This window comes from Tenrec ecaudatus, chromosome 12 (genome assembly GCF_050624435.1).
Source record: "Tenrec ecaudatus isolate mTenEca1 chromosome 12, mTenEca1.hap1, whole genome shotgun sequence".
Taxonomy (NCBI): Eukaryota; Metazoa; Chordata; class Mammalia; order Afrosoricida; family Tenrecidae; genus Tenrec; species Tenrec ecaudatus.
This window is the reverse complement of record NC_134541.1, coordinates 33,936,807-34,186,395: the sequence shown is the minus strand read 5'-3', so window position 1 is coordinate 34,186,395 and position 249,589 is coordinate 33,936,807. Positions and strand designations below refer to the sequence as shown.

The window sequence follows — 249,589 nt, the reverse complement described above, 5'->3', positions numbered from 1 at the left end:
GGAAGGTGACAAAGGCATTGGGAAGATCGCGGGCAGGCAGGCGGGGGAGCGGCTGAGTGGGCACTGGGGAGGCAGACAGGAAGCCTGGTGCGCTCTGGGGACCGGCAGGGCGGAGGCGCGGCCGCCTGCTAACGAGGCGGGCGGCTGGGCGGCGGCGCGCGCTGGGAGCGGACCGCGGAGAGCGCCGTGAGCCAGGCCCCCCGGGGCGCAGGGGTCGTGGCTGCCCGGGAGCGTGACGCACGGAATCACTTATGGGCATCAGCCAGCGCAGGGCGACGCGGCGCCGCCCCTCCCGCGGGGCAGGTCCTGGAGTGGGAAAGGGGGACGAGGGAGGGGCGGGGAGCCGCCCACATCCCGGGCTCCCCCAGCTTCCTGCTTCCCTGCCTGACATGAGTGGTCGCCAGAGGGAGACCTGGAAGAGCTCACCTAGCTCCAGTTTGGGGTTCTGCCCACCACCCAGGTTCCCCCTCTTTACCTCGCAATCCCAGATAGCCCAAATCAACCGTACGTAACCAATAAAACTGGTGTTGTTGTTTTTTAAAATAAGAACCGTATGTGACGATGCGATCCTAGATGTGAAACTGGATCATACATTTAAAACTAGATCTAAACATTTACAAATATTTGTGTTGCTGCTCTGTATAAACATTGTTTAGTTCTCACAGGAAAAGCAACAGCTGTAAAAGAAAAAGAAAAAAAGAAAGAAGATAAAATTGGAATTCATCAAAATCAAGATATTCCACTCTTCAAGACACTTAATACTTTATTGGGGACTGTTACATCTCATCCAATCCATACATTCATCCAGTGTGTCAAGCACATTTGCACACATGCCGCCATCATCATTTTCAAAGCATTCCCTTCCCACTTGAGCCCCTGATATCAGCTCTCCATTTCTCCCCGCCCTCCTTCTGCCCTCTTTCACAAACCCTTGATAAGTTATAGATTATTTTTTCCATATCTTACATCATCCTCCGTAGCCCCTCACCCACGTTTCTGTTATTTGTCCCCCTTGGAGGGTATTCTAGATTGATCTTTGTGATCGATTCCCTCAAAAGACACTTTTAATGAAATGAAAAGATGAGGCAGAGCTGGGAGAAAAGATTTACAAATCACAGCTTATGAGGGACTCTGAAAAGCTCAATTAAAAGAAAACAACTCAAGTTTTACAATGGACAAAAGATTTTCACAGACCCCTTGTTTAGGATCTGGAGTATTTCACATCATTTGTCCTTAAGGGAATGGAAATTATTAAAGACCTCTCTGCTTGTTTCTATTAGAACGGCTTTGTAAAAGGCTGACACTGCCACACGCGGAAGAGAATACAGGGCAAATGGGATGCCCATGTATGATGGAGATGCTTCAAAACCTTTCAGCCACTGGGAAACTGACCGGTGGTTCCTCATCAACTTGGGAACGAAGGCCTGCCTGACCCAAGCCCTGGTGTTTTCGCCACCTCAGATGCAGGCCAAGGCTGGACGCTAAGTAAGGATGAGCAAAGAAGGGTGGGTGTGTTGGTGCAGACAAGGAATCTTTACTAGACCATGTGCTGCAAGAACGAGCACAATTTTTTGGAAGAAGTCTAGTTTGAATGCTCCTTAGACGGCAAGCCTTCATCTCATGGACATTGGACATGTCATCAGGAGGAAGGAGTCCCTGGAGGAGGATGCTGGGCCAAGGTGGAATCGGTGAAAAAGAGGCAGCTTCTCAATGGGATGAGCTGCAACCATGGAGCAAGTACAGCGGGGAGGTTACGCAGGAGCAGACTGGATTTCTCTGTGTGGTCCAGACGGTCATGGTGAGGGAGGATGCGTGGGCACCAGCAACCCCACAGAAACAGAAATTTGTATGTATTTTCAAGATGACATGAAATTAGTACACATTTGACCCAGCAATCACATTCATAGATATTTTATCAAATAAAATATATACCTAATGTTCATATGAAAAGCTGCATGAGAATTCTTCTAGTAGATCTACTAATAATCACAAAAATGATAAACAACCCTGTCCCCATTTACGTCCAAAGAGACTAAGGCATAGAAAACTTTGGGGCCCCAACAGTTCTCCAGATTCCCAGTCCAATGTCTGGCAGGGGGTGGGAGACTGACAGGAAGAGAGAAAGAGAGGAAGGCTCACAGAAGGGAAAGCAGGGTGGTGGACAGGCATGACCATCCTAGACTGAGGATGGGACGGGACCATGATCACCTGACTGTGCAGAAGACACTGAGGGCAATGGGGTTCTTAAGTGTGTCCTGGGAAGGGTGGGGCCGGTACCACATGCTGATGCTGTGACTGAGCCTGAGTGCTGACACCAGCCCTGGCCATGGGGTCCAATGTAATCAAGCCTTTGGCTTCTTTCCAACTCCCTTCACTCAGGGCTGGTCTTGTTCCAGCCTACAGTGACCTGAGGGACCACCCAAGAGCACTGCCACGGGCTGGGGAGGAGCAAAGGGCAGCCCCACAGAGCCAGACCTCAGCTTGTCCTGGAGGACAGCCAGGACTGACTGAGACTCAGCTGTTCTAGTCTCAAGGCTCTGCCTGAGGACAGGGCCAGTGTGGGGGTCAGGGCTGCAGCTTCAGCTCCTCAAAGTCTCTGCAACTTCTGAGGACCCTGGAGGAGCGACAGCTTCTTGTGGCCCCAGGAAATGCCAAGGGGAGGATGCAGAGAAGAGAGGGGCAGAGAGGGAGAAGGTTGGGGGGTAACAGAGGGGAGGGGAGCATGAAGGGCACGGGAGGGACATAGAGGGACAAGGGGAGAAGCCAGAAACTGGGAGGGGTAGGAGAAAGAGAGGGCAGTGGGGGCAATGGGGATTATGGGTAGTGGGATGAGGGGACAAAGAAGGATACAAAGGCAGAGAGAGGACACAGAGGCCCAGAGGGGACCAAGAGCCAAGTGCTAGTGGTTATCTTTGCTGTGATGCTGTGTGTGTGAGAGAGGACAGAACGTTCCCTTTGGGCACGTGTGTGTGTGTGTGTGAGCTAGGTCCGTGTTCTGGGGGTCTGTATCCTGCCTGTGCTCAGGGGTCACTGGGAATGTCCCTGCTGAGGATGTTGTCAGTGTTGTCTCTGTCCGGGCTGAGTGGGTGTGGTTGTGTGTGGATAGATCTGCATCTAAGTGTCCACAGTGGGCTCTGCCTCCCACCCTGGCTGAGGGGCCCCATGTGGGTACTTTCCTTTCTCCCAGACAGACATCGGTGCTTCCTGGGGGATCCCAATCTCTCTGCCCCCTCCTCACACTCCCCAGCACAGCCTTGTGGAAAACAGACAATGGGCTGGGAATCTGGAGACCTGGTGGTGGCCCAGAAACTTCCTGTGTCTGAGTCTCCTGGATGTACACGGGGCAGGAATTCCTGGTCCCCCTGGCTCATTGGTCAAGGACAACTGTCACCATCTGCTTCTCCAGGCCATTCCAGGTTCTTGTCCTCCTTCCTTCCCTCCTTCCCTCTTCGCCTTGTCCTTCCTCCTCTCTGTCCTTCCTCCTAAGAGTCCAAGGTATCCCTCCTTCTGTCCTGCTGTGATCTCTAAGCCCTGCCTCTCCCTCTCTGCCCATGGAGCCAGGTGCCAGGGGAGTGCTGGGAGAGGGAGGAAGTCCGGACCCAGTGTGGACCCAACAGCTGCCTCCCCCTGCTTCCCTCTGGGGCGCCCAGCTCCGGTGGCTTTTGGTCTCTTGCCCTCTCTCTGTCCCACTCCACCGCCAATGGCACTGCCATCTCTGCTCCTCACTTGCTGTCTTATGACAGGAAGCCGGGCCCCTCCCTGCCTTTGCTTCCACTCCTCTGCCAGAGTCCCCCAACCCACCCCTTCACCTCTGACCCTCCCCTCCCCGCCCCCACCAGGGTTGCAGGGTCTCCCAAGGGTGAGAGCCCTTTACTGGATCTTGATCTCCTCAGGACACGCCTTTTCCTTAGGCTGTAGTAGTTAGCCCCCCACTAGTGTGCCACACACCCTCATACCTCCTACCTCCCCAACCACACCCCACATCCCCAACAGACTCTAGCAGACACGGGGCATGTACAGCGGTTTATTAGTGGGGCATGGTAGCAGGCAGGCAGGGTGGCGTTCAGCATTCAGTAGACCCCTGGTTTGGGCTCCTCAGGTTCGCGTCCCGCCGCCAGCTGCACCAGCCTCAGCAGCGAGTCCATCTGAGTCGCGTTGCTCAGGTCGCTGGCGCAGGCATGACAGCGACTGGCCGCCTACTCCAGGCACTCGGGCTCCGCCACACAGCCCTCTGCGGGGAGCACTGCCTGAGACCGCGCCACCGCAGGGCCGCGTGCCGGAGGGTGGGGGGCACGCGGCCCAAGCCTGGCTCCCCCGCCCGCCCATCTGCCCTGCTGGGACTCAGACCCAGAACTACCGCCCACCCTCTGCACAGGGGCCCCTGGGGCCCAGGCTCGGCCTGCGAGGGCTCACCTGGGCTGCAGCAGAGGCCAGAGGCAGCGCAGCGACCCCCATTCCCGCAGGGCTTCTGGCCGGACTGGCAGGGCGACAGCAGGTAGTTCTCCTCCTGGCAGCGCAGCGCCTCTGTCGTTCCCATGAAGCAGCCCAGCTCATCCCCACAGCAGATGCTTGGCCCGAAGCAGCGGCCCTTGCCGCCTGGGCCGCAGGGGAGGCACTGTGGGGACAGTGGGTGAGCAGGGCAGAGGGTCTCCCACTACCCCTCTGTACTGGGGGGAGGGTGTGGGCAGTTATGGGGCCAAGCTTCTGGGTGCCAAGAGTGGCATTGGAACCTCAAAATCGTACAGGGAATGTCGCCCACTGCTCCGCAAGCAGGTGCCTGAGGGGCAGCTCCGTGACAGCCCTCCCTGAGCTCACTCTCAATGGGGATACTCCAGGGGGACATTTCCTCTGCAGCCCTGAAACCTCAGTGGTCAGACCCCTCTCTCACCTGCCCACCACCCTCCCTCTTACCAGACGCTCCTCCCCCTGCCCTGTCTCTGCAGGTAGGTCCCTACCCTGTCTGCATAGCTCACCCTCCTGAACACACCCTGCCTTCTCCCAGCTCTGATCTCTTCTCTTGATTGGCCCTTACCTGTCCCTGCTCACCCTCCTGTGGGGTAACAGAGAGGGTGGCAGACCTGAGCCCTAGGCAGGGTCTGGTCTTTCAAGAGAGCCAAGCAGAGGAGAGGGTGACCTGTTGGGGCTGCCCATCTGCCCATGTCAGGGTGCTGAATAGGCTGCAATTGGGCCGCCTGTGGCCCAGGCAAAAGTGAACTTCAGGAGCAGGGGCTGGAGGTGCAGCATGAAAGAAGTGGGCTGGTGTCTGGCAGAACTTCCTGCCAGTATGCCCAGTGGCCCCTGCACTCAGGATGGTCCAGAGTGTCACTCCTTTGGGGCAATGGGGGCCTGTAGCTAGCAGAGGCTGGTGCTCCTGGGCAGCCTGAATTGGGGTCAGGACGGAGCCTGGAGGACTCCAGCAAACTCCCTGAGGGCCCCCCATGGCACAGAGGAGCCAGGCTATTCAGGTTTCCCTGACCAGGCCCAAGCCCTCTTACCTTGAAAGTGTCTCTCAGGTTCCTACATCCCCTCTCTGCATGGCACAAAACCTGCAACCGCTTAGCTCCTCCCAGCCTGCCACCTTGCTGGTTCCCTGATCCACCCTATTGGTTTCTCTGTCTGGCCATGCCAAGCCTCCCTGCTCCTGCCCAGCACTTCCCCTGAGCCTGCTGCTCCTAGGATGCCCGCTTACCACCTGCCCTGGGCACCACACACTGGGGCAGCCTCGGGAAGGGCCGGGGACACCGTACCTGTCTCAGCTCCATGTCCACGATGGCTCTCTTGCCGCCCCTTGGGCAGTTCGTGAAATAGCAGGCAGAGGTGAGGGCCAGCAGGCCGAGGAAGCAGGCGGACAGCACGCAGTTGGACATCCTGGTGTGGTGCTGCTCAGGGCTCTGCGGCGCTGCCTTGGCTAGCTGCCTATTTATATCCACAGGTGGCCCCTCAGAGGCAGCCAGCCCCCCCTCACGGCTCCCCAGGAGCCCAGACCAACCTCCAAATCCCAAGCCATCAGCGGTGATTCAGGCGTCTGGGGACGCACGTGGGCCTGTCTGTGCCAGGCTGAGGGGAGGCGGTGTGCGGGCCTCCAGGCTGTCACTCTCAGTGGAGTCACCGGAACTGAGGTATGCCTGTGGCTTTTCAGACTCGGGAGAGGGTCAGTCAGGACACCCCTAAAATGCCCTGCAAGGTTTCTGAATGCCCAGCTAAGGCTGAAGCATTTACACAGACCCCTTGTTTAGGATCTGGAGTATTTCACATCATTTGTCCTTAAGGGAATAGAAATTATTAAAGACCTCTCTGCTTGTTTCTATTAGAACGGCTTTGTAAAAGCCTGACACTGCCACATGCAGAAGAGAATACAGGGCAAATGGGATGCTCATGGATGATGGAGATGCTTCAAAACCTTTCAGCCACTGGGAAACTGACCGGTTTCTCATCAACTTGAAAACGAAGGCCTGCCTGACCTGGTGTTTTCGCCGCCTCAGATGCAGTCCAAGGCTGGACGCTAAGTAAGGATGAGCAAAGAAGGGTGGGTGCGTTGGTGCAGACAAGAAATCTTTACTAGACCATGTGTTGCAAGAACGAGCAAAATCGTTTGGAAGAAGTCTAGTTAGAATGCTCCTTAGACGGCAAGCCTTCATCTCATGGACATTGGACATGTCATCAGGATGAAAGAGTCCCTGGAGGAGGATATGGGCCAAGGTGGACTCGGTGAAAAAGAGGCAGCTTCTCAATGGGATGAGCTGCAACCATGGAGCAAGCACAGTGGGGAGGAGGCTGCGCAGGAGCAGGCTGGATTTCTCTGTGTGGTCCAGATGGTCACGGTGAGGGGGGGTGGACCAGTGGGCACCAGCAACACAAAGGGAAACAAATCTGCATTTGCTACTTGTCCCAGCAATCACATTAAAAGGTATTTTATCTGAGTAAGATGATTACCCTGTGTTTATATGAAATGCTGCACTAGAGTACTTCTCGTGACTCTACTTATAATTATAAAATTATGAACAACTCTTTTGTATAATTAAGAGCTTTGGATGCATGGAAGCCAAGATAGATAACCCTTCAGAAACAGTAATGGGAGTAATGATTCCCTGAGGGTACAGGAAGAGAGGTGAGGAAAGGGGAGGAATGGGGCGTTGACAGCAATGATGACTGTACAACCCCAGTAGAGGAGAACAAATAGCAGAATGCAGGTGAAAGGATCCATTGGATGGTGCAAAATACAGCAAATAATAATACATAATGTAATAAGGGTACCTGGGGGGGGTAAGGGGAGGAGGAAAGGGATAAAGGGGAGCTGATATCAAAGAGTTCAAGAAGAAAGAAAATGTTTTGAAACTCATAGTGGTAGCAATTGTGAAATTATGCTTGATCTAACTGAATTATGGATTGTTGTACTATCTGTAAGAGCTCCTGTGTTAGTCTGGGTGCTTTATAGAAACAAATCCATGGAAACTCATGTATAAAAGAGAGTTTTATATAAAGGTTAAGTGCACATCAAGAAAATATTCCAACCCAGTGCTGCCCAAGCCCACAAGTCCAACATTAACCCATGTGTCTGACACCAATCCATAAATTCTTCCTCCATCTCACCAAATACACATAATTACGCCAACTGCAGGAGGAAAGCTGAATCAGTATAAATGTGTAAGCATCTCAGCGCTAGGAGGGGTCTCCACATGGCTGCTCCAGCACCCAGGGCTTCTCCTCGGGGATGTCTTTCAGGAAGTGAGCCTTGCCAGCTGAAGCAGAGACCTGGCTAAGGCAGCTGCACCCTGGTCCGACCATCACAAAGCAAGATACCCGAGAACTAGAAAGGCATGGCTCATAGAACCATTTAGCTCTCCGCCCTTCAATTAACCCCACATGTGTTTATTGGCCAGGTTGGCACAATAAACTTTAACTATATCAGTTCCCAGTAAAATAATTAATTAAAAATTATTAACTTGTAGAGTTACATAATTTCATGTCTATTTTATAAAGAAGTGTAGGGGTGGAAGTCTAGCCTGTCAATCAGGTCACAGCCTGATGATGCTTCCTTGTGGGCGTGGTCTTTTCATGAGGATTTTGGGAACTCTCTGTCCTTCCTGAAGAGGGCACACAGTCTCTCTGCTTCACTTCCTGTGAGTGAGCCGCATGGCTGAGACCGGCCAGAGCCTTGTGATGCTTTCTCTGCCATTGGTCCCACAGGACTCTTCACCCACTGACCGGTGATCTTCCTGCATTCTCCATCCGTGCGTGGCCTGCATGTATCTGGAGAGGGACTTATGGACGAACATCAGACTTAGGGACTTGATCTGGCCCAGGCTGGGATGTTTTCTCCATATACAATCACTTCTTGAGATAAACTTCTTTCTTACCCACAGGAGAGTGTCCCTGAGTTTGTTTCTCTAGTCAACCTGGCCGAACACACCCCCCAAATGGCCCTCAACTGGGAAATGGATAAACCTGTGCAGGCACATTCCTGCATCCAGCGCTCCTCTCAGGGACAGGGAGTGAACTGCTGCTGCGAGCAGGGGCACACGTGCCTCTCAGAGGCACTGCTCCAAGCGAAAACAGCCACAGCTCCGTGCCCTGGGATGCTATCCCCGTGGCACTCTTCCCAAAGCAAGCACCAGGAATAGGAGTCAGCTCTGTGGAGGTTATGGAGAGGTGACCTCGAAAGAATACAGGAAGGGAGAACATGGTGAGGAAAGTCAACGTCAAGTAGAAAACACCACAAAAAGAAATGAACAGTCCAAACCGATAAAACAAAAATAACTTTAAAAATATTAAGGCAATAAAGATGTCTTTGTCAAGACTGGAAAGATGAAAGGAGACAACCCCATAATTGAATTTTCTGAAGCAAATGAAGAGGAAGGGAAAGCACTCTGTGGGCATCCTGTCACCTGCTTGCGGAGCCCTGGAGAGGCTGAATAGATTCCAGAACTTTCTTTGACTGAAGGTGGAGGTGGGGACTCAGGAAGGGAGTAAGAGAGAAAGGTTCACAGAGGGGAGAGCAGGGTGGTGGACAGGCATGACCATCATGGACTGAGGATGGGAGGGGACCATGGTAACCTGACTGTGCAGAAGGCACCGAGGGCGATGGGATTCTTAAGTATGTCCTGGGAAGGGAGGGGCCGGTACCACATACTGATGCTGTGACTGAGCCTGAGTCCTGACACCAGCACTGGGCATGGGGACCAATGCAAGCAAGCCGTCTCTCTCTTTCCAGTGCCCTTCTCTCAGGGCTGGTCTTGTTCCAGTCTACAGTGACCCGAGGGGCCACCCAAGAGCACTGCCACGGGCTGGGGAGGAGCAAAGGGCAGCCCCACAGAGCCGGACCTCAGCTTGTCCCAGAGGACAGCTGGCCCCGCCACTCAGGGAGGTTCAGAGCATCTCTCCTGTGGGGAGCTGGAGGGCCTGTGGCCAGCAGAGGCTGGGGGGCCTGTGACCAGCAGAGGCTGGGCCTCATTGGCAGCCTGAATTGGGGGAGTAGAACTGCTGAATTGGGGGGCAGGACTGAGCCAGGAGGACTCCAGCGAGCTTCCCTGAGGGGTCCCCATGGCACAGAGGAGCCTGGCCACTCAGGTTGCCCTGACTGGAACCCAAGCCCTCTTGCCTGAAAAGTGTCTCTCAGGTTCCTGCATCCCCTCCCTGGATGGCACAGGACCTGGAGCCCCTTAGCTCCTCCCAGCCCCCCAGCAGGCCGGTCCCCTGACCCACCCTATTGGTTTCTCTGCCCGGTCATGTCAAGCCTTCCCGCTCCTGCCCAGCACTTTCCATGAAGCCTGCCTGCTCCCAGGATGCTCTGGTGGCACCTGCCCTGGGCACCACACACTGGGGCAGCTTCAGAAGGGCCTCGTGGACTGCACCTGCGTCAGGTCCTTGGCTTTGTCACAGTTCCCTTGAAAGCAGGCGGAGATGAGGGCCAGCAGGCCGAGGAAGCAGGTGGGCAGTGCGACTGTGGACATGCTGATTCGGTGCTGCTCTGCTGTGCTGCCTTGGCTTCCTGCCTATTTATGTGCACAGGTGTCCCTCAGGGGCCACCTGGCCTGGACGGCCACCGGCCCCGCCTCCCTGCCTCCCCAGCATCGCTAGATTACCAGCTCCCAAGGCATCGGTGGTGATTCAGGCGTCTGAGGACTGAAGTGGCCCGTCTGTGCCAGGCCCAGGGCGAGGGGTGGGGAGGGGGTGCAGGCCTCCCAGGCTGTCACAGTCAGTGGTGTCACAGGAGCTGCTGAGTTATGGCTGTGGCTTTTCAGTCTTGGGGAGAGGAGCAATCTAGATACCCCTAAAAGAGTGTGCACGTTTTCTGGATACCCAGAAACGGCAGCAATCAATAAATACGATCCCTGCCCCCCACCCCCATCCCAGCTCCCACGGGCAGCACCACTCAGGGCGGCCGAGACAGAGCCCCAGGCAGGGGAGTTGCTCCTCCAGTCTACCAGAGCCAGGGACAGGCAGACCCGGGCTTATTTCCCACTCGGGCCCTCAGTGTGGGTAGGGCAGGCAGGAAGCAGCTCCGACCTCTTGGTCTAGGCCCTCACCCAGCCCTGGGGCTGCTGTGCCTCTCTCAGGGGCGCCCAGGGTAGGCAGTGACGCCCCCAGGACAGACACACACCCCATAGCAGAGTCCAAGGACTTGGGCCCCGACACTGGGAACCTTGAGACAGCTCCCTGGGACATTCCCTCCATCTCTCCCAGTCAGGGACAGGGAGGGGAAGGGAAACCCAGGCCCAGAGTGGTTCAGAGTAGAGGGGAGTTTTCTACCGCCCTGCATCCCAGTTTGTGGACCTCAGGGCCCGGGACCTCTTGGGCTTGGCCTGGAGCCAGGGTTGGGGGATGCAGCCTCAACACCCAGGGCCACCCCAGCTGGCAGTTCTGAAGGAGCTTCTGCTCCCTCCCCTGGGGCCACCATGTGTCTCTCTGAGCCTTGGACCCAGGAGAACCACCGCAAGCCTCTTGGAGTGGACACCCACCCGCCCCTGGGGGTTGCTGTCTGTCTCTGAAGGAGCCACGCTGTGCAGGGAAGCTCCGGAGATGAAGAAGGCTGCTCCTCCCCGACTGTGCACTGAGGGGCCCAGTGCCAGGAGGGCGCCCTTAGACCCCCCTACCCTGACCCTCAGGACCTGACACCAGGCCTCTCAGGACTGTGCCCTCAGGGCCTGTGAGCGCCATTTGAGAGGCAGTGCTGAGCAGTGGTTCTTGAGGGCCACCAGAGTCAAGTGACCTGGGTCTGAGTCTGACTTCTGGGGCTACCAAGAAGGGGGGGAGCTAAGATCTGAGTATTTTTTAGTTTTTAATGTGCAGATTTTATACATTTTTGTATGATTTCTACCAAAATATTGCACGTGGGCGTGTTATTGTGAGCGGGACTATTTCTTTTCTTGGGACTTCCCGGACAGACGATCACAAGCTGAGCGGTTTAGGACGTCCTCTCTCACTGCTCAGGACGCCTGTCCCCGGAAGTCCTCCCTTGTCCCTCCAGGTACTGCAGCAAAAAGACTTGGAGCTCCGTGGGTTAGTGCGATCTGTTGTCATTTACATAAACCGCAGGCTATGGTTCTCTTTAGTCTTGGGTTCTGTTTTTGGGCTACACTGGTCTCCTGGTAACCTGGGCCATTCTCCTTGCTCTGTAGCACTGGGGGCGGAAGACAGCCTCAACAAAATAACCATAAACCGTCTCAACTGCGATCTGCTCCTGTCTCACGTGGCGTGGTTGTAGTCCCGACGTTCTGGCTGACCCTTGGCATGTGTAAGAGGACGGGGGCCTTTTTCTGGGGAGAAGGATTCGACGTTAATCTGGTTCCCCAAAGGGTCTCGGGCCCCGGAATGAGTGAGAAGTACAGGTTCAGGGGTTCTCTTGGTGTGTGTCCTCTGAGGTTCATGGTCATGTCTGAGGCCCCGGGCCTCTTTCAGGTTCCCCTCTCCCAGACATGTTGTTTCCTCCAGGCAGGGGTGGGATCAGATCCCCCCTGGCTCAGAGCATCTCTCTAGCAGGACAACGGGGTGGGGTTATGGAATCCCTCAAGTCAGCCTCCTTAGGTGCCTTCCTTGGGGCCTCAGTGTCTACCTCCCTGGAAACATGACTTGTCCTTCACCTGACGGGCCTCATCTACGTGCCACGGCCCCTCCTTCCACCCCAGCTCCCGGACAGTCCCTCCCTAACCTTCCAGGGAGGCCTACAGGTGCAGGAGTCACTCTCGCTCCAGCCTTCCCAATCAGACCAGCTTTGACCTCCAGCTCCTCTGAGGGCCTCGCTCGCCCTCAACGTTTTGGATCTTTGCAGGCACCGGTCCTTTTGTGGGAGAAGGAGGAGGCCGTCTGCCCCCCACACCGTGAAGAGACGCTATGCAGGGTCGCTATGACCAGAAGGCAGTGGGTTTCGTTTAAGATCCTTCAAGGTCCAGCCTGCTGGGCCCCCTCACCCCCACCCTTGCCCAGTGCTCCTGTGCTGGGCGCAGGGACCGGTTCCCTCTCCGGAGTCGGCCCTGTAGTCCCCACCCGGGACCAGTCCGGAGCAGCAAACTCCACGTGTCTCTCCCAGGTGGCTCCAAATTTCCGCTTGCCCCTGCCCGCTGGGCACCATCCTGTGCCCCCCAGAGCCGTCCACTCCCATTTCGGACACCAGAGGGCGCGGCAGGCCGCGCGTTCCCAACCACTAGCCCACCCAGAGGCGGTGCCACCCACCCAGAGGCGCCTAAGAGGCAAGGCCTGGAGACCCCGTGGGGCAGTCCACTCTGCACCCGAGGCGGCGGGAACCCGGGCCGACGGGGGGAGGGGGGGGCAGTTATTCGACAACGCCAGACCAGCCAGAGGGCAGAAAACCAGCTTTATTCAATCTCCATGGTGTGGAGGCGCGGCGGCGGGGAGGAAGGGGTCCGCTCCGTGGGGCGGGCTCAGTGCGTGGGGAAGGCCGCCACGGCGTCGCAGGTGGGGTCCGTGCGGCAGCCGTCTGGAAGGAGAGATGCGGGGTCAGGGGCCCGGCTCGCGCCCCACTGCCCCAGGTCCAGCCTGGCCAGCCCGGTGCCCAGCTCACCCGGGCTGCAGCAGAGGCCGGCGGCGGCGCAGCGACCCCCGTTCCCGCAGGGCTTCTGGCCAGACTGGCAGGGCGACAGCAGGTAGTTCTCCTCCTGGCAGCGCAGCGCCTCGGCCGTGCCCACGAAGCAGCCCAGCTCGTCCCCGCAGCAGATGCTGGGCCCGAAGCAGCGGCCCTTGCCGCCTGGCCCGCAGGGGAGGCACTGCGGGGACGGGCGGGGACCGGCGGGTGGGCCAGGGTGGGACAGGGTGGCGGGTCAGCCCGGAGCTGGGGAGGCTCTCCGCTGAAGGCTACAGCCTCCCAGCTTTAAACCCGGGCCCAAGCAGGCTGCTGTGGGTCAGCACGCGGGACAGGGCAGGGAAGGGGTGGGGGTGGGAGGTGGTTAAGATGCCCCCTTTCCTGGGAGGTCTTCCCACCTGGCGGGCGCACGGGGAGGAGGGGTTAGGGAGCTCACCTTGCGTACGTCGAGGTCCGGAGTGGCCCGCTTGCCGCCCAGCGGGCAGTTCTGAATGTAGCAGGCGGAGGTCAGAGCCAGGAGGCCGAGCAGGCAGCAGGCGAGGCTGGGTCCGGCCATGGTGCGTGCCAGAGTCCGGAGATGGGCAGCTGGCGGCCTGCCTCTCCACCAGGTCCTTTTATGCCCGGGCCCCCCGCCTGGCCAGTACCCACTAAGAGGGTGGCCGCATGACTGGTCACAACGGGTTGCTGCAGGTCAGGCCTCGCTCACCCCCACACACGCCCTCTCATTTGCTGGGGCCGAGGGGAGGTCAAAGTCGCTGCTTTGGCTAATTGACCCAGAGCAGAAGGCCGCTCCTGGGCACTGGGTGGGAGGAGGCTGGAGAGACTAGGGCCCTGGGGTGGGACAAGGAGTATGTGAGCAGGGGTAGGCGTGGGGGCAAGCAGCCAAGGACTATGGTCAGACTCCCAATACCTGGGTGGCTTCTGATGGCCTGAGCTCTAGGTGTGGCAGCAGGTGCCCTGGTGGCATAGCAATTACTCATTGTAATCACACCTGGCACTGCCAATGGGCAAGGCCAACAGTTCAAACCACCAGCGACTCCGTGGGAGAAAGATGAGGCTTTCCACTCTCGTAAAGAGTAGACGTCTTGGAAACCCGATGGACTCCCTCCCAGTGATGGTTTACTACAGAAATGCAAAGAGCCTTGCTCAGGGGCATCCGTGGCCATGGGACTGACGCCTCACCTCCTACCACATCTCCGCTGCTAGTTGCCCGGGAGCCCATTGCTCTCCTGAAGGCCAGAAGCAGATGGCCAGGTCTGGGTGGGTACAGGTGCCAACCTTTCAGCACCTAGTTCAGCGCTTCACCACGTAACTATCTGAGCCACTGAGGCCTCCTCTCGGCCTGGAGTGGTTTCAGTGTCTCAGCAGGGCCAGCCCCACGGGCAGAAGAGACTGGAGACTGGGAGGACCCCAGCTTCGCCAGCCCTCCAGGGACCCTTCTGGAAGAGACTGCAGGACCTCTGGGACCAGTGTGCATCCCACCACCCAGTGCTGAGCAGGTCAGGTGCTCCCAAGCCCCTGGTGGGCGGCTGGCCATCACTGAGGAGATGCTGGTCAGGTTGGCCTAGAGGACAAGCCAGACAGCAGGCCTTGTTTTGCATCGAAATGAGCTTGTTGGCATTGCCAGTCTCGGAGGTCAAGGACTTATTGCCAACAGAAAGGTCTCCGGCATGCTCCGTGGGCCCAGTGACCTCACACGGATAACGGGCACACATACATTATCTCAGTATAATGTCCCCTGCCAATTGGAGTCATGCTTTCTGCATTTCAACAAGTATTCATCTTAGGATGCGCTGAGCTGGGTAACTTCTCCCGGTGCTGTCTCGAGTTTGGATTTGTTCCCATGGATGTCTGGGTACAGGTGAGTGGGGACCATCATACAAATACTGGGCTACCCCTCTGAGATTATCCCTCTGGATTTTGACCGATACAGGCTCTCAGGAAATACCAGGGACCAAAACAAAACAAACAACACCCCCCCCCCCGAGAAAATGGTGCGAGGGTCACATCTGACCCCCCTCAGCCACACACAAGGCAAGGTGACTCCAACCACATGATTTTTCTAAGGCAGAGGTCAGCTACGCCTCCACCCTCCGACCGTCTCCATCGCATTCTGACACCCACAGTCCCTCCCACAGCTCGCGACTCCTTTGCTGGGTTTGGGCAAACCCAATCGGAGCTCAAAGACAATATTCCCAATTATAGGGTGGATTGGGGAAGGTAGTAGGTTACAAAATGTTAAGGATACAGTTCTTTTGTCCACAGCAGCTCTCCTCAGCCAGGCTAGCGGGAATGTCTCTCTGGTCCTTGGCCTTGCAGTCTGGTCCTTGGCCTTGCCTCATCCCATGGGGCCAGGGAGCTCACCTGTCACCGTGCTCCAGGCTCGTGCTGCTGCGTCTCTGCGCGGTCTCATGGTCTTGGTGCTGCTGCCTCCGCTGCCTCCGCTGCAGGGATCTCGCACAGGCTCTGCCGGGGGTCTTCTGTCTTGATGCTGGTGGGGTTTCTCTTCCTGCTTCAAGACTACCCAGTGGAACGGAAAGTCGGCCCATCCCTTCTTGGAGTCCTTCCCGCCCTACTTGCAGGGATGATGGATAGAAGAATGTACTGTGCTCGTCTGGGTAGACCAGAGAAACCAATCCAGGGAGACGCATATGTGGATAAGAAAGAGCTTTCTATAAAAGAGCAATTGTATGTAGATTGAGAACTTCCCAGCCCAGTCCAGATCAAGTTCATAAGTCCAATATTCACCCATATGTCCAACACTAGTCCATACATTCCTCTTGAGACTCATGCAGCCATGCAGTGATGCCAAGCGCAGGAAAATCACAGGCCAGTGGGTGGGAAGTCTTGTAGATCCAGTGGCGGTGGAAGCATCTCAGTGGTGACAGAGGTCTCCGTATGGCTCCAGGGTTCTGGCTCCATCAGTGTGTCTCCATATGGCTTGTCAACGGGAATGTGTGGCAGAGTCTATCTGGTCACCAGTGAGCGATTTATCTCTTTCTGCTTCCAAACGAGGTCATCAAGCTGCAGCCTGATTGACAGGCTAGACTCCACCCCTTCAAAAATTGACAAGAGCTTGTGTAACTGCCACACCTATCAAGAAATTTCACCTCCCTGCACCTGCCCTCACAGACGTCTGTTCCAGTGGAAAGGAGGCTGCCAATGACCATTTTCCTGGTTTGAAGGTAGTAGGTGCTATGGAGAAGACCGTGTGTGTGTGTGTGTGTGTGTGTGTGTGTTGGCTGTTTGTCTGAGGCTGATGAGTATAAGGGGATAAGCCTGTGGATATCAAAACCCCAAACCAAACTCACTGTCATGAAGTTGACTTCGACTCAAGGACAGAGAAGAGCTGTCCCGGCAGGCTGTACCTTTTTATGGGAGCAGACAGCCTCATCTCCCAACCCCCCATCCCACCCCCCACCCTGGCCCACCGATATCTGTGGCGAATGGAGGGGCTGGATGAGAACGTAATACAGTTAAATCCTCTGTGCTCATAATTACGGGCCCAGAAAGCTGACTCTGGTCTAGGAAGACCCTCACGGTTATGAGATATATGAGGGGGTACCACATGGAATTTTTTTCAAAGCTATATATTTAATTTTGTGTGTGTAGAAAAAATCCATTATCTTTTAATTCCACTTCACAAATTTTTGAAGCCCTTTTCTATACGGAGGGAGTATTAAGGGGGTTCAAGATCGGGAGAGTTCTGACACTTCTTTTCTGTACTAAGTTTTTTTTTAATTAATCACTTTATTGGGGCACTTACAAATCTTATGACAATCCATCATTCAATAGTATTAAGCACACTTGTACATATGTTGCCATCAACATTTCCAAAAATAATTTCTTTCTACTTGAGCCCTTGGAATCAGCTACTCTTTTTCCCACCTCCCTCCCCCTTTAAATTTTCTTACAAAACAACCTACCACCTTCCAAATGCTCTCCATTACATGTAATGCATCTGTCAAGTCTTTGATTCCATTCTTGGACAGTTTTCAAACTCATCTGGATGGTTGACAGTACCTCCCTCATTCTTTTCTTCGCCTCTTCTAAGCCGCCAATTTGCTGTCCTCTCATGTCCCTCTTCACTCATGGAAACAAGACGAAGTCGCAGGGAATGAGGTCAGGCAAGTCAGGTGCGTGGGGTAAGAGGAGCATGCTGAGTTTTGCCCCAAACTGGTGTGTGAGCAGGTGCGTTGTCATGGTGGCAAAACCAGTCCCCGTCTGCCGCAGACCAGGTGTTTTTTGTTGCACACTGTTATGCAATCTTTTCAGAACCTCTAAATAGAAAGCTTGATTAACAGTCTGACCTGGTGGAATGAACTCCAAATGCACCACCAGTGGACATTTCCATCGTTTGGGAAGTTGATGGATGTCCAAAATGAGGTTTGTCATCTATCGACAGTTCACCTTTTTGAAACTAGAAAACCACTCACACACTTGAGATTTTCCCATAGCGCTGTCCTTGGAAGCTGTGCCCAATATCACAGCAGTTTCTGCAGCATCTTTCCAGAGCAGGAAGCACAATTTCACAGCCGCACGCTGTTCTCTTAAATTGGTCAATCCAAAAGCAAAAACAAACGAGGCTTGAGTGAAACTGCTTTCATGAAAAATTCACTGTAACCAGAGAGCCGGTAGGCCACGCCACTGGGTGCACTAACTCTGAGTGAGTTGCTCAGTGCTCACCTAGCAGGAAAATAACATTTCCGGGGTGTTTTTTGGTCCCTCTTCATAAATAAATCGTAACACACATTCTCATGAGGGAACACAGTGCCTCCAGTAGCCCTCCATTGAGGAGTGGTTGTAAAGGAGCCGCCGTTAAAGACGTCTCAGCCTCTGGCTGCTCCCTATGCCTGAAGGTCATCTGAAGATAATAGCAATCAGGTTCTACACCTTGACCCAGGGCAAAATGTAGCAAACTCTGTTCTGACGTTGCCTTCTGATAGAGTTAACAGATTGCTTCCCTGGGGAGGCCTCAGGGGCGTTAAAGTCAAGGAGCACTAGGTCAAGGTGATGATTCACCTCATTGCTTGTTTGTTATGTTACCACTTATGATATTACCTATCGACTATGTAATGTTTGCTCTTTGACTGTGCATGCCTTTTGAAAGATCTGTAAGCTCCATTGAATATCCCCATTGGAAAATACATTCACTCTCACAGTCCTGACTTAGATGAGGCACCCCGGTGCCCTGCTATCTGTCTTTTAATATTTTCCACAACCACAAAGTTGCTCCTGAGGGCTGGTTCGAGTGTTGGGGACCCTCAAAACCTGGCAGAAATCAAAGGGTGTATTACTCTCTATGGCTGAGTAGCAAATTGCCACAAAATCAGTCACGTAAAGCAAAATCCATGATTGTCTCCATTTCCTGGGGCAGGAGGAGTCAGGCACAGCATGACGTAGTCCTCCGCTCAGGGTCCCACTGGCCTGCCAGCCAGGTGTCAGTGACGCGCAGTCTTTCTGGAGCCTAAGAAATTGTTGGCAGGAGTCATGTCTTTGCAACTGTAGAATTCACAATGGTTTTATTTCTTTAATCAATCATTTTATTGGCGGCTCTTACAAATCTTTTAACAATCCATCTTTCAGTTGTATTAAGCACACTTGTACACATGCTGCCATCAACATTTCCAAAACATTTTGCTTCTACTTGAGCCCTTGGTATCAGCAACTCTTTTTTCCCCTCCCTGCCCCCTCCCACCCTCATGAACCCTTGATCAATTATATATTATTATTGTTATTTCATGTTATTCATTTCACAGTCTGTTGTCTCCCTTCAATCACATTTCTGCTATTCGTCCCCCTCAGGGTTGGGGGTGGGGGCTACATATCCAACCTTGTGATGGGTTCCCCCTTTCTCCCCCTTCCTCCCCCAACTCCACCCCCACACAATGGTTTTATTTAAGACCAGCAATGAAGACAGAAAAAAGGATTTCTGTGACTTTACGTCTCTGAGCTCAGGGAAAACCCAAGCTCATGTTAAAAGGGTCATCTGATTAAACCAGGCCCACCCAGGAAACATCTCCCTTGTGACGATTTCAAGAGCTTTAATTATTGTCGTTGTTGTTCAGCGTCACCTAGTTGGTTCTGAGTCATAGCAACCTTACCGGAAGGCTGCCAGGTCCGGCACCATCCTCACCATGGGAGGCTTGAGTCCACTGCATGGCCACGAGTCCTTCCAACTGGTTGAGGGTCTCCTTTCCCACCGACCCTCTACGCTAGCCAAGGGACGGCTAGATTGTATGTCAACTTGCACCGGTGTGAAAGTAGGGACAGAATCCTGCCTGTCAGGTCACCGCCTGGTGATGCCTTCTTGGGGGATATGGCCATTTAGGAGATGGACTTTCTTCTCTGCTCCACCTTGTTGCCTTCTGGCTTGCTTGGATTCTGCATGTGGCTCAGGGGCGGCCAACGTGGCCTGCTGTCCCTGGGAGCCGCAGCCTCCCTGCCATGTTTCTGCGGACTTTGAATCCACTCGACTGTGAGCCCACCAGTCTGTCAGCCACCTCCAGCTTCCCACTTCCCCTTCTTCCTGCTTCTTTGGCTGGCAGTTGCCCAAGGCTGAAGGGGGCTCTGGCTAGCATCAGACCCATGGACTTGAGTTGGACTGGGCTGGGTCACTCTCTACATAAAATCCTTTCTTAAATATAAAGCTCTTCCGTATACATTAATGAGAGTCCTGGTTCTGATTCTCTACAAAACAGCCTTACACACCCAGTGTGCTATCCTTCTTCACGGACTGGTCCTTCCTGACAAGTTCATGAGACAAGAGCTCACCACCCTCGCTTCTAAGGAGCAGTCTGGTCATACTCCCAAGACAGATTTGTTCATTCTTCTGGAATTTCCTGGCACATTCGGCAGTCTGCCAACAGCATAATTCAAAGGTATTAATTCTCCTCCCATCTTCCAGCGTTCGCATGCATATGAGGCGATTGAGAGCACCGTGACTTGGCTCAGCACACCTTAATCACCGAAGAGACAGCTTCACTCTTCATATTTTCAAAAGTTATTTTTTTGTCCTGATTTCTTGCTGGCTGCTTCCATGGCAACGACTGTGGATCCGAGTAAATGCAATGCTTGACAACTTCACCTTTTCTCCATTTACCAGGATGATGCTCTTTGGTCCAGTTGTGGGGGTTGCAGGGTGAGCCACGCTGACGGTGGCAGTCTGATCTTCATCAGTGAGTGCTTCAGGTCCGGTCCACTTTCAGGCAGCAAGGTTGCGCCATCTGTACCCATCACAGGTGTGAACGAGCCTTCCTTCCAGGCTGCTGGCACGCTCTTCTGCAGAGCCCAGCCTGTCAGACTATTTTCTCAGCACACAGATTGTGTAAGCCCGTGGAAAGGATCTACAAGGGGTGTTGCTTATTTGTTTGTTTCTTATTTCAAACCATGTAGCATCCCCTGTTCTGTACGAATTCTCTGGTACAAGTTCCACGCGAGCACGTTGAAATATTCAGGAATTCCCATTCTTTGAAATGCTGGCAGTAAAATACCCTTGAGCAGTCAATCAAACACAGGTAAACACACCTGTCAGGTGTTCACTGCTTCCAGCCAGGCCTCATCTACCCTCAACAGTGGTGTCCCTTGTTCCAGGGCCTCTTCTACATGCAGTTCAATGTCTAGCTTGAAGTCCCTGTCCAGGTGTGGCTGCAACTATATTGACCCAACACAGTGTGGAGATTTTCGATCAATATCACTAATATCATACGCAAGCAAATTGTTTGCAAAGGTAATTCAAAACAGGCCTTAATTACATTTGTAAAATTCCTTCACCTGTAAGTTAATAGCCTTACATCTACCAGGAAGACCAATTAATATGATTTCCGACCAACAGACTGATAGACCTTGAACTGTCTTCTTTTGTTTCTGACATAGACCAGGTGATTAACTTGATGGCCGGCAGGTAATTTTGCATCTCATGACAACAAAACACAATGTAGGATGTGTTACTTGCATCTTAGAGTCGAAACAAGACAAAACAAAAGCAATAAGTAATGGGGGACGATGGCTCTAATTCCTAGCCACCCTAGGGGACAGGGTGGACGTGCCCCGGGAGTTTCTGAGACGGTGACTCTTTGCAGGAGAAACGGTACACAGCCTCATCTTCCTCCCTCCAGAGTGGCCAGCGGGCTCCAGCGTCTGGCGTTGCAGTTAGCAGCCCAGTGAGAACCACTCCACCCCCAGGGCTCTCGGATGGTGTTTCAGAGATGCGCCATGCCTTGGGTAAGGAAAGGCATTGTGGGTAGCTTGGGAAACGACCTTGTTCTGGAGCATGACCTCCCTCCATGTCTGCACCTTTACAACGAGCGTGTACGTGAACGACGAGGAGTGAGGGAGAGAGAGCCTGGCCTCCGCAGGTACACAGAGACCAGAGGCGATGTTCCAGGGGGAGAGAGTGCTCGAAAGGCAACCAGCTATGCCCCTTGCTTCCATGCTGCCTTCTTCTCTGTTCTAAGTACCAGAGCCAAATTGCCCAACCCCATCCTTTGCATTTTTGAGGGTGTATGGGTCGCTGTAGGCCGATGGCCGTGGGCATGGTCTGAGTTTGCTCACTACCTTAAGGGGCCTGGGCGGCAAAGCTAGCAGCTACCCCACGAGCTACTTTGAGGGGGAACAAGGTGGCATGCCTGCTTCCCTAAGGATGACAGCCTTGGACACCCTAGGGGCCTCGGAAACTTGTGTGTGAGGACAGTTTTACTCTGTCCCGTAGTTACACGGTCAGCAGTTTGAAACCAGCGGCTGCTCTGCAGGAGAAAGATGCAGCTGTCTGCACCCATAGAGTCACAGTCTCAGAAAACCCACACACCCATCCTATAGGGTCACCGTGACGCGGAACTGATTCGATGACTGTGAGTTTGGCCGCTTTGAGCTCGAGCCCGCCCTCCACCAACAGGGTTTACTGGTTATTGAGCATTGGACTGCTGACCACAAGATGCGAGGTTCACACCTAGCAGCGCAGAGCGGAGAAAGATGAGGCTGTCTGCTCCAGTCAAGTTGGACAGTCTCAGAAACCTGAGTCTGCGGTCGCTCTTGCGACGAGATCCACTTGATGGCCGTGTGCTTGGTTGGATGAGTAGCTTGATGAACACTGTCCTCTGCTGGACACTAGGAGCGCTGCAGGGCACATCGGCCTCCTATGGAATTCGTTACCAATCACACTGTTAGGGGCCTTCTTCTTGAGTGGTGGTACGATTTTGAGATTGTTTGTTTCAAATCAAATATCCATAATAGGATATAAAACATACTGAGTCTTATTCTGTCGCAGGCACTTAGCTTAGATTTACTCTGAGCTTAGTTTAGCTTTATATTTCATCACCAAAGTAGTCTCAGAGGCCCTGTACTGAGGTAGAGAGAGAAAGAAAAAAGTTCCCAAGCGCACACACTTAGTAAGAGAGGGAGCTGGGATTTAAACACAGACTAACTACACCCGGACTGTAACTTATAAGCCACGTCACCCGCATGGCGCTGTGAGCATTTTTTGTTCGCGTGGATCTCTGGGTAGAGGTGGGTAGGAACAAACATGCACATGTTGCCCTATCTCTCTTTGAGAATTCTTTCAAGGTGTTTGTTTGTTTTTTTTCCATTAGGATCCCACACAAGGGTCTCTGCACCCATAAAGAATCACAGTCTTTTTGTATTTCCCCAAATACAAATAAGCCCCTAATTGTCAGGCCATATTGCTGCCCCGTATTTCAGTTTGTATGTACATGGTACATATATCCAAAAAGAACCCGCCTGTCCCACTATAACCCACTGCTGTCAATGTACTCCAACTCACAGCGACCCTCTGCGACCGTGTAGGACTGTTCCCTTGGGCTCCTGAGATTGTAAATCTTTACTGGAGCAGACTCCTATTTCTCCCACGGAGTAGCTGGTGGGTTTGAACTGTGGACCTGTGGTTAGAAGTCCAGTGCTCATCCCATTGTGCCACCGGGACTTCAACAAACTGAGGAAGATTGCTTCTACATCTCTCAACTCCACCCAACCCAATCCCAGCCCACTGCCATCGAGCTAACACTGATTCATAACAACCTCCTATCATACTTCCCAGAATGAAAAACTCTCCCAAGGAGAGAGATGTCTGGGGGTTCGAAATCGCCGGCGCTCCGCAGGAGAAAAAGGAGGCTGTCTGCCTGTGTCTCTAGTCAGTCTCTGAAACCCGTGCACGCCGTCCTGTGTCCTGTAGGGTCACTCTGCGTCAGAAGCGACTCGACCACAGTGAATACTTTTCTTGTGACGACTGTGATTCTTCCGTGCAGGTTTTTTTTTTCTTTTTTGGGGGTGGGGCGGTCCATGCAGGTTTTCAATCTGTAAATGGAACTGTGAAATGGACCCACTGAGCCCTGGAGGCACCCTGGTTAAGGCAGCAAAGAGCCGGAAAGAGGCATGCCTGCAGGCAGCCCAAAGCGCTTCTGAGTTTTCAGACCTTGACTTTAACTGGTTACTTCCCTGATGAGCCCATGTTCACTGTGAGCCTCAAGCCCAGCAGAAAAGAGGGTGCCAAGGGAGGAGCGGTGGGTGTCAGAACATGTCCAACACAGTGAAGGACGGGTACGTCCCACCTCAACCTCATAGGAAGCAGCCTCGCTATTGCTCTTGGGGTCTCCGTCCCCCTTCTGGAGGGAGTCAGACACCACCCCACACCGTCCGAACTCTGGTTCTGGTAACCCTGTTACGGTCACATTGTAGCAGAACCTAATCCTATGTGGAACCCAAGTAAGAATCAGAACCCTCGGCCTCTCAGATGAGGCTTCTGGGGGATGCCCCATGGCTCTGTACCTGCACTGGGTATCCGGGATGAGCCTGCCCTTGCCCTCTGACCCATTGGAAGCAGGTACTGATGGAATTGGGCTTGAACCAACTGAACCTGTACGCTATTTGTGCCTGTGACTGAGCAGAAATACAACTATTGAAGCTTGGCTTACATGACACACTAGCCTCTGCTAACAGTGAATGACTGAGGTTTCCGCCCATGCAGGGCACTGAAGCACAGCAGTGAAGGGAGAGCCAACCAAAGGTAGGGCTTCGAGAAGAGATCAAAGTGTCCCCTTGATTTGACGAGGCAGATGGCCTGCATTAAGGACAAGTGACAGACAGGCTTGGAAAGCCCTCAGGGAGCTGGACTGACACCATGGCTGAGATGGGCTCCCGCATAGGAGCGCTTGAGAGTGGCACACAGCCGGGCAGCGTGTTGTTCTCTTGTGTATACGGTCGCTACGGGTCAGAACCGACTTGATGGCACCCTGTGACCGGGTTGGGGGAAGAGTAGATCGTCCAGAGCTGGTCTCCTGGCACAGGCCCAGCCAGTGGACTGGATACTCCATTACTTGTCTCTCAATGGTACAACCCAAGGAGCGGACCCATGCTGGCAAACCGCAGCTCACAACCCCAAAGGGAGGCTGCGCAACTGAGGTCAGGGTCACACTGTGCTCAGGCCAGCCGCAGTGGCAGGGGAAAGGCGCTCTGCCAGCCAGATGGGGGCTATTCTTTTGGGGGGGGATGTGCAGAGGCCTGATGTGAGCTGGGGATAAGGTCACCTGGAGCCGGAGGTCTACATTCTCAATCAGAAATTCCCCTTACTGGGGTTCCCAGGCCCTCCTTTCAATGGGAAGCAGCTGGGATTGTCTCTTCCCCTGGTAGTCGGCTCAGGTGTTGCTAGGGGGCCTGCGTTGGAATAGGGACCATGTACGGATCTGTAATGTTCACCCTTAGGAATTTTAGTCGCTAATATTTCTGGCTTCTATTTTGTTCGAGTGCTTGACAAGCTACAGTGACCTCGCGTAGCTGTGGCTTCCCCCACCACTGCCCATTTGGGGAGCGTTGGGGGAGGGGGAGAGGGAGGATGTGAATTCCCACGGCCACCCAGAGGAATGGGTGTGTGTTCTGTGTTCTGGGACTCACCAGACACTGGGCAGCAAAGCCTGAGCACAAGCAAGCAGGGGCTGACTCCCGGCCAATGGACAGTTTGTGACCCAGGCACCAGGGGAGCCCCGCTCCTGGCTGCAGCCCTAGAGCCCTAGGTGAGGGGTCCCCAAAGCCTTTCTGTAAAGAGCCACATGTCTAGACCATTAAGTCTCAGTTGCAACCCCATCTCTGCCGCTGGAGTGTGAAAGGAGTCAGAGAAGGAACATGGCTGTGTGTCCAGAGTAAAACTTTATTTACAAAAGGAGGTGGCGGGCTCGATTTAGCCCACGGGCTATAGTTTACCGACTTGGCTGTCCCTGGGACTGTGGCCAGCCTGCTCCCCAGTGAGGCGAGGTTTGTGGGAAGGCTGTTCACGGGCACTGCCTCCTTTATTCCCCTCAGGCCCAACCCTCTCAGCCTCCGACTCACAGCCCCCTGGGGGGACACTGCCATCACTCAGCCCCTAGGAGCCCTTCTGCTGGGGCCTGACCACAAATCCCTCTCTGGTGATAGCCCAGTTGTAGCTCTTTGGCGAGTCCAAAGCTGCTTCCACTCGCGCCTCCAGGTTCTCTCGGGTGATGAAGTTTTTTGCCTCCTCCTGTTGGGAGAGATGAACAGAGGCTCCGGAGTCTGCAGGCCTCCAACTTCAGCCCCGCTGAGACAGACAGACACACAGACAGTCCTGTTCTTTCTAGGGAAGGAAGGGCCCTCTGGAGTGCCCCGCTGACCTCCCAGTGAACACCCACGTCACCTCAGCAGTACCCCAAGCACCAGGGTCGGTTGATGCGGGGATTTCACCTACAGGGTAAAATCAGTCCCTAGCATCTCATGGTTTCTCTCAGACCCATTCTTCTCCGCCTCCTACTGTCATTCCTTCTTGTGTGCGACTATTCCAGACTGGTGTCGCTAATGAGAGGACGAGGAGGCTTTCTGCTCCATAAAGAGTCACAGCCCCACCCTGGCCTACCTACAGGGGCTCGAAGAGCCGGAATCGGCTGGATGGCAGTATGTTTGGTCCCGTTTCCCTAATGTGAAGCCTTTCCACTTTCCAAACCCAGTCTATTAGAACAGGCCCCGGCCCGCTTCAATCACTCTCACCTGTTAAGACAAACCACCCACTCCTCGAGGAACCGGGACGGGCGGGCGGTTTCTCCCTGTCCCCCCAACACTGGCTTGCCCTCGCCCCCTTCTTCCTTAAGCCCTGCCCCAGGTCCTCCCCGGCCCCCTCGCGGGCCCGCACCTGCAGCTGCAGCACTTCCCGCTCCTTGGCCTGCACCCACGCCTGCGTCTCCCGCGCCTGGCAGGCCTGCCGCTCGGCCCGCTGCCGCTCCTGCTCGCGCGCCTCCTGCTGCAGCCGGGCGACCCTGGGGGGCGAGGCCGGGCTGAGCGCGCCTGGGGCTCCCCCCGCCCCCCTGGCGGGCTGGCAGCCGAGCCGCCTCCCCCGCTGCTCACCGCAGCTCGTGCAGCCGCTGGTTTTCGGCCTGGTTCCAGGCCATCAGCTCCTGGTGCTCGGAGGCCTTCTCCTGGGCTCTGCGCTCGGCCAGGACGCCGACGCGGGCTTCGCGCACCTTCTTCCGCACCTCGGCCACGAACTCCTGCCTGCGGGAGGCGCGCCGACCGGCCATCGACCCCTGCTCGGCCCCCGCCCCGCCCAGCCCCAGCCCGCGGCCCTCCCGCGCCCGCACCCACCTGAGGGCGCCCACCGTCTGGCGGTACTCCCGGTAGCGCTCGGCCAGCATCCAGTGCTCCACGGGGTCCACTGTGCGCGGGGTGGCCACGCGTCCCACCTTGGACTTGGCCGGCGGGTCGTGGCGGGTCTTGCGGCCGCGTGCGGGGACCCCGAGCAGGGCGGGCGGGCGGCACGCGGGCCGCGCGCCCAGGCCGCTCAGCGCGCGCAGCATGACCGACCGGGCTCACGGCGCCCTGCGCGCCGCCATGGCCCGGAAGTGGCCGCGGGGCACCACGGGACCAGCGACGCCGGGCCTCCGCCTTCGCGCCCCGCCCCCCCCCGCCCTCCACCCGCCTCGGGCCGCGCAGGTGGCGCCCCGCCCCGCCCCGCCCGAGGGCCCTCCCCGCCGGCGCCCAGCCGCGCGTCCCCCGCCGGAACCAAGGAGAGAACTCGAGGCCACAGCTGCGGAACCCCACTTTTATTGAAGGGCGGGACGCGGCGCTCGGACTCCAGTCTGCGGAGGGAGGGAAGGAGGGAGAAGGGCTGTCACCCTCATCTTTGCAGTCCGGACCCGGCTTGGGGGGCGGGGAGGCGGCTACCGTCACCCCGGCCCCGGGGGAGACCCTGAGCACCCAGCGTGCAGAGCTTCAGCTCTGAGTCTGCGGCCCTGCCCACCACAGACAGTGCTATTGCTGGGTCAAGTCCCTGAAGCTCCTGCCTTAGCGGAACGCAGCGTTTCCCCCAGTGGTGACTCTAGCCCTCTGTCCCGCACCCTAGGCCGCGGGGAGCTTGCAGCCCTTCATTCCGAGTGCACGTCTAGAGGCCTGCGGTCAGGCCTCCCCACTGCCTTAGGGCTGCAGGTTCTCTGCCTCTTCATGGCGCTTCAGTGGTCTTCCTTCCTTCCACTGGCGTCTGACCTAGTATCTTACCCAAAATAACGCTTCATGTTCGCCTTGGTATGCACGTGGAGCACAGTGGTATCTTGTTCCCTGGTCATGGAGTCCCCAGTTCCCAATGGTGCCCAGGGGCAGTCTCACCACACTCACCAGCAAGGTCTGGAACAGGTGCTGCTTCCCACGGAGGGACTGCTGGACCACAGTCCTGCCCTCCCAGGGCACTCTGGTCTCCGGGGGAGCCTCAACTTCACTGGGGAGGCTGCGAGCGGCCTGGCCTGGCCGTTGCAGTGCCAGGATGCTTCCTCAGAAGGCAGCCTGAGCTCCTGCCTGTCCCCACCCCACCCCACCCCACCCCAAGCTCTGAGTAGGCAAAGGGCTTCTGCCAGCACTTTGTTTTCTTCCTCCCCTAAGACTGGCCCATCACGAACCTGGGAGCTCAGGCGCCTGCGGTAGGGGGGCTCGCTTCCCTCCAGGGTACCAGCCATGGGACCAGTGTTGAGCCTTCGAGGGTCCAAGGTGAGCGGTCAGCAACAGCAGCAGCAACAGGAGGTCGAGCCTGCTGGCCATGGCAGGGCTGCTCCCGTGGATAGTGGGTGACACTCAGGCATCTGAGCCCCACACAACCACCCTCCCTCTGCCTCTAAGACCCCCTCAGGTCGCTAGCAGCTTTAATTTCCTTTAGCGCTCTCCCTGGCCAGGTCAGGAGGATGCTCCGGAGGCCCAGCCTTCTCCCAGAGGGCTCTGCAGCATGGGGTGGGGGCAGAAAGGCTACCCCGAGGAGTTGCCATGGGGTCCAGCCCTCCATACTCCCCATCCGTCCAGGAGCTTGAGAACCACAGGAAGGCTAAGCAAGGGAAGACGCTTCAGGCTAAAGGCTGGTTGCCTGGGGAGCTCTCCATGGGCAGGCAGCAGTGAGGGAGCAGGTAAGAGCCGATGGTGGCCTGTACTGGGGGACCCTCTGTCCTGGTGGGTCTCTGTGGTCTGCCACATGGCCCCCTCGGAAGCTAGGGGTGCAGCATGCAATAAGGGGGTGCAAGTGCTTCCCCTCTCACACCGCCCATGCCCGGGCAGCAGGCAGTGGAGCTGGAGGGACAGGAGGGAGGGGGTCTTCTCTGGAAGACATGGCTGGAGGGGCTGGGAAGGGGAAGGGGCGGCACAGTGCCACACAGGCACCCAGCCCTGAGCTTCAGCCAGGAGGCCCTGGCTGGGGAGGGCAGCCCCAAACTCACCGAGGGAGCGAGAGCTGTGGACCAGGCGGCTCCTCCAGTGGCAGCCGGACCCCATCCACAGACCCTGGGATTTATTGATGAGGCTCCACCCATGCCCCCACCCGCCCAGACTCCAGTGACGTTCTTTCGTCTTGAAAGAACGGAAGGGAAGGGGGAGAGCTGGCCAGCCAGCCCTCCACCCCCAGCATGTCCTCCAAGCAGACCTGCCCTGGGGTCACCAGGCACTTGCAGGCCTTCCCGCCCTTCCAGAAAGAAGCCTGATGCCCCCAGAACTGCTCCAGCAGGCCTGCCTTGGGCCTCACAAGCCCCTTCCCAGGGTGTACCCTCAAGCTCCTGCCTTAGAGGCCCTAAGAGACCACTGGACTGGAGATTCTGACTCTCCCCGGGCTCAGAACACCCCCAGTGGAACAGCGGGGGCCACAGGCCAGAGAGCTCACCAGCGTGCTGAGAGGTCTGGGGGAAAGGTGCTCATGCCCCTACCTGCCAGGTTTGCCCGCCTGTAAAATGGGGTGGGTGTTAAGTTCTCAGAGTGGAGCTGCTCCCTCCAGGATACAGGTGTGGGTAGGGTAATGTCTGCCCAGGCGTGATAACCGCACCCCACTCCCCACCCACTGTGTATGTGTGTGTGTATTTTGGCGGTGTGAGGGGTGGGCAGTCTCTTTGGGGCTATCAGCGAAAGGTAGGTGTCATTCTGCCCTTCCAGGCTCCAGCCCCTCTATCCTTCGCTCACCCAGGATCCCACTGGGGCGCTCCCTGAGGTGGCTGGAAAGGCCCTGGGCCCCCTCCCTCCACCCCCCACCTGCGTCACTGGCTCAGTCCGTCACCCCTGAGTCAGAGGCCTGTTTGCAGGGTTAATAGCCAATCTCCCCACTTGGGCTGAACCGTCAATGTGCGGCTCAGGGTCAGGCTTGGGTCGTGGTGGCTAAAATGACTGAGTCACACTCCAGGGCGGGGTGCGGGAGAGCAGGCCCGTGGGACCGGGCCGGACAGGCACGACTGGAATGAGCGAACCTGGTGTGTGCGCAGTTAGATTCGGGGGAATGCGCTGTTTCTGGGAAAGGGGGCTGCTTTGCCTGGTGTAGTGGGACTGACTCGGGCTCAGCACACGAGCTCTGTCCAGTGTGGGTTTAGACTGCTGCGTGCAAAGGCCCCGGCGTTTGCTTTGAGAGAACGGGGCACCAGTCTGCTGTAGAAAGGACTTTAGTTTGCTCCTGCCGAGGCCTCCCACCCCCTTCTCTCTCTTCCCTCTGTTCACCACAGAGGCCTCCTACTGCTTGGCCGGGGACAGAACCCCCTGACCAGGTGGCCCAGGAAGCAGGGAGTGAATGGTGCAGCATGTGAGAGAAAACGGAGGAGGAGGAGGGGTGGTGGTGGTTGGGTGTGTGTGGTGGTGGAGTCTGGGATGGAGGCTTGGGTGCCAAGAGCACAGAGCGACTGAGGAAGCCCAAAGTCCCAAAGGAGCAGCTACAGCAAAGGGGACAGAGAGCAGGGATGCCTGGGGCTGAGCTGAGTACACGTGGTGATGGAGGATGAGGGTGAGCAAGACTTGACTTTTCTAGAAGCCTATGGCAAGAAGCCCTGGTGGCACAGTGGTTACAAGTTGGGCTGTGATCTGAAAGGCCAGCAGTTTGAAGCCACCAGGCCCCTGGGGGGGAGGGGTGGTGGAAAGATGAGTCTTTTTATCCCCTTAAAGAGTTACAACCCTGAGGGTGGGGGGAGGGGAAAAAAGCGGAGCTGATATTAAAGGACTCAAATAGACAATGTTTTGAAAATGATGATGGCAACATATGTACGAGTTCACTTGATATAATTGATTTATGGATTATAATATCTGTAAGATACTATTTTATGATTTTAACAATACACAAGTTATACCTCCGCAGAGGCACTTCTACCTTGTCCTGTAAGGTCACTAGGAGTGGACATGGATTTGATGGTAGTTCGTTATTATAAAAGGGTAGAACTTAAGCTTTTACAAGTTTTTTTCCCCTCTTGTTTGGGGGAGGGGTATTATGAAGGAGAGCAGGAGGGAACCAAGGGAGGCAGCAGCACAGACTCACAAACAAACCGGCTTGTTTGCTGAATGCCTTCTTGACCCAACACCCACCTCCATCCACCTGCCTGGATCTGGTGGCCCAGGGGGCCTGTGCCAGGTCTCCTCCCCTGCCATGGTGCCTCGCTTCAGAGGTTCCCGGCTGCCGTTGGTTAGTTCACTCGCCCTTCCCTTGAAACTGAGCCTACACTTTGCCATCTTCTCAAGTCCCTTCGTTCCCAGGAAGAGACCAGTTATCTCGACTGTGACTCCGGTGCACCCCTCACGAGCTTCCAGAGGTGTCTGTTGTAGGGCCCTGGCCCCCCAAGGCCTGCGGGGCCCCTCTGCACACACCCTCCCCCACAAACCTCCTGACTGGTGCCGAACCTGGCACCCCTCTTGGGACCTGCCAGTCTTGGCTGTTTTGCAGGGTGGCTGAGGCCCCTTCAGTCCGGAACCCCGTGCCTGGTCTTCCTTCGCAGCTGAGGTCCGGCACGCCTCAGGTCCCTGCCAAGGCCTGCCTCCTTCAGGGGGCTAAGCAGCCTGGGTCTGAGGGTACCGCTCTCATTCTGAGCATCGCAGGGCAGGGCAGAAGAATGGGAAGTTGCCTCACAGCAGGGTGGCCCATTCACACCCCTGCACCTGCACAGCCGTGAGCTGTTCCATGAGTGAACATCCCGAGCCTCCCAGCTGTGTCCTCAACGACATACTACCGTTCCCAGCACGTGCTGCTTGGCTGTGACCTGGTTTAGGCCAATGGCATATTGGTGGGAGTGGGCAGTGCATCTTTGCCCACAGTGCAGAGATGTCCTGAACAAGGAGGTAGCTGCCCTCCCTGCTCTTGCCCCCTCTGGCCAGAGCTTGGACATGGCCATGGCAGACTTTCTGAGACGTCAGTGAGCGCCCACCATATGAAGCCTGTCTTTGGGGTCTTGGAAATACATCAGCCTGTCTAACTTGTCAGGCTCGACTTCAAGATGGGCTCTAAACCTCACTGCCACCCTGGCCTTTGGCTCAGAGGTACTTCCATACAAATCTGTTCTAGAAATGGGGGCAGATAGGCCTTCTCTCTCTCTCTCTCACACACACACACACACACACACTCACACTCACGGACGGACTCAAATGGGCCTCACCCCCTGCCCCCCTGCACTCTATGAACCTGGGCCGGGGAGGTAGTCTGGAGGGGGCCTCTGCACCAGATGCGCAGTGAGCTGCTTGCAAGAGAGGAGCCAGGGTTCTGCTTCGCTGAGGCCAGCAGCGCCTCGGTTGGCTGCGCCATCCGCACAAAGAGAGAGACAGTTCCGCAGGGAGTCCAAGCTTTTATTGGCCGATCATCCCTAGTATGTGCCAGAGATACCGCTCTGGTCCCCTCTTCCCCCAAAGGAATGTGTGTGGGGCTACTATTTACAGCGGGAGGGAGGGCCAGAGGCCTGCACAGGGGCGCTGGGGGACCACTTTCCTCAAGAGCTCCACGAACTTTGTGCTTTTCTCCGTTGGTGCTGACTACCCGGAACAGGGTTTGTGTTTCTCTTCTTTAGGGCAAAAGAGGCACAAACCAAACAGCAGTGGAGCTCAATTCCCAGGCAGGGCATCTCACGGTATCAATCCACACATCACACTATTTAATTCCCCAATAAAACATTGGAAAAAGGACCATCAGCGCTAACACATTTACATATAAAATCTCCACCTAGTAGGTAATAGAAGCCTATGTACCAATTTCTAAAACAGTTATAAGATATATACACAATTTTGGGTATATTAACAAAACAGAATATTACAAAATATTAAAGAAGGCAATTCTCCTGTCCACGGGCTTTGGCGCCTTACTTGAAGTTGGCATAATCTGAGAATGCGTCGATATATTCCTGCACCACCTTGTAGCAGAACTCATACTGCTCCTGCAAGTGATGGGCGAGGAGAGCCATTACAGAAGAGCAGGCCCACAGACCCACTGCTCTCAGTGAGAAAAAGGCCTGACAGCACCCCCTGGGGCTGGGTGGAGCCAGGCCCGAGACAGTAGGCAGGAGTAACAGGTGGTCACGTCACACCACAGATCTCTGCTCTCATCTCCTCCCAAGCCCCTTGACATTCACGTTTCTCTGCCCTCAAGCACTTCCAGTGCCATCAGGTTTGGGACACCTCCTTGGGCGTCTGCCTGCCACCCTCAGTAAGGTTCCAGATGTTAAGTCAGCTCCTGTAGTAACCCGAGCAGCTCGGAAGGTGGCAGGAAGGACGGTCCAGTGTGCGCGGAACCTGCTAGGTCCCCACCCTAGGGCCCGTGGACTGGCAACAAGAACCCTGTGCAGCACCAGGCACCCTCTGTCCACCTCCCGGGGCCCCCACATCTCTTGCTGGTAATGGGCTGTGCTCCCACTGCCCGCCCACTCTGTCTGGAGCACTCTGGGAGGGAGGGAGGGAGGGAGGGAGGGGTCCTTTGGTTTCAGTGTCTGGCTACTGGCTGGGTCCCTCCAAAGGGTCTCTTCCCTGCGCTGGCTCTGACTGATCACCACCTGTGCACATCCCAGGGTGGGGCGCAAATACACGGGCACATACCAGTGTCTGGACCATGTGTGGCCTCTGCAGCCGCAGGCTCTTGACGGTCTGGAAGACATCCAGAATCCCCTCCGCTTTCACCCGCTCCAGGACGGTGCTCAGGGCACAGAAGGTCCCCGTCCTTCCTGCGCCCGCACTGTAACAGAGCAGACACACGTTCTACACCTGTGCCCAGGCCCGTGATCCAGACAGGAGGCTACAGCAGCTTCTCTGCGCCCTGTGGACCAAAAAGGCCCAATTCACCTGCTAAGGGACGTCTGTGAGGACACACACACACACACACACACACACACACACACCCCTGGCCAGTGTGCGCACACACACACACGCATGCGTGCCAGGTCACGCTGACCTGCTGCTCATTTGGGTGACAGTGCCAGTTCTTCCTTTCCAAGCAAACCCCGGCACTCGCACGGGTGGGTGTCTGCTCGTTTTTGTCCTAAATCCCAGAAACCCAGGCATGGACCTTGACACTACCCATACTCTACAGTGCCATCAGCAGATACCGAATATGCAGAATGGGAGGAGAGTGAGGAGAGGGCTGAGGTGGCCAGTACAATTATGGGACAGGTGAGGTGGACTGGGGCAATGGTGGAGGGCGGGCGGAACATGTAGACTCTGGTGTAGCTGAAAGTATCCTGTGAAAAACACATAGTGCGATGGATGGTCACTATAACAAGCACTGGCAAGTACCGCTGGGCTCAGCCTGTTGGGGTCACAGTACCCCACAGTGCAGCTGCGGTAAACCATGTGGGGAGCCCAATGGGCACGATACCAGAGGAGCTGCTGACTCAGCCGGACACAGACGGCTCACTATGCCCCAGAGAAACAGGGTGGGGGAGTTAGAGGGGCATGTGGGACAAGCGTTTCTGTTTTGACAGTCAGAAAGAGAAAGTGGACCATGATGCTGTATGACCGTGATGCCATGTCCCTGAGGAGACAAGAGGGGATCTCCATGGAGGGTGGAGTGATGAACGGGCTCGCGGTGGCCCTCCAGGTTCCCACCTCCTGGCATTCGCGAGCCCTCCCACTGACTGTGACCGACTTCTAACCAGGGAGCAGGGCAAGGGTGGTGGTGTGCGCACTATGGCCTGGATGGGACAGTAATGCTTGTCTTGAGAGGCTGAATTGAAGCAGCAACCACGGTGGGCAAGTCCACGTGACAAGAACTCAACCCACAGAGGCCCTCGGTCCAGCAGCCTGTGAAGAGTGAGCGCTGCCAACAACCATGTGGGGTTTACAGAGAGAGAGAGAGCAAGCATGAGAAACTGGGTGTAAGGCAGTAGTTCTCCGACTGGCCAGGGAATGTTTCCACGTATAACTAGTTAAGATGGAGCATCTTTTTCATGTCTGCTGTCTATTTGCATTAGTTGGTGCCCTTTGGCATCATTTCTGTTCTTGGAAACATGTTTTCACAGACTTCTTTCTGGGTAGTTTGTACACTGGCATACGTCAAAATCACAGAAAGGTCCACAAGGCCAAACAGCGAAGTGGTTCCTTCCTGTCCCGCTTCTTGGCCTCTCTCTTCCCCTCCTGGGCACAACCAATGTCTCCACGCCCTGTCCTGGGTGTCCTTCCAGGGACAGCATCACGACAGGGACAGCAGCCGCATTGAGCCCGGCAGCTCCGGAGCACGAGGCCGTCACAATGCCATCGCTTACGGAGTGCACGTTCAGATCCTTCTGAAGCGTTTACTGTAAGGAGGAATGGTTCAGTCGAGCAACGACTTCATTCTGGGCATGTGCATGCACAGACTAAACGCTCTTCTGCTCTCTCTTCAAATCCAACGTCTAGAAAATTTAAAATAGTCTTTTTCCTTTTGAAGAATTTAACTTCTTGTAAAATGCAGTCTCAAACAACAAGGCTCACACAAAATCGGCCCTCGTCTTCCTCCTCACCCTGAAACACGTGCTTACTGTCTTCCGTCGTTCTGTTGGTGAGATCAACCACCAGCTCAGACCTGGAGAATCTGACTTCTCTTGTTCAACTTCCATGCCTTTAGTCCTGTCCATTGTCCACAATACCCCCCCGCTCTCTTCCTGTGCTTCCTTGGGAGGCCAGGCTCTTACCCCGAGTCATCTCCTGGCTCCCTCATGCACCAGGTGCCAAGTTCAAGTTCCAATGCTCTCCCTCAGTCCTCCGACGGCTCACTACGAGCCGACATCCACCCTTGTCCTACTTTCCTCACCCGCCCTCCCTGTCTCTCCTTATACTGGGCCCTGTGACATATGTGCATGGCCTGGTGTGTGCATGCTGTCTGTATGTGTCTGCTCCCGAGGGTACCTGCAGTGCACCGTGATGGGGTGGTTCCCTGACTGCTGTTGCTGCTTCTGCACGGCCGCGATGATGCTGATCATGCCCTTGCCATCGCTGGGGATGCCCACTTCAGGCCAGCCGTGGAAGTGGAACTGCCGGATCTGCCGGTTCTTGTTCTCCTGCAGAAAAGGGGGTTCAGGGAGGCAGCGGCACCCCTGGGCCTGCCTGCGGGAGGTGCCCTACTCACCACCCATCTTACCCTGGTATTAGTGACCAGGAGGTCTCGGACAGTGTAGCTCTCACACTCCTCCTCCTTCTTCAGCTCCACTGTGATGTCTCCATAGGACACCAGGCCATCAGATGGCCAGTACTGCGCACACTTCTCCTGGAGGGCAGAGGGGACGATGTGGGCTAGAGGCGGGTGGTCCCTGGAGCAGCCTTCCTGCTGGCCTCTTACAGCTACCTGTTGGGTGTATTTCTGCCCCCAGGTTGTGAAAACGAGGGGGATCAGCGTATTACTCAATACCATGCTCATGAACGCTGCAGCCACACCAGGATATCTGTATTTAACAACTTAGTCCTACAGCCAGCTCTTCTTTGCCATGGCAACAGTGAGGAACCCCACCCCTGTCGCACCCCCACCGCACAGCTGTGGTCAAGAGTCCCTGACAGCTGAGCAGGGCAGCAAGAGTGGCTCTTTTGGCTCCAATTGCTTTGGTTTTGGTTGCCCACTTGGGTGCTGCCAGAGTTTATAGCTGCTTACACTTCAGGCAGACATCCAGCAAGAACCTACGACCTGACCACTCAGCCCTGTTTACGGGACCCTTCTATCCCTCTTAGCTGTGCGCCACTTGCCTCTGCAGTGGTGCCTTCAAATGGCCAGTACCTCACACTTCTGTCCTTGCTAGAGGCAGGAAATGGATCATGGTCTGCCTTTGCCTCTTCAGTGTGAGCTCCCGGGGGCAGGGGCTGCTTCATTTCATCTTGGCATTGCCAGCAGCGCACAGTGCTCGGCATAAGACGGGCTGCAGTAAGCAGCTGGTCAATGAACGTGCTACCGGTTTGTGCAACGGGCCAGGCTACAGATAACGTAACAGTGGAAGTCTCTACTTCTCCAGTAGAGCATTGTTGGATGAGATCAAAATGAAGACCTCACTTTTACACAGAGGCGAAAATGCAAAAAATGTAAGCAACTCTTGAGCTTCATAAATGTAATCGTTCAGTAACCCCTTTGTAAGTGACAATGAGCTCGTTTTGAGATAACGGGCGGATCAAGGAAAGGGCACAGACCAGTGTGCCCCGTCTGGGCCTTGGGGATGTCTTGGCCACCTGCACGAGGATGCATGTCGCCCGTGCACAGGGCTGTGTTTCCATTTCGTGCTACAAAGTCAGCATCCTGAGGACATCTTGGGGCCTCTGGCAGGAAGTCCCCCCCCCCTGTTTGAAAATATTGGACACGGGGGGGGAGGGGGGGGCGGGGGAGACGACGGTGAGTGTTTGCTCCCGAGGTTCCCTCCCAGCACTGCTACGCCTCCCGGGCGCAAGAGCCCCAGAGGGAGGGAGTGAGCAATCCCCTCAGAGCAGTGCTTCTCCGCCTTCCTCGTGCCGCGACCCTCTCATGCAGCTCCTCGTGTGGGGGGACCCCCCAACCATAACATTATTCTCGCGGCTACTTTTATCACTGTCATTGTGCTACTGTTATGAATCAGGCGAACCTGTGAAAGGGTCATTCGACCCCCAAGGGGGTTGTGACCCACAAGTTGAGAACCGCTGCCTTAGAGGAAGGGTTGGGGTCTTCAGGCATGCACACGCTGAGGGGAAATGAAATCCTACTGTCCCACCTAAATAACTTGTAGATAGTCTGACGTCATCAAAGAAGAGGGGCAGCCTGGAAGAAGGGCTCCTGGCTGTGCACAGGGAGCGGGGAGCGCTGACTGTTCTGAAGCTGCTCTAGGGAGAGGGAAGAACTTGCAAGTGGAGGTCACTGGGGCTCCTGACTGACGTGGTCCCAGTGGAGCCAAGCCTGGAAAGAACCAGGGAGCAGAACACGAGACAAGAAAAAGCCAGGTCTTTCCAAGAGTTTTCCTAGAAATTGGAGAGTGTAAGGAAGGGGATGTGGAGGAGGAAACACTTTTGTCTCTTAAAGATGGGACATGCAAACTGCCCAGGCTGGTGAGACTAAGAGAAAAATGAGGGACCTGCTGAAGGAGGGAGGAGATATTAATTGCAGCAGTAACCTCCTTGAGAAGGCCCGGTGACCAGTTGGACCGAGATACAGGGACTTACTGAGAAAAGATGTGAGTGGGTCAGCTGCCTAGGGGCGGGATGACAGGAAAGGTCTTATCCAGTTTCCTGGAGGAGGGCAGGTAACGAGCAAAGCGGTGAGTGTGTTGGAGATAGGCAAGAGGGGTTGTGTAAGGAAAGAGGAGTACTTTCCAAGTGGGACAGCAAACTGTCCAGGTAACTGCTGGCCTGCCTGCTGGCAAGAACTACCCACTTTAGCTCTGTGGTCACGAATGCCATGCAAGACCTATCGGCACACTTGCAAGTAAGTCCCCACCCACCGACTGCCCCAGAAATGTATCAGAATCAGGCAGGTGTTTGGATTTAACAGGGTAGAGAGCTGACCATGGAAGGAAGGTGCCATTGAAGTAGAGTAGCGTGTGAGGGAGTCCTGGCCATCAGCCAAGGTCCCACTTGGCCTGGCTCTGCAGCCCCATCTCCCTGGCTCGCCAGAGAGAGGTTGTATTCGGGAAAAACAAAGTTAAGAGGGTGTGAACTCTTGGGGCCAACAGGAAGCTCAGGTCACAGTGCTTCCCCAGTGCTGGGAGACGTGACTGACTATTCAGACACCAGGGGCTGGGTGATACTGCCGGCAAATGGCTCTTTGGCCAGTTGGAGTCAGAGAAAAAGTCCAGACCTACCTGCTGGTCCCTCCATCCGCCACCTCACCACGCTGCCTGTTTCCCACCAGCTGGGGCCTGTTGGGACTCACCTGGCCTCTCTCCTCCAGTTCGGTGAGCATCACGATGGAGCAGGATTTCCACTCCCAGATCATCCGCCAGAAGTCCTCAATGGTGTGGAGCAGAGGGCCCTGGCTGGCGATGTAGGAGTCCTTCTGCCGGTAGCCCTACACAGATGAGGCCAGCGGCAGGGACAAGGTGGTTTATTCCGGGAGGGCTTAGTGGAGCAGACAGGCCTGTCTGGGAGTCAGGGAGACAGGCCACTGGGAAGGGATGGGGGCTGCTTAGGGGCAGCATTCCCTCTAGCCACGGCCACAGCACTGTTGACAACTAGGCCCCTTTCACCAGGAGCACAGCTCAGCGGCCGACGGGGGTGGGGGAGCAGTGGGTGCAACTAGGATGCTGTGGGCATGGTTGGGGAAGCAGAAGCCAGCTCTGCCAGCAGGAATCACCCTGGCGCATGCCCTCTCTATGCAGCCTGGTGGCTGGGCTATCACCTCAGGGCCAAGCCCTGAGCAGGTAGGTGAAGGTGGGGCAGCTGAATCTCCCCGAGGGGGTGATGGGGGAACTCAGGGGACACACCCACCACTTACATCAATGAAAGATGCGTTCACGTAGTCCGTGTTCTCCTCACCCCTCTTTACTGGGATGATCACTCGGTTGAATTCATCTGCAGGAGGACAGCAGATTGTGGGCCCGACCCTACGGGGCTCCTCTCCCATACCTGTGCCTCCCCACCTGGACCCTCAGCACATCATGTTCCAGTCAAGAAGACTAAACCCACGGTCTTTAAGCTCTTTACTTCCAGAACTCAAGAAAGAACTGGGAGCGACCAGCGGCAATGTCATACTTCTAGTCTGGAAAAGGGGGAGGCGTGGCAGGGGGTGGGGCTTTGGGTCTCACATGGAATGATCTGCAGAACCCGGTTCTTCTTCATGTTGGCCGGGAGGTTTCCCGTCCGCATCTTGTCGTTCTGGATTTTGATCGAGGTTAACTTCTGGATCGGGAAGGAGAAGAGAAGCAGGGCTGCTCCGGGACCAGCACTGGACAAGATCGTGCCTGCGCTGGGAGCCCATCTCCAGGCCACACAGCCCCACATTGCTCCTCTCACCAGAGCCCTGCTCTCTGTCCCCTCAGGCTCTTTTCAGAACGTTCTTCTCCTGCCTCTGAGCTCAGCGAACAAGCCAAGAGAGTGTTTGGAAACTCTGCTTTCCTGCCTTCTTCGGACCTTTCTCATCTCTCCTGGCCTGAGCTTTATGCTCCTGAGCCAGGCGTCCCAGCACAGGAGGAGAGAGAGTCTGCCCTGCCTCCCTCCTGCCGACTCTTTAAGAAAGCTTCTTCAAACGCCCACTCTCCCGAGTGGAGGTGCTACTCCGAGTACAGCTCACAAAGCAGCAATACCTTCACTGAGTTAGAAATGCAGTCTCCACGCCCACTGAGCCAGAGCCTCCATTTCGACAGGATCCCAAGGTCATCTGGGTGCACACTAGTTTGAGAAGGACTGCACTAGAGAAAGCTCTCTCCCCTCAACCCAGAAGACCTTTGTTCAGGGAGCACTCCTGTGGAGGACAATGTGGCCCACTCCTTAGATACACGAATAAGAGTGGGGGAAGAGCAACCTGTTGGCCAATCCTGCCCTACTGCTTGTCAATGACGCTTTATTGGGACGCTCTTGTACGGGTGCCTGTAGGCTACAACGACAGCTTTGAGACCTTTGGACCAACAAAATCTAACCATCTGGCCCTTTGTACAGAAGGCTTGTCGGATGCCTGGCATGACGGGCAAGAAACACCATACATGTGACCAGGCAGCAAGGTCTCAGGACCAACAAACCAAACCCCTCTCCTCTCCAGTCAACAGCCACTGTGCCATCCGGGCTCCCTGGTTTTTAACTCGCTGCTGGACACTACAATCACCCAGCCAAAGGCTTCAATAAATGCCATTGCCTTTGTTGTTTGGAGGGTGAGTCAGAGACTCTTGCTTAGCCAGCCTGCCCCTGAAGGGGCACCACCAGTGGAGGTAAAGGCCCCAGGAGCCCAGCGTCCCTGGATCACAGGGATCCCTCCATCTGAAAACAGTGCTGTGGCTCTGGACCTGACCCCAAACCGCTGCCACCCAGTTGGTTGTGGCTAAGCACCCCTAGGACCTAGCCCCCTCGCGTTTCCAGCTGTCACCGTGATCAGAGCAGACTGGTGGGCTCTCGTCTATGGACACACCTCCTGGTTGGCAGCAGTGCCTGCTACACCGTGCCACCAGGGCTCTTGGTCCGGCTCCTCCTCACCTTAAACTCCTCCTCTAAGCCGTTGTTGCTGGTCCCGGGGATTTTGTTGTAAATTTTCTGCAGGTGGGTTTCCAGGGAGGTCACTTCCAGTTCTGTGTCTCCGTAGAGATAATGTTCCAGCAGGGCTTGGTATATGAAGACGTACTGCATCTGGAATGGGGATAAGGCCCCCGTCACGCCCACTCTGAGCCCCACTTCCCTTCGATTCTAGCAGAGAAACAAGGACTTGGTCCTGTCTCATTCAGTGCAGCACAGGGGCAGTGCGTGACCTCCTCAGGGAGTGGTTAGCTTGGGAGAGGGGTCCCTGCTGGCAGGTGGGGTGGTCGTGGGGTGGCGGGGGAAGCCTGGAGAACAGGACAAAGCCCACTCCCGCTCACACAGCAGGGGCAGATCCACTACTCAGCAGGGTGGTCAGAAGCAGGAAGGCCACGGCCCTCTGGCTCTGCCTCCTGCTCCCTGCAGCTCCTGGACAGGGCCATGCAGGCTCCCGCTGCTGCCTGGCCTGCCTCTTTCTACAGGAACTGTGCTTTGCCTGTACGGTCTAGTGACAAGGAGGCCTGGTTTCCCAACCCCCCAGGCATGAAGCCACACCACCTCAATGTCTGCTTGTTTCATGAGCTACATAATGTATAGGGGCCCATCAGCACATCCATGAGGACCACGCACAGTAAGTAACGCGTGGGGCGGCAGATGTCTTGGGCCTGGGATCCCCCACCCTCACCTCACCCGCACACCACTCACATCCGTCTGCACCATCTGGCACCGCTGCGCTCGGATCCGGCTCACAAAGCCATACACGTCCACCTTTCGCTCTGTGTGCATCATGTCCAGCATGGCATCAATGACGACAAAGGTACCCGTACGCCCGACACCCGCGCTGCAGCCAGAGAGCAGGGGTTAGCGGGGTGGCCAGCTGGCTGGTCGGGTCCACAGGGTGGCGACAGCTCAATGGGGGCTCGTTCTTCAGGACTCCCAATACTGGTTCTGAATGGGGCAAAGCTGGGCCTCAAGCCCACTGTGTCCTGAGCTCTGCACCTTTGGGTTTCGAGAACCAGGACCTGCGATGCTCAGACCCAGGCTTGGAGAGCCACACACCCTCACCCACTTAAGCACCTCTCCACCCAGCACGAGAACTTGACCAGTCTCCAGCTACTTCCCTGGGGCCCCAACAGCTCAACTCTGTGGAAGCCTTCCACAGCCAGGCGCCCTGTGCTATCCCCCTGCTCTGGCTGTGGGGCAGAATGTGGTCTCAGTAGGGAGCAGAAGGGCAGGCCTCACTGACCTGCAGTGGACCACGATGGCCCCTGCATACTGAGGGTTACAGGTCTTCACCTTCTTGAGAAACTTGAGCATGCCGATTGGGGTGAAAGGCACCCCAAAGTCTGGCCAGCTGGTAAAGTGGAATTGAGTGATGAGGCGCTGTGGCTTTCTGTTGGTCACGTCACCCACCTGCAAGGGGGGAAGGAGAGCCTGTGTTGGGCCTGATGCCCTGGGGTGGGCAGCATGGGGGGCGTGGAGGGGGGAGGTGAGGACCAGTGACAAGGAAGAAGGGAGAGTGATGATACCCCACCTTGTACCTAAAGCACTTATATGGGTAAGACCATTCCCAGGAGTCTTTGGGTTGCGGGGGCTGGGCTACTGCTATGCGTCTCAGCCTACAGGATGGCAGAGTGAGACTCAAGCAAAGTGTGCAATGGCCTGGCGGAGGCCCCAGAACTAGTAAGTGGTAGGCTCAGAACACGGGTCTTCTGACTCAGAGCACCACACTGCCCTGCAGGGTCACTCTGGAGGGCCAGGGGCAGCGTCCACCAAGTCTGATGTTTGGAGTAAGAACGGAGGTAAGTCAAGTGCTCCGAGAGAACACCACCCGGTGCTCCTTTTCCACGTGACCTGGTTCCCATCTCAGATGACCCGATTCTATCTCAACAGGGACTTTGTTCCCAGTCAGGAAAATGCTACAAACAAGTGCCCATGGAGCCCGAATGTCTGGTTTCAAAATCCAAACACATCATACGGCCAGCAGTTCCCCAGCGTCCTCACTGAGAAGGTGGGACCCAGCCTGCTCCCTGAAGGAGAACCAAGAGAGGAGGTGGGAGACAGTACCTGCTGGATGCAGAACTTCCGGACTGTGTAGTCTACCAGGACGGTCACATCCTCTACCGACACGCGGATATTCCCATAGGTCCAGCAGCCTTGGTCTGGCCAGTACTGGGCACACTTACACTGGAAAGAAATAGGCATCCCCTGACCTCCGACCTCCTGCCCCAGCAGAGGCCAAGGGACTGAAAGACCACAAAAGCCCAGACTGGGGTCCTCAGAAAGCCCCCCGTCTCGTCTCTCACCTCACTCAGCTGCACATTGGTTTAGGCTGCTTAGCCTTTTCTCGGCTTTCACCCCCCGTTTACCACCCTCTCTCCTTGGACACACAGCCCCACACTTCCTCCTTCCCATTCCCACCCCTCAGTGCTGGCCTTTTACCTACAATGTCTGGTCTATCAGGTCATGCTCTTGCGGCAAGCCTGACTGCAATCCTGGATCCAAGAGGAGCCACAGGGTGGGACTGTGAGCAGGGGGCTCACTGTAAACCAGCTGCAGCAGGCCCAAGGCCCAAGGCCTTCCCCACTGCCTAGGCTCTGGCCTAGACAGCTCTCAACAGTCAAGAGGTCTGCTGGAAACGAAAACCCAGATCTGGTTCTCTCTCTCTCTCAGGCACTGTGGGGCTGCTGACCAGCACACTTTAACCCCCTGCCACCCACCCGTGTGGGGATCAAGGTGCCTCAAGGGTCCGTTTTGAATGGGAAATCCTCTCTTAGGACTGTGGCCCAGTGATGGAGACAGCCAGGCCATGCTTGAACTTGGCAGCCACAGATAGAAAAGGCCCAGTCAGAAGGCTGCCCAGACTTGGGCCACGGCCTCAGATGTTCCAGCACCCTGCAGGACCTCGTTCACCCCGCTCTCTCTTCAATTTAGGATATAGCACAGGCCTCAGTGGACAGGACTGGACAAGAGGAAAAGAAAGGACCACAGAAGTCAGGGGAAAAAAACCTCTTGTCTCCTTGACTGATGGTCCAAGTGTTTTCCTCCATGCTGCTCTGGAATACAGTCAGCTGTTTGGCTAGGAGGCCAGGATGCCCTTGGCACACTTCCGAGGTGGTCCCAGGCTCCCATGCCCCAGGAAAGGCCGGTAGGCACATTAGCCTGGGTTTTGTGTGGCTGGATCACGGACCCGGCAGTACCGAAGGCTAGACAGACCCCACTCCATCTCAGAGCACCAGTGCTGCGGTCCTCTGTGGGTCGAATCTTTCCACGCACCTCTTTCCGCTCCTTCAGATTGGTCACCATGACGATGGTGGCTGTGTTTTGTTCCCAGATCATCCTCCAGAAGTCATTAACTGTTTCTTCTTTTGGTCCTAACGTAGCCAGTAGAAAACACGAGAGAAAGCTGAGAACACGACCCCAGGGAAGAAAGATGCTGGGAAGCTGGGAACATTCACTGCTGGCTTTCTGAAGTCAGTGCCCAGGACTCCAGCCAACCCATCTAGCCGTGCTCCCATTGCCCATTAACTTTGCAATGTGTCTCCACCACGTTTGTGCCAACCACTTCTCTTGTGGGGGGCGAGGGACTGCCAAAATATACACACAGCGTGAACACGGTCTCCCAAGGGAATTCTAGTGCTAGCTGAGGGCTAGAAGCCTTGTTTGCTCATTGAATTTCTACACGATGGGCAGACAGTGAGCCCAGGGTTCGATGGCTCATTTAACCCTTCCCACCACACCTGAAGGCAACTGTCAGCAGCTCTAGAGGTTGGGGGCTTACTTAGGTTGAAATACAAAGCCCGGTTTGACAAGTAGAACCAGACGTGGTAATAAGCATGATTACAGAGAAGCTGGAGGTCAAGGGACTTGTACCACAAGGAGAGCAGACAAGGTTTGCTTCTGAGCTCAGTACACAATGTGTTTGTTTAGCTGAGCTGGAGCGGAAGCACAGTAGGAAATGAGGGGACGCTCCAGAGAAGAAAGGGCATGTAAACATGCCCTGGAAACCAGGAAGGTGTTGGGCACTCGGAGTGAGGAGCACGGGCATGACGATGGACACTGGGAGACAGATGAGCAAAGGCAAGCTGGAATCTGATGAGAAGGGCTGGGCCTGAAAGGGGAGCGGACCTTCCGTGGCAAGAAGGCTTTCGCAGCAATGGCTAAGGACGGACCAGGGCTGGAAGAGCTGAGCGCTGCGAGGGTATGAATGGAACTGGAGCAAGAACAGAGAGGGTATTGCCTAAATAGAACTCTCAAGGCTTGGCATTTATTTTAGCTAAGAAAGTAGAAACAAGCTCAAGATGACTAACACTTTCCACCTAATGCTAGGGTGAATGGCACCAGTGCTAGCCGAAACAGGAAGAGAAGGTGTTCAGAATTAGACACGGTGAGCGTAAGGGGCAGCGGGGCATCCGGGTAGTGGTGCCTAGAAATAAGACATACTCTAAGAGGAGGGCTGAAGAAGATGCCAAGGCTAAGACTTCTGCTTCTGGGCATGATGGCGTGACAGGAATTGGACTCACCATTACTGCCTGAAACAACAAAAAAACTGGACCCAACAACTGAAATCACAGTTTTCAAGACACGAGATGGTAGGCAGTACAGGAGAGTGGCCCCTGAGAGGGAAACAAGGAGGGTGAGTGCTATCCTGATCCCAGGTGACGGTCTGAGGAGCACTTTTCGGCCATGGTACAAGGACAGAGCACACAGGTGTAGCCTGACCATCTCCCTTGGTTGAGGAGACAGCTGTGTGTCCAGGGAGACCTAGGTGGCTAAGCTGGCAAGGTAGGGTAACTGCATAAAGAGAGTGCTGTAGAAATTGGCAGGGAGTTCCCTTTGAAACTCTAATACCGACTACAACTTGTCTACAACGAAGCTGCCTGAGACCCGAGAGGGAAGGAGGGAGGAAAAGATGGGGGGTGTAGAAGAGGAGGGAGATAGACAGACAGGCAGACACACCACTACCACCACCACCTCCACCATCACCAGAGGAACAATCTGTAGACTTCACAGAAGGCTGGGGATAGTTTGTTTGCTCAGCAGTCACAGTAGAAAAACCCTGTAACCCACGAGGCACCACGCCGAATACTCAGTGGAGTAAAATGAACTCTAGATTAAAGAGCGCTCACATCGCACCTAACCAACCTCACAAAGCAGCCCTCAAAAGGATCCAATGGCTCCAAATTCCTGCATCCTGGCACAGAAAAGAAAGTGAGCAGAGTTCTATGGAGCTGTGGGGCTCTTCCAAAAGGTCTACCAGACACGTAATTGGAGTTCCACAGAGAGAAGAGATTGAGCAGGAAAAAAAACCCAAAACTGAAGAGTCTGTAGCGGAAATCCCCTCAAATTTGGCAAATGATGTATATGGACACTACCAAAAACCATAGAGATAACCTTAAAGCAGACAGAGAAAACCAATACAGAACATGGAAGAACAAGGATTCTAATGATTGCAGAATGAGAGAGAGAGAGAGAGGAGATTGTTGAGTTCTCATCAGGGGAGAGCACCCGTAAAGGGAAAGGAGTGGCCCTGTGGAATTCAATATTCAGTGAAGATATTCTTTAGGAACGAACACAAAGTAACAGCATTTGAAATAAAAATGAAGAGAACCTGAATGATGAGAAATGTGGGAAGAAGTAGTTCTCAGAAGGAAGGGCAGCAACAGAGGGGAGTTCAGAACCTCACAGCGATGACAGCCTCCCCACAGTCAGCACACAGCCACACCCCTCCTTTCTTGCAGGTTCTACTATAGCTGTAGTGCAGGCGCAGACCCCAGTATAAGGGCAGGAGAAGGGAGAGATGGACCTATATTATCGTAAGGGTCTTGTGAAGTGATGCAGCCTTAAGACAAACATGAACAGAAGATCAAGGAAGTCTGAGTATTTTAGGAAGACTGTAACAAAAAGAGAGTCAAAGTTAACATTAAATAGGAAATTTGAAGCTATAGAGAGTCAAGAAAATTAAAAAAGGAAATAAAATTATACGAACTATTTGGAGCCCTGGTAACCCATTTGACGGTGGTCAGTGTTTGCAGCCCCCCAGGAGCTCTGCGGGCAACACCCTCATGGTCTGTTCCCCAGGTCCCATCCCAGGAAACCTTTTGGGCCAGTGCTACTCTTATATCACAGAGTGGATATGAGTTGAACTTGACTGGATGGCATATAACAATATATCAGATATGCCCATCCATTGCTGACCTGGAAACAAGAATGGGCATTAGGAGTAGGTGGTAGCTAATCCAGGTCTTAGAAGGTGGACCTGAACTGACAAACTGAGTTGGCTATGACCTGTCCCCTACCAGCTAAGCTCTACAAAGGCAGGGGCCATATCTTGCTTTATCCCCTATGCATCTCTATCATCTGGGCCAGTCAGTGCCTGGCCTAGGTGGTCAATACATAAAAACAGTGAAGGATATGTTTGCAAGGATCCCAAGGGTGGAGGCACTAGGGACGAGCCCCAGGGAGAATTGTGCGGAGCATGGATGAGACCAGTACGAAGCCTCTCTTCGGAGGCTTCCCAGAGCGTCTCTCTACAAACAGCAGGGGACTGGAAGACTAGGAACTGAGGTAGGAGAAGAACCAGACAGGCCCAATGAGATGATGCCTTTCTGGAGACTGACATCAAATCTGAACTCTGAGCAGCCTGGTTAGAACTTAGGGCTGCCAATTAGCTTCAAGGGCAGAAGGTCTTATCCCAAAAGGTCTTCTTTTATAGAATCCCTGGATACTAAGTCATCATTTTCTCTTGTAAACATGGAAGGCATATCATATTTCTTTCAGGAAGTAATACATACAGAGACGTTACTGCATTCTGATTGGTCTACTGAACATTTGGAAGAAAAAAACCCAAACCCCAAAGGGCCTATGGCTGTACCCACAAATACAAAGCAGTCATTTCTTTACCTTGTGCAGCAATGAACTTGTTCTTTTCTTGGTAGCCCTGGGAAAGGAGGAGAGGAATAGAAAACGTGACCACCACAGACAAGTAGGAATGAAATTCTGCAGTTTGACTCCCCACCAGTTAACAAAACTTCCTTTGTGAAAGCTACAGGCCATTAACGAGTTTCCATCCTAGAAATTCCCATGAGAGGAGCTTTGGAGAGCGGGAAGCAATAGTACAAAACCCAAATGGACTAGGTGGTCGTCTCAAAATGAATTCTCCCCGAACACTGTGTGACAGCATTAAATACCACCTTCTAGGTCCGGTCATCCCACTAAGGCTTTATCATCAACCGACAATGCAGGTTTTAATACTGATGGCTAACAACCTTCCAAGGCAAAGCCCCTGTGGGAGGTCCAAGGACGAAGGTAGGCCCGCACAAGGAAGGAAGCGGGCTCCTGAGGATGCTTTGCCCAGGGCACTGTGTGACAGCAGGGGTCCTTCTCCAGTACGGCTAGAGGGCCAAGAAGCTCTGAGGAAACGAACTGGCAGTAACTCCCGTTCTCACTCTTGATGGCTTCAGTGGTATCTTTTCCCGACCTCAATGTTGAAATGTGGAGTTCACTAAACGAGTGAGAAGTCACTGGACTGAAGGGCTGCGGGTCATCTTGCGCCCCTCACAGGCAGCAGTGCGGTAGACAAGGCAGGCAGCTTCAGGGTGGGACACCATGCCACACTAAGGTGACAGTAAGAAGTCCAGGCAGTGAGCCAGTGGCCAGGATCTGAGAGTCACTTCCTACTCCAGCTTAAAGAAGGGAAGGGAGCGTTGCGTCTTCATGCAGAAGGAGAGTGCTTTGTCCTCCCTGCCCCCAGAGATGGACACAGTCAGCGAGTGACAGGGAATCTGCTCAAATTCTTAATGGGAAGAGGAATCTAGGTTTCAATAATTGTGATAATTAAGGATGGAAAATGAGAAAGTCCTAATTTCAGGTGAATTTTGCGTCCAGTTAAAAGCAGAGCAGTTGAGTGGGGTAAGCACACGGCTGCTTCAAACCCCCTGGGTCATCCTTGGTTACGCTCACGAGGATGATTAAACGTGGCTCTGCGGTTTCGGAAACATTTTTGGACACTGAGAGCTGAGCGCTAGTTGGCTGTAGGACCAGCTATATTCCGACCAGTCATAAGGGACAGGGTCATCTTGTGGCCATGAGACACCACCAAGAGGGTGACTTTAAGTAGAATGATGGAAGAACCCCTTTTTTGTTTTAAAACACCCCTCTAAGTTTTGGTGATTTTGTTGTTGGTGTTCAGATTGTACACAGTAACTGCCACCGTGTCTAAGGTGCGATTCAGAGGCACTGGTGCTATGTCTAAGCTGCACAACCGCTCTCGGCTCCTTTTCAGAGTTCCCCCTCCCTTCCTCCCTCCCTCGTCAACGCGGACTCAGTGCCTCTCGGCTTCCTAGCTAACCTCTCACCACCGCCATGCAACTCCAACGCAGGCAGATAGCTCCTAAAAGAACACAAGGCGCCGGGCAGGCCATTTTGACTAGTTAACCTAAACGGTTTATTAACTGGTTTTTAGATGACTTTAGGGGAAATTTCTGGTTTAAGATTTAAGGATGATCCCAAGGCAATAGAACTTTAGGGGTTCATCTGGTCTCCATGGCCCCAGAAGGCTCAGAGTTCATGAGAATTTAAAATGCTGTCCTGCATTTCCACCCTGTTGGGTCAGCAGGGCTCTCCTGCGGAATCGTTGATCCAAATGCTCAGTACTGGTAGTGGGCACCATCCAGTTCTTTTGGTCTTCGGCAGAGGTGGCTGTTGTGGAGGCAATCACTCACATTCCCTATCTTCACCCTACTCCCGATTCTCTGTCATCAGCTGCGTTCTTAATGAGGTCAGTGAGCCATGGAGTTAGCCAACCCGAGAACGGGCCGAACCTACCTTCGCATTCCAGGAGATGAACAGATGCTCTCATTTAGATAACTTTTTCTGGAGAACTCTTTTCCTTGCAGCTGGAAGCACGCTACCTGGCACTGCTGTCCTCGTTCACACAGCATTAACGTCAGCCGATTCCTTCCTACGTTCCTTCATCCTAAACCTTCAGGTAAGTCCTAGAAACCCTGGGCTCCCTCTATGCTGTGTCCACCACCTCGGTCATTTCTCAAAGCAGGCTCCTCTAACTACAAACATGCGGTCATCACTGCTGGGAAAGCCAGCCCTCTCCCTCCAGGAAGAGACTGACTACTCGTTCAGACAGCCTTTCTATGTTTCAAACCCTACCTGCACATCTTCCATCTTTCTCCTCTCTCAGCCCGGCTGTGCTTTCTTTTGAGCACCACGCATTTCCTGGTGTCTTAGTTCACCCTGCATCACTTCCTTCCTCTAGTGACCTGTAGCCCTTGGCTGACTACTGGAAACAGCAAGTGACTTTTCTCAGACCCCTCTGTTTCTGATTAAGGAGCCCTGTGGCACTGTTTGGCAAGCACTGAATTACGACCTACAAGGCCAGTGGTTCAAACCCAGCAGCCACCCCTCAGGGGAAAGACGAGGCTGTCTGCTCCAATAAAGAGGAACAGCCTTGGAAACCCTACAGAGAGGCGTTGTTAAGTCGGAATCCTTGGTGGTAGTGGTCTGGGTTTTTGGTTAGTCAGGTTAGCACATGTTCGGTACACACGGCCAATCCCAGGCTCAGCTGGATGCTGGAAAGTTCAACAGCGGAGGCACCCGTCTGTTGATAATGTCCCTCGGTGCAGCCAGACAGGCCTTTGTTTTCCTCTTCCAGGACAACTTGTTTATTTAATTTCAGAAGCTAGTCTAAACCTTCACTACTTTCGTTCTTAGTTATAGGAATAAATTCAATAAAGAATTTGCTAATTCTTACAAAAAATATAAACCTAATTATGATGGGAAACCTTGGGAAGATGGCACGATAAACCCAAGAATTGATTTGAAAGGATTTGATTATCGCTTTTAAAAAAGGGTTTCTGGGGGGAAATCGGGAAGGACAAATCACTCTCTTAATCTGCACCTGTGAAGAAGCCAGTAGCTGGTAACCAATGGTCACTCAAGGAAACAATGAGAAAACCTGGAGTCCCTTACATTGATGAATGAAGCATTGATATAATCAGAGTCCGGAACCCCTTCAACAGGTGTCAGGTGTACTCTAGAGTGGTCATCTAGGAAAAACACAACACCAACAATTAATATTTTGGTGAAGTCCAATACACTCCCTCCCTGTTCCTGATACACCCAGGCCACTCAACACATCTGTGCCTAGACACAAACACAGGACAACGCTATTCATAACCCCGAGAGCTTGGAAACCCCTCCAGTACCATTAGGTGGTTAAGGGCGTCAAAATAAATCCACAACACGGAATACTAAGCAGTTTAAAACAGAAAAGATGGAGAAGGTGGGAAGAAGAGGGGAGGAAGGGGGAAACCAATTGTGATTGGTACATAACCAATCACCATACGTAACTGTACTACCACCTCACCCCCTACCCCCCACCACTCCACAGGGCGATGAACAACAGAAACCATGGTGAAGGGAGACAGCGGTCGGTGTAGATATAAAAATAATAATAATTTATCATTTATAAGGGGCCACGAGGGTGGGCGGGAGGAGCTGACATCAAGGGCTCAATAGAAAACGATGATGGCAGCATATGTAAAATGTGCTTGATGCGACTGACCTATGGATTGTTACAAGAGCCGAAAGAGTCCTCAATAAAATGTTAGATAAAATAAAACCAGAAAAGAGTGCTTCTGTTTTTTAAAATGAATTTCAAATATATATGAAGTGACAACAGTCAGAGTGCATGTGTAAAGTATACCAATTATGTTTTTTTAAATCATTTTATTGGGGTTTCATACGACTCTTATCACAATCCATGCATCCATTGTGTCAAGCACATCTGTACATTTGTTGCCATCATCATTCTCACAACATTGGCTTTCTACTTGAGCCCTTGGTATCAGCTCCTCATTCCCCTGCCAACCACCCTCCTCATGAATGCTTGATAATTTATAAATTATTTTGTCATGTCTTGCACAATCCGACGTCTCCCTTCCCCCCCTTTTCTGTTGTCCATCCCCAGGGAGGGGCTTATATGTAGATCCTTATAATCGGTTCCCCTTTCCACCCCACCTTCCCGCCACCCTCCTGGTATCAACACTCTCAGCACTGGTCCTGAAGGGTTCATCTGTCCTGGATTCCCAATTATGTTTTTAAAATAAAAATGCACACACACATCTACTCATTCATATAAAGGTAAGAAGACACACCTTTACATTCAGCTAGTGCAGTGGGATCTCATCTGTTTTGTTCTCATACTCCATCAATAAAAAATGGAGCAGGTACCTCTCATGCATGCACGTCTCACTGATAAATTACTCACAAGGACCAATGTATTGTACTTCCAAAAATACCCCATTTTTGGAAAGGCTTAATTAAAAACACAAATACAAGTTCACACGTTTTCCTCTCACATCCCACTGACCTATGCACCCCTCACTCATTGCCCCCAACACACACGTGCGAGTCGATTTGACTCTCAGGTAACTAAATGAGCAGCGGCTGATTCTGGGGAGGAAGAGGAGATGCTGAAGAAAACCCTGTGTTGGAACTTCCGTGCACTGAGCATTTCTAAAAGCACACAGCACCAACAATAACTCCTCCTTGACAGGTCCGAATGGAACTGCTCTCGCGTGCTTCTAGAAACATCAGAAGTCCTGTCAGCCAGCCCAACTGACTCTGGGCTCACCTGGGCTCTCTTCCCAATCGGAGCAGTACACGCAATCCATCCTCGTTAGCAACCCTCCCCTGACCAGTGGCAGTAAGCTTTCGATCCTCCGACAGCTGTCTACCTGCGTCCCTTCAGGTGACTTCCCAGGAAGCCCTACACACACTCACAAGGCAAGATGTTTACATAGCGGTTCTTTTCCTTGTTTTCCTCCTTGGAGGCCGCCTCACAGGAGGCCTGGACAGGACAAGCAGGAAGAGCCTGGGAGGAGAGAAGGCAACATTCAGTAACAGGGAGAGACACAAAACTCTGACCAGTCAGCAAGTTCTACCTCTCCTACGGGGAGCGGGGACAACATGGGCCAGGTGACGACACAATACAGTGTGACACAGAAGCGCACCTGACCCCTAACCAGCCTGACAAGCTCCCCAGCTGAACACCCAAACTCCCAGAGTGACGATGTCCGCTGGCTACGCCAAGCACAGCGTGCTCTTCACATGATCCCTGTGTGGTTGGGGTCCAGTTACAATGCCGGCCCACTGCGCACCGCCCTGGCAAGTAGGGGTGGGGCCACGGCTGAAGGAGTGGGCCGTGCATCCCCAGGCTAACCACCCTGTGAAGATGAGGCCCGTCTCAGGAGATGTACACGGAGGGGTCCGATGGCCAGCTGAGTGAAGTGCCCTCTTCAGGGCCGACAAGGGGGAGGTACTCCAGCATGTGGCAGAGAAGCAAGTGGTGATGGGAGGCCTCACAGAGATGCAGCAGTTAGGAAGCGCAGGAAGTGGGTGGAGTGAGGTTGAATCTGGAGCAAATGCAATTAGGTAGGGCCCAGACGGGGGTGGGGCGGGGGGGGGGATAAAAGCGCTGAAGGGTTTGATGTCAGAAAGACGGCAAATCCCCTCAACTCTCCAGGACCAAGTTTGCTCATCTGTAAAACGAGGAATAATAATATCCTGTCTGGTACGCAAATGAACATTCTAGAATTTTTTATGAGTCTCGAAAGCTCAATTCTACGGTTTTTCATCATTTCCTCTTAGATGTTGTTTTTTTAAAACATGCAAAAAGAAAACTAGCTTGAAACTCCAAATGAGACTAGCTTTCTGATGCACTACTTAGGAATGTTTTATGGCCCTTAAAAATATTCCTATCCTTTGACCTAGCATTTCTACTTCTGAGACTCTATCCCAGAGAGCTAGAGATGGCTGTGCTCTAAGTGTTCACTGTCGCTCAAAGCTAAAGCCCGTGAGGGCACAGTCGGGTGGGGCTGCCTGAAGCACACAGCTCACTTAGGCCTTCCACAAATACACCTGGCGTACCTCCCAGGCACCTGTCTGGGCACTAGATAGAGCGCCTACAGTGGTGAGGCAAGCACAGCTTCCCCTTCGTGGACAATGGAAGCTTATGGGTTAAATTCACACAGTAAGCAAGCACATAGATACATAGCGACACACCATGGAGATGCACTGCTAGTACAGAATGCTATGAGAAAAAAATGACCTGAACAAGACCAAATGCAGATTAAGGGCAAGTCTATGAGGGCGGCTCAGTGTGGAGAACAGACTCCCAGGCACAGGGACCCTTGGACTTGTGTGGGGAACGGGAAGGAGCGGGGCAGTGAGAAGAGGGCACGTGGGCAGAAGCGGGAGAGAGGCGGCCGGCAAGGTCAGCTCACACACTGCCATGTAGGTCGGCCATGTGGAACATGGAAAATGGCAGTGGAGATAGGAGGAAATAAATGCGTGGATCGCAGAGAGAAAATGCGAGGGATGAAGAATGATTCTCAGGTTCTTGCTTTGATATAAAAAAATTTACAGGAAATATCATTCCAAAGGGAACTGATTTTGTCCCAGTGGGAGTAAGAGGTTAAAGAAGGGGGCAAACATCTGCTGGCAACCAGCATGGCAGTGAGCGGCAGGAGAAATCACCGAGGGAAAGGTCCTCAGGTAGAGGACTCACGGCCCATCTGCCCTGGCGGTTCTGCAGCTCCGACTCCCTGCTGTCAAGCGTACCGGGAGAAGAGCGCCTCCTGGGCTGGACGCTGGCACATGGAAGACAGACCACCTGCCTCATTCACCCGGTTTGCCATCTCTTCCACACAGGCTAGGTTTCCACAGGATCCCTCCCTTGTGCAGGGCAGGCTGTGCTGAGAGCGCTTTCCAGGCTCTTGGGCCCAGGCCAGCAAGGCCCCTTCTCCTGTGCACCTGCGGTCTGGAGCAGAGCAGTAGCGGCAACTGTACTCTCGAGCAGTCTCCAGCACAGCAGGACCGAGCACCGCCTTAAGGCTACCAGCATTCAGAGCGCCTGGGCGTCCTGCTAGGCAGAGGCTTCTAGAGCACGGGTCCTCAACCTTCCTAATGCCTCGACCCTCTCATGCAGGTCCTCAGGTGGTGGTGACCCCAACCATAACATTATTTTTGTTGCTACTTCATCACTGTCATTTTGCTACTGTGATGAATCAGGCGATCCCTGTGAAAGGGTTGCTCGACCCCCCCCCCCAGAGGGGTCACGACCCACAGGTTGAGAACTGCTGTTCTAGAGACAAAGTTACAAAAAAGCAGGCGGCATGAACAAGGGAAAAGGAGAAGTTTTTCGCTGTGCTAACAGAGAAGGCTCCGACTGAGGCGCCTCAGTCAGCCAGGATGAAAATCGGGGGTAGCCTTAGTCCTATCTTTGGTTTCCATTCTGAAAAAGGCAGCCCAGAGCTGGCAGAGTAGGGCACCACGATGCCACAGCCTTTAGGAACGCTAGGTGGCACCAAAGACCACGCCATTCCCCGTTGGAGGCAAGGCTAAGGATTGTTTTTCAAAACATGTTTCTTTTCTAATTTGTTTTTATTTCTGAAAGACATTTTAAAAATTCACCTCTATGTCCACTACCCAATGAACTTAGTTCTCCTTGGGTTCTTTATCACTTGGAAGATTGTGTTTCTTACTACCTTGCTTGCTTGATTTGTATCCTGTACATTTTCTGTCCTCCAGCAATCTATTGCTATGGCTCAGCCTGTTACACAATGTTCTCGAGTCCTGCAGGTGGTTGTGCTGTCAGCTTCGTTCACTGCACTTGGTAGTATTTTTTTCTCTATGCTACTGCCGGGGGCTGTCAGGTCAGTTCTGACCCACAGCGACCTGTGAAGCAGGCTGCTACGCCTTCCTGCCACCGTGCCGCTGGGTCGGCTCAGAATGCCAACTCTGTAGTTAGCAGCGGAGGGCTTCACCAGCGTGCACCAGGAGCAATGAGCAGTCCTGCTGGGTACGCCCCTTTGTGTGGCAAAGTTTTAGGCAAGATTATCTTTCTACTTACCAGATGAGGCCAAATCATTTTTAAACTAGTTGTACTAATTTATACTCCCACCAGCAAAGCCAACTGTTCTAGCTGTTATATCCCCTCACAGACATTTGTTCTTGTCAGACCTGACGTGTGATTACCCCAACCAACCCAAACTCACTGCCACGGGACCGTCTGACTCACTGAAGAACCAAGGTCTTCATTTACCTTTCCACCATCTTTCTACAGCTTAGTAGTTAACCACACTTACCCTCTACCAATATTTTATGTCTTGAAAACACCCTTTCCTACTGTGAGATCAAGAATATATTTTGCTGCACGAGTGTCTCTCCCTCCTTTAGAATGCAGTCTTGAGACCACCAAGTAGTCCTGGCTTCAGGGTCTGCTATGCGCTGGCTCGCTTCTTTCGTGCCCTTGCGTTACCCAACTGCTCCAGCGCTATTTACTGTAAAGCGCATCCTTTCCCCACCAAAGTGGCAAGGCTGTTTCTGTCATTCAGAATGGCTCGCTTGATTCCACTGGTCAATCTTGTCTACCCCAGAGCCAATGCAGAGCTGTCTCAGTTACTGAACTTTATGGTCACTCTCTATCTGGTAAGGCAGGTCTCCTCACCTTGTTCTTCTTCATCAGGAATGTCTTGGCTATTCTGGCATCTTTCCTCCTCCATATATATTTTAGAATCAGCTTGTCAAGTTCCACAAAAAACCTGTTGGGATTTTTATTGGAATTGCATTGAATCTATGTAGCAATCTGGGAGAACTGACATCTTTACAATATTGAGCCTTCTAGTCCAAGGATCTTATTTCTGCATTAGTTGAGCTTACGTTTTCAAAAATTTTTAAATAATGATCTCCAGAGATTTTGTATATAATTTAAATGTATCCCCGGGTGCTTATCTTTTTGATGCTATTGTACATGGCATCTTCATAAAAAAATCATTGAGCTTTCTGTTTGTGGCCTGTGTGGGTTCGGAAATGCATTAAACTGCTTGTGGACCCGAATCTGTTAACTCAGGTAATTTAGCTGAGGGGACTTTGGTTCTCTGAGGACAATGTCTCCCTTCCCCTGTGAATAATGCAAATGCTGACTCTTCCTTTTCCATCCTCACACCTGTCATTTCATTTCCTGTCTGCCTCTGATCGCCCCATCTCATTCACGTTCACGGCTGAGTTCTTTCCAATACTCTCACCTGATCGTCACCCAGTGATGGGGAACGTCCTGCCCTCCCAGGACTGATCTCATCTGGGAACTGTTCTATGTACAAGGTTCCAACACTCAGATTTCTTTTCTGTTTGAATTGTCCCTGTACTTAGTAGTATAACCTGGGTCTCAGCTGAAGCCTTCTACCTTGAATGAACTCCAATCTTTTATCTGAATCCTAAAACCCTTCCCACAGTCCATTAATTCCCCGAGGTCCTTGACTCAGATTTTAGAGAGCTCAGACTCAGATGCTGCACTCAGCTCTATTACCATTTCCCCCCCAATTAATCCATACATCAATTGTGTCAAACGCATCTGTACATATGCTGCCACCATCATTTTCAAAACCATTTCTTTCTGCTTGAGCCCCTTGGTATTAGCTCCTTTTTCCCTCCCTCCAACCCCTAGTACCGTTTTTTAAAACACACACTCACTCTCTCACTCACCTAGAAACTAAAACAAACCAAAATTTATGTCCTTACTATAAGAGAGGGTGGTCCTGAGGAAGGGGTGGGGGCACACATCCCATCTCACAATGCTCACATTTTCACCAACTCCCAACTTTTCTCTGCTTTCCTTTTTCTCCTTCTACCTTTCAGGGCCTAGGATTTTATTATTTTACATACACGCACTCTCCTTTGATATATGTGTGTGTGTCCCAGTTCATACATGTATTCTCAACAGAATGGATTTAAACAAGTCTCTGCAACCAGTGGAGGGCTGCAGCCCAGTTCTCTCAATAACAACCTGTCTTAATCTGGTTAGGGAGCCTTCAGGACCAAAAAAAGTCCGATCAAAGCAGTGGCTTCTGAAGGCTCTGCTGGGCCAGTTCAAGTCAAGCTGAGAGGTCAGCTCAGAAGGTTACAGTGACTACCTTTTGAGATTCCAAAGAAGCAGTCCTCTTAGATTTTCTCAAAGGACACAGAGGCTAACGGCGAGGGCAGTTGGTGTGCATAAGGCCAGGAAAGAGGTGCCAGCCTGGCACCGTGCTGCTCCTCCTTCACAGGGCTGTCCTGTGCGATTTCTGTTGAGAAGCCTCATCTCGCCCTAGGGCCCTCAGGCTGCCCCTGCAGATGTCTTTTGATGAGAACTCCATGATTATTGAGAAGGGACATGATCTGAATGCCTTGCGGATGCCCACTGTCCGTCTGATGCCGTGTGCACAGAAAGGCAGGCTTCTTCGGGGAAGCCTCAGCCTCACGTGCGGATGGCTTTTGATAGAGGTGTTTATGACTCTTACCCGCATACATATATTTATCTTGAGCATGCCTTACGATGTTGAGTGCTTCCTCAAATAAATCCAATTTCTGTGAAATAACCCCTAGGACATAAATGCCGATGAAAAGGCCCAGCGTGTAACTCTTGAGATGAAAGCCGGCGAGGGGACCGTTCGACCACGGTGGGGGCACAGCAATGACGCACTCGCTCCGCTCAGCTTGTCCAGTGTCTGAGCGCAGCTGTCATGTCCCAGGCCTGCTGTTCCTTCAGCTGTCCCCCCCGGGTCCAATTGCTCTCCGAACAGCCTCCCGATGGGTGCTACTCCTTCCCATGGAGAGCTGGCCATAAGCTTCCTGGCACAGTGCAACCCGGAGGCATCACTCCTGGACTTCAAGACTCGGCGTCTCTGAAAGCACACACGCTCAGCCCCGTTTGCTCCAGTTGTCTTATTTGGAGAGTTCTTGTAAACATCACAGTGGGGACATGCCTCGTGTAAAGAGCAGTCAAAGACTGAGTAGTAAGTAATTCCCGATCTCTCCTGCCCTGTCTGCCAGTCCCCTTTAGGCAACCGCTGTCAGAAGTTCAGAGCATTCGTCCACACTTGGCTTAAAACACAAAATAACAACATCAGCACATGTACACATGCATACAAGGAGGCTCAAAGAGTTTGTGGAAACATTCCGTTATCTTGTAATACCAGTGTTCATTTTTCCACGAACTTTCGGAAGCAACACACATGTTTATATAAAAATGGGATTATAGTCTGCATATTTCTGTGTTGCATTTTCTAACAACACTTCCTTGAAGATCTAAATTTTCATGTCAATGGATTCATTTTAATGACAGCACAGAATTTCAAAATGGATGCAAGAGATCAATAAGCCCTTTGCTCTTTGTTCAATATTTACTTTTTATTCTCCTGTCAACAATGCTGTAGTGAATATCCTCACACAAACACCTCTTGTGCACCCGAAGGTCGTGCGCTAGTGAAAGACCTGGAAGCCAGGTCAGAGAGCCAGAGCCTTTTCAGTTCTTGAAGCTGTTAGGGGCTGCCGAGCTCACCTAGACTCACTGCCACCCTCGGGGCCAGGACAGAGTGGACCTGCCCCTGGGTTCTCTACACGGCACTCTGTGGAAGAGCGAGCCCTGGGGCACAGCAGCTAGGGCCCAGCTGTTAATCCAAGGGCGGGTGGTTCAAATGTACCAGGGTGCTTGCTCTCCAGGAGAGATGGGGCAGACGCTGTTCAGCCTTGGAACCCGCAATGGACTTGGTTGACCTGGGTTTCATCTCTCCAGAACCAGATGCCCAGTCTTACTCCTGCACAGCTGCTGGGTGGGTTCAGGACACCAACCTTCTAGTTAGCAGCCGAGTTATTGATTAGCCATTGTGCCCGTGAGCTTCTCTGAAATCCAGACCCGGCCCGAGTGCCCTCCCAGCGCGCTAACAATGCAAACTCCGACCTGCCTGTGCGTACGAGTGCTCGTGTCACCCTCACTCTGCCTGCCCACCCACAAATAGGACCAGTCTTGCAAAATGTTCAAATCTGATTAAAAGCAAACAAACTCGCTGTCATCAAATCCACTGACTCATATCGACCCTACAGAACAGAAGCACCTCCGTGGGGCCCTGAGACGTGGAGCTTCACAGGAGGAAAAGCGCTGGTAGTCTCCAACTGCCGCCTTTGTGGCTAGCTGCCAAATGCAGACTGCAGCGTGCCGCCGGGCTCCTTGCTCAGGTCTGGCAGGTCTCAATGGTTTCAGCGTGCATCCCCCTAACGATAGCTGCGCTTCTTCTCTGATGTTTATCACCCATTTGAACCACCAACTTTCCTACTGGAGTGTTTACTTTTGCCACAGGTTTATAAAAGTTTTATATTCATGATGAATGAGTCTTGTATTATAGTAAATACTCGCTATCAGTTATCCACTTCTAAATGGTGTTGTATGTCATGAAGAGGTTTAACATTTAAGTATATTTATTGTCTCTTAATTTTTTCCATTCTTGCTTAAAAATGTTGAGATTTACTCAGAAAAGCTTTCTTTCCTCATCTCGATTATAAAAATGTTATCCTAAGATGCCAAACAGCAAACCCACTGCCATCCAATCAATTCTGACTCCCAATGACCCTCCTGAGCCTGTAAATATTTACAGGTGCAGACAGCCTCTTCTTTCACCCGTGGAGTGGCTAGCGGGTTTGAACTGATAACCTTTTGGTTAGTACTCCAATGCCTAGTACCCCAATGTACAGTATTACCAGGGCTCCTTTATCCTATGATAGCCCACCCTCTGTGATCAGTGGACTCTGACTCACTGAGTGGCCCAACAGAGGTTCTTGAGGCTGCCCATCTTTCTGGGAGCAGATAGTCTTTCTCCAGAGGAGCAGCTGGTGGGTTTGAACGACTGACCCTTACCTTATGCTTACCTCCAGCACCACCCAGCTCCTGCATCCTGTGACAGGAAACACAATGGGTGTGTTTGTGCCCTGTGTTAGTTCTCCTCTCCCCTGGCAGAGTCACATGTGCCCCCACTGGCCAATCAGAATCTCTCTCCTGGGCTTTGGAAACTCAGGGTGAAGAGAGTCCCCCTCAGGGAAGCGCCCTTGGAGTACCCCGGCATCAACAGTTGGAAACGCCTGCCTGAGTCCAATTTGTCTTTTTGTTTTTCCTAATTTTTCTTTTAGGTCTGCCAGTTTCCCGAATGCCTCCCAATGCAGAGTTTTGTTTTTTGCTTGATTTGGCTGAGTTGACATCTCTTGTTTTTAATCAAAGAACCCACACTGACTTATCAGTTAGTAGGAGAAAGTGAGATGAGGGGAGATGTGGACGACGTGAACCTGATCTTTGACTGCAACCAGTTACCAGACTGGGAAAGACTAAAGCCTCCGGTTCACAACACGCCCGAGTCCCCCAGTCACTGCCTGTGACCGCCTGGCAGGTGTCCTCGCTAGCTGGTAGTCAAGTGAGTGGGAGGAGGTCCCAATTAAAAGAAGACTAGACATGTTGATAGCAAGAAGTAAAAAGATTACTTTTGACACCAGATAATAAGACCAGAAACGGGCCAGCGCCAGCATCAACTGCTCACCAGCAATCAGAGAATGAAACTCAGGGTTTTTCTAGGATGGATCGCATATTTTGCTGAGCCAAATGTTAAGATTTCAGAAGTCTCTTGTTTACGCCATTTTAGTTCCAAATGGATTCCGATCTTTGCTGGTGGTTCGAGTGGAGAGAGAGCGTTAAGTGTGACAGCTGAAATGATGCTCAAAGAAAGAGACGGCAGAGAAAGCCACCTTCCAAATCTCTTGTGCGGGCTAGTGCACCTGGCCTTCACACATCTCGGCTCTCAGTGCTCATGGGCATCAGGATGTACCCTAACCCAGCCTGGTGGGCTAAGAACACAAGCAAGGCAGACATGCAAATACCTGAAACAACATGTAGGAATTCATTGAGTAGATTCGTCAACAATCATAGGAACAGTGCTGATATAGATTTGGGGATGTTAGAGTAAAGAGAGGCATACTTTTTGAATATGGCCGAATTTCTAGCTACAGTGACCTGAACTGCAGCAATGTAAACTAGCGCAGGAAACTGTCAAGGGAAACAGCCGAGTGCTTCATTCACCTGGACCCCAATGCAAAGAGCCCCTGGCACGGAGCAGCAGCGACGAGACCAGACAGACCCTTCCTACCGAGACCTTCGGCACACCCCTAATGGGGTCTACAGCACATGCCTGGCTGGAGGCCGGCCCCTGGTGAGGAAAGCACTGGAATCTTTGGAGGCATCTGTCCAGTGGAGGGAGAGAATGGTATCCAAAAGGGATTCCTGATCTTTGTGTGAAAGAAGGAGTCTTGAGGCTCAGACAGCTCTCAAACACAAATATCCTCGTCATCAAGCTGATGCCAACTCTCGGCGACCCTAGAGGACAGGGCAGAACTTCCCCTGTGGGTTTCCGAGATTGAAATTCTTTATGGGAACAGAAATCTCATCTTTCTTCCAGGGAATGGCTGTAGGTTTCGAACTGCTGACCTTGCAGTTAGCAGCCCAACACGTAACCACTACACCACCAGTGCTCCTCAGACATCACAACCATACATCTCTGGTTGTGGTTAATTCACTGTGAAGCTCCCAGTAATAGCTGTGGGAGGCTGCCAACCTAGCTGAGTTGAAGAGGCCTGACTAGAACCAGCACTAGTCACTAGCCAGTAGGGAGAATGTCTCTCTCATCCAGCCTGAAAGCTCACCGAAGTCTCCACAACCTCAGAACCCATCGGGAGGTGGCTGGGAGGGGAGAAGGGGGCAGCGGTAAAGCCCCTGTACAGAAAACCCCTACTCCCCCTGTCCCTCCCTCATCTTCCTCCAGCACCTTCACCATCTGCCACGATAACGGTGCACTGCTGCTGTTAGGTGTTGTCACTCACAGCAGCGCCATGCAAACGCTGCCTGGTGCTACGCCATCCTCACAATCGTGCACCACATAAAGGGAAACACGCTTTCTGTGGTCTACTGGGTTCTGGTCGTGGACAAATTCCGAGGGACTCAGAGTTCTTCTATAATCTGACAGGTGACAGGGAACCTTTGAGGTCTACGTGATGGAAGAATTTTTGGTGACCCCTTTTCCTAGCGCATGGTTGCCAGAGGTACGCACAGCTTGCTGCAGGAACTAAAAATGGAGTTATGCAGTTGATCAAATGGTGTCGAGTCAAGGGGACAATGCCCTGAAGTCAACTGATCTAAGACTTGTTTTGCCTGAAACTTACGCTGAGCTTTCCTGTAAATCAGGCCCCTTCCAGGTAGCGCCTCACTAGCACATTGTACAAGCCCGGCAGAGACATGTTTCTCTGCTCTGTGTTTTGTCAACACCAAGCCAGGGACTGCTGCTGCTCGACAGAGCGCCTTTCTGCTTCTGGTTTGGCGCTACCCAACCTGTGAATCTTCTGCCCCAAACAAACCTCTTCTAATAGGTTTGTTTTCTTATTAACTCAGTGCCTTCTGATGACAGCATGTGGCAGAATATCCACACTGGCCTCCTCACCCCCTGGAGAAAGACCCCAAAGGCAGAAAGAACAAAGGCGCCCTCTCTTGGCCAAGCCCTGAAACACTGCAGGGCGATGAGGGGACAATCCACTTACATCTCTCGGCCCAATGATGGCAACGCTTACGAACCCCCAGTCTCAGGATGTTGAGGTTCCCTGAGTAGTTTCCTACTACTGAGCCCCAGCCCCAGTCTGTGCATGCCACCACCCACTCTGGCACAAAAGGCCTTCAGGGGTGTCAGTGCGCTATGGCAAACTAGACCAGATGCAGCTCAGCCCCTGGTCCCTAATGAGATGTGTGCATGGTTTGTGTCCTTTCTCACGGCGGGGACCGCCCCCGTGAGGCAGTCCTGACCTCTCTGTGCTGGGTTCGCAGGCGTTCTGCCTCGTGAACTGCCCACGATGCTGATGACGGAGAGCAGGAAGCTACGTACCCTACATGCACGTGCTACCTTCAATACAGTGCAGCCCTTCCTCTCACCGCTGCACACTGGCCCGGCGCGCTCCTGCCCGCAGTGGCCGTGGTAGCAGCAACAGCGGTAACAGGCTCACCAGCACAGAGCTCTCACCCAGGCTACGTGGACTTGTCACCGCCAGCGTAAAAGGGACCAACACCAAGACTTTAATGAAGCAACCAGGGGATCAGCCAGCTACCCATCGGCAGGTGGATCACACTGAATTCCTTTAGCTGAGGAGACAGAGCAATGGGCTCTTAGCACCTCTCTCCGGATTTGTCTATCCCACCTTGCCTTTAGGCACAAGGCCACAACTGGAGGATTTGCTAAACTGCCTTATCATGGGATCTTAAAGAACATTCCTTCTAAACAAAGAACTCATTTTGCAGAAAACGTATGGGAGTGGGATTTACACCCACCAGCACAAAGCAGCTGCTATTACACAGATATTATAGAAGCAGCCGATCAAAGACCCGGCTAGGGTGCTGGGGAGGCAACGCTGTCTCATGGGGCTCGGCCAATGTTCTTACTCAACGAGCATTAACTGTCACAGCTAGGAGAAAGGGGCCCGCACTTTTTTCACGAACGCGGGGCCGGTAAATAGTTTCCTAGCTAATCCCCACGTGGGAGAGTTAGTTCCGTGATTGCCTCGAACTGCAAAGTGGACCACACTGCTCTCAATCCCCCACCCCCACCCCCACGGTAACCACTGCTCCTTTCTTTTTGCTATCAGTTCTCCAACTCGGTGGGTCTCTCTGTCCAGCTCCCAAAAGGAAAACACACACTGGTCTCCGCCAGTCATAGGAACCTATTTCTCCCCGTCTATGAAACAGCTAAGAAGTAGGAAGTGACAGACATGCCTCTAGAAGCGTCTTCCCTGAAACACACGGGAAGGAAGGAGCCATCCTTCCTACTGGATTCTGTAACCGCGCCACGTCACGCCTGGTACCAGGGCAGCCACTGTGGCATCATCAGGGGAGTCCGTCTAAGAGACACCGCCAACAAACACATCCCTTCCGGCTGAGTGGGACGTTAGAAAGGACACTGCAAACTGGTGAATTCACTGCCTCTGAAAGTGCCCCTGCAGTACAGTACTCAAAGTCACAACCCGCCCCGCACTGCCGCCCAAGGCCACTCTTGCAGCCCCATCTGGACAACTGTGGTTGCCTCGCATGGACTCTCCTGCGTGTCCTGGCAGCCCTGTGGGTTATCCTCCACGCGGTAGTTAGTCGGTGTCTCGACATCAGTCTGCTTGGTCTGTGGCTGTCTTTTCTCATGACAATGCATAAGGTCTATGGTCTGGTCTAGTCTTTTTTTTTAAAACTTTTTCTTCAGCTCCATACTTTCACTCATTCTCTAGACTCTCACCACCAGGCCAATTCCCAGCAACCCTTAGGCAGGGCAGAACTGCCCCTGTAGGTTTCCAAGACTGTAGCTCTTTATGGGAGTAGACAGCCTTGCCTTTGATGAGCTTGTAATTAACAGCCCATAGCATAACCACTGCAGGGCAACTTTCATTTTTTAACATGCTCCTTCCTCTTCCACTCTTACCACTGATAGTTTGGTCTTTCAGTTCCTGGAGCCTTGAATGTGCCCCTTGCTAACAGATCAGGTCTGAATTCAAACCCCATTTCTGAAAGGAAGCTGCTGACCTGAAATCAGGTGGCTCACAAACATGCCCCGCTTCCTTCATCATTGTCACTGGGTGCCTTAAAGGGAGTTTCCTTACCTTGCCACCAGTCTATGCCAACTGCCTACTTACGGTGCTCTGCAACCTCTGCTCTAGAGTCTAGAGGACATCTCTTAAGAGAGACTCCTACCCTGTGCGGCAATGCTTCATGTGCTGCTGTATTGTTGTTCTTGTTTGTACAGCTTCCTTACAAGACATTCAGCTCCCTGAGAGCAGGGATCAGAGCTGGCTTTGTTCTCCAGCACGTCCCTGACTTATTCCACCAATGAACTGAGATACAAGGATGCAAGGGTAGATAGATGGACAGGTGAGTGGAAGGTAGGTATGTGAACAAGAAGACACGTACAGCTTTTTCCTTTCCCGCTCATGACTGCAGAGGGAGGGGGATCAGATAAACTTGGGAAATTATTTCTCACCTTTTAGCCCTTTAGAAACCTGTTTCTACCCCCATGACTCAAGAGGCCAGATCGCAGGTTTGCCTCCCCCCTCCTGACACTGCAGACTCAACAAAGAACTCACGTTGAATTCCTCTCTGAAGAGCTTATTGTCGTCGGCCATCCTCCGGTTAATCTCCTCCTCCAGTTTGTCCACGGGCAGAGGTGGGTACTTCCTGTTGGTACTTGGGGACCTGGCCAGAAGTGGCACACTCTGGGGCTCTGGAGTGCACAAGAGGAAAGGATGGTCAAATGCCCTGAGGATGCAACTCTTCTGGGGGCTCGCAGCTCTCCTCAAGGGTCTCTCCCCCACCTTACAGTCTTATTCTGGTAACAAGATGGGAGCCCTCTAACTTCTCTGTTTTATTTCTGTGCGGCTTCCCCACACCATTAGGGCTGCCTTACCCACATCCTCGGTGCGGCCGTTCGATAAGCGGAAAGAATTGGAATGGCTCCCAGCTTGCTTGTATTTCTTAAACCTAATGAGAAAAAGTTTGTAGTGAAACAGTAAGCAGAGAGGCAGGAGAGGCCAATCACTGGCGTCATAGTCTTGTTTTTATAGATTCCTAAGTTTCTTCTACCAAACAAACAGCCTCTTTTGGAGACAGATCATATACGTGCCGAGGGAGCTCCCTCCCAGGCTGACTGAGTACCTTCAGCATGGCCTGCCCCCTCTGGAAGCACTAGAAGCCAACCTCTGCCCCACCAACATGCCCGGCTCTCTGGTGAGTGCCAGTTCCAGGACCCACAGGAGGTCAGAGCCACACAAGAGAAAGAAAGGAGTCGAACAGAGTGGGGAAAGAGGGAAGGAGCCACGGAAACACAGAACTTTAATTTCCCCCAGGCAGCCACGGAGCCCCGGGAAAGCATGGAGCTTCAGGTCGAGTGAGTGGAAGGGTGGCCCCAAGTCTCCTGCAGAAGGATGGGACGCACAGGCCACACTGTGGATGGTGCATGAGGCTCTGCTCTCTTTATCCCTCCAGAGGAACGGAGGGATCTCAGAGCACAGCAGAGCACAGGTAAAGAGCTACACCCTGGTAGTGCCAGTCAATGCTCCGTCCTCTCCTCTCCCTTGGCTTCCCTTCTTTGCTCCTGCGTCCTCAGTGCCACTGTCTACAGGACCCTGAAAGGGCCCAGAAAGAGGAGCTCTCTAATTCACAAAACTCAGCTCAGCATATCAGGGTCAGGGGTCCCACACGGGTTGAGGACAAAGCCTCAACTAGAAATAAAGCAGACCTTTGCTGGGCACGTCACTGAGGCCCTTGCTGGAGTTATTTCAACAGGGTAACATCTTCAGATCTTGAAACCCCTTGAATCTGTAACGCACCACACCCTTTTGAGCTTTGGATTGAACGAGAGAGCTGGGCTTGGACAGAGAGAAGCCACGGGGAGGGGCTGGTTCTTCGGGAAGACTAGGTAGAACGCAAAAAGCATTTCTAAATAGACTCTGAAAAGACTCTTAGCACGATCACCGAGTCATTGCCTCTCTGCTCTACTTCTTGGCCGCCTGCGTCTTGCTGTCTCCTGGGCTGTGGGAGCTCACCCTGGGTGTTGGAGGATCCAGAACGTCACTGTGCTCACCTTAACATGTACAGAACTATGATAATAAACACGATCACTAGCAGAGAGGACAGGGCCACCATGACTGCGATAATGGGCGTCTCATCTGAAAGTAAAAAAGAAGAACATGTCATTATTGCTCCTTCTCAAAGAGGCTCAAGTCAGCCACTCGGGAAAAGCCCCTGAGGAGGACAGCAGGACGCAGGCAGGGAGAGGGACAGATAGGGGTAGAGCCCAAGGTGGCACGCCTGGCATATCACATAGCTGCTTACGCTCAAACTCTCAGTCTCCCTGCACTAGTCCGTGAAGGCAGGGACTTTGTTTCCTTTGTTGCTAGATCCTTTGACCTAACATAGTGCTTAGTACTCGGAGATCCCTGTGGGAAATGACGGCATGAAGATGTCTAGCCCTGATGGGAAGCTGGGTGTATGAGGCCAGTACTGTATCCTCACAGCCTCAAGGAGCACCCACTAGAGGAAGATGGAGGAAGAAGGGGAACGGGCAGCTGCCCTCTCATAAACCCAAAGGGTTTCCTGGCAGGCAATCATGTTCCTGATTTAAATAATAAGGTGGCATGATGTATCCAAAAATGCTGGTGCTCCTTTCTACTGCCTCACCCCGCAGGTGCCTTTCGCCAGAACCACAGCGCTGGGCGACGTGGTAAACCGGTGCTCCCTTCCACACCAATGGCGAGCCGCCTTTCCCAGGGCAGCTGACCAGGTGCTGGCCGATGTCCTATCACCCACAGCCTCACTCAGCAAACGAACGGGAGCCGGCCTGCCGCCGTCTTCCCTCCACAAACACACAGCCTGCCTGACTCTTAACGATCTTCCATCCTTCCTGCTGAGGAGGAGGACGTGTGTGCCGTTCTTGTGTTAATCGTGTCACGCACTGCTGTCCTCTGAAAGACTTGGTTTCTTGAAGTCACTCATTCCCAGTCACCCACAGTGCCACATCTCTCTTCACAGCTGCCTTCTCACAACAGGTGCCTAAAAGTGCTTCCTCTACTTCTTTACCATCGGCACTCCTCCATCTAGAGAGTTCCGATGCTCACCCTCAGGACTTCATGTAAATGGGTTCACCCAGAACATCACAAACACTCCACTGGTCTCTCCTGACAACGGGTCGAAAGTGCGTGAGCCAACAGCTCATCATCTTTAAGGAGCATTCTGGCTCTTTCTTCTAAGACAGATTCGTTTGCTCTTTTGGTAGTCTAAGAGTATTTTCAATATTCTTGGATAGACCATCATTTAAATGCATTGATTCTTCTTTGGTCTCCTTATTCAATGCCCAACTTTCATATGTAAATGAGGCAATTGGAAATACCTGGGCTTGGGTCAGGCACACCTTAGTCCTTAAAGTGACCTCCCTGCTTTTCCCCAGTTAAAGATGTTTGTGCAGATCTACCCAATGTAATGAGACAGATGGTAGCTCTTGGTACCTGTTCAAGAGTGGGTTCAGTTGAGTGGTGAGTGAGAAAACCTGAACAAAGTGAGAGAAGAAGTAAAAAAGATGAGAGAGCAAGACATAATTTCCTTTTTTTGAGATATTTTACCATAAAAGAACCCCCAGAAGAGGTGCAGCCGGTGGAGGAAGATGTGGGACAAGAGCTTCTTGTCTTGTTTTTGGTTTTGTTTTCATGAGATGGAAGATGGCAGGTGACTTTCTTTCTCGATCTCTGCTGCTCCTTCTTCCACTACCAGAGTTCTCCATGTGAGCCCTCTTTAGGGAGCTCTCCCCCTGCTATTCTTCTCTGAACTCCGGTTCAATGGCTCCACTGTGAAGAGCAGACCACACCGATTTTCTGCGTGTCTGAAAACTAGCACTCTCCAGTGAGGAACAGCACTGCCAACACTTGGTTGCTTAAGCACGGAGCATGGGAAGCTCCTTGATTTCTCCTTCACGCTCACCTTCCAGATCTAACCCAGAAGCCAGTCATGTATTTTAGGAACAGCACTAACATCTCAACTTTGTCCTTTCTGCCCCTTATTCTCATGCCATTGTTCTAATCTCTATCCATTCTCACCAGGATCACAACAAGTCTCAGTCCCTTGACAATCCACTCTTCAAACAGTCAGTGATCCTAAGCAAGCAAATCAGATCAAGTACCCTCCTCTCTTACCAAAACTTCTCAATGATTTCCCAGCAATTACAACAGTATCATCAAGGCCTCAGCTAGCCTCCTGATGTAGCACCTACTGAACTCAAAGGGGAGGAGGCCCTGGTGGCGTAGTGGGGGACAAGTTGAAGTGCAAATCACGAGACAGCTGTTTGAAACCACAGAGCCTCCACAGGAGAAAGGTGAGCTTTCTACTCCCATCAACAGTTAGGGCAGCGGCTCTCAACCTGTGAGTCGCCTGATTCATCACAGGAGCAAAATGACAGTGATCAAGGAGCAACGGAAATCACTTTATGGTCGGGGGGTCACTACAACTCGAGGAACTGTATGAAAGGGGCGTGGAATTAAGGAAGTTGAGAACCACTGAACTGACCAGATGGCAGGGAGTCCGTGTGAGTGTGTGTGCGCAGGCTGTTGACATGGTCAGCTAAGTGCTGGGCTGCACCCAACTCGCCCACAGGTTGAGGGACGGCTGTGTCTTAAGCAGGCTCACCTGGAAAAAGAGCACTTGGAACAGAGCACTTGGTCACAGACAGAGGCGACCAAAGTAGCCTGCGTTTTCAAGATTTCTATGGTGAAAACCTTCAAATGTCCTGAGCACACTAACAAAGCCCTAGGTAAGCACATTACAGCTTCAACATTACAGAAACAGACCACTTGTTTTCATCGTTCAGAGCTGAAGTCATGTGGGGACGGATAACCCTTTGCTGCGGGGCACTGTTTCATACACTGTAGGGAGTTTACTAACATCCCTGCCCACTATCCAGCAGATGCCAGGAGTACCTGCCTTCCTCTCCCTGGCTGTGACAGTAAATGATGTTCCAGAGCCCTTCCTTTGTGAGGAGAAGCCTCGCTTGCAGCTGAGAATTACTATCGCTCCCCCATCCAGCAGAGGGCTATCTGAAAGCAAACCCGAGGTATCATTTCAGTCACCGATGCTTTCATATCTATCACCGAGAGATGGGATCCCTGGGTAAGCACTAGAAAGGTCAGCAGTTCAAACCCTCCTAGACGCATCTTGGAAGTAAGGGCTGGTGAGCCACCTCTGAATGATCAGTCATATATGGAAGGTGTTCATTTCTACTTTGCATGAATGGGGTTGGAATCCCAGTCAGAACCGATTTGATGGCAACTACAGCCATAAATAAGATGATTCTTAATATAACTACATAATAGCATTATGCCATCAAAAATACCCAAACAAAACAAACCCCCAAACTCTAAATCCTTAATATGCTGTAATAGCCAGTTATTAGCTATTTCTCATGAATATTTTTTTCCAGTTTAGAATTAGCTTCCAGACAGGGACCCACACAGTATTCAGCCTGGCTATGTACACTAGGTCTCAAGAGGGCTTCTTTGATGGGCCCCGAGACAGAGAAAAGGCACAGAAGGTGCCTGAGGTAATTCGAGGCAGCCGCAAGAGATGAAGAAAGGGAAAGAACCAAGACAGCTTTGCTTAAAGGAGAACTGTTGCCCCACTTCCTAAACCCTCACTGAACCGTGAGCTAGAATATGTCCCTAGTATCCTCCTGAAGGGGCACCTACTCGGAGTAAATTCCTACCCACTTAAGGCTTGAGGCAAAGAGCATCCAAAGCTCTCCAGATAACTAAGGAACATGATGATCGCCCCGGGTAACAGGTAATAGAATAGTAAACCTTTAAAAATGGCAAACATTTTTAAAAAGCATCTTCAGGGACACCCGGGCTGGTAGGGAGGGGCGGAGGGGAGGAAAGGAGGAGTGTGAGCTTAGGACAGGCGGGGTTCTGTGTGTGTGTGTGGGGGGGCTAATTTGGAGGAGGAGAGGGGTGATGGGTGCATGACACGAAGGACAGAATCAATCTCAACAATGTATACAGGTGCAAATGGTTTTGTGGGAAATGGCTTCAATACATCGAGTTTACCACAATGGAAGGAGACACCCACAAAACAGAAACCATCTAAAAAAAAGAGAGAACAAAAACAAGATGAGGGAGGGGTGTCTCAACAAAACAGTGGAAAAGGAGGGCAGAGATAAGTGAGAACTAAGTTAGCAATAATAAGGCGAGGTGGAACAAACTGGATCGATCTAGAGCTCGTGTGTATTCAGCAGGAATTCACGAAAAAGAAAACAGTACGGAGGGAGGGACAGGAACGATACAGGAAGCTCCCTGAGCCATTGGACCTAGTGATGTCATCAGGTCTGCAGAAACAGTGAGAAAAAACAAACCAACAAAAACCACCCAACCAGACACATCCTGCAGTCCAGGGATTCAAATCTCTACGGCCCCACGGATACAGGTTGTTCCTGACTTAAGCATTTAAGAGTTATTTAGCACAACATCGATAGCTGTCTTCTTAAAAATCTTGTACATCTGGCTAGCGATATGCATTACACACAATGTTCAAATATATCTCTACTTTTATATGCAATGTATCCAGCCCACAGAGATCAAGATCAGATTTATAAAGGCACTGGTAATAAAAGGCGATTGAAAATAAAAAGAGGTATTCAATTTACATCAGACCTGGTTTACAACAGAGTCCTCAGAATGAAAGGCCACAATAACCTGGGGACTAGCTATAGCAAGGTCTCTTAGAATGATTTATGAAATACTAACCCAACTAACTAAATACTCGCCATCTCTTAGTTAACAGGACACTTAAAGGGGGAAAACATTCTTAAAGTGCTTGGTAGGAAGGACAAGATTAGGTGCTTCTACTCATTAGTTTTTTCCAAACTCGTGGGGAATGATTATTTTGATGGATGCTCTCTCACGCTTTCGCTCCGATTCCGAAGGTCAACTTACTGTTGTCCTGGACAAAACGTGCACGGCCTCCCCCTCTCCTCTCTGGTGAGCAGGTACCCAAGGCTTACTTAGACTATTAATACCGTGTCTTTAGCCACAGGGCTAAACATCTGTAAAAGTCATACAAAGCCCAAAGGAGCCAACATTTCATCGACAAAAATAAAATGCTTGAAGGTAACCGTGGCGGAGAAATTAAGGATTAACTGTGGCATAGACAGAAAGGGCCGATATTACCAAGGAGTAAATGAGTGACGTGGTACAGCAAAGAGAGTGTGACTTTCTTCCTTCTTATAACACTCAGGACCTGCTAGAGCCCTTCCTCCACCTTACAGCAAAACACAGCCCAACAGACAAACGTATGCTGAACACTGGTCTCTGATACCCTTCTTGATGAGGTTAGAAGGGAAATGACGTCGAGTTAACACACACACAGTCACAGAAGCACACGTACCACAGACTGGAAGGAGAGGACACACAGATAAACATTGTCCACTGTGTTGGAGGGACAACACACAACAAGGTGAGGGGCTCACCTCTTCTGTCCTTTGAGTCAGAATTACCTGTGTATTAAGTGAAAAAATAAAAAACATTCACTCAGATTGAAAATACAATGCTATTCAACACACGGTAAGACAAAACCCGCTCCAGGAATTGAGTTCCTCCATGAATTATGGATGGTGGAACTACAGTGAAGCAACCTCCAACAACTAGGAAACGATAGTCTCCAGATTCACGGAACTTCTGTCCGTGCACGGCTTGATCTTTTCCGCAAACACGCAAACAAGGCGGCATCAATATTCGCTAACCAGGAAGTTCCACAATGCAAGGAGAAATAGAAATGCAACATAACAGGATTAGAGGATTTGATTACTTGCAAGGGCTTGATTAATTCTATTAAAAGCAAGAGGGCAAAATGAAATAAGGATTTAAGAGATCTACATGGTAATGCTGCTGCTGTGTTCTCTCAAGTCAATGCTGACTCACGGAAATCCTACAGGACAGAGTAGAACTGCCCCCAAGGGTTTGCTAAGCTAAACACTGTACTGTGGGAGAGAACCAGGTTCTTTCTCCTGTGGAGCTGCTGGTAGGTGTGAACCTCCAACCCTTTGGTCGGCAGCCCAGTGTTTAACCATAGCAACGCCAGACTCCTAGTTAACTATATGTTAACAAATAATATAAATCTTAATTCGGATATAACCAACTCTACACACTAATGAAAACACCTCTTTTTCAAATCTTTAAAAATCTTCACAATAGAATCAGTACAGACAATACTCCTATATATTATTTCATCATGATATAATAAACTAGAAATTTCTGGAATAAGTAAACATTTGAAATGAAAATAAAAATAAATTTCAAAATAGCTAATCAATAACAGTAATTAAAGTACTTCTGTGGCAGCACCCACCAACTCTTCCCCCAATATCGGTCTCTTCCTCCTCCTGTGTTTGGTACAAAACCCCAGTATTTTTTCAGCCGAGCACAAAGCTTCCAGTTAGAGACTACATGTCTTAGACTCCTTTGTACTTGGTACAGCCATGTGATGGGTTCTGGCCAATGGGAAAGGCACAAACGTGATGGGGGTGACATCTGAGTCACATCCTTTGGAAAGGAAATTGCTTGTTCCTATTCCCTGTGAGCCATCTCTGACCAAGCAGATGAGGGCAACATTGTCAGGATGACAGGGCCCTGAGACGGACGAAAACCCCGCAGGTTTCTGAGGAGGCAAAGCCCATGCCGACGTCTAGAGTGTGACAAGGACAGGAAGCAGACTTGGGTCTGTTGAAACCATGGAATCTTAGCATGTCTTTGTCTCAATAGCTTACAAGGCACCCTAATTAATAACAGCACTACCTACTAGAACACCTATGGAATATGGCTGAAGCAGAGCTTATACAAATTCACTCCCTCAACAGCACTAGCATTAGTCAAGTGTGACTCGCAGTGACTCCTGAGGACAAGATAGAACTGCGTATAGGAAGTCGAATGCTTCACTCATCTTTCTCCTGCAGAGTGGCTGGTGGTTTCAAACTGCTGACCCTGTGTTTTATTTGTATTTTTAAAAATCACAACATGATTTAAGTGAATATAAAGAAACAAATGAAATATTTAAGAAGCTATAAAGGCACAAAATAAAGATAAGAAAAACAAAATGTGATAAAAAATAATGAATGTAAAACTGAAAAAAAATAGACTATACAAAAGGAGGTTCCTTGAAAGGAAAAAGCTGCAAGCCATGAAATAAAAGATCAGTCAACTTAAAACAAGGGGAAAGGAGGCACAGTATATGTATAAAATAAGAAATACAAAAAAAGAAATAGGTAGGAAATTAAATAATCTAAGAGATGATTTTTCATCAAATTCTAAATTTGAAAACATGAATGAAACGCACCGTTTTCTAGGAAAACTTGCAAGCTATTTTCATGAAGAAGAAAAAAAAAGCACTGAGAACCGAGCATCCCAAATAGCACACATGCAGGAAAAACCCAGACTAATGTCACTGCAGAACTTACAAATTACTACTGAAGAGAACTCCTCAATAAAGTAATTACTAGCAATGACAAGTGTGAGGACACAGAGCTGCTGCTGCAGGAATGCTGTGCTGGTCCTGACTCTCGGGGACCCTTCCTCGGGGCGACAGAGCGGAGCTGCTCGGCCTCACAGTCCTCTTAGGTCTGCGCCATTGGCGACAAAGTGCAGACAGTTCAACATGAGAGAATCTATTGATATCATCCAACGTGACAATAGATCAAGACAAAAACATGCATCTTGCTCATTGCAAAGCAGGCCTTTGGAAACATGTTAACACTTATTCTTGATATAAATTCTCATTAAAATGGGAGTAAATCGGTATCTAATGAACATGATAGAAGCCTCTCGACTAGGACTTGGCCCCCCCATGTTTCACGGGGGCGACAGGGCTACCTGCTTTTCCCAGTGTCGCTTAGCTTTGTTTTGTAGACCTGCACCTGTGCAATGAACTAGAAGAAGAAAAGGCTTAAATAGCTGGACTAGATATTTGCAGCTGAGATGATCTGCAGACCTACAATAAATGTTGAAAAAAATCACTTTAAGATGCCTAGTACAAAATAGGCCTATGAAACTCAGCAGTTTTCACATCTCCACTGCAGCCAGCCAGAAGATATAGTGAAGTCAAACATTCCATATATATATATATATATGTATATATATATATATATATATACATATATATATATATGTATGTTCTGGAAATTTAGTATCTGATGACCGAACTCTTGAATGGTATGATGTTGTCTGAGTTATGTCCCAATAAAGTGATTTGGGGGGAAAATTAGTATCTGAAAGAAAGTGACAAGAAAAGTATAGTATCAGGGATAAAATAAGACTTTAGCAAATGAAATACATCACATTCTTAAGTAGACTCAGTATCTTAAAGATGTCAATTCTCCCTGTTCATCTACAAATTTAACATAATAACTGTTTCTAGCTAGAAAACTTGATTCTAATGTTCAAATGAAAAAGCAGAGCAAGAATTGCAAGCAATATTCTAGAAAGAAATTATTCACCTCACCAGATATCAAAATATTTTTAAAATTCACAATTCTAGATAGTTAAGATTTTGCACATGGAAAGACACAAAAAGATCAACAGAAAATATAATAAATGCCCCCAAATGGAATTGTAGTACATATGGGAACCTAATACATTCAGAATGTAATTTAGGCTAAAGGTAGTACTTCAAAACAGTTAAGGAAAACAGATCATTAGAGTATTGAGACAAGTAAACAGGCACAAAAACAGATTCACAGCTCATGCTTTGCATCAAAATTAAGTCCAGACAGATAAAGAATTGAATGCACACATGCAGTACATGCACCTATGCTAAAGAAAACATAAAGTCCAGGAAAAACATGAGAAAAATTATTTTATAATCTTGGAGGAGGAAAAGCCTTTCAAAGTATGACCAATACTTGGAAAGCATTAAATTAAAACAAACTGATATTTTTAATTAAAAAAATTTTAATGGCAAATAGTAGTCTCTGCCATGTAGAAAAATAGCTACATGACCAACTGAGGGAAAAAAGATTTGTAACTTCTAACGTTGGCGAAGGACTTGTTTTCAAGACCATGTAAAGAGCTTTTCTACACGAGTCAGAAAAATTTGACATACCATTATGAAAAATGGGTGAGGATGTCAACCATGGATTCTCAGGAAAAGAAATATAAACAATCCCTAGAAATATGGAAAGATGCTCCACCTCACTCAAAGAAATGCAAATTAAAGCTACACAGAGATGCTATTTCCTACCTGACAAAGATTGCGGATTTTGAGGATTCAATGCATTCAAAGGAGTAGAGGAAAACAGGCATTTAGGAACCTTGTAAATAGGAATATATTTCCCAGTAGAGGAAAATGTGGCACTATCTATCAATTCATAAATGTCATTTAAAAGTAATTTATCCTACCAATATTCTCATCCGTGTCTGAAATGCCAAACTATGCTGTTTTTAAGAGTACTCTGAAAACAAAACTCAATCACCACAGATGGGGAGATTGGATAAATATATTAAGGTATATTAATATAAGGAATCTTAGACATTAAAATGAGTAACACAACTCTTTACTAAGATACAGAATATAATAGGATAACTGAATAACGCAATTTGTGTTACAAATGGAAAAGAAAGGCATATGTACGCAATTGCTCATTTTAAAATGGAAACAAACAGAGACTTAAAGCAAAGGTCAACCGGAGAGAAACAGAAAGATTACAGAATAAATCCAGGATATATCCAACGGGCAAATAACAGGAGTTGTGGAAGCAGAGAACAGAGAATATGGAAGAGGGAGCATATTTTTCAGCAAAATAGACGAAAAATCTTCCAGAACTGAGTGATCGAGTCTCAAAAGGTCGTGTCGAGTATTCAAAATAATCAAGGGACAAGCTCCATGTGAAGACACACCTCCGAAATTTCAGGACATCAATGATTAAGAAAGACGGGGTCCTGGTGGCGCTGTCAGGTAAGCACTGAACTATTAACCTCAAGACTGGCAGTTCAAATCAACCAGCTACTCGGCCGGAGACAGAGGAAGCGATCTGCTCCCGTACAGGTTTACAAAGCCCCGGGAGCCTTCTACGGGGTTGCTATGTGCCAAAATGGACTAGGCAGCAGGGTACGGTATGGTATGGTAATGATAAAGAAAAGGACTTTAAAAACATATAAAGAATTGGGAATCAGGCTAGCAGTAGAATCCTTAAGGCCTAGGAGTTTGGGAAACAGGGCAATATAGAAATCCTGGGGGCAGTGAAAAGCTTTCCTCAAATTCTATACGCAGGTCTAAAGGTGTTTTTAGGTATGCATGGTTTCCCGATGCCTATTTCCTAGAGATCACGTCTCTAAAAGCTACTAGAAGATTCATTGTACTAAATGATGGAATAAAGGTAGAAGGCAATACGGGAGCCATGAAAGAGCAAGACATTTCCAGATGATGGAGAAGGCTGCTACCTGTGTAAGCGAACACGCTGAAGAGCAAGAACAAGCTCTCCAGGTGAAAACGAAATAGCACATGATCTCCCAAGCTTTGTAGAAAACTATACTCAGAGGCTACGGAGAGTGTGGGCAGCACTGGCTAGCAGTAGGTAAAGAGAAAACAAAACAAGCAAATATGGTAATTATTAAATTCATTTTAAAAGGTTGTACAGCAAAAGGAAAACAATTTCATTACACGTGTAGCTCACCAACGAATGTTATTAGTCATAATAATGTACAACATCAAATACTGGTTTAACTCAACATTGGTACTTTATTGAGGGAGGATTCGTGAGATGGTGGTGAGGAATGGGAAGCGGAGGGGAAAATGTGAAATTCAAGCTCCAGAAAGGGTTTCCTTGTGTTATGCTGGTCTTGAATAAAAGTCACCAGTGAAATGCAGTCTGTTTCTTCTGACGTGAAAGTGCTAACTGTACAACTGACTTCTTAGTGAGGGCATCATTTGAACCCACAGTGGTACTGTGCGTGTTTGGGCTGCTAACCACAAGGTCAGCAGTTCAAACGCACGGCTCCTTGGGAGTAAGTTAACACCATGTGCTCAATAAAGATTTACACATTCATCATAGGGCAGCTATGAGTCTGAATCCATGTGATGGTGGTGGGTTAGGTCTATGGTGGGCTTGAGGAAGATCATGGGAAGCTAAAACCCACAGGAAGGGTAGAAAGACCACTGATGTGATAAATAGGTCAAACTTGCTACCTGCCAGACCTGAGATCTAAAGCATATCAGTTAACTAACAGTCTTAAACTTTATCTATTCACAGGAGATAATCCTCCAAGGTCCCATCACAGAACGTTTAATGGAAAGATGGGATAGAACAGAGTTAAGAATATAGGCTGTGAGTCAGTCAGACCTGGGTTATAGGCAATTTACTACTTCAGCCTGCACAAGTTATTTCGCCTTTCCTCCCTTAGTAATGGCCTGACTCCACAACAAGAAATATATTTTGCTCTTTACTCAGTATACACATTCATGTATGCTTGTGTATAACGAAAACAGAATTTCTCCAAAATAATAAACATAACATGTAAAATAAAAATTTTAAAAGCAACAACCAAAATTAGGACCATAGATTTCAAAAAGAAATACTAGTACTGGACAATGAAACGGATTTTTTTTTAACTGATTTATGAATGGTCATGATCTACACCTTGAAATCATTCGAAGTTACTATTTCATTAATTTAAAAATCCTTCATCTGAAAATATGAGAGGGAGCCTACCTCAGAGGATTGCTCTATAAAATTCTGTGTCACACCACAGAAGTGGTGCGCTATCTCATGTGACTCTTCTAGCCAATCTCTCTAACTTCCACCAAACCACCTTTTCCTGCGTGAGTCTGGATAAGAAGGTAGGGAAGCTCTGCTGGGATCCACCTGCATGTAATTATTAACAAGCGTCATTTTGAATGCCATTTGCTGGGTATAAAATAAATGAGCCCTCTAAGAAGCAGAAGGGATGTGGGGTACAGATCTCACTACCAGCAAGGGCCAAGACTTCCTGGCCCACAGAGCAAGTAAAGCTGAGTGCTTTGGGGCAGGAGGCTAGCGTTTGGAGTAGGGTGCCTTTGGGAAATTATTGGGGGAGCTGAGTGCCTCTGGGCTGAGGTTTACTGCAGAGTGGTAGACCCTCTGGGCTTCTATTAGCAGCCCTGAAAGAATTTTGAAACATGTCTTGACTGAATGACTGTATCCTGAGCATTTCTTACCTGCATGGTAACCTGTTAACTTCCTTAACAAACCCTTTAATCGTGATTACTGTCTGTGAGTTCTGTGTAGCCACTGCAATGAATTATAGAATCTAAATGAAAAAGTAGAAAATGCTCTTGGAGACAGAACACAAATAATCAGCATCTCATAATACTATGATAGAACTACAAGCAACGTAAAAGCAAAAGCCAACAGCAGACATTACTCTGTCTGCAGCCTCTACCCTACCAAGAGTAATGGGGCGCCATGCACATGACCCGTACCTCATCTATTATACTGACAGCCATCAGAGCAACAACAACAACTGTAACAGTTAACACAAACTAGGTGCATGACGTGTGGACACCATTCTGAGTATTTCACCCACTATAATCCTAACAGCTACCTGCTGAGGTAGCTTCTATTGTTACCCTTCCTACTTTACAGATGAAGAAACTGGGGACCGTGGAATCAAGGATTTCAGTAAATTTACCTGTGGTCACACAGCAGTGAAAGGCAGGGTGGGGTTCAGACTCAGCTAGTGCAGCCTGAAGAAGATGTTCTCAAGTGCAAACGCTGTTCAGCCATGACGGTAGAGCGTATGCACCTGGGTTGTCGGGTCTAGCTAAAGCTCCGTTGTCTGTAGTACAGGGTCATTATGAGTTGGCATCCACTCGATGGTAGTGAATTAGCTAAGCAGTAATCAAATTAGCATGCAACTGCTCAAATGATTTTTGTGGGCTTCCCCCTTCCCCGCCTCCCCTTGATTCTACAGAGAGGAGCTCACCATCTAACAGGGAAGAAATGTGAGGGGCTTTAAAAGACTTGTGGGAAAATGGAACTAATGTAATGGGATTTTCCCATTAACCCCTTCATCTAAGTCAAGGGGGTGGAAACAGAGGAGAGAACAGTGCCTTTTGCTAGACAAAGGACCACAGTTACATAGTTGTCAGGAAAGGATTATTTTGTTTACTACCTGTAAGGGCCCTTTCATCCTCTTTCAGACCAGTGTAATATGAAGCTCAAAGAGCTAGAAGACACTTGTTCTATGTGACCTAGTCTCAGGCCCAGGTCTCGGATTCTGTCCGTGGGGCCAGTGCCACTTCGTCCCAATGACTCGAACTCAAGGAGGGATGCGAGCTGGCCTGATGCTCTGAATAAACTGGCAGTGCACAACTTTACTATTTCCCCAAGCACCTCTCACCCGTGTCTGTTGTGAACATCTACGTCTATTCTCCTACCTGTATCTCCCTTCTTTTTCAAGGCTAGCCTGTAACCCGGGCTCTCTGGCCTTTCATCTGCAGAGACGCTTGTACCATCACCAGATTCTCTCTTCTTCTGAAACGTGAACCTTCTCCTCTGTGGTTTGAAACACACTTAAGCCTCCTTAATCTAACCAAGAGCCCATCCAAAGCAAGATGCTACTCATAAGAATCTCTGTGTCTCTTAACATGGTGTTAACCAGATATTCCTGAGAAATCCCTAATATAGACTTCCATTCCAACACTTCACTTGGGTTATTTTACTTATTTTAAGACCTTTTTATTGGGGGTGGGGAGGGGGCTAGAAGCACAGCAGAGATAAGAGTTGCTAAAAGCAAAGTGCAATAACTAGGCAGCACCGCAGTACCTGAAGGAGGGAAGGTTTCCGGAGTGGTTGCTGCCGTGCTGGCGTTCCCCTCCGAGGGCTCTGTGCTGGCATCTGGGAGCTGGCGATCTGGAAGCCAGGTGCCATTGGGTGAAATCGTGGGAACTCTCGAATAGGTGCCTGCTGTCCGTGTGGTCCCATTGTCAGGGGCTGAAGAATTGACGGTAGTTACATAGGTGGGTCCCAGAGTTTGATTTGGACTGGATGTTGGTGCCACGGAAAGGGAAGTTACTGATGAACTTGTATTTGAAGTTTTGGTCTCTTCTTTAGCTGGCTCTGTCGTTGATGCTTTAGTTGATCTTGTAACTTCTACTGAAGGTGAAACTATAAACACCAAAGAACAGGAAATAAAACATGTAAGGCCCAAAAGTACAGTTATGAGGCACAAAGTAGTAAGTCTTACTAACCTCTCAGACACCTGGAGGCCAAGCAGAGCTTCCCTCCACATACATGTTGTTATCTAATGCAAGTCCCTGGATTCGTTCTTATTTGTTTGTTTGTCCTTGGATTCTTTACTCAGATCCATGGACTCAATATATAGGAGGCTTAAATATAACAGCAATTGACTTCTCTCTTCAGGCATGAATACACAATCTCTTATTTTAAAAGGTATGCAAACAACCCTGGCAGAAATTAGAATGCCGACACATTGTGGAAAATGTAGCCAATGGCACTTAACAATTTGTGTAAAAAGTGATAGATGGGAACATTTACTGTGTAAAATTTCACTGAAAACCATCACGTATTATTTAAAAGATAAAAAAGGGTATGCAGTATGTAAAACAATTCTGAGCACTTGGTGTGACTGAGATTTTCAAAGACACCTGTTACTAACATTTTGGAATAAAACTTTAATATTATTTTCTTTTTGAGGTAATTAGTTTATTGTGTCAACCTGGCCGATAAACACATGTGGGGTTAACTGAAGGGTGGAGAAATAAATGGCTCAGTGAGCCTCGCCTTTCTAGTTCTCGGGTCTCCTGCTTTGTGATGGTCAGACCAGGGTGCAGATGCCTTAGCCAGTTCCCTGCTTCAGCTGGCAATGCTCACTTCCTGCAAGACATCCCCAAGAAGCCACATGGATCTACCCCGGTACAGCCCTGGATGCTGGAGCGGCCTTGTGGAGACCCCTGCCAGCACTGAGATGCTTACACATTCACTGACTCGGCTTTCCTCCTGCAGTCGGCGTCATAGTGTGTGTTTTGTGAGAGGGAGGAGGGCTTTGTGGTATGGTGTAAGACATATGGGTTAATGTTGGACTTGGTTGGGATGGTTTTTGTTTTTTTTAATATGCACTTAACCTTTATATAAAATTCTCTCTTATACACGAGTTTCTGTGGATTTGTTTCTCTAAAGTACCCAGATTAACACTTTTATACCAGTCAAGTCTTCAAATGTAAATCCTTAAACATGGAAGTAAAATTCTGTTCTGAACACAAGTCTCATCACATGACAATTTACCTGTGGTGGCATTATTGGCACTGACACATATCAGACCACTGGCAAGCAGAACAAGAATGAACCAGAAATCCATGTTGACCTGGAAAACAGAAAGCAACATTACAGGATGCCCTCCATCACTGCAACCATATTCAAATCTATTCATCAAAGGAGTCGTTTGGACAGAATCTTCCCAGCACAGAAAGTCCACAGAGGACTGATGATCTTCTGGGAGTATGATATGCTCATTTCTTCAGAAGTTCAAGTATTTAATTAAGCTGTCATGTAAACTGAGACCCTGGGTGGTACAAACAGTTCATGTTAACCCAAAGGCTGGAGATTTGAATTGCCATGAGTCATCACAATCAACTCCATAATAATGGTGTCTTCTTTTAATAAGAATGTTTTTTGTTTTTACACCAGTGATTTGCAATCCTAGCTAGACATTAAAATCACTCATGAGATTTTAAAAAACCACTGATCCAAGCTGCATCCTGAATGTGCATCTTGATCCAGGCTGCCAGGCTGAATCTTTGGCAGGTAAGAGATAGGTAGTGGTCCACCTTTGTTCCCCCCAAAATCATTTTATTGGGGGCTCTTACAGCTCTTATAACATTCAATTTTATCAAGCACATTCATACATATATTGCCACCCTCACTTTCTAAACATTTACTTTGTATTTGAGCCCTTGGTATCAGTTGTCCCATGGTCGTCATCCCCCCCCCCAACTTTGCAAAGCTCCCTTGATGATGCCTATGCTGTAGCCTTCAGATTGAGAAATAAAGGGAGGTCGGTTGATGGCATCAATCTACTATCCCGGGATGCAGAAATCATAACAGTCTTAGTCTTTATTCCACTTCAAACCATATCAGCTGTGACACTCCAGCCAATCAGATTCTGTACTTTTCAGTGAGCTAAGTATTAGGAAGACAAGCGGGGAGCATTATGGGGCTCACAGATGACGCAATACTGTAGTCGCTCTCGCAGAGAAGCAAGGATGCCTCCTCTGTGGGGAGGAGACATACGTGCCCTAGGAGAGGTCATCTAAAATGCCGACCACCTCCTCACTCTGCTCAGGTTACAATGATGACTGAATCAGTGATATATTATGGGATTTTTATAAGTCTGAGAAAGATCTGAATGGTGATCATTTCTGACAGATCCCAGCTTAATTCTCACTTAACCTTAAACTTAAAATTGGGAGAGAATACAACTCCTTCTATAAGACTGGAGGGTGAGTACACATATCTATGACTAATCTTGATAAATAGAGAATGATATTGGGGGGAAAATGTCTTTGGGAGAAGGAGTTGGGCCATCACCTCATTCTATATACAAAAATAAACTCCAAATGAATAAAGAATTACATGTTTTAAAACGCGGAAAAATGTATAAATGAGTATTCATATGGAGTCCAGGATGAAGGGTTTTCTATGCAAGGGCAAAAAAGGGGTGGGGTGGGGATCACAAAAATAAAAATTAGAAATTTTATTATATTATTTATTTATTTAGTGTTTTAAAGTAATATGAAGTAATACATGCAAAAGAAACTTACTGAGGCCATCCCCAATCCAAACTATGTGGACACCGCCCCCTCAGAAGAACGCACTTCAGAGGACAGCACTGGGGCTACAGCTTGGGGAGAGGGGCACGTCGGAGTAGAGCACACGGGAGAAACGAAAGGGATGGAGAGGAATGGGAGGACAACCTGTCCCACCAAGCCCCGAGGACAATATTCCAGCTCAGAGCAGACAACGCACAGAGAGAACCACAGGGCTGGCTCTACCACAAGACACGACATCCCTCACTAAACCATAGCGCTGTGAGGGACAACACTGGAGACAGTGCTGGAATTGTACACAATCTGACCCCATCACACTGGGGCGAAACACTAAGGGCATGCAACAGAGCAGTAAGAGGAGCTAAGTGCTGAAATTCCCGGGGAATACCAAAAATAGATTTTGGAGACAGAGTGTGGCACCCCTTCCGACTCTACTGGAAGGCACTTGTGAATGCCAACAAACAGACCTTAAACTATTTATAGGTTTTTCCATTTTTGTCAGTGGCTTTCTTTTTGTTGGTCTTGACTTCCTTTGTTGTTGTTGTTTTTGCTTTGCCTAGTTTTTGTGCTTATTAATCTAAATAAGACAGGCAGGATAAATAATTTGGAGATGAAAAGAATGGGACCAATGGTTGCAAGGGGGGATACGGGAGAAGGAAGTGGGAGAAAGGAAATGGAGGTGGGGAACCAACCCAAGGACAAGGGAACAAAAAGTGAACTAAAATTAGTGGAGAGAAGGGCGTAGGATGCCTAATGGGGCTTAATCAAGAGCAATGTAGCAGCGAGGAATTACTAAACCTGAATGAAGGCCGAACATGATGGTGGGACAAGAGGAAAGTAAAAAGAAATACAGGAAAGAACCAGGAGACAAAGGACATTTATAGAGGTCTAAATACATGCATGTACATATGAAAATATATACATAATGAGAGGGGAACAGAACTATGTACTCATATCTATATGCTAAGTATTAAGGTTACAGATGGACATTGGGCCTCAACTCAAGTACTCCCTCAACACAAGAACACTTTGTTCTAACAATCTGGCATTCTGTGATGCTCACCTGCCTAACAGGATTGCTGAAGGCAAAATGGGAGCATAAGCAAATGTGGTGAAGAAAGCTGATGGTGACCAGCTATCAAAAGATATAGCATCTGGGGTCTTAAAGGCTTGAAGATAAACAAGCTACCATCTAATTCAGAAGCAACAAAGCCCACATGGAAGAAGCACACCAGCCTATGTGATCATGAGGTGTCGATGGGATCAGAGATATCAGGCATCTAAGACCGAGAACAAAGTCAAATCTGATGTGAATGGGGAGAGGGGTATGGAGCAGAGACCCAATGTCCATCTGTAGACAATTGGATATTTCCTCACAGAGGAGTCACAGGGAAGAGATGAGCCAGTCAGGGTGCAGTATAGCAACAAGAAAACACAACTTTCCTCTAGTTCTTTGGTGCTTCCTTTCCCCCACTATCAGGACCTCAATTCTACCTTACAAATCAGATTAGACCAGAACATGCACACTGCTACAGATAAGAGCCCACAACACAGGGAATCCAAGATAGATAAACTCCTTAGGGGCAACTATGAAAGAAGAGATACCAGGAGAATTAGGGGATGGTGAAGGGAGAAAGGTGGAATTTATCACAAGGATCAATCTATAACCCCCTCCCAGGGGGATGAACAACAGAAAAGTGGATGAGGGTCGACGGAGGATGATGTAAGACATGAATATAATAGTCTATAACTTATCAAGGGTTCATGAGAGAGTGATGGAGGGAGGGAGGGGGGAGAAGGGGAAGAAATGGGGACCTGATATCAGGGGCTCAAGTGGGAAGAGAATGCTTTGAAAATGATGATGGCAGCATATGTGCAAATGTGCTTGACACACTGGATGAATGTACGGATTGTGATAAGAGATATAAGAGTCCCCAATAAAAGTATTAATAAAAAATAAATAAACATCATAAATAATGTTAAAAAGGAAACAAACTGGGATAATTATCATCAATAAAGCACAAGATTAAACCCATTAGCATACATATCTAAATACTAAAATGAGAAACATGAAGATCTCAATTGTGAAATACCTGAAGAACCTTACAAAACAAAATGAAATAGATAAAAATAAAAAAACACATTTAAAAGTGCTAATTGTCCCACTAACCAAAGGAACACAACAGGATAATATTTTTACTTTCCAACTCAGAAAAGTAATCAATCAGATTAAATATTCAGTGCTGGCAACCACTTGAAAAAGACTCTCAAGCTGGTAAGAATGTCAATTAACTTAGAGTAAAACACTCCTTCCCAGGAGGATTATTCAAGAATTGTACAGATGTTCACATTGTTTTCTGACATATTTCCAAAGTTAGTCTTAAGTAAATGTAAGTAATCTGAAACTTAGGTTAAGATTTACAGTAGAAAAAAGAAATCACCCAAATATCCAATGATAGTAAACATTTTTTTAAAGTCGAGTTAAACATTACACCGACACTTACAATATTTCATTCAAATTATTCCAAATAATGTGCCCAAAGAATTAATGAAAACAGAACTTTAAGTTTATTTTTTCTAAGCTTAAAAAAAGAAAGAAAACAAAAATAGAGCCAGATAGAGAACAGAGCACACCGCTTCATTTCAACCAAATGCATGTATGCTGAGTGGATCTGCAATAAAGTCAAGACTGGAAAGGAACCCTGCACAATTTTGCATACACTTGATGATTTTTATTTCCTCCTTCATGATTTTTCTTGAGTTTTAAAACAACCTATTTTTCTGAAGTAGGGGAAAAAAATCTATTAGAGGTGAAATACAGTCCGTCGTCAGTGAAGAAGATCCATATCATAACAAAGTATGCAGGCCAGGACCAGGAAAACTATAGTAATGGCCTCCTCCAAAACCGTCATAAAGATGCTCAACTCCTGTGAGGCCCTGGCCTTCTACCGAGACCCCATCTGCAGCCACACCAACCTTAGCTCCCCTCCTCGAGTTTCCACATCTTCTAGAGGAGCCCTGGTGATGTACTGGTTATGCATTGGGCTGTTAAGGTGAGCGGTTCCAAACCACCAGCAGTTCTGTGGGAGAAATACAAGGTTTTCTACTCCTGCCAAGAGTTATAGTCTTGGAAACCCACAGGGAGAGGCCTGTCCTGCTCTGACTCAGTGGCAGAGAGTTTGGAGTGTGACTATGAGAACCACCCCAGAGCTTCGTACAGAAAGCCAGGGTAGGTCTTCCTCACTCAAAGAAGCCAGATGCAAACCATTTCTCCTGGAGCCTGCCCCACAGCCCTGTTCGCGGCGCTCTTCACGGCGGGGTGAACAATTTCCCGCACTGCCATCGCTGAAGACGTGGTGATGTGGCTCACACTTTTCTTCCCATCTCCTTGTCCTGACATCCTCCTCCTGGATGATGTCAACATCCTCACAAATGGCAATCCCCACAATCTGGGCTATTCTGTCAGTAGCATGACTTCCTCAATTCCAGTGACCTTATACCTTTATTTCACTTGGGCCACCCACAACAATGGCTACAGCCTAGAGGCTGTCATTCATTATCCGGAAAAGCTTTCACACAGAATCCGATTTCCCACTCCTCAGCCACACTTCCTTTCCTCGCAGCTCCCCTGTTGTCTTTACTCCACCCTATCTCAGACCTTATCCAGCCCCTCTCTAGTTCTCCCTTCGCTTTATTGCCGCTTCTTTCCAATCAATAAAATTTGGGACCAATGTAATCACTCTTATTAACATCCTACATTCCTTTACTACACTGTTCTTCTATTACACCTATGCAAAAAAAAAAAATCAAATCCTGAGTGAATTCAACTGTCATCTCTATACTCTCGCTGCTTAAGAAAATCAATCCAGAAGGGTGATATCGTTACAAATCACTATTTCTGGCCTTAATGGAACTCACCACATTCTTCCACCCTCCTGTATTTCCCTGTCAGCTCTCTCCAACTCTCCATAGCAGCGACTTCAAACCCCCTTCTCTAATCTCCTCCTCCCACTCTTGGCAGACGACCTTGTTTTTCTGTCAGACAAAACTGAAGCCACGGGACCCGACCACTCACCTCCTAGTCACTCGATCTACAATTTCCTCCTTCCCTGCACTTCCTCCAGGATCTCGGGCCCTTAGGAACTTGTTGAGCTTCTAACACCTTCCCCTGGCTTAAACATCTCCCTTGCACACCAGTAGTTAAGCACAACTGAGAATTTTTCAGAAAAAGAAAAACTCCTACATCAATTCTTCAGCCCGGCATTTTCTTTACTCCACTTCACAGCCAAATTTCTAGAAAGCGTTGTCTCCATGGCAATCTGGCTTCCATTTCCACCATCCACTAAAACAGCTGCCTCCTATTAAAAATGACCTTTTTAAAGGTATTTGTAGGGCAGCCACAAGCTCACTTTCCTTAATAATATAAGGGGTTCCTACAGATTACTTTTACAAGGACCAAGAAGCTAACAGGAAAATGGAGAAAGGATATTAAACAGATAATTCAGAGAAAAATCAACAGTTCTCTTAGGATGAAGAGACGTTCAGCCTCATTTATGATCAGAAAAGGCCGAATGAAAGCTATGCTGACACACCATTTGTCGTCTGTCATATTGGCAAACAGTTAAAACCCGAACAACAATGTATGGACAAGGATTTGCGTAAATAGGAACACTCACAGAATCTGTAAATTTTTACCAGTATTATATACAAATTCTTCAATACAATTCCATTTATGAGAACTTATGCCACAGATGTATCTATATCTTCGAATGACACAGGTACATGACTATTCAATGCAGCAATGCTTGCCACCCCCACCCCCAAGCAAAATAATCAGAAAAAACTTAGATGTTTATCAGTGAGGACAGGGTAGAATTAAATAAATTATGACACATTCATCCAACTGAATACTATGCAGCCATTACAGAGAATGAAGGAGCTTCAGGGTTCATTTTGTTTTCATGCACAAGATATATTGAGTGGGGAGGGGAAAAGCAAAGTAAGAAACAGTGCTTCCATTTGCTTCAAAAGGGAAAATTTCAAGAAACCGAACACCGGTTTTCTCCAGGGAGCCGGGGGGAAGGAGGACTGAGGAATTCAAGACGGACTCTTCACTGCAAATGCTTTTAAATTTTGTGATTAAAGTTTTTTTATTAATAGGCTTCAATTTTAGAGCAGTTTTCGTTTGAGCAGAAAAGTAGAGTCCACATGTCCTCTCCACGTGCCCCGTTTCCCTGGCTATTAATACCTTGCATTGGTGTGGAGCAATTGTGGTAGTGGATGAACCACTACCGACACATTACTAGGTAAAGTTTATGCAAGATGCGCTTGGTGCTGCACGTTCACGGTTTCTGGCGGATTCCGTCATGCACACAGCTAAGGAGCCCTGGCGGTGAGGTGGTGAAGCGCTGCGCTGGGAGCCACGTGTTGCAGTTCTGAGCAGCTGCTCGACCGGAGAAAGTTGTGGCAGGAAATGTGGCAGGGTTTCCAGGGTGGGTTGTAGGGGTGGAGGGGTATCAATTGATTTATCATCTGACTTTATTTCTCCCCGAATTTCGTAAAAGTTATTTTTGATGGTTCAAATAGCAAAAGGCAAGAAGATAAATAACAAGCTGGGAGAAAATATTTGCAACACACATCTGATAAGGCAAGGCACTTGTATATCCAATATGCCCCCCCCCCAAAAAAAAGCATCTTAAAACTCAACAATAGCAAAATAAAAAGGCTAAAAGTGGGCAAAAGTCTAAATAGGCACTTTACCAAAGAAGGTATACAGTAGAGATATTCAGCATCATATGCCATTAAGGAATTGCATATTAAAACAACATTCCAAACCTTTTGCCATCTAGTCATTTCTGACTCATTGCAACTCCACAGGATTTCTGAAGGGGAAAATCTTTATGGGAACAATGTCTTCTTAGGAGTGGCTGACAGGTTTGAACTGCCAAACTTCCTGTTAGTAGTCTAGTGTTTTCAAAACGCCGACAATACCAAATGCTGATGAAGATGTGGGGCAGTAGGACTCCTCATTTCATTGGTGAGAGTGGAAACAATACAACAACATTGGAAGACAATTGGCAATAGTTTTGTGTAAAAACTATTGGTGGAGAGTGGGCGTTTTGAGAATGATGATGGCAACATATGTACAAATGATGTATGTACGGATTGTAAAAAGAGTTGTATGAGCCTCTAATAAAATGATTAGAAAAAAAAACTATTGTCCTACTATATGATCCAGTTATTACATTCTTGACTATTTACCCCAATGAGTTAAAAACGTATGTCCATATAAAAACCTGCACATGAATTGTGTATAGCAACTTTCTTCAAGAGGTAAATGGATAAACAAACCAACCCTACAGCCATCAAGTAGACTCCAACTTCCCAACCCTGTTAGAAAGAGTTGAACGGCTCCATAGGTTTCCAAGGCTCTAGATCATTATCTTTTTCCACATAGCAGCTGGATGGATTTGAACCACTGGCCTTATGGTTAGCAGATGTAATAGTTTATTTTGCCAGCCTGGCCGATGAACACATGTGGGGTTAATTGAAGGGCGGAGAGATAAATGGCTCAGTGAGCCTCGCCTTTTTTGTCTCTCGCTCTTTATAAAATAATCGGACCAGTATGTGGCTGCCTTGCTTGTTCTATGCCTCAATTTAAAGGGTACCTGTGGGACGCCTAGCCTGTGGACTGTGTCCCTCTAAGCTGAGGTCCCTTTAAGCCCACAGGATTGGAATGTACATCTCTGGAGCTGGGGACCGACAGTTGGTGACCTGCCTTGCCGTTTACTGCCTGGGTATATATAGCCCAGCTCTCTCTACAGAGGAGGAACTGACAGCCCTCAAGACTTAAAGGACTGCTAGTGTCTCACAACTCTCTCAGGGGAGTGAGTTGCACTGAGCCATTTATACTGCTTTATAAGTTAACTGTTCATTTCTTGTATTACTTATCTATCTGTATATAATCTAACAATTCACTTCTTGTGTTATATATCTATCTTTATAAATACATATATAAAATTACCAGCAATCTTGTTTTGTCTCTCTAGAGAACCCTGTCTAACACAGCAGATAAGCACTGTAACCACTGTGTCACCAGTGCTCCTGGATCCATGCATACAATAGAGAATTAATCGGTAGAGAGAAATAAGCTGTCAAGCCATGGGAAGACGTAGAGAAACCCGAAAACCCTATTGTTCAGCGAAAGAAGGCAGGTGGTTAGTGGTTGCAGGGGGTCCTACAGGGACACTGGGTGGAACCCACTTAATAGCAACAGGCTTAGAGATAGGAGAGGGGAAATGTGATAAAAATCGCAAGTGGATTTTTAGGGCAGTGAAAAATGCATAGCTGATAAAGGATGCATTTAAAATACACAGAGGTACAGATGGCAAATAAGCATATTACAAGATCTTCAAGTCATATGTCATTACAACTCAAGACTCACAACAACCCTGCAAAACAAAGAACTGCTTCTTCGGGCTTCCAAGGCTAGAAACCCTTCTTGGAGCGCCAACCCTCGTCTTTCTCTCTTACAACAGAAGCATGGGGTATCCCAGGCTGCAATCTTTATGGACACCGACTGCCGCATTTCCTGCCACAACTTTCTCTGGTCGAGCAGCTGCTCAGAACTGCAGCCCGTGGCTCCCAGCGCAGCGCTTCACCACCTCACCGCCAGGGCTCCTTTGCTGTGTGCATGACGGAATCCGCCAGAAACCGTGAACGTGCAGCACCAAGCGCATCTTGCATAAACTTCACCAACCACAACTGTCCATCCATGTGGAGGCTACACCTTCCTTACAGGGCACTGCAGAACAAGCTTGTCATACGCACAATCGGGGGTGTGGGGAAGAGAGATTTTGACTGAACATGGTGTGCCCATAAATCAGATGTAACAGAGTGGTCAAGGGATTTAGCAATAAAGAGGCTGTGGGGCGGGGGCAGGCTTGGAATCTAAGGGGAGTAAGCACCACCAAATTTCAGGCGCAACGAGCCCTGCCAGTCCGCTAAGTAGCCGTATACTGGAAACGAGGCACACATTCTAACAGTGGGAACAGGTCTGTAGGATGGGCTGCTATTTGTGGTACTTTTAAATTTAATACATGAATGTGTCTGGCAATTTCTTATAAAGCTAAATGTACACACACCTATCTTATGATCTAGCAATTACGCTCTGATATATTCACCCCGGAGAAACACAGGGAGTTCCTGACTCCGATATACTCAAGTTATGCCGAGTCTCACTTGTGACCATCTGGTTTTGTTTTGTACATCTACCTTATCCTTAGAAACATGTGCTGTAAACCATGTTGTAGAGCATACTTTGCTGATGTTGTTATTCTCTGATGTTCATTCATAGATGTTCAAAGATCAGATTTATAAAGATAGTGATACCAAATGAAAATTTAGAAAGACAAAATATTCAACTTATATTAGCACTGCCCGTAAAAGGAGAAGATGTACTGACAGAAACAACTGCATGGTGACCTGAAAACTGTATGTTGAGCAGAAACAAACACCTGCTACAGGAGAGTATGTACTGTATGAGTCCATACAAGAAAAGCTAATCTACAGTGGGGTGATTCAGAACAATTGCTTCGAGAAAAAAGTTTACTCAAAAGGCATGATAGAAGCAACAAAGCCCACATGGAAGAAGCACTCCAGCCTGTGCGATCATGAGGTGCCGAAGGGATCAGGTATCAGGCATCATCAGAACAAAAACTCTTATCACAGTGAATGAGGCGGGGGAGTGCGGAGTGGAGACCCAAAGCTCATTTGCAGGCCAATGGACATCCCCTTACAGAAGGGTCTTGGGAAGGAGACGAGCCAGTCAGTGTGATGTAGCAATGATGAAACATACAACTTTCCTCTAGTTCCTAAATGCTTCCTCCCTCCCCCACTATCATGATCCCAGTTCTACCTTACAAATATGGCTAGACCAGAGGATGTACCCTGGTACAGATAGGAACCAGAAACAAAGGGAACACAGGGTAGATGATCCTTTCAGGACCAGTGGTGTGAGTGGTGATACTGGGAGGGCAGAGGGAGGGTGGGTTGGAAAGGGGGAACTGATTATAAGGATCTATATGTGACCTCCTCCCTGGGGGACAAAGAGTAGGTGAAGGGAGACATCAGACAAGGCAACATATGATAAAATAATAATTTATAAATTATCAAGGGTTCATGAAGGAGAGGGGAGTGGGGAGGGAGGGGAAAATGAGGAGCTGATGCCGGGGGCTTAACTGGAGAGCAAATATTTTGAGAATGATGGGGGCAATGAATGTACAAATGTGCTTTACACAACTGATGTATGTATGGATTGTGATAAGAGTTGTATGAGCCCCTAATAATAATTTTTTTAAAAGAATAAATTTCTTTCTACCCAAACAAAAAATGGCATGATAGTTGACAATGGTAACTAAGTTTGTTATTCTTTTTTTAACAGTTGTTGAAAGTAGACACAGCAAAATGAACACCAATTCAACAATTCCTACATGACAATCCAGTGATGAGAATTATATCAAGTTGTGTATTCATTCTAACCCTCCTTTTCCAAACTGTTCCTTCCACATTAATATAAACTCATTGTCCCTCAATGACCTTTCTAGTGGCTACTGTCAACAAAGGAGTGTGACAAATATTCTGATCTTCACAGGATCTGGGTTGAAGAGAAGGATGTGCTTTTCAGAACTTGGTGGATGATAACCTTAAGATTCATGCATTTCACTGTATGTATAGATTACCCTAGTAAAGATTCTCACACATAAAACAATATCAGATTCTAGTTAATCATATGCAGTCTGAAGTATTTGAGGAGAAATTTACTGATGTATGCCACTTACTCTGAAATACATTTTGAAAATATGAATTGACAGATGAATTGCAGGATGGCGAGATGAACAGATGTGGAATAAAACAAATGGGGTAAAATGTTAAATGCAAAAATCTAGGTGGTGGATCTATAAATCTTGTCACTTTTCTCTATTCCCAAAATTTTGTAACAAAATGAGTGGGGGAAAAAAATCAATTTAAGAAGAACTGGCATTTTTATGACGCTATATTTTATTGAGTCCTGGTGGCACAGTGGTTAAGTGCTGGCTGGGCTGCTAATAAGCACAACGGCAGCAGTGGGATATGAGCAGACGCTCCCTGGGTGAAAGACAGGACTTTTCTACCCCTGTAGAGAGCTGCCGTCTCAGAAACCCAAAGAGCAGTTCTACCCTGACCTAGAGGGTTGCTGTGAGTTAGTATCAACTTGATGGCAATGAGTCGGATTTTGTTTCATTTTAAAATAAACCCAGGACACAGTTGTCTCTTCATTTATTTAAGCTTTTGTTTCTCAAAGTACCTTACACAAATCTTGCGGCATTTATTCCTGTAGCATTTTATACTGTTACCATTATGAATGGATTATTTTAAAGTGTCATTTATTAAAGGGACACTTTTGCTAAACATGAAGAAAGGTGCTGGCCCACCTCATCCACCAACATTATACATTATAAACTACTTTTTTTTTAAAAAAAGTTGCTCATTACAGATACAAACAGAACAGAGGGACCATAAAGCAAAACATAAGTCTCCCTCACCATCTGCCAGTCTCATTTTCCAAAAGTGATTACTAAATGCTTTTTTTATAGCCTGGAGAAATTTTCCGTATTCTACCAGCATATACCCACATTAAAAAAAAATCCAAACTACAAATAGGATTATTACACATATTCTCTGCAGCTTACATCTTTCCTTAATAATAAACCCTCGGCATCTTCCAACAGGAGCCTGGCAGCACAATGATTAGGTGCCTGCCTGCTACTGGGAAGGCCGGCATCCACACCCACGACCTCTTCTGCTGAAGAAAGCTGGGGCGGTAGCCTGCTCCTGTGAAACCCGGAGAGGCAGTTCTGTCTGTCAGAGACAGGGCTCTGTGAGTAGGAATAAAGTGGACGGCAACAGGCTTTAGGCACCTTCCAAATCAATATATTTGGCTACCATTCTTTTAAAAAGTTACCTTTTAAAGGACGTATTGTGCTTTGTCGTGGGAATATGCCATATTTACTTTAACCACTTTTTCCCCTTTTGTTAACTAAGAAATGCATCTGGCTTCCTCCCTATCCTATCCATCAGTCATTCTTCATTAGGCAACAGTGAGTAGCCTGAGTAAAGGTAGAATTATATATGCTAGAAAAGCCAAAATAATTGAAGAAACCCAGGTTTATACATCTTTCATTTTACAAAAAATATACTTGTGAACTGTGAGTGCAAACCAACTATGCAGCGAGGCTTGGGAGATGAGTCATGAGGCTTGGGCGGTTCCTCCTGTATCAGAGACAATGGTACACAAATTGTGTTTTCTCCTACCCACCACACCCAAAGGGCCAGTGCATGGTCCTGATTTCATTACAAAAACATTTTTTTCACTCTGCTTGGAAAAATAAGTATTTTCCATTGCATAGACAGTAGGGTGCTCAGTAAGTATGATTCAACATTCAAGTGACAGAAAAACCAAGATGTCATTAGCAAGACTCACAGGCGTTGGCTAAAAGATAAAGGGAGTTCTGAAAAAGTCTAACTGTGGATGTGTGTGTGCGTGCGTGTCTAAGAGCATTTCCTAACTGTGCTTAATATTCAAATCCAGCATGGTAATGAGTCACTGCTGAGATGTATACTGAGACTCTGAATGTCTCAGTAGGGTGGGACATGGATTGTGGGTGGTGCCCACTGGTTGCTATACCATACACACTTGCCCCCCTGCCTCAAAGCCCACTCTGCACTGATCACTTGGTACACCTCCATCTTTCTCAACCCCATGATTCTAATATCGGGGTTAGTACAATCTACCATGTTGTCTACTTCTGCAGAGGTCTTTCTTGAATTGCTGAAGCGTTAAAAATGCACAAACAACCATATATTTCAGAAGTAAATTATTTGAAATATATCCTGCACCTGAGTTGAAGGAACCATTCATAGAAATACTGAACAGCTGTTAGAGAAAATCTTTTGGTTTTAGGCCAAAGAGCACCCCTCCCTGAGGACTAGAGAACCACGCCACCTTCACCTGAGGGTCTGAAGAGGCAGAGAGAGGCAGAGACAGGGGTGGGGGAGGGGGGCGGAGAGAAAAGGGAATTAGTCCTGAGAAGAAACGACAAATTCTAGCCAAGGAGGAGATACAAGCACAGATGTTTTAAGATCTCCAGGAAGGTGGCTTATAAGAAGGGGTAAACAAAAACCCACTGTCATTCTGACTCACAGTGACCCTATATAAGGTTTCTGAGGCTTTGTGAGTCTTTACAAGGGCAGACAGCCTCATCACACCCCATGGAGTGGCTTGTGGGTTTGAACCACCCAAGTTTGTGGTTAGCAGGCCAATGCTTACCTGAAAGTGCTGCAAAAGCAAAACCAAGCTCACTGCCATCGAGTCAGTTCTGACTCCTAACAACCCTCTAGGCCAGGCTGAGAACTGCTGCTTTAGGGGAAGAGAGAACCTTGTCTTTTTCCCAAGCAGAAGCTGGTGGTCTCAAATTGCTGACCTGGAGGTTAGCAGCCCAACACAAAACCACTATACTGCCAGGGCTCCTGAAAGCAAAGGAGTGGGATTTTTCTCTTTCTTCTCTCCTATAATCTGGAATTTGGCTAAGATTAGAGCCCTAGCAGAGGCTCTGAGTCGCACAGACCCTTAACACGCTCTGATGCTAACCCAAAAGTTGGAGGTTCAGGTCCAGCCAGAGGGACAGCAGAAAGACCTAGCATTCTACTCCCTGCTTCCCCACAAAAATCAGCCCATGAAAATCCTATGGCTCAGAAAAGAAGGGTGACATGCATAACTGGAAGATGTAATAAAGGTCAGTAGATTACACAGGTAGAAACTGTTGAACTGGCACATGTGCTGTGGAAAGTCACAATAATAAAACAAAATAAAAACAAACACTAAAACAAAATAAAAATGAAACCCCATGCAGCACAGTTGGACGGCGACCTGCGGGAGGTCCTCAGGAGTGAATTGAACTTGAAATGACTGAGCAAAGAGCTAGGAGTTGAGCTGCTGTGCCAGCCCCTGCTTAACGTGCTCTCCCTATTAGACGAGGAAGGAATAAACCGATGTTATCTTCGGATGCACACAACCACCCAATCCTGCTCCAGCTAGCAAAGAATAACAAATGATGAACATCCCAATCTGACTTACGACGATGCAGGAGGTGGAATGATGAGGGTGCCCGAGAATGCATTTTGCTCATCTCTGTTGCTTACTTATAAGCACAATGTTGCAGATATTTGCGATGGGAACATGTCACAAGAAATCAGCAGTATGAAGTCCCCACCAGTGGTGGAGAACTTGAACTCAGCTACTCAACACATTGCCCGGAGTTAGACATTGGTTGTGATGACTTCCATTAGAGCTCTTCTATTCAAAGTTAAACACTCAATATTCAATACGTTACTGACAGCATATAACAAGGGCCAGGCACCCATTAGCTCATTATTCCATTCCATAGATAGCATCACAGTTCAATCCCACGGACACTCCAAGAGTTAGGCCTTCTCTCATTTGAGGACACACAGCTGGTAAGTGGTGGGTGTAGAATTCACACCCAGCACTCTCTGGCTTTCCCTCACTGTTTGATACTTCGGAACCTTAAAGACCAATAAAGAAACTGATGTTTTGGGGTTTTTTTCCCCTCAATGCCAATTAAGGTAATAGGTGACTACTTTCAGTGTGTACATTTCTAAATAAAGGAGCAATGATCTTTTTATTCTTACTTCAATGTGCTCAGGATAATCAGAGTAACAGGGATTTTAAAAATTATTATTAAAAGATCATTTTATTGGGGGCTCTTACAAATCTTGCAACAATCCATACAACACTTTTCTTTCAATGACCTTTTTTTAAAATTGTTTTATTAGGGGCTCATATAACTCTTTTCTGTTTTAAAAATCATTTTATTACAAGCTCATACAACTCTTATCACAATCCATACATACATGCCATACATCAATTATATCAAGCATATTTGTATATAAATTACCATAATTCTTTTCTAGACATTTACTTTCTATTGAGCCCTTGGTATCAGCTACTTTTTTTCACCTTCATTACTCCCTGCCCCCTCGTGGGACTCCTTGATAAATTATTGTGATTTTCATATCTTATACTGACCACTGTCTTCCTTTCCCCCATGGTTTCTGTTGTTTGTTCCCCTGGAGGGGGGCGTGTGGTTATGTGTCAATCATTGTAATCAGTTCCTCCTTCCTCCCTTCCTCTCCCCGCCTTCCCCCTACCCTTCTGGTATTGCTATTCCCATTCTTGTTCTTGGATTTCAAGTGTTGTGCGCTCTTATCTCTTATCTGTACCTTTTGCAGTCTAGTCCACAATGAAAGGCAGGACTGGGGTCATGATAGTGGGGGGTTGGGGGGGTGAGGAAGCCTCAAGGAACCAGAGGAATACTGTATGTTTCATACTGTGGTTGACTCAGACCTTCCCTGTGACTTCTCTGTGAGGGGATGTCCCATTGTCTACAGATGGGCTTTGCGTCTCTGCTCTGAGCCTCCTCATTCTCAACAATATGGATTTTGTTTGTTTGTTAGGGTTCTTCTGGCAGGAGGAAGGTAAAAGGAAACAGTAATGATCTAGGAAACAAAGCTATGGATAGAGGTATAAGCACTGGCATGTACATATGTAAATATATTCATAAAAATAAAGATATTGGCCTATGTATATATATTTATATGGCAATATACTGAGAGAGTGGACAGACTTTGGGCCTCTGCTAATATCCTCCCTTGATGCAAGAGCACTTTGTTCCAACAAGAGCACTTGGTTCCAACAAAGTGGTATTCTGCGATGCTCACTCTCCTGGCACAATCACTGAAGACCAATGGGTGCAAAAGCAAATGTGGTAGAGAAAGCCAATGGTGCCCGGCTATCAAAAGCATCTGGGTTCTTCAAGGCTTGCAGTTAAACAAGCAGAAATCTAGCAGAGAAGCAACAAGCCCACATGGAAGCACAGCAGCCATGAGATCATGAGGTGGTATTGGGACTGGATAACGGGTTTTGAGACATCCATGTTTGTGACGGTTCAGCTCTTTCATAGTGGTGATGTTTTACAAAGCTCAGGTTTGCTCAAAGGGAATTAATTCACCTCTCAGTCTTACTGAGGATGTCGGGGGATGGGGACAATGAAGTGGCAGCTGGAAGAGGCCAGCTCAGGCCCAGTCCTTCTCCTAGAAATGTTCCACTTCTCAGATTTGAGGAAAAGGCATCTAGAAGACAGGTGTATCCCTTCAGCAAATAGTTCACACAACCAACAGCGTATTAAGAACAGAAACCATTTTGATAACTAAAATCTTCAGTTACCTGTTATGTATGTGTGAGGCAATTGTACTAAGCAATTTATATACTTTAACCCTTCACAACCGCCTTGAGAGTTAACTGTCGTTTTCTCTTCTACAGATGGCGAATAAGAGACTCCCAGGATTCACCCTCAGGGAGTTTAGAACTCCAAAGACCATGTTCTACTATATGTTTCACCAGATACTGGGACTACACCACACAGAACAGTAGACAGGGGTGTGGTCATGAAGTTCACTAACCTGTAGTAAGGTACAAATAGGTTATTTACTTAAATCCTGAATTATCACCTCCCATAAAAATGTCAGTAAATCAACACTAGCATGAAGTGGGAAACTGTACACTAGAGACAAACATTTCAGGAAGGTGATGCTTCAGCTTAACTCGGAAGAAAGAAACATGGACCAACGGAAAGGTCAGACACAGTCTTTTAAGCAGAAAGGACAGAAACACCAGGACTTAGAAACTTTAAAAAGGTGCCTAGATCCAGAAATGGCATCAAGCAAGATCACATTTGTTTGATGAGTATAAAGAAAGAGGACATGAAAGACTGGGATCTGTGAGGGCATTTGGAAGAAAGCAGGGAATGAGTCTGGAAGAGATGGTGATCAGCTCCCAAAGAAACCTGTAGACCATATTAAAGAGCTCTGACTTTCTACTTAATGCACGGGGTGGTTGCCCAGATCAATCTGGACTTTATGAGCCATGACTGATGGTGGGGTAGAGGATGACGTGGTGGAGTCACCACCAGAACTGCTGACTGAAGTCTTCAGAAGTACTCTGAGAAGCAATCAGGAGGGCCTCGGCGGAGGGCAGGTATGAAGAACATCTAGGGAAGACTCATGAGAAAATTTGCACAGGTACACTGCCGACTTCACAATGAGATGTTGGAAGACCCAGCTATCTGATCTAGGTGAAAGTAACAGCAACAGAAAGATGGTCAGCTTTGGGGCATCGAGTGGGGACATGGATGCATTCAGTTAAGAACATGGGCGGGTGGGTGGCACTACAGTGCATATTACATGTTGTGCCTATATGGTGGGGGGGGGCAAAGTGAGGGGAGAATGTCAGACAGCAATGACAAAGCAGCTGCCATGGGAGTCGGGCAGTAAGCCAAAGAAGAAAAGAAGACAGCTGTAACAGTGACAAAAGCTAGCAGCACTGAGTGAGCGAGGCGGGCGACATCTGACAAGCACAGGAGGCAGGAGTAGGTGGGTGCTGATTAGTAATAACTGATACATTCCACCAGGGGAGGGTGAAGCAGGAACACCATGGTGAATAGCTGCCAGCCAGAGAAATCTGCTAAGGGGCCTGTGAAGAAGCCCTGCTCTGGTGGCCATCACGCCTATTCTGACTCACTGCAGCCCTGCAGGTCCAAGTAGAACTCACTGCCCCATAGGCGGAAATGATGACGCCCAGTGCAGGTGGTGGATTAACCAATGGCCTTTGGTCTAGCAGCCAAGTGCTTAATCATTGTGTCAGTGGGACTCCTTGAAGAAGTTTTAGAACATGAGAAGTCAACTCAAAGTAGAGGTTGTCTTTCTATAAAAGCAAAACGACAGATCCAAAATAAAGCGAATTCCACAAAATTTGTGGGACTCTGAGGCCCTAAAATATTACTTGCTTCCATGAATGAAGTTATGTAGGAATTGAAACAAAACTACTAAAGCAAGGAAACAATTTTAGATTCTACTGCCCGTCAGTTACACCTATGGCAAGATTCAGTTTGAAGTTTGGAGAGAAATGAGCCCATAAGGAGGGTGAGGGTGGTGGTGGTGGTGGTGTGTGTGCATGCACGTGGGTGGGGGGTGTCACTAAGATTACTTCAACAAAGAAACATACAAAATCGGATTGGTATGAATTTATATTTACAGATAATTAGGACAACACATGGATAAGTATTTGTTCTGTTTATAACACACCTTGGGACATACAACTGGATATTTGAAATAGAAGAATTTTACACATTATTTCCATCAAATAAAAAATGAAAACCACCCAGGAATAATGTTGGAAGAGAATAAAATGGGAGGAACCACTCGACCAAATGTTAAGACCTACTGCTTCCCTATTATAATTAAGACAGGGTGATGTTGGCAGACAGAGAGACAGAAACAAGCCCACACACACAAAAACACCCCAACAGTTTCTGACAAAAGTGCAAAAGCGACTCAGTGAAGACAGGACATTCAGCCTTTTCAACAAATGGTGCAGTCAGTCAGCAGTTCCAAACCACCAGCTGGTCCGCAGGAGAAAGATGAGGCTTTCCAATCTTGTGAAGAGTTAGTCTAGAAACCCCTAGGGGAAGATCCACTCTGTCCCACAGGGTGGCTATGAGTTGGTATCGGCTCGATTGCAGTGACTTTTGTTGTTATAACCAAAAAAAAAAAAAAAAGGGAGTGAACTCTGATTGAATAATAACTTTTATACAAACATAAACTTAAAAGTGAACCACAGAACTTTACATGAAAAACATAAAACTATAAAATTTTTAGCGAAAAAAATACAGAAAAAAATTTTAGGATCTAAAACTAGGAAGAAGATTCTTAGATTAGACAGAAAAAGTATTGTCTATATCAATAGAGAGTAGCAACACCAGGAGGGTAAAGGGGAAGGTGGGAGTAGAAAGGGGGAACCGATCACAGTGATCTACATAGAACCCCCTCCCAGGGGGACGGACAACAGAGAAGTGGGTGAAGAGAGTCAACAGTCGGTATAAGACATGAAAAAAATTTTAATAAACTATCAAGGGTTCATGAGGGAGGGAAGGGTGTGGGAAGGGAGAAAAAGAACTGATACCAAGGGTTTAAGTAGAAATAAAATGCTTTGAAAATGAGGATGGAAATTTATGTACAAATGTGCTTGGCACAATGGATAGATGTATGGATTGTAATAAGAGCTGTTAAAAGCCCCAATAAAATTATTAAAAAGTATTGTCTATAAAAGGAAAGGAAAGAAAAAAAAGGAAAGGAAAACCCCCAATAAATTGCCTTATCACAATTGAAAACATTGCCCAGAGCGAATTTTAGGCCTTACTTCATGGTTATGCATTGGGCTGCTAACCACAGGTCAGCAGTTCGAAACCACCAGTTGCCCCAGGGGAGAAAGACAGGATTTTCTATTCTCGCAAAGAGTTCCAAAACTCACAGGAGCATTTTCACCTTGTCCGACGAGGAGTTGGCATCAACCTGGTGACAGTGTTTGTTTGTTTGTTTGATTGTTTTTAACCAAAATCATCCCACGAAGTCATTTTTAAACAAAATAGCAGTTTGACTCAATAGTAAAGATTGCTCACCATGAGAAGTGTGATCTTTTATCTCTATGATCAAACTGATCTTTTATCTCTGCGATCAAACTGAGAACCACCCAACACCAAACCTACTGCCACCAGGTCATTTCTGACACATAGTAACCCTTCCGGGGCCGAGTAGAATTGCTTCTTAAGGACCCAGACTGGGAAAAAAAAATTGTCAATGAAACATAGGACAACAAGGGGCTAGTTCTAAAATCAAACTGCAACACTTCAACAAGAAAAAGATGAATAACTCAATTAAAAAATCAGCAGAGGAACTTTGGCACACGTATACAACAGAATACTACAGTGTTAAAGACTAATGATGAATCTGCAAAACAGCTCATGACATGGATAGAATCAGTCAATCAGAATGAAATTAGTCAATCAGAAAAGGAAAAATACTGTATGAGACCTCTGTTATATCAATCAATCAAGAAACATTTTCCACACTAAAAGATAAAGAGACTGACCGGGTGGGAGGAGAAGAGAGGGAAAATGAAGTAATAGTCAAGAGGGGAGACAGGAGGCTGCCTTGGAAAGGTGAAATGAACACCCCAAAAAAAGGTATAAATATGGCAGGCCATTGGGAGGGTTGATACACTGTTGAATTAAAAAATGATGATCTGGTCTCTGTAAACCCTCAACTAAGCCATAAGAAAGCTAAAAAAAAAGTTTACAATAAAATGGGAACTCTAGTAAACTGAGAGTGAAACTATAAAATGGTACAACCACATTGCTTGGCAGCTTTTAAATAGGTAAACACACCTATCATACAATCTAACCATTCTATTTTTTAGTATTCACTCAAGAGTATAAGAAAGCACAACCATATTAATAAACTTGGGCATGAATGTCCACAATTATTTTATTGGTAATAGCTCCAAATAGAAAACAATCCAACAATCTGCCAATTGATGAACAGATCAACACATTTTATACAGTGATGTAATGGAGTACTAATAGCACTACAAAGGAATGAACTATTTGTATGCACAACATAGATGAATCTCAGAATAATGGCTAGATGAAAAAAAAAGGACATATTACCTGAATTTATTTATGAAACTGAGAGACAGCAGATCAGAGGTTGCTTGGGCAAGAGAAAGGGACTACAAATGGGTACAAGAAAGCATTAGGGAGCCAAGGGCAAGGTCACGTTCTCTTTAACTGTGGGGTTACAGTCAGAAAGTAATAAAATTCACACTTTAAATACCTAGTTTATTTTATGTCGATGATAGAGCTGTATTACAATTACAAGACCAATCATTGGAATAGAGATACAACAAAAAGAGAAACAAAGCTAAAGGATTCTTCTTTGATAACTTAACAAAACAGATTTTTAAATAGGTATAATTTAGCATTCGGAATGAAAAGAAGAAGTAACTACCACCACTCCAACCACCAATCAACCACCCTACTGTTATTATGGAGCTGTGGCTTGTGAGTTTGAACCGCTGATCCTGCAGTTAGCAGTCCAATGCTTAACTCACTTTCACCCGGGACTCCTTACCTACAAATATAGCTGATACAAAACTCAGAATAGTATGCGCTACAAACAAATCATTTAATTTTTTTCAGTAGAGAAATAAATGGAAAAATCTATAGAAAATGCAACTTGAATAACTTGGGAGGAAGTGAAAAGCTTTACAAATATCTTTAAAAGTTGAATCAGCAGGAGGGTGGAGGGAGAGAGGGGACAGATTACAAGATCTACATACGACCTCCTCCCTGGGGAAGGACAGCAGAGAAGTGGGTGAAGGGAGACGTCGGATGGTGCTAAGAAACGACAAAATAATGATTTATATACCATAGTGAATGAAGGGGGAAGTGCAGAGTGGAGACCCAAGGCCCATTTGTCGGCCACTGGAGATCCCTCACAGAGGGGTTTAGGAGAGGAGATGGGTCAGTCAGGGTGCGATGTAGTACCGATGAAGAACACAGCTTTCCCCCAGATCCTGGATGCTTCCTCCCCCAACTACCATGATCTGAATTCTACCTTGCAGGGCTGGATAGGGCAGAGGTTGTACACTGGTGCATATGGGAGCTGGAGGCACAGGGAATCCAGGGAGGATGATACCTTCAGGACCAAGGGTGTGAGGGGCGATGCTGGGAGAGTGGAGGGTGAGTGGGTTGGAAAGGGGGAACCGATTACAAGGATCCACATGTGACCTCCTCCCTGGGAGATGGACGGCAGAGAAGGGGGGGAAGGGAGACGTCGGATGGTGCTAAGAAACGACAAAATAATGATTTATATACCATAGTGAATGAAGGGGGAAGTGCAGAGTGGAGACCCAAGGCCCATTTGTCGGCCACTGGAGATCCCTCACAGAGGGGTTTAGGAGAGGAGATGGGTCAGTCAGGGTGCGATGTAGTACCGATGAAGAACACAGCTTTCCCCCAGATCCTGGATGCTTCCTCCCCCAACTACCATGATCTGAATTCTACCTTGCAGGGTTGGATAGGGCAGAGGTTGTACACTGGTGCATATGGGAGCTGGAGGCACAGGGAATCCAGGGAGGATGATACCTTCAGGACCAAGGGTGTGAGGGGCGATGCTGGGAGAGTGGAGGGTGAGTGGGTTGGAAAGGGGGAACCGATTACAAGGATCCACATGTGACCTCCTCCCTGGGAGATGGACGGCAGAGAAGGGGGGGAAGGGAGACTCCGGATAGGGCAAGATATGACAAAATAACAATCTATAAATTATCAAGGGCTCATGAGGGAGGGGGGAGCGGAGAGGGAGGGGGAAAAAAAAGAGGACCTGATGCAAAGGGCGTAAGTGGAGAGCAAATGCTTTGAAAATGATTAGGGCAAAGAATGTACGAATGTGCTTTATACAATTGATGTATGTATATGTATGGATTGTGATAAGAGTTGTATGAGCCCCTAATAAAATGTAAAAAAAGATATGACAAAATAATAATAATTTATAAATTATCAAGGGTTCATGGGGGAGGGTAACCGGGGAGTGAGGGGAAAAATGAGAAAGCAATGTTCTGAGAATGATAAGGGAAACAAATGTACACAAGTGCTTGACACAATGGACGGGTGGATGGATGGTTGTAAGTGTTGTAGGAGATCCCAATAAAATGATTTTTTTTAAAGTTGAATCAGAAGTTTTTTAAGACTCAATAACCTCCCATCTAATTTCCTCACACTGCTCCAGGTAAGAGCCTGCAACACAGGGAACTCAGGAGAGATAGGCCCCTCAGGACCAATAATGAGAACAGAGATACCAGGAGAGGAAGGCGAAGGTAGGGGGGAAGGGGGAAATCGATCACAATGATCAACATCTAACATCCCCACAGCCCCACAGGCACAACGAATAACAGAAAATGGGTGAAGGGAGATAGCGGAAGATATAAGGTATGAAAATAATAATAATTTAAAATTTATCAAGGGTTCATGAGGAAGGGAGGATGTGGGGAGGGAGGGAGGGAAGGGAAAATGAGGAGCTGATATCAAGGGCTCAAGTAGAAAACGCTTTGAAAATGATGATGACAACAAATGTACAATGTTTGAGCCCGCTGGTGCAGCTATGTCCTCAATCTATCTCAAGTCTTCCTGGGTTTGTTGTTTGGTTTTGAGACTGGAATTCAAAATTTATCTTAGGAAGAGAAGACTGGAACAAAAACAACTAATATTCTCAGAGTAGCTAAAACTGCAACAATGTGACTAACCATAAAAACGGGGTTACTGGTAATCAAAAGAAAGGAAGTCGTTGACTTGAAGGCAGCTGATTTAATCTCAATAAAGTTACTCCTTATGGTTGCCGCTCATAACCTTTGTTAATGAGCAGTCTCTGGCTCACAGGGCTTCTTGAGATTCTCCACCCAATTTGCAAAATACCTTTGGTTAGTATAAAACTTTTTCCTGTGAAAAAGGTAAAGCCCTGGTAGATGGTGAAATAAGAGCAAACCTGAGAAACATGCACCAGACTGATGCCAGACACAAAGGTAAGCATGGTACAGGGTTACAAGTGATAGGGGAATGGAAAATTCATTTCGGGGACTGACAAAGGCCATTTATCTAAAAGCATTTCCTGGTATTTCAAAAATATTTCTCCAAAGCTTCAAATGGTTCTTCTTGAGGGGCTGGTCCTTCCTGATGACATTTCCTAAGTACCTGGGCCAGAGTCCTGCCATGCTAGCTCCCGAGGAGCAACCTCGCTGTACTTCCTGTGCTTCCTCTTCCGGCGGTCCTCAGGACTTTCAATATTCACATGTGCCCATTCTTTTTCTGTCTTCCTTATTCACTGTCCAGTTTTCACACGCACACAGGTAACTGGGAATGCCATGGCTTGGGGTGGACACATCTTAGTCTTTACAGTGGCATCTTTGCCTTGTAACCCTTTAAAGAGCTCTTGTATAACAGATTTGCCTAATGCAAAACCATTTTGTAATTTTCTCCTGCTTCCATGAGTGGTGACTGTGTATCCAGGAAAAAGGAAAACCCTGACAATTTCAATCTTTTCTCTGCTTATTATGATGGAACAGCATAAGGAGCCCTGGTAGTGCTGGCAGGTAAGGGTTGAACTGTTAACCGTATAGTCAGTGGTTCAAATCCACCAGCCACTCCATGGGAGGAAAACAAGGCTTTCTGCTCCCATAAAGATTTACAAAGCTACCTATCCGGGGTAGCTAGGGGTCTGAATCAATTCCATCGCAGTGTTTTCTTGGTTCTTTAATGGGGGCAGAATGGATTGGAACTATTTTGTCAGCAAGCAGCAGCAAACAAGAGAAGCAAAAGAAGGTAAAATTATAAAGATATTGAAAAGATGGGAGAGTAGGATACAAATAGATACAAGTTTCAGGTATTTACCTGACCTGCAGATATATCCATGACTGTTGTGGAGCATACAGGGGCAAAGTTATACAAACTTCTTAAACATAACCAAACACCTTGCAGGAATGAGTCTCTGGGCTCGGGGCCTCAGGACCACAGTGTGTGGGGGCACTAAGGTTAACTGGCTTAACATAGTTAACAAGGTTCTCTATCGTAGCTTGGTAAGCAGGGGCTAGGGACTTAAAGCTGGTGAGCAGCCATCTGAGGTAGAACCATTAGTCTCTCCCTGTCCAGAGGAAGATCGAAAGACACATGGAAATCTGTAAGTCCAATTGACTACTGGGCCGCGTAAGCATCAGTCTCCAGAATGAGAAGAACCAGTTTGCGCTTCGCTCTCCCCGCCGACTGCTCTGAAAGGAACCCCATTAGAACCTCCTAGGTAAAGTAGGAGAAAATGTAGAACAGAGCTCAAAATCAAAAGAGAGAGACTAGACTTACTAGCCTGAGAGAAATGGTTGGAATCCCCCAAACTACGGTCCCCAGTCACTCTTCTGGTCTGAGAGTGAACTCATCTCAGGAGCTCAAATTTCAGTCCAACAAATTGCAGGTCTATGAAGGGAACAATAACCCTACTGGGGTGTGTGTGCACACCTCAGCATAATCAGCCATTTAAGGTCAAAAGAGCAGCATTTACCCAAGGACAGAGTTATGAAGGGTTAGAAAAGGAGAAATAGAAATGGAAAACTGGGAGGGGGTGGGACCCATGACGGCACACTGAAGGGACTGAAATGAGACGAAATGCACATGAATGGTTGAGTGTAAAACTAATGATCTGCTCGCAAAACCTTTACCTCATCACAGGAAATTGTTTTAAGAATGGAAAAGAACTACTATTTACAGATGACTGAATCATTTACATAGAATCCATAACAATCTACCCCAAAATCTTAGAAATAACATGACTTTTATCAAGGTGGCTAAATATAGGACTTTAATAATTTAGCAAGAATAGGCACTGATTTACACACAAAGAAGGGTTTGTGCGGTGTAGAGAGAATCGTGTATAGAGGATGATCTGAAGGAATTAGATAGGAAGGTGTGTAAGACAAAGGGAAGCACCAGGGGAGAGAGTGGCTCTAGATGGACATCCGCAGGACTTCTGAGAAGTACATGGCTCAGAGAGGAGGCGACAGGAGGACAGGGCTTAAGAAGAACTAAGACCAGCACTGTGACTGCAGAAATGGCAGCAGGCCATAGAATGGCAGCCCTGAGATTCTTTTCTGGAAAAATAAAGCTCTGTCAGCTGTTCTCGACCCCTTCGGTGGTGGAATGACCCTTTCACAGGGGTCGCCTAAGACGATCGGAAAACACATATTTCCGATGGTCTTAGGAACCGAGACACCGCTCCTCTATCCATCTCCAGGCGGATCCCACATGCAGATACGCCCACATACAGGTACCACGCGTGAAGACTGTTACCTATGTTATAGCACGCTTCAAGACAAAATTTCATATTATATATAATGAGAAATAAATATTTCACAATATAGAATTACAGTTTTGTGATTAATCATGCTTTCATTATGTTCGATTTGTAGCAATGAAAATATCTGCATATCTGATATTTACACGAAGATTCATAACAATAGCAAAATTACAGTTATGAAATAGCAATGAAAATAATTTCATGGTTGCGGATCACCACAACATGAGGAACTACATTAAAGAGTCATGGCATTAGGAAGGTTGAGAACCACTGCTCTATGCAGTCATGGTTTGGAGAGCATACAAGATTAAGGTTTTGTTAGATGGATGTGAAGGAAGCCTGGTGGCCTAGTAGGTAATGTGTTGGGCTGCTAGCCACAAGGTCAGGAGTTTGAACCCTCTAGTTGATCCTCAGGAGAAGGGTGGTTTTCCACTTTCATAAAGATATAAAATCGCCATGAGTCAGAATTTTCTCAGTAGCAGTGCGTTTGATTTGGTTTTGGGTTGGGTGGGTATAACAGACTGTAGGCAGTGTTAGGTGAATACAGGCCTGAGAATGGCTGAATTGCTGACCCACAGAGTCTAGCCTGGACAGGAACGGAAGGTAAATATTAGAGATGATTAGAGAAAATGAAGGATTTCTAGAAACTCAGCGGATGTTAGAGAATAATGGAGTTGGTAAACTGGGAGTCTTTGAGAGATGAATTTCACTGGAATTATCCAGAATCTACTGGTAGGTGGTTAAAAAGAATTCCATAGAGCTAACTCAATAGCTAGAGTTTCCTTGTGATATACGGATCTCACACTAGTGAAATGCAATCTTTACTCCCCATGATTATGACACAAGTAGCTTCCGACAAAGGTCCGCGCTCACTTGCCTCTTCTATTCTTGGGGGGAAATCTTGAAACAACATTTCAGTACCGATTATCTTCTTTCAATTATAATGCAAGATTTAGAAGGCTAGATAAAATGGATTATTAGTATCTAGGTTATTTGAAGCATAGCTAACAGACTAGACAAGTAATTTATAGGTAAATTTCAGATATAGAGAACTTTAATAACAATACTTCTTATAATTTGGAAAAAACAGGCTGCCCACCCACTGCCAATGAGTTGACTCCAAAGAGGCTCCAGAAGTCACTCTTTTAGATGCTACAGGCATTAACGTCTGGAGTGATCACACCAATCAATCCTGAAATCTCACACCACCTGGAAGGCAAACTGTTCATATATTCAGTGTCTGCATGGTTGCTGCTGACCTAAGCATAGTGCAGTTTGTACCCTACGAAAGAGGCCCTGAGACAGGCATGGGGTAGAGGGGTGGGCTAATTCTTTCACAATGCCTGTGCAGAGTCTGGCAGTGATGAAAGGCTAGAAAAATCATGAAAGGCCCTTTTATAACCAGTGTGAATGTAGAGCACAGAGGCACAGTCAGATGACCTACTTAGGGCTCTGCTTTTACTGATGAGAATTCATTCACATTCCAGATAAGTCTCTTTCTAGAAAAAGAAAACTTTACATAATGGTTGAGAAAATTAAGATACACGGAGCATAACTCTTCAAGTTCCAATCTCTCTTTCTTCAGTCGCAGCTCAAATCATAGAATCTGTGGCCGGAGACAGAATATAACTTCCTAAAGGCTCTGGGAGGTATGCTCATTGTAACAGAGTATTCTCTGATTGTTGTTGGGCTCTGAGGAAATTTAATTTCGGTAATTCATCCATCAGATCAGAAATTTGAGCTAACAATAGATGGTTGGTAGCCTTCACAGAGCAATTGCTCCTGCCTAGGAGCTTCTCCTGTATCGTTCTCATCAGCCTGGTCTCAAAAACTGCTAGTTAGTCCTAGTAGGACCACTGTCTCAGTCCCCCACTCCAGATATTCCACTCGACATTTCACTATTAGAGCAGCTTCTAGACTAACTGCATATTTGTTCACCTATCAATTATAATCAGGACTCCGTGTTCCATGTCCACTATGCTCACATGACCTACCCAGCGCCTACCAGAGTGCCCCACGTATGAAAGATGCTCCATGAGTGGACCATGAGGCAGAATGTAACACAGAGCCACCTGCCTCTTGGAATTGAGGAATACTTCCTATCTCAACAATGGACTGTATGGAATTCAGGGAAGCTAAATCACTCGAAGATCTTTTGTATAGAACTCCGTGTTACTCTGGATTGACTAGAGAAAGAAATCCAGACACTCATATGTGTGTAAGAGAGTGCTTTATACCAAAGAGCAACTGTACATTAGAAAACACCCCAGCCCAGATCAAGTCCTTAAGTCCAATATTAATCCAAATAGCCAATATTAGTCCATAAATTCCTCTTCAGACTGATGCCGAAGGCAAGAAGATCACAGGCCGGGGGGTGAAAAGTTTTGTGGATCCAATGGCAGTAGAAGCATCTCCAGGGCTCTGGCTGCCATCAGTGGGGTTCCATTTGGCTTGCCAAAAAGAAGATGAAGACAGAGAGAGAGAATGTGTCCCACCTCCAGGGAGGAAGAGAAGTTCCCAGAATCCTCATGAGAAAGTCATGCCCACAGAAGGCATCATCAGGCCGTTTGATAGGCTAAATTCCACCCCTTCATTGTTAATATCAAGTTGACATGAGATTATGTAACTTCCACAAACTCCATTTCTCCTTTTTCTAGTATTATTTTCTTTTCTTTTTCATTTTAATTCTGACCTGAACTTTAAAACCATCTACTGGGCTTTGGATTCATCAAAGAATAAATTTATACACCTCTTAAACTGATCTATCTGAAATAGGAAACATAGGGTAAAAAATTCAAAATAGATCTGTAAAGAATCTATATACTGACAAATACATATTTCCTTTTCTCTTTCCACATATATGACAGTATGAGTGGGCTTCAAAAAGTTTGTGGAAATATTCCATTATCTTGTAATTCCATTTTCCCATAAACTTTCAAAGCCTTCTCTTATATCATACACATGATGAGAAACCTTGCTTTTTTGGCCATTTAATGTGTCTTAATTACTAGTATATAAAAAATGGCTTCATTCTCTAAAATCTATATTCCATGCTATGAAACACAACTTCTATCTGTCCTCTACTGACATTTAAATACATTCTCACCCTTTGTTTATACAACGTTGCAATAGGAAACATCATACACACAGGTCATCTCATATCTACATAAATCTATTTGTAGAATAAGCTCATTATAGTAGACTAGAGCAGTGGTTCTCAATCTGTATGTAGATCACGACCCCTTTGGGGGTCGAACAACCCTTTCACCGAGGTTGCCCGATTCATAACAGTAGCAAAATGACAGGTATGAAGTAGCAACGAAAATAATGTTATGGTTGAGAGGTCACCACAACATGAGGACCTATATTAGAGGGTCACAGCAATAGGAAGGTTGAGAACCACTGCACTAGAGGGTATGTACATTTGCTAATTAAAAAAAAACAAAACACTGTCTAAAGAGGATATACCAATGTACTGTCCATCAGCTTATGGGAGTGTCAATGTCCTTGGCCAAGGCTGTATGCTAAAGGTAATCTTTATCAACTGTGAAAACGGCCTCTCAACAGTGACTTTAATTTTTTCTCAAAGATCTTGTACATTTCTCGAAAAGCTTCTTTCTAAGTATTTCCCCTTTTGTTTCTTCTGTTCTCTCATTGAATTAGTTGTGCATACAACAATCACAGTTTTGAATATCTACTTTTTTTTAATCTTTCTTCTTTCATTTGCAGTCTTTTAAAAAATACTCTTTTATAGAGTATTTTTGTGGCCAGTCTTAACCAAAACTAGGTGCTGTGTTTTTCAACTTTTGTATCTTATTTTTACATTTTTAATGCTATTACATTTTAACTTAGTTTTAAACACTCTTATAATGTCCTAACTATATTAATATAGATTAAACATTTAACCTCCCCGCTCTCATCCTTCTTAAATGTGTTCTCTAACCTCATGCAGAAAGCTCAGATTGCCGTGTTCAGCAAAAGCGCATACTATATAGATGGAAACTGGCCATTCTCTCTGCCACCCTTGCTCCTGGCCATTCTCTCTGCCACAATGAATCCCTCACACCAAAAGAAGGAAACTCTTCAAAGAACCTTATGCCTCGGTAACTTAGGAGTGCATTCCCACAAGGGCCAATTACTTATCGAACCTGGGCCATAATTACGGATCTGCTATGACCTAGTGTCTGTATAAAGAACTGCATTTAACAGTATCAACAACAGAAACGTAAGGAAAATGTCTTGATTTATTTTGTGAACCTAGAATTATTTTGCTTAATAAGTAATTACTTTATTTAATAAATACTTACTCAGTATATACTATATTTGCTGGGCAAACAGTGATGAGAAATTAAGAGCCTTAAGTTTATGGAGTTGATAGTCTAGTAGAGATCCTAGACTAACTCTGAGAAACGGTTTCTAAGAATGTTGAATTATGTAATTTAAACAGTGAGGACACAAGAGAAGTAGGACCTGAAGACACTGGCAGATTAAGAAAACTATGAAAAACTACTAAAACCACAAGTAACCTTTGAAAAGAAAACTTTCCGCTAAGGACATCGCTGGTTGACAAAGACGCTGAGCCTCGAGCTCTGGGCGGAACTCCTAACAGCCCCACTGCAGCTGCTATAACACCATGGTGTCTTATTTGAGCGGGGAGTCCCAGAACTATACCCTAATAGCAATAAAGTCAGCCTGCCTTTGCCTGTGTGAGGTCTCTAAAAACAACAACAAAACTCACTACCATCAAGTCGATTCTGTCTCATGGCAAACCTACACAAAAGGGCAGAGCTTTGGCGGTATTGAGATGTTGCCCATTTAATTTCTTATTCATAACAAGTGCTTTTTCTTTCTTTCCTTTGTTAGATTTGTCAGTGGTTTATCAATTTTCTAAATCCTCTTGATGAACCAACTTCTTGTCTTGCTGATTTTTCTAATTTTTTTTCCTGAGTCACTTATTTCGGCTCTAGTGTTCATGAGTTCTCTTCTTCTGGTGGTTGGGGGCTTGTTTTGCTGGTTATATTCTAACTGTAGGTACTGTATTGATTGTGGGTCATTCTTTTTTGATGAAAGCACTTGTTGCTGTAAATTGCCCTCTGAGATCCATTTTTGCTGTATCCTAAAATTTGGGGCATGCTATATTTTTCTTTTTTTTAAATACTTTATTGGGGGCTCTTACATCTTTTATCACAATCCATACATTGCTCCAATGTGTCAGGCATATTTTCAGTTATGCCGCCATCATCATTTCAAAGCATTCTCTTCCCACTTGAGCCCCTGATATCAGCTCCCCATTTCTTCCCCCTCCCTCCCTCACTCTCCCTCTCTCACGAACTCTTGATGAGTTATAGATTATTTTTCCCACATCTTACATCATCCTTCGTCACCCCTCACCCACGTTTCCGTCATTCGTCCCACTGGGAGGGGTTCTATTGACCCTTGTGACCAGTCCCCGGTAGCTCTGCTCTCCTTGGGCATGTTACATCTTCATTCTCATTTGTTTCGAAGAGCCAAAATGGCACTCTTCTTAAGTTACCCGGTGGTTTTAAGTAAAGTGTTGTTCAATTTCCACATAATTTATTCATTTTTGTTTTATCTTCCTATTACTGATTTTGAGAAGAGATCAAGGAGTGATTACTTGTATTATTTACTTTTGTATCTTTGTGGATTTCCTTTCCAGCTAATCGCAAAAATGTGTATTAAAATCTATTATAGGCTTGACATAATGGATGGGTGTATTTGTGATAGGAGTTGCACGAGCCCCCAATAAAATGACTTAAATAAATAAATAAACATTCAAAAACAACAACCAAAAAAAAAAAAAAAAAGAGCAGAGCTGACCCTCTGGGTTTGGGAGACTGCAACTCTATGGGAGTAGAAAACGTCATCTCTCTCCAGCAGAGCTGCTAGTGGTTTCAAATTACTGACCTTGCAGTTAGCAGCCTAATATGTAACCACTATGTCACTGAGGCTCCTTGTAGGGCCTAGAGTCCCACATAAAATAGGATTAATATCCCAGACTCTAAGTCCCAGACCTTGAGGCATCTGCCAGAAACAAATGTGAATCCTCTTGTGTTAGTCTGGGTTGACTAGAGAAACAAATCCAGTGTGTGTAGGAGCTTTCTATCAAAGAGTAATTGCCTATTAAGAAAGCATCCCAGCCCAGTCCAGATCAAGTCGGTAAGACCAATGTTAGCCCATGTCTGACACCAGTCTATAAATTCCTCTTCAAACTCAATCAACATATGCAATGATGCCGAATGGAGGACGATCACGGGCCCATCAGTGGGCGGAAAGTCTTGTGGATCCAGTGAAGGTGGAAGCATCTCAGCATTGGCGTGGGTCTCTATGTGGCTCCTCCAGCTCCAGGGCTCTGGCTCCACCAATGTAGCTTCATATGGACTGTCAACAGGAACGTCTCATAGCAAGAGTATGTGTCCCGCCTCCAGGGAAGAAGACAGGAGTTCCTAGAACCCTCAGGAGAAGGCCATGCCCACAAAGATGCCTCATTGGCTATGATCTGATTGACAGGCTAGACTCCACCCCCACACTTCAAGTTGACACAAGATTATGTAACTGCCACACCTCTCTAGAAAAAGCTATCACCCTACCTTTCACATTATTTCTACAATTTTAAAAGTACAATGTTTGGTCTATGTACAAGACAACATGAGGATCAATGAAAAATAGACAAGAACCATTCTAAGGCATTAAAAATCAGTACCATAAGAAAATTTGATCACAGAGTTAAGAAAAAAACCAAAATCCCTAAGTTAGAGGAAAAGAATTAATGTTAAAGAGGAGTAACAACTCAGAAAAGGAGGGTGAGACTGGCCACCCAACATAACCAACATCGGAGAGTGGCACATGTTAAAATTGCACATATTGAAATGGTATGTTTTTGCTATGTACATACATGTTTTCAGCAAGAGGTGAGGGAGAAGGGGGGGGACATAACAAGGATCTACATATAACCTCCTCCCTAGGAGATGACCAGCGGAGAAGTGGGTAAAGGGGGACATTGGACGGTGTAAGATAAGACAAAGTAATAATAATGTATAAATTATCAAGGGTTCATGGGGGAGTGGGGTGTGGGGAGGGAGGGGAAAAATGAGGCGTGGATACCAGGGACTCAAGTAGAAAGCAAATGTTTTGAGAATGATGAGGGAAACAAATGTACAGGAGTGCTTAACACAATGGATGAAAGTGGAGAAAGAGTTGTATGAGCCCCAAATAAAATGATTTAATAATAAAAAATAATAATAATTCACTAAGAGGTAAAAAAGAAGGCCTACCCAATGACCACCATGTGATTTTAGAATTTACAGAATAAAGAAAATTTTCCACAGAAGGGGAAATAAGTCGCCTACAAGGGGGAAAAAAATTAGATGATCTTTTCATTTCACACAAGTAATAATGGATGCCCAAAGGCACCAGAACAATGACTTAAAAGTTCTGAGTGAAAACAACCTTCCCATCTAGAATTCTATACTCAACCAAATCATCATTCCATCTATAAGGAAAAAGAAACATATGAGAGTGAAAGCTTATCTGCCAAGTACTTTTCTCTCAAGATTTGATTCATTTGAGAATGAATGCTGCTAAATAACTTTAAAAGGTCTAGAGAAGAGGGTCGTTGACAAGATGGATCTACGCAGCGGCTACTGTAAAGATAGGGCCGTGCTTCACTCTGATGTGAAACTATGGTCGCTATGAATCAGAACCCATTCGACAGCAATGAAACTAAACATAGTTTCTAAAATGCCAAGAATTCCACTACTAAGTACAATTATGTGCAGCATAATGTCCCTTTGGGAAATTTCCAACTACATATACATCTGACTGAATATTATGTCCATGACCTTCAGCTTCCATAAAGCCTATTACCGTATATACTTGAGTATAAGCCAACACGAATATCAGCCGAGGCACCTAATTTTACCACAACTGCATTAAAAATGTGCTGAAAACTTGGCTTATACATGAGGATATACGGCATATAAAAAAATCAAGGCGCATACAATAGTTTGTAATACCAAACGGACATTACTTTGCAGAGTTCATCACAACGTGATTATGAGTATTCCTGAATTACTATGCTCCAGCTGTTTTACTGCACCTACAAGTGTTCCGTTAATATTTTTAATGCATAAATAAGTACACTACATACCATATCCTAAGAAAAACATTTGACTGATGGTAGACAAGAATAGTACCTAATTTTTCCAGTTTACATAAAAATGTGTCTTATAAAAGGAACATTCCTTTGTAATCACGAGACTGCGCTTATATAATAAGATATTAGCAAAATATCGACATCATAGAGGTCAAGTACACACAAAGCAATGATGGGTATTAAACAACAACATATGAGAAATGACCACATACGTCTACACAAAGACTTACACAGGAATGTTCACTGCAGCTTTATTTACACTAACCAAAAAATGGAAAGAAACAAGTGCCGTATATACTCGAATATAAACCGACCAGCGTATAAGCCGAGGTATCTAATTATGACCTGGGAAACCAGAAAAACTGATTGACTCGAGTATAAGCCTAGGGTAGGAAATGCAGGACGTGAATTAACACAGAGACCAGAGGGGAGAGACGGAGCGCAGCCACAGACACATCCTTACCAGTTCAGCTGCCGGCAAGTGAATCACTACGGGTGCTTCTGTGAATTGGAGCCATCCACGTCATAGGACAGCTCTGATTGGTTAGATGTGAGTAAACAGACATTCAAAGCCCTGCAGTGTCAGCGGGGCTTTGAATGAACAGTGGATGTTACACCTCGCTGGGGGACCACTGACCCATGTATAAGCCAAACCCCAGTTTTTCAGCACATTTTTTGTGCTGAAAAAATTGGCTTATACACGAGTATATACGGTAAGTGAATACATCAACTGTAATAGTTACGCAACCGAATTCTACTCAGCAATAATATTACTACTGAGAACACACAAGGTGGGTGCATGTCACAGATACAATGTCAAATGAAAGGAGCCAGACACACAAAATGATGTGTATGTTCCATTTTTAAAAGGATGTGGGGAGAGAAACAGGGAATCATCTACAATGACTGGTGCATAACCCTGTCCCCACCCCTGGGGGAGACAAACAACAGAAACGAGGGCAAAGGGAGACAGTAGCTGGGGTGAGATATGAAAATAATTTTAAATTTTCAGAGGTCCATGGGTGGGGGAGGTGGGGAAAAAAGAGGAGCTCATACCAAGTGCTCAAGCAGAAAGAACATGTTTAGAAATGATGGCAACTTATGCACACATGTTTGATCTTTTTTTTTTTCCAAAAGGATGTGTGCTCAATTATCAGGTATAACTAAACTGATGATAGAAGTGAGGTTAGTGGTTCTTCAGCACCAGATGGGAAGTAGGACTACAAGGAGACACGGGCGAGCTGTAAAGGTAGTACTATTTATTTATCTAGGTATATTCCTACATAAAACTCCATCGACATGTAATGTTTAAGAGCTATGATTTTTACAATGAGCATGTTCTATTAAAAAATGATATAACGATCTAGAGGAAGGCACATTTAACTTTAAAATAAACTGTTAATAAATGCTTAATGCCAAATGTGGTGAAGAAAGCTGATGGTGCCCGGCTATCAAAAGTCTGGGGTCTTAAAGGCTTGAAAGTAAACAAGCAGCTATATAGCTCAGAAGCAACAAAGCCCACATGGAAGAAGAACACCAGCCTGTGTGACCATGAGCTGTGGTAGAGGGATCGGGTATCAGGCATCATCAGAACAAAAAATCAAATAATAGTGAATGAGAGGGGGAGTACAGAGTGGAGCCCCAAAGCCCATTTGTAGGCCACTGGACATCCCCTTACAGAAGGGTCTAAGGGAGAAGAAGAGCCAGTCAGGGTGCGATTTATCAACGATGAAACATACAACTTTCCTCTAGTTCCTAAATGCTACCCCACCCCACCCCAATCATGATCCGAATTCTACCTTGCAAGTCTGGCTAGACCTCTTACCCCACTATCACGATCCCAATTCTACCTTACAAATATGGCTAAGCCAGAGGATGTACACTGGTACAAATAGGAAGTGGAAACACAGAATCCAGGGGGGATGATCCCTTCAGGACCAGTGGTGTGAGTGGCGATACTGGGAGGGTGGATGGAGGGTGGGTTGGAAAGGGGGAACCAGTAACAAGGATCTATATGTGACCTCCTCCCTGGGGGACGGACAACAGAAAAGTGGGTGAAACCAGACATCGGACAGGGCAAGATATGGTAAAATAATAATTTATAAATCATCAAGGGTTCATGAGGGAGGGGGTAGCGGGGAGCAGGGAGGGAGGGCAAAAATGAGGAACTGATGCCAGGGCCTTAACTGGAGAGCAAATATTTTGAGAATGATGAGGGCAATGAATGTACAAATGTTCTTTACACAATTGATGTATGTATGGATTGTGATAAGAGTTGTATGAGCCCCTAATAAAATGATCAAAATAAATGCTTATTCCTCAGAACTGAGAAAAAGAGTGGGGGTGGGGAGGTGCAGGGGGGAGGTGGGCACACAAAATTCAAGCCATTTTCATAATTGAAAAAAGTCAAGATGTACTGTCCTGAAAAAAAATTTGTAAGCAATACAAAAAGGGTGGAATAGTGAAACTATTAATTCAATTTTATTTTTAATTTGTGTTTTTCCTAACAGTGAAGTTTCAAATGTTTTGATAAACTGCCTGCATAGGACCTTTGCCTATTTTTCTACTAGGCTTGTCACTTTTTTTTTTGTCTTGTCACTTTTTTCTTTTTTTCACAAGAGAAAAGCTTGTAGTTAGTTCAGGGATCATTTGCTGGCCCTTAGGAGCGTTTTCCAGTCCATTCTGTTGGGGCACCACGCCCTGGCCCCAAAGTCCACTTTCAGCATTCCCTGGGGACCTTGCCACTCCATTCCCTTGCTGTTCCGCTGCACTCCCCCAGTGATTTGCCTCGGTGTGGTGGGATCAAGTCAGGTGCAATTCCCACACTGTGTCTCCGGTGCTGTCCCCTGTATCGCCCTTAGTCACTGAGGGGCATCATGTCTCATAGTGGGGCCAGCCATGTTGTTCTCTCTGTGGACTGGCTGCTCTACTCAGGAACATCATCATCACGGCCTGGTGGGCCAGGCTGTGCTCCACTCTCTCCTCCTGCCCCTTCATCTGCTCCTGTGTGCTCTGATCAAATATGTCCATCTCCCAGAGCTGCAGAGTCAATGTCGTCCTTTGGAACAAATTCTTTTCGGGGCACTTTTCTTATAAATATGTATAGTTCCATCTATACTGAGGACACTAACGTCTTCTTCTAAGTGTTGCTTTTTTTTTTTTTTAGTTTGTCTTTAAATCTGCTAATGGTATAATTTCTTAATGTGATCACTTTTAATTTTAACTTGATCATTCTTATCCTTTATTATTTCTGGCTGATGGTAATATTAAGTAGCATTTTCCACACATTGAAATTTTAATATACTTTTGTCTCTTTCCCCCCCCCCACATATGCATATTACAATTTTTCAACTATATCCCTTAAACGAATGTATAGCTCCACATTACTCCCTTAAAAAGAAGCTTCTGGAAGGGATACTGTAGACCCACAGGATTGTCTTAAAAATCAAGGCTTTTGAGTGTGTGTGTGTGTGTGTGTGTGTGTGTGTGTGTGTGTGTGATCAATATGCTGTCCAGGAATATGAGAAAGTAAATATTTTACACGGTATCAGCATAGATTCTCTCAGTCTCGATATTTTTATTTGAATTTCTTTGATTATCCATAATATAAACACATTAAAAATTTTTATTATCCATTTGTGTGGCCTTACATCATGTGTCTCATGTCTATTACTCATTTAAAAGCATGGTTTCTCAGCCTCAACATTACTGCCAATTTGGGACAGATATCTCTGTTGTGGACAGCTGTTAGCACTAGACAACCAAATGTGTTTCCATATATTGCCCAACTCCCCTACCCCCAGGGGGCAAAATCATCTTCCTAGTTGAGGACTGTTGGTCCACAGGGTCTCCTGTGCTTTTCTTGATTTGTTAGAGTTCTAAATTGCAACCCTTTGTAAAATATCCACTGCCATCAACTGTAGAGCTTCCAAGGCCATAAATCTTTACAAAAGCAGACAGTCGGTCTCCTCTTTCTCTGATGGAGCAGCTGGTGGGTCAGAACCACTCACCTTGCTATTAGCAATTCAATGCCTAACTCACAGCACCACTGGGATCCTTGTTACACATGTTTTTACCCAGTGCATTATGCCTGACAGTATCCCTCATACATTAATGGGGGGGATAATCCCACTGCTGAAAGAAATTATAGAAGATCTCAATAAATACAAAGATATCCATGTTCACAGATTGAAAGACTTAATTAATGTTGGTATGATGTTAATACTACTGAAAACCATCTATAAATTCAACACAATCCTTATCGAAACTCCAACAGCCTTTTCCTTGCAAGGGGTTCCAAATAAAAGCACATTGTTTAAAAAAAAAAAAGTTGGAGGACTCACACAGTAGAATTTCAAAGCATACTACAGAGAGCTGTAGTAATCCAAAAGGAAATACTGGTATGCCATGCATATGAATCAAGATGATAGAACGGAGAGTCCAGGAACAAACCCGGTCAACTGATTTAACAAGGGTGCCAAACCCATTCAATAGGGTGAATTCTCCATCTTAAACAAATGGTGATAGGGCTAGATTTTCACAGGAAGTATGAAGATGCGTTCCTTTCCCACACCATATAAGAAAATTAACTTAAAATGGGTCTACCGCCTGAATATAAGGGAAAAATCACCTCAACTTAAAATGTAATAAATGGTAAAGTTAAGTTATAAAATTTAGATTTTCCTTTATAAGATCCTTAACATTGCACATAAGACTGAAGACAGACAGTCTGGGTCATGAATTTCCAACTTATGGACAATGCCTAGCTGCCCTTTAATGTTATGCAAATTTCCCTCCATTTGAGAAGCTGGAACCAATCCCTCCACGCAGCAAATTCTGTATCACAAGTGCCTGCACTTGCTGCATTTTGAAATCATTTCAATGGCTCTCTGCCTTTTCTTGCACTTAAAAACCACGGCTATGTTTATTCAACTCCGTGTGGCTCTACAAGCAGACTTGAGCCATCGCACAGGGCTTCCATGGCTGCAAACCTTTACAGAACTACACGGTCATCTCTTACTCCCACAGAAGGGCTGGTGAGTTCAAAGCACCTACCATCTGATTGGTCAGCAGCGGAGCATTTCAGCCCTGTGCCACGAGGGCACCTTTCTCTCACACTGAAGTACAGTTAAGGGAGAACTCTACGGGCCCATTCTGACTGACCAATTTGTAAAAGCCCAGAAGTGGATCTCCTTTGAAGCCCTGGAACTGCTTGAATTGTATTATTTGATTTTCTCAGTGCATGAGTTCTTTAACAAGGATGTATTATTGGGATCATGGTGCTTCCCTCACAGCAGAAGGGCAGAGCTGTACCCCCACAGATTTTGGTCTCTTTCTCTCTCTTTTTTAAGTCCTGGTTCATGACTAGCTTGAGAACCAGAGTCTTAGAGAATGGTTGGTAAAAAATCATAATGGATTAGGTACTCTTTGAAGTAAAATAGAGATGGAAAGAATTTGACCTTAGCTTTGTTTTGTAAGGACACAACAAGCCTGGGTGGACACAGGCTCCTCCGTTTTGGTTTACTTCCCTTACCTTAGTTATTTGAACTGCATCATCCATCACCACTCATTGGAATTCCATAAATACCTTTTTCTAGTTGTGCCACCTGCAACAACAATACACAAAAACCTTTTAGACAGATTAAAAACAATTCTATTTAAACACCATGTGTATGCATTGTTCCCAGGAAAAGAAGTACAATTTAGCAAGGTGTTGCATAAAGCCCAGAGGCCATACTACAAAGTCCAATTTTCAACAGTTCGTTCAGATCACTGAAAGTTCATGAGAACAGAAGTCAACGAGATTACGTCTTCCCGGTAGGGGTAGGATAGAACATCATTCCTTTATCCTGAAATTTGGGATTATCTCATTGCAGGATGGGTTTCCATTTCACTGGTTTCCATTTCACTGCTCTCAATCAGAGGAGATTCTGCCCCTTTGGAATCATCTGGCAGTGCCTGAAGGTAGTTTTATTATGACAAACCAGGGGTGGGATGGGATGCAGAGGATACAGCCTATAAACATCCAGAGGGTAGAGGCTGGAGATGCTGCCAAACATCCTCCAAATCACAGTACAGCACCCTACAACTAAGAATGAGTGGGCCCAAAATGTCAACTATGCAGAGGTTGGAAAACCTTTCATTAGGTAGTCAGAAGACTCATTAGCCAAATTGACTGATGCCAAATCTATGAAATTCTGTAAACCACTATTTTTTGCTTAAAAAAGATGAAATTTCAATTAAATATTCTCTCCCTAATTATTAAGATATAAAAATAATTAAATGCCTAATAAAATATCTAATATTTAAGAATACACAATAGGCTAGATATCATGCTAAGTGTTTTTATGTGTCCTACCCCATGTAACCCTCAAAACAGCCCAAGACAAACACTATTATTATCCCCATTATTCAGATGAATAAACTCATGCGATGAGATCTGCTCAAAGTCACAAAGTAGTAAATGGCTGTGGCAGTTACATAATCTCTGTCAACTTGAGCAAAGGGGTAGAGTCTAGACTGTCAATCAGGTCATAGCCAGTAATGCCTCTGTGTGGGCATGGCCTCCTTAGGATTCTGGGAACTCCTGTCTTCCTCTCTGGAGGTGGGACACACACAAACACACACACTGTTTCATCTTCCTGCTGACAAGACACATGGAGCCACTCTGATCTCAGCCAGAATTCAGAGAGCTGGAGGAGACACGTGGAGACCCACGTCAGCACTGAGATGCTTCCACTGCCATTGGATCCACAAGACCTTCTACCCACTGGCCTGCGATCTTCCTACATTTGGCATCATTGCATGTGCTGTGTGAATCTAAAGAGGAATTTATAGATTAGTATTGGATATATGAGCTAATATTGGACTTATGGACTTGATATGGATTGGGCTGGGTTGTTTTCTCAATATACAATTTCTTTTATATAAAGCTCTTTTTTATACACATGATTGTCTATGAATTTGTTTCTCTATTCAACCTGGACTAACACAATGGCAGAGCCAGGATTTGAACCCAATCAGTGTGATTCCAGAGCTCTCCTTCTTACCACATCCACCCACTTTCCACAAAGAACTGAGTTCACCACATCCTCAATTCACAGCTCACTCACTACACACCTTATGAGAGACTGTGGGTCAGGAGCTGCAGTGCAATGGATTGCTATTATGTGGCCTTTCTAGCCATGGTTTTGAAACCCCCACCAAATGGTTGTTGGAGCAATGCAAATAAGGTGCTTGTCACCCACCAAAGGGATAGGACAGCTTATTAATAATGCAAATAAGGTACACTGCATCTGGTGGGTGTTAGACCAGACAGGTAAGGTATAGGGGACCCTCAAGAGGGGACTGGTCAGTTTAGACATCCCAACTAGGTTCAAACTGAACCTTCCCAGAGTCAGACAGGGGCACCTCACTATCACCAAGAAGAGACAGGAGAGAAACACTAAAACCCCTAACCCCAGGAGACAGAATGACACTGAGCTATGACACTGGAGATGGCACAAGGCGGTGAGAAGTGGTGGCAGAGAAATGATGGCAGCAGAACCAGAGACCAGCATGAGACGGCACAGTAGGCTTTCTAGTCCAGGGAACAAGATGGTGACAGTGGGTGTGCCAACCCATGGAGCGAGAGAGCCGGGCACCTCTGGACAGGCGGCTTCCTAGCTGACCAGGGTGCTCTCAGGCACTTGTGGGCAGAGTCAAAGAGCTTACACTTATCCAAGATGGGTGAGGAGGGCAGGCCCGGGGGTCAAGAAGAGAGCCTGCAAACACTGCTGGGAGAGAAGAGGTTGTCCTGATCAGAGAACTATCAGACAATAGTCTGAATTGTTCCTGATCCTGAACCTGAATTCATGCCTGTATGTCTTTAATAACCTTAGCACTGTGAGTATAGGTCTGTGCGTTGTATGTTCAGTGACTTACTGAACCCAGCTGAGAAGTAGAGAGTGTCGTGAGAGAGACAGCTGGTGTCCGAATGAGTAAAAAGGTTGATGAGAGGTAGCATGTATGATTGCAGGCACAAAAGGATCAGCCTTGGGCTGACACTAAAGGTGATTCTCTTCCTGATATTAGAGGTCAGAGACTTCGAAGCCATTTTAACAGAAACTGAGTAGACACTATTCTCAGCTACAAATTAGCCAACATAAGAAAGAAAGAAAGAAAGAAAGAGTCCAAGGCAGTCAAAAGAACTAATGCTACAGATGTCTTACAGCTGATACTGTAGACACCAACTCTTTATAACACGGAGTCTTAAGAACATGCCCACTCTCCAATTTATTTTATTTCTTGGGAACTAGCCAAAGAAAATAATCCTAAATATGCTAAAGAACTTTATCCAAAAAGAGTTAATTGCTGTATTTTTATTATGGAAAATTCAGAACGCTAGGGCTTCACATATAAACTAAGTACTTGTTGAAATATTATGTATCCATTTTAAAAGTTTATAAAGATAACAAACATGTCTTAAGACATATTAAACAGAAAGAGTAAGGACACAAAATTCTCTATCTTGGTACAGACAATGATAAATGGTCCTTACATCCATAAAGAAGGGACTTGTTGCCTGGCTTCCTGGAGTGTGGTTAACTGGCAGCTTCCTGCTGTTGGCTCCTTCAGAACCTGCCTCGGCTCTCCTGCCAGGGAACTCCCTCCACAGGATGAGGCCCAAGCCAATGACTGGGCAATGTGGCCTAGCCATTTCCGCCCAAAGTGGTCTGCTCTATCGGGCGATCTCAGCAGGCAAAGATCTAGATGTGCGTTGCAATCTGATGGCCCTTCACGCCCAGTCCTGCTGCTCTTTTTCCTCACAGGCACTGCACCCTTTGTTTCCTACTTCACCTCAAGTGTCCTTCCCAGAGAACGTCAGCAGCACAATACATGCAAGGCTAACATGGATGGTAAACCAAAACCATGGGTGGGGGGGGGGAGGGGAGTACTCCCAATGAAGAAACCAAAGTGTTAACAACAGTGCAGCACCGGCATTTCCGGAGTACTATAAATGATCGTGTATTATAATAACCTTTGAAAAATTAAAACAAGATTTTATGCTACATTGTGTTCTGGATGAACCAACATAGAAGCAGGCTAGATTGATTTACTTTGTACACAATGTGCCCAAATTCACCAAAGGGAACCAAACCAAACTCTTTTCTTTAAAAACTGGTACATGCTCAGGTACTAAAGACCTGAACAATGAAGCAATAGGCATCAGCCACTACAAAAACTGAACTTCCTTTATTGTTTAATTAAAAGTTGTATTAGCTTAAATTACAACTTTCAGAAGAGACTACTGAACCCACTCGGTTTACTCTCCAGTTCTCACAGATCAGACCAAAGCCCAGACAAGATGACATTAAGTGGGTGAGCCAAGAACAGCAGTTGGCCTGGTTTCTCAACACTTGGGTCCATCTTTTTCCACCTACACTGCTAATGCATCTAAATTGAGGACGCACATTCGCATACAATTCCCGAAAAATTATTCCAATGACTATTCAAACTCTAGATCCTGCCCTCTTCTTTCTACTCCCACAAACAGTTAGTCTTGGAAACTCATGGGGGCAGTTCTATCCTGACCTAGAAGGTCGCTATGAATAGGCTTTGGCTCAGTGGCAGTGAGTCCTCTTTCCATGAACACAGAATGATGGCACCTGAGACCCCATCTCACATAAACAGGCTCAGCTATTTGCATATTAAAAGACCTCCCTTGAGCCTACATTTCAGCTTCTTTTCATTTTTCAAAAGGGGTAAAAACCACTCTTGGCTATGGGCTCTGCAAAAACCAGCAGCAGATTTGCCAACCTTGGCCTAGCCCAGTTCCTCTGCCTCCTGTAGCCACAGAGCCTGCGTTACAACTGCTGTAACTGTCTTAGGCCTCCTCTCTCGAACACAAAGATCCTCGAGGAAAAGAACTAGGTCTTAGTAACATCCCAGCGCCGAGGACAGTGTCTAGCATACTGTTGGCAGCTACTATGGAGCTGGCCCTCAAAGCAAGGCACAAGGGGACAAAAGGCTCCCTCATTCTATACAGTCCCAGCCACTGGTTACAGCTAGGATTCTTGTGGTCCACTGGGTCTTCATTGACTAGTTTGGTGCAGTAGATCACCAGGTCCTGCTTCTTAGTCCATCGAAATTTGGAGAAACCTGCCCAGCATCACAGTAACAACCACTGACAGACTGGTGACTGTGTATGCGGTGTACATCGGCTGAGAGTTGAACCTGGTACTCCAGCATGGAAGCTAGAATTCTACCACCAAATCACAATGGAAGCACTCTAAAGAAGAGATCTTTCTTCCCTTATCTTAAACCTTTTGAATACCAGTTCAAAACATGGAGAAAATCTGACCACCATGAAAAACATTAAAATATCCTACTGATTTAATTTTTAAAAACTAAAGCCAAGAGGACCTAATGCAAGGGGCTTAAGTGGAGAGCAAATGCCTTGAGAATGATTGGGGCAGGGAATGTATGGATGTGCTTTATACAATTGATGTATGTATGTGTATGGATGGTGATAAGAGTTGTATGAGTCCCTAATAAAATGTAAAAAAAGAAAAGAGGAGAAAAAAATGATTAGGGCAAAGACTGTACAGATGTGCTTTATACAATTGATGTATGTATATGTATGAACTGTGATAAGAATTGTATGAGCCCCTAATAAATTGTTAAAATTAAAAAAAAAACTAAAGCCAAAAACATCAGTTCCTCTTTAATTTAGTTTATTCTTGAACTTAATCCAAAACCAAACCAAACATACCACCACTGAGTTGATTCTGACTCATAGCAACCCTACAGGGCAGGGTAGAACTGACCCTGTGGGTTTCCAGTAACTCTTTACAGGGGTAGAAAGCCTCAGTTTTCTCCCAAGAAGTGGCTGGCAGTTTCAAACTGCTGACCTTTCAGTTAGCAGCCCAGCAACTTGTAACCATTATGCCACCTAGGCTCCTTCTTGAACTTCATAGTGATGTTTACAGGGAGGGGGAGAAACAGCAAATTTTGACAGTATTAAGTAAAGGCTTAGGCAGACAAGGAGTACAATATTTACTAAGCACAAATAGGATGATAAATATTAGTCAATGCTTTAATAACTAATGGATTAGTGTTTCCTGAGCCATATTCCTGCTTTTCAAGGTTAAGACGTGTACTGTGGACCTTTGAAACAATCAAATTAGCCAAATTTGGGGACAACCAATACAGTGATTGATTATCCACTAGAAATGATTAGAATACATCATCCAAAATCAGCAACTCAACAATGATCAGAATAGTAATAAAAATAGTAATACATCAAAACAAAAAACACTTCCATCAAGTCGATTCCAACCCATAATGATCCTATATATAGGTTTCTAAGACTGTAAATCTTCACAGCCTCATCTTTCTCCTCCCAAGGGGCTGATTGGTTTGCAGTCAGCAGCCTTATGGCTAAACCATATACTAAGTGTTTATCACGTATCAGGTGTGTGATGTACATTATCTAATGTTATCTTCAAAACAAGCACAGGAACTGGATGCTTCATTGTGAAGAGTACAGATGAAAAAACTGGCAGAGAGCAGTTAAATATCTTGCCTACAAGTTTAAAAAAAAAAGGTCAATAGCAAAGTTCAGACTCAAATTTAGGTACATCTGTTCCCAAAATATATTCTCTCCCTCTCTAGCTAAAGAATGACTAGTGGCTAAGGTACATCAACCCGCATGAGGCCGAGCGCTTCTTCCAGAAGGAGTAAAATGGAATGTTTTAGAGCCTGGTTTGAAATCTATCCTAATAGTCACATAATTGCAAAACTCTAAGCCTAAAGAGATGTATATACCCAGTAAGACTGTATAAGAAATTTGGAAGAACCAATTCTTTAGTGCAGTGGATTCAGCAAAAGTTTTGGGTTTTGTTGTTGCTTCCTATCCTAAAGATAGAAAACAAAACTTGGGTAGCAAACTGGAGAAAAACTGCCATCGTCTCATTTTCTGTTGCTAATCAGGTCATTGCCAGAAAGTTCCATGCTTCCTATAGCAACCATTGGTCCTGCTATTCACCGAGTTTCTGGTGTCTTACTTCCTCAGGAAGCAGACAGGAAAACCAGGTTCCTAATCTCTTTTTAAAAGAGGAGTTGCCATTTAAAAATAGAAATTAATACGTAAAAAGTCATTTTATACTTTGGTTGGTGCTCAAAATTTCTGTAGAGTAAACTCAATCTTGAAGCACACAATCCTATCTTTTTTTTAATCCAACAATACAGAAGTCTAGAAGATCTGTCAAGCCTCCAGCAGCAAAAAGCAAGAAATGCTCGGTAACTCGCACTTTCTAAAAGCTTGGCTAAGTTCTCAAGAAAGCAAGGAGGATCGCCAGCGGCCTGAAACCAACAGGGAGCCAAAGCCAGCGCTGCACGTATGAGCAGACTTCAGGACAGGGACAAGGGGGAGAAAGCAAGAAGCAGAGAAAAGCAAAAAAGGGCTTCTTAGTATAAAGTGGGGTGTTGCATGCAACACCCCTCAAGAAGTTGCAGCCCTGAAAATAGACGAGGGGAAAAAAAACCTAGCAAGAACAAAGGGACCAGAAAGCTTGTCTGCCTTCATATGAGTTGTGGGTACAGGGATGAATGCCTGCCCACTGAAAATGTTAAACCACAGCTATATGCTTCATCCAGGTTTACGGTCAAAATTTACTGTATAATATGATCTAGGAATCCATGGATAGGAATTAGCACAACTGTCCCGAGTCAATAATGTCCCTGGACATTTGGCAGAAATAAAAACAAACTCTGTGTGGAAAGGCAAACACTCAACACAAAACGTGTACAGGAGTCAGCAAATAGAAATGCTTCATAAAGACTATACAATCATTGTTTAACCATGATTTAAGAGAGAACGGTCCCAAAACTGTAAGGGGATAATTGAAAAGAAGAACAACCAAATGAAACTTCTAGGGGGAAAGACAGTCTCTGAAGTGTAAACCACTACAGATGTGTGGAGAAGAACACAGAAAAAGAATCAATAGGGAAGTACATATGAGAACTTATTCAAAATTTTGCCTGGAGAAATAGGCATATTTCTGATCTAGAAAGATTACTCCATATCTAAAATTTATAATTGGTTGAGTACAGAATGCAAGGCCATTTTGCACAATGACTTCCCATAATCCAAATAATCTTTCAACAAACTAGGAATTATGAAGCTTTGTCAACCTGATAAGGGGCACCTATAAAAAACTAGTGCTTCCTCCCTAACACTGGGAACAAGGCAAGGACAGTTACAGTCTCCACTTTCACTCAGCACTGAACTGACAGATCCCAGCGTGGACAAGGAAAGATAAAGAAACTAAAAGAGGGCCAGAATGGAAAGACATTATATACTGCCTTGATCTGCAGAGAATACAGCCTTGTGGATAGGAAATCTGGGGGACTCTACCTAACAAACACCGAACAAGTTTACCAGAGCAGTAGGATACAAGGTTAACATCAAATTAAAATCAGCTGTGTTCTTTGTGGACTGAAGGCGTTCAGGTGGGGCAGTGGATAAAACATTCAGCTGCTAACCCACTAGTCACTCCACAGAAGAAAGATGTGGCAATTGGCTTCCACAGTTTATAGCTTTGGAAACTCTTTAAGGCAATCCTATTCTAAATTATTGGGTCTCTATGAGTTCGAATTAACTCATCAAATGGTAAGGGGTTTTTGTTTTTGTTTTTTCCAATCTGTAAATTGGCCAATAAACAGCTGAAAATTTAAAAAACTGACATGATGTGGTCCAAATCCAGTTGATTCCAACTCAGTGAGCTCAGATGCACCGATGTAAAACTGTGCTCCTCGGGGTTTCAATGATGGTGTTGTTTTTTTTTAAAAGTAGATCACCGGGTCTTTTTCCAAGATTCCTCTGCATGGACTTGAACTGCCAACTTTCTGATTAGCTGCCAAGCAAATTAACCATTTTCACTTCTCAGGGCCTCCAATGTAACCATAAGGTATTATTATACTTCAATCTTGGATTTCTAGAGTACTCTTTTCAGGTCAACACAAGTTTTCATATCAATATTGCACTTAAAATCCCAAAGCTGACAATCCATGGAATGGAGATAGCTGAGGTGAAGTGTGGGTAAAATGGTAGGTCTCTATTTTACATAAAATGATAGTCACACATGAGGTTTTCTGCAACCCAGTAACTGCTGAGTCAATTGAACTGATGTCATGTAGCACAGTATAAACGCTCCAGTTTTCACTGGCTGATTTTTTTTGCAAATACATCACCAAGCTTTCTTCCAAAGTACTTCTGGGAGAACTCAAAATCAACCTTTTGGCTAGCAGCACCCAGGAACTCCTGCCTCCCCCCAAACGGTTATGATAAGCATTTCCAGAAGCATGAACAACAGAAAACTGACACCGGAGCTGCCACAATGGGCTCAGGGCCACTATGGGTCGTTGGCTCCAAACAACAACAAAAAACTCAGCGAGTGATGGTAAGGCTGTGTAGAAAACTAAAAGCCTCAGATATTGTTAGTGGGAATGTTCAACAGTGCAGCCACAGCGGGACACAATGGGTCGGTTCCTCAAAATGTTAAACCATTTGGACCCAAATCCACTCCTAGATCTGCACCCAAAAGAACTGAGAACAGGTTGAAGAAATGGTCTGGAGACCAGCTCTGACCTCCTCTGGCTTCACCGGGGCAAGAGAATCCAACTCCACATCTGCCCGAGGATTATTTCCATGAGGCAGGAATCAGACATGCCTCTACCTTCCAGTCTCCTTTAAACCACTCTACCAACCATCCCTCAGCTCTGCTGGGTCTAAGAATCCATTGCAACTGCCACACAGCACCCACGGACAATCCTTGGAGATTACGAGGTTTATAAAGAAAGCTAACAGGTCAAGATCAGAAATGTTAATGATCCAGTCATTTTGCCCCTCGCATCTCTTCTCAGCCATGGCACAGGCACCTCTCTCTCGGGTCCTTAGCCTCAGCCACACAGCACAACGTTGGCCTCTGCCCTGTGGTATCAGACTGTTTTCGCTTGCTAAATACCCAAAGGGTACCCCACTCTGCAAGCCACCCTCCTGCCCAAAGGAGGCTGCCTGGGCTGGAAGCCAGCTGCCTCTCCACACAGAACCTTCCCAGGCACTCCACTGCTAGCTCTGCTCTATTGATGGTCATGGGACAGTCCATCCTGCTTTTTGATAGCTCACTTTATCTCCAGGAGAATGACAAAACTGACTAGATCCCTCCTATCAATTCCATATAGCCCATTTTGCATGCTTCCACTCAAGTTATTCAGGTGCCCAAATGGCATAATGAGTACCCAGGGGGCTGCTAACTTCAAGGTCAGCAATTAAAAATCACAGCTCCATGGGAGAAAGCTGAGGCTTTCTGATCCAATAAAGATTTATAGCTTCAGACACTCAAGGGTTTCTATTCTGTCGTACAGCATCGATATGAGTTGAAATCAACTTGATGGCAGTGGACTGGTTTTTCTTTCTTTGTTTAATCAGTCATTTGGTAGGAGTTACAGAGACTATGGAGAGAGGAGCCAAACTGAGTAATTTCACTTCACTGCACAAATATTCAAACAAATGTTCAAAAAAACTAGTTACAGCAGTCAAAAGCCAAAAACTCAAACTCCTATCAGAATGAACAGATTTTAAAAAGTTATATCCAAATATTAAACAATAAATTAGCAATAAAAATAAAGTACCATTACATGCTACAACAGATGAATCTTTAAAACATTATGCTAATTAAAAGGAACCAAAAAATAAATCATACATGATTCCATTTATTTATTTGGAATAGAGTTCTATTTCCTTTTCTATACAAGACTATTTATTAAAGTCTTAATCAGGGCAAGGCAGAGACATCTGATCCAGATGAGGAAGACCATTAGCATGAGGTCACCATGGAGTCCAAGGTTTTGCTGATACACAGAAGCTAAAAAAAAAAAAAAAGGCATAGAATCCCATGTATAGGAGCTATCTAGAATAAGTAAACCGTAGATACAGAAAACATAGCAGTAATTGCCAACGATGTGGGTGGCAGGGGTGAGGAGTGACTGCTTATGGGTACAAGGCATCCTTTTAGAGAGATGGAAACGTGTTAGAAATACAGGGTGGTGGTTGCCCAACACCGTAAATGTATAAATGCCACAAAACTATACTTTAAAATGGTTACGTTTTTAAGTCTATAGAATTTAAAGTATAACCAGGAATTGGAGAGCAGCGTGTGGTGACGGTATGTACAAGAAAGGTTTTTACATCATTCTAGATTTGGCCTAGTCTCTCTCTCCATTTAGTTACCATAAAGGGGCAAAACTTTTACTTTGTAAATTTCAAATCTCTTTTTAGAGTGGTGGAGGTGGTCTAAACCAGTAGAAAGCTAAGATTCTAGGTTTACAACATGGTTTTTCACAAGTGATACTAAAACTGCAGATATTAAATGGAGCTAATTATATATATGAATTTTCTTGAGGGAAAAAATGTAGCAATGTTTTCCCTGAATAATTCAGTCTAAAACCCACTGTTTGGAGCTGGAGCTGAGCATGGCTGGTGGCCATGTGATTCAACTATAGAGAATGTCCTTGTATGTAAGAAGCACATCATATAGTAAAGTGTTTAGGAGTAATAGAGCATCAAGTGGGTCACTTACTCTCAAATGGTTTAAACAAACACACACACAAACCCATTGTTATCAAGTCTATTAGAGTTCATAGCAACCCTATAGGGCAGAGAAGAACTGTCATTGTTTTTCTTTTTTTGGGGGGTTTGGCTTTCCCCTTCATGGCAGTTAGCATGTGTTTATCCTCTGATTAGTAATTTACGCTTTCTCCTCTCCCATCCCTGGTATCCATCAAAGAATGTTTCTTTTCACATGAAAACCTTTCTTGACTTTTTATAATAGTGGTCACATGCAATATATGTCCTTTCTATTGGGGCCTCATACAAGGCTCATCACAATCCATACATCCATCCAATGTGTCAAGCACATTTGCACATTTGTTGCCATCATCATTAATCTCTAAATATTTGCCTTCTACTTGAGCCCTTGCTATCAGCTCATTTTCCCCTCCCTCCACGATCCCCCATCCCTCATGAACCCTTGGTAATTTGTAAGTTATTATTTTGTCACATCCCACACCATCAGACATCCCCCTTCACCCACCCCTCTGTTGTCCATCCCTCAGGGAGGAGGTTATATGTAGATCCTTGTAATCAGTTCGCCCTTTCCACCCCACCCTTCCTCTACCCTCCTGGCATCACCACTCTCAGCACTGATCCTGAAGGATCATCTGTCCTAGATTCCCTGTGTTTCCAGCTCCCATCTATACCAGTGCACATCCTCTGGTCCAGCCAGACCTGTAAGGTAGAATTGGGATCACAATAGTGGGGGTGGGGTGAGGAAGCATTTAGGAACTAGAGGAAAGGTATGTTTTATCGTTGCTACATCACAACCTGACTGGCTCGTCACCTCCCTGAGACCCTTCTGTAAGGGAATGTCCAGCTGCCTACAGATGGGTATTGGGTCCCCAATCTGTACTCCCCCTCATGCACAATGATATGATTATTTGTTCTTTGGTGTCTGATACTCGATCCCTTCAATACCTTGTGATCACACAGGCTGCTGTGCTTCTTCCAAGTGGGTTTTGTTGCTTCTGAGCTAGATAGCGCCTTGTTTACCTGCAAGCGTTTAAGACCCCAGATGCTATATCTTTTGATAGCCGGGCACCATCAGCTTTCTTCACCATATTTACTTATCCACCCACTTGTCTTCAGCAATTGTATCAGGAAGGTAAGCACACAATGATATGATTTTTTTGTTCTTTGATGCCTGATAGCTGATCCCTTTGGCACCTCGTAGTCACACAGGCTGGTGTGCTTCTTCTGTGTGGGTTTTGTTGCTTCTGAGCTAGATCGCCATTTGTTTACCTTCAAGTCTTTAAGACTCTAGATGCTATATCTTTTGATAGCCGGTCTCCATCAGCTTTCTTCACCACATTTGCTTATGTACCTGCTTTGTCTTCGGTGATTGTGTTGGCAAGGTGAACATCATGGAATGCAAGTTTAATAGAACAAAGTATTCTTGCATTGAAGGAGTACTTGATTGGAGGCCCAATGTCCATCTGCTACCTTAATACTAAACCTATAAATATATGCACATAGATCTATTTCCCTGTGGTCACATATAGCATAGTGTTCCACTGTGTGTATATACCATAATTTGTGTATCCATTCTTCCACTGATGAGCACTGAGGTTATTTCCATCTTTTTGCTATTGTTAATAGTGCTGTGATAAACGTGTGTGTGTTTGTGTGTGTTGGGCTTAAACAAGTTTGTGGGAAATTCATTTAATTTTTCCAAAAACTTTTGGAAAATTCCTCCTATGTCTATTTGCAGCTCTTATTTCTAGAGGTTACATTAACAAGCATTGAGACTGCTGGATCATAGAATATTTCTATTTTCAACTTTTAAAGGAAGCACCGCAGCAATTTTCCACAGTCATTTCATCATTTCACAGTTCCAGTACTGTATGAGGGTTCTTATCTCTCCTCACTCCCATCACCAACATTTTCTGATTTTTAACTTAGCTATTAACACTGGGGTGAGATGACATCTCATTGTTAGTTTTATTTACATCTCTTGAATAGCTAATGGTCATGTGCATTTTGTCTTGTGTTTGATTACCGCCAGAATGTCTTCTTTGGTGAAGTGCCTGTTCATGTCCTGAACAAACATTGATCTATCCTCAGAATGAGGGTTGCTTTTAATATACCTTTTCATCAAGTCATACCCGTATTTTATCTACTCTTTAAAAAAGACTTTCTGAAAATCTAGGGTACATGTACACATATACTCAAGGTCTCCTATCCTTGGCTCTCAGAAAGTTAAATGACTCCCATACTTTCTATAATTTACACTTTACTTTTTACTCTCTTTCTGCTTCCCACCCTCATTTACCCCCCATCATGGCTGCTATAATCAATATAACTGGTGTAAACACTCTATTTTCTGCCACACACAGCACAATGGCCTCCTGATCTGATCAATTTATTCCAAGGCAGGCATATTATTCTTTTTACACATGAAATATCATTTATTACTTAGCCAATCATCGCAGTATTTTAAGCTAAGCTCTAATAGTCAAGTGTAGTGTAAGGACATCATCTGCACACGAGAAAAATAGCACACTTCACGCATATCACCAGAATATGAATTTTATATTCTGTAGCTCCTGGTTTCAACAGAAATGCAAAGAAGAATTCTTGTCCCCTATGATTTTTTTAATTTAAACTTTTATTAACTTTTATTATTTTAAGCTTAGTTTATTCCCGAGCCATGAGTTTTTGCTTCTTCAGTTTCTTCTGGGAAATCTTTTTCTTCTGTGCAACCTCCTCTTCTGGTTTGGGATCAATGTGTTCCTTCTCAGTCGGGATCATCTCAGCGTGGCAGAGGGAGCTCATGGATGGATTGATCCGACCATGAGCTCTGTAAGTCCGGCGGCGCATCTTGGGGGCTCTGTTCACCTGGATGTGCTCATTGACCAGAGCATCCACATCTAAACCCTTCAGTTCAGCATTACTTTCTGCATTTTTAAGCATGTGAAGCAAAAATTCAGCATTCTTTTGGGGCCCCCGACCCTGGGTCCAACCCCACTGTTTTGCCTGGGCACAACTGCCAACACCACCATTGTACCGTCGGAAAGGCACACATTGCTTCTGCAGAGTGATGTCTTTCAAATATTTGGTGGCTTTCCGGATGTGCATGCCTTTGATGGCCTGGGCAGTTTCACGGGTGTTCTTGAAGTGGACCTGGAGGTCCAACCCTCTTGATTTGCAGGATTTTGTAGGGTTTTCTGGGTTAAGTGCGTAGCGAACCATTTTGGCAGGTCCCCTCAGGCCGCTCCAGTTAGAGCTCCCCTATGATTAACTTCAGAAACTCAATGCCCCGAGTGGCTGAGATAGTGGTTGCCTTGAATGTGACTCTAGTAGTCATTCGCCTACTTGTGTCTGGTATTATTCATAGCTGAGTTAATTCAGAATGCCCAAAACTAAAAACCAAATTCCCTGCCATTGAGTCAATTCTGACTCCTAGCAATCCCATGAGGAAGAGGAAGAAGAAACTGGAGTGTCTACAACAGGTCAATGAAGCCAGCACCTATGCCAAATGTCTTTCCAAACACTTAGCAAATCTAGAAAATCTGGAATTTACCAAGAGTAGAACTATTTTATGTAACAGTTTGAGTTGAAAACTATCTGTTCTATTTCTATTAATAACTATTTAAAACAATTACCCCCCCAAAAAATTAATTAGAAGGCAATTCAAAATCACTACCATCAAAAATATTTAAAAGACTGTTTTACAGTTATGGTGGCATGGCCCTGCTCGATACTCACCTCCATGAAATGATCACTGAAGATAAGGGTGCTATAGTAAAGTGGGGTGAAGAAAGCAGATGGTGCCTAGCTATCTATCGACACAGTGTCTGGGGTCTTAAAGGCTTGTATTCCAACAAGTACCATCTAAGCGAGGAGTCAACTAAATCCAGTGGAAGAAGCACATCAGTTTGTGTAATCCAAAATTGACAATAACAAAATTCAAATAAATGAAGGGAAAAGTATCAGAGCTAAAATTATGAATACCCAATTTGTAGAAGGCTGTGTAGGACAGTGGGAGCTCAAAAGCCATCTGCACAGCATCGAGTCAGATTAAGCCACTGGCAGGTCCCCTCTAGCCACAAGCAAAGGTCTTGAGCAGCCTTACTCTCAGAGCTCATTGTAATCTTGTATGCTGACTCAAACTGACACTTGGTCCGTTGACCTTCCCTCTTGACCCAACCTAAATTTGTTCAAGGATCAAGTATCTCTTACTCGTTCCATGACAAAAATCTCTTCCCTGACTTGTTAAATATTAATGGTGGTCTTTTCTCTTACTCATTATTTGTATTTTTATCTTCGTATTATTATTTTATCTTTACCACTTTATTTTTTTTTGTTTCTGCTGGGTTTCCAGTTTGTGAAGCACAGAAGGAATGAATGCATAGAGATAGTAATTGGTGCAAGGGTTTGTAGGGGTGGGGGTGGGAGGCAGGGAGGGAGTAACGGAGAATGTGGAAGGGAGGGCTAGAACGGACTGTGATCGCACAACTCGTTTTAAAGGGGATTTAACCGTGGGGGGAGGGGGGTGTTCTAAAGTTGCTCGTGGTAATGACTGTACAATTCTTCTTGATATGATATGCGGATTATGTGCCAATAAAACTGTAAAAATACAAAAAAAGAAGACTGCTCTGTTTGGAACCTCGGTCTCTTAGAAGAGGAATGCTTTACACGCGCGGGTTGCAAGGAACAAGCAGGGACTAGAGACACATCAAGGCAAGTTAAAAAAAAAGGAGATTATAGTTTTATACGTGTACCCAGGAGGGAAACTGAGGGGAGTATGAGTGTGCAACAGACTCCTGAGGCATGCACATGAACACACACTGCAAGGGGCTCTGATTCACGGGCAAGGCACAGTTGCTTGACTCTTGCTTCTAAATATTATCCACATGGGCTTGGTGATGTCTTTCTGGTGACTGTTCACTGGTCAAAGTCCTTTTATTCTGGAGCAGCTGTCGGCTGTGCTTTGCCTTTTGCAGGTTTGCCAGGCAGATCTGGTTGTAACTGATACTGGCTTGCGAAAGTGGAATACTTTCCCAGGACGAAGAAGGTTCAAGAGAAGAAGTTTATCAGGAGGGAAAGAACAGGAAAGCATGCTAATTACATACAGTCTCTTTATGAGGTCTGTGTTTAAACATTCTGGGTCAAGAACTTATTCACTAACGGTAAGTTTATTGGGTATGTTGAGAAGTTTTCAACGTGGACATCAATACAAGCAGCGCTCCTTAAATAATGTCTCGTTAAAAGCATAAAAAGGGAAGATACAAAGCCAGAACTGGGCAGATGGAATCAGGTCGAGCTGCACAATCTTAACTGGAGCAGCACTTACTTCCATCTTCTCACCACCTCTGTTCACAGTTAGAGAAAATTTAGGGACAAGAAAATAAAGAAGCAATTTTAAAATTAAACCAATTTTTAAACATTCTTTTGCCTTGAAAAATGATAAATGCAAAATCTGCTTACTGAAAAAAATCCCAACTGATACTAAAGGATAATAATAGAGCAGTTGATATGATTATAGACATTTTTTGTTTTGTTTCATTTTGCACTAATTTTGTAAATGAACTTTTATATATTTTGCCCATTTTTTCTAACAGGATATATATATATGTATGGCTACAACATGCTCATGTAAATAAAGTACCAAATCAAAATTCACTGTCATCGAGTCAATGCCAACTCGTAGTGAAATCTACGGCACAGTACAGAGCCCCATCTTTCTTCCAAATAAAGCACATGCCCGTATAATGCACACAGTGAGCTTAGGATACTACTGATGAAGAGGCTAAAAACAGAGGACAATAAACCCAGTATTCAAGTAGACATGGTATACTGCTTCTTCCTATCTGTGGATATGCTTTCATATTAAGGTCGAGTGTTAATTGGGTTGACTAGAAAAGCAAAACCACTGAAGCTTTTCTGTGCTTTACACAGGAAGACATTTGTATCAAGAAATGGTTTACACAGTTGTAGAAATACGTTTTAAGTCCAGTCTGGTTCAAGTCAAACTGCTGTCAAGTCGAGTCTGAGAGTCAGTTGCTTCTCTTGACTCTCAGAAGCTGATGAACAAAAAGCAGGATGAAGAATTGGAGGCAGCAGGTGGCATACGCTGGTGGACGCAGAGATCCAAAGTCGGATCAGCAGGCAATACAACAGGAGACAGAGGCACTAGACACATGACCCAGCTCCAACAGAAGGCGACGGGCCAAGAGAATCTGATTTATTTCAGTCTCTCTTTCTTATACAAAAAGGTTTATGACAACAAGGCAGTATCACAGGGCTGTGATGCAACTGATTGGTTGAGCTCCACCCTGACCTTCCCGAGGACTGTCTAGTTGACACAATCCCTAACCATCACAGGTTGAGCAGTAACCTTTTTGCCTGACATGTGGTTATAAATATTTTCCAATCTTTTGGTTTTGTTGCATCTTTTAATGTAGTCAAAATCTACAACAGCTTTTCCGTCTTGATTTTTGGCCTGGCATAACATTTATACTGTATACATTACGGTATAACATTACAGATACATATACAGGATACATCACATATAATGTATACATTGCTTATAATGTATATGTATGCAGTGTACGTTACATATACAGTATACATTGCAGTATAACATTTTGTGCATAGCTTGGGGACGAAGTTGAAGAAACTACAGTCTGTGGACCAAAAGGCTGAAAGGACTACTTAGGGACATTTTAAAAATTACATAAAATTCCCATTTTTATACCCTTATCAAGCACTGCTGGGCTCATTCCTTTATATATTGCCCAAGGCTGGCTCCACACTACAATGGCAGAGTTGAGCAGCCGCTTGCATATGTGGCGCTTACCAGTTTCTCACTGCTGTTTGTAATTATAAATCCCTGCATTGCAGTTTTAACTCAATAGTATTTTGAATGTCACCCATGCATTTCGCCTACTGTGACATTTTAAACCACTTTTTATTACCTAGGACACAGCCAACATGTAAAAACAAGAAAAGAGTGAACTTTGAATGTTGCGCTTTTAAAGCACCGAGGGTGTATTGATATTTTGCTATTCAGTTAGACGGGAAAGCATTGTGTTTAATACGCAATGGCAATAGTGGTGCTACCAGAATTCAATACACAGTGACATTGCAAAAGCAAACATTTATCAAATATTCCAATTCACAGGAAAGCAAGGGTAATAAGTGGATTACCTAATACAAGAGAAGTTCTTTGCAAAAATAAAAGATGAAAATGTGGCTACACCCAAAGTCAGTCTCCAAGAAGTGTTTTAGCCAAGCAAGGAAGGTGATTTACCAATGATCTAATTAAGCTGTCTTTGACTGCATCTACTCAAGTGATAAGACCAGCTGCTCCCAAAACGAGGAAACTGGGAGCAGATCAATAATCTATTAAAAAGCAGGGCAAATGATTTCAAGCAGATTTCCTTGGCTTTGGGCAAGTCAAGAGATGTTGCCAATCCTGCTCAAATATAGTTTACTCAAGAACACCACGAATGAAGTAATTGAAGAATTGGCATTTATAAACAGTCGGTGTGGAACAATTACAGGCAAGAGTTGAGAAAACACTAAACACAACCTGAAATAGAACCTGCTAAGATGTGTTACGCTATGGCAAAGCCATTTTGACAACTAGCATTTGAGTCATAGGTACTGTCAAGTTGTTTTACACACTTCCCATGCTTTAAACAAATGTACACAAGAAGCAAAAGCTCCATCTCCAAACAAACTTACAGTGGGTGGAGTTTCTTAGCACAAACCACAGTTCCAGAAATATCTTCCAAGCCTCCATACAAGTGCAAAAGAAATTTCCATATTTCAAAATCCAATTTTAATGGTGTAGTTTAGTTATACAGCCTCTCCCAATCTATTAGAATCTATTCATCTGCAATATAGTGAAATGCTAAAAAAACAAATATTAAAAGAAAATCCTAATAGAATTGCCTCCTAAGCAATAAATAAGTTCAATTAAAATCATGTTTGTCACTGATGTCAATATTTGACAGGACATCTGTATAAAATATTTTCAAAGATGAAATATGTAAAATCTCATTACAGATAAGCCCAGACAATGAACATTTGCAACCAATCTGGATGGCACAACACCCTAACTCTGAACTCCAGTTAAGCAAAATATTATCACCCCCCCACCCCCCAAAAAAGGAATTCTGTTCTTCACATTAGTATACCTGTATAACAAAAAGTGGTGCCCAGTTATTTTTGTTATTTTCATTTCACCAGTCAAGGTGCGATGTAGCAACGATGAAAAATACAACTTTCCTCTAGTTCCTAAATGCTACAGCACCCCACCCCAATCATGATCCGAATTCTACCTTGCAAGTCTGGCTAGACCAGAGGTTGTACACTGGTACAGATAGGAACTGGAAACACAGGAATCCAGGGCGGATAAACCCTTCAGGACCAGTGCTGAGAGTGGCGATATTGGGAGGTTGGAGGGAGGGTGGGTTGGAAAAGGGGAACCGATTACAAGGATCTACATGTGACCTCCTCCCTGGGGCACGGACAACAGAAAAGTGGGTGAAAGGAGACGTCAGACAGGGCAAGATATGACAAAATAATAATTTATAAATTATCAAGGGCTCATGAGGGAAGGGGGAGCAGGGAGGGAGGAGAAAAAATGAGGAGCTGATGCCAGGGGCTTAAGTAGAGAGTAAATGTTTTGAGAATGATGAGGGCAATAAATGTGCAGAATGTGCTTTACACAATTGATGTATGTATGGATTGTGATAAAAGTTGTATAAGCCCCTAATAAAATATTAAAAAATAAAAAGAAAGAAAAAAATGCCTGATGTGGGACTTCCAAACATATGTTGAACAATGACATTAAAAGATAATGGGATTTTTCCACATTTTGACACTCCCGTGTGTATGACTATGTACACAGACAAAGACAGAAGGGCCTTAAAAGATTCATGGAAAAATGGAACTGACAGAAAATGTTTTTCCCACTTTTTGGTTGTTGTTGTTATTGTGAACTGGGTGAAGGTTTATAAAGCTGATCAATTTTCCATTCAACAATTCATAGATTGTTTCTTCTGCCTGCAATCCTCACAATTAAATATCATTCACACACCCCCCCCTTTCTCCCTTCTTTCCTAGCACTTTGGACCTTTGTCCGTGGTTAAACGCTGACCTTTGGATCTCAAACGGGCGATTACACTAAGGCCTACTTACCTCATTCATGTTTTTATTCTCCCTAAAGGCTTGGTCTATTGTTTGACTGAAAACTGAACTATCAGGGTTTTCCACAAACTTGTTGAAGCTCCCTTGTCTATGCAAAGGGATCCGTGGTAGCACAGTGGGTTAAGCATTGGATTGAACAGCCAAGCTGGCAGTTCAAACTCACCAGCCAGTCTGTGGGAGAGAGATGAGACTGTGCACTCCTCTAAAGGCTTACAGTCTCAGAGACTCTGTGGGGCAGTTCTACTTGGTCCTAAAGGGGTCACAAGTCAGACGTGACCCCACGGCACTGGGGCGGTGTGTGTGTGTGTGTGTGTGTGTGTGTGTGTGTGTGTGTGTGTGTGTGTGTACAGATGCGTACATATGGGGTACCCCCCAAAAAACCCAGAATTGCACTGGGCAGAGCTTTCATAGTACCTATTTCCCCCCTAGGCGAACATAGAGCAACTCGCACCCAATGGTGTCACCAGGGAAGGTTCTCTTTGGTCACAGTGAATTTTTTTTTCCTTTCTTTTTTTACATTTTATTAGGGACTCATACAACTCTTATCACCATCCATACATATATACACATCAATGGTATAAAGCACATCCATACATTCCCTGCCCCAATCATTCTCAAGGCATTTGCTCTCCACTTAAGCCCCTTGCATCAGGTGGTCACAGTGAATTTTTTTCGTAAAAGGCATTTCACTCGAATCTTGTTTTGTGTGATGGCCAATTTCAAGAGTACAGTGTACGGCTGTGAGAGTTTGTTTCCTGCTCAGGAAAAATGTGACAGAAACTGTTGTGGTGTTGAGCTCAGCTTACGAGAACAGCACTATGGGGAAAACTCAAGTGTACAAGTGCTTTTCTTGTTTCAAAAAGATGAAATGCTAATTGATAACAAATCTCTTTTTGGACATCAATTTCCTCAGCAGACAAAATCAACTTGTAAATGCATTTGGAGTTCATTCCACCAGGTCAGACTGTTAAACAAGCTCTCCATTCAGAGGTTCTGAAAATATGTCGTAACAGTGTACGACACAAAAGGCCTGATTTGTGGCAGATGGGGGACTGGTTGTTTTTTTTTAAAACATTTTATTAGGGGCTCATACAACTCTTATCACAATCCATGCATATACATACATCAACTGTATAAAGCACATCTGTACATTCTTTGCCCTAATCATTTTCTTTCTTTTTTTTCTCTTCTTTTTTTACATTTTATTAGGGGCTCATACAACTCTTATCTCAATCCACACATATGCATACATCAATTGTATAAAGCACATCGTACATTCTTTGCCCTAATCACTCTCAAAGCATTTGCTCTCCACTTAAGCCCTCTGCATCAGGTCCTTTTACTATTTCCCTCCCTCCCCACTCCCTCACGAGCCCTTGATAATCCACAGATCGTTATTTTGTCATATCTTGCCCTATCCGGAGTCTCCCTTTCCCCCCTTCTCTGCCGTCCATCTCCCAGGGAGGAGGTCACATGTGGATCCTTGTAATCAGTTCCCCCTTTCCAACCCACTCACCCTCCACTCTCCCAGCATCGTCCCTCACACCCTTGGTCCTGAAGGTATCATCCACCCTGGACTCCCTGTGACTCTAGCTCCCATATGCACCAGTGTACAATCTCTGCCCTATCCAGGGGGGACTGGTTTTGCCACAACTATGCACCTGCTCACACAGCCCTCTTAGTGTGCCAGTTTTGAGCAAAAAACAGGATGCCTCTCTTGCCCTACGCACCTTACTCACCCGACCTCGCTTAGTGCAACTTCTTTTTGTTTCTGCAAATGAAGACGGACATGAAAGAACAGCAATTTGAAGATGTAGGAGACGTGAAGAAAAAAGAGGGAGGTGCTGTCAGCCATCCAAGCAGATGAGTTTGAAACTGTTTCCAAAAATGGAATCGCAGATTTAACAATTGTATTCAATGTAATGGAGAATACGTTAAAGGTGATAAGGTTGTTTTGTAAAAAACTTTAAATATATAGCTGTGGAGAAAATTCCGGTTTTTATTGGGTACCTTGTACAAACATACACATACTTAAAAATATACACATATTTATATTTTACATAATAGAATACAACTATTTATATATACACATGCATGTGTATATATGCTATGTATGCAGATACACACATGTTGTTATTGTTGGTAGGTATGATTGAGTAGGTTCCAACTCACAGAAATTGCGTACAACAGGATGGGACAGTACTGGCCCTGTGCCATCCTCACAATTGTTACACTTCGGCCCACTGTTGCAGCCACTGTGACAAGCCATCTTACTGAGGGTCTTCTTTTTGGATGACCCTTCTTTACCAAGCCTGATGTGCTTCTCTGGGCACCAGACCCTCCTAACAACATAAAAAGTATAAGAGATGAAGTCTTGCCATCCACTCTTCAAAGAGCAATCCAACCAACTGTACTGCTCCCCGCCAACTACACTTCTTCAAGACAGATTTATTTGTCCATCTGACAGTCTATAGCACTTTCAATATTCTTCACCAAAATTCAGTCATCAATTCTATTGTCTTCTTTCATCACTGTCTAGATTTCACATGCACATGAGGCAACTAAAGGTACAATGGCTTGGGACAGACACATCTTAGTCCTCAAAGGGACATCTTTGCTCTTTAACATTTTAAAGAGGTCTTTAACTACAGATTTTCCCAATGCAATACATCATTTGATTTATTGACTGCTGCTTCCGTGAGTGCCGATTATGGGTTCAAGTAAAATGAAATCTTGACGACTTTTATCTTTTCTCTGTTTAGCATGATATTGTGTACTGGCCCAGTTATGAAGATTTTTTTTTTAACGAGCTATTGTGTTAGTCTGGGTACTTTAGAGAAACAAATCCACAGAAACTCAATAAGAGAGTTTTATATAAAGGTTAAGTATGCATCAGGAAAACATCCCAACCCAGTGCTGCCCAAGCCCACAAGTCCAACATTAACCCACTAACCCATATGTCCAACACCAATCCACAAAGTCCTCCTCCATCTCACAAAACAGACACAATGATGTCAACTGTAGGAGGAAAGCCGAATCAGTGAATATGTAAATATCTCAGCGCTGGCAGGGGTCCCCACACGGCTGATCCAGCACCCAGGGCTGCATGGGGTAGGTCTATGCGGCTTCTCCTTGGGGAGGTCTTGCAGGAAGTGAGCCTTGCCAGCTGAAGCAGGGAACTGCTAAGACAGCTGCACCCTGCTCTGACCATAACAAAGCCAGAGACCCGAGAACTAGAAAGGGGAGGCTCAGCAAGCCATTTATCCCTCAGCCCTTCAATTAACCCCATATATGTTTATCGGCCAGGTTGGCACAATAAACTAACTACCTCAGCTATGATACATACTGAAGGTTGTGTGTATTTAAATATTTGGCTCTTACTTAAATGCATACCTACTCATTTGTCAACTTTTTGAGAAAACAAAGTCTCCTCTTTTTTTTTCATTGTAGTTTGGGTGGGAATTCACAAAGCAACAATTTCCGCTCAACAATTTATAAACATTGTGCTTTGTCACACTGGTTGCGATCCCCTCAGAGTAACAGCACTCATCCCACTTCCTTCCTGGGTTGCCAGTTGGCATCTGTCCACCTTTCTGCCCCTTTTTGTCTTCTGAACTTTATTTTTGTGTTCTCTGCCCTTTGGGATTTCCTATGGTTGATTCTACAACACTCCCTGGCATTACTATTCCCTTTACAGGCCTTCCGTGCAGTGAATTATGTAATTTAACTCTTCTAGTCATACATTGGTCACTCCCACCAAACGACCTTTTCCTGGTGGGGAAAGGAAGACACTGACGGGATTCAGTTGGAAGTGATTGCTAACAGGCTTCCTTATGATTGCCATTCTACTGGCTTTTCAGAATCAGGCAGTGAGGCTGTCATCATCAGCAAAAGCAGAGGTAGGCGTGCATCTTGGACCCCAAGAAGCCTGTCACCCAGGACACAGCTGTGGTGCCAGAAGAGCAACAAGGGACCATCAGAAAAACAGAGTCAAACCATGAGACAGAGCAGAGGACTTTACAGCACAAGTTGGTGTCAGTGGGCAGGAGGCTGCCATGTGGAATGGGATGACCGTCACTTAATTGAGGGAGCTGAGTGTCATTGGGCTGTGGTAGAGTAGCATGCCCTTTGGGTTTCTATTGGAAGTCCATTACGAGCTTTGTAACATAGCAAGACCAGAACAGAGGCCAATGGACCTGTGGCTGAAAGGCCAGAGATTAGAGAGGAATGCCTAGGAGACTGTTCATTCCCCAAACTACTGCAGCTTGGACATCTGTAACCTGTTCATAACCTTAGTAAACTCCATAATTGTGATTATGGTCTGAGAGTTCTGAGTGGTCACTACAATGAATTTCGGATAGGGAGCTCCGTGGAAGGGACAGTGGTATCAGAATTGGTAGAGTGGGGCATGTCTGACCTCAACATCAGAGGAACTGGCCTTGGGTAACTAAAGCTGATGAAGATGACTTTCCTCTCCCTCAGTGAAGTGGCGTCAGAATTTGATTCCACATCATTTCTTTTTTTTTTAACAGGGCCAGTCTATTGTTTGGCGGAATGGTCATCTTCAACCTATGGTTGATTGTACAACTCTCCTTGGCATTATCATTCACTGTATAGGCCTGCCAGGACAGACAGGACTTTCTATTCTCATACACAGCTGCAGCTGCAGAAACGCTCGCGGCAGTTCTATCCTGTCCTATTGGGCCGATGAGTTGGCATCGACTAGATGGCCATAAGTTTTATAGGCCTGTAGTGCAGTGAATTATCTAATATCGCTCTTTCAGCCACTCTTTGTTACTCCCACCAAATAACTTTCCTAATGGGTTTCGGTAAAAAGAATGTGGGAGTTCCAGCCTTAATGGGCTTCTACCAGGCCCTGTACACGCTCTATCAGACCAGTAAGTTGGGTCTTTTATAAGATTTTGAATTTTGTTCTACCCACTCTCCGACCACCCCCCCCCCTTGTTCTCAGGCCATCACCTTCTAATAAGTCTGATCCTAATCATTACACAGAGACAGCCAACGCACATTCAGCTCCTCTGATTGTTTTCTAAGTTTTTATGTCCACAACTAATAAGACTTTAGTTTGTGGGAGAAAGGTACTAGCATTTATCCAACAACTTTAAAATCGTCACTTTTCTTAAAACCACCATTTTTCACCTATTTCACTACTTTCTATATACTTAATTGGATTATATGTTGTCAGGTGATGTCAGGTTGGCTGACTTTTCTAACTACCCTATGTGCAACAGAAAAAAATACTGCTCTAACCACGGCCAGAGGTAGAAGGAGGTTGGGTTGGAAAGGGGAAACCGATTACAAGGATCTACATGTGACCTCCTCCCTGGGGGAAGAACCACAGAGAAGAGGATGAAGAGAGACATCAGACAGGGCGAGATATGACAAAATAATAATTTATAAATTATCAAGGGTTCATGAGGGAGGGGGCGTGGGGAGGGAGGGCAAAAATGAGGAGCTGATGCCAGGAGCTTAAGTGGAGAGCAAATGTTTTGAGAATGATGAGGGCAATGAATGTACAAATGTGCTTTACACAATTGATGTATGTATGTATTATGATGAGTTGTATGATCCCCTAATAAAACAATTTAAAAAAAAGAAAGAAAGACTGTTCCATCCTCCAATTATTATGTTTGAGCCCATTGTTGCAGCCACTGGGTCAATCTGTTTTCCCAAAGTGAGTGAATAACCAGGCCTGGGGGAAAAGGGGGGTCCAGGTGGGTGCTGTAAAAGCAAATACCTACACTTTATCCTGGATTATGGGGTATAGCACCAAAGTTTTCATTGGGGGAGGGAGAGCAGAAGGCCAAATGTGTTTGGGAACCCATGACCTATCTCATTTAGGATCCTCCTCTTTTTCTCCAGGATTCTACTTTACCAGTCCTTTCCCAGGGACTGGTCTCTCCTGCTAATATGTCCAAAGTACTTGAAACAAAGTATCGCCATCTTCACCTCTAAGGAACATTCCTGGCTGTACTTCCTGTAAGACAGATTTATTTGTTCTTCCGGTGGTCCATGGAACTTTCAATATTCTTCACCAAGCCCATAATTCAAAGGTATCAATTCTTCTCAGTTCTTCCTTATTCATTGTCCAATTTTCACATGTAGCTGATGCAATTGTAAAAACTAGGGCTTGGGTCAGGCTTCATACTGACACCTTCTCTCTTAACATACTGTACAGATTTGCCTAATACAATATGTCTTTTGATTTCTTGACTTCTGCTACTATGAGCATTGAGTGTGGATCCAAAATTCTTAACTTTAATCTTTTCTCCATTTATCATGATGTTACCTATTGGCCCCATTGTGACAATTTTGGTTTTCTTTACATCGAGTTGTAATCCATATTGAAAGTTGTAGTCTTTGATCTAAATCAGTAAGTGTTTCAAGTCTTGGCTTTCAGTAAACAAGTCTGTGTCGCCTACATATCCAAGGTTGCTAATGTGTCTTCCTCCAATCATAATGCCACGTTATTCGTCATAATGTCCATAGTTAAAAATTAAGCCCATCCTCTCAATGGGCTCAAACATAATTGAGAGGACGGAGCAGTGTTTCTTTCTGTTGCAGGTAGACAGGAACAACATACTGACGCTGGAAGCATAAAATTCAACTCAGGAGAGGAGAAGAGGAGTTATACTAGAGTAGCCAACAAACCATAGGTATTCCCCTTACCTTGGGAGCTGATACCAAAGGCTCAAGTAGAAAGCAAATGTTTTGAGAATGATGATGGCAACAAATGTGCTTGACACATGGATATATGTAAGGATTGTGATAAGCATTGTACAAGCCCACAATAAAATGATTTAAAAGTAATAATAACACATCATTACATTTTGTGCAATCGGGTCATCTTTCTCTCTTCACCTCCTCTACCCACATTCTTGAAAACCAGCAGCTCGTTGTTTCGCTCATCTTTCTGACTCTAGCCTGCAGCATGAACATGTCAATCAGTGTTTACCAAAGTCAGTGTTTACGAACAACTTGCTACATTATAGAAACTTATTAGTAATTTCTGGGGGGAAATGGGGCTTTCTCCTCCCATTAAGAGTTGCAGTCCTGCAAGGCCGGCCCCAATCCCCACTATGTGAACTTGAAGAATTCACTTCAGAGGACAGCACTGAAGCTACAGCTCAGGGAGAGGGGTGCATCTGATCAGAGCACACGGGAGCAAACAAAGAGGGAAGGAGAGAGAGTGGAGCACATCTTGGCCCACCAAGATCCCAGGACAATATTCCTGCTCAGAGCAGCCAATGAACAGAGAGGACCATAGGGCCGGCCCCACCCGGAGACATGACATACCTCACTGACCCATAGCGCTATGGGGACAACACTGGAGACAGTACGGAAATTGAGCCTGATCTGACCCTACCACACTGGGGCAAAACACTAAAGGCATGCAACAGAGTAGCAAGGCAGCAAAGCAATTAAGTCCCTGTGGAATACCAAAAATAGACTTTGGGTCCAGGGCACGGCACCCCATCAACACTCTTAAAGGTCAACAAACAATTTATAGGCTTTTCTTTTCTTATAGTTGGTTTTCTTGTTGTGGTGGTTGTTTTTTGTTGTTTTGCTCTATTTTATTTTTGTGCTTATTATTGTCTCTGCGTGTCTAGCTAGATAAAATAGGTAGTTTAACAATCTGGAGGAGAAAACAATGCGACCGACAGTTGGGGAGGGAACAAGAGAGAGGGAGGCAGGTGAAAAGAAAGGTATGTCTACAAACTGGACAAGGGAACAACAAATGATCTAAAATTGATGGCAAGACGGGCATAGGATGCATGGTGGGGCTTGATCAGGGCAATGTAGCTGGCAGGAATTACTGAAACCTGAATGAAGGCCCAACATGATAGTGGAACAAGAAGAAAGTAAAAGAAAATGGAGGAAAGAACTAGGAGACAAAGGACATTAATAGAGGTCTAAATACACACATGTATATAGATAATTATATTTTTATATAATGATAGGTACATATATTTATATGTTAAGTATTAAGATATCAGACTGACATTGGGCCTCTACTCAAGTCCTCCTTCAATGCAAGAATACTTTGTTCTAATAACCCAGCATTCTGTGGTGCTCAGCTTCCCAACACAGGCACTGAAGACAAAGTGGGTACATAAGCAAATGTGATGAAAAAAGCTGATGGTGCCTGGCTATCAAAAGATATAGTGTCTGGGGTCTTAAAGGCTTAAAGATAAACAAGTGGCCATCTAGCTGAGAATCAACAAGCCTACATAGAAGAAGCACACCAGTCTATGTTATCATGAGGTGTTGATGGGTAGGTATCAGGCAACTAAGACCCAGAACAAAAAATCCTATCAATGTAAATGAGGGGGAGCACCCAGAGTGGAGACCCCAAACCCATCTGTAAATATCTGGACATCCCCTTACAGAAAGGTCACAAGGAAGAGACAAGCCACAGTATAGCACTGACAAAACACAACTTTCCTCTAGTTCTTTAATGCTTTTCCAATTCTACCTTACAAATCTGGCTAGACCAGAGCACGAACACTGGTACAGATAAGAGCTGGAAACAGGGAATCCAGGACTGATAAGCCCCTCAGGACCAATGATGAAAGTAGTGATACCAGGAAGGTTAGGAAGAAGGTGGAGGGAGAAAGGGGGTACCAATCACAATGGTCTAACTATAAGCCACCAGGGGGCATGGACAACAGAAAAATGGGTGAAGGGAAACAATGGTCGGTGTAAGACATGAAAAAAAATGTATCCTTTATCGAGGGAAGAAGGGGACGGAGGGGGGAATGAGCTGATGCCAAGGGCTCAAGCAGAAAGAAAATGCTTTGAAAATGATGATGGCGACATATGTACAAATGTGCTTGACACAATGGATGTATGTATGGATTGTGATCAAAGCTGTAAGAGCCCCCCAAAAAATGATTGGAAAAAAAAAGTTGTATCTTGGAAACCCATGGGGGAAATTCAACCCTGGTCTATAGGGTCGCTATGAGTTAGCATCAATTCAATGGCAGTGAGTTTGGTTTTATTAATAAATCTCTAAAAGGAACAATAAAATAGGTCATTATTCTCTTGGAACAGACTTTAGAGATTCCTAAATTTCCCCCGTCCTTGTTAATCTTAAAAACATTCCTTTCTTTAAAGTCTTTTTGCAATAAATTTTTTATTAATTTCTTTTTCAGATATAGCTCATTAACTCTATTTGTTATAAGTGAATAGGATAACCAGTATTTGCTGTGTGCTCCCTCTAAGTCAGGCACTTCACATAACTTATCTGACTTACTCTTCACTGTACTTGTTGCTGTTTAGTCCCATTCTCCATGAAAGGTTGTTTTTATTAGAGCACATTTTACAGATAAGGAAACTGAGGCATCAGGAGGTTAAGCAACTTTCCCACTGTCAAATAACTAGTAAGTGGCAGAAATGGGATTTGAACCCAGGCAGTCTGGCTTCAGAAGTCACAAAATATTTTACAGAGCACAGTATTTAATGTTTTCATTCCATTAGTGGATTGACTTCAGTGGAGCAGTTGAAAACTGTCACTGAGCTAAATACAGCTCAGCACATATACAACTCTTAACAATTTGAATTCATACCACTCGAAACCAAAAATATATCCTCAAATTAAATTAAAATGCTTTAAATTATTTTTAAAAGGACCAAACATGAATTGCTCTTCATGTTATAGGTTCTTCTGTTTAAAGTACTGGACTAGTAAATGTAAGGTTGGTGATTCAAACCCACCAGCTGTTGCTCAGGAGAAAGATGAGGCTGTTTGCCCTTATAAAGATATACTGCCTTGACAACCCTGAGTCAGAATCCAGTCGATGGCAGTGGGTTTGGTTTTGTGTTTAAAGTAGACACAAATATCTTTAGTTAAATCAATGCACTTTTGTTTAGCAACCTGTTGTACTTAACTGAATCACTTAAAATCTATTCAGCAACATTCCCAACCCCCTCCAGGGCAACCTGGAATTACTTGGCATCAACTTTCCTAAAATGTATTATTAAAGAAGCTCTTGCTTTTAAAAGAAGGGATCAGGCTAGCACTGGCAGCTGCCAAGGACTAGTTTACCGCCTGGTTTCCATGACTGCATCAATCTGGGACCAGCACAGAGAGAAGACGTCTCCTTGGAAACCAACTCTTTGCTCCTCTCAATTGAGAGGCAGAGTAGGAAAGAACACAGTTCAGGATAATTTCACTTATGCTGAGTGCGTCCATTGCACGTGATAATCACTGCCAGAACTCCTGATCACCGAAGCTTAAGAGAAAGCTACTTGACGCCTAGCAGAAAACCTCATAAAGGTTTTACCAAGAATATTTTATGACTTGTATACAATTTTCCGGTTTCAATCTTCAAAACAGAGCCATACTAATAAGAACTTTATGAAAAGTATTTCATTGGGAACAGTATTTAATACCCCACCTCAATATCCTTACTGAGTGCTACTACCTGAAGTCTCAGTATATGATCTAGGATGACCTGTTTGGCTGTCGAATCAGTGTTGGTCCACAGGGACCCTATATAGGTACAGCTGAATGAGACAATGCCCAAACCTGTGCCATCCTCCCAAGTCCTTTTGCTCCGCACCAAGATTGCTGCCACTGTGTCAATCATCTTGTTGAGGGCCTTCTACTTTATCCTTTGTTTTAGGTGCTGATTAGTGTGAAATTTCAAAATGAAAGAATTTTCCAAATTAGAAAGTATATTCCGTATACTTATAAAAGTAGCTATACTTTGTAAGGTGCGGGTCTGCTTCGACTGCGCTTCTAAGGGGAAAATGCACTGAGAAGTGCAAATGAGTTTTAAGGAACAGCTGCTCAGGGTGTCTTAAACTGAAGCTCATACATACCGCCCTCCTTCCCTGAAGCTATAAATACACTTCCTGCCATCAATAGCAATGGCTGGAGCAATCCCTCTGTTCAAAAGAACTAAAAATATGTGATTATACACATCCTCTCTTCTGTTACCCACCCACCATTCCAAAAGGAACTGACAGAGGGAAATGCAGAGCTGTGTAGAGTTCAGCTAGGCGTAGTGCAGAGACTGTAATTTTCCTTGGGGGAAAAAAAGCTAGCTCCAGTTGAATGATGTCTGGGGAGGTATTAATTAGCTATTACAGGGTCAGAGTAAATTAAAAAAATTTTAGAGAAGCTGCTCCAGATCACAAGATATATTTTACATTTCATTAACTATTACTGGGGGACTGGCGTTATTTAATTAAACCATGGTAACTGAAATTGATGCACAATAGAACCATGTAATGTGGAACCGTCAGTATGTAAAAACAGTTATGGAATTTGAAGGGCATAGTCAGTTAGGCCCAGGAGATGGCCGTCATGGTCAGGAGATTGCCACTTAAAAGGAAACGGAGCAAAAAGAATAATATGAGTTGGGTTTATCAATGTCTGAGGGAAAAACAAAAGGTCACTGCCATTGAGTCAATGGTGGCTCAGAGTGACCCCTTGTGGGTTTCCGTGACTGTACAGGTTTACAGGAGTAGAAAGTCTGGTCAGGAGGTCAATTTCAACTCATGGTGACCCCATGCGTTACAGAGTGAAGCTCCATATGGTTTTCTTGATCATAATCTTTACAAATGCAGGGTTCCAGGTCTTTCTTCCAAGGTGCCGCTGAGTGGGTCCAAACTGCCAACCTTCTGACTAGTAGCTAAGTACAAACCACATGAGACAACCAATGAGCTATGTATGACTGGGCATACATATGGATATGTCTACATGTGTTACATATGTGTGTATGTGTAGACACCTGTATACACATGCGTATATATGCATAAACATATGCATATCTAGATTATCTTTTTTACAGACATACTGCAAGTAGGGTCTTAAAGAGTTTGTAGAAAAACTCCCCTATCACTCCCTACCCCCCACAATTAAGGGGTTTATTAGAAAAGTTAACAGATTTCTACAAGTCAAGATCAGTAAATATTAACAGATACAGTCATTGATCCATGCGGCATGTAGCTAATCTCCGGTCCACTTGCAAAGGGGTGGACTCTAGCCTGTCAGTCAGGTCGCAGTTTGATGACCTCATTTGGAGGCACCATGGGATAAATAGCTCACTGCAGGCTAGACACACATTCTCTGCTGCTGCTTCCTGCTGACAAGCCACATGGAGCTATGCTGATTACAGCAGGAGCCCTGGAGCTGAAGGAGCCAATGGAGACAGAGCCTGCCAGCGCTGAGAGGCTTCCACTGCCACGGGATCCACAAGACTCTCCACCCACCGGCCTGTGATCTTCCTGCATTCGGCATCGTTGCATGTGTTGCAGGAGTCTGACGATAAATGTATAGACTGGTATTGAATATATGGGCTAATATTGGACTTAGGGACTTGATCTGGACTGGGCTGGGATGGTTTCTCAATATACAATTGCTCTTTTATATAACGTTCTCTCTTATACATGAGTGTCTATAAATTTGTTTCTCTAGTACACCCAGACTAACACAGTCCACAACAGTCCTCTCCTCAGCCAGCAGCCAAGTCTCTCTTCTCAGTCACGTGTTTCTTGGCTTTTGCCTCTGTGGGTCAGCCCACCCACCTTCACTGGGTCTCAGTCTCACGCCAGACGTGGAAACAGCACCCCAAAGTCATGGTGCTGATCCTCTGAGGGTCTGTGTCACAGGCTCGGGGGCCTCTGGTCTCAGAGATCTTGGACCTGCTCGTCCAAAAGGTCCAGAGATCTCCATTACCTTTTAATTCCATTTTCCACCAACTTTTTGAACTACCTCCTGTAACCTTTGGATCAGGCCTAAGAGCATTAACACTCACATAGCAAGGAACACACCTAGTACCTCGATCTTATTCTCTAATGAAAGAAACCAGAGTTCCTTGAGTCCATGCTTATGGCAGTAAAAGTACAGGATGAGTACTGAAAATCTTTTGTTGTGATTAAAACACATACACGATAAGCGGGGGGAGGGGGGGAGGTAAGAGGAGAGAGTGATCTAAGAATGAGAGAGACATGGATAAGAAAAGGGCACAGGAACCAACTTAAAAGGGTTCCCACTAGCCAAATCTGGGACAATTTGAACTTCAAAAACAAAAGAAAATTAGTAAAATAGGAATCCATGAGTCCACAGTGACAAACATCTAAGTGATTTTAAAAACAGGGAGAGAAAGCTTTTCCTTACAGTGAAATGCCAAATGAAAAATGCAAAAGGAATGGTGAATTTTTTTAATCACCATCTGGCAACTACTATTATAACTGATAGGCACGACCAATGGCCATTCAACCTAGTAGGTAAAACCTTCAGCGACAAGGACTACACATCATCTCATAGTCTCCGCTATAAAATACGGATCATTCACTTATTAACCAGTAAGTATAAAATACTTGAAAGCTACCTTACAGCAAGAAACCTGTCAGACAACATCTCAACCACGTAACATAATTCTAAACAACCAGTAAGGGGACATATCAACATAAGCCTCCTGATAAGATGCAGTGAGAACACAGCATCATGTCTCTGGTAGTCCTGTGAAAATGCATAAACTGAATCTATTCATGAAGAAGTATCAGACCAATCCAAACTGAAGAACATTCTATAAAGTCACTGGCCCATTCTTGACAAAAATGTCAAGATCATGGAAAACTTGTGCCGACGAGGAACTGCTGCAGCTTGAAGGGGGTTGGTGAGACTTGACAACCAAGTGCACACACCATCCTGAACGGGTGCTGGATCCGAAAAGGAAGGGGCAGCGAGAAGCTTCTCTGGTTTTGTTGGTTTGTCCTGGGCGGTTTTACTGTGGTAGACATAAATGGGACATCAGTGCGATTTCAGTGTGAGTTTGTGGATTAGATGACAACGCTGTATCAGTATTTCTGGATTTGGATGAGTATTCTGTGGCTAATAGGAGAGTGTCTTTTTTTTTTAAGGAAATACACACACTGAGTTAGGTATAATGAAGCATTACAACTAAAACTTAGTCTTAAAACTATTTGGAGAAAAACAGCATAGCTGATGGGTAAAATGAGAAAGATAAGGCAATTCTGATGAAATGTTAACAACTGTGGGATCTGGTAGAGAGTATACTAGACCCAAACAGAACGTCCATCAGCAAGTTTACACAGCACTGAAATCAATAGGCTGAATGTTTAAACCATGATGGAATTAACCAGAAACCTAAACCAACAAATAGAAAAACTCAATGCTTGAAAATTAAAAGACACTTAAAAATAGGTCATGGATCGAAGAAGGAAAACATAATGGAAAATTTCAAATAGTCTAAATTGTTTGTGAAAAAAAATTCTAACATTAGCAACCTGACTCCATCAATATATGTTTTTTTTAAAAAGACAATACCACGTGCTCGCTTCAGCAGCACATATACTAAAAAAGACAATACCATACACCATGACCAAGTTGTAGTCAACGTCAAACACTGATTAATGTACTTTACTATACTGACCATTTAAAGAAAAAGAACACATATGAATGTCAACAGATAGAGAAAAAGCAAAATATAGCATTATGAATGTTATGTAATCATAAAAACCCTTTCAAGACAAAAAATAAAAGGGAATTTCTTTATGCTGATAAATGGTATCTGTGGCCAAACTGCCCTAACAGTGACAAGGCTGGATTTAACAGACACCTGCCAGACCTGGTAACATTGCCTGGCATTTCAAACAGTGGCACCGAAAGTCGTAAACGTTTGCATACGGTGATCCAGGGTATAACACTGGTCTCCATTTGTTTGTAGCAACAGAAGTAGAGTCAGAGAAAGGAAGAGGAGATGGAATGCTCGGGTAATTGCCTTCATGAAGAACTGCTTTCTTGCCGCGAGACCAGAAGAGTTTGGTAGCACTGGTCAAAGCAAGGGAAATGCAGAACATTATGAGAAATGCTTAGAGAAGTCGGACTTTCTGGGCCCATTTTAGCAGGATAAAACCCACTGAAAATATACCCAGAGAAAAGTCAGTTAAGCCTTAAACTGAAAATATTCTGGAAGTCTTCTCTAAATCAACAACAGTTTAGCAACTAGTAAAGAATGTCTGCCAAGTGGGGGGAAAAGAAGCATGAAAAGGTTTGAACAGGTAACTCAAAGAAATGAAACCCAAATTGCCAGTACGATATTTTTAAGATGTCAATCTCTTTAATAAACAAGAAAATGCAAAATTTTTAATGTCTTCCTTGAGAACTGTGCTCTTTTAAGAACTATCTAAATCAGTGGTTCTCAACCTTCCTAATGCTGTCACCCGACCCTTTCATATAGTTCCTCATGTTGTGGTGACCCCCCAACCATAAAATTGTTTTCATTGCTATTTCATCACTGTAATTTTGCTACTGCTATGAATCAGGCGACCCCTGTCAAAGGGTTGTTCGACCGCCAAAGGGGTAGCGATCACAGGTTGAGAACCTCTGATCTAAATGGAATCAAACTGAAAGCAGCAATACAAAAGATCAGATCTGAAGGATGTAGTACAGCACCAATGAAAGATACAACTTTCCTCCCGTTCTTTCATGCTTCTTCCCTCTCACTATTATGGCCCCCATTCTCCCTACAAATCCGGCTAGGCCAGAGCATGTACACGGGTACAGATCAGAGCTGGAAACATGGAATCCATCCAGCACAAATACACCTCTCAGGACCAAGATTGAGAGTGGCCACAGGAAGGTGGGGAGAGAAAGGGGGAACATATCACAACGATCTACCTATAACCCCTTCCCAGGTGGATGGACAACAGTGGGTGAATGGCGACATCAGTCAGTGTAGGACATGAAAAAAAAAAAATAATAATATATAAATTATCAACGATTCATGAGGGGAGGGGGGGGAATGAGAAGCTGATACCAAGGGCTCAAGTAGAAAGCAAATGTTTTGAAAATGATGATGGCAACAAATGTACAAATGTGCTTGACACAATGGATGGATGTATGGATTGTGATAAGAGTTATACAAGCCCCCAATAAAATGATTTTTTTAAAAAGATCGTATCAGAAACTTGAGGGACAGTGAGTTTATTATATTAATGAAGGAAGAACGATTTGGAAATGGAGGGTAAGAATGATTATAAACTTGAAGGAATGCAAATAATGTCACTGAATTGTACATATACAACCTGCTGAATTGATTAAGCCAAGTTATATATATTCTCAATACCAAAATAATGTAAACCTTGGCATGTTCATCTTCATATTCTATCACAATAATTTGAAATGTAAAAGATATGTAAAATATAATAAAACTGCAAGCTGTCATCTCTATTCTGATCAATATTGTTTTGATGTCAAAAAGAATTGTCTCAACAAAAAATGATTCTTCATTTATGGATTGAGGCAGCCAAGCCCTTTTCTGATAACCATCTTGGGACTATATAACGGCGTGGCCACATATTAAAAGGAATGTATTCTTTTTGTGGATTTGTCATTACTCCATCATTGTGCTCATAACTGGAATTTTTCTTTTTTCCAACTCAGCAAAATTGAGAAATAATGTGTGGGAAATTGTCTTTCACAGGTACTGTAGACTCTGCTGAGACTGAAGGATGCCATAGCAGGAGACGCAATGAAGTCACTACTCCAAGGTTTCTCAAATTTGAGAGAAGTACAGATTTCTTTTAAAAGAAAATGAAGTTCTTATACAACTTCAAAAATGATATATTTTTCAATGAATATATAGAAGTATAAAACTATACTCTTCTACCCTATAGAGCCAAAATAAATATACAAATATGAAATGAAACGATAACAGATTAAAGTTGAAATGAAATCACCACTCACACGATGGCTAGAGTATTGATTCCTCAAAGTTATTTTTTTTTTAATTCCTGAAAGTTTTCTGGGAGTTTTTTAGCTGGGCATGCTTAAATGCATATATGCCACATACCAATTCTTCCACCGCTGTTTCATTCACACATTTACAAAGCCTTTGTTCATACATTATGTCCTATATTACTTGGCCTTCCACTGGACACACTATTACAATGAAAAAGTACATGAGTTAACCAATGGTCCTAAGCATGAGCCCTAAAAATGTATAACAATACTCAGTTTGAAAATGGTCAGTCATCTACTTGCTCACATTTCATATGAGCAAACTTGGAATACAACTCAGGACTACTCAGAGGAACTTCTAAGTTCAACCATGAACTCCCCTAGTAGGTTAAAGTTGGGCAGCTGCTGTGGTCGTTACTGAAGCTGTTGTCAATTTGAGACTTAAGAGTGAAGGGGTGGAGTTTAGCCTGTCAATCAGGTCTCAGCTTCATAACTTCATTTGGAGACTCTAAGGAGATAAACAACCCGCTGGAGGCAGGACAGACACTCACTTCCTGTGAGACATTCCTGTAGACAAAACACATAGAGCTACACTGGAGCCCTGGAACTGAAGGAGCCACGTGGAGACCCCTGCAAGTGCTGAGATGCTTCCACCACCACTGAAACTACAAGACTTTCTATCCACTAGCCTGTGAGCTCCCTGCATTCAGTGTCATTGCATGTGTTACATGAGTCTGAAGAGGAATTTATGGATTGGTATCAGACATATGGGCTCATATCAGACTTAAGGACTTGATCTGGACAGGATGAGATGTTTTCTCAAGATTCAGTTGCTCTTGTATATAAAGCTCTTTGTTATACACACATGTATCTCTATGAATTGGTTTCTCTAGTCTACCCAGACTAACAGCTAATCACAAGGTTGGTGTTGTGAAACCACCAGCCACTCCTTGAGAGAACGATGAGGCTTTCCACTCCCAGAGTCCTTGTCTCACAACCCCGTCAGGGTAGTTCTAATCTGTCCTGCAGGGTTCACTGTGAGTCAAAATTGACTCAGTGGCAGTTGAGTTGTAACTGTTGACTTCCTTATTATTGGGTTTCATGCACCACCATATCACACCTGTCTTTGTAAGAAAAAATGCTGAAAACCTTTTGTGCCAGGAAAGGTAGTGTTTTTCTGAATTTGACAATGGTTATTATATCACGTGAGTCAAGACAATCTTTTGAAACCTCTTTGTGTTAGCTACTATAATCTGAGAGCTCAATTGACAGACCCCTATAAATAATTGCACAGGAGCTAATGGACTAGACTCTGCACTAACAGTCCCCAGACAGCTTCTTACCATTAGACTCCACTTTCCCTTTACCCTCATGTCTTAATTATACATTTGAATACCTACATTGTATTGGTCCTCATAGAGTGGGTAATCAAACACATGGTCTGAAAGCCGGAGAATACAAAGGAAAATACACTAATCAGGTTTCCTACCCACCATTAACCACTAGTTCCCCTGCCCCCAGAGGTCATCATTATTGCTCCACATTGTGACCCCTCCCAGACCACATCTTATTCAGCTCTTCATTTGTATCCTTTCTAGATGTAATAAAATCATAGCCACAAATACAGTATACTCTGCATGAAATTCTGGGAGTTGTCAGTGGATTAACAAACTTAGAGGACAAGTAAGCAGTCTGAAAGGTGCTGTTCTTTAACTTGTAAGCTCTGACCCACTTGAGTGGCCAGAGCTGGAGAGTGTGTGCCCCTTGGGTGGCTGGTGACAAGGATGGAGAAGTGAAGTGGGAAGGTAGGGAGTGAATCCATTTCCATACTCTGGGAATTCGATTCATGTGACCTCTACCAGTGTCAGCAAAGCAGCTGGGATTCGCCCACCTTGGCCTCAGCTTAGGGCAGGATATGATAGTCACTGAAAGGTTATTCCATAAAATGTATTTTCTAGTTCTGCAATCACAAAATAAAACCAACAGAGCTAGAAAATGAACAATTAGCCAATCATGTAGGTACTAATAAACCTTATATAACATTATTCTATTTCCTAATTATATAACTATCGTAAGCTACAGCACCGATTTCCCAAATTTATTTAGTCTACCACCCCTTTCTCAGAAAAACAACAAAATCTACTCAGCATTCCCCTGGCGATAGAAAACTTTAGTGTTGAATTACCCAATTACCCAGCGTAAAGTGTAGGTATGGATTTTTGCAGTCTGCCCACCCCACCCCGCCAATACTTTCAGCACCCCGGAATGTGGAAACGCCACTGCAGGAAACACTGATCTATAGCAACCTACTGGATAGAAATCTAGAATACCAAAATTAGTTCCTTTCTTTGGCCTAGCCATTTTCTCCATCATCTTATGAAAAAAGACTCAACTCATTGCCATGAGTCAATATTGACTCATGATGAACTCACAGGACCGGGCAGGACTGCCCACGTGGGTTTCTGAGACTGTAACTATTTATGGAAGTAGAAAGCCCCAACTTTCTCCTGTGGTGTCACTGGTGGTTTCACACTGGGGACCTTGAGAACAGCAGCCCAAAGTGTGACTGCTATGTGCAGCCGCCAATACGGAGCGCTACTGTTATTTCAATTACTCACATGAAACTGCGTACTTCGCTTTCTTGTTCATTTTAGTTCCAGTAGAACACTTTCCTTTTTTCTTTTGGGATACTTTTCTTAAGGGCACAGAGACAAATCTCCAAAAGCAAAAGCAGTGGACCAAGGTTTTGCATTCTCTTTGGTCCCTGGATCAGATGGTCAAGGGTCAAGGAAGAAGAGGCTCAGGGCTATCTTTTAAAAGTAGAATTAAAAGATTATGGAGATTTGTATGACCCATGACAGCCACAGACAACCACATTACAGTAAAAAAAAAAAAATCAACCCAAAGGCCATCTTTGGATAAAAATATAGTGCAAAGAGTAGCTACATGTGAAATATATTATAAAATAAGCTATACTTACATTAAATATTATATAACATCTATAAAACGCCGTTAAAATTAAGCATCTCTAAACTGCCACTGAAATGTAAGAAATTCCCAGCTGTCTAAAATGTCCCCCTGGTGTGAACAACTCCGTCCACAGCCATGCAATCTGGTCTTACTTGCGAGATGCACGGCGCTCTTGTGGGAGCCATGCACTTGCTAATGCTTTAAGCTTAAGCAACACTAGTTCACTGCACAGAGCTGTGAATATGGTTCTAGTGGAGTAAAACCGTCATGTATTAAAGCTGAGGCTATGGGAGAAAGCTGCAAATCAAATGAGCCATTATCCCTGTCCTCCCCTAGATTAATAGGAAAACAAACCAATAAAACCTCAATATCCAAAGGATATGCTCCAGAGATGTTCAAGAAAACCAAAATTTACAAGTACCACTGGGTACTATTCTGATTTCTCCCATAGAACATACTCATAGTAAAACATAATTAACAATGAGACGCCTTCAAATCCTACCCAAAAAAAGACTCCTCCAAATCTGGATGACGGCATAAAAATGCACATGGTTGGCTTCCTTTCGCATACTATTTCCACGAAGAAAGTCTGAATCCATTCAAGAGAGCTGTGATCTACCCAGAGCAGGAAATAGTAACAAAGACCGATCTGGGCACTCAGTGAAGAGAGGCTCACTTAACAGCTAAATGGACGCAGTCCTGCTACTACCAAATTCAAAATGCAAGTAGATCACTGCACGTTTCGGAAGCCACAAATACTTAATCCATCACTGTGACTGCATTGATTACTGTGCAATATGCTATGTGTGAGTTGATAGAAGTAGGGACAAGAACGATACGTACAGCAGCTTTGAGCTGGTCAGTAATGAAGTACTAACTGCAGGACGGACCTCCACCTAAAACATCACGCCAGGCAAGGAAGAGGGAAATGGGCAGTCCAGTCAAAGGCAGAATCGGAACAATCACAGAAACACAAGGAACAGCAGGCAAGGGGGAAGGTGAGGCTACAAAGACAAATGGGATGAGGCCACAGAAGCTTGTGCTTCTAAGAAGTTCACTTGTTACCCAGAAGGCAGGGAAGCCATTGGAGGGTTTTAAGTTCAGGTATGCTGTGATTACACGAGGAAGTCAACAAGATCACTCTTGGCAGCAATTTGATGAGTGACCTGAAACAAGACTGCAATGATGAGTAAACAACTAGGGAACCCTACTAGGCATGTAGGTGAGAGGAAACGTGAATGACGGGACAAGAACGATGGGGGTGATATTAACAAATGTGAGAAATATTAAGGCAGCAAAACAGGTAATATAAAACATCACCAACTGGGTGGACATCAGGCTCTATGTAGGAAGGACACATTTCAGTAAAATTATGCTGGAAACATCTAAAACCTGGAAAAACCTACAGTCAAAAAATTGATTTCAGCTCATAATGAATGACCCTTGGGCTTCTGAGACGGTACATCTTTACTGTGGTAAAAAGCCTCCTCCTTCTTCAGAGCAGTTGGTGGTTTTGAACTGCTGGCCTGTGGTTAGCAGCCCAACTGGTAAACCCCTATGCCACAAGGGGGTCCTTTCCTGGAAACATAGGAGCTCACGATTCCCTTTTCTCGGTCACAAATCTCTAACCATAAGCATAACGTGGGCCCATATTTTCAGTTAGGTAACCTGGTCTTCTGAAATGGTACAGCTGCCCTTCTAAATCGGGTAAGTGAGCTCTTAACCCCCAGGGAAAAAAAGATGAATTGTATCAAACCTATACTTCCTGTATAGGTTTATGGTACTTATATGCTTTTGAGTCAAGCTGGGGCACGTGTTTAGACGGTCGGTGTCTCACATCAGCTGTTGAAAGTACTGGAAGGTTAAGAGAGCCTGGTTTATTACATTTGAAAGTTTGATTCATTAGTCTCACAGATTTCTCAAGTGCTTACAGAGATTCTGCTTGTTAAGGTGATAATTCTGACCTGTCAAGATTTGGTTATATTTGACAGACTGAATGAACAAATGTATTTTAACCATTCAAAGGAAAAGTTAATTCTCTATTAATGGGAAGTAGTAACGCACTTACAATATTGCATTAAGCCATCTGTCAACCAATGCTTGAAAACTAATGGCTGGTTAAGCTATTTGTCAATCAATATTTGAGAACTACCTGCATAATTCATAGCAGCCAGGTTTCAGCTTTATCTCACACACAATACACTCAGCTCCCTAAATAACAATCATCTTGACTTCCAAGCAGCCAAAAAGCTGGTAACCCACTGTCACTTGTACTACTTAAATCAAACTGGTTCAAATATCTATGTCCCCTCGCCATTCCTCCCACCGCAACCCAGTTCAGAACACCATTAACCTGGTTAAATCTAATAATCACCTAACAAATTAGTCAAGAGCATGCATCTCCAACAAACATCCACCTAGGACATATTCCAAATGTACCAGTACATATGAACACTATAAACATTTGTAACTGAGATAAAATGGTAGTAATAAGCTTATATTGGTAGACTTGAAACAGACTACCTGCTATCAAAAAATATTAATGTTAAACTTATTTTTTAAAGTTTAGAATGATCCACATGATTAAATATTTCTCATCACGTTTGAAAAATGTAGTTTAGAGGACCTGAAGCAAAGGGCTTAAGTGGAGAGCAAATGCTTTGAAAATGATTAGGGCAAAGAATGTACGGATGTGCTTTATACAATTGATGTATGTATATGTATGGATTGTGATAAGAGTTGTATGAGCCCATAATAAAATGTAAAAAATAAATACATAAATAAAAGAAAAATGTCGTTTAACACTTCATGATAGACTAATTTGAAAATCTGGTTGCGGGTTCCGTTTAGGTCAGTACCTGTTTTCAATGGCTAGGAAGAACTATGCAGTCCAAAGAAAGATGTCCTATGGTTTTACTCATTAAACCGTGCTATTTGTCCCACTCTACCCAATAATACAAATGTTTTCCTTCAGATGTTGGCTAACAAGCATTTATCATCCCTATTACAAATACTCTTGAAAACCACAAAGAAGATGCTACATTGTAACATTTCTAACAATTGCTATTGAAACCCCCTAACACTCTTTTAATTGGGAGATTTCCTTTAACTTTTTGCTATAAGAAGTTTGAAACCCACAAGTCTGTAAAATGTCTCACATTCCTGGTTTGGCTCACTGCATCCTGTAAATTGGTAGTAGTAAGATTTAGAAGTTTACTCGGAGTCAGATCGTATTTATTTACTGGCGAGAATATTTCATGAGTGGGGTTATCTTCTTCCTAGTGTATCACGTCAGAGACACAATACATTATACACTCTCGAGTATAAGCTGACCCAATTATCAGCCAAAGCACCTAATTTTACCACAAAAGCGGCATTAAAAGTGTGCTGAAAAACTCAGCTTCCACGTGAGTATAGACAGTAGGTTTGGCTGCCCTGGTTTCACCAATGTTTTGCTTGAACAGATGGGTGTCCGTCTCACCCACCATCATAAAGTTCCCCGACTGTTTTAACAGCCACTGGTGATCAATGCCTACAATTGTTTTATTTCATGAGATTATCTGGGATTTCATGAAAATACATTTGGAAATTTTTATCAGGTTACAAAACTATTTCTAGGTTGTTCATGTGTAAAGTTATGAACATTTTCACAGGTGCAACAAAATCACAATAAGAATATTAGTCATTAGGTAAATACAAATCAAAAACCACTCCTAAATATATGCCCACGAAGACATGTCGACACAAAACCCTGAACATACAACCAAAGAATGGGAGTATTTACAAATCATCAGCCAATTAGATTTGTATCTAGAAGATATAAAGAACTCAATCATAAAAAGATACATAACCCCATTTAAAAAATAAGTCAAAAAAATAAAATAAAAATAAAAAATAAGTCAATATGCTGAACAGACATTTTTCCAAAGAAGATACACAAACGGCCAATAGGCATAAGAAACAATGTTCAACATCATTAGTCACCAGGGAAATACAAATAAAAGCCACAATGAGATACCACTGTCCACCCACTGGTACGGCTATAATCAGAATGAGCCTCACAAGGGTTGCCGAGGATGCGGAGAATCAGAACCCTCTGATGCACTTGGAATGTAAAACGGTGCATTCACTTCAGAAAACATCTCAGAGTTCCTCAGAGAGTAACCAGTTCCGTTTGACCCAGCAATTCCACTCTTAGCTATATGGCTACTGGAGGTGACACTGTGCCCCACGAGGCTATAGGGAAGTCCTAATCCCCAGAATCTGGGACTGTGACCTTATTTGGAAACAAGGTCTTTGGAGATGTAATCAAATTAAATCATCCTGGATTAGAGTGGGCCTTGATCCAATATGATTGGATGAAAATCCATGTCCTTATTTTAAAAAGAGAGGGAGGAGAGTTACAGAGGCAGACACACAGGAAGTACAACAGGTGACAATGGAAGCAAAGTCTTGAGTGACACATTTGCAGGTCTGGGATGGTAAGGACAGCAGCAACACCAGAAACTAAGAAAGCAAGCAGTACAGGGCCGAATACCATCTAGACTGAAAAAAAGCACAGCACTGCAGGCTTGCTTGATTTCAGAATTCTAGCCTCCAGAACTGTAAGAATAAATTAGTGGCAATCTGTTAGGGCAGCGACAGAAAAACTAATACAATACTTAAGAAAAATGAGAGCAGGTCCACACAGACACTTGTACATGAATCTTCACATCAGCATTGTTCATAATGTCCAAAAGATAAAAATCATTCAAATGTCCATCAACTCACAAATAGATAAATAAAATGTGGTAAATTCACACAATAGACTATTAGTCAGCCATAAAAAGAATGAAGTACTGATGCATTAAGGATGAACCTTGAAAACACGAAGCTGTCCAGAAGGGGTAGCAAAGGAGGAGGTATGAAAATAGGAAACACAGGGAGGCCATGGGCAAGTGATGTTACACTGTTGCGGGGGTGGGGTAGGGGTAGGATTGTGATCAATGAGATTAAACAGTGTTTGAATTTTTGAAAGGAAAACTGATCTGCTCTACAAACCTTTATCCAGTTCACAAAAGTTATAAATGGATTAATTTGTGCAACAACAACAAAAAAGCTCTAAAACTGATTATACAATTCTGTAACTATACTAAAAACTACTGAATTGTATACTTTAAGTATGAATTATGTGTTATATAAATTATAGCTCAATAAGGCTGTTTAAAAAACTATACAAATGATCATAGCCGCATTGTTCATAATAACCAAAAAATGGAAATAACTTTAATGTTCACTAACTTAATGAATGAGTAGACAAAATGTGATATATCCATACAATGGAATATTACACAACCATAAAAAGAAATGACATCCTGGTGGATGAAATCTAAAAACAATACTAAATTTTAAGAAGTCAGTAACCAAAAAAGACCATATATTGTTTTATTCTATTTATATGAAATACCCACAATAGGCAAATCTATAGAAGTAGAAAGGTAAGTGGTCACCCAGAACTGGGGAGAGGGCTCACTATAGACTCACTCACCTCCAATGGGTGAGTGCAGAGTTTCTTGTTGGCATTGTGAAATTATGTAGCAATCATGGCTGAACAGCTCTGTGACTATACTAAAAGCTACTGGATTATAAAGTTTAAAAATGTGACTTTTGTAGTATCTAAAGCTTGTTAAAGCTGCTACCTTGAAAGCAAATTACAAGGGAAATCCTCTCCCATGGCCTATTTCTTTCTTAGACAAAAAGGAGTTCTCTTATTTGTTGTTAAAATAACACCTGAACTGAAGGAACATATTAAGAATATTAACTTTCAAACATATTCGCTAGGGAGTCACTCACCATCACAGGAAAAAGCTGGCTCTTGTTTTGTTTTCGAACTCTACCACTGGAGCACAGGTGCCCAATAAATGACAGGCTGCCTCAACAGCGTGCCCATGCAGAGTGAGTATCACCATTTTCTTTTGTCAAAGTAGTTCTTCTGTCAGCTTATACTTAGACAATTATTGCATATAGCAAAGTTCTTAATAAGGTAGTCATTTACTAGTAGTAATTTATTTACGGTAGACATTAAGAATGTCTTCTCCAAGTACAATTTCTTCCAGTACCTCGCAAAGTTGTGGTTCTACGGGATTTTTAGCTATTAAAAGAGGATTTAACAAATACAGAAACATGCAAAAAGCTTCTGTACTTTTATAACTAGATAGCAAACTCCCCATACTGCAAAATTTGTTCTAACATCGCGTGGTCGAACCTTTCAGCAGCGTTTTCTGCTTCTCCTCCAATGGCATTTGCTGACAAAGGAATGCGTTCGGATTTCTTAACGTATTATTTTCTATATATTAGATCACCCTTTCTTTCATTTTATTTCACTATGACAGGAAGAACCTGCAACTGTGTGCGCTTTTTTATCTTTTACAAGGACAAGAAAACTCAAAATATAAACTTTAATTATTGAGGTTGGTAAAATTTCACAAAGAATTTAAACAGTCTCTGACTTGAAACACTATTAAAGTAGAATGTAGAGGTTCTTCTCTTTATGGACCTGATGAAAGTCTCATGGTTCATTATTACAGATCTCCACGTTCCACATACTCGCAGAGCAAGAGTCCTATTAACGACAGAGAAGGAGAATCCATCCTCCAAGTAAGTCTCCGGATACTTTCAGAGTTGACTTGCTACACCTGACTGAACAGCGTCCGCATCCAACAGTGGGACGTGGGTCAGCTCTGCCATTCTGCGCTTTCCTTGTGAGGAATTTCTTTGATCACTGGTTTCTTTGAAGGACTCTATCCAAGGCACTTGTCCACTTTGTGGAAACTAGTTGAATGAAACAGGAGACTATAATGTTATCAATATGCTGAACAGCGTGGTAACACATGTCTAAATCAGGCCCTGTTCCCTCTAGAACGACTCCCTCCTCGGGATGCCCAAGTGGTTTAGCTAAAGCAAGATGGTGTGACCTTCGACCCCAAGACAATGGCAGCAACATCCCCAAAGTGAACTGTTTCCTCGCGTTGGCTCTGATTCGTGGTTTGCAAGACCAGCTGGACAGGAAGAGCCTGCCTGATCTGTCGCACTCAGATTTGAACCTGGTGGGTTTGAACTGCCTGCTTTGTGGTTAGCAGCCAGATGCCTAACACAGGGCCATGCCTAACCACAAGGCCACCAGGGGTTCTTTGCATCCTTCATTTCCAGCCCCTGCTCCCCTCTAATTCAGTGAACTTCAATCTTGGTTAAACATCAGTATCACCTTGGGATTTAAAAAAATACAAATTCTCAGGCCCCACCCAAGACCAATTTAATCAAAATATCTGGGGGTGTGCATTTGCATGCTTGATTAGCTCCCCAGGTGAATCGAAAGTACAGCCCAGGTGGAGAACCACTGCTGTAGTGTCACTAGAAGCCATCTGCCCCCTCCTGCTCACATATTTAGCCAGCTTCTGGTGGAGGCTTTGCCACTCCAAGTGTGATCCATGCCCCTCCAACAGCATTTGCCTCACCCACTACTTAGTAATGCAGAATCCCAAGCCCCACCCCAAACCCACTGCCTTGGAGCCGGAGCCGTGACAGAGAACTGCACCATGGGGGGTCTCCAAGGCTGTGACTCTTCTCTGCCGGTGCGTTCAAACCACTCACCTTTAGGTGGGCAGCCCAACCCTGATCCTACGCAGCCACTACAGCTCCGTATCTGAACTTGGCATTTTAACAAGATACACAATGATCCAGGTGTACATTCGAATTAAAGAGGCACCTGAGGTAGCAAGCACCTGCCCAGCTCCGGCCTTTGCAAATGCTGCTTAACTGTGCATCTAGTTTAATTAACGCCTGATTCTCCTAACACTCTATTCTCCGCCCCCCCACCCCCCACCCCCCCCACCCCCCGTCACATCTATTACATCTATAATCAGCATACGGTGATTAGTGTCTGTCTACTAACCCTAAGTGCCACAGGAAAAGACATCACATCCATGTTCCTGGCACCATTTTGAATTGAACTGTGTCTAATCTCATTATATTTCATACTGGTGATTCTAGTCTAAACTTCTACAATCCTTCCACCTCACCAACCATATCTTTCTGCATCCTTAAGCTGGCTTTAGCTACTAACTACTGGATATGATACTTATTTCCAATTTTCAGTATGTTAAAGGTCTCCTTTTGTGAAGGTAAAGTAAGCCTAATTCAAAGTACCACGACATTTCTTTTAAATGAATGAAACAATCAAACGGTAGGTTTTGTGTGTAAGAGCCCTAGCTAGTTTGTGGGGAAACGGGGTCACACAAATTGCTGATTGCAAGTTCGACCACACAAATTGCTGATTGCGGGGTCAACTAGTTCGACCTCCCCATGTACGGAAGTCAGCACTGAAATTGTACCCTGTGACTCAGTGAGCCTGTGTTATAGGTAAGAATACTGTCACTGACCTATTCCAACTCACAGTGGCCCCATGGCACAGAGTAGAACTGCCCCCTGTGCGTTGCCAAGACTATAACTCTTTACAGGAATTGAAGCCTCATCTTTCTCCCAAGGAGCAGCTGGTGGTTTCAAACTGCTGACCCTGCAGTTAGCAGCCCAATGAACTAGAAAATTATCCAAAAGAAATAAGTATGTGAATAAATAAGATCGCTAAGGCTTGTAAAATTACCGTTTCTAATGATAAAAAATGAGAGTAAAAACAGTGCCTACAGAACCAAGTGGTTATCACTGCAGAGACTATCCCCTATTAAAAAAGAAAGAGGATCAAACCCAGTGCCATGAAGCTGAGTCTCACAGCCAGCCTTTCGGGCAGGGGAGAGCGACGCCACTGGGTTTCTAAGACTATCCATTTTTATGAGACCAAAATGACCCAGCTTTCTCCCGTGGGTAAACCGGTAGACTTGAAAGACTGAACTCTGGGTTAGCAGCTGAGCACCTAAGCACTATGCAAACGGGTCTTTACATTGTTGCATGAGTCTGTCTGTGTGCTACACAGAGCATTTTTTTTCCAGCTTTGGCATTTGGGGCTGTAATTGGACTAAAAGAAATAACGTTCTATATCCAACCAGCTTCCTACTTATAAGTCAACCTTCTTCTGCCTCTTTTCCCGAGGAAGGTGGGCAAAAATAATGCAACAATGTTTACAAATTGACTTTCAGCTGCTCCAACCAAAAGTGTTAGCTAAATACATCAGAGCCAAGTATCAGAGTTGCCTAAGAATCCACCAGAAGCACCACACTACTGACCCCTAGCTTACACAAATCAAGTTCACTTTCTTGAGCCTCAATATCTCCCTGATACATAAATGTAAAGAACAAAGCTAAAATCACATCGAGGGGGAGCTGGGAGGGGAAAGCAAGCCTATAGCTGCTTCCAAGGCGATCCTGTTGCACTTCTGATGAAGGTCCACTGAGGCACACTCACAGATGCTGGGTAGGGTGCCAACATCGATTTCAGCTCACAGCCACTCACATGACTGAGTAGGGCTGTCCCCCCAAGCTGCAATCGTTAGGACAGTAGAAAGCCAGCCAGGTCTTTCTTCCACCGAGCAGGTCGGAAGTACCAACCTTTCAGTTGGCATCGGAGCACGTACCTATTGGGTCGCCCAGGCAGCTTTAAGGAGAGAACACATTGGTACAGTCCTCTCAAAGGCTCAGGTGATTTGGCTATGTCTCTGAAAATTAAAATCGCACACACCCTTTGACCCAGTAAAGGCACTTCTAGAAGTGTATAGTTCAGACAGTCTTCCACATGAACACTAACAAAGCATGTTCAAGGGCATTCACTCTAACACCATGGTAGGAAAAAATGTGGAACAACTTCAATGTTGTGTTACCAAGACTAATTACTAGTACAACCATACAAGGAAATATGTAAAAGAACATTATAGTATACAAATATATAATAATTTCCAAAGTATGAGGGTACTTCCAAGTCTATAGAAAAGAGAAATTAAAAGACAATTGGGGTGGAGGAGACAATGGAATTTGCCCATGAACTTTTTGAAGCCCCCTTAATATACATGTACAATTAAGTGAAAAAAGGAGCAAGTTGTGGCTGGTTTGGACCAGGGGGGTAGGGGAGCAGACAGGCACATGCTACTAAAGGAACAGTATGTAAAGGCCGCAGAAACTGGAAATTACAGTCCCCACCAGGCAGGAAGTATGGAAGAGAGGAGACTTCTCTTTCTCTGTACATTTGTACTGCTGGAATTTTCCCTCTCAAATGCATATATTGCCTTTTCCCTAAAAAGAAAAGAAAAAGAAAGCTAGGCAAAGTACTTAGGTGTCTGGCAAGTAGCAAGTAGGAATAAGTGATGGTTATGCGTTAAAGTTAGTTAGAGAAGGAATAACCGCAGCAGGCGGCCCTCTCTCGGGGCCTCCCTCTGGATTTAACAGGCTGTGATTCTTTGTGGGACCTGGGCTACTGCGTACTCCATTACAGGTCGCTGCCCACAAATGACTTTTCAAAAAACCAAGTCAGTCTCAAGTCTCTGAGCTCCTCTAAATTCGTCCGGTTGCCCCCTATGGCCAAAACTCTAGCAGGGCACACAGCAGTCCCCCAAGCTGACCTTACTCCCCTCCTTCCGAGCGTCTTCCTTCTTCTCCCCACCCAAGCTAGCTAGGCTTTGCCTTCCCCTGTTCCCCGAGAACAGTGGAGGCTCCGTCTACCATGCTGCCCTCCTTTCCTTCCACAGTCACTGACTCCTAGTCATCCTTCGCCACTCAAAGGCCCACAAAGAGGGTGCTCCCTGCTTCCCCTGGCCACAGTTCCAAGAATCAGAATGCCACAGTTCAAAAACCAACTACTGCTTCATCTGCTTAGAGGATGGTCTCAGTTTTCATATCTACAGAGTAGGAATAAAGCCCCAAATAGCTACTTAAAAATGCCCCAACCCAAGCCCACCGACATCGGGTCAATTCCAAATCAAAACGACCCTGCACAGGGTTTCCGGGGTTGTAAATCTTTAGGAGGGCAGGCAGCTTCGTTTTTCTCCCGAGGAGCAGCTGGTGGGTTTGAACTACCGGTTATACGGTTAGCACTCCAATCTCACCGCGTCACCAGGGCTCCTTATTAAAAAAGATTAAAGGAGCAAATTCACCGAAAGGATTTGCCAGACAGCCTGTAACAAGACAAACGCTATTCTCATGATAGTCTCCTCGCACCTGTGATGTACTCATTTGACTCTACCTGCTTCTGCTTCAGACTGCAAGCCCTCCGAAGCAAGGTGACTTCCTCACTTTTACTTTGAAGCCCAAGCACCAGGCATGACACCTGGCGAATGGAAAGCACAGGAGTGTATTTAAGTTTTCTGATTCTGAATGTCACCCAGAGAGTAAAATATGTAGGAGTCCTGGCAGCACGATGGCTTAAGAAGTGGGCTGCTAACCAAAAAGTAGGTGGTTCGAACCACCTGTTGCTTCGGAAGAAAGATGAGGTTGTCTGGTTCCTGCAAAGCAGCGGTTCTTGACCTGTGGGTTGCAACCTCTTTAGGGGTCAAAGGACCCTTTCACAGTGGTCGCCTGATTCATAACCGTAGCAAAATTACAGTTATGAAGTAGCAACGAAAATAATTTTGCTTGGGGGTCACCACACATGAGGAATTGTATTAAAGAGTCCAGGCATTAGGAAGGTTGAGAACCACTGATGTAAAGAGTTATGGCCTCAGAAACCCTGCCAGGCAGTCTCCCTTTTTCCAGTCAGGTTACTATGCATCAGGATCGACTTGATGCCAGTGGATTGGGTTGGGTTTGGGTATAAGTGACTGACAGGTACTCAGTGGACAGCCTCCTGACTCCCAATCATGCTTTCTGGTGGGCACACCTGCCAGGCCACTAGAAGCAGGCAGAGATGAGGAGAGATCACACGGGACTTTGAGACTTTCAAAAGTTACGGGCAGTCAAGTAGATTGGGGAACTACTGGGACACTGGATCTACCAGTTTCTAGCTGCTGACTAATGATGGTGGGTGGGTGCCATGGACATGAGAATGTACGGAATCCGAGGTACTAAAATCCTGTCAGTGCACTCCAGTCATGGGAAATTCACTTGGGACGTGGGTACCTGGAAACAAGCAGAGCCAAGGTATGCAGGAAAGGGACAGGGCAGGGGTACGGGAAGGTTGACAGGCCACTGTCCCTGCCTTCCAGATGCTTCTCAAGTGAGAAGGGCTTCAGAGGAAGATGAAGAGCTGCACAGGCCAAAGCATCCTGCCACAGGAAGGGCTAGCCATGAAATTCTGAATGGCTGTGAAAGGCAATGGGCTCAGAGTAATAGAGTAAGTGGAGGTAAGACTGCCCAGGGCTTTGTATGACCTGCTAATAAGGCATTTGGGGCTTGGTTTGGCCATGGGAAAAGGAAAGCTGAGGGAGTTTTTTAAGTAAACAAGTGACACCATCAGATCTGTGTTTTTGAAAGGAGTGGCCAGACACAGGAAGATGATCGCCCTTTCCTAGTCGGTCCTCCTCTCGCCCACCATCTTCTGCTTCTCCTGATGCCTCACCAGCAAGCAGGTGGCAAGAGATGCGTATCCCCGAGGAGGGGCCGTCGCTGGTTCTGGAGCAGCGACGCCCGGCCTTGGCCAAGGCTTCTGGGAGGCATGTCTTCCCGCTCCGGAGGTCTCTGAGCATTCCTCTGTCCCTCCTTAGACCACGATCCCTGACCTCAAAATCCCAACAACACACCACCCTTAACGTCGGGCTCGCTGCGCTCATCATTCTGGACTCCAAGAAAGGCAATCAGGCACGCTTTTTCTGTTTTGTTTTAAAGACAAATATTCGTTATTTGCCAAGAGCGAAAAGGAGGGGCTGGATTACCACATCGGGGCGGCTCGGAGCCCCGATTCCATTAAGCAGCGGTCCCCATGGGGAGCGGGCAGCAGAGGGAAGAACCTGGGAGAGGGGCCGGGGAGGGGTCGCGGGAAGGTGACGGAAACACGGTCCCCGCAAGAGCCAATGTCCTGCAGCCAGGACTTGTTCTCTAGGCTCGCCGGGGAAGGAGGCGCGGGCAGGCTCTGTTCTCACGCCTCCAAGTTTCTCCTTTTTCTGAATGAACTCTGGCAGCGCCGGGCCTGGCCCCCAGAGGACGCGCGCGAAGTTCCCGGGCGGTGAGAGGGGTCGGCGCCCGGTCCGGCACGTTTCCGGGGCCTCCCCCGCCCCCCACGAGCCGCACCGGGATGCGGGATGGGCTGGCGGAGCCCGATCGCCTCCCCCGGGACGCCCGTCCGGGAAGCCCGGCTCGCGCGCGCCGAGGCCCCTCCCGCCCGAGCCCAGCCCGCGGCGGGGGCCGCGAACACTCACCGAGTCCGGCGCTGGGCGGGACCGCAGGGGACGAGGTCGGCGGCTCCGCCTCGGTTCCGCGGCGGCGGCGGCGTCTCGGCCCGCCACACGCCCTCAGGGCCGCCGCCCGGCCCGGGGCCCGGAGCCCCGCGGCGGCGGCGGCGGCCTCGCCTCCATGGCCAGGGGAAGCGGCGGAGGGGCAGCGGGGCGGGCGGCGGTGATGGCGGCAGCGACCCGGGGTCCGAGCTGGATGGCGCGCGCGCGCGCGGCTCTGTCAGCGCCGCACTCCCGCAGCCTCAGTCCCGACCCGGCCTTTGCTGTAAGGCGCCTTGTCATTGGCCGTTCAGAGACGGGCGCTGGTTGGCCGGGACGGAGCGGGCGGCTCCTAGCCGCTCCCCGGCCTCCCCCCGCCCCCCGGGCCCAGCCCTCCAGCCCTCCAGCCCTCCAGCCCTCCAGCCCTCCAGCCCTCCAGCCCTCCAGCCCTCCAGCCCTCCAGCCCTCCAGCCCTCCAGCCCTCCAGCCCTCCAGCCCTCCAGCCCTCCAGCCCTCCAGCCCTCCAGCCCTCCAGCCCTCCAGCCCTCCAGCCCTCCAGCCCTCCAGCCCTCCAGCCCTCCAGCCCTCCAGCCCTCCAGCCCTCCAGCCCTCCAGCCCTCCAGCCCTCCAGCCCTCCAGCCCTCCAGCCCTCCAGCCCTCCAGCCCTCCAGCCCTCCAGCCCTCCAGCCCTCCAGCCCTCCAGCCCTCCAGCCCTCCAGCCCTCCAGCCCTCCAGCCCTCCAGCCCTCCAGCCCTCCAGCCCTCCAGCCCTCCAGCCCTCCAGCCCTCCAGCCCCTCTGAACGCTGGGAGCGCAGCCCTGGCCAGAGGGGCTCAGGGGCTCCCGGGCCCCCAGACCCGCAGGGGAGACGGGCAACCTAAGGCGGCCTAATCCTCCGGAATGCAAGCCCTGGGAAACCAGTCCGTGCACCTGCACCGTTCACTTCATTGCAATCGCAGGCCTTTGGACGTGGGCCGCCTTCCCAGCCAACAGATGTAGAAACTGAGGCCAGATCGGGTGCCATCCCTCCCTAGTGGACAAAATTAATAGCCAGAAACGGCAAAGTCGCCTTTCAGCGATTCTCCATTCGGACTCGTTAAAAAAAATTTTTTTTAGCTAATTGCTGCAAGGTGTTTAAAGGACGAAGGTGCTCGCTCCTTGGGGAAAGAAAAGAACCAGAAGAGCCTAGGGAGGTGTATGACACTATAGATTGCATCTTAGATCAAGTCAGCCACTCAACCACGCCAGCCATCCGCATTAGAGCCCCAGGGACATCTCCACGGGCGCGCTCCCCCCCCCCCATACACACACACCTCCCACTCTCCCTCCAGATGCATAAGGTGGGACCTGGCTCACCACAATGCCTACAAGAAGCAGGCCACATGGGAGTGTCGTCTACAATCGCTCTAGTCAAGGAGAGGAGGTAAAGGGACCATAGGTGGGTGGTGGCATGCCTCTCCTCCAGACCCTACAGTCACTGAGCCTGGATCTGGGCAGAGTCCCCACAATAGGCCGTTGCTCAGTCGTCTGTCCTCTGTCCAATCACCCCCAAAGAAAGGAGGCAGTCTGTGGCCGGTGGCAATTCTTCCCACCTCCAGTCCCCCTGAAGTTCCAAGTGAATGCGTGCTGACCAGGGATGACCAGGTGCTGAGCGACTACTCGGACGGGGAAGTCGTCCTTGACTTGGAGTAGTGCATCTCCTCACCTCTCAAGAGAGAACCTCTGCCAGAGGGACACATAATTCCAGTCCAGAGGCCACAGACCCCGGCTCCGGGCAGGCAATGAGGTCTGATCTGAATTACTACTTAACATGTCTTTTAGTTGCTTTGTTTTTCTGCTATGAGGATAGTTTTATTTACGCTGCCATAAAAAGGTTTCACATGATGCTGTGCTTCAATTTTTAAATATGTATCAAGTCAAGAGTTATTAACATAGGCATCCATCCTCAAGCTGATCTGGAGGATTACACACACACACACACACACACACACACACACCACACCACCCCACCCCCGATCTGACTATGCTTGGGAAAACCCTGCATGTTGGATGTGGTCTTCAGAGAGCCCCAGCATGTCATGGGGGCTGCACTGAGGATCACACACATATGTAGCTTGGCAAGTAGCACAGTCTCAAGAAATGCAAGCTGCTTCTCCCTCTTGGAGACAGCTGCACTGTCGTTAAAGCAGGTACAGAAAGTGACACAGAGCCTCAGATCCAGGCAGGGGAGGGCCTTGGAGGTCCCATCCTGGGGATCCTGAGGAAAAAGATTCAGCTCAAACCACACAGACCTTGTCTCCAGTGGGAGAGCACAGAGTCCCAGCCTCACTTGCCTGCAGTGACCTGCCCAGCCTCTCCAGCTTACTTGCTTTGCCAGGTGTCCAGAGCTTCCCACCTTCACCGACAGGGCAAAGACCTGTTAGCTGGAGGCCAAGAGAAGGAGGGGAAGCAGCCTTCCTCTCTCAGCCCTGCTTTAGTGTCAGATCAGAGAGCCTAAACCTACAGGTGGCTACTTGTCAGTCACACCACAGGGCTCCCCAGAGTCACAGCGCTCACGACTAGTTCACGGGACTAGACTAGAAGTAGAGCTGGAGGAAGGGGATAAAGGACTGCCATGTCTTGAGACAAATCACTTCCTTCCCTGGGCTTCTTTTCCCCATCTAGCAAATGGAACAACGAATCATCCCATCAACCGGTATCATCGAAAGCTGGCCATGTGTGAGCACAGCAAGAATAAGACAAAGAGCTGGCTCTCCTCTCAGGAGCTTACATCTGTCTTACATAGAAGACAGAATATATATAATTGATATAATGTCCTAAGTGTTGTAATGAAGATAAAGCAGGTTGACACTATATTGAAGGAAATGAGAGCCAAGTGCCTCCCAACACTGCTGTCCCCTTCCCAAGGGTTATTTACTGGTGCTGCGCACCCGAAAGCAACCAGATATGCATGCAACCCCTTTACTCCAAGACAGTCCCTGTCCCTGGGTGATACAAGCAGTTTGTGATCAGCTGTTCACCAAAAGGCTCACGGTTCAAACCCACTGAAGGCTTCCAGGGAAGACAGGCCTGGTAATCCGCTTCTGTTAAAATTACAGCCAAGAACTCACGATGGGAAAGGTCTACTCTATTTTCTTGGGTCACCATGTATTAAGATCAACTGAACAGCAAAAGCTTTGGTTACTCTGAGGTGTCTTGTGGGAGCCCCCGCCCTAACTCTCAAGTTCCCTTTGCTCCAGCACAGCCACCAGTCTTCTAAACTGGTAGAAATAATTTAGTCTCTGCTCTCAGCCCTACAATCCTGGTCCCAGCCCCAATCCCAACCTCATCTATTAGCTAAATTTGAACCCACTGAACCCTGTGGGCCCCAGGCCTATTACACAAATACTTCAGGATAGAAGGTATTTTATATTACTTATCTGCGACTGCTGATTATGCTGTGACTCACAGTGACCCTAGAGGACAGAGTTGAACTGCCCCCACATAGTTTCTGAGGCGGTAAATGTTTTGGGGCACAGATTGCCTCATCTTTCTCCCTTGGAGCTACTCAAAACTAACTGCACTGCCATCCAGGCCATTCTGACTCATAGCGACCCCATAGAACAGGTTAGGACTAGCCCTGTGGGTTTCCAAGGCCCAGAACTCTTTACTAGAGAAAACAGCCTCATCTTTCTTCCTCAGAGCAACTGGTGGTTTCAAACTGCTGACCTTTCAGATTGCAGCCCACCACGAAACCACTATGCAGCCTGGGCGACTTTGGAGCAACTGCTAGGCTAAAATTACCCCCCTTTCCACTGAGCAGCCCAACGCTTAGCCCACTGTGGGCTGCTTTTAACTTAATCATTTCAAGTAAACCGTTGACTTGAAAGAAAGAGAAAAAAAAAAGCTGTAGATCTGTTTTTTGAAGGTCACTGTTTTTAGGTGTGGCGATTTCATCTTCCTTGGATCCACAATCAACATTCATGGAAACAGCAGTCAAGAAATTAGAGGATCGATTGCATTGGGCAAGTCTGTTGCAAATGGACTTTCAAACTGTTAAAAATTAAAGATGTCACTTTGAAGATTGTCAGAGAAACCAGCCTTAACAATCGAGGGGTCTGTCAGTGCAATTGTACAGCGAGAATATATCAAGGTGTTAGTATAGTCACAGAAGATCGGAGCGAGAGTAAAATAAAGGAGTCAGACACACTATGTGGCAGCATGCTTACCTCAGCCCCTTTTGGTGATCCACATGAAGGTGGGAGAAGAGAGAGGAAAGAGAGCATCTTTACTAACTTGGGATTTTATACGTAGTCGTAAGACATGCATATTCAGTAGTTACATATGTCACAAGGTGGGTGGTAACTACAGTAGCTTCCCTGAGCTCACAGATGAGACCTAATACCTGTATTGGGGGAAGGTATGAGGGGGCTGGGTGCCGAGGTGGGAGGAGATAACAAAAGAATGTCAGCTTCTACAGAGAGCTACAAACAACCACGTGCTCACGTTAAGGCAGCATAGCTGTTAGGGGAGAATCTGTCGGAATGATATTTAAAGCAGGATAATATACTTGGACTTTATCTCTAACTAACTAAAGTGGTGTCTTTCCTACCGTGGAATACCAGCTTTCCAGATTCCCTCTGTTAAACGTTAGGGAATAGAGCCCCGGTCATATTTCCCTCCGTGTGAGTTTCCCACAGAAGACCAAATTGCACCTGACCCAAACCATGGTATTTCCAATCCCTTCATATGCATGCAAATGCTGGACAAGACATAAGAAAGACCATGAATAGAATGGTATGTTTCAATTATGGTATCGATGACTACTGACTATACAATAGGTTATCAGAGGAACGAACAAATGTCTTGGGAAAAGCATGGGCAGAGTGCTCCTTCGAAGTGAAAGTGGCAAGACTTCATCTCAGGTCCTTTGGACACGTTAACAGGGGGACCAGTCCCCGGCAAAGGACAGCGTGCTTGGCTGGGGAAGAAGAGAAAGATTCTCAATGAAATGGACTGACACAGAAACTGCAGCGATGGACTCACATATAGGGATGCTTGAGAGGATGGTGCGAGGCCAGGCAGTTGCACCCCAGGCCGCTGAGTCAGAACTGACTCTTAACAGCATCTAATAACATCGTAAAAAGGTGGAGGCACTTGTAAAACCCAATACATTTACATTTCAGATTTGGGGGTATTTTATTGTACAATTTATCTCAAAGTTAAAAAAAACCCGGCAGACTAATCATAAACTCTGGTTTATAAAATGCAGGCTGAAGTGGTTAGGGTGAAGGAGCCCCGGTGGCATAGTGGTTAGAGCTTGCACTGTGATTAGACAGGTCAGCTGCTTGAACCCACCAACCACTCCTCAGGAAAAGGAGCTTGCTGCTCCTGTGAAGTTACAATCTTGGAAAGTCACCGGGGCAGTTCTACCCTGTCGTCCAGGGTCACTGAGAGTGGGCATTGACTTGATGGCAGTTAGTTTTGGGCTCTTATGCTTACAACTTACTTTGAAATACATAAAATAAGACAGTTTCATGGAAATATGAATACACGGGAAACCAAGTAAAACAAAATGCGGGTGGTGGGTATGTGGTTGTTCATGGTAAAATTCTTCCAACTTGGCTGGATCTTTGAAACTTTTTTTATAATACGGTGTTGGGGGGAAATGGAATTGACTTACAGAAAAGTCCACGAAACTACCCTTCACTGTCAAATGACTCTTCCCAGGTATAGTTCTCCACCTGCACCTTTCACGGAGTTGTCACCACCCTATTTGTTGTCAATTTACCATGACTCATTTCTCGCACTTTCATAAAACTGTGTTTCTATTTGCATTATAAATGCCCATTTCCGCTTTCGCCTGCTTGCCCTGGGGCCCGGGGCCCTCGTGCGGAGGGTGCTGTGCTCGGACCGGGGCTGGGTAGTGGCGCGCCGACGTCAGCCCGGACATGGCCCAGAACCTGAAGGACTTAGCGGGGCGGCTGCCCGCCGGCCCCCGGGGCATGGGCGCGGCGCTGAAATTGCTGCTGGGCGCCGTGGCCTACGGCGTCTGCGAGTCCGTGTTCACGGTGGAAGGCGGGCAAGAGCCATCTTCTTCAATCGCATCAGAGGCGTGCAGCAGGACACCATCCTGGCCCAGGGCCTTCACTCCAGAATCCCCTGGTTCCAGTACCCCATCATCTATGACATCCGGGCCAGACCCCGAAAAATCTCCTCTCCCACAGGCTCCAAAGATCTGCAGATGGTGAACATCTCCCTGCGGGTGCTGTCCCAGCCCAACGCCCTGGAGCTCCGCAGCATGTACCAGCGCCTGGGGCTCGACTACAAGGAGCGGGTTCTGCCATCCATTGTCAAAGAGGTGCTCAAGAGCGTAGTGGCCAAGTTCAATGCTTCCCAGCTGCTCACCCAGCGGGCCCAGGTGTCCCTACTGATCTGACGGGAGCTGACCGAGAGGGCCAAGGACTTCAGCCTCATCCTGGACCATGTCGCCATCACAGAGCTGAGCTTCAGCCGAGAGTGCACAGCTGCTGTTGAAGCCAAACAAGCGGCCCAGCAAGAGGCCCAGCGGGCCCAGTTCTTGGTGGAAAAGGCGAAGCAGGAGCAGCGGCAGAAGATTGTGCAGGCGGAGGGGGAGGCCGAGGCCGCCAAGATGCTTGGGGAAGCGCTGAGCAAGAATCCTGGCTACGTCAAACTGCGCAAGATGTGGGCAGCCCAGAACACCTCCGAGACGATCGCCACGTCACAGAATCGGATCTATCTCACCGCTGACAACCTCGTGCGCAACTGCAGGACGAGGCCTTCACGCGGGGAAGCGACAGCCTCATCAAGCCTGAGAAATGAGCCTGCTGAGCGAGAGCTTCGCCCGAGACATGTGGAGCCACCTCTCCCTGGTCTTGGACGCCCTCACCTGCCCAGCATCATGATGGTCCCCTCTCCGCCCCTCCACCCACCCCTCCCGGATTATTGAAGGACTGGCCCTTTTTTTCAGGGAAATGACTGTCCTCTCCCCCATTTCGCCCAAGGAACCGAGTGTGATTGATTTCTCAGTGATTTATTCCCTACCGGGTGAGTTCCCTCCCCTCAAGACTGGGAGGAGAGAACTGTCCCAGGAATTCTCAATAAACTTTTATTATGCAAACCGAAAAAAAAAAAAGCCCATTTCCATCAAGCTAATTCTGACTCGTGGCGACCGTGTGTAGAGTGTCCTTGGCTGTAATCGTACAAAGGCGGCCTGGTGGCATAGCGGTTCAACGTTGGGCTGCTAGTTAACTGCAAGACCAGCGGTTCAGTTCAAAACTACCTGTTGTTCCTCAGGACCAAGACAAGCCTTTCTCCTCCTGTCAAAAGCTCTAGTCCCCGAAACCCACAGGGGGCAGTTCTACCCTGCCCTGCAGGGCCACTCTGCGTGAGAATCCACTTGATGGCAGGTTTTTGGGGGTTTGGCAATCTTCCAAAAGCAGTTTGCCAGCTATTTCTTCCTCAGAGTTGCTGGAGAGGTCCCAATTGGCAACCCTTATGTTAGCGACCGATCACAAGCTACTGGTGCCATCCAGGATCCTAACCTATGCATAGTCTATGGGTTAAAGATGTTGTGCTCAGCACGTGAAGCTTTTATTGTGTACATTCTAAAAAACTGCCTAGGGCTCCCAGTCCAGTGAGGAAGGGTGGGGGGTCACTGGTACCGACCCTTTTTCACTGAGAACTAGAAGAACCTGAAAAAGACGTTTTAAAGGCATGGAAGAACTCACAAGGCGGTGAGAGATGTGGGGCCCAGACTAGGGAGGAGAGAGGTTCGAAGGCCCAGTCCAGGATTTGAAAATCTCTCTGCCTTTTCCCAGAGGTATTTGCTGGTTCCATAACAAGAAAGCTGATAGGCTGTGGCACATCCTTCCTTTCAAAAACCGGTCACAACAAACTGTCCAGTCTCCCTCACACTCTGCCCTCGTAGAGAGTAGAGTCCATTTCTCCTTTGAAGTTGGTGGGGTGGGTCTACGGGACGACCTTGGCAAAGAGAATGTGGCCGATGTCATGCCGGGGCATGACTGCTGGCGCTGGGTTCCAAAGAGGGAACCGTTTCTGCCTGGCTCGCTCCTGAAACGCAGCCCCCTTGCTGTGAGGTAGCTGCAAGGCCGTGTGTAAGAGATGTTCTGGCGGACATCCCAGCTACGGTCCCAGTGGAGACAGCATCAACTGCCAGAGCTGTGAGTAAGCAGGCCTGGGGAGGGGCTCCGCCTGGCTGTCAAGTCACCCTCACCCTCATCTTCCACTGACGCCCCAGACGTTGGCGCAGAGACAGCACTCCGGTCCAGTCTCTTGACCTCTATAAGTGGTAGTTTTACCATTCGATTTATATTCCCTGGGAGGATTTTTATAAACTGACATTTACAAATCAGGGGCTGGGGGAGGGGATGTTATAAGTTGTCTCTCTCTCCCAGTTAAGTTTGGTCAGCCCCGGAGGGCGGGGGGAAGAGGGGCAGGGGGGGAGGCGCTCAGTTTCCTTCTTTGTGCTCCTTCCAGACCAAGAGGGTGGGGTGGAAAGGGAGGAAAAGGTACCTCCCTCTGGGTTGGGTGGGGGAGCTCAGGCTGGAAGCCCAGAAGCCAAGGCCTGAAGACTGAAGGCAGGGGACAAAGTGACCTGAGGGCCATGGAGGGCTCCTACCCACTGGAGATGGGCCCTTCACTGAAGGTCAGTGGACGGGGGTGGGGTGGGGGTGCTCCAGCCTGGAGCCTTCCATCCTGCGTTGTCTCCCGCCCAGAGACCCTTCAGGAATTGCTCCCTACTCTGGCAAGGAATGGAGTCCTGGTGGCGCAGTGGTCAGTTGCTCGACTGCTAACTGCAACGTCCAAATTCAAAAAGTTCACTGTCGTCAAGCCAATGCCAACTCAGAGCCCCTACAGGGCAGAGTAGAAAAGCCTGTGTGGGTTTCCAGGGTTGTAGATCTTTATAGGAGCAAAGAGCCTCCTCTTTATGCCCTGGGATGGCTGGTGGGTTCGAACTGCTGACTTTTCAGTTATCAGACTAATACATGACCAGCTGCTTCCACTTGTCATTCTTCAAGAGAGAGATGAAAAAAAAGAGAGAGAGATGGCTGCTGTGTCCTTAAAGATTACAGCTTTGGGAACTCTATGGGGCCAGTCCTACTGTCCTCAGGGTTGCTGTGAATAAGAATGTCACCACGCTTTGCTCAGTGGGTACCCAAGGACAGGTGTCCAGAAGTTTTCTCCAACTCTACCACGCCACAGCTACATGCCTTTCATGGTCTTCCCAAATCCCCTGACCTTCCACCCAGTTGCAGTGCCCACTCAGGCATCCCTCCTCTGTCCCAGAGCAGCCAAGGGGGAGCTCTGGGACCCTACATGCCCACCCAAGAAGCACAAGCTTAGCAGCGGGTCTGGGGTTCAACTCAAAGCTCTGTCACTAAGTCTTCCTCTGTAAAGCGGAGCTCCTGGGAGCACAGAGGAGCTAAGAGCGGCAGTGTTTGGTGCTTGTTAAGTGCTGTCCTCTCTGCTCTCAGAAGCTTCCTAGGGGCCGTGAGATGGGAGGTCTCTCCTGGTCTCTTGTAAGTACAGCTGGAGAAGCCTGTCATCCCCAACACAACCCAGCCCCTGGAGCTCTGCCTTGGGTCTGCTTCCCCTTTGGCTGGACGGTATGAGACAAGCACGTCAAAACACTTCAACTTTATTTACAACCACCCCCACTGCTGCCTCAGCCCAGCTCCTCAGCTTCGCTCTGGGGGAGGAGCTGAAGGAGCAACAACAGTTGGGCCAACCCCAGGGTTAGGGGATCTGCACAGGGTGGGCTTCTCACTTCTTCAGGGCCTGTGCCCTCGCCCGTTGGATCTTGTCAGCCGTAGCCCCATCGGTGGCTCCCGTGCAGTGGGACAATACAAGGCTCAGTTCAGCCTCGTTCCGGTGCTCAATGGCCGCATCAGCAGCCTGAGCCACATCCCTGTGGTTTGAGCAGGAAGGCAGAGTGTCAAGGTTGCCCACAACCCTGCCACTCACTCTCCAGCCCACACAGCCCCTACATACCCCACGAGAAGTAAAGCCTTCACTTTCTGCTCAGGCCCCACGCGGGAAGCATACTTCTTGGCCTCATATTTGTTGTGCTGTTTCATACAGATATCCACGAAGGGCTGAGGAGGACAGGGGGGACGGGGGTGGGGGGGGGAAAGCACAGCCTCCTGCAAGTGTCTCCCTTATAAGCAAAAGTCCAAGATGCTTGCTGCCCGCGTCTGTTTCACACGCTCTTTCCCATGTGTGCTTCCTCACCGCTGCTTTCCCTCCCTCCTTCCCCCCTCTCACATACGGACACCCACACTCCCCCACCCCCACCCCCAGACAGCGGGAGTGAGCCTAGCATTCTCTGGGCAGAAACAACTGACATCAGAGAGAGTCTAGAGCCCGAAAACCATCCTTTCCAAGTCTCTGCTCTACCGTCGTCCACGGCTGCCCCCGACACCAGGCGGTTCCTGTCACCTGCCTCTTGGGGCCCTATTTTTTCTGACCTCACTACCCACCACACCCCTGAATCCCTGCTCCAGAAACCAAACCCTACAACAGCCTCCCCTGCCTCATACCCACACTTCTCCCTCAAGCAGGCCCTGCCCCCTGGCCTGGTCTCCCCTGTGGCCACCGCCTCCCCACCCCATAGGGAGAGTAGCTCATGGTCCGTCACCCTGCTGTCTGGGGCCCTCCTCCAGTGCAGCTGGCCCACTGGCTAGTGTCTGCCCATGAACGTGAATGCACCGGGGGCTCCATGACTGCAGGCCATCCTGCCCACTCCCTGCTTGGTTCCCTCCCACGGGAGGTGGGCGGAGGGAGGGTCCCTGCCTCACCAGGTATCCAATGGGTGATTTCTTGCTCTTGGAAAACTTCTCTAGCTCCTCCCAGTCCTCCAGAGCGGCCAGGGCTGTCAGCTTTAACCACCAGAGCCTGTGGGGATGCCAGGCTTTGAGGCGTGGAAGGAGGAGCAGGCAGCCCTGGCATCGGCACGAAGCTGGTGCCCTCACCTACCTCTTGTCAGGGATACGGAAATCACGGGCCAGCTGCTCTGCCCGCTTGTTGTGGCTCCCGAGGATGAGGGTGGTGACCGTGTCGTGAAGAGACAGGTCCAGGAACTGGCCCCCCAGCTCGTCTTCTAAGCGCCGCTGCAGCCGCAGGAGCCGCATCTGGTCCTCTGTGGCCTGGGGACCAGGACGAGGCAGGCGTGGGAATAAGTGCGTGCTAAGGAGGAAGGACGGCTAGAGGTTTCTAGAACAGGGAGGGCCCAACCTTGGCTGCAAACTCATTCTTGGCCTTGTAGAAGGCGTCGGCTGCTGTCTGTAGAGCTGCCACTCGCCCCTCAATACGCTGCAAGGGAAGAGACCAGGGAGGGGGGGTTGGGGGGCTGAACCACAGTCTACAGGGCCTGGTCCTGCCCAGCTACAGCATGATTCTTAATTCCTGGGCCCACGGCAGAGGCAGCCTTACCCACTGGGTGCACCGCTGGGGGCCCTGGTGGGATGGCTAGCTCCTCAGAACCGAGCCCCACCCTGGCCTCATAACCTCTCCAGGTCTCCTCAGCAGTGAATATCAGAGGGAGATGCACCTGAGACAGAGGCCTAGGCTCCTAAGGAAGGAACCAGGCCCACTGCCCCAGCCTTCAGCCCCTCCCATGCCACCACAGACCCCAGACCTCCTCCGTGGAGTAGCTGGCCCGGACGTGGAAGCTGCCCAGCTCCTGGTGGTTGTCATCCTGATTGTAAAGGTCCTTCAGCGTCTCCAGCTCCTGGTGCTTACAGAACTGGGGCCACAAGCAGGCACTGGGTCAGGGAGGCTGGCTCAAGGGCTCAGGAGGTCCAGGCCTGCCCCACCCACCACACCCACCTGTCTGTACAAACTCAGGGCCATGGGTTGGTTGCGGAGGGTCATGAAGAAATCGCCTCGGTTCAGTTCATTCTTCAGGTGCAGCAACACCATGAACACTAAGGGACAGCAGGGTGGGTGGGCATTCCAGCAGGTCCCTCGCTCTGCCCAGGGGCCTGGCCTTGGCCTTGCCCTCATCCAAACCCTGCTCACCCAGGTCCGTATCCCCGCTCTCGATGGCCTTGCTCAGAGCTAGTTTGCTTCTTTTCATCTTTAGGAGAAGGGGCACCTGCTCCCCTGAGCGTGGTTCGTACTCTAGCAGCTGTGGGGTGGGGAGGAGAGGAAGGCACACAGAGGAGCTGCCACAGTGGGGCTTCTAACCTACCACCCACCAGAGGATCTCAGGAGGGCTCGGCACCCACACCTTAATAGCCAGCTCCATGCGGCCACAGCCATAAGCCCTTGCGGCAATGTCTGAGTAGGAGACACCAGGTGTGTCCCCAAGTTTCTGGTTAATGGCCCGAGCAACATCCTCATCAGACACATCCTTCTGTTGCACCTGCAGAAGAAGAGGGGGTGAGTCAGGCAGACACACTGGTAGCTCACCTTCGCCCACCGTCATCCCCAAAGGCCTTGGATCTGGCCCACATCTTCAGCAATGCACTTCCTATTGCCTGTTCCTCACTGAAAACCAAGCCCACTGCCATCAAGTCTACACAGACTCACAGAGACCCTGCAGGACAGAAAAGAACTGCTTCTTGGGGTTTGCAAGACTAAACCTTTACGAGAGTAGACAGCCTCATCTTTCTCCCATGGAATAGCTGGTGGATTTGAACTACCAACCTTGTAGTTAACAGCCCAGCCCAACACCTAACCCACAGGGTCACCAGGATTTCTTACCAGGGGCCTGGGAACCCTCACCTTATAGCAGGCCCAGTGGGCCAGGATTCTGCTGACGCCCTGTACCTCAGGAAGACGCAGGTACTCGCATATCTGGATTGCTAGGGGATACAGCCTCCGCAACACGAGCCTGGCAGGAGAGGGGACAAGAGTAGGAGGAATGAAGGAAGGCCAAGCCCCACAGAAATGGGTCAGGGCGGTGACCACCAGACAGGACAAGAGTAGGAGGAATGAGGGAGCCCCACAGAAATAGGTCAGGGCGGTGACCACCAGGCACTCCTCCCCAAGAGCCACAATGCCCACCCCCTTCCAGCCCTCCTCATAGCCCCTGGGGTCTGCTGTACCTGTCCAGCAGCACCTGGATGGTCAGCTGCTTATACCTGTATTTTACTTGGTTAAGGATCCGGCCTGGGGAGAAGCCCTGGTTGCTGTGGACCTGTGGGTGCCCTCCAGCCCTTAGCCCTTCCCCAACCTCCCCCAGCTGTAGACACATGAGGATACTGGCTATAGGTGAGGGGGATGCCAATGTGGTAGTCCCGAACAGCATTGAGCACGCGCAGGTCCTGACACATGCGCACGAAGCTGTCAGGTGGAAAACGGTCGAGGAAACACTTTCCAAAGGAGGCCGCCTATGAAGGGTCAGAGGGCAATAGAGACACTTCCCTCCCACCAGCGCCCCCCTCCAACCCCCCCCTTCACTCCCCAAGTAACCCTAAGCAGGCTCTTCTGCATGTCTGGCCGGTGCTCGTGTCCCGCAGCCTCGATGCACTGCTGCACGGCCTGGGTCAGCTGCCCCAGCTCTTGGATCTCCCGCAAGTACTCGTCTGCTTTCTGGCTCTCTTTCTAGGGAGCAAAGGGTGCCAGGGGTTGGGGCATGATGACAGAGGGCACGCCCACATCTGACCCTGTGGTTGAATGGACTGAGTGGAAAGACTACCCAGGCGGGAGCCCCTACCTCTCAGCTGACTCCATCCCCCCGAGGGCCTGTACCTCATATTCCTTCTGGCCCTCCAACAGCAGCGCCCCGGGGGCCATCGAGGCAATCTTGAAGATCTCCTCGCTGGCCACTGAGGGTAGAAGTCGGGTGGGGGGGTGGTGGTGAGGGAGGTGGCGTCAGCTTTATCTCAGCAGCCTACTCCTGCTCCAGGGCCCTTGCCCAGGGCAGTTGTGGTACAGAGGACTCCCCCCTCCCCCTGACCTCGGGGGGCCCTTTTGAGGGCCTCACCTGGGACCTCGTGCAGGAACTCGTGGGTACTACGTGAGAAGATGCGGACACCGTCGAGCTCAGGCACCAGGTAGGAGTCCTCATCCAGCACAAACCTGAGCCTGGTCAAGGCTTACCGGGCTTCCCAGGAAGTGGTAGGGTAAGCACCACCCCCTTGGCCTTCCCACCCCACACGGGAAGCCCATTCAAGGATACTGGATGCTCTCGGGTGCATCGCCCACCACCATCAGTCGCTTCTCCCAGGCCACCACGACAGCCCTCTCCTTGCTGCGAGGACGGCTACACCTGTGGGGCACCCCCCGCCCCCACCTCATCAGGGACACCACATGGGATGCCCCCCATCCCCCACCCCATATCACTGCTCACATTCCCTTGGCCAGGACGAGGGCTGACTGACCCACCAGCTCCCCAGGGCATCTAGGGCTGACAGGAGCAAAGGTGTCCCTTATGTGTGGTTTGGCAGGAAGGATAGGCTCCAAGCCCCTGGGGCATGGTCAGGGCGTAGGATGACTCCAGGGGAGCAGGGAACAAGGCTGTGTCCAAGCCCCCAGCAAAACAGCCCCCTTCCTCACCAGACCATCTGCTTTGGGGGGGCCCGGATATTGCAGTTGAATTCACACAGCTTTTCCTAGAAAGACATGGGGAAATGTCACAGCCCTGTCACCTTTCAGTTTGGCTGAAAACCCCTTCTCTCTGCCGCCAAGAGGTCCTCTCTGGCGGTGGCACCCCTGGGCCATCCCCAGAGCGCACCTTGAGGGATGCCGTCCCCATCCAGATGTGGCCCGTGTCTGTGAAGAGCGCCAAGTGCCGGTAGGTGAAGGAGACTGCCATGTGCAGAAAGCTGCTGACTCCTGGGGCGAGGCCTGGGGGCGTCTGGGGCAGGGCCAGGAGTACATCAGATACCCTGACTTCTCAGAGCTCCCCCACGCCCCACACGGCCCCCTGTGGCCTCCTTCCCTCCCTGCCTCAGCACTCTCACCACAGCAGAGCAGGCAGCCTGGTCCAGGAGGTAAAGGTCAGGCCCCACGGCCAGAAGGATGTGTGCCGCCCGCTCCTGGCACAGCGCAGTCCAGCACGAGGGGGCACTCTGCAGGCCTGCGGCCAGGACAGAGCAAGCTCAGGATGGTCAGGGCCATCTGCAGGGGATGGACTGCTGCCCTGGGGAGGGTTCAGGCTCACCTGGCACCTCCGGCATCCGGCGGAGCTTCAGGTCGCCCACATTGGCACTGAGGGTGAACCGGTGGGCCCCTGTGAGGATGGCCACTCCAGAACCAAACTCCGTGTGGAAGATCCGGGCATCCAGAACCCGGTTCTGGAGTACCTCCTGGGGAGGAGCGTGGGTTGAGGGAGCCACAGGGTTGCACTCCCCACCCCCACCCCATCCTTTCCTCAGCACCCAGCTCCTTACATTGCCCATGCTGAAGTGTCTCCGGAAGTCACCGTGGAGCCCAAAAACCAGCACTGCCCCGTCCTCCTGCACACACAGCAGCTCCTCCTCAGCTGACCAGCCCAACGACACCACAGGCCCGCTCTTCCACTGCAGGGGGGGAGGACAGTGGGCTCTTAGGGGTCCACGGGAGTCGTTGTCCAGCGCCAGGCCCAGCCCCAGTGGAGGGTGCTCACCAGCAGACTGGCCAAGGACACGCCGGCTGCCGAGTAGATCTCGAGCACTGGCCGCACGCTGGCAGCCTTCTCCTTCCGCCATGGATGCCTCAGCAGCGCTGCGGGGCGAGGGGAGGCTGTCTGACTCAGTCCCCCAGGGCCCCACCATGGGAAGCAGGCCCCCTTTCGGTGAGGGGGAGGGGAGAGAATTAAAGGATCCCAGCATAGGGCGGGTTGGGTGTGGCGCATACCTGATGGTTAGGTCCCAAGGAAGCAAAACCCTGGGGTTCATCCCATGGTCCCAGAGCATGGGGCTGTGGCGGCAGAGGACCAACATACCAATTGGGCCTCCGTAGGGCGCAGCAGCCACCAGGCAGTCCCGGAGGTCCTCCTTCAGGTCCCAGTCCATGCTGTACAGCTCATATTTCCTGCCCACACAGAGGCAAGCAGACATCAGCCTCTCCGACAGAGTGAGACCCAGGAGTCCTGAAAGCCTCCATCGGAGCTCTGGAGGGCAGGTGGGAGGCCCCTCCCAGGCACAGGCAGGAGGTGGGACAGGGAGGGGGTGATGAGGAGACACAGGCAGGCCAACCACCTGTTCACATGCAGCTGGAGGGGGAAGGGACGTGGGCGAAGGGGACGTGGGCCCTGTGGCTGAGAGCCATGATGACAGAGCTCCCAGGGCAGGCAGGGCGCGGGACAGGACACGCACTACGGCAGGACGGAGGGGTGGGGGGGTGGGGGGGTGGCTAGCTCAGGCCTACATTAGTGGGACGCAGGAACTCAGAGAGGGATCCTGAGAACGGGAGGCAAACGTGGCTCAGAGATCAAATTCTTCAAAAGCCCAGACTTGCTGGCCAGGTTTGAGGCTGCAGGACAGATGCGCCAAGACAACTGCCCTGACGGACTCTTCCCGCGTAGCAAAAGCACGGGGGCTCAGAAATTGGAGAGAGCCAGCCGGGAGTACTGTGCTCCTTTACCAAGCCACCGATGTGAGGCCGAGCGGCCAGCCATTGCCCCACAGCAAACACAGGGGCAGGGAGAGGAGGGCGCTGGCAGTGGACGACCAGGAATGGGATTCAGGAGAACGCGGACACGCTGTGCAAAACATACAGGACTTCACTGAGTCCTCTTGTGGAGGATTTTAAAAGGGCACATCCTGGCCCACCAAGCCTTCGGAACCATATCCCTGCTCAGAGCAGCCAAAGCACACTGAGGACCATATGGCCGGACCCACTACGAGACACGACATCCCTCACTGAACCATGGTGCTGTGGGGGACAACACTGGAGACACAGTGCAGGAATTGTGCCCAATCTGACCCCACCACACCAAGGCAAAACACTAAGGGCATGCAACAGAACAGCAAGGGGAGCAGAGCAAGGAAGTGTCCTGGGGGAATAAACCAAAAATAGACTTTGAGGGTCAAAGTGTGGCACCCCATCAAATTCTACCAGAAAACACCCCTAAAGGTCAACCAACAGACCTTGCACTATTTACAGGCTTTTCTCTTTTTTGTGTGTCATTTTTTTTGTTGTTATTGTTGTTGTTTGTTTTGCCCTGTCTTGTTTTTGTGCATATTATTATCTCTGCAGGTCTATCTAGATAAGATAGGTAGGATAAACAATCTGGAGGAGAAAACAACGGGACAGACGGTTCAGAGGACATAGGAGAGGGGGATGTGGGGGGAAGGAAGTGGGTGTTAACAAACCCAGGGACAAGGGAACAAGTGATCCAAAATCAGTGGTGAGGAGGATGGATGTGATAGGCCTGGTAGAGCTTGATCAAGGGCAATGTAATCGAGAGGAATTACTGAAACCCAAATGAAGGTTGAGCATGATAGTGGGAAAAGAGGAAAGTAAAAGGAAATAAAGGAAAGAACTAGGAGGCAAAGGGCATTTATAAAGTTCTAAATACAAGCATGTACATATGTAAATACATTTATATATGATGATGGGGAAATAGATTTATGTGCATATATTTATAAGTTTAGTATTAAGGTAGCAGATGGACATTAGGCCTCCACTCAAGTACTCCTTCAATGCAAGAACACTTTGTTCTATTAAACTGGTATTCTATGATGCTCACCTTCCTGACACGATCGCTGAAGACAAAGCAGGTGCATAAGCAAATGTGATGAAGAAAGCTGATGGTGTCCAGCTGTCAAAAGATATAGCTTCTGGGGTCTTTAAGGCTTGAAGGTAAATAAACAGCCATCTAGCTCAGAAGCAACAAAGCCCATGTGGAAGAAGCACACCAGTCTGTGTGACCACAAGGTGCCAATGGGATCAGGCATCAAAGAACAAAAAAAGTCATATCAGTGTGAATGAGGGGGAATTCAGATTGGGGACCCAAATCCCATATGTAGGCAAATGGACATCCCCTTACAGAAGGGTCTCAGGGAGGAGACAAGTCAGTCAGGGTGCAGTGTAGCAACAATGAAACATATAACTTTCCTCTAGTTCTTTAATGCTTCCTCCCTCCCACTACCATGATCTCAATTCTACCTTACAAATCCAGATAGACCAGAGGATGTACACTGGTACAGATAGGAACTGGAAACACAAGGAATCCAGGACAGAGTTCTGAACTCCTTAGAATCAGTGGTGAGAGTGGAGGGAAGGTGGGGTAGAAAGGGGAACCAATTTACCAGGACCTGCGCATAACCCCCTCCCTGGGGGACACACAACAGAAAAGTGGGTGAAGGGAAGACATTGGACAGTGTAAGACATACCAAAATAATAATAATTTATAAATTATCAAGGGTTCCTGGGGGGGCCGGCGCAGGGAGGAAAGGAAAAAATTAGGTGCTGATACCAAGGTCTCAAGTAGAAAGCAAATGTTTTGAGAATGATGATGGCAACAAATGTATAAATGTGCTTGACACAATGGATGGATGGATGGATTGTGGTACGAGTTGCAATAAAAATTTTTAATGTGCTGAAAATTTGGCTTATACACGAGTATATTAGGTAACTTTTGAATGGACCTTAATCACCATAATAAAATAAGAAATCCTAGCTCTTGCATCCCTGCTTCCGAGATGACAAAGAAAAGGTGTAACAACGGCCGTGCCAAGAAGGGCCGCGGCCATGTGCAGCCCGGCCGCTGCGTGCCCAAAGCCAAGGCCATGAAGAAGTTCTTCATAAGAAGCATAGTGGAGGCCGCGGCCGTCAGAGACATCTCCGAAGCGAGTGTCTTCGACGCATATGTGCTTCCCAAGCTGCACGTGAAGCTGCATTACTGTGTGAGTTGTGCCTCCACAGCAAGGTGGTCCGGAACCGGTCCCACGAACCCGGAAGGACCGAACCCCGCCACCTCGATTTAGACCTGCAGGTGCTGCCCCACGACCTGCTCCAAAGCCTATGTAAAGATTAGAAGCTGAAGAAAAACCTGAAAGGAAATAAAGTGGAAATTGTTCTTGGCAAAAAAAAGAAATCCTAGACCTATGTACTACATTTGTAAAAGCAAATTAGTGTTTACTTAGAATACAGAACACATGGCAAAATACTTCAAAATGATCTTTAAAAAAAGTTTTATTGGTAGCTCTTATGGCTATTATAGTAATCCATAATCCAACTAGGTCAAGCATAACTACAATTGCTGCCACCATCATTTTCAGAACATTTTCTTTCTTCTTGAACCTTTGAGATCAGCTCCCCTTCATCCTCTCCTTCTCCCCCTTACCAGCCAGGAACCCTTCTTATTATAATTATTAATATTATACATACACTTTCTTGGTCATTATCTTACACCATCCAATGTATCCGTGCACCTACAATTCTGTTGTTCACTCCCCTCGAGTGGGGTTATGGAGTCATCACTGCTGTCGGTTCCGCCTTGCCCCTTCCCCACCCCAAAATGACCTTTAAATGTGCAGTTATTCCAGCCAAAGGAGCCACACAAACAGATATTACAGTTCTGTGTGTGTGGGTCTAGGAGAAGGTGCATAAAGATGATCTGACAGGGAAAATATGCACGAACGTTTTGAAAACACAAGGCTTACTCTGTCTGCTAGCACACACTATATAAAGCTACCGTTAAAACGATGGTGTTGGCGTGGGAAGGGGAGAGAGCCCTGGGAAGCTAACATCTAACGAAAGTGACACTTGGAACCAGCACAAACGGATGCCTGAAATGAGACAATGGGTCATATGGGAAGAACCCCAATCAAATCTACTCCATTACTTAATCTCTACAATAGAATATTTTCCTTCCAGATGGGGTTCAAGATGTGAGCATTAGAAAATAAGCAAGGCTGTATCACAGGCTTGCAATGGTTGAGTTGACAACGAACGTGTACGTATCATTGAATGTATGACTGATAATCTGCTGTTATCCTTCACCTAATTCACAATAAAAAGTTTTAAAAAAGAAAAAAGCCCCGTTAGAAAAAAATCTCAGGTAGTTTTACAGTTTATTTGTACAATTTATACAAAATGTATAAACAATTTCTAAGTCTGATATAGAACCTAGGAGTCACAAAGCAAAAGGCCAACAAAACACTAAACACAAATTTAAAACACTGCTATTACTTCTATATCAAAAAGAGTAGAATGAAGAAAAATAAGTCTTAATGTGCTTGTTTTAAGAAAAGAAACTCCGGGAAGACTTCAATCAACTGATAAATGTAGGAGGGCAGGGGATTAGACGAGGAAGGGAAAGGAGATGAATGAGGCTTGACTTTTAAGGGGCTATCTTGTTAAGATAATTAAATTACACTTCAAAGCTTTTGGATTTTTTTAACCACGAAGAGCAAAGGGGAAATTGTTTGTGACATTTGAAAAGGGGATATTTTTCTTTTAACAAAATTCTAACGTCTAAAATTCCAAATAAAACGAAAAGCAGGTCAGCACTCTCAGTCCCAGGCACGTACCTTCGAGAAGTGAACGTCGGAATGAGAAGAGCAGCTTGTCCACCAAGGCCCACAGCAGCACTTGCCACAGCAGCTCGGCGGTGGCAAGCACCAAAATGCCCACCAGCAGATGACAGGAGAAGTAAAATGCGGTGTATTCATACAACGAAATCGTGTGTAGCCACCGAGAGAAAGGAAGCTCAGATGTATGCGACCACATGGGGGAGTCTTGACCATTTTATGCTAAGTCAGTCCCGTAGGATAAATGCTGCATGATCTCTCTTAGAAGCAACTACAGAGAAAACAAAGATTATGGACGGTTGCCAGGAGTCGAGGGAGTTTAAGAGGAATTGAGGTTAAGCTAATGATGGTGGAATGCCTTGGAAAACTCAAAAAGATTCACCCCATCGATTCGATACTGACTCATAACCATATGGGCCAGTGTAGAACCGCCCCTGTGAGTTTCCAAAAGGGTGACAATAATGACGGCCCCCATGGAAAATCGATGTCAGGAATTGTAAATCTGGAGGTTGTATTGGCCGATGTTTGGGTGTGCACATTTTCACCCCAATTTAACAGAGCAAGAAAAAGAAAGCCCTAAACTAACAGCAGAATGGTCAGAGGTTCTAGTGTAATCCGTGAGGAAGCTTCACTAGGCTTGTGAGAAAATGAAAGTAAAAGATAATGGAATTTTTCCACAAGCTTCTTGAAGCCCCTATTTTATATGAAAATAATTTTAAATTGAGTTTTTTCAGATAGGCTAATATTAGTACCATGATAAGAACATGAAAAGACCTTCCAGAGTTCTAAAATCCAGGAATTCTGAAGGGAATAACTGATAGATCACATAAAAATTCAAAACTGGCAGTTAAATTTAACAAAAGAAAAGCAACTGAGAGAAAAGATGCGCCCCCCCCTGACAAGTGAGTACACAGAGAACGCAGAAAGAGCTCCTCTGCCAATCAGCAGAGACAGCCCAGCTGAAAATGTCACAGGCCAGATCACCAGAGACTTCCTTAAAGACCAGGTCAGTGTGAATTAAAAGAACATTTTCATGTTTTGGCAGTTTGCATGGCAAAACAAAATGCTGAAGGCTAAATAAAGCATCAGTATTGTGGAAAACAAATACGTTCATAGCAAGTGGTAGAAATATAAAAATATAAATTGGTTTGGCCCTTAAGGATAGCAATGATGTTCTACCAATCTCACTTTTAAATGTGCACACTTTCTGACCTGGCAATTTAATTCCACTATTCTAACTTACAAAATGACTTGCACAAATGGACAGAGGGATGCCCTGCAGCACTGTTTAAAACAAATCCAAACAAACAATGCTTTTGGTCAATTATAACTCAGCGACCCTCTACAACAAGGTAGAACTGCCCCACAAGGTTTCCAAAGCTATAAATCTTTCAGGAAGCAATCTGCCTCCTCTTGCTACCATGAGGCTGCTGGCGGGTTCAAACTGCTGACCTCTTGATTAGCTGTCTAGTACTTAACCAGCGTGCTAACCTAGAACAACTCCCTTAAATACCAAATGGTTTCCCTTTCTGGAATACTCAAACTCAAAACTCACTGCCATCGAGTCGATGTCTACTCACAGCAACCCTCCAGGACAGGGTAGAACAGCCCCTGAGGGCTTCCGAGACTGTGACTTTACAGGAGTAGAAAGCCTCCTCTCTCTCTCTGGCGGAGTAGCTGGTGGTTTCGAACTGCTGACCTTACCTTTAGCAGCCCAGTGTGTCACTATTACATCACCCACTGAGGCAGTGACTGTGCATACTGATGCAGGAGAATGTCTAAGACGGATTGTAATGTTTAAAAAGCTGCAGAACAATAGGAACCATAGGCACCAGTTTATGTAATAAAGAAGCGGGCATGCTTTCAAGAAGTGTATTTCCAATCATCACATCCCAAATCAAACTCCTATCAACTCAGAGTGACTCTATCAGATTTCCAAAATTGTACATCCTTACAGAAGCAGACAGCCTCACTTTCTTCCCTCAGGGAGGCTGGTGGGTTCAAACCACTGACCTTAGGTTAACAGTCCAACTCAGGGCTCCTAATAATCACTCATGACTATGTCTAAATACACAGAAAAGGCCCAGAAGCTTTGATACTGGAGCCAGAAACAGTAGTTACTTCTGGGGAAGGTGATGATGGGGTTGGGGGAAGGAGGGCAGATTTAAAAGTATTATACTATATTTGCTATTATCTGAATGTACAACCCACGTGATTTTTTTTTCTTTTAACGTTTTATTACTGAAACCATTAGAGCAGCAGTTCTCAACCTGTGGGTCTCGACCCTTTGGGGGTCGAACGACCCTTTACCAGGGGTTGCCCAATTCATAACTGTAGCAAAAGGGCAGTGATGAAGTAGCAATGAAAATAATTTTATGATGGGGGGGTCACCACGACACGAGGAACTGTATTATTCAAAGGTTGAGCATTTCTCCAGTACATGGAGCACATTAGTAAATTTGCTCAGTAGAGGGCGCAGGAGGGACGCTGCAGGAAACAGGGACTCCCTGCTGCTAGTCGTGGTCGCACACCGTGAGGACATCTGGCGGTTCTCCGGCCCAGCCACACACCCAGCCCACCTGGTCCCTCGGTTCTTGAAGCCCTCCTGACAGACACCGCGATCCTGCCTCTTCCCTGCACTGGCGCCACTTCCTCCGCATGTCAAGAGGCTGCCCGCTGCCTCAGAGTAGCTCCACTGCCTCACTCTGTGCCCGAGCCACAGGTTGTGACTTGCCTCAGATCCTATGAGTTCCAGGCCTCCTGCCCACATCAGCACCCCTACTTCCTCTGCACTCCACATGACCTTGGCACTGCTGCAGCTCATCTGCGTCCTCCATCTGCACCGCCCAGAAGCTGTGGACTCGTTCTGAGCCCCGCAGCCCAGGGAACCTCCCTGCTGTCCAGTGCGCTGCTGCAACTACACCTGGGTGCTGGAGGCAGTACAGGGAGACAGCCTGGGGCCGACATGTGGGGAGTCATGCTCTTGCTTTAAGCGTTGGGTTGAGCTCCTTGCCAAGGGCACTGGGGTGCTAGCAGCCCATTACAGAGTTCACAGTAAATCACACCTGCAGTTTATTGTGAAGTATCAATGGACACACACGTCTTTGAAGGGGCTGCTACGCTTCGCTGTCATGGCAGGAAGGATGGGCTAAGGCCTGTGGAGTCAGGCAGATTCTTCTTTGTTTCATTGTGCTAAGAATATACACGACAATCCGTTACGAAACATTTGCCCTTTCAGATTGAGCGACATCAATGACTTCCATCATGTTGTACCAAAAAAAAAAACCATGATCACTGTTTACCTTAACAAAACCTCAGTGTTCCCCAAACCTCCCTCCTCCTGCTAGCCCTCCCTGCTAACCAAGAATAACTTTGGTCTTACACATGGGCTGATTTTAGATATTTCATAAGGGGAATCATAAAGACATTTGTCCTATTGTGACTGTCTTGATTCACGCAAGACAATGTTTGCGAGGCTCATCGACACAGGCCTGTCTCTCCTTTGCTGAATAATACATCCCCCATTGCAGGGAGTCCCCATTTCAGGGATCCCCCATTGCAGGGCTCCAAGGGGGTTTTGCAAAGTTCATGGACTGCTGGAACGAAAAGACCAAGGAATTTGCCCAGGAACTTTATCCTTTCCTTTGCTGATCCACATTTAGCTTGCTTCCACCGTTTGGCTACTGTGGGGAGTGCAGCAATGAACACTGATGCCCGACTATTGGTTTGCGCTCCCACTTGCCGTTCTTTTGGGTATGCATCTAGAAGTAAAATTCCTGGGTCATATGGTAATTCTAGGTTTCACTTGTCAAGGGGCAGCACGCTGTCTCCCACTGTGGCTGTAACATTTTACAATTCGACCAGCGGGACAAGTTCTTTGGAGTGCCCTGGAGCACTTACGCTGAGAAAATGACAGGCTTGGGTCTACTAACGCTCAGCTCAGCTCACAGTATCAGAGCCATGGAGTTCCCACAGCAGCTCTAAGAGTCTCTTACTGCTGGCAGCTGCACAGCTGATATTGCTGAAAAGCGAACGACGACAGTTGGGTTTACAGCCAACTTCCGTTCGAGTCAGGGCATTTCCCAGAAATGGTCCTGAAGCTTGCAGGGGGGATATCTGGTTGGGCCTGGAGGAAATGAACAATCTTGGACTCTTAAGAAATTCTTAGTCCCTCCACCCGCTTATCAGTGGAAGTGGCTTGCCCTCCTGTCTTGGAGGAGACTAGCGTTCCTCTGTTTGGAAACTGTGGTCACATCACTGGGGACCAGTGTTTTGGAAGAGGTGTCTCCTACCCAAGGCTGATGTGGTCAATGACTCCTGAATGCCTTCAGTCAATAGCACAGACATGGCCCCAGGATGGCACCGTTTCTCAGGGGATCACCCTCTAAGTAAGTTGGCTATATTGGACCTCTTCCATCACGGACAGAGCAAAGATTTCGCCTTACTGGAACAGATACATATTCCAGACATGGGTTTGTATTTTCTGCCTTATAATCATCATCCAAGGACTTAGAAACGTACCACCATGGCATTCTGTGCAGCACTGGAACGAACCCAAGTCTTGACTCACAGCAAAGGAAGTGTAGCAACAAGTTTAAGGCCATGGGATCAAGTGACCTGACTAACTGCATGTAGTATATGCCCATCACCCACATGCAGCTTTCCTAAATGAAAAATAGACGCTTTTACTAGAGAGTCCATGAGGAAATCCTACTCTGGGGAGTAGTGACTGGGGTCTGAAAAGCGTGTGAGCAGCCATTTCTAAGGTGTAACTCTTGGTCTCTTCCTGACCAGAGGAAGGAGGGTGATGAAAACCGAAGGCATATGGAAGTAATCAGTCCAATGGACTAATGAGAGCCACAGGGATGTCAATCTTCACGACCCTGAGACACAGAACTAGATGGTCCCTGGCTACGAACCACTGCTCTCAGATGAACGCCATTAGAAAACGCAGACTCAAACTCGCAATCAAAAAAGACACACACCCCCACTCCCCCGACTGGAGACTGCGGCCCTTGGTCACTCTTAGGTCTGGAACTGAACTCACCCCTGTAGCTCAATTTTCAACCAAACAATTAATTACGCTGAGTGAGATTGCAGTGAATGAGACCAAAGAGAACATTTATGCATCACTGAATGTAAAACTGATGATCCGCTCTGTGAACCTCCACCCAATTCACAATAAACAGTTACAAAACAAAATCAGACTCAGTTACGGTCTCAAATTGGGAGCTAACACCCGAAGAGGATGAAGCTAATGTTCCGAACCAGAGGCCATGGTGCTGTCTCTGCCATAATCAGAATAGAACACCTGGACTCAGAAGCAAGGGATGGAAGTGGGCGTGGCTTCTCACTCTCCTCTGCGTTTCTGAGGCTGTAACTCTTCAGCCTCATCTTTCACCCATGGAGTTGTGATGGTTAAAACCGCAGGATAACATACAACCCACTACTCTATCGGGGCTCCTTTCCTCCCACTATTATTCCTAATAACCCGTGCTTCTGGGGCCCTTGGTAACTCTGAGCTGTACTGACTATGGAGTCTTGGTTCCACTGCATGGTGTCACCTCACCATTTTGAGCTCCTTATGCCACTGAACCAACAGGATTTAAACCATGGGAATTGATCTACTAGTCAATGTGCCTATCGCATATTATCAGAGAAATACGAGTTGCTGCCAAACAATGGATATCAAAAGGGGATCCTCTGGGACACCTCTCAGCACTTTCATGCTCAACAGTAAAGGCTAATGAAGAAATCAGCAGAATCGATGGATGAAGGGAAGGGATACTCTACCAGGTAAGGAACACAGAGCAGTAGAGGCGCTGAGGGCGGCGGGAATATGGGCTGGGCAGGTGAAGAAGGAGGCTAGAGTTAGCAACTGCAACCCATGACTAGATGTTTTGCATATTGTCTCCAAGTATGCTATACGTATGTATTTATACAGATTAACCATTACGGGGCCTCTCCTTACTAGTTTTATTTTATTCAGAAAGTTTTGGAGGCAAATGTAGCAACTTAGCCATTAGCTAACAGAATATTACCTATTCTGAATTGCTTTACAGACTATTCAGTGAGGTTGTGACTAAAAGTGAGGTGTAATTAATACAACTCTTTGATGGATATAATACTGTCCAGAGTTTACGTCTTCTCATTTTTGGAAAGCACAGCAGTATCTTGTTAAGCAAAAACAGAATCACTGTGTTGATGTAAGGGAGTTCAGCAGTGTGTATAAGGGTGCGTGTGGAAGCTGAGTAGCCAAAGGGTGGGCTGTGTCAGTTGCCAGTTTATTGCCAGAAAACAATTGCCCTTCTATCCTCTGAGCTCTATTAGTTTTACAGGTGCTTCAGAGGTAGACTTCCTGTCTTCTGTGCAGGAGATCCAGGTGTGATTCCTGGCCAGGGCACCTCATCTGCAACCACCACCCATCCGTCAGTGTTGCTAGGCTGCTGAATGGGTTTCAGTGGAGCTTCCAGACACAGACAGACTAGGAAGAAAGGCCTAGTGATCTACTTCCGAAAACAAGTCGATGGAAACTCTATGGATCCCAACGGTCTCGTCCACAGCTGATCATGGAGATGACACCAGACCGGGCAGTGTTTCATTACTTTTGGCATGGGGTCACCATGAGTTAGGGACCAGCGGGACAGTCCCTAACTTAATGTTCTCCAAGTAAGCACCACGCTGCAGTTCCTCTGCAGAAGGTGCTCCAGTGACACTGCAGGAGGAAGTGCTCTCCTACTGTCTCACACAGTCTGTCAGTCAGCAGTAGAAGGCCATCAATCCCAACAGTGCATCCAGGAAACACCTTTCCATGGTGACCTCATAGCCCTGACCTGGTGGCCATTTCCCCAGGGTCCCCTCCATTAGGACATTAGTGCTCTGGGCCTCCTAGGAATTAGCACCTTGGCTCACCTGCTTATTTACCTGCCTTTCCTTTATGCTCCCATCCGGCCAGCCTCCACCCCTCATCTGGTTTAGCCCCCACAGTCCTCCCAACAAGGCTCTGTTCTGACATGAACACAGCAGGCTCCCTGGCTCTGGCTCACACTGGAGCCCCAAACTCTCTGCAAGCTCACACACCTGACTCCCTGCTAGAGCTCACCGGCGTCCCACCTGTGCCGAAGTCAGCTGCTTCTTGCCCCACCTCTGACTCAGATAAAGAAGGAAACTTCTCTTCCCTACACCTTTTCCAATACTGTCTGAACCTCAGCTATGGGAACGGGACCTCCCTTCCGATCTGCCCTTCCTTGAATACTCTCTCTCAGCTGTAGGGGACCCATAAGAGTTTTCTTGGCTGTTAAAATTATTCTTTTATCACTACTGAGTACTTCTATGTATTGAACTCTTGCTTAAATCACTATTATTATTATTAATTATTATTATTATGCCTCCTAATTAGACTCAAGCTGACATACCCAGAGGATGCCTGATGGTGTAGTGCAGTGGTTCTCAACCCTTTGAGGGTCGAACGACCCTTTCACAGGGGTTGCCTGATTCATAACAGCAGCAAAATTACAGTTATAAAGTAGCAATGAAAATAATTTCATGGTTGGGGGTCACCACAACATGAAGAACTGTATTAAAAGTCATGGCATTAGGAAGGTTTAGAACCACAGGCATAATAGCTAAGCCTTACATTGCTCACTGCAAGTCCAGCAGTTCAAAACTACCAGCCACTTCCAGGAAGAGAGATGAGGCTGTCTACTCCTGTAAAGAATTACAGTCTCGGATACCCACAGGGGCAGTTCTACCCTGTCTTGCATTGTTGCCATGAATCAGAATTGACTCGATGGCCATGAGTTTGTTTTTTCAGTTTTAATAGACCTGATAGAGTAATCCACAGATTACTTGCTTATCAAAACCAGACTCACTGCCATCAAGTCAGTGTTAACTCATAGCTAATCCCCTGTGGATTTCTGAGACTGTAACTGTTTATGGGAGTAGAAAGCCTAGTCTTTCTTTTCCTTTTGTTCAGGTTTTTTTTTCTTTCAGTTTTATTGGCAAATAACCCACATCATACATTCCAATTATTAAGTCATGTCAAGAAGAACTGAACAACCACAATCTATTCCAGAACATTTTTCTGGCCCCCCATGGCTCAATCATCTTTAAAATAAGCTGTGTAATCCAATTCAGTTCTAGTGCTCCATTCCCCTCCCACCTTTACTGTTTCTTCCCAGAATCCTCTCATCCTCCACATCTCCCCCCATCCACCTTACATCCAAATCAAAACCTTCCATCAGGTATTATCTCTGTGCACCCACTCCTAAGCCATTAAGAACAGAAAGGAAATGAAGTGGTAAGGATAAAGCAGTAGTAATAAAAAGATTTTTTAAAAACACCATGAGGAGGAAAGAAAAGCCCCCCCATCAATATTTAAAAAGCTAAGAACAAGCCAGAGATCCTTACGCCTAGAACCAATTTAGGCTGGGTGTAGAGGGAAGTCACCTGTCCAAGTATCAAGTTTTTGTCCAGCCTAATCAGAAAGCCCAGTCGTCCTCCTAGGGAGCTGAGGTGCTGGTGGTTTCGAACTGCTAACCATGCGGACAACAGCCCAATTCATAAACACTACACCACCAGGGCCTCCTTGCTTGTCAAAAGAGGGGGGTAATAGGACTTTACAATGGAAGGATGTGGTCACCACGCACTGATGCCACTAGTCAATCTCAGTGACACTCCTAGTGGGGCAGGATGTGAGGAGGCCCCAACAGCGCAATATCACCTACATGGCTCTCTCTGCCGAAGGGGCTTAGTCTGAGTCCAAGCAAACCTTTAAATATTATTCCCATGGAAAAAAGAGAGGCCACGATAGAGCAGGGCAAAAATGGAGCAGAGAGAAAGCCACCACAGGAAGCAAGGGCAAGAGGTCCAGAAAAGTGGTTTGGTTTCTTCAACAAGTCAACATCATAAAAACAAAAGGCAGATGGTCCTCATTTAAAAACCATTAAAAAAATTCTCATATACAAGAGATTTAATAAGAGAGATGAATAAACAAGTGGGCTCTTATGTGGATCTTGATTTACACAAGCCAGCTATGAAAACACACTTTGAAGAGAAGTGGAGCAACTTGAGTATGAACTGTTTGTTTGGTAACACCACATGCTAAGGTTAAAGACTTCCAAACAGTGTGCGTGTGTATGTGTGTGTGTTGAACAGGACGTAAGATGAACAAAATATGACATGATGTAGGTGATTGTGGAAACTGAGTTATGAGTACATGGATGTGTACTATTTGACTTTCGCTACACTTGTGTGTAGTTTTTTCTTAGTTAAAAAAATATTTTCTCTAAGGTTTGAGGGGCCAGCCCCAATCCCAACTATGTGGACAGCTGCCCCTCCCCCCAGAAGAATTTACTTCAGAGGACAGCATTGAAGCTACAACTCAGGGAGAGGGACATGTCTAATGAGAGCACACAGGAGAAAATGATGGAGAGGAAGAGAGAGTGGAGCACATTCTGGCCCACCAAGCCTTGACAACTATATTCTCGCTCCGAACAGTCAGTGCACAGGGAGGACCATATGGCCGGCCCCAATACGAGACACAACATCCCTCACTGACCCATAGTCCTACAGGACAACAAAGGAGACCGTGTGTGTGGGAATTGCACCTAATCTGACCCCACTACACCAAGCAAAACACTAAGGGCATGCAACAGAACAGCAAGGGGAGCAGAGCAAGGAAGTCCCAAGGGAGTACCAAAAATAGACTCTGGGGGCCAGGGCATGGCAGCCCATCAAACTCCACCAGAAAACACTCTAAAGGTCAACAGACCTTGAACTATTTACAGGCTTTTCTTTTTTTGGTCATTGGTTTTGTTGTTGTTTTTTGTTGCTTTGTCTTGCCCTGTATTGTTTTTTATGCATATTATTATCCCTACAGGTCCATCTAGATAAGATAGATGGGATAAACAATCTGGAGGAGAAAACAATGGGGCAGATGGATTCGGTGGGGGTGGGGGAACAGAAAGGGGGAGGTGGGAGAAAGGAAGTAGGTGTTAACAAACCCAGGGACAAGGGAACAACAAGTGAACCAAAATTGGTGGCCAGGAGGGTGTAGGAGGCCTGGTAGGGATTGATCAAGGGGAATGTAACCAAGAGGAATTACTAAAACCCAAATTAAAGCTGAACATGCTAGTGGGGCAAGAGGAAAGTAAAAGGAAATAGATGAAAGAACTAGGAGGCAAAGGGCATTTATAAAGGTCTAAATACAGGCATGTACATATGTAAATAAAATTATATGTGATGATGGGGAACTATATCTATGTGCATATATTTACAGTTTTAGTATTAAGGTAGCAGATGGACATTAGGCCTCCACTCAAGTACTCCCCCAATGCAAGAACACTTTGTTCTATTCAACTGGCATTCCATGATACTCACCTTCCCAACATGATCGCTGAAGACAAATGGGTGCATAAGCAAATGTGGCAAAGAAAACTGATGGTACCCAACTATCAAAAGATATAGTGTCTGGAAACAAATGTACAAAACTGCTTGACACAATGGATGTATGTATGGATTGTGATAAGAGTCGTACGAGCTCCCAATAAAATGATTTTTTTTAAAAAGATATAGTGGCTGGGGTTTTAAAGGCTTAAAGATAAACAAATGGCCATCTAGCTGAGAAGCAACAAAGCTCAGATGGAAGAAGCACACCAGCCTGTGTGATCACGAGGTGTTGATGGAATCAGGTATCAGGCATCCAAGAACAAAAAATATATATATCAATGTGAATGAGGGGGAGTGCAGATTGGGGACCCAAAGCCCATATGTAAGCAAATGGACATCCCCTTACAGAAGGGTCTCGGGGAGGAGACGAGCCAGTCAGGGTGCAGTATAGCAACGATGAAACATATAACTTTCCTCTAGTTCTTTAATGCTTCCTCCCTTCCACTATCATGATCCCAATTCTACCTTACAAATCCAGCTAGACCAGAGCATGTACACTGGAACCAGATAGGAACCAGAAACACAGGGAATACAGAACAGATGAAACTCTAATGGTGAGAGTGGCAATACCGGGAGGGTGGAGGGAAGGTGGGGTAGAAAGGAGGAACAGATCACAAGGATCTACATATAAGCCACTCCCTAGGGGGTGGACAACAGAAAAGTGGGTGAAGGGAGATATCGGATAGTGTAAGATATGACAAAATAATAATAATTTATAAATTATCAAGGGTTCACGAGAGGGGGGTAGGGAGGGGAAAATGAGAAGCTGATACCAAGGGCTCAAGTAGAAAGCAAATGTTTTGAGAATGATGATGGCAACAAATGTACAAATGTGCTTGACACAATGGATGGATGGATTGTGATAAGAGTTGAACAAGCCCCCAATAAAATGATATAAAAAATGAACTTTTCTCCAAAACTTCACAAATACAGCAACACAGTAATAATTATACTTAGATGATAGATATGGGGTGTTGAGTCTACTGGGCTATTCTGTATTGTGCTGCACATTTGGAATTGTTCATAATCAAAGAAGGCATTTCTAGGAGAGAAGGGAGGCTGTTTCCTGTCTGCTATTCAGGGAGCCGAGCAAGTAGTGGGCGATGTCACGGAGAGTGGGTGTGGTCAGTGGGATGAGAAAATAGCAGCCATTCTTCTAAATACAGGGGCCCTGGTAGAAGAGTGGGTTATGCTTTGGGCTGCTAACCTCAAGGTCAGCAGTTCAAATCTACCAGTCATTCCACGTGAAAAATATGAGGCTTTCTACTCGTGTAAGATTTACAGCCTTGAAAATCCCAAAAGGCAGTTTTACTGTCCTATAGGGTCACTATGAGTTGAAATTGACTCCAAGGTAGGGTCAGCAGTTCAAACCCATCAGCCACTCCATATAAAAAAAGTTGAAGCTGTTGGTGCCCATAAAGATTTAGTCTTGGAAACTCTAAGGACCAGTTCTACTTTGTCCTGTAGATGGCCATGAGCCCGAATTGACTTGGTGGACAGCGGGTTTTTTGGGGTAGCATAGTGGGTTATGCCCTGGGCTGCTAACCTCAAGGTCAGCAGTTTGAATCTACCAGTCACTCTGAAGGAGAAAGATGAGGTGTGTCCCATAACTATTTAGCTTATAGAGTCTCGGGAAGCCACAAGGGCAGTTCTAGTCTATTCTACAGGGTCTCAATGAGTCGAAATGGACATAATGGCAGTGAGTTTCGGGGTCTTTTTTTGGGGGGTGTAGGTGGCTGTGGGGTTTTTTTTTTGTTTTGTTTAAGTGGCATTCATAACATATTACGTCCTGTGAGGCCTCCTGGAAAGTTTTAGGAAGGATGAGCAAGACGCCGACTAGCAGTGACAGTCCCCACAGAAGGAACGTGGAGCTGAGACACACGAAACATCATGTGTTGGGGCCATAGAATTCTACACAGCTGGAACACAGGTATTCTGCGGGCAGCAGAGGGGAAGATGAGCTTGCAAAGAACAACATGTTCCACAAGGAGTTTGTACTTGATCCTGGAAAGAAAGGAAGCCATTGAACATTCTAATCTGGGTCCACTGGTCAAATGATTGACACTTCGGAATGAATCGTGGTTTAGGGCTCCCTACAACTCTCATGGAAGGGCTGCCCCTAGCCAAGGGTCTTCACTTGTACCCCTAAGACGACTCGATTCTTCCTTCCAACCTTGGTGCTACCCTGCCCAGGGGGCGCAACCACCTCCCACCCTCACCCCCACCCCTGCCCAATCTCAAGGTGATCCAACTTCAACAGCACTTAACCCGCAGGCGCCGGAGCACCTGCTGTCACCGTGAGCATCCTTCCGGCGGCTGGCAGACCAGGGCTTTGGGACTGCGCCCTGTAGGAGCACCACCGTGCCTGCCTCAGTTTCCTTCTCTGGGGGAGAGGCAAGCCCGGCTTCCAGCCCACAGGCGTCTTTGCGCTCGGCAGTCGCCGGGATCCCGGCAGCCGTGGGCCGGCCCCAAGCGCCTGGAGCGACCAGGGCGCGTGCCGCCGGCTGCGCCCGGAGCCCCGAGCCGGGGGGCGAGCGGGCTGAGCCGGGGCGCGGACGCGCGGGGCGGCTCACCGGTAGAAGGCAGAGTCCCCAAGCGGGTTCCAGTTGGCCGTGTAGCAGTCCATGGCTGCTGCGGGAGCTAGCGCGGCCGTCGGCGACAGGCAGCCGCCGGCGGAGCCCGAGCACCGAGCCGGCGCTTCCGCTTCCGCCCGGCCTACTCACGTGACGACGTCGCCGCCGCCGCCATCATTAGTACGGGCAGGAGCTCCGGGTCGCCGCCGCGCGCCCGTCCGCACGCCGAGCCGCTAGCCCGCCCCGAGGGCCTGGCCCTGACTGCCCCCGCTGCGGCCGCCATCCCTGTCATCTCGGGAGGGGCGGGGACGCGCGGGGCGCGGGCGACCGGAAGTAGGGCCTGTGAGCCCGCGGGTGCGCAGTCCGGGCAGCCGCGACGGACGCACGGAGGGCGCTGGGCGACGGGCGACGCCCCGACGGCTGAGGGACGCACGGGCCCAGCGGGCCCAGGGATTTCGCGGGACGGAACGGTCTCCCGGGGCCAGGAACGTGGTGCTTAGCCGGGAACCTGTCGCGGGCGAGGTCCAAGGCGGGCAGCCCGGCCCTGGTCCCCGATGGTGACAGGCGCGGAGCCTCAGGACTTGGCACCTTCAGGCCCGCGCAGGCGCCAGCTGGCGGCGGGCACGTGGCCGGGCTCAGGGCGGTGCCTTGCGGAAAGCGCCCCAGGCACCAGGAGGCACGCGCCGGGCGACACCTCCCCCACTCCCATGCCAGCGAGGCCACCACCTCCTTCCTGTCCTGTAGCTCTGGGACTCCCCTACCCCGAGCCCCAACCCTCACGCTCGTCCTCGTGGCAGCGGCGTGGTCTTATGTCTGGGGCGTGAGGAGCCTCGCTGTCCACTGCCAAGCACTGTAGTCCACCTACAGGCCTCGGAAGTCCAACAGCTGCTCCACAACAAGTTCATGGTCATCTTGGGGACTCCAGTGAGCGATCCTTTAATACCATCCTTTTTAGCCTTGCATCTGCGGCTTGTTCACTTTGGTATCTGGGCCTTTTCATTTCCACCTCAGAGTTTCTTCCACTTGCTACGCCGCCCTGCTCTACTGGGCTTTGTATTCTTTTGCTGCCCGACACTCCCCCTCCCCCCAGCATCCATAGGTATCCCCCTAGATTGCTTGTTTTACCCCATTCTCGCTCGCCATTTTTCTCCCAAACTGGCAGTAAGTCCTCCTGGGGGGAGCTGCGGATCATGTGGTCTGCCTACCCGGTGGTTTGGCTTGCTAGTTCGAAAGTGAGGCCAGAGTTAGACGGAACAGCGTCAGTGCTGGACTTTTCTAGCCTCCTACCTCTGTGAACACTGCACAGGAGTTGGGGTTCGGGAGCCCTGTCTGGGAAGGATGGGAGATCTGGACTTGGAGGAGCTGCTGTAGGGAAGGGTGTGCCCCAGCCGGTGGCCTCTGTCTCTCTGCAGTCCAGCAGCCTGTCTGTAAGGCCTTGGTGCTCCTACACCAGAAAGACTCACAGCTCACAGCAGCCCAGCTGAAAGCCAAGGTGAGGGAAGCCCGGTGGCCAAGTCAGTAGGGTCTTCTTTCCTGGCAGGACTCTGACCAGCTTGCGGGTGGGGTGGGAGGGACAGGGAGAGCTGAGCTTTGAACAGGACCAACTGGTGGCTGGGGGCCAGCTAGGCAAACTGCACAATGGAACACGGTACCACGAAGTCCACCAGTTCTGCTTGGACAATGGCCACCACCTTGTTCACTTCCACTTCCTCACCTAGGTTTACTCCGAGTACCTGGAAGACGTCCTGGAGGAGCTGACATGTGGGCCCACCCCAGACCTGGTGATCATCAACTCCTGCCTCTGGGGAGAGGAGGGTAGAGCCTCTGGGAGGTTGGGAAGGTGGAGGTCTGGCTCCCAAGACCACCCTTGGGCTTCTCCCAACTTGCAAGTTTCCCCAACAGATACGGCCCCTTCTCCATGAAGCTCTACGAGGAGAACCTGAAGCAGGTGTTCCTGCATCTGGACCAGATGTTGCCAAACTCCTGCCTGCTGGTGTGGAACATGGCGATGCCTCTGGGGGAAGAGCATCACTAGGGACTTCCTTTTGCCAGAGGCAGGTGGCCAAGGCCTGGGGAAGGGGATAACTGGCTGACGGGGACCCTCCCTCCCCACCCTGCTTGTTTCTGCTCTTAACTGCCACACTTCCTTACTCAGCTCCAGCCCCTGGCAGGCTCTCTGCGACTGGATGTAGTTGAAGGGAACTTCTATAGTGCCACGCTGGCCAGCGACCACTGCTTTGATGTCCTGGTCAGAATCCCGAATAGCTGTTGACAACTTGGTGAAGCTCTCTTCCAGCCCCATCTCTGGGCCATTGGTAGAGGCTTCTGAATCTAGGGTTCTGGACCCCAGCCCATCTTACACACTCCCTCTTTTAGAGGTGCCGCTGCCCATCACATCTCAGTGATAATGCTGTTGACCATGGGCAACCTGTTCTCATTACCAGCCTCAGACTCTGACCATGGGGCTATGCTAGCTGGCTGTTTGCATATGTGCTCCTCCCCAGACCAGATTCCTGCCTCACTTTTGGATCCCCTCACCCCCATGCCTAGTGTTGCTTCTCTGTACAGAGTGCCTACAGCAAGCAGAGAGTGTAGTGGCCACCGAAGTCAGGAGCATCCTCAAGGGTTTCATAGCCAGGAGTCGGAACCTGGAAGAGGTGGATTGGGACTGCAATTATATAATGGCCCCTGTCCTTGATGTCATAGACGGGAGATCCCCAGCAAGGGGACGGAGTGCCCCAAGGTTGGAAGGCTACTTTATGTTGAACCAGGTCTTCAGAGTCCCATTATGAACCAAAGTTGTGAAATGTAGAAACAGGGAGTCAAAAAAGAGGAGTTGGTGGGTGCTCACCTTCCTGACACAACCACTGAAGACAAACGTGTGCATAAGCAAATATGGTAAAGAAAGCTAATGGTGCCTGGCTATCAAAAGACCTAGGGTCTTAAAAGCTTGAAGATAAACAAGTGGCCATCTAGCTGAAAAGCATCAAAGCCCACAAGGAAGAAGCAAACGAGCCTGTCTGACCACAAGGTGCAGAAGGGACCAGTTATCAGACATCAAAGAGCTAAAAACCATATTGGTGGGTGCCCACCTCCCTGATACGATCAATGAAGCCAAACGTGTGCATAAGTAAATGTGAAGAAAGCAGATGGTGCCCAGCTATCAAAATATATAGTGTCGGGGTCTTAAAGGCTCGAAGATAAACAAGTGGCCATATAGTTCAGAAGCAACAAAGCCCACATGGAAGAAACACACCAGCCTGTGTGACCACGAGCTGTCGAAGGGATCAGGTATCAAGAGTCAAGGAACATAAAATCATATCATTGAAAATGTGGGTGAGTGCAGAGTGGAGACTCAAAGCCCAAGGGTAGCCAACCGGACATCCCTTGCTGAAGGGTTGTGGGGAGAAGATGAACCAGGCAGGGTGCAGGGTAGCAACGATGAAACATAACTTTCCTCTAGTTCTTGAGTGCTTCCTCCCTACAACTATCATGATCCCAGTTCTACCTTGCAAATCTGGCTAGACCAGAGGATGTACATTAGTACAGATAGCAACTGGAAACACAGGGAATCCAGGACAGATGACTCCTCCAGAACCAGTGATGAGAGTGGCGATGCCTGGAGGGTGAAGAGAATGTGGGGTAGAAAGCGGGAACTGATTACAGGAATCTACATATAGCCTCCTCCCTGGGGGAGGGACAGCAGAGAAGAGGGCAGGGGGAGACGTCATGACAAAATAATAATATATGAATGATGAAGGGTTCACAGGGGGGAGGGAGGGGGAAAATTAGCAGCGGATATTAAGGGCTCAAGTAGAAGGCAAATGTTTTGAGAATGATGATGGCAACAAATGTACATATGTTCTTGACACAATGGATATATGTATGGATTGTGATAAGAATTGTACGAGCCCCCAATAAAATGATTTTTTTTTAAGTTGGTTTCAGGTAGGAGGGGGGGCGAGCTTGGTTACCCCAGGTCCCTGGGAGGTCCTGGGAAACACCAAGATGGGGACAGCAGTGGCCCACAGAGCACCCGGATCTGAAGGCTCCAGCGTGACCTGTGAGCAGAGAGCAGAACATGGTCACAGTTCGGAGTTGGAGGGGAAGAGGGGCCCATGGGGGTACAAGGAGAGAAGCAGGAGGGCACATATAGGATGCAGAGGCCGTGGGCCACATCCCAGGTGTATTGGGAAGGAACCCTGGTAAACCATTCGGCACGTGGTTATCCACAGCAAGACATGTCGAGGAAGTAGAAAGGGGCTCAAACAGTGGTTCTCAACCTGTGAGTCCCAGTGCCCCCGGCTTGGGCTTAACAACAGTCTTCTCCGGTCTGGAATGGCTTCCATAACCTGGTTAATCTGTTCTCTGCTCCTCAGACGGTGTCTTGGTCTGGAGTCGGGACGTGGGCACCTCAGTGCACAGATGGGGACACTTTAGCCTGGGGGAGCTGCCTAGAAGTCCCTCTACGAACAGTTGGTTCTTTTGTAGGATGTGGCCCTGCAGTGAACTTTGTGCTCGGCATGCCCCGCTGTGTTCCCAGTGGCCCCTATTCTGTGCCAAGAATGGAGGGACTCTGCAGGCAGCGGCCCAGACACTCGGACAGACTGATCCACATATTCAAGCTGGATAGACGGCCTCCTGCTCATTCAGGAACATGGCCGGGATAGACTGGAGTCTGGGCAGGATTTGCCAGTGACTGCAGGGCCAGCCTTCCGCCGCAGGTCCTGGGCCTCAGCGTCTGCTGTGTCCAGTGTTGTACTAGTCCAATGCTGTCACCAATGAAGACGTGGAAGGACAGAGTGACATCTTCCTGAGTAAGGGAACGAGTCTCCCAAACCCCAGTCTTAAGAGTTGGAAGGAATGAATAAATAAATAATAAATAAATAAAGAGTTGGAAGGTGTCTTTGGTCTCTCCCCAACCCTGAACCTTTGACCCCTCACGTGTAGAAACCCCCAGGGGTGGCCTCATTGCTGCTTCCCATACCATTTCCACACCCACCAGAACATCCGGTGTATGTGCCTAAAACAGAGCTCTGTTGTTCACAGCTCTTTGAGGTTTGGAAACATCAGGAACTGAGTTGAAATGGCTAGTATTTCATTGTGGGAAACCAACACGGAGGGAACTAGGACTATATTCCCTAACTTATCAGAGGGAATCTGGAAAGCCATCACTTTTGTTTAAGTTGGAGATTAAGTATATTATCCTGCTTTAAATATCATTCCCACAGACTCTTCCCTACCAGCTATGCTGCCTTAAAGTGAGCACGTGGTTGATTTTATCTCCCTACAGAAGCAGACATCTGTTGCTGTCTCCTCCCACTGTGTCACCAGCCCCCCTCCGACCTTCCCCCAATGCAGGTACTAGGTTTCCTCATCTGTGAGCTCAGGGACCTTACTGTACTTATCACCCATCTGGTGGCATATGTAACTACTAAATATGCATCTCTTACAGCTACCTATAAACATCCCAAGTTAGTAAAGACCCTCTCCCTTCTCCCACCTCCACCACCAAGAGGAGCTGAGGTGAGCATGTTACCATAAAATGTGTCTGACTCCTTTATTTCACTCTCTCATTCTCTGTGACTTTACTATGATCTTTATATATTATAACCATACAATCGCACCTACTGATTCTTCTGTTGTTAGAGGCTGGCTTCCTCTGACATTTCACATGGAATTTAGGATCTGGCTAGTTCCTAACCTCCATCTTCCATTCTTTTCTACAGTCAGTGTCCACGTGCACCCGGACATACCTTGCCCTACACAATCTGAGCACATTTGCTATTGTTTAGATGCCACGGTTCCAAGTGAGCAGCCCCATGCACAATGTAATGAAACACTGTCCAGTCCTGCACCATCCTCACAACTGTTATGTTTGACATAGTACCCACTCACTGCCATCGAGCTAGTGCCAGCTCATAGCAACCCTGAAGGACAAGGTGGCAGTAGGAGATGCTTCATAAGCAGTTGGAACTAAACAAACTCTCAAGCCCACATGGAAGACTAGTCAGATAATCGTTATTTGATAGGTAGAATGTGCAAAGGGAACAAAGTAAATTCCAAAGTCGCAGAGGAGGCAAAGGGCCGGGGTTGGTAAGAGGTTTGGGATTTATCCAGTGGGCCTGACCATAGGTTTCAGACCCTAGGGTCTCAAGAGCATCAACAGTGGAAGGTGTGGTGGGAGTGGCAGGAAAATAAGGTCACACAGAGACTCATTACATCATTTTAAAGAGGAAGAGAGGGATGGAGCTTTTTGCATCGACTCTTCACACTTGTCATTGAGAAATTTGACCAAGACAATCTTACAGTGAAGGTGACAGGAATAAGCTGGGCAAGTGGTGATCCTTGTTAGCAATCTACAAACTGCCAATGAAAGGAGCCTGTTAGATCGACATCCCTGGGCACCGGGAAGGAGTCCTGGTGACAGTGGGAAGTGCTAGCTTACTAACCTTAAGGACAACCTCTGAGCTCACCAGCTGCTCAGTGGGGAGACAGTAGGGCTGTCTTGCTTCCATTAAAAATCACAGCCTTGGTGAGGCGATAGAGCAGTTCTACTCTGTCGTATAGGGTTACAGTGAATCAAAATGGACAGCAACGGGTTTGGTGCTTTGGTTTTGGTGGAGGACATGGGTAAAGACAGTTGAAGTTGGCAGCACAACCTGGCCAGGGCGATTGAAAATCAGGTACCACTATGTACAGAGGGGCCAGCACGATGCCAAATAAGGCTGGCTCAGGTGTAGACAAAGCATAGAAGGGAATATACAAAAATGAAAGAGAGCTCTTTGTTAGTGAGCTAGGATTTCAGATAGTCTTGTATTTTTGCAAAATCCTTGCTGCTTTGTTTCCTTACAGTGAACAAAAACCTGCCCTTAGCTGCATCCACTTTGGCCCATTCCTTTCAGCTTTTCTCTCTCAGAACACTTTTCTCTGATGGGGCACTTCTGCCTCTCTGGCTTGCAGGCTTCTCAGTGTGGCTGGAGCAAATTGCACACCTGATCTGGTTTGCAGGAGAAAGTAATCCCAGCCACCCGGCCTCAGTGGGTCCCCTTCTGTTGCTTGCCATTCTGCAAGAATTGCTCCCACCTCCCCCCACCCAGCCTTTCCCAGCTGTTCCCTTCCCCTCAAACCCTGCTCTACTTCCAGAACTCTCCCTCTGTGTGTGCTCCTGAGACCCTTCCACCTGCTGACCCCAATATCTCCATTCTTTCCCTTCTGTTTCTGAATTCTTCGCCCACTGTGGAAGAGGACTGTCATCGTCCACAGTGAGGATTTGTAACTGCTGTAGCACACTGCCCTCTCCTCTTTCTACCACTTTCATGCATCCTTAAAAATGGTCCAAGAGGTTTCTCTTCATAAATGTGAAAGCCAACAGAATAGAATGAAGGTGGAATTTATTTGCTAGCATGTAAGCTTTTACAGCCACACACACTGGAACGTGAGGCTCGGCGACTCCTCCATTACTGATTGTACTCAGAACTGGGGACCAGGAACTCCACCAGGAGCCGTGCACCTCTCCAGAGTATTTTGTGAAAGGGTCTCCTGGCCTTGCTTTCACTTGGTAGCACGCACTTGCCAACTAACCCTACACCCTACAGAACTTTTCACACTAGCCCTCAAAACCGATTTCCTATTTGACGACTGAACAAATCATTTACTAAGATAACCTTGCATAGACTTCCTCTTTTTGCGTGAAATCTCTTAAAGAGTAGCTCCCAGTAACCCTTCCTTCATCACAGCAAGCTATTCCTGAAAGGCGTATTCTGATCAGTTCTGGGGGTGGGGGTGGGGCGGACTTCTTTAAAAGAAGAAAATTAGAGGATTCACTCCCCCACTTCCCTCCCAAATTTGTTATCTAACTGGAAACTTCCTCACAAAAGCAGATAGCTGGTCTTCTGTTAGTTTATTCTCCCAGTTCCTCTCTCCACAAGCTTGCTGTTTACCGTTGTCCACAAGCAGGCCTCCTTTTGTATATCTGTGTGTCTGGACTCGCTACCCGATCCCCTTGGGTCTGTTTGTCCTGCCTCGTGCCCATCTTCTTCTGTGCTTCTCCGATAACCTTGACATGAAGCAGAATTTAGCCCTTCAGGGTTTTTTGTTTGTTTAGCCCTTCAATTTGTTGTTGGTGTTTAATTACAGCTGCTTTGGCTATTCTGCATCCATGACTTTTTCACTTCAGTTTGATAATTCTACCAAAATGCTTGTTGGTTTTTTTTCTTTCTTTTTGTTTTTTTACTATATAGACCAATTTGAGGGATCTTGACAGACAAGATTGAGTCTTCTATCTCCTGAGCAAAGTGTATTTCTCCATTTATTTAACTATTTCAAGAATATTTTCATTTTCAATGCTCTTTCATCTCTTCTGTCAAGTATAGCCCTATCTCATATGGTTTTGTTAATGTAAAATATTTTCATTTCTACTTCTGTAGTACCCTGGTGGTGCTGTGGGCTAGGCATCAGGGTGCTTGCTAGCCACAAGTTCAGTGGGTCAAGGCCACCAGGTGCTGCATGGGAGACAGGTGTGACTGACTGCGCACATAAAATTTGTAGTGTCCGAAGTCTATATAGAGTCACTATGACACAGAATTGGCTCAAGGAAGTGGGTTTGATTTCAAATGAAATAACCAAACCCGGTGCCATTGAACTGATTCCGACTCATAGCAACCCTATAGGACAGAGTAGAACTGCCCCACAGGGGCCATGCACCTTTATGGAAGCCAACTGCTTTGTCTTTCTCCCTTCGAGTGACTGGTGGCTTCAAACCACCAACCTTTGGGTTAGGAGGTAATTACTTACCCCACCGCACCACCAGGGCTCAAGAAATACAATTGGCTGATTTTTACATATTGACCTTGTATCCCGTACCTTGCTAAACTCCCTTATTAGGTTTAGTAGCTCCCTTAAAGATTTTGTTGGATCTCAAGTTGCCTGTGGATAAATAGTTTTGCTTCTTGCATTCCAATCTCCAAGCCGTTTGTTTCTATTTCTTGCCTTCTTACATTGGCTAGAGCCTCCAACACATTGTCGAAGACAAATGGTCAGAGTGGAAATGGTTAGTTGTAAACCAGCAGTTCTACTTCAAGAGAAATGAATGTATCTGTCTATCCAAAGATTTAAATGAGAATACTCATGGAAGCTTTATAATAGCTAAAATCTGAAAAGAGCCCACATGTCTATCAACAGGAGAATGGGTAAATTATGATCTATATATACAATGAAATGATACACACTAATACGAACACCTGACATGCAACAACATTGCTAATTCTCACAGGCAACATTGAAAGAAGCCAGGCACAACACAATAATTTGAATGATTTCAAAAATAGGACATTTATGGTGATTAAAAAAAAGCTAATCTATGGTGAGAGAGATCAGAATAGTGGTTATCTTTGTGTGTGGGGGTGGATTTATATTTTTATCTTTTAATTTCAGGGTGTGTGTGCGTGAATATTTGTATAAAGTTAAATTGTGGAGATTTGTGCATTTTACTTATATGTAAATTGTGTCTGTGAATTATATCTCAAAAAGAAACCAGAATGTATATTTTTCTCCTAGCTATGCAAATTGGTCTGACAGTAAGGAAAACATAGCAATTAACTCACTCTATGTCATGGTTAAGGTTGTGTGTCGACTTAGCTGGGCCATGATTTTCAGTGGTTTGGCAGTTACAATGTCGTCATTCCCCTTAATGAGAGCTACCATAAGCAGCCAATCAAATTGAGAGGGAGTTTCCTAGGTGATGTGGCCTGCTTCCATGATAAAACTGCTGTGTCGACAAACTTCACTTGTTTTCCTTCTGTAGAGAACCCAGCCTAAGACACTCTATAAACAGAATAAAGCAGACCAACCAAGTGATCCTCACAATAAATGCAGCAGAAGCAGTGTTATCAATAAACAAAGGAATGGAAGGGAATTTCTCTAACGAAAGTGGACAGTAAGCCTCTTAATGGTAGAACATTAAGCAGGTCCTTTCAAAGCAGGACAAAATCAATGGTACCAGGGAATAGCAATCCATGTGCCATTGTGTGGCAATCCTACTTTGTACATTACAGTGAAGAACCCAAGAGACCCTATCCTGATAACATCCGGCTTTCAGATTTGTGGGGTTTCTTTCTATCTAGAGCCCCCTAACTTTCATACACGTTACAAATTCTTTGCAAATATGAGGCAGCATCAAAGAGTTGGTGGGAAATGGAATTAGAGGACGAAGATAAATGACTTTTTTTCCAGGAATGGTTCGAGGGCCCCTCCGATACAAGACCTCCTGTCAGTTTTAAAATTTGGTGACGTGGCTTTTTGTTGTATTAGACATTGCAAAACACGGGTCAGAAAATAGGAAAGACGCCACAAATGCTTGATCAAATCCTTTTTTTAACATGGAAAATATTCTAAAGATTAGGGATCCGTATACAGGCAGCAGGGGGTTAGTTCCAGAATGTAGATGGAGGAGTTGGGTCAGCAGTGGAAAAGCTTCTCCCGAGTCACAGGGGTCCAGGCCCTGACATGCCTCACAAAAATAGCTCGTTACCCTGGAGGAATGGGATTAGCAGCCTGGGGCTTGACGGGGGCCATGGTGGCACTCTGAGATAAGTGCTGGCTTGCTAACTCCAAGGTTGGTGGTTCGAATTCCCCATCCCCTCTTAGGGAGGAAGATGAGGCTGTCTGCTCTCATAGATTACAGCCTGGAAGACCCTGTGAGTACAGCTGGGAGTTTTGGGGAGAGTGGGTGGCGGGAGGCACGCATAAGCCTGTTAGATTGGCCCCTTCTTTTCCCAAGATTCTCTGAGCTCTGCGTTTGGGTCTCTAGTATTGGAGAGGGGCTGAGTACACAGATTGGGGGCCTAGGCCGGAGATTTGGATCCGTGCGTGGAGGGCTCAGGCCAGGCCTGTGGATACAGCTCACATCTGTCTCCCTGAGCCTGGTTCCCGTTGCTATGGCGAGATGACCTCCAGGGCGCGGAGGTCAGCACCCGTGTTCTTGTGCGGTGGGCGAGACTCGGAGGTGGCAAGTGTCCCCAAAGATTTTCCACCCCAGGAAGAGTCTGGAATTATTTTCCCGGACTCAGGCCAGTACCCCTTGCCTTGCCCCCATGGTCAACATGCAGCCCCTCTCCTAGAGTGACATCTAAGCCTGGGGGAGGGCGTCCTCAGTACCCTGGGACCCTATAGGGGTGCCCCGCAGGGATCGCCCAACCTTGACTTGCCTCTGATCCCAATATTACTGCTGCCCACTCAGCCTGAAGAGGCCCCTTTGCCCCCTCCGTGGCCCCTCTCCGCGCCCCACAGCACCCCTTCGGGCGGGCGTACTGGCTGCAGGGCACCTCCCCCACACTGCTCCAAGGCCCACCCCTTCTCTGTCCTCCGCGGGTGGCGGCTGACTGCAGTCGGTCGGTCCACTGCCCCCTCCCCAGACCGTGCTCTGCTCCTGCACAGCCTCCGCCTTTCCAGGCCTGCGCACTCAAGCCCCTTCCCCCCCCTTGCCAAGAAGTTCCCCTCTCTGTGACCACGCCCCTCGCCTGCCTTGGGGTGGCTAAGCACCCCTTCCCCCTTCCAAGCGTCACCCTGCCGCTGAGTGGCTGCTCCTAATTAACTGTTGTTCCTGGGGTTGGGGGAGGAGGAGCTGTCCTCCTGGGCAATTCCTCTTCCGGATGCCCCCTCCGCCCCCCATGTGTGTGGCCTGAGAAGAGCCCCTTGTTAAGCAGCCCTAGCCTCTGTTATCTCTGTATTCTCTGCCTGAGCCCGGTTATGGCTTATGTTTCTGGCCAGGCCACCTGGCTTGCTGGAAAACTGCCTCACTGCATCCCCATCACACCAGGCTTGGCTAGGTCGGAGTGGGCCCTCCAGAGGACCCAGCTGCCCAGGCCCCACAGGCCAAAGGGGGCGGGGGGTTGGCAGCCCTTCCTTCTTGGCCCAAATTGAACCCGCTTAGAACCTCTCATACCAGCAGATCCGCACTTCACCTCAGACTTGCCTTTTTTAAGGCTAAACTCAGAATGACTTTGCCTGGAAAGGAATTTCCGGCATTCTGTTCCCCTCTGCGTGGTCTCTCAGTTCAGCCACTAGCCTGCTCCTCCCCTTGGCCATTCCGTTCTCCCTTTTGTTTTTGTGCGAACAAAAGTAAATCCCATGTTTCGCTGGCATGTATTTTCGATGTGTACAAACAGGGATTGCACGTCTCCTCCTGTAAGATCGATTCCTGTGGCTTGTTGATCCTTTCAAACGGCTGCCTCCTCTCCACGGCGCGTACCCACCCACCGAGTAGTGCTCCATCTCCCACCAGCAGCAGTAACAAGGGAAGTGCCCCATCTCAAATGCACGCCCCTGTGCACTGCTTCTCAAGCGCAGTGAGCATCGTGGTTCTTTGGAAATCTTGTTTAGGAGATAAGTCCTGATTCAGCAAGTATGGGGTAGGGCCTGAGACTCTGCATTTCCAAGGAGCTCCTAGGCAATCCCTACGTTGCTGTTGGTCCTGGGATCATACCTTGAGGCAAAAGACCCATGGATCTCTTAGAGCGTTTGGTTCGGGTTTGCTGGGTTATAGGGTAAGTATCGCCCATCGGCTCTCTAGTTTGTGTGGCTACCTCGTCTAGTCCTTTATCCGCAGGGTAGAAGAATGGGTGGTGTACTCAGAAACCCAAAACTCCCCGTTGAGTCCAGTCTGACTCATAGTGACCCTATAGGACAGGGCAGGACTGCCCCTCTGAGTGTCCAAAACTGTAACTCTGTATGGGTGTAGAAAGCCCTCTCTCTATATATATCTATCTCTATCTCTCCCCGCCCAGTGGTTTCAAATTGCTGACCTTGTGCCTGATGTGTAACCCACTACACCACCAAGTCTCCTAGGGGGCTTCAAGAAGTTGGTGGAAATTTCCCATTATCTTTCTATTCAATTTTTTTATTAACTTTTTGAAGCCCCCATGTATATTTCAGGGAGAAAGAGAGAGGCCTTCTCCTTGCTCCCAAATGTGGCTGACCTGGGTCCAAAAAAGGACCTGGGTCCTTTCTCCCTAATCCAAATGACTCTGGTTTCCACCCTAACCACCTCAGACCCAGAGCTTCAGCCCACCAGCCATCTAGACTGGATTGACTCGTGACCTTGCCACACCTGTCATCCTTGACAGGACTCTTGAGAGCAGGTAGTGAGAGGCCAGGGGGTCTTTAATAAGGTTGCAGCCCCTGTGGCTTTCTCTTTAGTGGCCTGTTATCGTGGTCTGGCTTTGCCACTTACAAATTGGCTATCCTGAGGCTGACTTCTAGTCTCTAAAATGAGATAGTAACACCATACCTGCAATCTGTGGTCCTAGGAGCCAGATGCTTCACCCAGGTGCCAGGGGTCCCGCCTACAGGAGCCCTGAGACAAGAAACTGAAGTTCAAAGAACTTTAGCCATTTCCTCCAAGGTCACATGGGGCTGGAAAGTGCCAGGGCTGGGCTCTGAGCCCAGCCTCTGCTAATACACCATAGCCCAGGCTGACCACAAAACTGTACCACCTCCGGGTCCTGCCTCACCCTCACCACCTGGCTACACTTCAAGAAGAGCTACAAGGAAATGAGACGGAAGGGCTGTGCCATTCGTTTGCTTCGAACCAAGGGTAGGCAGGCTTACAAGCTTCCGCAGCAAATCCATCTGGAAAAAGATGAGTCAGGTCAGCAGGCTCCTAGGAACTCTTCTCTAAGGCCAGAGTACTTAGGGATGGGGGTGGGTGGGGGTTGTGGCAGGAAGGAACCGTGGGTCTAAAAGCAAGGATTTTAGGATTATATAGATAATGAGGATCAGGACCAGGCTGGGGCTGGGGAAAAGGAGGGGTTAGGGGGAGGACAGAGATGGGGGATCATTTCCAAGTCAAAGTCTGGGTAAGGGTCAGGAGTGGGCAGGGGTCAGGCAAGTGGATCTTAGCTGTAGGAAAGTTGTCCTAGATGTACCATCCTTGTGAACAGCGAGTCACTCGAGCTTGTGATGAAGGGATTAGGAGCGTGTCAGGGTACCAAGGAATGTAACTCCCATGGCCCCCTGGGACCTGCCAGCAGCTTGCCTGCTCAGCTTTGGGAACCAGGACCTGGCTTTCCCTACTCAGCTGCATAAGCATCTCCTGGCACTGAGCCCCAGACCCAAGAGTTTCACAACCAGCAGATTTTCACATCTGCACAATTTGAGATTTCATAGCACACGGCGGCCTTTCACCCCTCGTCCCTCCCCACCTTATCTGAGGTCCAGAGTCCTATTTTCCTGGAGGGCCTAGGAAGCTGTCGGCTTTTTCGAGAACTTTCAGGGTCAACAGACTTTCCGAGTCTACAGATCGGTTCTGCGTGTTCAAAACAACCTCTGACAGTTTTCTGGTCTTTATCAAGCACTTCAGACAGACTCACAGCAACCCCCTGCCAAGGCGGGGGCCCCTGGAGAGGGGGCACTTACTCATTGGTCAGCAACAGATCTGGGGTCACCACTCTCTGGGGACCTCACAGGCCAACCCCGGTTAGCCCATCTCCAAAACCCATGGCTGCAGGCTGAGACAGAATGCCTGGGAAACTGGGGATGCCTGCTTGAAAAGGTCTAGAAGGTGAGTGGAGGTGTTGTGGGGGCTTCAACTGAGTCCTCACAGTCTTTTGTCAATGAAATCTGCCTCCTAATCTGTGGGACCCCTGACAGAGGGGAGAGGGGCTAGTAGAGAGAAGCGGAAAGTCCAGGGAGCTCTGGGTTGTGACAGCTGAGCAAATTGCCAGAAGAAAATGCTGCCAGTTGCCAGCAGCATCACCACATGCTCGTGGGTGCCCTCAGCGGCTTGGCCAAGCTCCGTCCTAATTAAGCCTTCTCCCCCTACCCCCTAGGCTCTCCTGTCCAAAACCCTCCACCACCACCCGCCACACCAGGTACCTGCAGCGTCAACTTGTGGGAGGTGCCCAGGCATCGGGCCGGTCTGTGCTGTGGGATCCAGAAACGCTTGCAGGAGCCCCAGCCTGTGCTAACAGCCTGGGGTGCAGGGGCCTGCTCAAGATGCAAAGTCCTAGCCCCACTGCCCCCCCCACTCTCCCCAGGCCTCTGGTCCTAGGCCTGGGCTCAACAGACACAGGCAGTGGGGGTGGGGTTGCCTTCTATTGGTCCAAGTCCTGAGCTTGGTCGGGGTGGGACATGGAGGCGAGGAGGCCCACGAGGCTCAGCAGCGTGGAGAAGAGCAACAGGAAGGAGGTGGTGAAGAGCATGGCAGGTAGGGCGCTGAGCACCAGTAGCAGGAGGGCTGGCAGCAGGTGGCGCCAGGCGGCAGCAGCCACGGGCCACAGGGAGCCCAGCAGGTAGGAGCCCGTGGTGAAGAGCGCGTGGCACAGCATCAGCGCCAGCAGCAGGTAGAGCACTCCCTCAAAGCCCCACAGCATGCGCTGCAGAGGTTGCCGCCAGCTCGATGTGGCCCACCACCGGGCCCAGCTGCGGGGCACATGGCACACCCACCAGCGCACCCAGCCCTGCCTGGAGACCCAGGTTGACCAGGGCGCCACAGGCTGCAGCCCCTCGCCAGCACCGATGGCATCTGTGTCCATTCGAGGCTGCTGCATCGCAGTGGGCGCACCTGGGGAGAGGGCAGGGGGGCGTGGCATGGGGCAGTTGCAGGAACTGGCCCGGCAGAGGCAGGTGGGGGTGCAGGGCTCAGGAAGGCACCAGTGTGGTTGGGGTGGGGCTGCCAGCTGGTAGCTGGGACTTACCTCTGAGCAGAACCACTAGGTCATCTTGCTTCCTACAGCACCCAGAACATCCTGGCAGCCAGATCCGAGCTCCCCACTCTTGTCCACCCCCACCCTCCCCAGAGGAGCCCTATTGTGACCCGGACTGGGGTGGGGCCTGGCCAAGAAAGCAGCCACTGCAACCCCTCCAGGCTGGCAGGAGAGCCCGTGGAGCTCGTGGGTGCAGGTGTGGATGCTTCCTGGGGGAAGCCCCTCCCTGCTGCCTGGCTGCCAGCCCCAGCCCTCTCCTCACAAGTCTTTCCTTTCCAGGCCCTCTCTCTCTGGAACCACAGAGGAGGCCAGGATGGCCACCCCCACCCACAATGTGATATCACGGTCGCCTCCCCACCCGGGCTCCCTGTCTCTCCTCAATCTTCCCTTCCCTGGCTGGGCCTCCAGAGCAGACCCAGGTGACCCACTGGTCACGATGTAGGATCAGGGGTTCTTGGAGGTTCAGACACACACCCCCTGCCCACCCCACAAAAGGACGGAGGCTTCAGGAAACAGAATGGCCAGTATATTTCAGGAAGAGAGCCAGTGTTCGGGGAGGGGCCTCAGACCCAAGGGTGGAGGCAGAAAGCCAGGCCTAGGAAGAGCAGGGGCACACCGTGAGCCCACAACAGCAGCCCCAGGCTGGACACCAGCAGGAGCAGCGCATCTTGGAGGCTGACTGGTCTTGTGACCAGGGGCAGAAGCAGGGACTCCTGGTGTCCTGGACCTTCGCCAGCCCCCCGACTCTGGCCCCCTGCGAGGAGCCTGTGCTGTGGCAGGGTGGGAGCTGGGGGCCTGCGCAGAGAAAAGGGAGAGGTTGACCACTGGCCCACACGTGTCTGCTCACCTGCCAGACCACCGGCCCACTTACCTGCGAAGCAGGTCAAACGAGAGGAAACTGACCAGGAGCAGCAGCAGCAGCAGCGCTGGTTTGATCGTGAAAAGGACCGTCCGAGCGGTCAGCCCCAGCACCGCCAGCCCTACAGCACTGTCCAGGAGCTGGGCCAGGCCAAGGGCCCCAGAGGGACACACTTGGGTCCTCTGGGCTACCTGACCCCTCTCCAGCCTCCAGGCCCCTGGTGGGGATTGGGATCAGACTTGCCAGTGTTTGGGGCCTGAAGAAGTAGAGCCTGGTCATGGAGGGATGTGAAGGGGGCAGGGCTAGAGCTGGGAGGCAGTATCAGGGATCAGGCTTGAGAGGGGAGAGGGTCCCAGCAGGCGCTCAAAGATGAATTCTGAAAATGAGGGACTGGCCTTGAATGGGACATGAACCTTCTCTTCCCCCCATACCTACCCACGAACCTCCCTCCTCACCTCCTCCCACTTTGGGCCAGCCCTTCTGGGACTGGGACTGGGCAGCTGGGGCATTGTGACTTGTTGCCAGGTGGAGCCTGCTGCCTGCTTCTGGCCTCATAAGCAGCTGGGGCAGGGAGAGGGCGGGGGCGGGGGCGGGGGCGGCAGCTGGGGGCATCTTGGCTTGATGTCAGTGGTTTCTGAGAACTAAGACTCACCAGTCATGCTTTGCTACGCCTCTGGGGATCCGAGTTCCCAGGAAGGCATTCTTAGCTCATCACTGCAGGAGCAGGGGGGCCTTGGGAGAAGGAAGGGCTTCCGGCTTTCTGTGGGGGCCCAGGGCCAACTCATTCCTTCTCTCAGTGCCCACCTCTCTCTCCTGAGAGGGGGTGATACCTATGGGCCCTTGGGTGCAGACTGTCAGGGGTACATACAGCTCTGGAAGAAGGAGAGATTTACCTGGAAGCAGCCTAAGGCTTTCTGGGGGACCTACTAAATGGAGAGGGCGGAGGGCAGAAGAAGCTATATAGGCATTCTAAGTTCTGCAGCTCCTAAGAGATATCCCAGACACAGGCGTTCCAGGAGTGGGGTACAGAGAGGTCTGTGTTCCTCACAACAACTTAAAAGTTATTCAAGAACCATACTATATTTTCACAAACAAATGAAACCACCAGTAGCCGAATAAGATCCTTTAAATGAAGCTATGAGCGTTTTATTTTTATTTTCATGTATGTACGGAAAGAGCCTCACATGGCTCGTGAGCCGTGTTTTGCTGACCCCGGGGGCGAGCATAGGAGGCCTACAACATAGTAACCCCCCAAAAAACTATAGGCTAAGGGTCACCTGGAGAATGAAATGGAGGGAAATCAGCATACTGAAGGGGTCAAGGAGCCCTGCTGGCACATTGGTTTTAGTGATTCAAACTCATCAGCCATTGGAATCACAGCCACTTTGCAGGGAAAAAATGTGGAGCCTGTTTCCATAACAGGTACAGCCTGGGGGAGCCTATGGGCTGTTCTACTCCAAGTCACCAAGAGTTGGAATCAACTGGGATGGAGGTGGGCTTGGGGTAATTTGTGTTTTTGGGGGGATGAAGGGATTGGATGTGGTAGTTACATAATCTGGTGTCAACCTGAGACTATTAAGAGTGAAAGGGTAGAGTTTAGCCTGTCAATCAGGTTGCAGCTTGATGACCTCATTTGGAGGCATTAAGGAAATAAATAGCTCATTGGAGGCAGGACACAACGCTCACTCCCTGGGAGACATTCCTGTTGAGAAGCCACGTGGAGCTATGCTGATTGATGGCAGCCAGAGGCTTGGAACTGAAGGATCTATGTGGAGATTCACGTCAACACTGAGATGCTTCCACTGCCATTGGATCCACAAGACTTCCCACCCACTGGCCTGTGATCTCCCAGCACTCAGTGTTATTCCATGTGTTTCATGAGTCTGAAGAGGAATTTATAGATTAGTATCGGACATATGGGCTAATATTGGACTTATGGAGCTGATTTGGACTGGGATGTTTTCTTAATATACAGTTAACTCTTTAATGTAAAGCTCTCTCATACACATATGAATATCTCCGGATTCGTTTCTCTAGTCTACCCGGACTAACACACTGGGTATCTATTCCCACTGGTAATCTGTAAATGGTTATAGCATGTCTCAGTTGGGTGATTTGAGAGGCAAGAGTAAGTAGAAAGGGTCTTAATTAAGAGAACCTAATCTGTGTTCCAATATCAAACAAGGGTGGCCAGAGAGAGCAAGAATCAGGCTGCCTTCTCCACCTTCAGCAAGACTGTCTTAAGGACTTGGGCCTGGAGACATTAACATCTTTGGTGGTGAAGGTCCAACAGCCCACGAAGCCAATGCCATGGGACCTTAGGACCATTCCCTGATTGTCCTTGCTTGGACTCCCGGCTTTATCCAGCAGTTTGCTTCTGAAATAGATGTGTCTCTAAGGAAGACAGGGACAACAAGAGGACCATCATTTATTTTTTCGTGTGTTTTGATTTTTCAGTTCCAGTTTTACTTTGGACATGACCCAATCAGCCTGACGAAGATTGTGTTCCCACTCCAACAAAGCTGAGTCATCTCCTCATTTCTTCACTCAAGTTGAAGTAACCCCCTTTTGCAGCAGGAGAGGGATGGGGGCGACGGGGAACAGGAGACGGGACGATGGGTCTGTGAGAATTTACCAGGTGCTCTGCACACAATTAGAGGCGAGAGTGTTTGCAACTTCCTCCATGTCAGGGCTGGCTTTCCCTTCAAGTCCTGTTTCTCTGTGCCAGAAGCTGGCGTGTGACTCCTCGCAACGAGTCGGAGGTGGGGAGTCTTACACATGCGACTTGTTGAGGGCAGGCTGCAGGTGGTGGGTGCGTGTCTGGGCTCAGAGAGCTTTACCCTTTTGCCTCCAGGAAGGTAAACTCCTATCCAGAGGTCCTCAAGGGGCTTCCAGAGAGACTGGGACCTAACTACTCACCTTGAGGTAGTCCTCACTGCCACCCAGTGGTTTCCGACCTACAGCACCCCTGTTGCAGGGATGGGGAATGGACCGTCCAGCCCAAGGGCCATTAAACAAAACAACCCTCACTGCCGTTCAGTTGAAGCCTATTCATAGTGACCCTGTAAGACAGGGCAGAACTGACCCTGTGGGTTTCCAAGGCTGTAACTCTTTACGGGAGTAAAAAGCCCCATTTTTCTCCGGAGGAGTGCTTGGTGGTTTCAAACTCCCGACTTTTCAGGTTGCAGCCACTACACCACTAGGGCTCCAAGGGCCACATAGAACTTTCGAAATCACCACCACCAGTTAGCATCACACATCTCACCAAAGAGGAGCAGTTCCAGCCATGCCATTACTCTCCAGGCTCACTGCCATCGAGTCAAGGCTGACATTGAGTCAATAGCCACCCCTGTGGGTGTCTCAGACTGTAACTGTCTATGGGAGTAGAAAGCCCAGTCGTTCTCCCTCAGAGCTGCTGGTGGTTTCGAACTTCCGACCATGAGGATCATAGTCCAACAGCCATCACATTAGGGGTGAGTAAATTAAATGTTTGACCTGTGTGATCCTTGGATGATGTTATAAACATCCAATGGCCCCTTGGCAGAAACGGGGAAAAAAAAGGTTCCCCACCTCTGTGTGTATAGGGTTCTGGACTATAAATCTTCATAGGAGCTAACAGCCTCATCATTCTTCCTTGAAGTGAAGTGACTGGTGGCTTTGAACACCGACCTTATACTCAGCAGTCCAATGCTTCCCCAGCATGGCCCCCAGCGCGCCTCCCCTTGAGGTAAGGGCTCTGAAACTGTTCAGTTGTGGGACTTACTCCTTTTCTGCCTTGACCTTGCAAGGTCCAGACAGCCTATCTGGTCTCCTCAGTCCCACTGCCTGAACATGGTCTCTCTTCTGTGCTAGTTCCCAGGTCACCTCATTTCCTGAGAGGATTAATTGCCCCTCAGAGTGATTGGCTATGACGATTCTCAATTTCCTTCAAAGGAAAACCCGCCCAAATGACCATGGAATGGTTGACTTCCATGGCTTCCACAGAAACAAGAGAGTCTGACTTTGTTACATTCCCCAAGGTCTGGGTTTTTCAGTTACCATGAAAAGAAGGCCCCTGCATTGAAAAAGTTGTCTCTGTTAGCTCTTAAAACTACCAAACTCACCTCAAAACTCAAAAGCTGATAAGAACAGATGCTCACCAAAAGTATTTTTTTTCTTTTAATTAAAAAGAAATTTATTGGGGGCTCATACAACTCTTATCACAATCCATCCATCCATCCAGTGTGTCATGCACATTTGTACATTTGTCGCCATCATCATTCTCAAAACATTTGCTTTCTGCTTGAGCCCATGGTATTAATTAGCTCCTCATTTTTCCCCTCCCTCCCCCATCTTCCCTCCTTCAGGAACCCTTGATAATTTATAAACTATCAATATTTTTCATGTCTTACACTGACCTAGGTCTCCCTTCACCCACTTTTCTGTTGTCTATCCCCCTGGGAGGGGGTTATAGATTGATGTGATTGGTTACCCTTTTCTCCCCCCCACCTTCCCCTTCCCCTCCTAGTATTACTACTCTCAATATTGGTTCTGAGGGGTTTATCTTTCATGGATTCCCTGAGTTTCCAGTTCTTATCTGTGTCCATGTACATGATCTGGTCTAGCCAGATTTGTAAGGCAGAATTGGGGTCATGATAGTGGAGGGAGGGAGCATTAAAGAACTAGAGGAAAGTTGTATGTTTCATTGTTGCTATACTGCACCCTGACTGGCTTGTCTCCTCCCGGAGACCCTTCTGTAAGGGGATGTACAGTTGCCTACAGATGGGTCTTGGGTCCCCAATTTTCACTCCCCTCATTCACAATATGATTTTTTATTCTGATGATGCCTGATACTTGATCTCAGTGCTTTGTGGCTTCTGATAGCCCTCTGCCCCTCTCCATATCCCCTCTCACCTTGAACATATCATACATATCCCCTCTCACCTTGAACATATCATACATATCCCCCTCTCACCTTGAACGTATCATACATATCCCCCTCTCACCTTGAACATGTCATACATATCCCCCTCTCACCTTGAACATATCATACATATCCCCCTCTCACCTTGAACGTATCATACCTTGTGAGCACTGGCTGGGGTCCAGATACTGTTCTACTGCCAGAGGTGCAATTCTGAACAGCTGGGTGCATAAGGCTTCCCTGGATGGGGTGCTGACCTCTTTATAAGGGGGTGGGGGGGATGAGCCGTTCTGGTTCACCCAGCGACACTTCCGATGAGACCATGGACGTGCTGGCGCAGTGAGTGACCAGGAGCAGCCCTGTGACTAGCAGCTCCGGCATGCAAGCAGTCCAGCGGTAACCGCAAATCGGTGAGATGGACATTGAAAAACGGACCAGGAGACGACCTGGTGCAGCCACTGGAACTCAGCAAGGCCCCTGGCCTGGAGGTGTGAGGACGTGTAGGAAACAGAAAGATTTCTCCAGAGTTGTCTCCCCCAAAGATCTGCCAAACCCAAGACGCTGCTTGCTACACATGGTAAATGACTGTTACACTAAGAGGTCAGCGAGAGCAGGTCAGAGGTTATGCTCCTTAACGGTATCTAGAGAAACCAGACTGTATAGTCTGACTCATCCTGAGTAGGACCCACTCCCTTCTGATATTGTTCCCTTGAAGGAGCGCCTGAAGGCAAGCCCGGGACCAGCCAAGGATGACTAAGGTTAAGCTACTCTATTGAGTCTAGCGTGCACCCATCTTGCCATATATCCCCTCCCTTTACTATTGCGTGTACACCCCATAGGCCATCCTCCTCCTATTGCTTGTTTTGCCTCCATTACAACCCCTTCCAATGAGGGCTTGCATGCTCCCAAAGATATATAAGCTTTGGTTAGAAATAAAACCTCATGAGATCTCCCTCCTGCCCTTCTGTCTCGCACCTCCACATGTACCTCCAGGAGGAGCTGAGGTGAGCATGCTACCATGAAATGTGTCTGACTTCTTTATTTTACTCTCTCTCCCATCTCTCCCTATTCTCCATGACTTACTATAATCTTTATATATCTTAACCGTACAATTGGGCCTACTGAACCCATGATTAGTGGAGATCTGGCTACCCCCACAAGGACACTGCCTCCAAAAACCTTTCTGAGCCTGGACCTAGGCCCAGGCCTGCAGGGCAAGAGACTAGCTCAAAAGGAGCCCAGGTCTTCAGCAGTGTTAGCTGTGTGTGTCTGTGTCTGTGCGCGGGTGAGTTCTCTGAACCATGGAGCAAAATTACGTTTTCTTGGGCAAAAAAAAAATGAGGGGTATTAGGGATGGAGCCTCACCGTGAACACCTAACAAAGAAGACAATTATTGAAGGCAATAATAAAACAGGGTGGGCTGCTAAAGGGTACGCAAGCGATGGGGTTCATTTTCAACAGAGTTCACAAGTGCAAAGGCACTGAGGTTACATGGGGCTGGGGTTTGGGAAGAAGGAGCAGCCAGAATACCAGTGTCACCTAGTGACAAGAGCCAGGAGGATGGAGGGGGAGATGAGGTGGGGAAGGGGTGAGCTGGAAAGGGCCTGGCCATAAAGAGCCTTAAGGTGAATCCACTGGGACTTTGTTGGGTGGAGAAAGGCAGGGCTCGGAGAAGATGGAAACCTGGGGTGATTGAAAGGTCCTGACATCTTGTGCCTTCACATCCATCCCTTTGTACCCCTCCACCAAACTTGGATGCAGGTGGGACACGAGACAGGGAAGTAGCCAGCTGCTTAACCGGAAGTGGGGCCCTCTGCATGGCTTCAGACTGGATTCTGGCTCCCCTGGAGCTTGTCTTGGCTCAGGAAGGCCCAGGATGCAGTACTGCCGGTCAGCCTGACCTCACACTTTAAGAAGGCCCTCACTTGAGAGCTTTTACCTGGGAAGCGATACGTCGTGGTGGTGCGGAGAGTTAAGCAGTTGGCTACTAACCAAGGTCCACTCTTGGAGAAAAAGGTAGGGCTGTCTGCCCCTGTAAAAACTTACAGCTTGGAAAACCTTATGGAGTAGATCTGTAGGATCCTTCTTATAGGGTCGCTATGAGTTCTCAGAATCTTGTTTTGGTTCCTTGAAATTGTCTTAGGTCTCATTGCAGTGCTAGGAACCTGGAGTGCCTTACTGGCGCCCCAAGAAGGGCCCAGGGCTCTCCAAGTCCACCTAGTATCCTTTCAGGCACTCTCTGAGCCTTTACTCGCTGTGCGGGAGGGGCGGGCGGGAGGGGTGGGGACACATACCTGGAGGAGCTCCCTCCAGGTGGTCCCTGCCCCTTTGCGGGTGGTCCCTGCTGGCAGAAGGACCGTCATTCTAGGAGCGCAGCAGGATGCAATGACTTCCTCTGGACGGCGTAAGATTGCGCCACCAGCTTGAAGCCGCTTGCTGATTTGGGAAGCTTCAAATAATTAGATAAAGGCCCCGCGGGGGTGTGGGGTGGATGTTTTTCCAGGGTTCTCATCGCTTCGGAGATGGCACATGCGGAAGGCAGCATGTCCCAGGGGCCTCCTAGCGAGGGCCAAGCGCCCACTGGAGGTGCACAGGGATGCGCATTCTTCCTTCTGGTGGGGCGACCCAGCACGGGAGTGGGGTTGGGGGTAGACCCAAAGGGGGGTGCCTTTAGAGTCCCGTGCTCTGGAGGCGGGGGTGGAGGTGGAGGCTGAGGCAGACTGGGGGCAAGGACGTTGTGGGGGAGGCAGAGGGCGGGCGCCGTCCAGTCTCAGCCCCCCGGCCCCAGCCGACCAGACTCTCCACGCTTATGTAAGGCCGGAACGTGGCAGCTCGGCGGGCGCGGGAGAGGAGGGGAGGGGAGGGGAGGGGAGAAGGGGGAAGGAGAGGGGACAGAGGGGAGGAGCCGGGTGGGAGTGGGAAGGGCCGCCTGGAGCTGGGGTGGTCCTTCAGAATGTTGTCCGGAGGGTCAACTCCAGCCCTGCCCCCGCTCCTTCCCCCGCCTCAGTTTCCCCACACTCTCTCTCCCAGTTATCACACTCGGTCTCACCCTCGCCGGGGTGGACTTCCCTCTGGGCTCGTCGTTTCCGGCCGAAAGTTCTCCCTTCTGCCACCTTGCCCGGGTCCGTTGACTAGTTTGAACCAAGTTTATGGAGAGACCAGGGGGCTAAGCTCCGGGCACCACGCCTGGGAGCATCCAACAGGCGCCCAGCGTGGGACCGCAGAAGAGTAAGGGAAATCGAGTCTGCATGGGGGGCGGGGGGCTCCGTCGACTGACGGGTGGGCTCCGGACCTCCGGAATCGCAGGGAGGGCGAGGGTCGGTGGGTGCGGGGACCTGGGCGGCGCCCAGCCCCTGCGCTCCTCTGCGGAGGTCGGCCCTCGTTCCCCCGCACCCGCGCGAACTGGGGGCGGGCCGAGGCTTCGGGGGCGTGGGGCGCTGGAGCAGGAAGGGGCAGGAAGGGGCGGGGGGCGCCCAGCCGCCCGCAGGAAGAGAGGAGCCCGCCAGCCCACTCCGCCACGCTGAACACCTCTCCGCCCGCGCCATGTGGGCTCTTCTGTTCACCCTGGCTGCGTGCGCCCCCGCGGCCGGGACGGGTCTAGGGACGCTCGGCGACTCGGTCCTGAACTTTTCACTGCCCACGACCACCGAGGCCTGGCTCTCGACCCCAGCCCCACGAAGCAGCCCCGTGCAGCCACCCGTGGGGAAAGACAACGGTGAGTATGGACCAGAGACCTGGCCAGTTCTGCTCACCCCCCCACCCCCACCCCGCCCCACCTCGGGGACCACCACACTCACCGGTGCGCCAGCGCGCAATGGCTGCTGACTCAGCAGCCAGATTCCCTCGGAGTCAGCAGTCCCAGGATGGGCTCCCGCGAGATGGAGCCTCTTCCAGCCCTACAGTACTAGGAGTACTAGCTGCCTGCCACCACGCGATTCCCACTCCTGGCGAGCCCATGGGCATCGGAGTAGCACGGGGCTCCTCTGAAGTGGTAAATCTTGGCTAGAACAGACGGCCTCCGATTTCTACCGAGGAGTGGTGGTAGCTTTGAACCAACAGACCTGGAGTTTCGAAATCCAGCACTGTGCCATCAGAGTTTTCAGTTCCTGCTTTTCCTGAATTGGATAGCCTGGTCTTCTTTTGAGGTGTCTCCTGGACCAGCTAACCTTTCAATTAGTAGCTGAGGGTATTAACCATTTGTGCCATCCAGCGGGACTCCTGCCAGTCCAAAGCCTTGCTTACTCTTCCCTTTTCACAGAGGAGGAATGGAGGTTCGGATGGGTGTGGGGAGGCAGGACTGGGAGGGGAAGGGGGGGGGTGCAGACCAAGGTGCCAAGATGAGTTAGAGGAAGAATTCCGCTGGGTCCTCTGCTGGTTCCATCTTGAAAGTTGGAGCTCCCTCCAGGAAGGAACAAGGGAAAGAAGGAGCATGCCTGGAGGGATGGGGCACTGTTTACCCAGGACAGCGAGAAGTGGGCGGTTCTAGTTGTCAACTTTTCAAAGGTGGGAATTTAGCCGTCGAACAGAATGGGGTGGCGTCCGGAGAGCTGCTTGAAGGAGGCGAGCCGAACTGAGTCCCGAGACTCTTGGTCAGGAAGACTGGAGGGAGAGGGCAGCGAGGAGGAGGAACCAGTTCGTGCAAAGGCCCAGGGGCACAGGCCAGGAAATTCGCAGCATGTTCCAGAGACAGCTGTGGAGCTTGGGTGGGTAGGCGGCTGGTGACACCTGCCTGCCCCTGTGCTGAAGGGTGAGCAGGATGCAGCCCCAGCTCTGGAAAGGCTAAAGTCTCCAGGCAGACGTAGATGTGAGAATAGCACCCTAGCTCAGGGGCCGAACACAATGAGGGCCTTGGTGTAGGGACTGTGAGGCAGGAGACCCAGTCTGGAGCCAGAGGTCCTCTGGGCTGGGGTGTGGAGGGAGGAGGAGTGGAATTAGACAACAGAATGAGAGGTGGGTGATACAGGAGAGAGTCGTACTGTGCACAGACCTTGTTTGGTAAAGAACCAAGCTCATTGAAGCAACCAGCAGTCCTGCTTGGCTGGGTGTGGCTGTCTATTACAGAGGGTCAGGGGTGAGACTAGTCTCACACACCCACTCATGTCAGCCAGGAGGAGGAGGATCCAAGGAACAGAGTGGAGAGGCTGGTGGGGGCCAACTGCAGGCCTTGAGTGCCATGCTGAGGCCCTTAGATCCCTGTGGCTCTGGTGCCTTTCTGGGTTAGCAGGGCTCTGCATCGGAGATCTCATGCCATTTCCTCCTTCCCTGGTCCCCAGGGACCACAGGACGGCAGATCCGGCTTCGGGTGGTAAAGAAGAAAAAGATCATCACAAGGAAACGAAAGAAGACAGCTCAACCCAGCCCTACAGAGACTGTCGCCCCTTCTAGGAGCCGTAGCCTCCCCAAGGAGCAAAAACCAGGTACCAGCCTAGACTTGCACACCATGAAGTAGCGCTTGGTCTCACCGGCATAGGCGTGCCTGCAGCCTGCCCAGCACTAGAGCAAGCTTAGGCTTAGCTGCCTGCCTGCCCTGACTGCCCTCTCTTTGCCCCAGACTGCCCCCCCTTGGGCCTGGAGTCCCTGCGAGTTTCAGATAGCCGGTTTGAAGCTTCCAGCAGCCAGTCCTTTGGGCTGGGACCACACCGAGGACGGCTCAACCTCCAGGTCAGCAATGCTGGCTCAGAGCCCTCGTCTTGGGCGGGCAAGATGACCCATGGGGACTGCTCCCTTTCCCCCTTCCTGCCCTGCCCACACCCCCAGTGAACCTGGTTCCCCTGTCCCATGCCTTCAGTCCGGCCTGGAGGATGGTGACCTGTATGATGGGGCCTGGTGTGCCGAGCAGCAGGACGCTGAGCCGTGGCTACAGGTGGATGCTGGCCGAGTCACTCGCTTCTCCGGGGTTATCACACAGGGCAGGAACTCCATTTGGAGGTGAGGCAGACTGGCCCCAGGCCAAGAAGTCCTAGCAGGCAGGTAGGCTGGGTGGAAGTCCTGGTAGGTACTGATGATCTCTCCCCACCTCTCTGCCAGGTACGACTGGGTCACGTCCTACAAGGTCCAGTTCAGCAATGACAGTCGGAGCTGGTGGGGGAGCAGGAACCTCAGCAGTGGGGTGGACGCAGTGAGTGGGCCCTTGGTGTCTTGGACATGCTATGCCCTGAGTTGGACTGGCCCAGGCTGGGGCTTCTCTAGATATAAGGAGCCTGCTTGGGCATCTCAGTAGAAAGGGTGTTTTTAGGATGGGTGGCACCCCCCAAAAGAGAAAAACAAACCCAAATTCACCGCCATCGAGTTGATTCTGACTGACTGTGACTGTAGGACAGGTTAGAGCCATCTGTGTGAGTTTTGGGGACTGTTAACTTGACAGAGGAAGCCAGCCTCTAACACCTGAAGGGTCTGCAGGCACAATTGTACAGTTATAACATATAAAGATCATTGTAAAGTCATAAAGATAGCAAAGACAGGAGAGAGAATAAAATGAAGGAGTCAGACACATTTTATAGTAGCACTTCAACCCCTCTTCGTGGTCCACGTGGAGGTGGGAGAACAGAGTGTCTTTACTGTCTTGAGATATTTATAGGGAGCCATAAGATGCAGGGGTAACCAGCCCCCCACAACTAATCACAGGTTCCGTAGATGCAATTGTACGGTTAAGATTATAGTAAAGTCATGGAGAAGTGGGAGAAATGAGAGAGAAAAATAAAGAAGTCAGACATATTTCATAGTAGCATGTTCACCTCAGCTCGTCTTGGTGGTACATGTGGAGGTTGGGGAGGAGCAGGCAGGAGAGAGCATCATTAGGTGTTAGTTCTAAACAAAGCTTATATATCTTTGGAGGCATGCAAGCCCTCTGATTACAGATAGCAATCTATGTCATAGGAAGGGGTTGTAGCATACGCAATACAAGCAATAGGAGGGGGACAACCTAGAGGTGTAAAGGGAGGGAATAGGGGTACATATGTGGTGAGATGGGTGGACCCTAGACTCAATAGAGTAGCCTAACCTTAGTCATCCTTGAGTGGTCCTGGACTTGCCTTCAGGCACTCTTTCAAGGGAACAATATCAGGAGGGAATTGGTACTACTTAGGGTGAGTCCAACTATACAGTCTGGTTGCTCTGATACCCTTAAGGAGAATAACCTCTGACCTGCTCTCGCTGACCTCCTAGTGTACAGTCATTCACCACGTGTAGCAAGCAGCGTCTTGGGTTTGGCAGATCTTTGGGGGAGATAACTCTGGAGAAATCTTTCTGTATCCCACAATAAGACACATATTCAGTTGTTACATATGTCACAAGATGGGTAGTAACTACAGTAAAGTAAGGTCCCTGAGCTCACAGATGAGGAAGCCTAGTACCTGCATAGGGGGAAGGTCGGAGGGGGGCTGGTGACACAGTGGGAGGAGACAGCAACAGGCTGTCTGCTTCTGTAGGGAGATAAAATCAACCATGTACTCACGTTAAGGCAGCATAGCTGTTAGGGAAGAGTCTGTGGGAATGATATTTAAAGCAGGATAATGTACTTGGACTTTATCTCTAACTTACCAAGGTGGTGGCTTTCCTACCATGGAATACTAGCTTTCCAGATTCCCTCTGTTATAATTTAGGGGATATAGCCCTAGTCATCATTCTCTCAGTATTAGCTCCCCACATTAACTGATTTTTAGGGGAGTAGAAAGTGCCAGGACAGTCCCTTGGAGCAACAGTCCTCCGGTCGCTATATCACTTCCAGACCGTCTCCTTCCTCCTGGACCCGCTTCTGCCACCAGGCTATGGTTTGCAGCCATGGCCAGCTTTAGGATTGGCTGCTCAAGTCACATGACCACATTGGCCTATGGGACAGCCCGAGAGCAGGGACTGGGGGGTGTGAGTGTGTGTGTGTGTGTGTGTGCGTGTGTGTGTGTGTGTGTGTGTGTGTGTGTGAGAGAGAGAGAGATTGCCTGCTTGCGGGGGTCGGGGGAAGGGTTGCTGTGCATACCACACAAGAGCCCAAGTCCCCCGACTGACCACCACGGTGGGTTCCTTGGTAAAGTTGCAGGCCTGATTCTTGCCCTGGGATCTAGGCCAGACTACAGGGCTTCTGGCATCCCGAAAAAAGACTCTCTACCCCTCCAGATCTTCCCAGCCAATTCCGACCAAGAGACCCCAGTGCTGAACCTCCTCCCTGAGCGCCAGGTGGCCCGCTACATTCGCCTGCTGCCCCAGACCTGGCTCGAGGGAGGCGCGGCTTGCCTCCGGGCAGAGATCCTGGCCTGCCCGGTCTCAGGTGGGCAGTTAACTGGGCAAGGGCTGTCTGGGCAGGTTCGGGACACTGAGGGCGCCCTCCACTGTGACATTGACTGTTACCATCCTCCACCAGATCCTAACGGCCTGTTCCCTGAGGCCTCTGCTCTGGGCTCCTCGGACCCTCTGGATTTTCGGCATCATGATTATAAGGCCATGAGGAAGGTCAGTCTAAATCCCTGGACCCAGGAGGGAAGACCTGTCTAGTCCAGGGCCCTTCAGCCACCCAGGCGACCCCTGCTCGGGCTGCCCTCATGACCCTCATCACCTCACCCTTCCTCTGTTGACCCCAAAGTTTGGCTCCCTTGGTTAGGGTGCCTCCCCTGTCCTGACCCCATCCCCTTCCTGCATTGGTGTGGGCTACCCATTGACTTTCCCAAGTCTCTCCGTGATCACATCTGTGACCACGTGGTGGTCCGTGGTGACATGCCCTCTGGTGCATGTCTTCCTACCAGCTGATGAAGCAGGTGAACGAGCAGTGCCCCAATATCACCCGCATCTACAACATCGGCAAGAGCCACCAGGGCCTGAAGCTGTATGTGATGGAAATGTCGGACCATCCTGGGGAACACGAGCTGGGTATGGATGGCTGGGCTGGGGAGAGGTGGTCCCCGGGGCGGGGCGCTCTGGGTGTACGCTGGCTTCCAGCAAGCCCCTGTGTGTTCTCAGGAGAGCCCGAGGTGCGCTACGTGGCCGGCATGCATGGGAACGAGGTCCTGGGGCGGGAGTTGCTTCTGCTGCTGATGCAGTTCCTGTGCCGGGAGTTCCTGCGAGGGGACCCACGCGTGACCCGGCTGCTCACGGAGATGCGCCTGCATCTGCTGCCTTCCATGAATCCTGACGGCCATGAGATCGCCTACCGCAAGGTAGGCCACATGGCAGGCGCGCCCCCTGCTCCTCAGGCCCCAGCTTGAACAAGCCTCTTCCCTGGCAGGGCTCGGAGCTCGTAGGTTGGGCAGAGGGCCGCTGGACCTTCCAGGGCATCGACCTTAACCACAATTTCGCCGACCTCAACACACCATTGTGGACCGCCGAGGACGACGGCCTGGTGCCGGACACGGTCCCCAACCATCACCTGCCACTGCCTACGTACTACACTCTGCCCAATGCCACGGTGAGTGTTCTGGGGCTGTGTGAGGGAGCCTTGCGGAGAGGCCTTGGCCCAGCCCCTAACCGGCCTCTGTGCAGGTGGCCCCGGAGACCCGGGCGGTGATTGAGTGGATGCAGCGGATCCCCTTTGTGCTGAGTGCCAACCTTCATGGTGGGGAGCTCGTGGTGTCCTACCCCTTCGACATGACGAGGACTCCGTGGGCAGCCCGGGAGCTCACGCCCACACCTGATGAGGCCGTCTTCCGTTGGCTCAGCACTGTGTACGCTGGCACGAACCAGGCCATGCAGAATCCAGACCGCCGCCCCTGCCACAACCAAGACTTCTCTTTGCATGGCAACGTCATCAACGGCGCTGACTGGCACACCGTGCCCGGGAGTATGTGTCCGGGGTGGAGGGAGGCCCCTCCCCCGGCCCCCTTTCCCCAATAAGCCGGTCTGCTGGTGACATCGCGGTTGTTAACTCCCACCCTGAAAGGTCTCCCAGAAGAGGATTCCAGGAGGGGGGCTCCCAGAAGAGGATTCCAGGAGGGGGGGGCTCCCACCCTGCCCACCTAGGCTCCAGTGTCTGTGGTACCCCTAGGCATGAACGACTTCAGCTACCTACACACCAACTGTTTTGAGGTCACCATAGAACTGTCGTGTGACAAGTTCCCGCATGAGAGTGAGCTGCCCCAGGAGTGGGAGAACAACAAGGACTCTCTCCTTACCTACCTGGAACAGGTGAGATCCAAGCCCCAGGCCCCCGCCTGCCTGAGTCATTCCTGTCCCCCCAGGCCCCAGCCTGCCTGGGTCACTCCTGGGCCCTGGCCTGCCTGGGCACTCCTGCTCCCTTGGGCCATAGCCTGCCTGGGTCACTCCTGCCTGGGTCATTCCTGCCCCCCTTGACTTCAGTCTGCCTGGATCACTCCGGCCCCCCTGGACTTCAGTCTGCCTGGGTCACTCCTGGCCCCCTGGACTTCAGTCTGCCTGGATCACTCCTGCCCCCCTGGATCCCAGCCTGCCTGGGTCACTCCTGCTACCCTGGATCCCAGCCTGCCTGGGTCACTCCTGCCCCCCTGGACTTCAGTCTGCCTGGGTCACTCCTGCCCCCCTGGATCCCAGCCTGCCTGGGTCACTCCTGCCTGGGTCACTCCTGCTCCCTGGGGCCCCAGTCTGCCTGGGTCACTCCTTCCCCCCTGGGCCTCAGTCTACCTGGGTCATTTCTGCCCCCTGGGCCTCAGTCTGCCTGGGTCACTCCTGCCCCCTTGGCTCCAGCCTGCCTAAGTCACTCCTGCCCCCTGAGCCCCGGCCTGCCTGGCTCACTCCTGCCCTGTCCACTCATGGCGTAGGTTGCAGCTCTCAGTGGGAGGATTTCTAAGGTCCCACTAAGTTTCCAACTCATGAGATGCCTGGACTACGCTTGACATCCGTTTGACTTACAAGGATGTATATGGGACAGATTGACCCAGCTTGCCAGGTAGACAACATCAGATGTGCCTCCATTGTGGGTGATCCCCACGGCAGTCTCTGCGGGGGTCCAGAGAGCCACTGAGGGCTTGCATTAGGCAGCAACTGCCCCTAGAGAATCTCACGATTTACAAGTGCTGTATCTCTGGTGATGACTTCATAGGGATCCTTCCCAAGGTTTCTACAAAAGACAAGCCCAATCGATAGCATGAGTCAGTGACTTGGGGAGGACTAGAGAGATCCTTCCTACCAGGTACCTACTGGAGACGTGGTGCTCTGATCAAGTGCTCCAGCAAGAACAGAGGGTTGGCGGGCCAGCTGCTCGGAAGGGAAGGGGAGTGCAGTGTGCTCCTGTCAAGAGAACCCCCTCGGACACCCTATGGGGCAGTTCTGCTCGGCCCTAGAGGCTCACTGTGCATCAGAATGGACGCAGGCAGAGCACCAGGATGTTATGGTTCTTCCAGTCCACATGCAACGTGTTTCCAGTCATAAGGGTTTTCTCCAGAAGACCCAGGAAGTGAACGGCCGGCCGCAGCTTCATGCAGACTCACTCACTACCATCGTGTCCATTTCAACTGGTGTGACCCCACAGGACGGTGTGGGACTGTCATGCAGGTTTCCCGGCCTGTAAAAACTTAACCGGAGTAGGAAGCCTTATCTTTCTTCCACGGACTGGCTGGTGGTTTGGAACTTGGTACCTTGTGACTAGCAAGCCCAGCTAGTCCAGCTCCTTCAGTACCAGGGCTCCCTCGTGTTTCTGATCCCTTGCCCCCCCACAGGTGCGCATGGGCATCACGGGTGTTGTGCGGGACAAGGACACGGAGCTCGGGATCGCTGACGCTGTGATCGCTGTGGATGGGATTAACCATGACGTAACCACGGGTGTGTGGGGCAGGGAGGCGCGGCGGGCAGGGCTGAGCGAGGCTGCATGGGTCTTGATCTCCTACCTCCTTCTCGCAGCGTGGGGCGGCGATTACTGGAGGCTGCTGACTCCCGGGGACTATGTGGTGACTGCCAGTGCTGACGGCTACCATTCCGTGTCCCGGAACTGTCGGGTCACCTTCGAAGAGGGCCCTGTCCCCTGCAACTTCCACCTCACCAAGACACCCAAACAGAGACTGCGAGAGCTGCTGGCAGCAGGGGCCAAAGTGCCCCCCGACCTCCGGAGGCGGCTGGAGCGGCTGAGGAAACAGAGGAATTAGAACAGAGGCAGCCGCTTCAGCTGAGAGTCCTAAGCCTTGGGCAGGCTGGCCCTGTCCGGAACTGAAGGAGAGGGAGGGGCCGGGGAGACCATGTGGGGGCGGGGTGAGGGTGGGAGAGGCGCTCGGGCTCATTAAAGCTACCTGGCACCTCAGTCAATCTGCCTGTGGTCTCTTTCCCAGGTCCCCTCCAAGGTGGGCCTCGGGCACCCACCCCTTGTCTCCCACTCTGCATACACTTGTGCACTCACGAGTTGGCTTCTAGATCATGGTATGGAACGCGAACCCCATCAAGGACCAGGGCTCCCCTTAAGCCCTGGGCTCAACAGAACAGCCCATCGCTGCCCCTCAGCTTCGGCTCCAGCTTCCACCATAAGCTTCTGCTCAGGGCCGAGCCTCCAAGGAGCTGGGAAAATGGTCCGCTCCTGGCCCTTGGCTAGGGCGGCCAGCCAAGAGGGGCCAGTTCAATCCAGTGGGAGCACGGACAGTGAGGTGTGGCCATGCCAAACGCCGTGCTGAGATCTACAGGGACACTTGGTCAAGGAGGCCATCGAGATGGTGGCCCGAGCTCAGCGAAGGCCGCCGGGAGGAGGGAGCCAAAGGCAGAGCAGCTGAGCAGTGAAGGGCGCTTCATCCGCCATGCCCAGTGGCAGCAGGGCACCCAACTGCCCGCCTTCCAGAGGTCAGAGGGCGTCCGCCTGGGAAAGCAGGTATCTTGAGAGGAATTTTATGCTGGAAATTGGACATAAAGGTGTGGGAGGGACTAAATGAGAGATCGAAGGGACGTTCACTCGGAATCAAGAGGCTGAATACACCCTTGGCCCGCACTTTATAAGCCTCCGTTTCCCAACTGGTGGCAGAACCCGTAATCAGCCATGGCCATCTGTGACCCCTTGTGGGCCTTGACCGTGGCGGGTGCCAGGAGAGTACTTTCTCCCCCTCTTTACCTTCTCTCTCCATCCTGTAATGTCGTCTGTGGAAAGCTCACTGCCTTGGCTGGCAAGGGTTACCCGAAAAATGCCGCATCCAGGCTTGGAGCCTCTGTACTTCAGAAGCAGCCCGGAAGGGCAGGGCGTAGCAGATACAGTGCGACCATGTCTGGCACCAAGACATCCTGTAGGTTGGCTCCGCCTCTCCCACGTTACTCTCAGCCAATGTCCACGAAGAAGCCAGTGCCGGCGTTTCTCTGCACTTGTCTCTCCACCTTCACCTTCCACAACCTCACTTTATAAGTTTTTTTTTGGAGGGTGGATTGAAATTTATAAACATGGTTGAAAGTGCACGTAAGCACACAGCTAGATAAATGTATACACACTGGATATGCCAGGCACGTGCCAGTCAGGTTAAAAAGCAAGTGCCCCACCTGCCCCCCCCTCCACCCCACCATGTGTCCTCATCCAGTGACATTCATCCTGACCGCTAACACTCACGTAGCTAAGGAAGAGCGAGGATGCGCTGCGGCACTTGAACTTTGGGGTGGGTGAGGGATGTTGGGATGTTGAAAGTACCCTGGACTGCCAGAGGGACAAACAGATTTGTCTTGGAGGAAGTACAGCCTGAAAACTACCTGGAGTCGAAGGTAGTGAGATTTCTCACTCACTCTGGACATGTTATCGGGACAGAACCAAACCCACAGCTATTGAATCGATATCAATTCATAGCAACCCTGCAGGGCAGGGCAGAACTGCCCCTGTGGGTTTCCGAGACTGCTAATGGGAGTAGAAAGCCCTGTCTTTCTCCCAGGGAGTAGCTGGTGGTTTTGAACTGCTGACCTTGCGGGTCACAACCCAGCGTGTAACCGCTACGCTGCCAGGGCTCCTGACCAGGAGAGAACAGTCCCTGGAAAAGGACATTGTGCTTGGGAAAACAGGGGGGCAGAAAAAGAAGGAAGACCCTTGATGAGATGGATTGACACGGTGGCTGTGACCATGGCTGGAACATAGCAATTGTGAGGCTGGCCCCGAGCCAGGCGGCTGTTTGGTTCTGCTGTCCGTAAAGTCGCTATGAATTGGACCCGACTCGACGTGCCTAACGACAGCAGTGTAGCTTCGCTTGCTTTTGTGGTAGAATTCCCATCGCGCTCTTCCTGGCTATAGCCTTTGGCCCCCAGATTTCATTTTGGTTTTACTGGACGAAAAAGAATTCTTAGTGGGAGCCAGTAGGAGGTCACTCTAGCTGGCTTAAAGGGAACTGGGTTGATTAAAGGGTACTGTGAAATGTATACACCTCCAGGAGGACTGGAACCAGGCTGGGGGTGCTACGTAGCCAGAAAAAACAGCTGGTGGCAACAAGTTAGGAGAAATAGTCAACCATGGAATGGAACAATTCTGCAGGAGGCATGGCTCAGCATCGCTCGCTACTTGGCAGCTAGTGTGCTGGGGACTAGCTATTCGAAGTTTCCATGCGGCTCCAGAGGAAATAAAACTCTCTGGGATTGCCGGAAAATCTGACCTCCCTCCACAGGACTCCCATCTCTTTGTGCCCTGCAAGTCTCGGACCAGCGCATCTGCTCGACAGAGCTCAGTTACCTGAGACGTGTTGGTGGTGCACACAGTGACATGAGGTTGGCTGCTAATGGGAAGGTTGGAGGCTTGAGTCTAGCCAGAGGGGCGTGGCATGAAAGCCCTGCCCATGTGTTTCAGCAAAACCAGCCACTGAAGACTCTGGCACCCTTGAGTGCAGCTGGACTCTGTGGCCACTGGGTTTAAAGTGACATGAGGAATCTGAGATACAAAGGGGCCCAAGATACTTCGCTGTAGCTTTCCAGCTTCTGAAGTATGTGAACCCAAGCCAAAGGGAAGTTGAGATGGGGGATCGGGGAGCCAATTGATGGCATCAAAATTATGAGTCTGTGCATTCCCCCAGGGGCAGAGCTTGAACTCAGTGTTGGATCACGGTGTTGCACAATTCAAGGGGGCTGCTGCTTAGGCCCAAAGGGTCAACGAGCACTACATAAAAACGTCACCAAAGGAACCAGACACTGAAGGGAGGAGAAAAGTGAGGGACTGCTGCCAAGGGCTCAAGTAGAGAGCAAATGTTTTGAGAATGATGAGAGCAATAAATGTACAAATGTGCTTGAAAAAAGAGTAAAAGAGATGTATTCTCTGGTGAGGGCAGCAGGTGTACAGATGTTCTTGACACAATAGATGGATGGATGGATTGTGGTAAGAGTTGTACGAGCCCCCGATAAACTGATTTTTTAAAAAGAAAAGGAACCAGCCACCATGTGTAAATCAGCAGAGTCCACAGCTAGCAGAAGCAGACCCACGGGAATCTCAGACATTTGAAAGGACAGTGGCAGATTGTGACAATAATTATGCTCCCCCTTAAATAAGGTTACACTTGAAAATCCCTCCATAGGATGACAACAACAAAGCCTATAGAAGTAAGCTGGCAGTTTGAAAAAGAACCTCACAATGACATGCTCCACCTAGCTCTGGCCATCGGCCTGCCAGAGGAGTAGTAAAGGCCAGGTCCTGGCCGCGGGGAAGCTCCATGCGGCACCTCTCATGCTCCAGGCTCCCCCATGAACTCAGGAGGCTAGCTAGACTCCTGCTGCGAAGACATCCTTCTTGCCTCGCTCCTTCCTCTGCCTGCCCCTGCTTCTCTCTCTCAGGAGAGCACTTTGAGTGCATGCAAGTCCCCACTTCCAGCTCTGCTCCTAGGGAATCCCACCGGAATGAAGGGTGGCTTCCAGAACACTGGGGCTCTATTAAATGAAGAGGGCTTACCAGAGCCCTCTTTTGCTGCTCTGGAAGCCCCTGCTGCGCGCTCACACACACACCCCTATTGTGTTACACTCGTGTGTATAAGAAAGAGGTTTATATACAAGAGCAACTGAACATAGAGAAAACATCCCAGCCCAGTCCGGATCAAGTCCGTAAGTCTGATATTAGCCCATATGTCCAATACCAATCTATAAAGTCTTCTTCAGACTCATGAAACACATGCAATGACACCGAATGCAGGAAGATCACAGGCCAGTGGGTGGGAAGTCTTGTGGACCCCGTGGCAGGGGAAGCATCTCCGCACTGATGTGGGTCTCCACTTGACTCCTCCAGTTTCAGGGCTCTAGTGTAGCTCCATGTGACTTGTCAAGAGGAATGTCTTGCAGGGAGTGAAAGTGTGTCCTATCTCCAGTGAGCCTCCTTATCTCCTTAGCGCCTCCAAATGAGGTCATCAAGCTGCGGCCTGATTGACAGGCTAAGCCCCACCCCTTCACTTTTTATAGTCTCTAATTGACAACAGATCATGTAACTACTACACCTATAAACACACACCTACACACACACACACCTACACATACCCTACTGCTGCTGAGCTGCTCCTTCAAGGAAGTGGGTTTGAAGGAATTCTGCCAACCTTGAGGTTTGATCACAGGCTTTGGTTTTCAGGTGCAAGCAAGAGACAGGATCCCCTTGACTCCCTCAACAGAGGGCCAGGGACATGGCTGCCAGGGTCTTGACACATGCTCCTGGCGTGGCCTGGCCCTGGGGCCCTGGGGGCTCCATGCTGTGTACCAGTGGGGGCATTGCTGGCAGGTCCACTCTGCAGCCATTCAGCCACATTCCACCGGCAGCCACAGTCGATTTTGGCATGCTGTCCCTCTAGGCCCATCTCCAAGGAGGGCCTGGGGAGCAGCCCAGATAAACCAGCTCTCACCGCAGAAGCCAATGTTGGCTGGCCTTGAGGCAGTGCCAGCCCAACAGTGGCCAGACCCGCCCCCACCCACTTGAAGGTAGATTCAGGTCTTGAGTGAGTGGGTGGATGTGCCAGGGGGCTGGGTCAGAACCCACGGTGGAAAGAAACCCTAGACAGGCAGTGGGCACAGGGACCGTGACCGGAGGGTTTCCCTGTCCTCTACTCCAGCCTGAGGGAGACCTTCAGGCACCGAGCTGATGAGGAGGACACCTTTTAGCGAAGAGCCAGATAGACAGACAGCCCCTTACCTGCCAGGGGCAGGCATCCACACGCACCTCTCCGCCTCCCAAGACCCAGGTGTCTAGCTTCCCTAGCTGAGCCTCTTCTGAGCAGCCCAGACTGGGGAGACCACCTCACAGCCAAGGGCACCTCAAGGGCCAAGCTGGCAGGAGAGGGGGCAGAAGAGGCGCTGGAGAAAGTGATGTTGACAAGTCCGGTGGCCAAGCAGTTCTGCGCTGGGCTGCTAATGGAAAGATTGGCAGTTGGAACCCACCAGCGGTCCCAGGGTGAAAGATGCGGCAGTGTGGTTCCATTAGGACCACAGCCGTGACCCCGATGGGGCAGTTCTGCTCTGCCCTGCAGGGTCCCTGTGGCTTGGAACAGGCCTGGCAGCAGTGATTTCATTTGTGTGTGTGTAGGGGTGGGGCGGGGGATGGGGGTGGAGAGGATGTTGGGCCTCAAGGAACCCCAGACATGGTGCTTGACAGCATTTTTCCTTCGTTCTCTTTCAAGAAATAAAACAGCCACAAGGAATGTGCAAAAACCTGCCTTGCTTCTGTTGACCCCGCTGGGAAGCCTCTTCTGAGTCTCTGGTGTCATGAAGCCACCTCTGTGTTTTGAATGTGTTTCTGTGGGGACCTGGACACTCAGAAAACCCCCCTCACCCCGCTCCCCACCCCCATGGCAGTGCCTACAGCTCCAAACCCAGGAACTCCCACCCACCTGGGGCCACCCCTCTTCCGGCCCCTGGGAAACCCGGGCCTCTGGGAAGTGAGGAGAGGCAGGGCCTCCTGGACGGGTGAGCCAACAGAGGAGGCCCAGAGTGAGGAGTCCACCTGGGAGGAGACTGAATGGCATCTGGGGAAAGGCTCATTGAGGAATTCAGTGGTGTGTCCCTTTTGCCTTGTTCTCAGGCCCACTCCACCCCAAGAAGGTGGCAGAGGGGTTGAGTGGCAGTGTGAAGGGGCTGAGGTGCTCTGCAGAGCTTGGGGACTTGTTTCTTAGAAGCTGACATTTCTGCTTTTTTCAAACTTCATTTTTAAGTTTTTATTTGGAATTGGGTGAAGCTCTACGGAGCAGATCGGTTTCCCATTCAACCATTCATACCCATTTGCTTCATGTCACTGATCTCAATCCCCACAATGCAACACAACTCATCTCCCTACTTTCCAGAGTTCCTTGTGTCTTTCTCCCCTGGCCTAACCCTCTGAGCTTTGTTCTTGGGTAAGCTCTGAAGTGAAGAAATAAAACTGACCTTACTTGATGACACAGCCCTGCTGACAGAGTGATTACTCACTGGGCTGCTAACTTAGAGGTCAGCACCTCAAAACCCCCACCACCTCCATCGGAGAAAGACTGGGCTTTCTATTCCGGTAAAGCAGGGGTTCTCAACCTTCCTGATGCTGCGACCCTTTCATACAGTTCCTCATGTGGTGGTGACCCCCCCAACCATAAAGTTATTTTTGTTGCTACTTCATGACTGTCATTTTGCTACTGTTATGAATTGGGCGACACCTGGGAAAGGGTCGTTTGACCCCCAAAGGGGTCGAGACCCACAGGTTGAGAACCCCTGCTGTAGAGCTATAGTTTTAGAAACTCACAAAGGCAGTTCTGCCTGTCCTCAGTTGGCATCAATTTGATGGCAGTGAGTTTGGGTTTTATGGTTTGTTTGTTTGTTTAGTGAATAGCAT

General features: G+C 48.1%; 7 protein-coding genes and 2 pseudogenes across 10 annotated transcripts; 2 read left to right on the top strand and 7 right to left on the bottom strand.

The window, feature by feature from the left end:
* Positions 1 to 4,070: 4,070 nt before the first annotated feature.
* On the bottom strand, positions 4,071 to 5,867 carry LOC142422426 (vasopressin-neurophysin 2-like; annotated as a pseudogene).
* Positions 5,868 to 12,878: 7,011 nt separating this feature from the next.
* Positions 12,879 to 13,592, bottom strand: LOC142422425 (oxytocin-neurophysin 1). Its single transcript, XM_075527813.1, has 3 exons — positions 13,473 to 13,592; positions 13,019 to 13,220; positions 12,879 to 12,934 (listed from the first exon to the last, which is right to left on the bottom strand). Exons 1-3 carry the CDS (start codon positions 13,590 to 13,592, stop codon positions 12,879 to 12,881), a joined length of 378 nt encoding a protein of 125 aa, XP_075383928.1.
* Positions 13,593 to 25,170: 11,578 nt separating this feature from the next.
* Positions 25,171 to 26,882, bottom strand: MRPS26 (mitochondrial ribosomal protein S26). 2 transcript variants are annotated; one of them, XM_075527811.1, is made up of 4 exons: positions 26,630 to 26,882; positions 26,393 to 26,539; positions 26,181 to 26,304; positions 25,171 to 25,538 (listed from the first exon to the last, which is right to left on the bottom strand). In XM_075527811.1, exons 1-4 carry the CDS (start codon positions 26,839 to 26,841, stop codon positions 25,404 to 25,406), a joined length of 618 nt encoding a protein of 205 aa, XP_075383926.1. In that variant the 5' UTR covers positions 26,842 to 26,882; the 3' UTR covers positions 25,171 to 25,403. The 2 variants fall into 2 exon arrangements, with proteins under 2 accessions (XP_075383926.1, XP_075383927.1); XM_075527812.1 differs by lacking the exon at positions 26,181 to 26,304.
* A 5,191-nt stretch (positions 26,883 to 32,073) lies between these two features.
* PTPRA (protein tyrosine phosphatase receptor type A) lies at positions 32,074 to 176,290 on the bottom strand. Of its 3 annotated transcripts, XM_075563909.1 has the most exons (24): positions 176,017 to 176,290; positions 122,756 to 122,828; positions 87,123 to 87,226; positions 82,606 to 82,684; positions 81,127 to 81,468; positions 72,805 to 72,831; positions 67,384 to 67,468; positions 66,208 to 66,281; positions 65,888 to 66,024; positions 52,661 to 52,751; positions 50,846 to 50,922; positions 47,765 to 47,801; positions 44,138 to 44,235; positions 42,929 to 43,048; positions 42,108 to 42,274; positions 41,567 to 41,702; positions 40,826 to 40,975; positions 39,448 to 39,541; positions 39,138 to 39,214; positions 38,577 to 38,711; positions 35,841 to 35,966; positions 35,609 to 35,760; positions 33,326 to 33,461; positions 32,074 to 32,670 (listed from the first exon to the last, which is right to left on the bottom strand). In XM_075563909.1, exons 4-24 carry the CDS (start codon positions 82,676 to 82,678, stop codon positions 32,596 to 32,598), a joined length of 2,409 nt encoding a protein of 802 aa, XP_075420024.1. In that variant the 5' UTR covers positions 82,679 to 82,684; positions 87,123 to 87,226; positions 122,756 to 122,828; positions 176,017 to 176,290; the 3' UTR covers positions 32,074 to 32,595. The 3 variants fall into 3 exon arrangements, with proteins under 3 accessions (XP_075420024.1, XP_075420022.1, XP_075420023.1); XM_075563907.1 differs by lacking the exon at positions 87,123 to 87,226; XM_075563908.1 differs by lacking the exons at positions 72,805 to 72,831; positions 87,123 to 87,226 and having other exon boundaries at positions 176,017 to 176,288.
* Positions 176,291 to 181,956: 5,666 nt separating this feature from the next.
* LOC142422422 (prohibitin-2 pseudogene) lies at positions 181,957 to 182,871 on the top strand (annotated as a pseudogene).
* A 2,800-nt stretch (positions 182,872 to 185,671) lies between these two features.
* VPS16 (VPS16 core subunit of CORVET and HOPS complexes) lies at positions 185,672 to 209,637 on the bottom strand. The gene is made up of 24 exons (XM_075563905.1): positions 209,481 to 209,637; positions 191,922 to 192,010; positions 191,604 to 191,701; positions 191,389 to 191,517; positions 191,160 to 191,304; positions 190,960 to 191,075; positions 190,731 to 190,853; positions 190,553 to 190,608; positions 190,176 to 190,265; positions 189,981 to 190,075; positions 189,746 to 189,822; positions 189,467 to 189,598; positions 189,257 to 189,384; positions 189,100 to 189,135; positions 188,777 to 188,885; positions 188,280 to 188,414; positions 188,069 to 188,177; positions 187,877 to 187,974; positions 187,686 to 187,793; positions 187,283 to 187,360; positions 187,025 to 187,194; positions 186,847 to 186,943; positions 186,041 to 186,144; positions 185,672 to 185,957 (listed from the first exon to the last, which is right to left on the bottom strand). Exons 1-24 carry the CDS (start codon positions 209,531 to 209,533, stop codon positions 185,813 to 185,815), a joined length of 2,520 nt encoding a protein of 839 aa, XP_075420020.1. The 5' UTR covers positions 209,534 to 209,637; the 3' UTR covers positions 185,672 to 185,812.
* Positions 209,638 to 224,572: 14,935 nt separating this feature from the next.
* TMEM239 (transmembrane protein 239) lies at positions 224,573 to 225,028 on the bottom strand. Its single transcript, XM_075564643.1, has one exon. The coding sequence runs from the start codon at positions 225,026 to 225,028 to the stop codon at positions 224,573 to 224,575; it is 456 nt and encodes a 151-aa protein (XP_075420758.1).
* A 697-nt stretch (positions 225,029 to 225,725) lies between these two features.
* C12H20orf141 (chromosome 12 C20orf141 homolog) lies at positions 225,726 to 226,552 on the bottom strand. The gene is given in 3 exon segments (XM_075527892.1): positions 225,726 to 225,979; positions 226,056 to 226,192; positions 226,194 to 226,552. Coding segments are annotated over 3 exon segments (498 nt in total). The 5' UTR covers positions 226,323 to 226,552; the 3' UTR covers positions 225,726 to 225,747.
* Positions 226,553 to 234,413: 7,861 nt separating this feature from the next.
* On the top strand, positions 234,414 to 243,077 carry CPXM1 (carboxypeptidase X, M14 family member 1). Its single transcript, XM_075563904.1, has 14 exons — positions 234,414 to 234,661; positions 236,220 to 236,363; positions 236,498 to 236,607; positions 236,735 to 236,874; positions 236,974 to 237,064; positions 239,056 to 239,206; positions 239,300 to 239,388; positions 239,679 to 239,802; positions 239,893 to 240,089; positions 240,158 to 240,337; positions 240,412 to 240,709; positions 240,914 to 241,053; positions 242,559 to 242,661; positions 242,740 to 243,077. The coding sequence occupies exons 1-14, from the start codon at positions 234,490 to 234,492 to the stop codon at positions 242,979 to 242,981; spliced, it is 2,181 nt and encodes a 726-aa protein (XP_075420019.1). The 5' UTR covers positions 234,414 to 234,489; the 3' UTR covers positions 242,982 to 243,077.
* Positions 243,078 to 249,589: the final 6,512 nt, after the last annotated feature.

Bases quoted from the DNA above. Each gene is read 5' to 3' on its own strand.
- LOC142422425 (XM_075527813.1), bottom strand. From the start codon at position 13,592: ATGGCCGGACCCAGCCTCGCCTGCTGCCTGCTCGGCCTCCTGGCTCTG. The intron at 13,221-13,472 runs GTGAGCTCCCTA...CCGTCCCCGCAG, and splicing joins CGGACCTCGACGTACGCAAG to TGCCTCCCCTGCGGGCCAGG. The intron at 12,935-13,018 runs GTGAGCTGGGCA...CTCTCCTTCCAG, and splicing joins CGGCCTCTGCTGCAGCCCGG to ACGGCTGCCGCACGGACCCC.
- MRPS26 (XM_075527811.1), bottom strand. From the start codon at position 26,841: ATGCTGCGCGCGCTGAGCGGCCTGGGCGCGCGGCCCGCGTGCCGCCCG. The intron at 26,305-26,392 runs GTGAGCAGCGGG...CTCGCCCCCCAG, and splicing joins CAGCGGCTGCACGAGCTGCG to GGTCGCCCGGCTGCAGCAGG. The intron at 25,539-26,180 runs GTGCGGGCCCGC...CTCTCCCAACAG, and splicing joins GGGAAGTGCTGCAGCTGCAG to GAGGAGGCAAAAAACTTCAT.
- PTPRA (XM_075563907.1), bottom strand. From the start codon at position 122,782: ATGGATGATGCAGTTCAAATAACTAAG. The intron at 40,976-41,566 runs GTGAGTGGTGTG...TCCCCATTCCAG, and splicing joins GCCAGATGGTGCAGACGGAT to ATGCAGTACGTCTTCATATA. The intron at 35,967-38,576 runs GTGAGTCCCAAC...TCTGCCCTCCAG, and splicing joins AACTGGAGGAGAGAGGCCAG to GAGAAGTGTGCGCAGTACTG.
- VPS16 (XM_075563905.1), bottom strand. From the start codon at position 209,533: ATGGACTGCTACACGGCCAACTGGAACCCGCTTGGGGACTCTGCCTTC. The intron at 189,385-189,466 runs GTTACTTGGGGA...GACCCTTCATAG, and splicing joins TGCAGAAGAGCCTGCTTAGG to GCGGCCTCCTTTGGAAAGTG. The intron at 187,794-187,876 runs GTGGGTGTGGTG...TTGTGGCCCCAG, and splicing joins CCCTGAGTTTGTACAGACAG to TTCTGTAAGCACCAGGAGCT.
- TMEM239 (XM_075564643.1), bottom strand. From the start codon at position 225,028: ATGCAGCAGCCTCGAATGGACACAGATGCCATCGGTGCTGGCGAGGGG.
- CPXM1 (XM_075563904.1), top strand. From the start codon at position 234,490: ATGTGGGCTCTTCTGTTCACCCTGGCTGCGTGCGCCCCCGCGGCCGGG. The intron at 239,389-239,678 runs GTCAGTCTAAAT...TCTTCCTACCAG, and splicing joins ATTATAAGGCCATGAGGAAG to CTGATGAAGCAGGTGAACGA. The intron at 242,662-242,739 runs GTGTGTGGGGCA...TCCTTCTCGCAG, and splicing joins TAACCATGACGTAACCACGG to CGTGGGGCGGCGATTACTGG.